General features: G+C 43.9%; 6 protein-coding genes and 1 non-coding gene across 7 annotated transcripts in view; 2 read left to right on the top strand and 5 right to left on the bottom strand.

The window, feature by feature from the left end:
- The window catches only part of CCDC60 (coiled-coil domain containing 60), a 62,690-nt gene extending 30,688 nt beyond the window's left edge, over nt 1-32,002 (top strand). The window contains exons 4-16 of the mRNA XM_054996704.1: nt 10,960-11,151; nt 12,187-12,309; nt 16,524-16,628; nt 18,224-18,314; nt 20,156-20,426; nt 21,402-21,489; nt 22,022-22,075; nt 22,848-22,928; nt 23,517-23,585; nt 25,846-25,956; nt 27,462-27,593; nt 28,748-28,937; nt 31,449-32,002. Coding sequence (XP_054852679.1) covers nt 10,960-11,151; nt 12,187-12,309; nt 16,524-16,628; nt 18,224-18,314; nt 20,156-20,426; nt 21,402-21,489; nt 22,022-22,075; nt 22,848-22,928; nt 23,517-23,585; nt 25,846-25,956; nt 27,462-27,593; nt 28,748-28,937; nt 31,449-31,553 — 1,612 coding nt within the window. The 3' untranslated portion in view covers nt 31,554-32,002. The remainder of the gene's footprint in view (nt 1-10,959; nt 11,152-12,186; nt 12,310-16,523; nt 16,629-18,223; nt 18,315-20,155; nt 20,427-21,401; nt 21,490-22,021; nt 22,076-22,847; nt 22,929-23,516; nt 23,586-25,845; nt 25,957-27,461; nt 27,594-28,747; nt 28,938-31,448) is intronic.
- A 1,694-nt stretch (nt 32,003-33,696) lies between these two features.
- Nucleotides 33,697-98,096, bottom strand: GCN1 (GCN1 activator of EIF2AK4). Its single transcript, XM_054996069.1, has 58 exons — nt 98,064-98,096; nt 95,778-95,880; nt 94,207-94,270; nt 93,399-93,530; nt 92,141-92,249; nt 89,899-89,997; nt 89,671-89,805; nt 89,383-89,451; nt 88,037-88,145; nt 87,015-87,089; nt 85,789-85,917; nt 83,696-83,746; nt 82,172-82,270; nt 81,358-81,531; nt 80,423-80,575; nt 78,759-78,851; nt 78,022-78,097; nt 77,002-77,161; nt 74,984-75,173; nt 74,752-74,876; nt 73,954-74,132; nt 73,701-73,794; nt 71,143-71,256; nt 69,601-69,799; nt 68,337-68,492; nt 67,639-67,820; nt 66,960-67,040; nt 66,026-66,169; nt 65,186-65,313; nt 63,786-63,975; nt 61,922-61,992; nt 61,634-61,799; nt 60,067-60,261; nt 58,674-58,920; nt 58,170-58,291; nt 56,553-56,667; nt 55,890-56,069; nt 54,638-54,858; nt 52,736-52,804; nt 52,224-52,362; nt 51,272-51,468; nt 50,948-51,090; nt 50,408-50,525; nt 49,506-49,721; nt 48,813-48,977; nt 48,188-48,349; nt 47,606-47,698; nt 46,781-46,924; nt 45,349-45,618; nt 44,064-44,177; nt 42,000-42,230; nt 41,351-41,544; nt 40,444-40,558; nt 38,630-38,726; nt 38,128-38,276; nt 37,095-37,202; nt 35,707-35,925; nt 33,697-34,359 (listed from the first exon to the last, which is right to left on the bottom strand). The coding sequence occupies exons 1-58, from the start codon at nt 98,079-98,081 to the stop codon at nt 34,234-34,236; spliced, it is 8,016 nt and encodes a 2,671-aa protein (XP_054852044.1). The 5' UTR covers nt 98,082-98,096; the 3' UTR covers nt 33,697-34,233.
- Nucleotides 98,097-101,727: 3,631 nt separating this feature from the next.
- RPLP0 (ribosomal protein lateral stalk subunit P0) lies at nt 101,728-106,967 on the bottom strand. The gene is made up of 8 exons (XM_054996697.1): nt 106,883-106,967; nt 106,642-106,749; nt 105,145-105,320; nt 104,723-104,810; nt 104,222-104,368; nt 103,620-103,805; nt 102,780-102,920; nt 101,728-101,955 (listed from the first exon to the last, which is right to left on the bottom strand). Exons 2-8 carry the CDS (start codon nt 106,693-106,695, stop codon nt 101,800-101,802), a joined length of 948 nt encoding a protein of 315 aa, XP_054852672.1. The 5' UTR covers nt 106,696-106,749; nt 106,883-106,967; the 3' UTR covers nt 101,728-101,799.
- A 2,155-nt stretch (nt 106,968-109,122) lies between these two features.
- On the bottom strand, nt 109,123-181,919 carry PXN (paxillin). Its single transcript, XM_054996107.1, has 11 exons — nt 181,860-181,919; nt 144,898-145,124; nt 142,416-142,513; nt 139,345-139,484; nt 138,740-138,941; nt 137,272-137,407; nt 121,616-121,786; nt 121,057-121,230; nt 116,865-116,946; nt 114,773-114,921; nt 109,123-113,167 (listed from the first exon to the last, which is right to left on the bottom strand). Exons 1-11 carry the CDS (start codon nt 181,870-181,872, stop codon nt 112,901-112,903), a joined length of 1,659 nt encoding a protein of 552 aa, XP_054852082.1. The 5' UTR covers nt 181,873-181,919; the 3' UTR covers nt 109,123-112,900.
- A 2,137-nt stretch (nt 181,920-184,056) lies between these two features.
- LOC129341781 (U4 spliceosomal RNA) lies at nt 184,057-184,197 on the bottom strand. The gene has a single exon (XR_008598156.1). It is a non-coding gene; the product is annotated as a U4 spliceosomal RNA (small nuclear RNA).
- Nucleotides 184,198-190,726: 6,529 nt separating this feature from the next.
- On the top strand, nt 190,727-209,182 carry RAB35 (RAB35, member RAS oncogene family). Its single transcript, XM_054997023.1, has 6 exons — nt 190,727-191,113; nt 198,098-198,148; nt 199,108-199,231; nt 204,698-204,822; nt 205,195-205,319; nt 207,063-209,182. The coding sequence occupies exons 1-6, from the start codon at nt 191,062-191,064 to the stop codon at nt 207,189-207,191; spliced, it is 606 nt and encodes a 201-aa protein (XP_054852998.1). The 5' UTR covers nt 190,727-191,061; the 3' UTR covers nt 207,192-209,182.
- A 7,826-nt stretch (nt 209,183-217,008) lies between these two features.
- BICDL1 (BICD family like cargo adaptor 1) lies at nt 217,009-287,843 on the bottom strand. Its single transcript, XM_054996912.1, has 11 exons — nt 287,430-287,843; nt 273,247-273,462; nt 252,474-252,590; nt 248,403-248,414; nt 245,333-245,479; nt 239,553-239,732; nt 237,084-237,302; nt 232,254-232,397; nt 230,667-230,797; nt 228,484-228,604; nt 217,009-217,209 (listed from the first exon to the last, which is right to left on the bottom strand). Exons 1-11 carry the CDS (start codon nt 287,841-287,843, stop codon nt 217,009-217,011), a joined length of 1,902 nt encoding a protein of 633 aa, XP_054852887.1.
- Between the last annotated feature and the right edge of the window lie 515 nt (nt 287,844-288,358).

Genomic DNA, 288,358 nt, shown 5'->3' with positions numbered 1-288,358 from the left:
AGAAGACGCATTAGTATATGATTTGGAACAACTATGAGGAACAAAGATGGAGGAAAGCCAGGCTTACTCTGTAACAGAAAAAACTCACATCAAACCCCGTTTGTGGGTATATCTGTTTAAACCTTACAAATATGTAGTAAATTGATAGAAGGGACTTTAGGATCAAATTACACATTGCTCAAGAAATTGGGGGTCAGGATCTCCATTTTTAACAAAATTCTAAAAGCAAGCATGGAAGAGGAAGAGAGCCAGAGATGGTGGCTGTGGCACAATGAGTTTAACCCATTCCCCTCTCCCATGCCATTTTCTCAGTATAATACCTTCCCCAGAGCTGCTTTTTCCTCTCTGGGTTGACAACTGATAACCTTAGGGCTATTTTTACCATTTAAAAAACTGCAGAAGACATTATCACAGTTCTCCTACAACTATATTTGGTGGTGATAGAGAGTGCCGAGTGCCTTCAAGTCATAGCTGACTTATGGCGACCCCTTGTGGGGTTTTCATGGCAAGAGACTAACAGAGGTGGTTTGTATCTGCAACCCAACCATTGGGTGCGTCTGCAACCCTGATCTTCGTTGGGGGTCTCCCATCCAATTACTAACCAAGGCCAACTCTGCTTAGCTTCTGAGATCTGACGAGAGCAGGCATAGCCCACAATTTGGCCTAAAGGACAAAGGAAGAAGGAAACAAAGAACACTTTGCACCTGCTAGTTATGTTGGAAAGGTACGAAGCACCTCTGCACTGAGTGTAAGTTAAGGTGCCTCTTCGGGAAGTTTGCACAAGAAAGATGATCTCAGTGCCTCTAAACTTGAAACTGTTTTGAACTCTAAGTCATTACTTTGACTTTCTAAAGAAAATCCACAGGCCCCCATGTGGGAACCCATTTTAAGCCCTGGAATGTGCCTGTTCCCTGTCTCTGAAAATATATCTGTGCTGAAAAGGCAGAGCACAGGAAGTTTACGGGGTGAAACCAGGATCTCCTTGTGCTCTGTATCAACTTTGTGTCAAGAAGTCTGACACCGGATCTCTGCTAGGCTAGTGCCCATGCTATCCGTTGCTATTTGAACACTTGCCTGGAGCCCCTGGTGCTTCTTTCCAGGTTGCTCTGATACTGAAACTGCAAACTTCTGCACATATCATTTCTGATCTAAAGCTCATACCATACTGAAGCAGCTGGGGTGAACAGTTCAGGAGTGGGCGGGGGGTGGGGGGGGGAGAAAACTAGGTCAGCTAACATTCCTGCCTCATCTCCTGCTTCCGAACAGAGGAAACATAGCACTCCATGAATGTGACATTCAGACCACAGCCAACGTGTCAGGACATTTTTGAACTATACTCCGGTGCTTTTTCTTTGCCTTATGGGGGCTTATCGTTCAAAGCTGGGTCAGCAGCCTTAGTAGCTCTTGCTGCCCCAGTGTAGGGGATGCTCAGGCCTGGCCATCAACCGTGTGAATGAATGTAGGCTTCCCCATCACCTCCTCCTACATTAGCCACCAACCAGGTCTGAGCTGAGTATTATTTATTTATTCATTTACACCCTTCATTTCTCCCCAGTAGGGACCCAAACTGGCTTACATCATTCTCCTCCCTTCCATTTTATCCTTACAACAGACCTGTGAGTTAAGAGTGTGCATCCGGCCCAACGTCACCCAGCAAGCCTCCATGGTAGAGTGGGGATTCAAATCTGAGTGTCTCAGAACCTAGTCTGAAACTCTAACCACTGCACAACACTAGCTTGTACACAGTCAGTGGTAAAAGAGGGAGCGGCAATGAACAAGCCTCTGCCCATCAATGACACCTCTGGCTGTGTCCAAGCCGATGTTACTGCAATGCTGCCAGCACTGCTGGGGCTCAGCTTGGCTTGCTCCAGGCTACTAGTGCCCCTCAAGGAAAATGACCCAGTGGGAATTCTCTTGGTAAATAAAGGGTCCAGCCTGCTCCTGTACAGGTGTCAGGGCCACCTTCCAATGCCAGAGCAGAGGAATGGTATCATCTTGCACCATCCTTGGAAGATATACGCCATTAGCGAAAATTAGCTGGTGTGGTCAGTCACAGAATACCCACATAAAGTCTAGCAGTGCTGCAGAAGCATCAGTGTATCATCATTATAAGTTTTAAAAGCTTAATTTTTTAAACGCTCTCCTCAGGATTTTGTCAAAGGAATTGTGGGGGTGGGGGGGGCAGTACTTAATTTTTTTTAGAAGGAGAGGTGCTGCATGAGAGTCCTCCCACCTGGTCTGGAGGAAAGTCCTGATCCTTCATTCCAAATGCATTGGGATAGGCAGTGGCTGTTCACTGGTAAAGAATAGGCACTCTAGTAATAACTTCTTGTATGTTCCTTTGAAGAAGGGGCATGGGCAAACGTTTGGTGCTAAATTAGCACAATTAAAGGAAGCGGTTTGGAGCTACAAGATGGTGAGTAGCAGTACCTGAAAAAGATGGAGAATGCTTAGCAGCACTGCTTCTTTGTAATCCTAACTTTTGCTATCGACTTCAGTGCAGAAGAACAGACGTTCACTCTTTAAACCAGCTGCAACCAGGCTATACCAGAGGGCTTTAGTTTAGTGGGATGGGTGTATGTGTCATTTTTCCTTTCAGTGCTATGGTGCAGTTTAAGCACCAAGAGTCAGTCACAAAACCAGAGTCGCCGCTTGATGTCCTTGAAGTTTTGTTACCACTCTCTACCGATCACTGCAGTAATGCATTTTTATTGCTTTGCTGTGCCAGGTCATTTCAACTGGAATTCTGCCAGCCCTAAATCACTTTCTTTGCTTTCTTCCCTTTCTTTGCAGCCACTGTCCCCCTAAAGCACAACAGCTGAGTCTATAGAAGATAGTCTATTTCCTTCATTTGAATGCTTTCATATCTTGGATGTTTTATGTCTCTATCTCTTCTCTATAAATCCATTGCACAACTACCCTTCCCCATCTTCTCCCTCCCATCCCAGACAAACCAGCATGATGGATCGAGCTGTTTGTGTAGCAGTGATCATGGTAGGGGGTATGATTGGAGTTCACAGAGAAGAAAGGAAGCAATCCAGCTGCCACTTGGGAAGGTGGCATTATTCACCAATTCTAGTTTCCACTGTAGCTAATGCTTAGTAATGCCAGTTGCTTGGAAACAGGTATTCTGTTGCCTTCTTTTACAGTTTGGCAGCCAACACTCTAATTGGCATGCTTCTTGCACTGTCACGGCTGGAGGTTTGCAAAATTCTTTTCCAGAAGAACTTTTCTTTGCCCACAAATGACAGCTCGTATTAATTAGACAGCAGACAGGAGCAGACAGCTATTGGAGTGTATGGATGGATGAAATATTATCTACACCATCACTCATGGAAGGAAACTGCTATTTTAGGTACCTGTCAACATCCCCGCCTTTCCTGGTTGTTCACTTGAGTCTCAATTTATGCATTTTCCTGTGGTAGAATTCTGTTGCAATTTCATACCAAGGAGCCATTTGTCACTTCTTGGGTTTTGCTACCTATGTAAACACGACACCGAGTGTCTTGTGGAGGGTAACACTGTGATTGACATGTGTGGGCTTTGTTTCTCCTTGGAGCCAGAGAGGATCACACAAGTAGTTTCCTACTATGGCTTCAAATTGGAATTGGTTTATTCAGTAGATGAATCAACATGGGCTTTTGTTGATTCATTAGTGGTGATCACAGTTTAATTGTTTGAGCTCCAGATTATGGTTGCTTCATGTTTTTGTTGCTGCTTTGCTTCTGGTGCAGGCCCATCCTGCAGAGGTAAGAAGGAACATATGTTTTTGGCATGAATGGAGGCATTAGGCAAATAAAACATTCAAAATGATCTGTAGACCTATAAACAGCCTTCAAGAATGAGTGGAAATGTCTGTTCATTACATTGTAGTTTATTTTATTGAAGGAATTATGCCTAGTAATGGCATCTGCATTGAAGTTTGGCTGTCAGCTGACAGTTCTGTTTTCTACCAATGTCGAACTTAAATGAATCTGTGCTTAAAGTCAGGCTGTTATATGACACTATATAATTAACCTATTGGTGTCATGAATAGTGTGATGTAAACCACAGCTGGCTTTAGGGCCATGAATCCCAGCTGCTCTCAACAGGAATCTGGGTATCTGAAAACTAGAAATGTGAAGTTTGGAAGCACTGGATCTGCATAAACTGTTGCAAGGTTGCCTCACATAAACAAGGTGGTGGTACATTTTATGGCATGTAGATCAAAATACAGTTTCTACACATTTATTGCATATGAGGTAAATAGTTGTGTAGCTTGAAAAGCTGGCATGTGGTTTTGTGATGCCACGGGCTGTGAGGATGGTATATTGGTACTGATACTTTAACAGTAACTCTCAGAGGCTCTCTAGAAAGGAGAGGCTCAGGTCTTGTGACCGTTCCTGGAGGAGGAATTAGAGTGACTGAGGCCTCACTGTGGCTTGTTCAGTTAGCTAGCTGCTGTTTTCCAATAAATACAGTTCCTGAGATCATTACTGCCTCCACTATAGATTTTTTCCCTGCCTAGAGATACAACAGTGAGTGTCTGTCAAAAATGGCCATTATATTTATTTCAGAGCTGGGCTGTAGCTACATTTGGCCTTCCTGCAGCCACCTCCCCCCCCCTGTCCCCCCGCCAGCAGCACTCCTTGCCTGCAGCAGCCTGATCCAGTGCCAGTGGGGGCAGGACAGGTCACTGCTGGGCACAGCCACCCACCAGAGCACCTGCTGCTGCCCCCCCCCCCCGTGGCCCTCCCAATCTGTAACAGCCTGGGCAGCAGCCCGTTCCAACCCCAACAGGGCCGGAATGGGCTGCTGGGGCCAGAACAGGCTGCTGCCAGAAGCAGAAGCTCGCCAGGTTGCCTGGCGCCTCCCCCCCCATGGCACTCCCTGCCTGCAGCGATCCAGCACCAACAGGGCCGGAATGGACTGCTGCTGGGTGTAGGAGCCTTCCAGGGCGCCTGGCGTCACCTCCCTGGTGGTGCTCCCTGCCTGCGACAGCCTGATCCATCCTCAATGGGGTTGGAATGGGCTGTTACTGGATGCAGGCACCCGCCATGATGCCTTCCCCCCATCACAGCACTGGGGAGGGGGCAGTGCCAGGTCTGACCGCCTTGCCCTCCCCTTAACCAAATCGAAGCATGGCAGAAGCAGCAATGCTTGGCCTGCCTACCCTGCCCTTTCTAGAGCCCATTGTATTTTCCCCCCACAACAGGCTTTGTTACTAGTTTCCATATAAGTTTACAAAGATATGAATAGAAAATTTGATTTCTAGGGTTGCCAGGCCAAGCTGGTAACCCCAGGAGAAATTGCGGGGGTGAGTCCTGGTGCACTGGCATGCTGACATCACTACTGGTAAAACAGGAAGTGGCATCATTAGATGCTCTAGGATTCACAAGATCTCTATGGTAAAACCAGTGGAAGTGGCAGTGTATCTGCGTGATGCTGGCATTCCCCTCTCCCAATTTCCTTCCACCAGTATCTGAGGCTCCAATCTCTGTAAAGGAGCAGGATGCTGGAGATGATGTGGAAAACTATAGTGGAAAACCTGGCATCCCTAGTGATTTCCTCATAATCAGCAGGAATTTCTAGAACCCTCTCACCAAGGACAAATGAACCCGTGCATTTCCTTTTTGAAAGCCTATCAGTATGCATTAAATAAGAACAGCCCTTTTAAGTTAAGCGGTTTCTATTTATAGTGAACAGAGATTGTAATAAAAGTGACTTACATAAGGTCCCCTTTGTCCTTTTAAAGCACCATACCACATTCACATAATGGCTAAATGGCCATTTTCTTTTTCAAGAATTCTTAAGCATCACGAAAAATCTGCTATGAGCCACTGGAATCTTGAGTGGGCAAAACTGGGCAGGCCATGTTTGGAAGGGTGCCAACAGCTTTGAAAGCCCCTTGCTGAGGTTGCCATAAGTTGGATGCAACATGATGGCACTTTACACATACACATACACACAAATTCACTTATATAATCTAGAATAGGCTATAATAGGGTATAATCTAGTACATAGGCTGATTTTCCTCTTCTTGCTTTTAGAAGTGGAAAACTTGAGAAGATAGGTAAACATGATAACTGTAGGCTTCTCATGAGTAACATGATCATCTTACTTCACTTAACTGTCAAGCTGTTATCACTCTTGCAACCATGTGCTCCCAACATCAGATTAATTATCAGAAGTCTTAAATTACTGGATCCTTGTACAGTGTAAGGTCTGTGTATGTTTGCTTGAAAGTAAGTCCTGAGGTTGGTGGGGCTTGTTCCCAAATAAATGCCCACAGGATCACTGTCACATGTCCTCCTAATATGGTACCAGGGCGTTTTAATCTTAGAGGCAAAAGCTTGACTCTAATTCCTTTGTCATCCTGTGTTACAATTAATGAATAGCTGAGGGGAAAATAAAAGGGTTTGAAGAATAATTAAATGCACATGATGTTACATTAAACACTAAAAATGTGCTTGTAGTCAACTTGCTGTATACTTTGTTTGCTGCTAGGTCATTTTTATTTTGGCACAACGTGAGTCTGACCTTTATCTATATTAATGTAATCTTATAAAGCAGCTGGAGCTTTCTGCTGAAAATGATTAGCACTCCAAAATCTCCTTTAATTTCCCTACTAACAAAGATACTAGTTTACAAGAAAGGCACAGCCTTTGTCTGGAAGGTGGCGGAAAATCCAGGTTGTAACTTACAGTCGGCTGGAGCTCAATTACTGTAATAAATGTATTCCAAAGTTCATCTCTAATGCATTTGCATTTTAATGAATGATTCTTACCTCTCCCCTCCCATCAAGTCAGCAGCAAAGACTAATTTTATTAAGTTGCTATATAAATGAGACTGTTTGAAGCTGAAATATTAAGATGCAAATATATTTGCTTTACCCTATGAAAATGAGCTGCTCAAAACAGGTTGGACGATCCTTTTATTTGGGCTGCTTCAAATGGGGAAGAACAGGCTTCTACTCCTTATGGCTTGGCTGACTATTCTCCACCAACTACATAGGGCAGCTGCCAGAGGCTCAGTTGCCACCTGCCCGGGATTGCACAAACGAGTTGTGCATGTGGCTCTGTTACAGCTTACAAACAAACCCAAGTTTGTTCATGATGAGCAGTAGCCTGGTGGGTTATCAGCCTGACATGCTTCCTCCCTTGTACAGTGCAACACACCCAGGTTCTGTCTTCAGTTAAATTCCAACTTGTCATAGAACCAAACAAAATGTAGTCTTTTTCATTCCCTAGCCCTGGGGATTCTTAACCACATTCCAGTCCCAGTGACTGAGGTAGACAGGACCTGGAGGTGACAAATCTTCCAAAGCAGCCCTATTCTTGCCACTGCCCAAAGAAAGAGAACATGAGTGGCCAGGAGTGGAGTTGCTAGGAAGAAGCAGCTTGTCAGGGGGCAGTGGTGGGCCTTTGCAGAGTGGTCCACCTTTGGCAGTTGACCAAGGATGCCAACCTTGGCACTGGCCACGTTCCGGGAGCTTGCTAATCAAGATTCCAGAAAGCGTGCAAGTCAAGGTTCCAACCCCAATTGGAGTCCCCAACCGGAGCATCTCAGCAGCCTCCTGTCTTCTCACAGAGGTGCTGTAAGGCCTTAAAGAGGGGCTAAGCCTTCAGGAAGAACAAGGCTGGGCGGAGGAACTGAGGTTTGCAATTTCCCAGCTTGAAAACAGTTCCTCAAGAAACTGTACGTGATAAACACGAGCTAAGCAGGGTGAGAAGAAGTTCACCTTGAGCTTGAGAAGTGCAGGAAGTCTGTGTAATTTGTTAAGTGTCTCACCCTCGGGGATTTAATGCATTGCTAGTAAGAAAGGGGATGGTTTGAACCTGGCGTAACCATTACTTTAGGAGGCATGTTACATGCCACAAGATGGATGCACTTGTCTGACACAGACAGGATAGCAACATGTTTTACACACAGGCTGCCAAGCAATCTGTTCTGATGGATCCATTTTGCTACCATAATGCACCCTCCATCTCTTCTGTCATCCCACAAAAGGCTTTGTTTTAAGCAAAGAAAACCTTCTTCTGGGGACCCACAGCCATAGCAACAGCAGGGCCAGTTCTTTCGAATCACTGTGTGAAATTCAGTCATTGATGCTTTCCTTTTTACACCGAAGCCCTTCATTTCTGAGGCTCTAGGGTTTTTTTCTCCCTCTTATCACTATTACAGTGAAAGTCAGAAATGTTGTGTCTGTTGATTTTCACATGGTAGAATGAACAATCTCAGTTACTGCCAACATTCACTGAGTTCCCCCCCCCCCACATCAATGGGGAAATTATAGATCTCATTTTGAACACAGTATACCTCCCAAGTCTCCACTCTTCCTAGGTTCCAGGCAGCCCCCTTGTATTAGGGAATTTTTTCCAGCCAACAGCAGGATTTGAATCCAGTGGCACCTTAGAGATCAACAAGATTTTCAGAGTGTAAGCTTTCAAGAGTCAAAGCTCCCTTCTTCAGACACCCAAGTAATCTTCCACTTCCCTCACAGCAGTAGGACTGATCTTTTATTTTACGAAATTCCTGTTGGCCCACATCACAAGGATGATAAAACTCACCTGCTCTTGCCTAAACCAGTAGGTCAAGTTGTAACATGTTTGGAAATAAAATTACAAAAAAGCAGATATGTGTATGGCAATATTTACCTGGGAATGTTTCTCAGACTTTCCACATGTGAAACCTAGCGGCAAGCTGCGAACTTGAGAAACTCTCCTGGTTTTGTCTTCCAAGCTTTTAAAATGTACCTACGGGTAAAAGCTGCATTGTCTTTGGTCTCCCAAGTGTTGTCATCTCCCTCATATTAATTATTTAATGAGGAGCAATAAAGATATAACATGTGACCATAAATGTTTAGGCCTCACAAAATGCTAAGCCTAGCCGTTTTCACACAGCTTACCGGCCGCACAAAACCTGCGCAAAACTCCTGGAACGACAGCGTCTTCCTGGCACGATTTCCCGTCGTGACTCCGTTTTGCGGTGTGATTCATGCCACAGAGTCATGACAGGAAATCGCGCCAGGAAGATGCCATCGTTCCGGGAGTTTGGTGCGATTCAGCGCGGCCAGTAAGATGTGTGAAAATGTCCCCTGTCTCTCATGCTAAGTGGGGGGACCATTCAGCAGCCATTGCTTTAGATGTCCACTTAGCTTTTAAAGAGCACTGAAAATTTACTGTAGTTTTTAAAATATCTGTTTGGGTTTGTTAACAAACATGGGAGGATCCGTTTCTGCCTTCCTCACTGCCTGCACTCTGACTCTGACCAAACTTTTTCTTCACAGATCTGTTATAAGCAGGCAGAGGTCATGCAGGAGGCTACTGCCATCAGCCATCATTTCTTACAATCTTTTATTTTAATCCCATCGTGCCTCCGAGGAGCTCAGAGCGGCATACATGTTTACCTTCCCCCCACCCCCATTTTTACTCTTCTTGTAAGGAAAGCGCAGCTGTGTGGGGACTTGAACCTGGCTCTTCCCTCATTTTACCTCCATCAGTCATTACTAAGGAAAGGCCTTTAGCTATACCAAAGCTGAAGGAGAAGGTAATTTCTGTGGTTTGTATGGCCATTAGAATGTTTTGAGGCCTAGGGAAGACACTCCATGTTTGCAGCTGCGTTCAGGTACATCTGATAAATCGGAAAGCTGCAAAGCCTTTTGCATTGGCTAAAAATGATTCTTCCATTATTAACTCCTATTTCCAAACACCATGCCTGTTAATGGTAGATAAACAACTGAGACATTACTCCGGCAATTTGAATGCCGTTAGCACCGCTGCACAAGCAAGCCTCAAACCCAATTTGGTGTCATTGTTTGGCTATCAAAAAACAGAGCCTGATGCCGACACATTTTACTGAGACGGGCTTGCAAAAAGAATGTCAACTAGCCCCTTATGCTAGGCAGGGTGGGGCGGGAAATCACCCTGTCCTTCCTGCCGTCTGTTGCAGAGTCTGCTAGCGCCAGCGGCTGGAGTGTTGCATTTACATGAGGGGAGAACGAGGTTCAAACCTTCCCTTTAGCTGTGGACTCGCTGGATGACACTTAGTAAGTTAAGAGGACCAAACAACACATTATACTGGGAATCTTTGCTCAGATTGGCTTTTCATTAAGGAGCTGATCCTTGAAAATGTTTTTATGGTCTTCTCTGGCCTGAGGAACATCTTCTGTGTTTAATGGCCTTTTTTTTTTTTTTTGGCTCTACCTTGCTTTTAATGGCCTACTTTTAGGCCCTGGCTTGTTTTGGCTATGGTGTTTTATTGTATTGTTTTGGCTGTATGGCACCTCAAACAGGTGTCTACAGAGACAACATATATATTTTCTGAATAAATAACTCCTCACTGCAAGGGTAAACTTTAAGAAGTAGCACCGGAGGATCCTGTTTTGGGTTGAAGTTGCCGCATTTGGGGGTGGGGAAGGGGTTGAGGACCTAATGCCTTCCTCACTATTGATTCCTGCTCTGTTATTAACTTTAGTAAAGGGAAAAGACAAGCAAAGCCTCCCTCCACGCACACATTGGAGCTAATAGCAGCTGAGGTTTGTGCTTTTATTGGGAGTAGAAAGCCATGCTTCCCAACGTTGTGTCCCCCATTCCAATCACTGGGCCCTGGAGCTGCTTTCTGAGATTGAACTTCACTTTTTAAAAATCCCGTTTTTCATAAATCCTGTAAAACAAAAAAATGTCTGAGGCTGCTCCAGACATGCTGGGGGAAGCTGAGAAGTTGTATCTAGAAGAAGGATAGCATCTAAGTTTCACTTTGTATGCATCATAGCATAAAGTCTTCAGTGCACACTGGCTATTTCTGGTTAGAGAATTATTCCCAAGGGAGAAAAGAATCTCTCTCCATTGTGCAACCTTATTTATGTAGAGAGATAAGTATTTATCTGCCATTTTTCTTTTCATACACTCAGGTATATCAAATGTACACATGTTATTATTTTTCTCCCGTCATTGTTTGGCCTCCCACAATTTTTAACAGGCATTTAATAAATGCTGTGAAGATGGGCCGAGGGTATTTCCACATGCTTCACCGAGAAACGGGGGAGAGGAAGAACATGCTCATGTTGGAACAGCAGAAAGAAGAGCAGAGGCGGAAAACTGAATTCCGGCCCCCAAAATGTCCATCATCATCATCATCTGAAGAAGACACATCTGATGACGAAATAACTGAGTAAGAGGTCTTCAAGGCTCCTCATATGATGCTTTTTTAAAAAAAATTGACATTTCCTTTTACAAACGCAACCCATAATTAGTAACTTCAGGTTTGACGGAGGTTGGTTGTGCCACGTGTGGATCTCTGCCTGATTCCGAGGGCTCCATGTTGGATGCCAGTTCTGAAACAAGACAAGCCGTTGTCCAACTTGGAGCTCTCAAAAACTGTTGGAAACCCAGATGTAGCCCTCTGTCCCATTCTGCTGCTCGAGATGACTCTAAATCAGTCTTTGCCTTCAAGTTGTTTAATAATTTGGGGGGGCGCACCAGCCAGTAGCTAATGCTAATCTGGTGGACCAGTGCTCCTGACAAATTGTTAAGTAACGTATGGACTAGATTAAAAGCTCTCATGGGGCTAGATTTGGTCCCTGGGCTGCAATTTATCCAACTCTGGACACAGCAGTTGGCAGCAGTCACTAGCAGAGTTGTCACCTGTGAGCCAGAGTCATACAAAGGCCATCCATCCTCCAGTTTGTCAGGTTGCTTAACCAGTTTTCTGTCAAATTCTGTTCTTCAGCACAGGAGAAATGGCAGTGCAGTGGCATGTCCAAACCAGACAGCAGCTTCCCACACTGACCGAACAACAGTACCCAGACTCCTGCCTCCCATGCACAGTACTATTACTACACTGTTACTCCAGCTGTTCCTCAGCAGCTGGTAGCCACCAGTTGTCAACAACCATCAATGTCTACGTAAGAAAGTATTGTCCAGTCATCAGATTGCATTAACGAAACACTCTTAGCTATTAACTGTTGAGACCTAAGAAAATGTCAAAGCGAGCCACGCTCCCCTTGCACAGGATGCTGTTTGTAGCTATATTAGTTCAAAGAGTTGAGGGAGTCCCATGCTCCTCTTTGTTTCTGTAGGTAAGGATGCCCTTGAGAAAAGACAGAGAGCATACAGAGCAGATGGGGAAAGTTCAATCAATAAAGCCAGTACAGTACATGCTAACTTTTGTCTTCTAATGGTTCTCTCTCTCCCAACCCCTTCTTAGTTTCTTTTTAACAGAATGTCCCCTTCTGAGGGAATCAGAGAAGAAGAAGAAGAAGAAAATTATCCGACCTTTCACTCCTGTCCATAATGGTCTGACAGCACCGAAGCACCCAGAAGCACATTTGTAAGTTCTGAGGCTCAGCAATGACTCATCTCATCTCCCAGGTACAAGAGGAAAATGAGACCTGAAGGGTTAATGCTTCCGTCTCCGCTTCGTGGTTCTAATCTGTGAAAGGGTCGACAATTTTAAAATGTTGAGAGTCCAAATTCTCTCTCCAGCCAAGCACTTCCATTTGCTGAAGCTGGTCCTTTTATTTTATTTTACTTTACATGCATCTGGATGATAAAATGCATCTCCCAGGACCTGGCTGTGAAATTCCTTTTTCACAGATGCCGACCTGAAGCACTTGCAGAGTTCTGTGCAAGCAGGAGCTGCTCTCTCCTTTCAGAATTTGGGGGAAGCTCCTTAACATACATGCCAACTATGCACATTTATTTCCCTGATCGAGGGTGTGGGACAGGGTAGATGGGAGCTGTCCAAACAGTTCTCTCTGTGTGTTTACACACATGTGCATGCACCACAGCTTCTGAGCTACAAGTCCATTTCTCAAACCGTTTATTCCAATTCTCATTAAAGAAATAATTTCAGTGTGACTTCTTGTACTCCCAGCATGCTGCTTTAGTGCAAAACCAGGGGGTCAGAGAGCAGGGTCTGGAAAAGGTGGTGGCTGTTGTTATGCCATTAGTGCGCATGGCACAGCAAGGTGTTACTCTGCCCTGAGGAGCTTACAATCTGAAATTGGTCACAGGAGGATGCCAATGAGGGTGATTGGGAAGAACTTGTGTTCAGGAGGATGCCAATGAGGGTGATTGGGAAGAACTTGTGTTCAGTTGTCTTATACAGATGTAGGCGCAGTTTCAGTAGTGGGTGAGCACAAAGGGATTGTGCTAAAGATTTCACTGGAAAGGCAATCTCTGGGGAGGAATTTGAGAGGAGGAAAGGGTGAAATCAAAGATATTTATACAATAGGGAGCCTCCCCCCCAACTCAATCCTCTGACCATCTGTTTAGCTCATCCTTTAACCTTCTCCGGGCAGTATTAACTATGCGCATGTCTGCCCTTGGAAATGCCCTGCTGGCCTCCCTTATCCTCAGCCTGCATCATGTCTTCTCTGTCTGCCTTTCAGTCCCAGGAAGCCCCTATACTAATTTTGTATTTTCCTAATCATTGCTGGAATACATAGACCAGTGCTAGATGTGTCCAAGGGCTTGCAGGTACAGAAAGGGGACTTTTGACTCCCTCACCCTTTGGAACAGTGACCCGTTCCCCATTCAGTATCACAGATTGCATTTGAAACTCCTTTAAGTGGCGTACGATATGGAGAGGCTGCTTTTGAGAATGGAGGTAAAAGTGAAAACCAGTGGTCAGGAGGACTGTCATAAAGCTGAGCAATAGTATTAAATACATTTCTATAAGTTTTTCAAGTTCTGGACTGTCTTCTTGTATCCTCAGGAGACGGGGACTGCATTTAATTTTGTGAAAGGGGGGTGCTGGGTTTTAGGCCAGGGTACTTCTGTTACTTCATAGCTGTCTCTTCAAAGAAGCAGAGGATGGCAGAGGGTGGTGCAAAATAGCTACAGTTTAAAAAGGGGGAACATAAGACCACACTGGATTCCCCCCCCCCCCCCGGAAGTTAGTTGGGTGTCTACCACAGGACCTTCTCTGTGGCTGCACTTCATTTAGGGAACTCCCTCCTAAGGCATCTTTGCCTGGTGTTATCTTTGTCGTTACCAGGTATAGTCTCTCCTCTATACCTGAGGCTGTGCTGCCTGTGCGTATGTTTATCTTGTGCGGTTTATTTTGTTTATTTAGGCATTGCTATGCAGTTTTTCTCCTGCAGGACCCAAAGTGACTTGCAGAAATTTTCAAATTGAATTAAACAATATACATCCAATAACCAGCACAAACAAAAATAAATATACCCAGTTGATGGTGTTTTATGGAAAAGGGGACAGCGTGAACATGGTCTGTTCCAAAAAGGCTAGAACTTGGGGAGTACCCAAAGAAGTTGATGGGCAGATAATGCAAGACACACAGAAGAATTTCTAAATCATATTCACTTTGTGAGACTCACTGCCACTGGATGTAAAGCTAGCCATTGGCTTCGAGTACTTTGAAGAGGCATTAGAGACATTTATGTGCCCCAGAGTCCATTGACAGCAATTAGCCATGATGACAAAATCGAACCTCTGTGTTCAAACACAGTACCCCTCTGAATTACAGTTGCTTGCGACCGTGATGGGTGCAAACTTTGGTCTCTGAACCATTGCTTGTGGGTCATCTTGGGCATCTGGTTAGATACTGATGGAGACAGGAGAGCCAGTTTGGTATAGTGGTTAAGAGCGCAGGACTCTAATCTGGAAAACCGGGTTTGATTCCTCACCCCTCCACATGAAGCCAGCTGGGTGACCTTGGGTTAGTCACAGCTTCTAGCTCTCTCAGCCCCACCCACCTCACAGGGTGTTTTGTTGTGGGGATAATAATGGCATACTTTGTAAGCTGTTCTGAGTGGGTGTTAAGTCATCCTGAAGGGCAGTATATAAATTGAATGTTATTATACTGGATGGACCACAGGGCTGATCCCAACAGGCTTTTCTTATATTCCTGGTATTAACCGTTTTGATGGCTGTAGTTTTTATTACAGCCATTTTTATTGCTGAATTCTCCTCCCCCACTATTTCTTCTTGCCCTTCCCTGCAAGCCTCCATGGCCACTCCCCCTTTCCTCATTCCTTCCTACCCACCAGTCAACCTATCTACCCACCTGTCTTCAACTTTCCTCCTCTCCCCCAGGCTGCCTCTACATAGGAAAAATATGACTGAGTTGCCCACTGTTGGCCACCAGGCAGGGCCCAGTTATGTGTTGCTAGCCACTGGGCTTAGCTGTGCTGTGTGGCTCCTGCAAGGCCGTGTGAGGGGCACCTCACGCTTTCCTGTATCTCCTCCCCATGCTATTTACTTTTTCCCTTCTCCTGGCAGCTCCTATTTCCTAACTTTTCCCTGTTTCCTGTTCTTCTTCCCACCCACCAATGAACCTACCTTTTATCTGCCTCCCATCCTTGGCTATATTTATTATTTATTTATTTCATTTATACCCCACCTTTCTCTACAGTGGGAACCCAAAGCAGCTTTTATCATTCTCCTTTCCTCAATTTTATCTTCACAACAACACTGTGAGGTAGATTAGGCTGAGAGAGAGTGAGTGGTCCAAGGTCAACCAATTAGTTTCCACAGCAGAGTGAGGGCTGGAACCTGGGTCTTCTAGATCCTTGTCTGAAGCTCTAACCACTTCACCACATGGCTTTTATGGGATGGCTGCTATTAAATAGTAGCTAGCAGCCACTCCTGCGCAAGTCAGGCATAGATCCAGAGGAGTTAGCCGTGTTAGTCTGTAGTAGCAAAATCGAAAAGAGTCCAGTAGCACCTTTAAGACTAACCAACTTTACTGTAGCATAAGCTTTCGAGAATCACAGTTCTCTTCATCAGTTGCATGGAGGGTAAGAAGAAACTGGTCAGATATATAGGTGGAGAAGGGAGGGGGGAGTAGATGCAATCAGTAGCTTCTGATAATGGGATCAGTTACTTCTGATAATGAGATAACCATTCATAGTCTCTATTCAAGCCTGACTGAATCAAATTTACATATGAATTCCAATTCAGTCAGGTATGTTACGTGGTATGAAGTCAGCCCGTTGTTGCTGCCTGGCTTGGGACCAATGAGTCCTCTCTCAAAGGCCAAAACAGCCATTGAATGGGCCCTGCCCACACCCCTTACCTTTTACTGACAGAAACCAAGATTTAACAATAGTCATTGAAGGCATTCATTTCTTAAAATTCCAGGCACTGCTTTTGTCATTTTGGAGGGTTTTAACCCCCAAAGTGGTTTTTTTTTTAATTTCACATTTTCCTGCAAACCTGAGGCTTTTCACAAGTTTGTAGAAAGGTCTGTCTTACGTGTCCATGAACCAATGTCTGGATTTAAGTAGCCACAGATTTGGCTGGATTGAGAATTAGATACATTGATGATACCGTGTTTGTTTTTATATTCCATAAGTCATCTTGAACTACCCTTAGGATGGAGAAGCAGCATAACTGGTTTTAAAAGTAAATACATAAAATAATACAGGACCCCCACCAATATGACCTGCACAAGTATTTGCACAACTGTTTGAGAAACTAAAGTTTCAACTCCAGTTTATATGATTTAGTGCATTTCAGTCCGTTTGCCCAAAGCCCTTCTGCTAAATGAACCCGTCTATCTTTCTCTGTTTTTGACAGTGAGTCCCTGTTTCGGCAGCTCTGCGCTCTTCATTGGTTTTTGGAAGCTATGACTCTTGACTCCAATTCCAGCATGAAGCCTCTGATCACCTGCTGGAATCCAAAGTGAGCTTGGGTGCAAGTGGGAACGGTAGAGGTGGGTAGGCTGAGCCTGGAAAATGGGAACACTTGGCGTGGTTGAATCTCAGAAGGGGGCAAAGGCATTGCCACACATGTTCAAGCATATCTTTGGAGGGTCTTAAACGAAAGCTTCTTCTACTGCCATTGAGACCTTGTGCTTTTTTTCCGCACTCTTGCAGAACTGAAGGACATTCCCAGCCTTACAGATAGCCAGTCTAACAAGGAAAGATTTTTCCAGGGTTTCTCAAAGACACTTTGTAACGAGCTTTTGCCCGTGTCTGAAACTAAGCTTCTACTAGCCAAAAGAAAGATGTATCTTTTCTCCTGGAAAGCTTTCAGCAATTAGTTCTCAGACCTGTCAAACAGATAAGTTCTTTGAACCACCTGTTTATTAGTACATTTATTTATATAGGGTTCAATATTGCTTTGCAACTCTTTATCAAACACACAGGCACTTGTCTAGAGTTTATTTCACTTTTTTGAAAATACACCCTAGTTTTTTAATGAAGCAAGTAATCAAAATATAAATGGCTATTAATATAAATCCTATAAAAACAGAACACAGAAAGGCAATAAGAAATAAGTTTGCTAACATTTCTTAATACATTCCAAGTTTAACATAATCAAAGTTTCTATGAAATGCATAGGTAAAAATAAGTTCTCACCTAAATTCTCTCAAGAGATTTCTTCCATCAAAGCTCTGCCATTCTGTCTGAGTTTGCAATTTTATAAGTCGTCATATGCAAATATTTAAGGTCTATTCACATGATAGCACAAACAAATGATAATTGGTCTGATGCTTCACTGAATATTCATAATTTCTATTGTACAACCTTACAATTAGTAAAAAATTACGTTATACTCAAACTTGCAAAACAAAACTATAAATCTCTGAGAAGTGTCAGAAAAAGTTAAGTTGAGAGATCACCATTGGTTGAATCTCTGAGAGAGGAACATTAATCTCGATAGAGTCCACTATTTTAATTGTCAAAAGATTAAAGCACACCTGTTAGAATTACCTAACACATAGAAAAAACACACAGATGGTTCATGCAAAGTCTGAAAATTCATCTAGAATACAACTGCTTGGCCTAGTATTGCTCATTATTGATTATTGTCATGTGCTTTTATCTATATTGGTGCAACAATTTGGCATTTGGGCATCGACAAACCACAACACCCAGCCTTCCTGAGGCTGTAAGCTCCTTTATATTAGTTCATTCAAACTCAGTGTTGTCTAGCAGTTCTCCAGAGTGTCTCACAGTAAAGTATTTTCCTAAGAACTAATATGCTTTCTAGGCTGGAGATGGCAGGGAATGAACCTGGTACTTAACTTGCATGCAAAACATTTGCTGTACCACTGAGCCACAGCTCCTTCCCTGGAAAAAGAAAGTTATTCAGAGCAAAACACTCCTGCACAGATGTGGTGCTACACACATTCCAAAAATGGTCCTTGCCACGAAACATATTGCCTGTGGCAAACCCCAGGAGGAAATCAAGCCTGAAGTAGGCTAAAAGCTACATGTAATGAAAGCCTGGCTAGGAAAATGAAAATCTTTAACTTTTCCCCTCCTGCTTAGGGATTATGGTGGAAGCAGAAATTCCTTCAAGGTGATCAATAAAGAAAAGAACGTGAAGGCTCGATGGGAACACTTCCTCATCCACACAAAGGTAACCTGGAAAAGCAGCTTTCAACAAGTTTGTTTCCTTTGTATTTTATCTGTTGTTGTGGAAAATTTGTAGGGCATTTGCTCTTACAGATTTGAACTGGTTTAATAGACAGTTTAAAAGACATCCCTTCTTCCCAAGGGCTCATTGGAACTGTAGCCCTCTGTGGAAAGCTATGGATTCTGTGTTTTCCTTCCTTTCTCCTCCTCGGAAGTTAATTTTCCCTACTCCTAGGGTAACCAACCTCAAGATGGGGGCTAGATTGCTGGAATTGCAACTTGACTGCAGACTACAGAGATCTGAAGGGAGGAAATGACAACTTCAGAGGGCAGACTAAATGGCATTACATCCCTGCTGATCTCCCTTCTAGATCCCCCCCCCCCTCAAATCTCCAGGATTTTCCTAGTTGGTGGCTATACTCCATTTTCAGGGCTACCCTCAATACAGTATTATGCCCACACTGATGTTTACAATAATCATGGCTGGTTTTAGATCCAAGTTTGCATTCAAAGTTTGAGGTGAACTTACAAACCCTGGTTCAACCTTGCCGTGGTTAGCAATTAGTAGTCCAATTAGCATGTTTCGGATTCCAGTTAACATGGGTTCAGTTTAGATACAGCATTGCCCCTTGGTTAGTTCTGAAAAGTGGGTGGGGAATCCGCACATAAGAGGGGAGGAGGGAGGGGAAAGCTGTGCAGAAGCTTCTGATCACCTGATCCTGATGTGCACTGAGCTGTTGATTGCAAGCAGGCCTGGGCAGACCGTGGTCCACTTGTCTATCTCCATTAAGTGGCTTCAGTTCATTGTGGGATATTTGGCAGAGTAGTAGCAGTTCAGTGGAGATCAGTCCTAACCTTACAAAAAACGGTTAAATGTAACTAAAGTTTATACTAAAGATCCAGCGTGGAGTAGTGGTTAGAGTGTGAGATTAGGATCTGAGAGAAATAGGTTCCAAGTCCTGCTCTGCCATGGAAGCTTGGGCCAGTCTCATATTCTCACCCTAACCCACTCCACATAGTTGTGGGGATAAAATGGAGGAGAGGAGAATTATATAAGCCACCTGGGGTCTCCATTGGGGAGGAAGGTGGGGTAAAATAAATATTGTTTGGCATCTGCATGCATAGCCATATTTTAAGGTTTTCCCATTTTAGAACTCTTACTCCAGCCAACCCTTTCCTGATACAGACAGAACTCCAAAATCCAGCAGGGGAGTTCAGGTGGTACGGTTCCTTACAGCAAATACGGCAGTTGGCCCCCGGTAATACCTGACTTTCAGATGGCCCCTGTTCATGGGAATCAGGCCTTTTGTACCCAATAGATATGTTTTTGGTTACTGTCTTTTAAAAAAAAAATTCCAGACGTCTGTTTCCCTCATCACTTTACTACGTTTTTACACATTTTAAAAAGAAAAATGTGTTAGAATAGGTGTTCTTCATATCAATAATTATAATACTACTTAGCATTTATGTAGTGCCTCTCAAGTGTTCAGAATACTCAATAACTGTTATTTGAAATGCTTGCAACACCCTTGTAGGTGGGGTAAATATAATTATATCCCCATATTGCAGAGGTGAGGGCTTGCGTCGAAGAGAGTTGTGGTTTGCCTAGATCCCCCTAACAAGTTTGTGACTGAGATGCAATTTGGATTGTGGGTTCCCAGGGACTCAGAGTGATAACCTTAATACTGAGGTCAGCAGGTATTTCGTCTTGGTGGGGGCAGCTCACTCCCTCAGCCACTGCCTGCCAGCAGTTTTTCCTAGTGAAAAAATGGCACTTAACCCAGATACATGACAGACGATCCTCTTGGGATGCGTTCCTAAGGCTTTCCGTTGTTTTTCTTCCAGAGTCGAAGATACACCCAGAAATTTAGCCGTGGGTTTGGCCTCAGGAAGTTGCCCAAAAAGAGTTCCATCGTGAGTGCGCTGTCTTCCAAGATGAGTGGGGTGTCCTCCCTGCACAGCAAAACGACTTTGGGCAGCACAAGCTCCCTGACACCTGGCTCCGAAGAGGTGGTTCTGCATTCTTCTGAGGGAGCCAAGGAAGGCGAAGAGATGGAGTCCTTATACAGCAGGCAAGCCAAGGAACCAAAGGAAGAGGAAGAACCTATGAGTTACTGTGAGTTCAGCACAGCAGCCCCGGGTGCTTTTGAACAGGGGCAGGAGAGGGGAGGCTAAGAAGCAGCCATGAGCTAAGGCTTGGCCTGGCTTTGGGAGGTCATGCAACTCCTCTGTTTCTTGTGCGGGTCAGCATAGACAATATAGCATCTATCGGAATGCTACACAACCTTATGCGCTGCTTTTTTGCACTTCTGGTTCAGCACTAAAGTGCTGGATGAATGAAGCTTTTGATGTGGCCGTACTTACAGCAGCTTGTTCATACTTTGCTTAAGTCTGATAGTCTGTTCCAGGTCTGGGAGCCATCTTTGTTGAGCCCAGCACACTCATTCATTTCAGTGGGGAAAGGAGAGCTATGCATGCCTGTGGGTCTATTTTTTCTCTTTTTTGCAATGAGCAAAAGTGGCACAGAGAATGCCCATTCAACAGAGGGCCTTGGCTGGGCTGTTGGTATGAAAGGTGAGTGGGAGGGAAAGTTCTCAGATGGGCAAATAGGCAATTGTGAAAGCAGCACTAAGCAAGTACCACCCACCAGAAGTTATCTTATATGGATTTAAAAGAGGTTGAATGGATTGATGGAGGATAGGTCTGTTATTGGCTGTTAGCCTTAATAGCTGAAGAGGCCCTTTAGGTTCAGAGGCAAAATGCCTCTGATTGTCAAGTGCTGGGGAGCAGTCAGCAAGGGTGGGTTGTAGTCAGTGGTGCCTGCTTGTGGATGCCGTTGAGGCCCCTGACTTCCCTCTGTTGGAAACAGGATGCTGGAATAGATGGACCATGGGTCTGGTTCAGCATGCCTAGTTTTACACTCTTATGAGTTACAAGCTTTTAAGGTTTGGGCTGAGTCTTCAGGATTTTGTCACAGGAAGGGTTGGCAGTGTTTAAGGAGGAAATTCAGACCTGCTGATAGACAAAGCAGAAGAAATGCTGGCTTTGGAAAATACTACTACTTATGTATTTCGTTTTTCCTCCTGCTCAGATCTGCAGACGTTACTTCAGATGATCCATGAAGATGTGGCAAGGAATTTTAGTAAAGAATATTTGCTTTCGCACCCCAAACCACCCTTGTACGTCATATAACTGGCTTTCATGGAAAGAGAAATATTCCACTGTTTAAAGAGCACTATTTTTACCTTGGGTAGTAGCAAATTAAATCCAGCAGCGCAAATATTTGAGGGCTGCTGTATTATTTTTCATTTTGTCCCCCCCTCCCCCGCTATTTTTCATCCTTGTGATTTACACATGCAGGTGTTCATTCTAAGATAAGTCTGGGATAATGGTGCTAGTGTGGGGGGTAACGTTGGCACTTATACAATTCTTATAATGTCAAGATGGCGCTTTGTGATCTTAGAAATGGGTGGAGGCAACGCTTGTGCTTCCAGAGTTGTCTTTTGCTCCGCCCCGTCCAAGTCCCTACTGCAAGAGCCCTGAATGGGCAATTAAACTCTGTTATGCCAGTGAATGGCCTTGAGTGGGTGTGTATGCTGCTGGTGAGAAGGAAGGCCAAATGTGGGGCTGCTCCTTTTGTCCTTGAATCTTTGCTTGGGGTTCTGACCTCTGGCCACATGCATGATTCAGGTCTCCTGTTTTGCCTTGCAGCATGTTGAGATCCGAGCCAGAGAGCGACTTATCGATTGGGCAACGGGCCAAAAGGTAGGAGCTCTCCAAAGAAGCCAGGATGAATGATGGTATACATGCAGTGATGTTCCAGAGCTGCACATGACCTCTTTCATTCATCCACTTTTTGGGGTTGCAATTCAGACAAATGCCTTTGTTTATCGCACACGGGAGTTCTCCTTTTTACTATTCTTGAGTCCTCCTGTTAGCTATGGCTGGTCTGCCATGGCAATTGTGCGGCTCTGTGCCCTGTTTATCTTTCTGTAGCTGCCTTTTTTACCTAGAGACCATTTGGGAATGATGGTCGAAGGCCATCTCAGGGAGAGTATCGGGAGTCACCCTGCTTCATCAAGCAGGCGCTCTGTGCCATCTCATCTTAAACGGGAGACGAGTTCCGCTAGTTTAAAGCAGAGGGGTCCAGACAGAACGTTGAATGGCTGGGCACCTGTAACATCATGAAACACCCTCCTAATCCTCTCCCCAGAGCAGTTTTTCACCTTTAAAACCATCAGGGTTTTTTTCAGTTGGGTGCTGTTGCTTACATATTTGATTTTGAAAACAAGTGTTTTAAACAAATAAGCTCACCAGAACTATGGGACTGGACCAAATCTGCATCCACTGCAGGTATAGGTTTAAAAGGCACAGGGAAGCTGGGCTCGCCCCACGGAACAGCATTTTTAAAAAGTAAAGTGCACAAGATCTGGTTTTAATGTATATTGTACTGTCCCCTCATAGTCACGGATTGGTTACTCCCTGGGCTGGAGATGTCCCATCCTGAAGTATTCTCTTGCCTTCTCTTGCTGTTCAGCTCGCATTCGTCTTCAAAGGACGACAGGAACAGCTCAGGAGCAATGAGAGAAGAAACCCCGGTGGAGCAAAGGCCAAAGAGGTAGAGAGCACCTGGAGCTGCAATTGGTGCACTTTTCTTAGAGAAAATCAGGTTGCATGCAGAGGTGGGCAAGTGGGGAGGGCTGTGAGGGAGGTAGTCGTTTCTCCGCACAGGAGATGTGTTGCGCAGAGGTCAGTGTGGGAGAGGAATGTGTGCTGGTGCAAATGGCCCAGGAGCAGTCTTTGACAACTTCTGTTCAGTCAAGGGAATTTCTTGGCAGGCAAGGGGAAGCTAGTTTGGCATTCATCATAGTGTCACAGTCTTTGAGATGCATTGCTGAGGTGAGAGTAGATGCTGCCAATGACCACTTGGTCCTCAGCTCAGTTTTTTGGAGTTTCATCATTCAGGACAGTGATTGGGAAAAGACTACAGAGGGTGTGGCATGGAGCAAATCTTTAGAATTTCCTTTCCCTGCACCTGCAATACCATCAGTCCCAAAACAGCCATCTCTAGTATTCTTGAAGTTCTACACTAAAGCTCTCCTATTTGTCAGCTCAGCTTTGCCCACTGGGCTTTGTCTGGTTTTCTTTTTGTGCAGCTTTCATTCAAAACACTGGTTTTCTTTTATTTGCTTTTATCATATCCTAGTTCACTGGCAGTGAGGCTGAGAGAAGATAAAACAACAACAACAACATATGAGGAAGACGGCTCGCAAAGGTAGCAGACCGCAAAAGTAGCATGGATGGACACAGGAGTCTTGCCCTAGTGCCAGTCTGATTGAGGGCAGGCTCCTCCCACAAAACGAGATATCACCTAGAAGGAGGGGCTCACACATACTCAGAGTGTCCCTATCTTAGTGCCAGGAAGCAGGGTGCTTCTGGAGTTCCTGGTAAAAGGCGCCTTGGGATCCAGAGGTGAGCAGGGATAAGGGAGACACTCTGATAATGGATTGTTTGTGAGCCCATCCTCCAAATGGTGTTGCCAATTGTGGAATGAGTCGGTGTTTTAATTCCCCTCTCCTCCTTCCTGCTGAGGGAATGAACAATTCTGCACACTACAGAAAGTACCAGAATACAAGTAAGTGGTGGTCTTCTCCCACCTCCATGGCTCGCAAGAGCAGCTTGAAGGAGCTCTCTGCAGCGAAACTACCCTCTCTGTCATACTAGAGTAGGATATAGATACGTGGGAAGTTTGACAAGATCACAGTGATGTTAAGGCTGGGTGACTGAGGAGTTTGGGACAGCGAGACCCATCCCAGCCACCTATCCTATTTTCATCCTGCCCTTCCCCCGAAGTGGAGGGTCCCTGGTTCTCCTCTCCTCCATTTGACCTGTGAGATAGATTCGGCTAAGAGAGTGGCTGTCCCAGGGTCAGACTGGCCCATGAGTCTCACGGTAGAGTGGAAATTTGAACCCAGATCTCCCCGCTCCTTTCCCAGTGCTCTGACCACTACACCACACTGGTTCTTACACCAGGCACGCTGGCCAGTGCTGTGGCCTGCTGAATCACAGTGGATGTTTTTCCAGAAATGTTTCCAGGGCTTTTTTTTCTGCAGAAAAAGTTACATTTGTAAAGATTTCATTGTTTTATAAAATTAAATAGCAATGAATGGGTGCCTTTGTCAATGCAATATTAGGCAAGACTCACTGTTTCAAAGTTGTAATTAATGTTTTTAGATTATTGTTCCTAGGAATTCTGTGAGGGTACGTGTACGTTTTATTGATTAGTAAACTGCATTGCAGCAGGGTGGGGGAATAAATTGCATATAATAATCTGAATTTTAAAAAATGAAGTTATGAATTCACTTGATTGGCTGTGCAGGTCAAATCAGAATGAACACAAAATTTCATATTTATGTTTCCTCTCATGTGGTAGAAGGAATATTGCAATCACTGATCTGACAATGAAAATTAGGTGCCCACCAGTACAATCCTTAACAGAGTTACAACCCTCTAAGCCCATGGGTTTAGAAGAGGGTGATTCTGCTTCAGGTGGCACTACCAGTGACCTCCATGGAGGAGAATTAAATTCTATAGAAACAGATGAGTGGACAGCCACCTCTGCAGCATCCCACGCACAGTACTTTGGGAGAACTAAAATTAGCGTCACCAGTTTTCAGTAACTTCAGCATTTTTTCTTCACTTTAAACAATGTAAGGGAAGTCTGTGCTATGTTGCCTTTCAATTTTACTGGTATTATTGCAATAAAAATAATTTCCACACTAAGTTCTAATTTAAACCACACTTGATTTATTTCCCCCTTGCCTCTAATCGAATATTTCACTTCAAATATTTTTTTTTGTTATTGACACACACAAAAAATCAACAGAGGCTACTTCTTCAGTGTTGTTTACTAAATATGTTAGAATCAACATGCCAAATCAGATCATGCTTGATTTAGGGTAGTGGAAAGTTTCCCAGATTTTTTTTTCCTGGGAAGCCCACATTGGTGACAGGAAGTCCAATTCCCATGAGCAAATGTGGGGGCATTGAAGCCAGCGTTAAAACGATTCCAGGTGCAGAAGCAGGGGTCAAACATGCAGATCGCAGAGCCCAGGGGCAGTCATGGCTCATGCTTGGCCCCAGAGTCCAGTCAAGTACCTTTACTCCTTCCACCTTCTGGTTTCTCAACAGGCACTTGTAACAGAAGGAGTGATTCCAACCCATGTTTGTGCAGGAGTGGAATGGGAGTGTGAGTGAGAGGGATTGCTTTGCTAGATTAACAAACACAGATTCTAGGGTTGTAACTCTGTGGACATATGTAGCACATGGTTCCCTCTAGCAGGATGCCTCACACCAGCTGTTCTTGTTTCTAGATCTAATTCTCTTGGTTACTTGATCAGTTTTCCCATGAACTGGGCCGTTTGTTTAGAAACTGGCATCCATGTGTCACTCTAAGCAGATCTCTCCCTCCCCTGCTCCCAGTAGCCATGTGTAACTGGTGCCTTTGTGTCCCTCTGCTGTGTCTCCTCCTACAGCTCTTTCATTAAGAGAAAAGAGAACTTGTGCAATGAGATGAGGGAGCTGTTTTATGACGTGACCCAGGAATCTGCTTTCAGGTTGCACGACCAGCTGGACATCCTGGAGAGGTACGTGCTTAATACTGTCTTCCATTTCAAGTTCTGTTTGCTCCTCATATTCATCACAGTCATCCAACTTCCTTCTCCTCCTTTCTAGAAATTACAAGCCATTTGTGCAGCTGTCTTGCTAGCACACTACACCCACCCACAAAGGGACTGAGGCTGCTTCCATGCAGCAAGGAGACCCCATGTAACTCTCGCAGCTGCAAATGCAATAGAGCTCCCACAGTGCACTTTTCCTCACATTTCCACCTCACATTTTTACAAAAGCATCATAGGGCTTTTGTAAAAATTAGCAATTGATGGATCACTAAAGAGCCATAATGTCATAATGATCTACTGGCACAATCTACTAACTCCTCTGCATTCCCAGCTTTCATTTTAGCCCTTTTCATTGTAGATATATAAAAGGAAAGGTAGCGGAACTGAGCTAGGAAAATGGTGCCAGTGTGGCGTATCTTCAGATATGTGTGCCTTCTCATCCACATAGCCTGCAAAGGCTCTTTGTGCTCTTTCAAAAAAAGACTATCAAACCCAAGTTCTGGAAAAACTGCAACAAAGCAGAGGAGAAAACCTAGAAAGTGGACAAATAGGGGAAGATGTGTTATGTGAAAGATTTTAAAAACACACTATAGTTTGAATGCTGAACTGGAGCAAAACCTTTTTGTGGAAGCAGTCTTATAGTGAGAATGCTGTCTTAGTTAAAAGTAGAAATGTGGCACTGCCCACAGAATTCAGCTCTCTGAGAATCTCAGCATTTGGATTTTTTAAAAAAAAATCTCAGTTCTTTCAGGGCAGCACAGATGTACTTGGGAGGTTGTAGTGATGTCTGGTAAAAGAAGTGACAAGAGTACGATGATTAAGATTAGGCAGCCCTTGAGTAAATGAGCCAATGGTCTGCTTAGGTAAAAGACAGCTTCATATGCTCATAAATAAGACCCCCCCCCCAATAACTAAAATCAAAGTTTCTAGTCCTTACATGTGCTTGAAAGTGGGTGGGCATAGCTAATAATATCTCAGAAGCTAGAAAGGTGGCTGAATAAGGAGTCCACATTTAGTGGATGGACAATGACAGGGGGGTTTGTTGCAGAATTTGGGTTACCTTGATGCAAAAAATTATTTTATTTTTATTTTATTTATATCATTTACAGTCCGCCTTTCTCACTGAGACTCAAGGCAGATCACACAGTGTGAGATCAGTACAATCAGTAGCAAGGACAAGGGTAGGCATTTAGATTTTTTTCCCCATTTGAGTCTGAGCATACATTAATTTAACTTCTGAATAGCACATGCCCATTGGGGGAAATGTCTCTTCTGAACAGTTAAATCCAAGGTAATTTTCATGGGGAATAATTAAGAGAGTACGTAGTTTAAAGCCATTTCTAACTGAGTTAGCCCCCTTCTTTCCCTTTAGAATCCTTTTGTACTCTTATCCAAAAGAGTGCTAGGGCTATTCCTTTTTAAAATGTTGCTCGAAGGTTCATTTTTTTAAAATATACAAGCTGAATTGGCAGGAGACGAGAAGAGAAGAGCATACAGAAATATCGGTGTTTGAAGCACCTTACAAAGCTCCGGAAAGACCTCGAGAGAATGAGACAAGCGGTCCTGGAGCATGAACCAAAACAGGCTGCAGAGGAGGAGAACTGGTAAGAAAGGGCAATAGCCAGCATCTTGGGTCTAGGCAAGGGCTGTGCAGGACAAGGCATAGAATTAGGAATTCCTTACAGAATTTCAGCTTTTGTCCTTTTAAAATTAAAAACAAGTTTCTAGTCCTTGCAAGCATAGGTTGAGAGTATGTGGATGTTGCCAAGTAAAATTTCAGAAGCTGAAGGACTTGCTGTTTGTAACTTCTAGAGGGAAAATAAGATATGTTGTAAAAATTGCAGAAATAGTAAGATAAAATAAGACAAACTATGCAAGTATGCTTGATTTGCATAGATTCACCACCATGACTTCCACACCGTAATGACCCTCAATGTGTCTCTCATTGATGCTGTGAATGCTTAATTTGCAGCAATAGAGCATTCACAGGGAAGTTTTCCCAGCACTTTCCTTGCCTCAGCCCCCTCTCCATCCTTGGCTGCTGTCCTACCTCCAGACACCCCTAGAGAACCTTTTCAGCCATTTGAAAACATGAATAATTGCTAGATACCTATAGAATTATAGTGAACAATGGTCACAGTCTACTAGTTCCTCTGCAACAAACAAACATTCTTGTAGAAGTCCAGGTTATCAAAGCTTCTGCATCAAGAAAAAATGATTTTTTTCTCTCCAAGTTGTTGGCCCCAATTACAGCTCCTAAGATTTCCTGTAAAGCGATTATGTCCATGCCAAGTCTTCTATTTCATGTACCCTCTCAGGAAAGGCACATGAACCTGCCCAAGTACAGAATCTGGGTCCAAGGGCATCTTAAAGACCAACTAGATTCCCAAGGCATGAGCTTTCGAGACTCAAAGCTCCCTTTGAGCTTTGATTCTTGAAAGCTCAGACCTTGGAAATCTAGTCGGTTTCTACAATGCTATGCCTGAAACCGTGTACAGAATTTGAATTGCCATGAATATCAGGCCTGGTTATACTTGCAGCAGAAAGAGGTGGTAGAATAGAAAATACTACTTTGGGTTGTAGGGAAGGGGCTGAATATTGAAATACTTTACCATGAGGGGAGGAAGAGGGAAAGAGAGAAAAAAACAGTTCATGAGGCAGAGGCCTTCGCAAGGCCCTTTCTTCTTACTGTTTAAGTTCTACATGAGGAAGCATTCAAAAATAATAACCCTTACCAGGAATCTGGTGTTGCTTTAAGGTTTGTTACCCTGCTGGACAAGATCCCCAGTGATGTCATGGGAGACCATCGGACCCAAAAAGTCCTGAAGAAGCTGGAAAAGTTTGCCAGGAATCCGGACTTACGGATCCGACCCCCCACCTTCCTGAAAGTCTTGGGGGAGCTTCGTGTTTGGGAACTCTGCTCTCCAGACATCAGTGCAGCTATACAGGTAAGTGCAGTGCCAGGAAATCCTCCTCCTCTCCTTCAGCAACCCAAAGCCAAGTACCGTTTCTTAAGACACCTGACTCGGCTGCCGGGGTCTTTGGCTCCACAGAAAGTATTATTTACAGTCCTTGGCTTCTGCCTATGACAATGTATTATATACTACTCTTAGCACTGACGTTGTGCTTCAGAGCGTTCAAAGCTCTTCACGAATGTCTAAACCCAAGTGCAGATCCCACCTCGGCCGTGAAGCTCACTGGGGACCAGACACTCTCTGACTCTAGTCTACTTAACAGGGTTGTTGTGGGCAGGGCTTTTTTTCTGGGAAAAGAGGTGGTGGAACTCAGGACCGCGCAATGACGTCACTTTGAGTTAGCTGGAACAAGGGGGGAGTTTTTTAAAGTTCAAATCGGCCTCGGCAAAAATGGTCACATGGCTGGTGGCCCCGCCCCCTGATCTCCAGACAGAGGGGAGTTGAGATTGCCCTCCACGCTGCTCAGCCACTCCGCACGGAGTGGAACTCCGTTCCCCCCACGTTCCCGCTGAAAAAAAGCCCTGGTTGTGGGTATAAAACAAGGGCAGAACCCATTAGGTTACTCTGGGCTCCGTGGAGGAAGGGTGGGATAAAAAAATGCAGCAAACAGACTGGACACACATGCCCAGGAAGGCACCTTTAGCCTTTTCCAAGCTGGCCATCAAGCGTATCTGTGCTGCCCCCTAGTGGTTCCTTGTTGCCATATTACTCCTACTGCCTTGCTTAGCACTATTATGAAACTTTCACACACGCAAAGGAGCAGGACTGAAAAACTCACGAGAATGCAATGCTTGAATGACTGATACAGAGGCGTCTTCTTGGATCCCCTTCTTCTGTTAAGTGTCAGGCAAACTCAAGTGAAGGGCAAGACCAGGTGGTCAGCCTTGTTTCCATTAAGGGCATCAAAACCCATAATGAAAGCAGTGAAATGGAGAAGCGTTCTGCTTGAATTTTGTCAGCAAATCATACCTTCCCTTTGAGAAGCAAACCTGTCATTCTCCCAGTGTTGTGACAGGCACATTTCATCAGACTGAGCCATGGAGACAGGAGACTTAATGTTTCCTGAACTGAGCAAGGAGGGAAAATGGCTCTTTATACTTACGCACCCTCACATCCCAGCTTGCTGATTGCCAGTGTTACTCATGGACACCCAGGTGCCTTTGAATCTTTGCTCCAGGGCCTTTAAAGGATGGAATTTGCACATACTCAGGTCCTCCTTTACCTTTTCAGTCTGCTCAACTGCATCCCCCCCCCCCCCGAACCCTTGAGCAGGTACCAGCGTCAAGCCTTGCTTCTATTTTGTTTTGGCAGCCTTCTGTGATCCACCCATTGTGGGGCTGTGCGGTTTCATGCATGTGGGTGCTCTCATATTTCCTAGCCTATGAAACCAGCACATAAAGGAGATAAGCTGAAGTCTAGTCTCAGGTGCATAGGGAAGTCTGCAGTAGTAGAACAAAAATTGAGTCCAGTAGCATCTTAACAACCAAGACATTTCCCCAAGGTATAAGTTTTCGCGAGTCAAAGCTCACTTCCTCAGATACCATCGGACTCTGTGTATCTGATAAAGTGAGCTTTGATTTACAAAAGCTTACACCCTCAAAAATTTGTTTTGGTGTTCAAGCTGCAGTCTAGTTTTTCCCTTTGCTAGGGATGCCCATTCAGGCACTGATCCTCTACATGCATTCTGATGAGATTTGATTCATTAAAACCCCACGTTTCTTCCCATTGGGGATGCAAAGTGGCAAACATTGTTCTCCTCTATTTTAATCTCACAACCCCATGAGATAAGTTAGGTTGTGTGTGTGTGTGACTGGCCCAAGGTTTGGAGAGCCAGTTTGGTGTAGTGGTTAAGAGCAGGAGGACTCTAATCTGGAAAACTGGGTTTGATTCCCCGCTCCTCCGCTTGAAGCCAGCTGGGTGACCTTGGGTCAGTCATAGCTCTCTCAGAGCTCTCAGCCCCACCCACCTCACGGTAATTGTTGTGAGGATAACAACACACTTTGTAAACTGCTCTGAGTGGGTGTTAAGTTGTCCTGAAGGGTGGTATATAAATCAAACATCATCATCACCCAGCAAGCTTCCATAGCAGAGGGAATCCAAACCTGGCTCTCCCAAATCCTAGCCCATCACTCTAACCACTTGCTCTGGTCTGAGAGCCTCAACATTAAGTAGATCCAGATGAGTTAGCTGTGTTATTCTGTAGTAGCAAAATAGTAGAGTCCAGTAGCACCTTTAGGTCTAACTAACTTAATTGTAGCATAAGCTTTCAAGAGCCACAGCTCTCTTTGTCAGATACATCTCATCTGACAAAGAGAGCTGTGGCTCTTGAAAGCTTATGCTACAATAAAGTTGGTTAGTCTTAAAGGTGCTACCGGACTCTTTAACATTAAGTAGCATTGTTCTGAAGCTTCTTCAGCTGCACTTCATGCCTGCCCTTCTGCTGGAACATCAAACTTTCCCCTCCTCTCCCCATCGCTTTTGCAGTTTTTGCGGGAAAATATTGTGGGGATGTCTGAGGAAGATTACAAACACTGGCTGCAGGGTAGAGTTCCAATTCAGAAACGAGCACGCAGTGCCCCACCGCTTTGATCGCAGAAGTCCAAGAGGTTGGCATCGGTCTCAAGAGATGACACACTTGCTGTTGAAGAGCTGCCGCAGAAGAGCATAGGGCAGCCACCGAGACGGCACAATCTGAAAAATCATTTGCCTGTTCCTGGGTTATAAGGGGCAGCTTCTGCCAACGGGCTTGGAGTATAGGAAGTGCTCATTCTCGAAAGTTTAGAATTGCATTGAGCCTATGCTAACTGCAAACTCAAAACCAGAGAGAATTGAACAGCCAAAGCCCGTTTCAACTTTGTGATGAATTTTTAGATACTAAGGTTTTGTTTAATGTTATCCTACATTTAATTTTTCAAGGTTTGGGGGAGGGAGTAAGAAGGGAGTAGTTCTGTGGAACCCTCTGACAGTTTGAGTCAGTGGCAGATTTTTGTATTTGTGTTGCATGTTTTTTGATTTATTAAAATTCTTTGAACATACAATCTTCCAAGCGTAATGTAATTAGTTCTCTGTAGCAAGCTTCCAGCGGAGGCTTCGTTGACATTCCAGTGTTCAGTATGTCCATCCTGTCACTGCCACCTTCTGAACCAATAGAGGGTTCCACTAAGTAACCAGCCACAGAACTGTTTCAAATAAGAACTGGTGTCTTAGGGGGGGAAAGCATCTGGAGACTCTTCCAGTTTCCTGGCTTATGGCAGCTAGAACCAGGACTAGAGCTCAGCAAGATGGTGACCAGGGACCTGAGCAGAACCATTTTATATGAGTGAATACATCTTTGCTCAAAAAACTCCTACACCCGAAAAAATAGTATATCTGGGAGTGTTCTAGGCTAGATTTTTATATGCAGGAAAATTTTGTTGCATGTAGGGAGGTGCGTTAAGTCAAGTGAGCCTTCACTTCACCTTAGTAAGGGCCAGATTCCACCTATCACCGTTCTGTGGTTGGATCACGACACGTTACTTAATGCTTAAAACAAGGCATGGGGGTGGGGTGGCAGCAAAGTGCAGCACTAGAGTGGCCCCAGGTATTCCTCCTATTCCTCTCTCTCACACACACAGCAGTAAAAGCAGCTTCATCTGGAGGGCAGTTTAGGTTTGAGACTTCTGTTTGACAATGCTGTGGTTCACAAGGGGCCTGTTTGTCATGTGCTGCTAAAGATGAAGGTGGGAAGGCATGGGGGGGCGGGGTTAAGCAGCTGCTGTGTGTGTAACAGAGAAGTCAGGCGGCGGGTGTGGTTGGTAAATAGCCTTTGAGGGCCTTTAGGATAAAGATCTCTTTTCTATCTTGAGACCCGTAGGTGTGGGGAATTTCACCACTAATGAATTCTACAGTTTAAGTAGAAGGTGTGCATTTTTAAAACTCTGTCATATCTCCCCTTAGTTGTCCTTTTTCTACACTGAAAAGCACAGACTCTTCAGCCTTTTCTCATAGGAAAGATGTACCAACCCCGTCATCATCCTGGTTGCTGCCTTCTGCATTTTTTTCCAGCTCTGAGATATCTGTTTTTAGATATGGTGACCAGCACTGTAGACAATATTCCAAATATTGTCTCCATAGAGCTCTACATGAGCTTTTTAACATTTCATTTTCAGTCCTTTTCCTAGTATTTTCCACCATGGAGTTTGCCTTTTTCACCACCGTGGTACACGGAGTCAACATTTTATTGAACTACAACCCCAAGATCTCTTTACCTCTTTCAGACACCATCAACACATACTTAAAGGTTGGGATTTTAAAAAATTGCTCCAGTATGCATCACCTCACACTTTATTTGAATCTTCCTTTCAGTGAAATCAATGGGCTTAGACTGGAGTAACTCTGCTTAGGATTTCACTGTTTGCTTCACTGTGTCAAAGCGTCACCAGATAGGAGGGGAAAAAATCAGAAAACTTCCTGAAAGAAGATTACAGCTGCATTAAATGGTTTCAGTCAAAGACAGTCAAGAGAATTATGTGGTTCTAAGAGCTCAGTAGCCAAAAGGCCACATACTGAACAGCCTTCTAGAGCAGACCAAGCCATAATCTAATTAAAATCTCACAGAGGTCAATGCTGAATACGGTTTCATTATCAAGAAAGGGGCACTGCCTTCTGACCTCAGAAACATGTCACTGAATTCTAGCAGTTAAGCAAGCCAACCTGTCATGTTGTAAAGGAGCAAAATACTTTACCACCAAGGTTCAATTCAAAGCTTTTTATTAATTAAACTGCCACTTAAACAGCCTGGTTTCCACCCCGCTCTCGCCTCTAATTTCTAAGGCTCTTCAAATGGTTTCACTTGCAGCTTTCATTACTGCAACAGCCAGTACATCAGCAGTACATAAAAACACCACCACTTGGCTTTCGGAGAGTTCTAGTTCCCACTTATACGCCTGGTGAGTGGAAATGGCTCCCTGAACACACGGGGGGAAATTCACCGCAGAAGCAACTACCAATCACTTGTCACCAATTAACAGGATTCCCTTTGCTGTGCATTCTGTATTCCAAAACAAAGGGGAGGAGGAGCAAATCTGAATTTTTTTTCTCAAACTAACAGAACTCTAAGTAAGGCTATTCTGGTATATTTCTTGTATTAAAATACTCCGGAAGCCCTTTTTGCAAGCTCCCATCAGAATTCGCATTTTCAAAAATGAAAATGTTTCCATTGGCTTCAGGTGGAAATGCTGATGCGGTGATGTGTCCCCAAAAGCCACCTTTCCCTTCTGCATCTCCCAAATCACGTCAGAATAGTGTCATCGATCTGTTCAACAGAGTCAGCTTGACTAGCGAGCTTCTTCAGAGATCGCCGGCAACTTTCATTGAGAAGTTCCAAGCTGGCAGCATCTAGGATCTTGCAGATGGACTGTAAGGAATAACGTCAAATGAAGGATATGAGAGGGGAAGAAGTCACTGCTGTTTATTATTCAGCGTTAGCAGTTATGTTAGACGAGACAAATGGTCCATCTAACTAAGTACTCTGCCTCCAAACAGTAGCCAGCCACACACACTGCATGCAATTCCTAGGCTGCCAGCGTTCAAACCTTTAACCTGGCTTTCTGTTCTGCGTCTCAATTCTTGCCCTTTCTTTACAGCTCACCTTTTACAATCTCTCTGCCCCTGTATCCTGTCCTCTTTCTACCTTCACTCTGCCAATTTTAAGCCACCTGGGAGTGTCCGGCTCTCTTAAATGAACCCCAAACACCCTTATGATGCTTCCTCTGTCCTGTTCCTTCTACTTTAAACCCCAGCTTATGCTGAAGCCTTTGAACTTCTCATAAGGAAAACACAGGCTTTAATTCATCCATTGTTACACGTGTATTCCCACCTCCCATACTGAAAGGGAGCAACCACTGGTGCCCACCCAAACTGAGGGACATGGAGCTCAGTGGCCACCACTGACCCCATTTTCCCAATACCTGTAAGAACACACAAAGCTACACTATACTGAGTCAATCTATCTCCAACCAGTGCAGCCCCCTTTGGTGGTTTTCTAACCCTGGGTCAGGAGCCAATATTGAGCCATAGCTACTGTAGGTGGGCTACAAAGCACTGGAGAGAGCGGGCTGGGATAGGAGAGTTTGGGAGACTCAATAGTAGCAAGCTTGGGTTTGACTCTGCAGAATGAACAGAATAACCATAAAACAGTTAGCTGATCAGAAATGCTAACATTGGAGATGGCAAGATGAGTCACTTTGAAGGGGGGGGGGGTCCCCCTTCTTAGAAATGAGTTCCATTTCAACAAGTTTGAGAACCAGTGGTCTACCGTGACAGGCAGTGATGAAATAGGACCTTGGTAAGGGTCTCCCTCAAATCTGCGCAACATTCTTTAAACCAGAAATGCTAATAATAAGGATTGCATGTGTGACCTTTACTCTTATGCTCTACATATAAGCTCAAGCCCCATGAACTGTCCTACACAAGTTGCAACCCCCACCCTTTGAAACACACACACACACACACACTCCTGCTGTGTGAAACACATTCATTCCACCCCATCCCAACAGAGAATCTGAGGATGGTCCATCTAGGTTCTTCCAATCTGCTATGCCCACCCTGTGTGCCCTTCTAGGATTGGTGATGGGTGTTGGAGAAAAGCACACACAGGCTTCAACCTCTAGGTGAGAGGGAGCAGCAGCAAGTTCCTAGTGCTTTATGACTGCAGAACAAAGGAAGAAATGAAAGCGAACTCGAATCCCCCACCCAGAAATACCTGAAGTACTTCCTCGCCTTCTCTCATCTTCAGGAGGTTAACGATGGCTTGGTCGCTGTAGGCCCTAACGCTGGTGTTCTTGTCTTTTGTGTTGTCCAGAAGAGCCTTGAGGATGGGCTTAGTCACCTGGGGATCCAGGGGAGGGAGGGGACTTTTATTTGCCCACCAAATCATCTTTTCTGCAACTAATTTGATGTCACTGGATGGGTTCTGGAGACACTATAGGAAGAAAAGACATACCTCAATTTGGATATAGGACTGGCAAGTAGTACAGAAACCTTGGTTGGGGAGGGGAGACGATGCTGTGGACTCTCTTCTGAAATAACCAACAGTCTCCTCCGGCTGGGCATTTGAGGGGATGAGCGGGGGGGGGGGGGGGGGAGATGCCTCTCAGGAAAGCTTGTCCACCACTGGCAGCCCTTTCAATGAAGAGCCCCCGATAAGCTTCCAAGGAAACCCATGGCTATTGCTGCATTCCTGCTGCACTCCAGTACTCTCTCTTTTGCATGCTAATTAGCCATTCTACGGTAGTTTTCATTTTTGCTTCTAGCTGACAGTATGTAAGCAGCAGGAGGCAACAGGAGTCATGCCAGCTGCCAGCTCACGTGGAGACAGCCACTCCCACGCATGCGTCCCGACGCTGCACATGTCTGACTCCTCCACGTCAAACGGTGCTGAGCAGAAGAGGGGAAAATGTAGGTAGAAAAAATAATGGAGATGGGTGCATCCCGGTCCCTCTCTACTGACAAAGGATAATAAGGGCATGAAGCAAAGAAACGTGTACTATTGATCGAGCTAGGAGCTCAAGGTGACCAGCAGACATTAGATTCCCAGCCTGTGGAGTGTCCAGGGGCTGAGAACAATATACTGTCCTTTGCCTGTACAAAGAACAGACACCAAACTGTATTTACCTCCAGAGAAAAGAACAGGAATAACCCAACTGTGAAGGTTGTCCATTGCAGCAGGAAGAATGACTATGCTGACTAAGAGACATTTGATTCTATCTTGCAATACAAGGGAAAGCTCAGGTTCTTTTGCTTTGGGCATCCTCACAAGTTCAAACATGGGTGTGATGTTCACCCCAGATAGGTCCCCTTAGCAGTCCGCGTGAAAGATAAATGCATTGCCTCTGAAGCTTCTGCAACGCTTCCACTGTACAGGAGGAGTAGCCCATCATAAGATGTTCTCCTCTTGCCTGAGAAAGAACCTGCACTTCCCCTGTCCGAGAACTCCAGGAGGAGAGCAGGATGCCTCCAAAAGGATCTGCTCCAAGTTACAGAAGCAGGGTACTCATACAAGGCAGCTTTGAGCCATTTACCAGAAAACAGTTCTCTAGCCAGTCAGTCAATCTGTTCTGGAAACTAGAATGCCACGTCTGATATACTCACCTTAATGAAGAGGTTGGAGAGTTTGGGTGGCATGTTTCCTGCACTGGCCTCTATGTGATGTTTCATGAGGAAGCCCATCCCTCTGATGCCGCTGATAGCTATTGGGATCTGCACCGTCAGGAGGAAAGCAAGAAAGTGAACCAGCTCTCCTGTGCCAAGCAGGCTGGAATACATCTCTAAACGGCAATGCACCACTGGAATTTGCTCATGCGGTTCTCATAGTGTGGCCTGATTCTCATATGCATGGCTGTCACTCAGCTATCACATTTACTGCTGTTCATGACAACAGGAGATACAAGGCTATGGTCTGTGGTGGCTCATTCACACGTGCAGGAAATAAACAAACATGCATGTGTGAACTCAGTCTGTCTCCCCTAAAATAGGCTTCAGTGCTTGTTCGTGAATCATCAGCCAATTCGCTTGAGAGTTACTTTTGGTAGCATGTTAAAAGTACTGGGGGGAAATAAAGCAAACTCTAGTCCTACTCTAGAGCCTCTCTGGGAGCATCTAACATGCCATTTCCTCTACTCTATTCCTTTTATCTCCCTCACCTACAGAGGCCACAGAAGAATTTTCCAAGTTAATCTGCCTTTTGACTCCTTGAGCCCAGGACAACCAAAGTGTGTATTTCCTTGTCCTTAGGAGACTTGACCAGTCAGAGTTTGAGCACTGATCCACTCATTTAGAAGATCATGAGCCATGCTCTCAGGAACACTTTGATTGCAAGATGGGTGTGTGTGTGTCAATGCATCACCACGTCAAACCCCAGTGCATGCAGAAAATCGGGGTTCTAGCTTAGCACTCTCTCCAATGTCCTAGGTTTATTTCTACATTCAGTGAGAGCTTTATTTTAATGTCTAGGAACAATGAAACATGTAACTTCCAGCTGCATCTGGAAGCAGCACACGCCTAAGAAAATGAGTTGTATGATTTTGCTTATTTGGGTTACTTGCCTCTAAGAAACCCGTTTAAGGCATTAACATGGAGCCCTTAAGAAATACCTCTCACAGCCACCATGGAAGGAGATGCTTACCCGGTCAGCAGTGGCATTACTGAAGATCATTTCATGGACACTGTTGAAGTATTTGGGAGCGCACACTTTGTCGGGAGCCACGTTGACAGCCACAGAAAGCGCCAGGCTGCGCCCGTGCCTCACCATCCAGTCAATGCCAGAGACATCAGCTGCAAAGCAAGAGCAAGACCCTGGGTGTGGCAACACTTTGGAAGGGGAGCCCATGCTCTGCAATCTCAACTCAGATGTCTCAAAGATCAACATAACTTGATGCAGGGATGGGTGGGAGCTTCAATGCAAGGATGTGGATATATTTGTAACATACTGACCCCACCTTCCCCACCATAATTCTAAAATGCAGTAAATCTATGCACTAACTAGACCATAAAAGCAAACCAACCCCTGGCATACTGACGAATTTGATATACACTGTCACAGTGGACACACGGAATACCTTGATCAGAACTAACCAGGCTTTTTCCCCTCTCTTGGGAACCACTGTTCACCATCTGCCAAAGCATACCTAGTAAATGATTGAGGAGAACATGGTTAAGTTCTTCTTCTGTTAGAAATGCACATAGCTCCCCCAGGCAGCCAGCCGAGGCCGTGCGGGTGGCATCCTGATAAGGAAAAGAAAGGAATCTTTAATTGTGAATGAAGGTTGTCACCAAGGTAACACAGCTGGTTCACACATGCACAATGCTGGTTTTCTCTAGTCTCCACTACTGTACACTCAATGGTTGGCAGCAGAGAGTGTAAACTTGTAACCTGTGAATGTTCACTGTGAAGGTAAAAGAAAAGCTCTGGAAAAGGCGCCTCCCACTCCAGCCCAGGCCAAATCTTTCATCAATGAAATAAAAAGCCACCTCCTACTGCACGATGAGATCACCCTATTATCTGGGCCCCTGGATTATAGCAAGGAAGAGAAATTCTTCCTGGCATCAGTTCAGCAAGGCCCTTTTCCACATGCCCATCATCAAGCCAGGAACATGCAGGTACGGACTGGCCCAAAGTTGAGAGATTAAGAAAAGTTTTGCTGACTTAGCTAGCAGGCCAGAAAGTCATACTCTGTCAGAGGTTATAAAAATGCCTTAAAGAGACAGAAACCTCCCTTGCAGGACTGCACCAAACATCAGTCGAGTTCAGCATTCTAAGACATCTCTGGAAAACTTTAAAAGCAGGGCACAAAGCAACTTGGAAAAACCCTCTGCACTAATTTCTGTACCATTGATACTACCTCCTGTGGAAGAAGAGTCTCGTGCACCCTTTCTGAACACCACAAGAAGAGGGCTTCACTGGACTATTGATATCTCATGGGGCCTCTGCTGGAAGGGCCTTAGTGAGGCTATTCTGAACACTGGAGAGACCACAAAGCAAAGTCCCTGCTCAATATTACCAGTACTTGTCATGGGGCCCATTGAATCTCTCTCTTACTTGGACATCCACACAATTCATCTGGGATTGGTCATCATGAGCCTCTAACAAGTCCCCAACCCTTTTCACCCTGTGGGGACTTCTGGAATTCTGACACCGTATGGTGGATGCAGCCACAAAATGGCTGCTTCAGGAGGTGGAGCCAGCTACAAAATGGCTGCCACACAAGGCAAAGCCATTCCCACAGAGGAAGCCCAAGCGCAGGGAGAAGAGAGGTAATTTTAAAATATATTGGAAAAGAGCAGTGAGAAAGAACAAAACAAACGCTGTAGGGACAGCTGCCACTGAAAAAAGGGCATTTGAATGTGCGCATCTAACCAGATATTCAGTGGCAATTCAGAAACCCTGCTGTGCAAACAGCCCCACTCACTTTCTAAAAACACTTGGTGGGTGCCAAGAAAGGTGTCTGCAGGTGCCATGATGCCCACTGTATCACGTTGGAGACCCCTGGAGTAGCAGCTAATGCAACTAGCTAAGACTAGGGACAGCCTGGGTTCAAATCCTGCTCAGTCATGGGGTTCCTGGTGGGCTAGTCTTTTAGCCTTACCTACCTCTTACGATGATTGTGAGAATGGAATGTGTTTGTGGGAAGGAGATAATATATGCTGCCCATGGAAGAGGGAGGACAGAAACATGCAATAAATAAATTTAGGTTTAGGTACAGTATCTGTACCTAAACACATGAAGCTGTCTTATACCACTGGCCTACCTGGCGCACTAGTGCCCACTGAAACTGGCAGCAGCTCTTTGAAGAACAGAACCCCTTTCCCAGTCCTGTTACCCGAGATCCCTTTTTAACCCAAGACAGGAGCGTGAAACTTCCAAGCCTGCAAAGCCCCTGCTCTGCTCCTGCACCCGTCACAGTCGCTGAGCTTCAGATTGGACTGTCCTACCAATCAGTACCTCGTCATGTCCCAGCATGCCTAGAAGCACCGTGGTGATGTTCTTCCGAACTGCTGCATCTACTTTGGCCCCAGCCCCCTGAGTCACGAAGCGCAGGGCTTGCAGCATGGTGTCCCTGAAAAGCAATTGCAAGTATCCGTCAGAGAGCTCCTTAGCACACCCCCCCAAAAGGGGAAGCAAGACATACTAGAGCCTGCTCTACCATGAGTAGATCTGGGGCGTCACTAAAGTGGCAGGTGAACAGATCTCTACCCTCCAAGTGGACACGCCCCATTCGGAAGTTGTCCTGCGTAATCCTAATTCCCTTCTTTGCACAAGACAGCCTTTCTGTGGACTGCAGAGGGGGAAATGAGAGGACGACCATGGCAGGCTGCCCGTTGAAGCGTCTGCCACAGACACAGAGAGGTCTAAGACCAGCCTTTACTCAAGGCAGGCAACACCAAGCTGAGGGAAGTCTCTAAAATCCAGGAGGCCTCCTGAAACTATGAAGAAGACTGCAGCTTTGTGCCAAAGAAAGCAAAGAGGTGCGTGTATCATTTTCCTAGCAACAAAAAACAGGTTGCAAGTATAATAAAAACCTTCTTGAGAGGTGGGGTAAAAAGTCTTTTAAACAAACAAAAACTTTGTTGGCTCAGCTTCCTTTGAACCCCAACACGCTAATATGGGGGAAAGAGGGTTGGAGGTGTCTGGAATCACACCGCTGGATGCTAGAACGACATAGCAGGAGCTGAAAAAGAAACCCCAACACAGCAGAACAAGCAGGACTTGAATAGGGGCGGCAGCGGATGACTCTGCGTGGCTCTGCCTCTGGGGCCAGTGGGAGCAGTAGCCCACCCAGCTGCCCCCCCCCTCTCCACTGACAAAGCAAAACGGCCTTTTCTACAGTCGCTTCGACTGCCTGACTCACCTGACACCAGACTCCTCGCTGGTGCGGATGCCATTCAATAGTTCAGTAAAGAGCGGGTCGACTTTGGCGTGGATGGTAATCAGCTTGCCAAGTGCATCTGCAGCCTTGAGACGGACCACGCGGTTGGGGTCTTGCAGGGCTTTAGTGAAGGTCGTTTGCAGCTGAGGCAAGAAGGGCTTCAAGGCAATGCCCACCTGTACAAGTTGGGGAGATGTGCTCCAGTTCAAGCAAAGACAATTCCCTAACAGAAATCCCGAAAAGACAATAAAAGGCAAGCCACAAGGAATTTCTGCCATAGGGATCCACTATCACCAGGTTTTTAAGAGTAAGATTCCCATCCTCGCAGTGTCAGGGGCCCGTTTGAAAATATGATGGTGACATCTATCCCCACAACCCCCGCCCCGGCCCCAACACACAATCAGCGTTGAGAAGGCAAGGATAAAACAAATTCAAATGCACTGTTTTTTCTCCAAACCGCATGCTTGTTGTGGCTGACAAGTAACTTGCTTCTTCCTTTCAGCAAGGCATTTTAAGTAGTTGAATTCCTGAAGGTATGTATCAAGACGATTTGATAGTGACACCTCGTGTTTCAAGATGCTTGGGATTTCTCTAACCGCCGCCCCTCCCTCCAATTATTTTTCCAGCTTACCTTGGCGAGCAGAAGGCTTAGGGTTTCGAGCAAAGCCACCTTGACGTTCCAACTGAACCTGTCTCCCAGAATGCGGATGAGAGGCCCTGTAATGCTCACGACAGAAGGCTTCAGGGCCTCTGCGGAGGTCAGTTTGATCACAAGCCCCAAAGCCTTGGCAGCTTCTTCCTTCTGTTCTGAGCTGCCTGTGAGGACGCCCTCCCGCAGCACAGGAAGAATGGAAGTCACACCCTGGAACGGAAACAGCGTAGGCAAACTGAAGTTAAAAAGGAAAGCGGGACTAATTGTACCATTGCTTTCTATTCAGCTGGAAGAAGAATAAGCAAAAAAAGAGGTCAAGGCCAATTCATCCATCTCAGGAGACAGGCCCAGCAATACCCAGATTGACTCCGCTTTCTGACCTTGGAGGTTTTAGGACATCAGCCTCTAGCCAGCACAGTGATCCGCTTGTCTTTTAGGCAAACAGAGCATGCCGTGTGGGTGAGCAGAGAGGGTATCTACATGCTGGAGAGCTCCAGTTTCTGCTTCCCACCCCCCCACCCCACTGGGGTCTCAGTTAGAGCAAGGAAGAGGGGAGGCAAAATTGGGAGATTTTCTGTAACCTAGTGATTGCACCATGGTAATTGTACCATGGAGACACTGGCCTGTTTTAGAGCAACTCCTGGGTCCCCAGAACAACAGACAGGCCCACTGAGCTAAGTCCAGAACGTGGGAGACCAGCAGAGAATCGTATGCCATGGAACTGAATGACTAGTAGTAGGGGTGTGCACCCCGAAAATATATTTAGGGTTTACCCTAAACAGGAAATATATTCAGAAATACTCAAAACCTGAAGCGGCAAGCCGCTTCAGATTCAGGTATTTTAATCACTTCAGCATGCTCTGTAAAGATTCGGAGCATTCCAAAGTGATTTAGGGAACTGGGATTTCGCCCAGCACCCCCAAACCCCCCCACTTAGCCCCCCCTCCCTTCCAACCCACTTACCTGGCCCTTTAAAGATCCCTTTAAATTATCAGCTGGCAGGTGGCAGGGGGGAACGAGGCGGGAGTTCCTCAGGCCCAGCAGCACAGGGTGAACAAGGCACCAGGGACGAGGCGCAGACTGAAGCCCGCCTCCCCGCCGCTCTCTTCACCCATTGCTGATGGGGGCAGGGAGTTCCCCGGCCCCGGCAGCACTGGGTGAACGAGGCGCCTAGGGACGAGGCGGGGGCTGAAGCCCGTTTCCCTGCTGCCCCCTTCATCCATTGCTGACAGGGCAGGGAGTTCCCTGGCCCCGGCAGCACTGGGTGAATGAGACGCCCGGGACAAAGCATGGGCTAAAGCCCGCCTACGCGCCACCCCCTTCACCCATTGCTGACGGGACCAGGGAGTTCCCCAGCACCGGGTGACCAAGGCACCAGGGATAAGGTGCGGGCTGAAGCCCGCCTCCCCACCACCCCCTTCACCTATTGCTGACAGGGCCAGGGAGTTCCCCGTCCCCAGCAGCACCGGGTGAATGAGGTGCCCAGGGACGAGGCCCGCCTCCCAGCCGCCCCCTTCACCCATGGCTGACTGGGCCAAGGAACTCCCTGGCCCCGGCAGCACCAGGTGAATGGAGCACCTGGCGGCGAGGTGCAGGCTTAAGCCTATGTCCCCGCCGTTCTCATCCCTTGATGCAAGAGGGGTGGGGAGAATTTCCCTGTCCCCCTCGCATCAGGAGAGCAGCGCCGCCAGGCTGCTGCACCCAGTCTGAGAGCAGCGGGGAGAACCTCCTTGTCCCTCTTGCATTGGGAGAGCGGTGCCATCGAGCTGGTGCACCTGGTGCGAGAGCAGCAGGGAGATCCTCCCTATCCCTTTCGCGTTGGGATAGCGGCGTCGCAATCCTGAATCTTTGCAAATTGGGTCTGATTTGTGTATTTTCCCCAAATTGGAAAGCCGCATTGCACATCCCTACTGGCAAGATGCTCAAACAGAACTCTACCAGCACTGTGTTAACATGCTGGTCCTCTTGACACATGTGAACTACGTTAGGAACTGCTGTGATGAGTCAAGTCCTCCTGCACTCATTTTTATCTTCAACTGTTACCTTTTTGGGAATGCAGAATCCAGGCACGTGCTCTCCAGTGGCCTCATTCCCCACCATGCGAATATCCCTGTGTAGATCATCAATGAGAGCCAGCTGGTTGCCAGCATCCAATTTCTGGGAAAGGAAGCAGAACAAAGTCTATATGGTTTGAATGCCCCACAACCACTAACAATCCTTTCAACTTTCATTAGGAAAGTAACCCAACATGCACACAGACCTTCACGTATACAACTTCTTTTCACATATGGTCACTCCACTATAAGGACTCCTTTATGAAACAATTTATAACAACAGAGGAAAAATCTGCACGGCCTGGAATGTGCATGAACTCATGAAATTGAGGGGTCTCGATCAAATGGTAAAGATGCACTTTGCCAGCTCAGCATTAAATTTGTAGTCCCTGGGGTTATAATAAAAAAAAATACCCTAAATACACACGAGGACTTCTTGTTACAGAGTCAAAGTGAGTGTCTGTGTTGAGTTAACTGGCCACAAAAGCACAACCACTTCGCTGTTTTATTTGGAGAGAAAAGCAGGCTATAAAGCCCAGCACACTCTACGTCCTGTCAGTGAATCCAAACACTGCCATGAACAACCAGGCTTATCCATGGCCAACATCTCATCTCCACCCCCAACATGAAATTCTAAATTTCATGTTTTGCGAATGAAGCGAACGATCAGCTACCAGAGCCAATTATGACTTAAAAGAAGATACGTTACACTCCTAATGAGCCCCGATGGCCGAGTCTGTTAACTTGTAGAGGCAGAATTTGAACTACGCAAGATGAACACCTTAAGTCTTCCATCGTGCAGCTTTGACTGAATACCAATGAGTGGGGGTGGATGAACCAAGACTTCCTTACTGGGGTGGGGGTGGATATGCTCACTAGCAGGGACTTAAAAAAAGAAAAAAACCAAGAGAACCCACCACCACCACCCCTGATTATAAAATGAACATCAAATACCATGGAGGCAAAACCAATCAAGGACATAATCACACAAATGGTACAGAGAACATCTTTCCATTCTAATTAGTGTGACTATGACCTTTCTTGATTGACTTTGCTACATCGTATCCAATACTGATTTCATAACAATCATTTACATTTGACTTTGTAATATATTTATTTATGAACTTGTTTTGTTTCATTTTTCTAAAGTTATTTTGAGGAGCTCCTCTTGTTTCTCTGATCCTGTCCTGATAGTGGCATTTTACAAAGCCCGACCATCCGTTGCTCCGTCTTAGAAACAGCCTGCCCCCCTGCCCCCCCCGCCCCCATTCTACCTTAGTGATGGCATTGAGCGCATCCCAGCTTTCATTCAGAACCACCGAGTTTGTGTCATTGAAGAGCCGGATCAAGCCCGAGACCAGATTCCGTAGATGGGCTGTGTAATCTGCTTTGGTCTTGGAGCAGTAGATGTTCAGAATGACAGCCGCCGCCTGCCGCAACCCCACCTCAGGACTGCGAGTCGCTTCTAATAGGTCTTCAATGATAATCCTCTGCCCGGCCTCATCTTCCACTGATAGGATGACAGCCTGGCAATTGGCCATCTCCTGAAACATCGAGGCAAATGATGTCTTAAGTTTTGGGCCACGGTTTTACCCTTCAGGGTAATCTGTTCGAGACTGGCAGCCCTTCCATGTGAAGATCTAGAACCCCTTCTTTTAACAGCCTAGACCAAGCCACTCCATTTCTATTGTTCAACAGATAAGCATCAAAACCAAAAAATAGGCAGAGCAATGTATTTGAAAGATACAAAAATATGGATAAAATCTTAACACCAGGTTTGACCTGTGGGGTGCACTCGCTTCACCCTGGGGTTTCCTGCATTGCCCTCTTCTCCAACACCCATGCCACTTTTCACATATACCATGTGGCTTCTGACTTGGCAGGCACCCACTGAGCAGAAAATTTGACCCTGTGAGCACACTGACTTGCCTCAGCCAAGGTTTCTCTGGCTGAGCCCAAAATGGGACTGCTTCTTTCAATGCTATTGGGCAGCCCTGCTGTCAGAAAATGTGAGGTTGTACCTCTGGACAGATTTTCCCATTTCCTCTTCCTTCTAATGTTCAAGAGAGAAGTAGTATTTTTTTGCTGCTTCTGAGCTAGCCCGCATGCTCTCTGAGCCCAGGAGACAGCCCCCATCTGACCCACAGGGGATGGACAGTGGAGGTAGCCAAGGAATGAAGAAGCATGCCACTGCTGCTCTACACATTTGAGACGACTACTCCGGGCCCGCAGGGCAGCCCACGGCAGCATCAGAATGTCTGTTGCAGCCCGGCCACCTTCAAGACTACAAAGCGCCACCCGCCCGGCATTTGGTTTCCATGGTCACTGTGTAGTGCAAGGGGATGGGGCTGCCACATGGAGAGATCGATGGCATCATATCCGTACAGGGACTCTTCCATCTGGTAAGCCACATGCAAGCTGCAGCTTCTCACATTGTTTTATTAATGCCATACCGCTTAACTCTACCTCGCTGCAGAAACATGTTTCACAAATAAATAATTAGATAGTCCACAATCCACTGCACACAAACTATTTTCCTGGTTGTGGAATGCTACTGCACTGGTGCAATTCCAAACAGCTTCTACACAGCAACTATTTCATGAGAAGGCAGCCTTAGTCGCAAAATACTAAAAATCTCCCTGGTCCTAGCCACCTCCCCCTTCCCCAGTTTTTTACCTTGGCTCACTTTCTTCTCTGAGGACCTACCTGCTGCTCTTCACTTGTTCCAAGCTTCTCCTTCAGTGCCGACATCATGGCAGGCAAAATTACACCAAGGTGCCGGGTGAGAGCATCCCCAGCCACCGTTGAGAGGAATGCCAGGACTCTCGTGTTCACAGGAGGGGAAATGAGCTAAGGGGGAAAAAGAAAACAACTTTATTGCAGGGAAAGCATCCTGAACTGGTGGCCCCAACACTGCACTAGCATTATGCTCTGCTCCCTCATTTGAACTGTGACCCCAGTTTCTTCACAGGAATCTGGACTTGCCACTGGCTGTTCACTCACCCAGTCTCAGTACTTTGATGAGTGAAACGTTGTACTTTGATAAGTGAAGCGCATGCTTTTTTGAAAATCTTTGAATTCATACTTTACATTTTCTGTGGGGCGGGCTACGGCTCAGGGATGAAACACATGCTTTACACCACAGGATATCCAGGGTTCAATTCCCAGCATCTCTTGTTAAAAGTCATCTCAGAAAGCAGGGCTGGAGAAGACCTTGTACAGCTGCTGTCAGCCAGAGTAAAAAATACTGGGTGAGAGAGACCAATCACCTGACCCAGTAGGAGGCAGGCTTCATGCGTTCAATGCAGTCCCTAAGCAGAGTTACCCCCTTCTCAGCTAAGGGAAGTCAGTGGGTTGGAAGTGTGCCACTCTACTTAGGGCTGCACTGCTAGGTAGCTGACTGTAGCATGTGAACAGGTCCCTAAAAGCAATGGCTTCAACGCTTGAGACTGCGCAGAGAGATGGACTTTCAAGTTTTAAGAAAGATGAGATGAGTTTTCATCAGTTTTAAGAAACGGTTCACCGTTATACCTTTGGCACCAGGTAAGGCAACACCACACGGCTCTTCACAGCCATAACTTGCTTAAGGCCATCCAGAGCAAACTCAGATGTCTCTCTGCAGTCCTACAGAGGAAGGAAGAAAAACAAAAATCAGGCTACTGAATGGAGCAGAACTGGGGCGCACCTGTGAGCCCCAGTACCCCAGAAGCCACACAGTGAAGCACTTCACAAACTGGGGATCTAATTGACTTTGCTACCAAGGAAGCACCCAATGCCCTACACCCACAGTCCTGCCATTGCAGGAACCCCTACCCAACCTGCCTCTGAACTACCTCACAAGAAAGCCATGAGTATACAAGAACCATCTTGCTGCATCGGACCAGTCCAGCTAGATGCAAGTGAGGCTTCTCCCCTTTTGATCCTCAGTATCTAATATTCAGAGGTAAACTGCATCTGAACATGGAAATTCCATTTCACTATAAAGACCACTGATAAACTCATCCCACTTCCCACCCCCCGAAGTTAGTTTCGGTTGCTGCCGTATTTCTTCTGCCAGGTGTTCTGCCAGAATTTTGCAAACTCTGAACCAGCAACATCATCTCAATTATTTACCAGCTGCTTCAGCAAAAAGGGCAGGATGTCTTCGAGAGCCTGATATCCAATGGTTGAGTGCAGTTGTTCAAACGTTTTGGCTGCTGCTTCTCTAACTTCTTCTAGGGGGTCACACAGAGCTTTCCTCACTGTCGGGACCAGGGACTCGGAGAAACACAGCACCTGAAGGGACAACGGTCACTGTGGAGAGCATTTGGGAGCTGCATCTAAACACCCAGGAAACCAACACTTGCAAGGGGAGGGGGAATCAAACACCTTTAAAATGTAATTTACATTAGATTAGAACAGATTATTCAGAATGACTTAGTCTTGTGGGGAAAGCTAACATCCCTGCAATATTTTTTATGTCCCACTTAAGAGGAATGTTCAGCTCTTTGGCACAGCAATCTGCAGACAAGACCACCACATCTCTAGTTCCTTCAGAGTTACAAGAGTATTTTTCATTTGTCAGGAAGAGGTAGCATGCAAGCCCAAGTCCTGCTCCTAAGAACAAGAATGCCAGAACTCGGCTGGGGCAGAAGAATAATGAGGGGAGAGAAAGAAGAGATTTGCAGGAATTACACAGCTATTAAGAGTCTCAGGCCACCAGACTCCCTGCTGCCGCTGTAACAGGAAGCAAACTTACAGCGTCCCTGCTGGTGGACTTCATGATCTCGCTCAGCCCGATGCAGACCCCTTGCCTCTTGTCGCTCTTCTCAGACCTCAGGCCTTCTTCCAAAATAGGGATGATTTCTGGAAGGATCTTTTCACCCAGCTTTCTGACAAGGTCTCCCAATGTCCGTGCTGCAATCTGCCACCATGGAATAAAAGAGTCAGAGTGAGGGAACTGGAACAGATACAACTGCGATAAGTTAATACAAATAGCTAAATGCTGACTTCCCTTCACACAAGGAAGAGACAAGAGCCCTTATCAGACAGGGCTCTACCTTTGCAGAGCTGACACGTGATGGAGAGTCAGGTGCATCGGCCCTCCTCCAGGGCCCACCACACTCAGTGCACTGGATGTCACAGGCACTGCAGGAGTCCAAAAGACACAGGCCTGATCCCTGTGACTTCTCACCTGCCCCCCACCCTATGCTGAGGGGTAAGGACTGGGTTTAGACATGTTGGATTGCATTCCTCTATTTCAACATGATGTACAGCCCTCCAACATTAGGCTGGCACAACCTCATTCTTAGTAGGTAGAGCCAAGTGGGACTAGGGCTCCTCAAAAGTAGGCTCACAAATAACATACAGTCGCTAATAGTGCCAAAATGTCATCTGACAGCACAATTGCTCTTAAGCGGTACTAACGGACCGATCGGTCTGAACACTTAACTGTTCTCTTGTCAGCACAAGTACTGGCCAAGAATCCCAAAAGGAGACCAAAAAGGGTCGGCAGAATCTCCCGGAGCGTGCGGGGTGTGTTTGAGACGACAATCTTCCAAACGTGCAAGGAGGCTTGGCGAACAACTAACTGAGTATCCGAGCGGCCCATGTACAACCCTGCCAAGACCCTGTTCCTCCTCTCCACACCAAGAGCGTGAATGATGGCCTGGGAAAACACGATTAACACAAAAAGGACGTTAACAAGGAAACACTTGCTATGATTTTCTGCTGCAGGAAGCCCAAGAAAAGACATGCTGCTGCCTTCTTTTTCATTGTTTTGTAAATTGTTCCGTTTCACATTAAATACAAATTACACCTCCATCACACTGCACAACACCCGCATTAAATCAGATGCAAGCGCTCCAAAAGAACTCCTGCATATAAATACACATGCCACTAAAACGGCAAAAGGAGCATAATGTGACATAGTTCGGAACTCTGCGTAAATAGTTCAAACCTCTCAGTAAGAAACAGACGCAGTCCAGCCATAAAGCGCTTCTGTTTCTCACTCAAAAAGAAATAGGCTCCTGTTTCTTACAGTTCATGCTCAAAGTTCCTGCTTCCACAATAGACGGTATTCAAATAGTTATATATCCCGCTTTTCTAACCGGGAACCTAAGTGGCTTACATCCCCCCCCCCACACACACACACTGTTTGATTCTCACAACCACCACCCTGGGAGGTAGGTTGGGTTGAAAGGAATTTACTGGCCCGAAGTCCCCCAGCAAGCATCAGTGGCTGAGTGGGGATCCGAACCTGGGTCTCCCAGACCCTCATCTGACGCTCTAAGCAGTACACCACTCTTACCCTCAGCCAAACAGTGGCACATACTGAAGAAAAAACTCACTCACTTTATTGGACTGGGCGGTGCCGAAGTTGTCATCCTCAGAAGCAGTTTCTGTGGTCATTTTTCCTGTCACGCCTGAGATGTGGAACAGGAGGTCTCCAAGCAACTGGACAGAGCTAAACCTGAGAAGAGGGACATTAACCCAACGGTTACACTAAACACACACGTGCTTCACTCACAAACACGTGGCCAGACAGATTCAGGATCTCTTTTCCCAGTTACACATTTCGACAATGAAGCAGGTGGGTGTCTCCCCACTTCGCTTGCACAATGCTTAAGACATGGATTGTTAAGGCACAGGACGGGAAAAGGAGACACCTGGTGCGATAAATGCCCTGGGATAAATGGATCCTCCAAGAATCGTTTAATCATTTTCAAAAGCCATCCTAGTGAACACAATCATATCTTGCAATGTAGAATTCTGTCCTGTGTAGCTCTGTCATTTACAAGGAAGCCATAAGAAATCCTAAACTCTGCTGTCTGCAGAATGAATTCTGAGGCCTACCCAAATGGCAACTCACATACTTGGAAATAAGCATCTTACCTAATCCGCCAAAGGTCATCAAAGAGTCCCTGCTCCAGCTGAGGCAGTAGTAGCGCAATGGCTGTCTCAGCATACATACTTATAATCCTCTGTCCGGCTCGCAAGGCTGTGTCTCGCACAAACTCATTCTCATCTGCCAGCGCCTAAGCAAGTGGATACAAATTAAGGTGGTAGCTTTTGATGTAAAAGATGAAAGGCCCAAGAAAAATCCAAGTCTAGCAATCAGATCGCAAACACAATGCCTGACAAACCCTTCACAACCTCCACCATGTTTTTGTTGCTCCATCCCCCGGGAAAGGGTTCAGACGTCCAGCTGTTTCCTACCTTAAGGATGCAGGGTATGATGGGTCCAACGTAAGGTATAAACTTGTCCCCAAAGGTAATGGGCAAGTAGTTGAACATCATAATATAACCATCCCGGACATGCGGGGCAATGTCCACTTTGCTTGCTGTAGCTACGATTTCTGGCATAAGTTTCTCCAGCTTTTCTACCCCCAAGCCAGCCATGACTTCAGCCAGACCTGTGTTGGAGGATGGAGCAGGGAGGGAAACAGCTGTGTTATAAAGATATTATCATCAGGGCTGCCTACATGCTATGTTTCCACAGAAAAGCTGCAGAATGTAGTACTACCCAGCCAGCTTTCTGGTGACCTTTAAAATAATGCACGTTTCTAGCCCTTAGTTTGAAATCCTTGGATAAGCATGGGTCATGCTTGATGAAATCTCACTGGCAGAGGGGAGAGCTTCCATATTCCAACCTACTCCTTGTCCTTTCCATTCCAAGCAACAGTAGGAAAAGGAATCAGAGAGAGAGAAAGAGAGAAATCCAACAAACGTGTTTCCTTTGCATAATTATTATTAGTTGTCATATATTCAGCTTATCTTACTGTAGGATCTGGGTTCCCTTAGCACAGGATTTTGATTTCACTTTAGCTTGGTTCTCTCTTATGGTTTTGATAGTTATCCGTCATTTATATGGCACATTTAAGACAGGAAGTATTTGGTAACCTTTAGATTAACCATCTCCAAAGAATCTCGAGAGGTAGGACCGTGCCATCCTGATCTTGCAGATGAAATGCCAAGGCAAACACTTCCTTGCCTCAGGCTGCCTGGCATGTTCACGGTTTGGAGCCGTATCACTTGCGCCTAAATTCAATACTTTTATCAACCAGACTGCAGCAGTTCCTACCACCTCATGCAGAGTCTTGTCCTCAGCTTTAAAAGACAGGAGGGAAAAGGAAACCACCCCAGCCCTAATAAAGCCAATGATTCTTGCCTTGTGCAGCACCAGATCGATCCACTGAACTCTGCTCGTAAGTCAGAGTCTCCATCAACCAAGGCAGCAAGTCCTCAAAGCAGGATTCGCCCATCCCCTTCACCATGGCGCCCAGTGCCTTTGCAGACACTGTGCGCACCTGGAAATGTAAAGGAAGAGATAATGAGGACTAGATAAACTCAGTGGCAAGCGCACGTTTTGTCCATGCGAGTTTCAGTAACTGGCGTCTCTAGTTAAAGGATCTTATGTCACAAGACTGAAACCGAGGAGAGCTGCCGTTTCAGAATAGATAGTACTGAGCAAGATGGACCAAGGGTCTGACTTGGTATTACTAGATCATTTGGTAAAGCGTGTGGTTTGCATGCAGATGGCCCTAAATTTAATCCACAACATCTCCAGTTAACAGGATCTAGGGGGCAGAACTTGTCAGAATACACAGTACTGTGGCGCATGAGCCACTATTCTGACTTGCTATAAAGGCAGCTTCATGAAGAAATGACAGGATGACACACCTCCGGCACAGGGTCCAACAAAGAGGTCTTTAATCCGGGAGTCACACTGGGCAGGTAAGGAGCCAAATCCTGAAACAGACAAGAGATGATAATGAGCGCTCACTGGGGGGAAAGCTGAACTCGGAATCAGAATGGTTGTACCATAAAAAGACATGCTCGGCGACAGCGCTGAGAACAAAGTTACACCTGTTGGAAGACTTACTCTCAGCTCACTCCCCCTCTTGGTATCATCACCTCCCCAACGCAACCCAGGACATGTTCTCAGTCTAAAACACACCCAAAAATCCAACTCAGCATCCTAAGAGAACAGCAGTAATAGCAGACAGAAAGACAGCTTGCCCACCAGTGCAAACCTTCTCAGTGAGGAATCAATCCCCCGATAAGCCTTCAAGTCATTTCAAAGTTTTCCCAGAACGTTGCCTGAAACCCAGTTATCACCCTCTTTCATGCTGACAAGACTTGTTTGGGCACAGCACTGATACCACCAAAAGATAGCCCCAAAAGAACCCCGCAAACAGACACCCAAATAAACTGCATATGGAGAAACGCCCTCCACCCAAGAATTCACCCCACTATTTCAAATCCCTGTGGCTGCGCTCTGCATGCACTCCAGAACCCAGCTGCAAACTTGTGGCTGACAGAAAGGAAGGAATTGAAGGAAGGAGCGCTCAAGTGCCAAGAACACAGCACTCAAGCTCTTGGGTTATGCTAGATTCTGGCTGAAGCAGGATAGTGGTTTACCACTCCAAGTTGTACTGGAAGATGAAACCCAAAGGGACAGAGAGGGAAACTCCCAAATGGCTAGAGTGTATTCTTTTCCTCTTGAGGCAGGAAGATCAAAAGGACCCCGAGGGGGACAAACTCCTCAAGAGAAGCAGCTCTCTTAGCTTTAATCTTCTGACTGGGGAGGCCCAAGCCACAGGAGACTAAGCTTTTTCCTAGGGACTCCATCTTGTGCACATAACAAGGGACAATGGAGACAAGTCCCAAGCCAGAAAACTTAAGATAAGGTTGAACTTTATACTACTACGACTTCAATTAATACCAGCCTGTCCTTTTTAAGCATCCTTTAGAACAAGCACCGAGTGTGGAGAAAGGAGATTGTTTTCACCTTTTCTTTATTGCCGTGCTTGGCCTGAATGCTTGAACTGACAATGTGCACTCTTTTTATTCCTTTACTGAACTTATATTTTGAATGTTTTAAGCCTGATTTCTGGAAACTCTCCTTGCTGTCTGAAGTGTGGTAATGAGGAGGAGCAGAAGGTAAGCTGGCCATTCCTGGAGCATGACAGATCACCCCTGCGCTAGCTTGAAGAAGAGAAGTGGGCAGCAACTAGACAGAGCCTCCAAATCGCAACCCAGGCGCAGAGGACTAGACATGCAACTCCGTTTAGCAGGAGATACTTTCAGGGTTTTTTTGGCACTCCCAGAGAGCGAAGGAAAGGAGTAGCATTGTTGAGCACAGATTTAGTACAGTCATGGGGTCCTCCAACCTCCCAGGGACCAACTCAAAAGAACAGGGAGGGCTTGTGAGTCTGTTCCTCATATCTGGAATAACGGATACATTTAAAACACAGCATTAGCATTGTGTACATTTCAGTGTCCGGCTAAGCTCTGGGGAGCTCCTAGTTCACATCCCTGCTGTTCCATAAGGTTCACGGGGTGAGCTTGGACCAATCACACCTTGTGAGCCTCAGTGTGAAGCTACAATGAGGAAGAACCATGTCCATCACCCTGAGCTCCCAGAAGGAAGGGCAGCATCAAAATGTAGGAGATGCACAGCAGGTACTACATTCACTTAGAGACCGGTGTGTTTCCCAGTACAGTACGTAATGACTTAATTGGATCTGCCTGCCCTCCTGCAAACGGTCTACAGCAGAAGAGCTGTCCTCAGCAGCATACCTTCTGATCAGTCAGTGAATACATATTCCCAATGATTTGGGCTGCCATCTTCCTGGTGTCTGTGGAACGATCTTGGAACGCTCTCTGGACAATAGGCATGATGAGGGCTAGAGAGGGCGCATCGATGAAATGGACAAACTTGGTATCCAGCAGAGTCTGCAGACATTTCTGAGTCTTCCTGGAGGGATCCGTCAAGGCATCCAGGAGCACTGGGGCAATTGCTGTGTGTTGGGAAAGGAGACAGGACAAGGTCACAGAAAAAGGCCATAGCTGTGCTAACAGAAGTGGGATCCCATATGCAAATTGCTCTCATTGGATCAGATTGAAGATTTCATTTCATTTATTCCATTTATAGTCCACCCTCCCCGCAAGCAGGCTCAGGGCAGGTCACAATATCAAATAGTACAAGCTAGATCCATCACATCTACCATTCTGTTGCAAACACACGCCAGCAAGATGTGTTTGAGAGCTCGCAAACCAGGTTTATCCCCTGATGAGGCTAACATGATACACGTAGGGATTACTAATTAAAAAAACTGCTGCGCTCTTATACTGTACCATTTGCTTTTTGCCTATTTTTTTTCCTCGCTCACCAACAGGCCATGAAGGTGGCCAAAGCAACTGGTAATCAGACGTACATTATCCTTGTATACAAATGTTCTACTTAGCCATTATGAATGGCAGTCATTGATAGAATTACACACATGGAGAAAGATCTTTTTCAAAAGTGGTTTAAGTAAGTGGCCATCTCCATGCCTTGCAGCAGTCAATTCCACATGAAATTCTTCCTTTTGTCAGCCCAAAGTGTACTTCTTGGTAACTCTACTCCAGGGAGCCCCTTTATTTTGGGTGTAGTCCAAAGTATACTGACAATAGCAATAAGACACCATCATCTCTTCAGCTACAGGAGGGGACAGGAGGCTGTAGACACAACGCTTCTTCCTAGCTGGCTACACCTGCAAGCCCCATCTGGTGCAGGCAGTCCTACAGCTTCTTCCCCACGTCCATTCTTATCTGCAGTGTGTGTTTATATTCCACTCACCTGTCTTTGATACAGGATCTGCAGATATTTACTCCAGTCTAATCAAATGGCTCCAGTGTGTGCCCAGAGATTTCAAAGCACATGTGGAGGTTCGTTCTCTTTCAGCTTCAATGTTATTATTAAAACTTCTTGGTGTAAACAATGATTTCCTTAACAAAAAAGCTTTAAGGTGCTCTTGGGTCTGAAACATTCCGCATGACAGACACTTACCTAAAATCTCAGGATTTCTGATAACCGAGCCAATCTGCCGGAGGGCTTGCTGCCCTGCCTTCTGGACCTTCACGTGGGAGTCTGTGAGGACTTCAGTGAGTTTTGGCACAATGTTTGGCAAACAGGATGAGAGTTGCTTGGGAGCGCAGTAAGCCATGGCCCCAAGCAGTTCCACGGAGCCTGAGGGATGCATGGAACAGGACATTAGCAAACAACTCACTCATAGCTGCCTTATACTGAATCAAACCATTAGTCCATCAAGGTCAGTATTATCTACTCAGACTAGCAGTGGCTCCAGGCAATGAGGACTTTCATATCACCTCCTAGCCAGTCCCTTTCACTGGAGATGCTGTGGATTGAACCTGAAACCTGTGAAGCAGGTCAATTAACTCAGAAGGCTTTGGAGGAATCATTGCAGAGGGAGGGGACACAATCGACTGTGTCTGAAAGGAAAAGAACGTTCATCCAGAACTAACAGGATTCTCAGGATCACTTAAACCTCCTAACCTTTATTTGCAGAAATGAGATAAAACAAGCATCATGCATTTCTGCAGTCCAAGCTGGAAGCATGGAACACTAAAGAGCAACAGTTCTCAGACAAAGCCTGACTGAAGGAGTCAGCATTGCTTCCCTGAGTCAAAGCTGTCCGACTGAAGATCTTACCAGCTTTGGTTCTCCAGGACTCCTCCTCTAGTGCAGCAAGCAAGGATGGCAGGACCAGCTTCACGCCATGAGCACTCAAGTTACTCATCACTGCTTTGGCACAGTCATCTGCAGCCTTGAAGGAAAAACAGCAGTGTTTAGGATCTGCCCTCAAATTCTATCAAGATCCAACAGTCAGATGTAATTCTGATTTGAAGTCAAGGTGAACGAGGATCACGGTTGCTCCTAGCAATGGCAGTATAAGTGTGGGGGTGGTGGAGGGGATGAAAGCCACAGACTAAGGGACAGCCCCAATGTTAATATTTATAATATTTATTCAACTCTCATCAGGAGTCAGTTTGGATCCTCCTGTTGCTCCAAGCCCATTAGGCAGGATCAATTCAATTTTTGAAAGCATTTCATTCCCCTACTTTCAGAGGAAGTCGGCCAATTCTTGCAACATAGCAGTAACAGACAGCCATAAAAACTCCCCACATCCTTTGAGCTGGGTGCATCTTTTGCCACTGCTGGCTTGGCCCTGCCCCACCCCTGCAGTTCTCTCTTTGTTCTTGATAAGGCCTCCAGCGCTTACCTTGCCTCACTGTGGCTGGGCTCTCAGTTCAATCTCTTTACTACTCCAGTGAATCCAGAGGGATGCCGTGCCCTCCCTTGCCAAGGCTTCAGATGAATTGTGGGAGGCTCTGCCCCTCATACATGAGATATAATACCTTAACCCTTTGACACAGGGAGTCACAGAATGTCAAACTTCCCCTTGCCTTGCCCATTTGTGCTTTTCATTTTGTCTTTTTAAAGTCATCCCATTTGCCAAGTGCAGGCCTGGAGACTGGAGTTGCACATAGCAGGCAGAACCTATCCTGGGTGGACCCTCCTCTGCCAGTAGGAATTAAAAGCCTCTTCATTTATTTATTTAGATGGTTATACCCTGCTATCCTCCCCAGTGGGACCCAAAGGGGTCATCATTCTCCCCTCCTATGTTTTATCCTCACTACAAAAATACCGTGAAGTAGCTTAGGCTGGGAGAGAATGACTGGCCCAAAATCACGTAGCCAGCTCCCATGGCAGAGCAAGGAATCGAACTTGAGTCTCCCAGATCTTAGTCCAACGCTCCAATCACTACACAGTGTTCTCTATCATCTGACAGCTCCTGCTTACTGGACATGGAGCAACCTAATCCAGGCTGTTCTTCCATCCCAAAGAAGGAAAGGTGTGGAGAGCCATGGAAAGAAAAGGTGGATTTTGCAGGAGGTTCCAGGATTCACCTTAGGACTTCATGCATGCAAAGCACACAGTCTACTACTGATCTTATTATTATTATTTTTATTTATATTGCACTTTTGTTGCTGACAGGGAATCAAGCCGCTTTTCACATCCTTATCCCATCCTCCACTTAATGATCACAACAATGACCTTGTGACAGTAGGTTAGGCTGAGAGATTGTGATGGACCTAATGTCACATGGTGAGTTTCCATGATTAAGCAAGAGATTTGAACCCAGTCGTTCCAGGTTCTAGTCCAACACTCTAACCACTATACCACCTCTTCCCTCAGAAGTAGGAAGCCCTAAATGAGCACATGGTTCCCCTTCACTTGGAGTCCATGCACTGGAAAAGTAGATACCTCTCGGACGTACTGATTTCCATCCCCGAAGCACAGCAGCAAGTGGGGTAACACATGAACCACATAGGGCTCGAACAGCTTCCCAAGCATGGTGCAGAGCATCTCAAAGGCAAACAAGGCCCCTAATGAGAAACAGAACAGACAGTCAGGACAAAGCATTCATCAGCCTGCAGGTCAATCACTTGTCTGTGCTGATTCTCAGATACTGGACCAGCAAACAGCTAATGAAGAAACACTCTAGCCAACCAAGAGCAATGGGCTCTTCCCATAAACCCAACTTTGGTCCTCTGGAGTGGATCTGCAAGCTGACTATGCTCAAACTGTGGCCTCTGAGTAGCCAGACCAAGAAAAAGTTAGGGAGCTGCTCTATATCCTCCTCTCTAGAGTAACGCAACTCCCAACAGCCACGTTCAAATTGGTAGTGCCAATCAGAATTTATCAGCAGCCCTCCAAAATACGTGAGCAGGACAGCCCAAGTCAAGGAGAAGAACACGCTCAATTCACCTTCTCGCCGCCGGAAGTTCTTCTTGTCTTGGATGGCGTCAGTCAGCGTGGCCATCATTTCCTGCTGCTTGAGTGAGAGGATACCCAGGCCTTTCACCAGGCCAGCTAGTCCATACGCTGCCCCTTTTCGTTCAGCGTACTTATCCGATTCCAGCAACAGCTGCATCAGTTTCTGGATCATTCCTCCTGCATCATCTTTGATTGCGGGCACAAGAGGCGGTAGGCAGCCAGCCACAGACTCCTGAACCTGCAGGAAGAAGCAATGACAGGTGAACAGATTGTGCCAACCAACCCAATGCTCTGTGTGCTTCAGACAGCTGAAGAGGATTCTTCCTGTCAACATCCATCCTAACCACATAAGCAGCACTTCACTATATAAATATTTGGATCAAAGAAATCCTCAACTGGGTCATACTTTTTAAAAAGTTATCTGACAATCATTCAAACTTAATAAAATATGAAAATGGATTGCTGTTTGGGTCTCGCAGACTCAGGCAATTTTTCCTTCAACTCAAAAAATCTTCTAGTGGGATGAGTAAAAAGTACAAAATGGTTATCACTTCCTTAACGAAGCGATGTTAAATGAGTTTTCATCTTTCTGGAGGCATTTAGATGACATGTGCTCCCCCAAGTGGCCAACTTTGGATATGCAATACTTCATTTTCCCCTGATCGCTTCTATTAGGACCTAACTGATCTCAATGCCGTTTTAATTAAACTCTGCAAATTTAAAAATAAAACCTTTTACTGTAGGAGAAAATACACAGCATGAAGTAGCACAGATCTGAAAGGAAGTTTTACTTATTTTGATCCCCCCCACCATATTCTGAACCCAACTAACTTCACAAATAGGTTATCCTCCTCCATATTCACCGAAATGATCTATGCAGCAAGAATACTTGAAATATAGATCCATCCTGGTTTATTAAGCAGTGAAAACTTAAGTGTTTCAAATACATCATTAATAGTTCAAATGATGTTATATATGGTTTCCACATTATTGGCCACCAATCTGATTATACTCATCTATAGAATACCAATTGTTACTGTTACTATATTTTTGTTCACTGCAGCTCTATTTGTGTTTTTCATATATTGTGATACTGTTACCAACTATTATGCAAGAAATTAGTTTTTAAAAGATGTAAGAAGTTTCAAATTGGAGGCACTTCACATATTTACAAGATGAAAAGATTCACTATTGGAGCTCGCAAGGTTAAGAATGACCTGCCTTCAAAGAACTCACCCTTAGTGACTTAGTATCCCCCCTACAATGACGTCATCTGTTTGTGCTTCTGGGTATCACACAAAGTGGGGGCCTGTGCATATCCTGCATGGGAAAGTCCACAAATTTGTTCTGCCATTGGTGGGGGGGGGGGCAGGGAATAGGCTACCTGTTGGGATGGAGTGGAGAGCGCTGCTATCAGTTTGGCAACGATTGGCTTCACTTTAGGATCACTCTTGTCCAAATGCTTGGCTAGAGACCCCATCAAAATGACCACGCTCTGCCTGACGGCATCGTAGCTGGCATCGTTCGGTGCGTTCTTCAGGAATTCTTCAAACACTGGTAACAGGGAGTTAACACTGTCCTGAAATTCAAGTAATTGTTAACCATGACCAGAAGAAAACCATTGAAGCTGGGCTGGGTAGTGGAGGTGGAGCCTTTAATCGAAAATTGTATCCAAAATCACAACACAGAAAGATTTTTTTTGCATTTATTTTTTAAAAAACGACTTGAGAGCTTGTAATTGTGGTAGTTGTTTTCTACACTGCTGGTTCTCACAACTGGGTGGGGGGAGAGATAAAAGTACCACCAGAAATAGAGGGTTATGGTGGCAGAATACCCGCTTTGCATAGAGAAGGTCCCAGTTTAAATCCTTGATATCTTCAGTTGAGAAGGTTAATAAATGTCTGGATTTTTCTCTGCCTGAGACAGTATGTGGGTTCTCTAGGAAACTTTGAATCGGAAAAATGTTCTGATTCAAATTTATATAATGTTAGCAATATTTAATGTTTGCAAAAGAAATACATCATGTACAAGCCTGGACCACATACAAGCACTGAGGTTTGTCTATGCTTCATATCCCACATTTAGCCCAACTAAATATGATTGATTTGCATCACAAAAGCCCTGACAATTATAGATAAACAGACTATATTTATATATGTGGGGTGGGAAAATTCCACAGGAAAAATACAGCATTGGAAAATTTTCCACTTTGGAAAAATCATCTATCCCACATCACTAGCCTGAGACCCTGGTAAATTGCTGCTAGCCTGAGTAGCCAATACTGAGATAGATGGACTAATGTTCAGATTTGGAGTAACGTGGCTTCATGTGTGTATGGGACCTTTATCAGGACATCCTGAATATCCACTCTCTCTTAACTACTTTTGCTGTGGGCTAAAAATGATCAGCAAAATCTCTTGCGATCTGGCAAGAAACATGTCAAGGTATCTCTCATTTTCAATTGCCTTAGGAAATGCAGTCACATCAGTTGCCTTCAGGCTACTCTCCAGCTGCAGTGTTTTGCTAAAATGTATATTCAGTTTTTTTGCCTCTTGAACCAAATCAAGTCATCACAATGGATCTCGTACCTCCTTTATAAGTTCCCTAGAGAAAAAGAGGCTTTATACAGGGCTTTAAAGTGTCCAAAGAGCTTTGCATACATTAATTGTCACAATCCTTAGGACCACCACCAACCCAGAAAGTAGATTCGTATTATCCCAACACCGCTGATGGGAATCTGAGGTTGAGACAAGAATGGCATACCTAAGGCAACCTAGCAAGGCTAAGATAAGACGAACCAGGGACTTCCCGATTCATAGCTCACTCTCCTCACCCACTACACTGTCCCATGCTTGGAAATGTATTTTCCAACCATACTTTTTAGACTTGGGTTTCAACATTATGCTTTGCTTCCTATTCTAATGCTAAACAACAGGTCAAATTCGACTTGCCTTGCCATGGGTATTGAGTGCCGAGAGGGCCGCATCCAGCATACACTTTCGGACCTCAGAACTGCGATCATTAAGGGCATCAGGTACGAAGAACTGGAAGAGGGGCTTCACCTGCGAGCTATCCAGATGCTGAGAAAGTTTGTTCAGAGCCAAGGCAATGCCACACCTGCCAGGATAACAGGCCAGTTATTACACTTTTTATCTTGCACTACAATGTTTTTTTAAACAAAAGAAAGCTTGGAACATTTCATTTAGACGAACGGTTGTTAGAATTTGAACAGCGAGTACCTAGCTTCCCACTGGTCTGGTGGAGATTCAGATATCACACGTCCAAGAGCATCCAAAACTGGAGGGGGCCTCTGATGATAGAGAAAGACACAGAATCTGTCAGGAAAACTTGTTCAGATGCCATGCAAGGTAGAAATGGGAGTTTTCGTCCTGCATGTGTTACATTATTTCTTGAGCCCCCCTCAAGACACCCCTCAAGACTCTGATATCCAACACTGAGCTATGATGACCAACAACATACAGAGATAAAACAATAAATTTACTGAAAAATGCAACATCAAATTACGCTAAGAAGCAAGATCGACACATTAAAGACCATTAAAAACTTTTGCTTTTTATAGCAGAAGTGATCTGCTACATGCTGCGGGCAACAGACACTATAAATAGAGCATATATACACTACAAAGAGTGCTGTGGGTAATATACACTATAAATAGCTTCCCATTCCTGAGAGCAAGTTGTGCTGCCATGCCAGGAGCAGGCAAGAGCAGGTCACAAAAAGCACATGTTGGACATCCAGAACTCAGCAGGTTGGCCACATACAGTTTGGTGGGCATAAACTACCTATTACTCACGGTCCTTCTAGATGAGGACAAAAATCCACATCTGTAATACTTAAGTTGAAACCAGTGGTTAGTACAGGCCAAGTAAAACATCAGACATTGCCACAGACATGTTCAGAAGGCAGCTTCCAATGTTCCAAACAAAGAGCGCAGGAAGTATCTCAAAAGAGTTGTGTTCCTTTTTCCCTAGCACAATCCACAGTGAAGATGAATAGATACAAATGTATGTGCACACACATCATCTTGACACAAGTAACTACCATATGAAACTCACTGTAATGGGGTGTGGGAAGGCAACTAAGTTTAGAGAGCTTTAAAGGGGGATTAGACAAAGTCCCAGAGGACACATCCATCGACAGTAATTAGGATGGCTAAATGGAACCTTGATGTTCAGAGGTAACACCTCTGAATGGAGGGGGCAGGAGGGGCTGTGGTTTTTGTTCTGCTTTACAAGCAGGAGGCCCCAGGTTCAATCCCCAGCATCTCCCGTTAAAAGGACCAGACGGTAGGTGATGTGAAAGAACTCTGCCTGAGACCGGACCGCCACTACCAGTCAGAGCAGAAAATACTGACCTTGATGGACCAATGGTCTGATTGAGTATAAAGCAGTTTCATGTGCATGCCAGTTACTGGGAGGCTTTGGCCTCTGTGCCCCTGCCGTGGGCATTCTGCAACACCCACTGTGAGAAACAGGATGCTGGCTGCAACTGGTCTGATTCAGCATGGCTCTTCTGATGTCTCTTTTCTGCCGTCAAATTTCAGTATCTCCCCGCCTACCCCCCTTCTCTCCTCCACCAAAAGATCTCTGGTCCTCTTGAACAGCTCCCTCTCGCTGCCCACCACGCATGAAGTTCTATTGTAGAACATCCTTGAGCTGCTACCTCTCACTTCGTTCCAATCTCACCCATCTCATGATCTAACCCACATTCCCCAAGGCAAACGAAGCTTAAATATTTGTAACTGCATCCGCTCGTATGCTTTTCTTGTCACTTCTGGTACTTCTCTGCCCTCCTTCGCTCTATTCATTCTTTCACAGTCCCAACATTTACAACAAAGCAGAGTCTTGACCTCTGTTTATTTTATTCCATAAAGTGACATATATCCTAAAGCTACAAATAATGTATATCACAGATTAGCAGAGGACCCGGTACATGCAGAAGAATTCCGTATCTGGGCTCCCAGGATCGGATACACCAAGTCGGAGGATGCAATCCCCACGGCCCCAGCCAATCAGTAACTAACATTCCAAGCAGTCTTGCACCCTCTTAGCTTCCCCAATTCCCCCATCCCAAAGGACTTACATAGAGTTTCTCCTGATAAATCTCCATCAGTCTGGTCATGACATCCCTTGTCTGGCTTCGATACTGCTCAACACCTTTGGAAAGCGCCTCAGCCCCCGCCTGCCGCACGGCTTCCTCATAGTGGATAACATCTTTAATCAGGACTGAGCAGATATCTGGCTGCAGCTCTAGTCCCATTGACTCCCAAAGCCTGGAGGTAAAAACGGAAATTGAAACAGACATTCCCCATCTTGCATTCACAGACAACAAAGAAAAATTTGGGATTCAGGGGAATATGTTTGAACTTAGTGTATGGGGAGGGGGAGCCACAACAGTGGCTCCGGCCACAGGTTTCTGCTTCCTGAAGATGAGCTTTTGTCAGATTACTCTATATAAGAACATAAGAAGAGCCCTGCCTGATGAGACCAGAGATCCATCTAGTCCAGCAACCTGTTTCACGCAGTGGCTCGCCAGTTATTATGGAAGGCCAACCACCTGGCACAGAGAAGCCAAGGCTTTGCCCCCGATGTTGCTGGCTAGCACAGGTATTTAGAAGATTTCTGCCTCTGAAACTGGAGGTTCGACACAGATTTCTAATCCTTACGACTGCCAAGATATGCTTGACAGAAATACCAGGTGAAGTCACACAAAGAAATGGCTGTCTAAGATTCCCAGTGGCTTGGGGCCTAACTTGCCCCTTCACCAGGACTCCCACAAGCAAAACAGATTATACAGGGTGGGGGGGTTGAGGTACATTTTCTTTATTTGGTTGATGCACAGAGGCCAAAGAATCCACGTTTGCTCACTGCAGGATGGCTATACACATGCACGCGACGCCAAGATACTCTAAAATGAAAAACAAGACAACAAATCGAAACTGCCTCAGACGGGTGCCATGCCGAAGCCATTGCAATCACGGTGAATGCTCACACATGGCGGTTTAAACTGTAAGTGCAAATAGGGCCATTGTAAAGTTTCATCATCAGAAGTGGGAGACGGAAAACCAAATTTTAAAAACTACTGGGTAAAATAAAGCATTTTAGAAAAATGCGTAGAGTTTCTCCATGCAGACAAGAAGGCCAAAGTACATAGGAGTGAGCCTCCCCACAGTTTAATGGTATAGCATGCCCTTTGCACACACACACCGTAATCCCTGGCAACTCATTATACAGTTATCTTAGGTAGCAGGTACTGGGAATGACCTTTCTCCGCCTGGGACCCTGGAGAACTGCTGCCACTCAGAGTGGGCGGAGGCTCTGATTCAGCCAAAGACAGGTTGGTGTGTTCAGAAGTCATGAATATGCTGCCTCAAGTCCCAGAGAAATGGCATCCCACCATATGGACTATCTGCCTCTGGAGGAGAACGGAGCATCCTTTTGGGAAAGGGAGAGGAAAAAAGGACTGCAAGTGATACTTCTCACCGTTCTGCCAACTTGCGAATTTCTTCTTCCTTGTCAAAGTTCACCACCCAGAGACGGCGCAAGAGGTTCAACCCATTCTTCTCATCACTATCTGGGGTTGGCAGTACCATCTGTAATTCCATCAATCCCTGAACAGAAATCAACCAGACAAATCAGTGCAAAGCCTACCTTCAGCTTCCCCACCCCTTGGTATCTCAAGACTTCAATCACAAGAATTGTCTGAAGAAAGCATAACTAGGATGTGGCTGAACTCTCCAGTGGTTGCAATTTGCAAGTTGTTCACCCATTGCTCTAAGACTAGGATCAGCTTCAGGTTCCTATGCATCATCCTTTTCTCTGCCTTTCTTACTGTAGTAGAAAGCCAGAATCATGGGATGCTGCACTGAATGCAAGGAAGCTTTGACAGGGATCAGATTCTGCAGCGTTTACAAGCAAGTAATGAAGGCAATAGCTCTCCCCTTTTTCATTCCACGGTATCTGGAATCCCCACTGATCCTAAACAAAGAACTTGAATTAAAAGAGAATTTAATATCCAAAGTCCTGACAGATGCTTCCATATTCATAATCCCCAGGGAGATTCATCTATCCCCTCTGATTGCTGTTTTCCATCAGCAGGTGAAGTCTTTTCTGTTTAATTTGGCACACACTCACTGACTGACTCTCTTTCTTGCTTGCTTTTAACTGCTGATTTTATACAGTTGTGTTGTTTTTTAAAGTTTACTTTAATATCTCTGTTTACTGCCTCAAGGGCCCTAATTCAATTTAAATAAATTCAGCATAAACTTCAACACACGAGGAAGAGCGGAGGATGGTCCAAGTGAGGAAGTGATTCCAACTGACCCGGAGAGCTGCATCGCGAACATTCATGCATGGAGACTGAAGGGCCTGGAGCAGTACGTCAATTTCCTCTTGCTCTGCATAGGCACAACCGACCTCGCCGCTACTGCTTGCGCACAACGCTGTCAGTGCATTTGAAGCCAAAACCTGACAAACATGAATGGATTTATAATGAATGGGAAAATTCACTTTCACATTGTGAAGATTTGTGTAGGTTACTTATATGCTGCCTTTTCCAGTCCAAGAACTGCCCAGAATAGAAATCAGACGAGTGTGCTAGCCCCAGCCACTTTCCTCAAAGCCATCACTCTGGCCAAGGAGAACTTGTCCGCTCCCCATCTGGCAAGAAGGCCAGTATATTCTCACTGTAAGAGCAGAGGTTCCACAAGGATCCTTGCATCGAGGAAATTCTAATCAATGGATCACGAACTACGTTAAGAGTGGGCAACTAGCCCCCTTGCCGAGTACGGACTATTTAAGATGGGCAGCTGATTCCCTCGTGGACTCATTGTAGAGATCCTTCCTTCCCCTGTTTAACAGAGATCTCTGAACTGGAATTATCGGACAAGTGCACAACCACTCAGAATAACCAGACCACTTATGCAGTAGAACTCGGACGCTCAGAATCTATGATCCTGAGGACTACTCTACCGTCCCAGACAGTGTCTGGAAAGGGTCAGTTCCATGATAAAGCTAGCATCATTTGGCAGGAAGGGCTTCACAGTTATAGAATGCTTGAGCTCAGGTATTACATAGAAATAGACAAGGAAAATCCAAAGGAGAGACTATGTAATACTAGGGTACAGAATTCCTACTGCTAACAATTTGAAAACATTAAGTAGGGACATGGGGGTGGGGGATAATTTCTCCAGTGGCCTGTGTTTGCCCCATGGCTACCAGTTGGCCATGCCTGCACTAGAATAACAGGCCAACTCACCTGTAATCGTGGAGAGCCAGTTCCAATCACTTTGGTCAGAAGTAGCAGCATGTCCATACGAGGCAGTAATTCAGGACCATTCTGACAGGTTACCGGAAACAGGGCAAGAAAAGGAAGCATAAAACAGTTGCCATTAAAGTGCATTCACTTTATTATTGAGAGGAGCAGTACAACCCAGAGGGAACAGTTAGCTCACAATCAAAGTTACGTCCTACTCTGCACAGGGGTTGGGACCATTAAGGATTGAAGCACTACTGCACTGCCCTTTATAAGCAAAAAAAGAAAAGGAAAAAAAGAAAGAGGGAAGAAAGAACTTCCTGGGGCTTAAGGAAGGGGGGGTCAAAAAGATGGGAAAGAATTTAAAAGTGCTGTAGTAGGCATGACTGTTAGTAACTTGGGAAGAAGGAGACCAGGGACCACCATGGTGCTGTGGCAGGCCTGGGATCAGCTCTCAGACTAAGAGACAAGATGGGGAAAAGTGCAAACACAGGTTTCACATTCTAGATTTTCTTGCCCAGTTTTTGCATACTATTGGTTTATGATGTACTATTTTTTAAAACTAGTTTCTGCTTAACATTAATTTATTATCATTGTATTTTAAAAGACTCAGAGCCTGTGGAAATGAGCAGGTAAAATACTTTTGAACAATTTGGAAAAGAGAAACATGGCAAACTCTAACCTCGTCCACCAGCAAACTCTGGTTATTCGTAGATGACCTGAGTTGCGCATGTACTGTAATGGTCTGCAGAACCTTGACCAGGAGTTCTTCCTTCTCTTCACTGTCATTGGGAGTTTCAAGCAGCACCATTTTTAGGAGAGGAAAAACTAAGGAAAATGCTGGAGCTGATAATGGAACAGGCCCTACGGCAAGCAGAAGAAAACCAAGAGATGTCAGTCAGTAAAGCTGCTCCACGCATGCCATGGACAGGCACAACGCTTTGGCCTGTTGCATTAGAATACTGGGCAAGAACACAGTTGTAACTGAGCCTCCTCCCTACTAAGCTAGTTGGTTTTAAGTAGGGGGATCACTTAAAACAAGGGGAGGGACCATGGTTCACTTGACTCTGCAGGCAGAAGGCCCTAGGCTCAATCTCTGCCTTCTTCAAATAAAAGATCCCTGGAGCAGGAGCTGGGAAAGACCTTTTTCTAGCTCACAAGGAATGTGGACCATTGCGCCACCTCAAGACAGTACTGCCTCAATCTGCTGCAGTTGTAGACAAGGCCAAAATTATGTCTGTAAATGATTTGGGGGCTTTACTAGCAAATGCAGGACCTTTCCTTTTGCTCCAGTGGCAAGCAAGCAAATTAGAAGTTTAAAAAGGCCAAGAAAATTGCAGCAAAAGTACTACAGATCAAAGAATCAGAGAGCTGCCTCACCTGCCTCCCCCTTGCTCATCCGGCCAGGGACAGTGTTTGCATGCAGCAAGTTAACAACTCTCTGAACAGCAGTGGGCAGGTCTTCCTGACACCAGGAGTCATCCAAATCGCATTCTGGCTTCATCATGCGCAGAGTCACATGACTTACTAAGGTTCCTGTAAAAAGGGGAGAACAAGCAGATTTCTGCACTGGGCTCACTGCAAAGGTAATTTCCAGAAAAAGACAAGACGCCTCTCAAAAAGAAGAGGATCAGGAAGCTGCATGAATATAGAACACGACGTGTGATGCAGTACATTCAGCTGAAGCTCCATATCCAGCTCTCATTTAAAACGGGGTGGCCTTTATTCTTGGGGGCCAGAACTTAGAAAAGGAGGAAGACAAGAGATCTCCCCATGGAAGGGACCAGCTGAAACTAAAATTACATGGCAGTTAGAACTGTGGGACTCCCTTGCCACCAGCAGAGGACTTATCCAAAACACTGGCTCAGCCCTGCCTACAGAGCAAGCCTCCCCCAGGAAAAAACACTGTTCATGGGTTGAATCTGTATCACAGGCAGCCACTTTTTTGTCCTACAAAGAAATAATGTCCACCACAAACGTGGCATGCATGTGTGTACTGGAGGCAAGGTGGGTCACTTGGTAAGGTTTCAGTCTCTGTCCCTTTACCCCAACAAACATACATGCAGAGCATCACCGCGAAAATTAGTCCCGCTTAGGGTTGCCAGACAAACCCTGGGAGACTGGGGAGGGCAGGACTTACCCAAATGGTGTCCACCGATGTAGTAATGTCACTTCCAGTTACACAGCCAGAAGTGACACTGCAGCATCGATGGATGCCGTTTTGCTCCCATTTTTCTCCCACTGCCCTATGGAGTGATGGTGGGGACAGAGGCGATTGGCAGGAGTTTGCCGCAACAAGCAGTTTGGCCTGCCCAGTCATGTTCTATATGCAGGAAGAGGAGGGGAAAGGACGTTCTCCTTTTCTAGCTCTGCTGCAGAACAAATGAGGCTGGTCTTTTAGACCTTCCTCAGATTACAGAAAGGCCCCTGTTAAAAACTTGCTGTCAAATAGAGCCCAACTCAAGTTTTTTATTCTAACAGAAAATCTGTAGACAATATTGATTTCTTAATTACTGTTAGCAATATGCCCTGCTGGCTTTTCATTGTGATGTTCTATTGGGTTTTATTTTATGCAAGCCATTTTAAGCCTCTCGGAAAAATCCATGCAAAGGTTTAATAAAATCTAAACATTATCAACACTAACCAAAAGTCTTCAAATGAGCAGGCATCACGCAAGACGCTAAAGAAAGGAAAGGAGTCTTAATCCGTGGAGCAGCCAATGGGGATTTTAAGAGAGGCAGGAAGGAGCCAACAAGAGCAGGGATGTATTGAGAGAGACCAGGTGGGTTCCTCTTTAGAACAGCATCTAAAAGACCCAACATGGATTCCAATTCATCATCAAGCTGCAAGAAGACATGGAAGAGGTTACTTTCAAAACAATCTAAAAAGAAAGCCACCGTGTTTTGAAGGAGAACATACAAACAAATGTATTCCTCTATGTTGGCAGAGCAAGCATAGAACAAACCATCAAAGAGTCCTGTGGCACCTTAAAGACTAATGAAGTCATCTGTTTTGTACATTTTTATCCTTCCCTGCCTTCCTCCAAGGAGCTCAAAGAAGCATACATGTTTCTTCCGTCTTTGTTTTATTCTCACAACCTATCTGGTGAGGAAGGCTATACTGAGAGCATAACAAGTCTCCAAATGATCCCATGAGCTTCACAGCAGAGTAAGAATTAGAAACTGACTTTCCCAGATCCAACTTATTGTTATGTGTGCTTTTGTGAACCACAATCCACTTCTTCAGATGCACGAACTGTTGTATTCAGGTAGCAGAAACATATACAAATGAAACACTGCACACATCTGATGAAAAGTGGACTGACTCACAAAAGCTTTTTCCACCCCCCATGTTCAATAGAACTCACAGCAAGACTCTCTTCTGCTTTAGCTGCATCAGGCCAACTCAGGTGCTACCTACCCCTCTTTCCTGCAGCTCCAAACGAAGCAGAAGGGCTGACTATATTGGCTGACTGCTCTGACCACAAGCCCTATTATACAGTCTTGTCTATTTTTTAAAAAATGTGGGGGGATGTCTCTCTTCAAAAACAAACAATTCTACCCTTTCTTCACAGCTCTGCTCACTACTGCTCAAGCATCCCAGGCCCCTACAAATCAAACCAGAAGAAACCAGTAAGATTTTCGCCAATAAGTAGCTGCTACTTACACAGAAAATAAAGGTATGAAGGAGGTAGTGGCAACAGCCAGCAGCACACATGGGAAATGGGAGGAGAAACCCACTTTAACAACCTGGGTACCAAGGCTAAACATTTAGTCATCAGTGAGAGCAACTGGGTGCTCATCTGTGTTTTGGCATCCCTGTCTCTATCCAAAACTGCCTGCCCACTCTAGCATGGTCAAGAAAGAGAACCCGGGAAAGGGCTACATGCAGATTCCTTCTATGGAATCCCTCAAGGACAGGAAGTCAGTTTCATCCCCACCTTAAGGAGATCACCAAGGGCTTCTCCTGACTCTTTATTTCGCCCAACAAAACCTGGGGACACTGTTGCAATGAGGGCAGAACCTGCTCTTCAAGCTGACTGGGGCAGAGTAGGGTGTACGACATGTCTGTTAACAAATCAGATACCACAATCCCCAGATACCTTTGCAATACATAGACCTTTTTGCACATATCCTACCAATATCCAACTGGGTGCCAGGTTCACCCCAACTCTGTCCCCACGTACCTCTTTCAATTGCTTCCTTATGCGAGATTCCTTTTCAAGCTGGGCATTCAGCATCTCCTTCTGTTTGCTTGTTAGCTGGACCTCTTCCTTAATTCCTTTTTTCTTCTTAATTTCCTACAGACCAGCCATGTATTTTGTTAAGGAGTGGCATTACTTCAAAGGAAGCACCTTCAGTAACTTAAACCTTGTGAATAAGCATGACACACACAAGAGGACCAACAAAGACAAGCTTAAGGTAGCGGGAGCAAAATGCTTGTTCTAGACGACCAATTAATTTTGAGTAGCCTGATGTAATCAGCCTTAGAGTCTCCCCTTGCAGTAGAAGCAGAGCCACTGATTGGAATTAACTCTGGAATGGAGGAAGGGGAGGCTGAACTCAAGAAGTACTAAAGGTAATGCAGGAAAAGCCAGGATGTACAACCACCTAATAATGAATAAACTAATGCATCAGATTAAAGCAGCTACGAATAGGGTGCAATTTGGATTTGGTTAAAAATATCACATTTTATCTGATTCGGTAAATTTTTTATAACCGAACTTAAAAGGAACTACTGAATCAGATTTGGTAATATTGAATTTAAGTTTACCAAATTTATTTGGTAAAATTCAGTAAACTTCAGAAATCACAGCTGGGCTGTTCCTTGTTGTTCCTTTGCTAAGGAACAGCAAATAAACACTGCTTACCGCCTTTTTTAACCAGATGGGAGGGGGAGAAGGGAGGGAGGGGGGAGGGAGGGGGGAGTGAGTGGCCAATCCTTGCAGGAGCTCTTCTTCTCTGGCCAGTGGAATTCTGTGGAAGGAGAGTGCTTTTTACACTGCCATGCTAGGAATTATATTAGGCAGGCTTGCCTCAGAGCAGCCTCCATTTTGCTCTGGCTTGGAGATTAAAAGACACTGTCTGCTTGCTGCTGCTGGCTATCTCTGTGGTCCAGGACTCTGGTGTTCTTTGAACTGCGATGGGATCTTGACCTGGAGTGAGTGGATTCCTGCTACTGCCTGCTGAGACCTGCTGCACCTGGAGGACTTCTGCTACTACTTGGTTTGAGAGTTGCTAGACTTCCTGGAATTTTGCTCTTTTGGCGGGGAGGGGGTTGGCCTGGTGTTTGGGAGGGACAGGGTTGGTAGGGGAGGGAAAAGGTTTTTTTACTTTGCATTTTAAAAAACTGCTTATTTGCTGTGTGGGGAGTTCTTTGATTGGGCTTTTGTGGGGGCGTGCACTTTGGTTTGAAGTTACTGATATTTACTGTTCATTTTTCTGCTTGTTATTCGGGGGTGGTATTTTTTGTTTTATCCTATTGTGGGTGCTTAACAGTTCCAGTTAAGTTTTATTAAACTGACCTCTCTTTTTGCTGGTTGTTCTTGTGGGGGGCGGGCTGTTTTCCCATTGTTGGTGCCTGGGGTGCTTTTTCTTTATAGCGTTCACTGTTTTTTGCTTGATGTTTTCTGTTGCCGTAAGTTTGGTTTGGTGTTCAATTGTTGTTGGTTTACGGCTGCTGTTCTTCTGCATGGGGTGTTTGCTGGGGTGCATGGTTCAGTTTAGCTTAAATTACCTAGTGCCATTTGGGTGTACTTTCCCCTGCAAATTTGGTGGATTTTGCTTGCAAAGTGCCAGCCCCAGCCCCTAGATAGCCCCCATAGTTTTCCCCATAGAGAATAATGGAGATTGGAGGTAGCTGGGGGTACCTTCTTGGGGGGGGGGCATAAAGTGCCTCCCCGGGCGTCCAATCTCCCTGAAACTTGGGAGGGGGTCTTTAGAGGACAGTGAGGAATAGGTCCCCTGCATATTTGGTGAAATTTGGTTAAAAAATGACCCCCCTCTACCAGACATCAGATATACCCAAACTGAGTTTTTTATAGAAAACAACGGCCAAATTTAACCGAATTACTGAACCAAACTGGAGAATGAATTCGGTATTCGGTGGATACTGAATTTTTTTTCCAGTTCAGTATTACAGAATCCAAATTTACCAAATGTTTTTCTTGTGCACACCCCTAGCTACAAAGTCTGGCAAATGTGGAGACCTTTTTTACCACCGGTACCCATTCCTGAAACACATTAATGAACACTACCTGATCACATTTCCACCTGCACCTTCCCAAGAGCTCCGAACCTGTTTATTGTTCATATAATCATGGCATCTTGGAAACCACTGCATTCTATTGTTCTTTGACTCCAGTTTTACCTTTTTTGTTTGTCTTTACGTTCCTCAAAATATTTATTCTTTTCACAGAGATAATACACAAAGCAACCAAAAGTCAGCGCTGAACTTTGGAAAAGGAAGACACAAGCTTTGAAGACCACCTATACCACTGGTTAGCCTTTCCAACATTTGTTTTTAAAAATCACATTCGCCTCCAAGGAAGTTAAGGTGGCCTATGAGGAATTCTTCCCAGGTTGATACTTGTGAAGTAGGTCATGGTTGAGAGAGGGTGACTGGCTCAAGGCCACCTACTGAGTTCAGAAGGTATATGAACCCAGTTCTCTCTACAGCAGTATGTTGTCTACAACCCCACAATGGCACTCCATCAACTTCTGCAGCATGTAAGGTCTCACTCACCTCCTTCAGCTCCAGCTCTATGATCTGTTCCTTGAAAGAATAAGCCTTGTTTTCCCGTTTCATGTTGGCCTTCTTCAGGCTGTCTTGCTGTGCACTGAAACAGAAAAGTACTGAGAAGCATCAGTCATGGGAACAATTCCAAGAAATCAATTCAGTTATATTCACTCATCTACCCACCCCCTTAATAACATGGGAAACACTTGACAATGTGGCTACTCTGAACACCCAAAAAAGCTAAGCATTCATTTCTCACCTTTGCAAGATGGATTTGTCATAAAGCTCCCCTTCAGGGGTTTTCATGATGGCAAACTCCTCTAGTGTCACCTGACCCAGAGCAGGGTTTTCAAGCGAGGTGGAAATGGTGCTGATCACTTGAGGGAGCACTCTGCCAGGAGAGAGGACGGAGAGCATGCCCACTGCGTTCAGAGATGACTGTCAAATAAAACAGACAGATAAAAAAAATCACAATGACATATTGCAGCACCATTTAATAGTCTCACAGTACCCAGGATTGTGTGTACCCTTATAGTAAAAAAATTACAGTTCCGCAAAGTAACGTACAAGGAGTTACATATTTTTCTCCCTTATGTAAATCTGCATCTAGACATTTCTTATTTTGCCAAATACGCTTACAGATTAAAGCAGTCTTCATAATTTATTCCAGTTTTGGTGGCCTTGGGGTACTGATGGAGCTATAGAGAGCATTTGCCCCCAGCCCCACTCACTGGCTTTCCAGTGCACCAGGCACTACTACACATTTATGACTCTGATTTTCCAAGTCAAAATCTATCTACTGGAATGCAGCAGCCTCACAATAGCTATCATTTGGGGCAGACCGACACCTTGGCATGGCACACACTTTGCATACATGAAGTTCACAGACTCAGGACTGAAGTGTTGGAGCATGTTTCGCTAGGTAATTGACCTAGAGGGAGCAACGGTCTCGCTCATCCCAAGACAGCTTCATAGTGTCTCAGCCAACCCATTCCCAAACGTGCTCATCCAAGGATGTTCTTGAAAACCATTCCTGAAGAATTAAACTGGTAGTTACCTTATGCATGGGCCTTTGAGAGATGATTCTGTCAAAAATGTGTTCTAGATGTTTGGCGATGAAATCGACAGGGTCAAGCTTCATCTTGATCAGGAGGGCTGGCCAGAGGCCAGATTGCCCTGCCACTGGAGGCAAGAAAGCAAAAATGACTTACTAAGGCCCAACTGCATACCCATCCTAGCCCCCGAGAAGAACTAAGCCCGCACCCAATGGCCACCTCCCCTCAACTCACCTAAGGAAGGGTGATTGCTTATAAGCAGCATTTCCAAGGCCAGATTTTCCTTTTCCTGAGGATCTGCATCCAGCCCTGCCACACAGGAGACCACGCACAACATTTCCTGAAGGACTCGAGGGGGGATGTATGTTCTCCCCTGTTCAGACAGTTCTCCAGACTCTGTCACTAATGCCTCGATGGGAAGCACCTGGGGGAGAACAAGTGCTGACTCAAGACCTTATAATAGAGAACAATGCTAGAACCACGGCTAATGGAGCGTATGGGCTGTGGGGTGGTGGTGGAAATATAATTTCTACACATGGGGCACCTAGATTGCTTGAGTTCAGAAAAAGATGTAACAGGATCCTGGCAGGAATGAAAAATACAATGCAGTAGAAGGCAGAAGTTGAGCCAGTACAGGTTAGACTACTGAACTAAGACTCTGCCATGAATCTCACTGCTGATCTTATGCTAGTCACACACATTCTATCTCCGTCTGACCTACTTCACAGGGTTGTTGAGAAGATAAAATGGGGAGCTCTTTGGAGGAAATAAATTAAGAAATGACTTGTAGCAGCCTTAAACAATTAAGGGACTTGACCAAAGAGTGATTTACGAGGTCGCGGAGAATACTGTACAATGAACAGATATTAAGAGAATCAGGATACTGAACAATACATTGCAACACTCAGCTTTTGGTCACACTTACCAGATGATTCAGTCTTTAGGATAAGCTGAAGAACAATTCTAAAACAGAACTGTACAACAGTAAAATGTAGGCGTTTCTTCTGGGGACAAATTTCTGCCTTCAAGAGGACAGCGGTCTTTAAAAACTCTTGGTTAGTGCTATTTACATTCTTTTGCCTTTCCCCCATCACACTCACATTTCTTTTTGTTTTCTGGCATCACCTCCCCATACACACACTGAAAACCTATCTGCTCCTCAGAAGATTTCTAAGAAGGCAAAATTAAACTGCATTTTGCATTTTTAACTTCAAATTTAGCAATTTTATTGCTAATTTCTTTCTCATTTTAGACTTTTACACATGGTTAGCTTTTACTAATTTGATGAAATATTCCTTAGCACTCTGAACTGTCCAATAATTAAAGAAACTGTAGCCAATTAACTGATTAAGCCTACTAAAATGTGCATGTACATAAAGTAAACTGGTTTTCTAAAAAAAGAAAGTAGTCAGCTTTTAGACATGTGTGATGAGAGGGCTCGTAAGTGGGGAAAGACCCATTTGGCAGTGATGGGGAGGGGACCCCCAGCCCCGCTCTGCTCAGGTCTCCCCAAAGCCTGGAACTGGCCCTGTAGATACATGTATCATAGCAGCTCATAAAAGATAATCCCTCCTGAGAGGGAGCGGAAACGAATGCAACTTCTAAAACAGAGCCTGCTTTTTACTGTTTAAGTAAAGATTTCTATTATAAATAATCTACTGTCTGATTATTCGATGGCAAATCCATTCATGTAACTCACTGATCAATTCTTGGGTTAGGACCTCAATAGGGTCATAGGGCCCCATTTTCTGGGTTGCAAGCCCCCCATACCTGTTGCTGCTGCTTTTCGAAAAGGCTTGCTGCTAGTGCACACATTTAGAGAGCAAGGCATGTATATGCATGTTGCGAAGGATAGCGAGGCGAGGTCGCTCACCAATGGAGACAATTCCCCCAGAGGTCAGATGCTTGGCTTGTTCTGACTGCAGTACACCTTTGATACTTGGCTTATACTTCCTTTTCCCAGCTCTCTCCCAGCTTTTCCCAGCTGAGAAGGTTGTGGGCCCTGAAATCAGCAAGGCCATAACTCTGGCTCCCTCTCTTCCTGTCATGTGACTATGATCCCAAGCTCTTGCAATGGGTCTCATGCTGCCTGTGATTTCACTGGCAACCCTGAAGATCACTGATCTGATTGACTAAACACTGAAGCCCTATTAACACTCTATTGCCACTTTCAATTAACTGGCTCGTCCTGCAGAGCAAGATCAAGAAGCTGGAGTAGCACTGAACCTCCAGAAAGACTGGAGAACATTCACCTTATGAGAACTGAGAACTGCCTTCAGCTCGTCTAAGAGCCCATAAGCCAATCTGAATCCTCTGGGCAAAGCCAATAGTTTTCTCACAGTCTGTTGGGCAAGCCTTCGGACGCACCATGGCCGGCTGAGAAGGACCGCAGTCAGAGCTTTGTGATACTGCCTGAAAGGAGAAAGAGGTAGAAAGGGGGCATGGCAAATAGCCAACAGAACAGCCAAGCGAATGCCGTCACTTCAAAAACTCAGTTCAAAGCTGTAGCGCCTGGGCTCACCATGCCCCCCTAAAATTCCTCCTCTCCTCTGCACCAAAGGTAAAAAAGATTCTGCCATCCACATTCAAGGGTGCTAGCAGCTGGGATGATGGTTCAGACAAGAAGAGAGCTCTTATCACTTCCTGAAAAGGTTGCGGTAATCAACCCAAAGTCTGCCCATTCTGACTGTATATAACAAGCCTGGACAGTTAGTGGAATGACCTGTGTGTGGTCTCCACTACACCTATAGACTATGAACCACATGAGGGGAAGAACTCCCCTTGTTTCCCACTGGAATAAAGCCAATGGGATGCCTAAGCGACAGGTTTCAAGTGATTTATAAAAAAAGCTCCCAGCCACTGTTCTTTGTCTTGTTCAGTTTGATTTACTCCTGTGCTATTCTGACCAGGGAGGAGACTTGACCCTCCATGGCCAACACTGGCACTAGTTATTATTTTGAATTGCTAGAAAATGTATCCAGTTAGATGACTGGTTATATTATTGCTTCCTTCTTGCCTTTGTGGATTTCTGTCTACATTCTTTACGGCTTCTCAATTAGATCTGTACTGATTTCACCACCACCCATCCCCCTCCTTTTTTTTTTTTATCCAAACAAAGTAAGCTGGGCCAGCAGATCCAGAACTAGCCCAAGAACTGATATACTGCATTGTTTGTAAATCTGTAAGCTACCCTGGGCCCCACTGGAGATAAGAGTAAAAATACTTAATCCCTTTCCGTGGACTGAAGGAAAAGCAAACCAAGCTATACATACTGGACTTTATCACCAGGCAGCCGTTGCTCGTGGTCCAAAAGGAGGCGCTCAGTCAACTGTAGGATGGTACACATAGCTGCAAGAAAAACACCACCACAGAATGGTGAGAGTCTGGCCTCATCTGGTTCATCACGGACAAGGTTACGTGCATACCATGATTCCACAGGACCACAGATTCTGCCTTCCTAAGGATTTAAATCTTTCATGTTGCCTTTTTAAAATTTAAATGAGCAAGTTTCAGCTTGCTTTTTTTAAAAAAGGGAAAGTTTCTAGCCAACAGTTGCTGAGCATCACACAAGGGAAGCAATGCCTCCTCTTGGAAAAGTTAATATTTTAAGAAGTTCAACAGTATGGCTCTTCAAGGAGGCAGAGGTCTTTTTTCTTTTTGGTTTAGGTGTGCAACGTGCAAATGAAAACTCATGTGTGGGCCAGGCTGAAGCTGACCTAGACGAGCGTGCAACTTTGCACACAGTGCAAAAGCTTATGATTAACAAGTGTTTTAAACTAAAGGAAAATGGGCATCTCAATCCACTGTATAGGTATCCTTGAAACAAAGGGCTAGAGAGATCCAGATCTTCCATGCCCAAACACTTTGCCAGACCACCACCTCATCTCAATTACAGTGAGCTCCAAGTGGAGGAAAATGCAGGTGTAGCATCCCCATGTCAGCTATGTGGAACAGCTTATCAAGCAGCAAAAGCAAATTTGAGGGTAACCTCTGAAATTGTACAACTCACCTTCCTCCGATGCAGATTGCAGGAACTTCTCAGAAGTGAAAACCTGCTTTTTCTCATCCAGAATCAGCTGCCAGAAGCTGTTCAGCTTGTTTTCTGAAAAGCAAAGCAAAGGAGACTGTTGTGTGAGCAAGACAAGCACAGACTCCTTGCAAGGATCTCTTACAGAACAGGATTCTCTTGTCAACTGGGGCATTTTCTACAATTCCACATTAAAGCTGAAATCTTTTAGCAACTAAGATTACTAAAGATCACTAAAACAAGCCCCTTCCCTTATTGGCCTAATTTAAATAGGTTGCAGAACTCTGCTTTTCTTGTTGTGAAATGTGCGTTACCTTGGTACAGAATTATTTCACAGAGCTCAGTATTCACACCCAACCGTAGCTTAACAGTTCAAACAAAAAGGTCTCAAAGTGTTTCCTTAGGCATTCCAATTTAGACTTTTATAAAGTCTCCAAGGGGAACTCATTGTACTGCTCTAGAGCAAGCAAGCCTATCTCCACTCATTTGCTATGAATGGCAGATTGCCGAGTCATTGTTAAGAGGATGCTTGTGAACAAAGTTCATGAAGGAATTCTGGACCAATGCAGATGTAATGCTCCAGATGTAATGTTCCCTCCCCTCTGGTTAACACTATTTTATATGGATCTGTGTTTAATATCAGCATTTCATTTTACAATATAAAATTGACCTACTGTTGCTGAAGAAATAAATAATAGTGGCTTTGTATTTTATTCTGCAAAATGAAGTATCTGAATAAAGTTCACCCAGCTTAACACATTCAGAATCTGTCTGTATGCCTACTGATGCATTTGTATTTTCCAAATCTGAGTGGGCAGCCCTGTACTCTAGTCTGAGAGTTTACCCCTTTGCCTTTTCAACAAAACTCTTTGTGTGCAGTTTAAATGAAAATTCTGAAGCCTTTATCAAAGCTTTGGTTAAGAGTGAATCCTAGTTAGCACTAACTATGCTTAATGGAAAGGCCAACACAATTTTAACTTTGTTTAACATTATGGGGGAGGGCGGAATGATTTTTTTCAGCAATGATTTTATTATGGCATCGCTCAGCAATACGCAGTAGAATTAGAAAGCTTATTTGTCATTTCATATTACATATGACATAAAAATGCATGAAGTTTGTACTATTGCTTGTTTAAAAATGTTTTTTAAGAACAGCAGCATAATATCAGAAAGGAAAAGTAAACCAGGATATTAAAAGACCATAGTAACCAAGAAGGTATAAGTACTCACAAAACCCATTTGGAATGCCTAAATAAAAGAAGCAAAACTTCATAGACGAAGGCATTCCAGACCTCCAGGGCGATATTTTTTAAGTGTCCTGCTATGTAGGGAGGCTAATCTGACTTCCCTGTGAGACAGAATGTGAATCAGTGCCTCTCCCACCACTTGCAAATTACAGGTAGTGTCAAATGGGAATGGGCACCCAGAATATTTAGGGCTTGATGATAAGCTAAAACCAGCATCTTGAATTTGGCTGGGAAATATGTAAGATAACAGCGCAATTGCTTTAGCGCAGATGCAGTCAACTGAAAACAAGTTAATCTCTGCCAATTATTCCCAAGCAATCCCCCCTTAATCAAAAGGAAACTGGCCCTATTAAAAATGAAAAACATTTCAGGCCTTCAGGGATATGCTGAAAATCTTACCGATTTGCACATCAGCCGCAGAGAGCCGGCAGATCAGCAAAGCTGCCGCAACACCTTCCGTTACTAGGGGAACCTGAGTGCTTTGCGTTGCTGCTTTTTCAACTGTCTGGATCAACACTGGCAGCAAGTCTATTCCCTGAAAAAGTACATTTCCTGCAGGGGGTGAGAAGGAGGAAAGCAGCACATCAGGGATCCTTTCTTGAGAACTGCATTGAAATAGGATGTTAAAAAGAACCAGAAAGGTCCATTACTGTAATGGGGCTGAATATCCCAGAGACAATCTCTACACAGTCTTTGGATTGCTCTCAAGTCAGTGATTTCCAAACTGTTTTCTAAGTCTGTGGAACGCGGAAACAGTCTAGGTAGGATGCAGAGTTTCATAACAATTACTAAGCATTTGCTCTTCCTCAGTCCCAGTAATATTACAGCAACTTTTTATTTATTATCTTTGTATTTTACGGTTTCCACAGGAGTAAAATTTATGCTTAACAGTATTATTACAATTTTCAACTACTACTGGAATTATTGCTTTTGTTTGTGCTTTAAAGCTAAAGCAATAAAATTGCTCTCAACAATACTACTGAATTTTTTAAATGTCTTTAAAACCTACCACAGCTGATATATATTTACAGGCATTCTGTTATGATATTTAAACTTCTTCCTCACAAAAAGTGTGGGGTTTGTTTTGGACCCAGTTTCTTTGGCAGAGCAACTGGTGGGACATAAAACATAAAACGTTGAGAACTACCGTTTTAGGGAATTCTGGAGTTTCTTTGCAGCTTATTAGAAGTTCACCAAGGAGAAAATCAGTAACAGCAGACTAGAAAGACAGCAACACTATTCCTTGAAACGTGTAGCCATGGAAGACTGGGTAAACTCTGGATTATACCCTCAGCTGATGCAGGGCAACAGCAAAGCAGGAACATAAATCTTACCTTTGAAAGATGACAACATGCACTGGAGATAGGCATGTCTCACAGCTGAAGTAGAGGTTTTAAGGCTGAAGGCTTTCTTGAACCACTCAATCAGCTTTTTGGGCACCTCAGTGGTGAATCGGGTACACCAGAGAGCAAGGACAGAGATGGCATGCACCAGGGTACCTTCATGGACTGAGAAAAGAGGGGGGGGGGACCAGAAGATGATTGGGGATCCATTCAGAAGCAAAGAACAAACCATATCAAACCACAGTCTGATGTTTGTTTCACAAACAAGTCTTGGAAGTCTTAGTCCTGTGCCTTCTCTCCCCCCTCTGATTATGTACAGCTCAGAGAATGACGACTCCTTCCCAGTTCCCAATCACAATTTGTTGAGATGTTTGAATCAGAGGAATTGAGAAGCTGTGACTTCTTCTTTTGGCTACAGGCTAGGATTCCAAACCATGGTTCAAATACTGGGTGTAAGCAAGAGAAAAAGCCTCCATTTGTTGTTTCTTCTTATCTGGGGCATCATCACAAGTTGTGGATTGTTGGGAACCAGGGAGACTTCAACTGTCAAGCCACACACAAGAGGAGGGGAAAAGTACATGAGCCCGAAGACTTCCAAGCCTCATTCTCACGACAAACATACCATGATCTGTTAGTTACATCATCTTCCTGTTATGAATCTGTTTTTAACAAAATGACTTTTCCTCATTCAAATCCATTGTTTATGGGGTTTTAGTATATTTGAGAGCTGCTCTGACTGCTGGTTTTCAGTCAAATTTTAGGATTATACATTTTAAGAACGAAAGAAAAACAAAGAGATGCTTACCTTCCTGCTGTAGATAGGGGATGAAAAGTTCTGCCACAGTTGCGCTTAAAGCTTGGTTGGATGGACCGGAAACTGCATGATGGCTACAACTGCCAATCCCTAAAAGCAAGAAAACTTCCTAGATTAGAGTTACCTTTCTCTTTTTATTTGTAGTGACACGTTATGCTGGCAGCAGAGTTCAGAAAGACCATGAGCACCCACTACTTACCAGAGTTGGCAGCACTGGGCTAAACAGACCAACGAGCAGATGTGCTGAATGGCAACTTTATAGGTATTGAAACGTTTCCTACTTTATAGTATCAAGTGCCTATCACTGGTTTCCAAGAAGATCTAAGAGACGCATGCAAGTGCTGCCTGCTGTGTTTGGTTCCACTGCCAGCGCATGAGCAGCAACACTTGCCATAAACCTTCTATTACTAGCTTTGAATGTCAAATTTTGAGAGATTTTGAAACCACGCAAAAACACATTTTTTTCTGGAAAAAACGGAAATTTGGCAGAAATTTGAAATATATGCAATACTTTCCTATCAAAACTAAACTACTTTTATTGATCTAACAACATAAAATGCATCACTTATAACTTAGTTAATATAAAATTGCACCATTTGGCCTATTTAAGGAATTTAAAAGCATAAATATCTTTATTTTCTATAATAAAAATTGCAATTATACCCAGTGCTTGAGAAAGAGTTGCCAACTCTGCACCCTGTGCTACCAGAGCACACGTATCTTTAATTTTTGCCATCTGAGAAGTACAAAAAAATAAAAGTTGAAGGTAAAAAATTTTGCAATAATCAAAAGTGTATTTCTTAGAAAAACTCTCTCACAGAGTCATAATCTTTAGGACTACTAGCATGCATGGCTATTAGTCTAAATTTTATAACACTGATAACCTTGAAAACTCTTTAATAAGGTATTACCATTAAAGACGTTATGGCATATCAATTGATGTCAAAATTATTCACATTTAAACAAAAAAAATCTCAAATGCTGTAAATGTATACAGCATAAGCAGGGCTTTTTTCTGGGAAAAGAGGTGGTGGAACTCAGAGGGTTGCCCTCGGAGAAAATGGTCACATGGCTGGTGGCCCCGCCTCCTGATCTCCAGACAGAGGGGAGTTTAGACCATTTTCAAGAGGTTCCGGAACTCCGTTCCACCACATTCCTGCTGAAAAAAAAGCCCTGCGTGTAAGAGCTCCCTAACATTTTCTGATTTTTCCTCTGGAAATGTTTTAAAAACTCTCAGACTTTTTCATGCTGTGCATTTGGAATGAGTGAAATGCTTCATAAGACAAGGGGTTTTTTCTCATTAGAAAAGAAAAAAAGGTTAACAGAAAGTTTTTTTCTAGTGTACCCCTCAAATTTCCCAGTTTTTCTACTGATGTGTTTGCAAGATCCCTCTCCACAATCACAGAAATTAAAAGCGCATTAATCAAATAAAAGCCTGGTTTCACAGCTTGTCTCAGAGAACATTTACAAGCTCTGATTACTGGGAGATCCAGAGCACTTGCACAGAATTTTTACCTGAGAGCACACTGATCTTCTGGGCCACAACCGTCAGCTTTCCTTCGGCACCTGTCAACAAATTTACAAACTTCTACTTCAATATGACACAGAAACAGAACAAGTGAAATCTTGTATGCTAAAATGGATGTAACATTTTGGAGAAGAAATAATATTTCAACAGTGGGAAAATTTCGGGACAAAGGGCATAAAATTTACGGCAAGCCAAACACTTGGATAAGAAATATGTAGGGTCAGTTGGAAGTGTAAGGAAGCAGATGGTTCTTTCATATGTGGTGGACATGTACAAAAAATTTTTAAAAAGTGGAAAGATACACACTGAGATTCAGAAGATTTTAAAAATTAATTCTGCCATGAAACCCCAGACTATGTTGTTGGGAATAATACCAGATAATGTTGACAGAACACTACATGAACTATTTCAGTATTTGCTGACAGTGGCAAGAGCGCTAAATGGAAAGGAGAATGCCCAACCAGGGAAATCTGGAAGGACAAAATGTCAGAATATGCAATGATGGCAAAATTTAAAAATTACATAAATAAAAAGCCAATTAAAGAATTTGAAGAGAAACGGGGAAAATATTTCGCTTATAATGGATAAAATTTATAAGACGCCTTAGTCCTGTAAATTTGAAAATTACTGCATATTGATATATTTTATAATTTGATTGTAAGATAATTAGTTATATTAAGACAATTGGTAGAATAGACTGTATAATATTGAAATATTGGCAAAAAGTCAACATTGTTATTGTTAAGTAAAGTAAAGATAAATATAGCGGGAATAAGGGTTTTTTTATTTTTTTAAGATTAGGAGTAGAAATAGGTCAGAATCTTCAATAGTACTTTTTCTTAATACTCTTAAAGGCTATGACAATTCAGTTACAATAAGTAATAAGCACTATTATTGTTAATAATGGTCTTTTTTCTTATTATTACTAAAATAACGAGTAGAAATAAGTTTGAATGTTGCATGTGTTATTTATTTGGAAAAATATATACTAAATAGGCTTAATTATTATTCCAATCACTATTCTAGTATCTAGAAAGGTTATGATTTTTGTATCCTATATTTTAAAAATCCTTGTAGCACACAGTTTTATATTTGCCTTGCTTGTTCCCTTTTTCTCCCCTTTTCTGTATTCCCTTTTTGATTTATTAAAAAAAATTTAAAAAACAAATACTATGTGAGAATCACAGATTCAGATTCCTGTTTGCAGGGAGTTTTTATATGTGGAGGAGCATTCCACAATGCAATCCTTCACCCACATTCTAAACCAGTGCAGTCCATTCTACCACCTCATTCCCCTGAACTTATGAATCAGGCCTAAAAAGGGAAGGGGTATGCAGGAAATGCCTGAACTAAATACAATCAGGAAAAGGGAGCCACTGCAAGGAATGATATAGGATAAAAACATTATTGTATTTACTTCATTTATAGCCCACTTTGTTTGCTGAAAATCAAGGCAGATTAGAAAATATAAAATAATCAGAGAGCAGAGAGTTTGAATTAGCAGTGCAGCTGGACTAGGATTACAGAATTGAACAACAACGAAAAAAAACTGTTTAAGGCATATTAGAAAAAGTGAGTAAGAAATGTGGAAGACAACGCAGTTAAGAGGGAGATACATATGAAAAACATTGCAACAGACTACAAACCTACCTTAGATGTCTTCCTATGCTGTTCCATTATACTAAAGTTCTAATCCCTTTTTAACAATGCACTCCCATAAACCTGCCTTTTGCTCATTCTGCAGAATGACAGAAGCATGGCTGTCTCCACAAAGCAGAAGCCACCACAGAGACTGCACTTGAACAGGCAGCTGCTGATCTCACCCACTGACAGGGTGGCATCTGCAAAAGGTTTTGTTCACATGGCCAAAAAGCGAATAATATTACACCTCCAGCCCTCCCCATCACTTGATCAACACACACACTCCAGACCCAAAGTGACCCACAACAAGAAATCAGGCGCCCTACAAGAGAGGTCTCCTACATAGCAAGGCGGCATGCAGGTGCCGCCAACCATAAGAAATATAGTAACAATCAACTCCACAAGGTTAAAACCTTGCTCCCAAGAAAGAACTACTCACCACCCAAGATGGCAAACAGGTGCCTCCCGAGTGACTCCACCGTTGATGGGTCGCTACATTGCCGTGCCAAATTCTTTAACGCAACTATAGCCTCATCCATCAGCTGAGAACTGTTGGATTTCAACTGGCCTAAAATCAAGCACAGAAACAACAAACCTTGCAAAAAGAATGTACTCAGATTTCTTCTGTGAAAGAGAAGTGGGGGAATGGGAGAGAAGACCTTAAATGGGACACCTGTAGCCTAGTTCATCTTCTAAAAAACATTAAGGGCTGCTATTCTGACACAATATACATAATAAATCTAAGACTGTTAATGCATTAAAGAGGTTTTTTTTTAAAGTCGATGGATCATTTGCCCTTTAAGCAAAGAATTGATTAAACCACTTAAATATTAAGTTCTGTATCACCAAAACCTTTCTGAGATATTGAAACAGTGCTGGAGCTCACTGACAATTTAATAAAAGTCTCAGGCAGGTAGCTGTGTTGGTCTGCAGTAGAACAGCAATATTCAGGTCCAGTAATACCTTAAAGACCCACGAGATTTTCAGGGTATAAGCTTTCGAGAGTCAAAGCTCCCTTTGTCAGATACCATGTCCGATGAAGGGAACTTTGACTCTCGAAAGTTCACATCCTGAAAATTCTGTGGGTCTTTAAGGTGCTACTGGACTTGAATCTTAATGAAAGTACCACCTTTAGATATAAGGAAATGCAAATTACAAGCAAAAACAAAAACGGCCTCAAAACAAAAAGAAAACAAACATGCTCTAGAGTCACAGCATCACCGTTTAAAATTAGTCGTCAATGAACATTTGCCTCCAAGTAAAGCACATGCCAATTAAAACATTCATAAAGCAATTCCATCAGTTAACGGCTGTAGTTCTATTTTAGGTGTGCTGATGCATGGAGGTGGAAGGAAGAGGCTGGACACGCACGCTTCCAACAGGATTCCCAGATCTACGTAAGAGTACCATCATTAATCTCAGAGCTCACAAGGTCACCCAGCAAGCTTCATGGCAGGCAATTATGTCTTCTGACATAATGTGAATGAAACAAGAACCAGAATTCTAGGACTTGGAGGAATAATTCCATTTCTGTGAAACGTTTTTTCTCCTCCTTCCTCTCGGGAGGAAAAGGCCCAGTGCTAAGCCCTGCAGGGATGGTGCTGACAGCACTGCAATGACTAGAGGGAATTTCCTTTGGGCTCAACAGCTGCAAACAGCACTTACTGGCCAAGCCTTTCACTATGTCCAGAGCATACTGGCTGAGGTCGAGGGTCACAGATGCCAACAGACAGGAGATTGCTGAAAGAGAACAGAAAAAGGGTGTTAAAGTCGTCGTTTTTCTGCCATGACGAAAACAAATCCATGACAACCCAGAAATGCTACTATTCCACTCTTGAGTTCATATGCAAGAACTGAAGGACAGCAAGATCCAGCTGTGGAGCTGCTGCTGCAAACGGAAAAAAGACAAAACCTAGAGGTGCTCTTTCAGAAAATTCTGCTCTTACGGAGAATGATAATTTATTTAAAGTTTGAATGAGATAAATTTGACATAATAGCAAAAAGAAGAGGAAAAATAAGATTTACAGACTCCCGAGTTCCAATTCAAACCCCTCCTCTACTCTTCCCACATCCATGTACCTGATACACCAGAAGCCCCTTAAATTCTATGCATGCCATCAAGAGAGTCTGCATTTCAAGGGTGCTATTATGTTTGTTAAATAAACAAGGAGCACAAGACATTTAATGTAAACCAGTGGGACAAATAATTTGATGGGTCATCGGCTAACAGGACATTCTTCTCCCAGGCAAATAGAGCCAGCATCTTCAGAAAAAAAACATAAGTTATTTTGTATAACTGAGTTGAACTAGGTTCCTTATCCCATGAACCTCGATAGGTGAAGTCCTGTGGGGTGAGGAGAAGCACCAAGTATGTCTCAGCGTATCTGACAAATTACAACTCCAAAAGATCCACAGAGGGACCCACAGTTTACTAACACAAACATTTTTATAATTTAGATATGCCCAGAGTAGTTGGTCAACACAGCCCCAGTTGACAACAGATCCAACTCTACCCAATCCAATGAATAACCAGGCTCACTCTTGCCCAAGCACTTCAATACCAAAGATCAAAATGCTACATCTACAAGCTAGCCAATATCACTGAAATCCCAAGGAGGAAAAAACACCTGGCCACAGATCTTAACTCAGCTGAACCCACTCAGAACAATCTTCTAGCAGCCACTCACTTTCAATGGCATTCTCAGGGCTCCGCAGCAAGGATTTTTGCAACGCTGGTAACAATAGGTCCTTAAATTCAGTATGAGACACATATCGGAGCAGGGGAGCACAGTTGTCCTGCAAGAAACCCAAAACCGATAATGCAAAATATGCCATATACAGCTCAAGGAGGAAGTGAACAGTGCCTCTTGGTCAACAAAATTTTCTTTTTTGGAGGATAAGGAAAAAAACAACCTCTGCCTTCCTAATGGACAGAGAGACCACCACCCAGTGTCTGGACTAGCAGATGGGAGTCAAATAAGTAGAACAATCATTTACCTGGCCATATGGGGAAGACAGGAACCCCTCCCACCCCCACCACCAAATAAGTGAGTGTTCACTTGACTGCAAAAGAACTACCTTGCTAGATCAAACCAAAAGTTCATCTAATTCATTCTTTTCTTGTCAACAGAGACCAGCCAGACAGCTGTGGAAGCTCACAAACTAGGGACAGAAGCGATGGCGGCCATTCTCTGTTTTTTCCCAGCAGAGACAGGAACATACCCTGAGCATTTGCTGTCTTAGGCTGGACGCAAACAGACCCCCAGTTTGGAGGTGCTGTTAGACGAACCCTGAAAGATCCATGGAGCAGGGAGGCTTCAGTTTGGCTCAGGGGAAACATGATTTTTTTTCCTGATTAGAAGACCCACCAGAAGCCTAGATACAGAAAAGAATCGTGCTCTTCAATGTGCATATTGCTATGCGTGACCAAGAAGCAGGTCATCAGCAATATAACATACACAAAATTTCTCTCTTTCCAAACTAATGTGACTGAACTTAACTGCAGCAAATTGGGGTGGAGGGGGGGGGAACCAAACATTCCCCTGATAAAACCCCACAATTCTGCAGCAGGCTTTGAGAGTGTCTAGTTTGGCATGATAATACCACCATTATCACAAACACCCCAAGAACATCAGGCTACACTCCTATTAGATGCAGAGATTGCAAATAGATATAATACACACAAAGAAAGGTCTAATGAAAAAAAATGAATGGTGGGACATTGCAAGTATTTCTGATACATGAACATCCTTACTAACATTTTGAAAAAACCTGGGTGATTTTTTAACTTCAAAAAATGACAATTTATAAAAGTATAAACTGGAGAACCAGGATCATGGCTTTGCAAAAGCATCTGCTGGGTCAAATCTGGAAAACAGGGACACTGGAGCAGATGGACTTTTGGTAAGATCAAGCAGCCTCGGCTGAGGCGCTTTAGGCAAGGCTTTTGTATAGACAAGATAGGCTAAGTAGTTTTTTATAGGGTAATTCTTTGACTTAGTTGCCGGATTAGGGATCGCTCACTCTCTCTCACCAGCAGGTGCTTCTGAGGCTTTGTCTTGCTCATCAGGATGGTCTTCATGTAGAAATCAAGGAGGGAACTCTGGAGAAGCAGAAACACTCCAGTTACATACCTGCTACCACACAGACTACACTCTACAATGAAGACAGATAATGGGGAAAGGTCTCAAATCTCTTACTCAAACTGCTCTGCTCTGGTTCACTCCTGCAGATTTTCTGGTTGAGTGAAAACTGAACTTCTACCGATTGTAACAACCTCGCCATGCCTTTCTCGCATCCTACGCCCACCATCAATACTCACCTTGTATCTGTTAATGATGCCGAGTTCTTTCTGGCTGGTACAAAACTGCACCAGCAGGCCAAGCATGGCTGCAAAGCCCTGGTTGGCTTCCAGGCCAAGGATGACAGAGAGGTACTGATCCACCAGCCCAGGATTCTAAGGAGAAACCCAAGTAGTAGGTCAGGAAGTTAGTTCAAGAGGGGCCAAAACTGAGTAACGTCAGTCACACTTTCAGAAGCTGGACTTCACCTCTTTCCAAAGCCTGTTCAGTTTCTTCACGGCCCCATTCACCACAGGCTTGCGAGAGCCACCCAGAACCTCCAACAGTAGCAAACACTGAACTTCCACCTATAAAGAGAGAATGGGCCTGTTTAACCAAGTGATACTAACTCAGTGGCTGAGGAGCCACATCTGACTCCTTAACATGCCACCTGCAGTTCTTCTGAACACTGTTCACCACTGTGGAACCCACACCATGATCCAGGAAATTGTGCCAAGCCATTGCTTGGAGGGCTTGTAAGAACATAAGAGCAGTCCTGCTGGATCAGACCAGTGGTCCAGCATCCTGTTCCACACAGCTGCCAACCAGTTACCGTGAAGGGCCAACCACACCACATAGAGGTCAAAGCCTTCCCCTTATGTTGCCTCTTAGCACTGGCATTTGGAGGCTTACTGCCTCTCAATGTGGAAGTTCTCTGTAGTCAGCATGGCTAGTAGCCTGATAGATCTCTCCTCCATGAATCTGTCTAATCCTCTTTTAAAAGAGTTTGTGGTTGGTACCTTGAAACAGTCACTGCTGCAGGGACTGAAGAATGGTTAAGTTCTGAGTCTCCCTGTGCTGCAGCCTTTGTGCCAAGTAAAGGGCCCACTCACTCTACCAACCCCCCAACCCTTCTCTGCAGCCCCATGTTCTCATCCCAGCCCCCAGGCAGCTGCCAAGAAGAAAACAAGCTGGCTGCCAAGGGCAGGGTGAGGGGGCAGCCACCCAGGTGAAAAACAAGATGGCCACAGGAGTGCTGTGGGGGTTTTTCTCCTCTTTCTCCACAGACAGTTTGCTCTCCAGTTGGCATCTTGGCAATCTCACTCTCTTGCCAATCATACTAACTAGAGAGCAGGAAGGTAGAGAGCGAAGCCCTTCCCCTCATTTAGGTTCACAAGGGCTGGCTAAGGTTCAGTGCAGTGAGGAGACAACACTATGTGCACAGAGATACTCTGGGAGGCACACAGAAGTAATAAGGCTCTTTTGGTTGATGGTAATTGTAAATGTACCTTTCCACAAGCCACAGAGTAAGCACTGCTGGCTTAAACCATCACCTACCCTTAAAAGGAATCCTTGAACTCACCCCTATCTTCCTTCTTGTTTACATTCCTGGTCAGCAACTAATTTTTTTTAAAATGGTGCCATCTTTTAAACACAGCAAAGAGTGAAGGGCTGGAAACAGTGATTTTGCCCATTGCTTCATTGCTGTTTGTGCCAAGAAGCAGCCAAAGGGCTCTTTAACCCATTTCTTCATGGCATGAGCAGCAACAAATGCTCTGGAAGAGTCCTCCACTTATTGTACGCTTCAGTCCCTTGCTCCAAGACCACAGGCAAAGGACTCTTCTACCACACCATCCCCTTCTGCCTTCCTCCTCTAGAGTGAACAACAGAGAAGGCTGCTAAAATTCCACCCACAGGAACTTCAGCTGCAGGCTGATAAACAAGCAAACAGGAGTGAACAGGTGAGGTGTATAAGAAAAGAACTCTGTCAAAACTGTTCAAGAGCCCTTTGCTGGACTTCAAAATAGTGGTTGAAGAGCATGGGGGAAAAGAGCGGCCAGCATCAGGGGCTATGCTAGAGGTCACAGGGGAAGTCACTGGAGTTAAGACTTATATCTACACTTCAAGCAGGTGAATCAAAGGTTGAAGTCATTTGAAAGAGAGATAATTCCTTATGGAACCGGTACCAAAAGGGCAAGGATTCAATCTAATAGCTAACAAGTGCTCCCAGAAACTCAGCTACGCACACACATTTCAGTTAAGCAAGAATAACCTCCAGATAAATGATTAACAGGTTTTAGCTGCATCACAGCAAACATAAAGCGAACAGTATTGTGTACTTGCATATAAGTATGCAACCGTACAGTTACATATTGTTTTTCAAGAGCAGTGTGTAAAGGTTCCAAAGGTTGGAAACAGCAAGATATATTGTAGGGCACAATGGCCTAATCATAAAGATTCCTTAAGTGTATAAAGTCTTCAAGGGGGAGGGGGGCGGAATCTTTCCCACCTCTTCCAAATCCTAGATGCATCTCACGTTTGAAATAATGGAGCATACACGTGGAGGCCAAATTATGCCCTCTTCCTTCACCATCCTCGCCTCCATATTTCACTCCCTTGAAGACTAGAAGTTCAGCGACCCAAAACTTATGCCAGCATGCAAAGATCAACCTCCCTGACCTGAAAAGCGCATGACAGCAAAACAAAGCGTATCAAAATCAAGGTCCTCACCAGCTTCTCCCAGGTTTCTCCTTGCCTCTTCTCATGCATGGGAAAGACTATGCGAACAAGCAGACAAGTCCAGGATAAGGCCAGCAAAGCCGCAGGTCCGCTGCTCTTGCTGTCACAGAAAGAGGACGAAGGGAATGAGCCTATGACCTCAGCAGTACTACTTAACAGCCACAAAACAAGGCCATTCATATTTCTCAAGATGCTGCTTTCTTTATTAGGTTCTAAAAATCTTCTGGGATTGAATAGAGAAAAACCATGAAGTCTTCAGCTGTGTTCAGCAAGTGAGGGGAAGTGGGCAGGGAATGCACAATCACATTAACATTTTAGTCCCCACTGTAAGCAAACAGCTCATAACATCTGAATAATTATGAACTTTTTGGCTGCTCGCAGTGACATGAATCTGGTTGACTATTGTGACCCATGTGCTCCCTGCTCCCTTCCCCCCCCCACACATGCAGAGCACAACTGAAGACTTCCTGATTTTCTGAATCATCTAATAATTCCAAATTACTTTGAAATAAGAACCCAATAAACTGGAGGTTGCTTCTTCCCCACAAACTGGGATTCTACACTTTATGGTTTTGTTGGATATCAAAACAAGATGGAGTTGAGACTGACTTCTAAACCAAGGAAGCCTTCGGTGTCATGCTTTGCATTAAAGGGGAGGAGAACGGGGGCATGCAAACCTGACAATCCACCATATCCATGCTCATCCCAAACAAACAGAAGTCTGTCTATGATGTCTAAATGCAGCTCTTGCTTTTAAACATTGACCTCTCATTTTTCTAATATTAAGGCCAGCGTAGATCTAATTGTGAGGCACAATTGAGGAAGCAGGCTACAGGACTACGAGTACCCACTCCAACTACTCTCCTTTCTTATCCTTTCTCATGTGAATTTCCCCCATCTTACATGGTTTGGCGTAACACTTGGTCTTTGCCGAACCTGGTTAAAAGCTAGACAGATATTGATTAAGGGTGCTCTTAAGAGCTTCTAAATTCAGAACCCTTTAGGAGTAGCCAGTTAGCACACATTTAACCTATGCTGTGAACAGACAGATACAATGCTAAACTATGGTAGAGAAAGTCAAGGGATGTGCGACTCTCACTGCAACACTACTTTCTCTCCTGTACTATCAAAAGAAGTCAATACTCCTCTCATAAGAATAAAGTTTGCATTCAAGTTATGACTCAGCAGCTGACAACTAACTTTCCAGCAAACAGCTCCCCAGTGCCGCAGCGCTGCATTCAGCCCTCACCTGGGTCCTCCAACCTTGCCGCTGATTCCCGAGGACTGCAGGGACTGCAGGAGGTTTTTGGCGGTTGCTTCTGGTTGGCATTCTGCAAGTTGCTGAAGGGCAGAGTGGAGGGCTCTGTGGGATGCTGCATCTCTAGTGTGAGAAATGAACTTTCAGGGGTTGCAGAACTCACCGGCTGCTCACACTTACAAAATCTTCATTCCGAGTCCCTTCTCACCCACCTGGTCAAAAGCTCTTTTCCTTTACTGTTTCAGTAAGTGGAATGCTTGTCAGTAATCTCAGGCCTCAACTGGTTTACAGAAGCTAAGCCACACATAGCAGGAGACCAATACTACCCCAAGACATATTGGCAGCTCATGGCACAGCAGCAGCTTTCCAAATGATTCTTGAACAAGTCCCTAAAACTCATATTGCTGGAAATACGTGGCTGGGCTCCCAAGGACAAACTGGCAACTACCAGGAAAGGCACACCCAACACAATTAACCATGCCATCGTTCAGAACTCTCTACTACAAGTCCTATGGAAAAGCACAGGGCATACGAATAGTTTTGATGGACCAGACCAAAGGCACATCTAGCTCACCAATTTGCTTTCCACAGCAACTAGCCAGATGCCTCCAGAAAAATCACAAGCAGGGCTTAAAGATGATGCCTTTCCTCCGTTCCCAGCTCCTGGTGTTCAGAGATATACTGAAATTCCGACAGGATCTCAGATCATCTCTCTCTTTATGGAGCATATTGAATTCCAAAAAACCTAGAGCAGTTTAGTTTGGAAAGGATGGCAGACACCCCAATCCCAACCTCTTACCGGTATCGATGAAGAGTGAGACAGAACAGCTTACAGAGGCCTTTCACTGCACCTTCTGGCAGATCTGAAATGGATTAAATCCCAAGAGTCTGCTGTCAATTAGTGTTCATGGGTACATGAACACATTTTATTTATTGATTTATTTATAATTTGCCTTTTTCATTGAGACTCAAGGCAAATTACACAGTGTAATTCAATATGGTCAACAGCTGAGACTTTCAATAAACAGTATAATAGGGTACAGATTGCAAAAATTTGAAAACAAGCTGAAATTTGATACAGAGCTGAAACAAAACATAAGCAATTTGACATGACATAATAAACAACAGTAACAAACAGTGCACAATAGTACAGTTTACAGTTCCTATCCCTGTATCAAAACATCTGTAACAATTTCCTTACAACACAGCATTATGACCTGTGTAAGAAAGCCCTCCAGAACACTTCAGTTTTGCACATTTGGCAGAAAGGCAGGAGATATGAAACTGCCTTATACAGAGTAAGAAAATGGGTTCGCCAACTCAGTATTGTCTACTTTGACTAGCAGTGGTTCGCCAGGGTCTCAAGCAGAGAAAAGTCTTTCCCAGCCCCCACTTCCTGTGGTCTTGTTTTAATGGGGGATGTCAGAAATTAAACCTGTGGCCTTCTGCATGGAAAGCATGTACTCTACCACTAAGCCATGGCTCCTCCTGGGTTAGTTAAGCAATTTTTAAAATGTGTCTTAGGTAACTACACTTCAGTCACTATCACAGGGATGGAGAAGTTGGCAAAGTTGAATATTCTCCTGCCTTTCTTTCATTATACAAATCAAGGTGATGTACATGGTATTTCCACAAGGTAGCCCATTTAGGAACTAACTGGACTTATTGATTGCACAGCTTCAGCAAGGATGCGGAAAGATATAACTTCCAATCATCAGCAACCCTCTCATCTACTAATACTTTTCCCAAGAAGCTACTGGAAAAGTTGGGGGATGGGGGGGTTATCTTGGCTAGGGCTAAGTCAACCACCTTGTTGACCAAGAAGGATTCCAATGTAACGGTACTACAAGGAAGTGTGAACACAAGAATCCCATTATTATGTCATCCCAGCTTCGAGGATATAAAATAACATACTTTTCACTGATACTGCTGAAAAGCTACAACAGAACACTAAATGTCACCACTTCAGAAAACCTAGAATACCATCTTAAAAAGAAATCTCTGAAACCTGCTGCACCCTTTGAGGGAACTTGGATTCCCCTGGTCAGCAACTAGGTTTCCTGGAAAAAAGCAAATGGATGGGGGAGAGGGGATGGCTCAATATTTCAATGTATGCCTGTCCGAAAGTGGCCTGACATCCAGGTCTGATGTCACTTCTTTCACAATTTTTTCCCTCCATATGGGCAAAGAACAGCCAACTGGCATGCACCACAGGGCTGGATTTGGCCCAGAGGCCTCCAACTGCTGAACTGTTTATACAGTAAGGGGGAGGGGGCATGATTTTAATTGTAAGCCACCTTGAGCTCTGAAAAGGTGGCATAGAAATATCCTAAATAAATATTTTGTGCTTTCATAGCAAAATACAAATACCTTTTCCAGTGATGCATCTTCCAAGTTCATTGAGGATTTCTCTTCGTTCCTTCACACTGGATGTTGTCACTTTTACTGCAAACCTCTTCAGGGTCTCAGAAACCTAAAGCAAGCAATACAAAACATAGGGTCAAATTTTTATCCCATTTCTCTGGAGGAATGAACAACCAAGGGTAAGAAGAAAAAAGTAGTCCAGCTAGATTAGAACAAAAATCTACAGAGTTCAGCATTCTGTTTCCTCACTGTGGCCAACTAGATAACTACAAGCAAGGCAAGAAGTATGTAACACTCCCCTACAACTGGTGTTCTGCCTTTGAACACAGACAGTCCCTTTAGCCATTATGGCTAATAACAGGAGACAGACCATGATGCAAATATACCATAGAGAAGTTGAAAGCTCCATGTTATCCATCACCTCAACATGTCCCTGTGTCGAACCAGTTAGTCATGGGACAAGGCTCGCTTTCTAATGGACAGGTGAGATAAGCAACAAATGGATGCCAAACAAAGATGCTTAGGTAGTCACCTCTCGAGTTATTAGAGAGGCAGATTTTATGTGGCAACAGGAAGGTGTTCTTGTTTTAATGTCTGTTGCCTTTGTAAGAGTGCTTTATGCTTTTTGCCTTATGCTAACACACTTAATTTTTATTTAAGCCGAGTGACTTGTGCATGGGTACATTCAGAACTAACCCAGGGACTGGAAAGCCTAGGCCTTGAGGAAAGGTAGAGCTTTCACTCTCACAAACAAAAAGGAATGAGTCCCACTTGCCTGGCTGTGATCAGCGTTCAGAATTAGGAGGAAGGAGGCAGCCTTTCCCTTCAACTACTGATTCACTGTCTTTGATATATTCATCCTCGTGAGCTAACCAGCCTAACCTACCTCACAAGGTTAATGTGAAGATAAAATGGAGGAGAGAAAAGTAATGTAGGCCATTTTAGATCCCCACTGGGAAGGCAGGCAGACAGGGTATGAAAGAAGAAAGGAATTATAACCCTTACTTTACAGTAGACTAAGAGCATCAGTTCTGTTGAAGGTCAAAAAATAGACATGTGACTGAGATGGCGTCATACTGGACTTAACCACTGGAACCAACAGACCATCATGCCTTCTAAGATATAACATTTTGACAGGAATGATTACCATAAAAAGTCAGGGAACCTGATGTTCATTTATAAAATTATGTCTTATGTGAGGAGGAGAAAAGAATGATCTCTCTATCTTAACACTCGAACTAAGGGTCACCCACTGAAACTGATGTGCAATGGATTCAGGACAGACAAACTCTTTCACTAAAGAATAATGCACATTAAATTCCCAGTCACGAGATAAGTTTCAGGTAGGTAACCATGTTGGTCTGCTGTAGAAGAGCAAGAGCTGGGTCCAGCAGCATCTTAAAGACCAGTTGGATTGCCAGAGTATAATCTCTCAAGAGTTAAAGGAAGGGGGCTTTGACGTTCAAAAGCTCAGCTCCTGGAATTCTAATGATAATAATATTTGATTTATATACCGCCCTTCAGGATGACTTAACACCCACTCAGAGCAGTTTACAAAGTATGCTGTTATTCCCACAACAAAACACCCTGTGAGGTGGGTGGGGCTGAGAGAGCTAGAAGCTGTGACTGACCCAAGGTCACCCAGCTGGCTTCAAGTGGAGAAGTGAGGAATTAAACCTGGTTCTCCAGATTAGAGTCTGGTGCTCTTAACCGCTATGCCAAACTGGCTCTAGTTGGTCATTATGTTGCTACTAGACTCTAATTTCACCCAGCTACAAAAGACAGTGACATGTACAAGCCTAGCTAGATTTCAAAGGAAATTGCCAGATTCTGGGGGAAAGGTTTATCCATCCTCCTTGCTGACAGGCAGCATATCCCTAATACCATCTGCTGAGACAACCGCTGTGGAAAGCGTTGGACTCCTGCTCGTGGGCTTCCCAAAGGCCCCTGGTTAGGCAGTACGGAAAAGAAGGATAATGAACTTTACCGACCAATCTACCAGAGCTCTTCTTGGGTCCTTAAAACGAGATAGGCGGTTAATACCGTTCATTCCAAAGGAGACCAACTCCCTCCCCGCCTTCTCCTCCACTAAGACAAGGACTCTTCAAACAAACTGAACGCCCCTTCCCCACACTATAAAAGGACCGTGAAGCTCGCTCGCGAGAGGCAAGCACGACGGAAGGGGAATGGAGGGGTGCCGTTTCCAGCCAACGAAAAGAAGGACGAGGGGCTTTCTCTGCCTCGGATCCGTCCGCCCCTCTTCCCTCGCCAGCCCCCAACCGCTGCACCCACCTGCGTGTCAGCCGCCATAGCGCCGGCTTCGACCCGGAATCAGTATTAACGTCACATCCCGTGTTTGGCGCAGTGTGCTGGCGTCAGTCTTGTCAGCGTGCGAAGAGGAGGGAAGTGCGCATGCGTGCAGAGCAGTCCGTTTCTATTCTAAGTGCTAGTTGTAGATCTTCACGGTACAGATGCCCAGGTGTAAGAAGCAGAGTGCCGCTGGACTTATCTAGTATTTTTATTACAAGATTAACGCCTGGCATCCTCGCTATACGGACATTTTATGTAGTATTATGAAAATAAATAGCAAGGATCATAGGATATAAGAAACACAATGAAATTCGGTCATGTACAATTCAAACCTACTCACTCTTTTCCGGGGTATAAGCTTCAAGAGCCAAGTTCCCCACCAGATAGGTCACCCAAATTCTACTCCAAAAATTTTTAACAACACTAGTTTATGCAGCTTTAGTACGGTTGTCAGCTCCCACCCAGGAAATTCCTGGATATTGGTGGGTGGTGCCTGAAGAGGCTGGAGTTTGAGGGAAGGAAACTCAGCAGGGATATAGATCCAGAGGAGTTAGCCGTGTTAGTCTGTAGTAGCAAAAGAGTCCAGTAGCACCTCCAAGACCAACCAATTCCACTGCAGCACAAGCCTTCGAGAATCACAGCTCTCCCCACCAGACTATGAATGGTTGTCTCATTATCACAGGTAACTGATTTCCTTTACAGAAGCAGGATCAAGGGGAGTCCAGTGGCACCTGGCATGGGCTTTCGAGGATCACAGTTCTCTTTGTCAGATGCATCTGGCGGGGAGAGCTGTAATTCTCGAAGGCTTGTGCTGCAGTGGAATTGTTTGGTCTTGGAGGTGCTGCTGGACTCTTTTTGATTTTGCTACTACAGACTAACACGGCTAACTCCTCTGAACCTTTACAGAAGCAAACTCTTCTCCATATCAGGAGCTGTTTGCATCTCCATTATCAGTTGTTTGCATCTACTCCGCCCTCCCCTCTCCTCCTCTATATCTGACCAGTTTCTTTTGGCCCTCCATGCATCTGACGAAGAGAATTGTGATTCTCAAAAGCTTATGCTACAATAAAATTGGTTAGTCTTCAAGGTGCTACTGGACTCTTTTTGATTCAGCAGGGATAGAATGCCAGACTCCACATTGACACCAGACAAGGTATCCCCAAGTCCAGGAGTCCCACCATTTTCTCCCTCAGAAGTGCTCCTTGTGGTTTGAAAATCAATTGCAATTCTTGGACGAACTCCGGGACTCACGTGGAGGTTGGCAACACCAAGCTTCAGGTCTATCAATGACTATCAGCCATCATGGTTAAAAAAAATCCATGTTCAGAGGTGGCGTCCCTCTCAATATCAAGAAGGGAGCAACGACGTTTATTCTCTGTGCTCTTGTAGGAAACAGAATGTTGAACTACATGGACTATGGATGGTCCTTGCTGTATCTTGGTAAACTGATCTTTTATAAGCAGGGCTAAATTTTGTTTTAAAAAACAGATGTTGCCAATGAAGAGCATTATGGAAGCTCCTCTAAAACACAAGTACTGAGATTAAGATAGCTAGCTTGTAAATAATATGTAATAGGAGAGAACAGATTGAATCAAATCAACTTTACTCAGAAATAAGTTCCAAAGCCTCCGAGTTTCTAACCATGTTCTTCATTCTACTACCATATGAAATAAAGGACCGAGTACCCATATCCTTTAGAAGTACTTCACAGGGTATTTCAGCAGCAATTTACCTCATACTTGAAGGATTATAATCTTGACACTAGACATAGCTAAGGTATCCCCAAGTCCAGGAGTCCCACCATTTTGTATCAGGCTGTTTCCAGCCCATTAGTTTGTGTTGACCATAGCATAGTAACTAAAAAACACATCCAAGTCTAGTGGGGATGGACATAGCAATGTCTGTCTATTCCTTGTAACCAAAATGGCGGTTTGTTTCACAGGCTTATAGTGAAGGAAGATTCTACAAGCCAAACTCAGATTCCAACCCTTGCTGTCATAACTCTAACCTCAGTATTTCTTTGCAAGATGTTTCATCTGAAAAATCCTGGGCTCACAGTCCTGCCTAGTTTCCAACCCTAGTGCTACCAACTCTACACCTAGTTTTAAATCACAAGCTTTGCGGTACTATAGGAGGCCAGATTAAAGCCACATAGAACATGCTATGGGAAAACATGTTATGCACAAACCTGTTTTATATAGGCATGTTGAAGTTTAGAATAAAGGGCAACCGTTAAGCTGGCAGTTATACTGCAAAGAAAAGGTACAGCAGTTGTTTAAGGGGGGTGGTCCTTGTCTTCCTAATACCAGGCATTATTAGCCAATTTGTCTTCTGTGGATTTTTTAATCTAGAAGAACACTATCAAAATTAATCTCATTTTGTTAATGCAAGGACTTCCATATTTCCCCTCTCCTTTCCCTTTTGCATGTTCCAGAGACTTTTAATTAACTGTTGGCTTTTATAAACTTAAATGGAAACCATAATCTCTTCTTAAAAGCTAATGTGAAAATTCCTCAACCTTACTGCATCAAGTCTGCAGCGCATCCCTGCACGAGGCAGACAAGAAACCTTAAACATAAGCTGAAACCTTTTTCTCCTCCCCCTGGGCTTTCTTGCTTTGTGTTATTTTGGGTGGTCCTACTAAGTGGTACTGTACGGCAGTTATTTTTAGCTTGTTTAGCTGGAGCACACGATTTTAACACCATACTTTCCCCCAAATAGTCACCAGCACAGCACCTGACCCTGATACCAAATCCGAAGCATATTACTATCAGAAAAGGCACAAACAGACTAATCCTACAGGAAGCTGTTAATCTTAATGTAATAGAACTATACAGAAGTCCAATAAAATTCCTTAAGCATTAGGATGCATCTGATAAAATGACTTTCTTATCCTGGAATTATTAGTCTTTAAGGTGGCATTGGAATCCTTGGGACTCCTGATTGTTGTCAGATTCAAGACAGGCTCTTCTATTAAACTTGCACATCGGTCAATGTCATTTGGTTGGTCCTAATAACAGGTATTATGTGAATTGTCCTCTAATTACTAGGCAAAAGAAATTGGAATTCAAAATTGATAGAAATTGGAATTCAAAATTGATAAGAAACCTATTCCAATACTTTTGTAGCAATGCTCGCAACGTTGAGGCTTCTCCATGCATTACATTCCAGTACAGGATTCTCCTTGGAGCCACCGTACCAAAAGACTGGGTTAAATATAGGAGCATGGCAGGTAATCACTGATATCGACAAATTTGTCATACGAGTTGAGGCAGACAATTCTGGAACTGCCAGCAGTGCTGCAGTCAACAACTAGAAAAGACCTTAGTAAAGAAACTGAAAAGGTGGTTGTGTGTGTTCTTTAAAATTTTAATGGTGAGAGATATTTACTCAAAAGCCCCCCCCCCCAACTGAAGGCCATGAATTCTTCCCTCCCCCTTTTCATCTTAGAGAACAGTGGTCCAAGGAAAATCTACTCTGCAATCCCTAACAATTTTTCAACACTCACCCTAGATCTACTGAAGTTAGAATTTAAATCACAGGTAACACCTATCATATTAAAACCCTACCCCATCAATGGGAAGCTGACACTTCCATTCTAATGTGCGTGGCTGGATGATCTGGTAACAGCAATAGGACACAGGGGTATAGAGAAGTAATCGTTTTTTATTCTGATTCTTTCAACTCTGCTCTGGCCAGCATGAGACAAAACCAGCTTTTAGTCAAAGAGACCAAATCCCATGTCTTCATCAGACTCTTCAGATTCTTCCTTTGCTTCCTCCTTGGCTGGAGCTGCGGCAGCAGGAGCAGCAGCCTCAGCTGCCACGGGGGCAGCAGCCACAAAAGCTGAAGGATCAGCCAAGAAAGCTTTCACCTGTTTAAGAGATGAAAAGCACCAATTAGTTACACACAAAGAGAAAGTGGATCCACTTAGTATTCTCGAAAGGTTCCATCAACTATGACATTTATGCACCCTTGTTAGAGAGCCACTGGCTTTCTCAGGATCCAGATGGAAATGATTAAAGGCAAATAAAACAACAGGTAAGAGGACTCTGGACAATGAAAAGGCAGAACAGACTAGAAACAACATCTGGTTCTTGGAAGGCTCACACGCTCAGGGCTATGCATATGCCGCAATTTCACAAAGATAGTAAAAAGCTACTGGACATGATAATGGACACAGAAGTCGAGCTACTTCAAAAATATGATTTCACATCTTTTTTTTTTTTGCCCCTACTCCTGGTTGCAGAGATGAACTTGAAAGATGTGGGCAGCGCCTGGAGCTGCCTAAGAAGCAAGAAGTCACTGAACATGTTTTCTAGTAGTTAAGGACAAAGGGTTCAATACCCTGTGTTTAAAGCACTGCCCCACGCATGACCCGACAAAAGCACAAGATTGCAAATCGTGATGCAAGCTTGCTTCTCTATACTCAATTATGCACTGCAAAGTTTAGCTTCTCCATTGCAGACATTTGGACTACTTTGACAATTTGATTTGTAAGTGCAGGATGATGGAAAGATTCAGTGACACGCTTACCCTCCCCATTACATAGGACTCCAAAGGCCATTCCCCACATAGCTCTAATCATACCGCAATTTAAAGTTCATCAGCTCCACCACCCCTAAGCTTAACTAATCAGCTAGGAGCTGTGGCTAGTGCCACTGGAGCCACTTTGTTACTTCTATTCAGGCTTTTTACCTTTTCAGCCAATGGGAAACTATAGTCAGTTTCCACAGCCACAGCCAGGACTCGTTTGTACCCATTGATGATGGAGTGAGGCACAGAAGCAACAGTCGGGTAGCCGATTTGCAGGCAAACACTGGCAACATTACGGACACCCTGAAAGAGGCAAAAAGTGTTGAGGGCTCAGGGCCAGTTTTCAGTTCTACAATGGTAATTGCAACAGGGTGGACCACAACTCACAACACAGACCTTCAAAATGTAAGCGAAAGCAGGTAAATTTACAAAAATGCTAGCAGTTATACAACCTCTCTACAGTCAGCTGCTGTCATTTGACCAGCTAACTTTAACTAGGGACCACAAAAAGGGAAAGGTAAATACCCTGACCTGGATAGCCCAATCTAGTCAGCTCTTGGAAGCCAAGCAAGGCTGGCGCTGGTTAGTAATCGGATAGAAGACCATCAAAGAAGTCCAGGATTACTATCCAGAGACAGACAATGGCAAAACACCTCTGAATGTATCTTGCCTTGAAAATCCCATCAGGGTCACCATAACTCAGCTGCCACTTTCCACCATCAAATATATGCAACCCCTCTATTAGGCAGGACTTCAAATTTTGCATAATTGCTTCTAAAACCCTTGGTTACAAATGAAGTTGACTCACACTGAATCAGATCATTGTGCCAACTAGCATGGAAACTCCTCAAGGCCTCAGAAAGAGGTCTTTCCTGGGTTCTCAGATCCTTCCAAACCCGAGACCTCATACAAGCAAAGCACATTTTCTACCACCGAGTCCACAAACCACACAAGTTTAAGCATGCACACTTACATATGCGTGCAAGAGAAGCTATCTCTTACCTCCAGGAAGCGCTTGTGCAGGGCTTCCTCAGTGATGTCCAGAACTTCAGGGTTGTAAATGCTGCCATTGTCGAACACCTGCTGGATGATGAGCCCAAAGGAGAAGGGCGAGATGTTCAACATGTTCAGCAGTGTGGCTTCGCTGGCACCCACTTTGTCTCCAGTCTTAATCAGCTGCACATCACTCTAAAAAATAACAGACAGAATACATGAGCAAGCTAAGTTATAAAGAGTCACAGCACCAGCATACATGTTAAAAGAATTTGGGCAAGTAGGTTATACAAAGAACGGCTCACATTTTTATGTCCGCATGCCGCCAAAATGGTTACCAACTGACACATCTGCCAAAAGGTGCTGCTGTCCTAAGATGCTAGCTCCCAAGGCAGCTCCTCTATGGGATAGGAAATGTTCTCTCCCACCGCCATGGTACAGCTCAAGCCACCTGAACTAATTAGAAACTAATAATCCATGGACCTCCCCCACAATAAAGCAAGAACCAACCAGCAGATGAACTGAATTCAGCACCAACTAAGACTGAATGAGGTCCAACATGTTCAGAAAGTTGATGCCAAGTAGAGAGGCGGTATCACCCTGGGCCTTACCAGGATTTCAATGGTGCCTCTGGAGATCTTGGTGGTGATGCCCAAAGCTTGGAAAAAAGAGGTTTTCTCAGGGCCCAATCCTGTGTTCTGAGCTGGCACGGTGACATCACAAGGAGCAATGGCACCAGCACGAGCAGCAGCGGGCACCTAAAGAACAAAACAACAACAGAACCATTGATATTTGTGGCCCTGCAAGTTCCATCCACCTTTCGATTTAAAATCAGTGAGCAAACCAGGGCACTGCCGCAATGGCTTAAGTTACAGGATCTGTCCATCACAGAGGTTTGACTCCAGAGACACTCCAGCCCTCACAGGATGAACTCTCACGCTGTTTCCTTACAACACATTATTAATACTTCTCAATGTACAAAGTACTTTGCAGGCCAATGCTATTTAATGATGTTTATGGCAGAGAAGCAACAAGGAGGACTGCCTGCACCCATGGCACTGTACCTGGGGCTCACAAAAACACTGTACACGCTTTGCAAATTTCTCCTTTACCTTATTGGCCAACAGCATGTCCCTGATTTCTGTCAGATCCTCTTTGGTGAACACAAAGCCCACGTTGCCACGGATATGAGGCAGAAGCCTGAAAGGAGCAGGGCACATTTAGTTTCATTTTTATATTTATTTTTCAGCTTCCTTTTAAAAAAAAAAACACAGGGAAGATAGCATTTGCATAGCAAACATACACATTGTCCCACTTACAACAGCCTTTTAAGGTAAACCATTATTACTCCCATACAACGGAACTGAGATTCAAACTGGGGACCCAGCTGCCTCATTACACCAGCTAATAGAATGGTTTGGTATAAAGTCTACTGGGGTAAGGCACCTGTTCATCTCTCCCTCTTCTGGCCAGCTAACATACTCTATTCAACATCAAAGATGCTCTCAGTGCCAAAGGGACCAACACTGCTCACTTTTCCAGGGCAGGATTGTTTTCCAGATGTCCTCGGATAGCCTTGCGCATCATGGTGTTCTTCCCCATCAGCACAACAGCCTTCCCACGCAAAGACATGCGGATTTGCTGCATTTGTTTGGAGCCAACATTGTCTGCTCCCACGATGAAACATTTTGGATAATCATCCAAGAGTTGCTACAGAAGGAAAACAAGCCACGAACAATTTCAGATTTGAGACCAGCATTCTGTAGTCTACTTTCTCTCCGGGAGTTTATTTTTTTAAAAAAAGTGTGCATGACTACACCTTCTTGCAGGAGCAATTAAAACTTACTCCGACACTAAACAACTGCAAGCTTTTTAAAAAAGATGTTACTCTTTCATTCACTTCTCTCTCCAACCCCGCCCTGTGTTCAACAGCAGGTGATTAAAAAGCAACACATCCAGAACCAGCTTCTGAAGCATTCAAATACGTTTCTGAAACTGAGAGCTCAAAGCCAGAAGTTGGCACTTATTCTGCAGCAATATGAAAATGCAACAAATAAGTCAAACAAGCTAATATTTAATTTCACATTCATTTATCCTGAACAGAAAATTACATACTTGTCTGTATATTGTAATAGCAACTCTGAGTTCAAAACCAGAAATACTGTTGAATACAAGACTACAATATTAATTTGTCAATATTATTTGGTTAATATTTTGTATTATCTAACGAAATTCAACACCATCTGAAGAATTGCTATATTCAATAATTAAGTAGCTCAGAGCTGCCTACTGCTGAAGGTAATGGCCTTCCATTACTAACACTGTCTGGCCTGGTGACAGAAATTCACTCTGCACAGACTCAAGAAACCACCATCCACAGTACAATACAAGCTGTCTAAAGTCATTTGCTAAGGGAATTCTGTATATACTGTTCTATACTATAAAATGGTTCAGAAAAATACTTGTGTGAAGGAATAGGGCCTGGGTCTATAGTCCGTATACAATTTCCACTGCCTGTCCCTGTAAAAAGCACCCCACTAAGTGATTTTTGCACCCTCTAACATGTCATTTTTATACTCCTGCTTTGCTTCAGTTCTCTTCAGCTTTCTGGTTTAAAGTCCTAACCCTACTGCACTGTTTATTCGACGTCCCATCATGCCTTGAATCTCATTAAGAGATTTGAATCTCATTAAGAAAAACAGATTATAAGTAACATGAATAAATAAATATTTGGGGAAACTCAAGGTTGTCAGCCCCAAGGTGGAGGCGAGAAATCTCCCGGAATTGCACACGATCTCCAGACGACAGAGATCAGTTCCCCTGGGGAAAATGGCTTCTTTGGAGGATGGACTGTAGGGCAAACCCCAAACCCTTCCCCCTGCATGCTCCACCTCCCAAATCTCCAGGAATCTCCCAACCTGGAGTTGGCAGCCTTAGAAAAACCCCATTGTGAACACCCTCCTGCCTGACTTTCTAGCTACAGAAAGGCGGTTTGCGCCTGCTCAGAAGAACCCCCTCCCATGCAACTCACGATGATCTTAAGGAAGTAGTTGGACTTCCACGTGGCTCGGTCTTCCCTGGGCATCGCGGTGACCCAAGGATCGCGCAGCGGCGGCGGTTTAAAGACTTGGGATGTTACCTGCGAAAGGGAGAGGGGAACGCGTCAGCAATATTGACCCGAGCGGAAGCGACGGCCTCACCGCCACCCGCCCGGCCTAACCCAGCCTCGCCTAGGCCGCAACTCGAGGGCCCGCCAGGCTCTCCGCGCTCACCTCAATCACGAGGCCTCCGTGGAATGAAAGGACGCGGCCCGCCGCCTCCCTCGCTTATATAGTCCGGCACCCCGCGACCAATCAGCACCAAGCACTGGCTTCTTCCCTTCTGGCCTTTGATTGGACGAGCTGCAGATGACGAAGAAGATGATAGGCAGAAAAGATCACGCTGTTCGTAGCTGGTTGGCGTCAGAAACTGTCCTTCTAAATTAATCTCCACCTTTTAAAGAACCAGCAAAAAAGGCAACCTAAAGTGCGATCCTAAAAGAATTTTCTCCAGTCGAAGCCCAGTTGCTCCGCTAGCCTTTTAGAGCGCTCTCTCCCTACCGACGGGCGCACGCACATGCACGTGCAGTAGGTTTATTAAATGGTTTAAGAGACTACGTACAGTCTTATGCAGCTTCTTGGGAGTAAGCTCAGTCGATTTAGTGAGATTTGCTTCTGAGTAAACAAGGATTGCCAACTCCAGGTTGGGAAGTCCAAAGTGGAGCCTGGGGGAAGGGGAGTGTTTTGAGGACGACCGCATTTTCTCCTAGATTCTATGGTACAACATAGAATCTGCTCTCCAAAGCAGCCGTTTTCTCCAGGGGAACTGATGTCTATTTATCTAGTCTAGGGATCAGTTTTAATTGAACTTCAGTTTTAACTGAACTTCATTAACACAAGTGACTCGTCAAATAAACGTTGAAGCACCCCGGTATCGTACACCCGCATGAACAGCAGACTGCCAAGCTTTATTTGACAAGATACTTTAACATGTGAGACACACACACACACACACCCATCTAGCACCATACAGGGATACCGAATGGGATGCATGATTTGGGTTGTCTCAAAGTTGACTTGGGGGTGCAAAACCCTAGTTCCTTATTCATGGGCATAAAGGCAGTAAACTGTCTATGGCGCAGTTGGGAATATCTTGGTTAATAATTAGGCTTTCCAACTCCAGGCTTGGGAACTTCCTAGAGATTTGGGGTTGGAGCCTGTGGAGGGTGGTAGTTATGAAGGGGAGGGACCTCCTTGGGATATAATGGCAGAGTCCACCCTCCAAAGAAGCCCTTTTCTCCCAAGGGAACTGATCTCTGGAGTCTGGAGATCTGTTGCAATTTTGGCAGATCTTCAGGCCCCCCATGGAGGTTGGCAATTAACAAGAACCCTGTTATAAGTATGTCAGATTTGGAATGGTCAAAACAAACCAGTAATGTCTTTATTCAGAGATATATTGAAAAGGAAAAGATTGAGTCTCAGTGAGAAAGATGGGCTATGTTAAGTGAAATAAAAGTGAGTGACATGCATAAAAATGAAGCCTTGGGCAAAAGATGAGAGGCTCTCTCTGCCAAAGAGCATCCCACTCTTTGTGGTAATAGCAGGAGTGTAGATACCTTAAGGAGAGCCATCACAGCACCGAGACAGCTTACTAGGCAGAAAGCACCCTCTGTTTTGCTGCCCATTCAAATGCATAGCTCTCGTGCTCCTCATACACAGTGTAAACAACAAAATATTTTTAGATATATTTGTATTATAAATAGGGCCAGCTGCAACTCCATTCTCTTCCTCCAGTTAGAACTACACCTTGGATCCTCACAAATACATTTCTCATCTCCCATAATTTGCAGCTGTGCAAGAAGGAACAAAAATACAATTTCCTCACATTCCTTTTAACCCTGGCCATGCTGGTGAACCTCTGAAGAATGTAAGAGTCTTTGCTGTGTTCCTTCCCAGTAATAGAAGGCAGGTCCTACAAGCCTCTGCTGCAGAGACTCTGAGCCAGCTGGGGAGAGAGATACTTGGAGAAAGCAGGCCAGGGTGATGAGCTTTGTGCTTTGCTTTCTCTACTACAGCTGCAAAGCATTTCTCCCCATAGGAAATGAGAGACCAAATCAGCATCGTGGGAATAGGGATCCCTGACTTTGCTAGTCTAGTTCCAATCCTGCATATGAACACTGACCTCTAGCATATAGTGAAACCTTTAAAGGCCAGCAAAGCTTCGATTTGAATTTTGAACATGAATCCAAAAGTAGCACAATTCTCTCGCCAAGACATACCAAGCAGATTTATTTGATGTTAAATATTGCAAGGTAAGAAGTGGTCCATAAGTTCCAAAAATATTTTGTTCTCACTGGTCAGGGTATGTACAGGGTGACACTGTGATTAGGTTTCCAGCAGATCAACTAAATCCAGCCCATTACCTAGAGAGGATAATCAAAACACACACAAACGGAAGCCATAATCAAGAACACTGAAATTTATGGCAAATTTTTATTAGCATCATCACAGGAATTTTAAAAGGAAAAAAAAGCAAAATTAGAAGTTTACAAAGTGGAAGGTGGAGGAGGGGGGGAAATCTGTCAACCCAGAGGAAAACATCCCCCACTTATCCTTCCCAGAATCATTGTAGCTTTGAGACCCATTTCAGTCTGATATATTACAAGAGTTAAATAGAGATCAAAGGCCTAAAGAGGCAAAAGTTTCTGAAAGGCAGAGAAAACAATGGCACATCCTCCTCTAGCAGGCTGCCACTCCATGAGGCTCCAATACTATAGATAAAATGTCCCAGACTTCCAAAAGTTGCAAATTCACACAAACCTATACAGCCTGAACTAACCAACGTCTGCAAACAATGCAGACTCACTCATCAGGATGAAGGCAGACCTAAGTATCTTGAGTGGTGAGCCCGTGGTGGATCTGCCTTCGCCCCTTTTTAGGATCACAGGCATAAAAACTTCCAAAGCGAACTTAGCATAAGAGAAATCCGTTTTTCCAGTTTACAAGGAAAACTTGCTGTACATGGTGTTGATTGGCTGTTCCTTGTGACATTCACAAAGCCACTCTCCCTATTCCCCAGAGCAATGCATCAAGTTTTTTTTTAAAGAAAGGCGCCAAATAAGCAGGATCAATAGGCCAAATATTTAGGAAAGGCCAAAAAATCTTGACAGAAGGATGTAGGAAGAAAGGGAATCTGCACTGGCACCTAATCAAAATTTTGTCAGAAGAGTAACAGGGAGAGCAGAGCTTACCCTACAGCAGAAAAACAGCTCCTGGCAGAAGACGGGATGGATCCTACCTCTACCCTATCACTCCACTGACCAAAGTTTATTAAAATCTCTTTACATCACCTCTCCATTTGGTCTAAGCTTGAAACCCCCCTCCAATCTATGAAGACTTCCTCCAAATTAAGTGACTCTTGCAGTGGAGGAAGTGCCAATTCAAGTGGAAGAAGGCTTTTTGTGCTAGAGGAGGGCTGCCTGGAGGACGGCTGGATCCACCCAGATATGTCTGTCTTCGTCCTTCATTCCAAACTGCATCTAACCAACCCAGCGAATTGCTCTCCAAACCACTCAGTGTCTATTTTTGTGTTGCTTCATTTCCCATCCCTGCAGAAATGCAGCTGGGTATAGAAAACTTACACAAGCTGGCTAAAAAGTAGCCATATACCACATTAAGTGATTCTGGCTAGTAGCACCTTACCGACCAACAAGATGTTCAGGGCCTCTAAGGTGCTGCTACTGGACTCAAACCCTGCTGTTCTACTGCAGATCAACACAGCGACCTACCTGAAACTCTCTGTGGTTGCTGTAGCTAGAAGCTCATTTTTCTCCATTTGGTTCTCAGTTCACAAGACTTAAGCCTGCCTAATTGTGCCTCATAATCTGAGGTGAATGGAGCTCACTTAATTTAGATACCTGTCCTTTGAGACAGAGAGCCCAGAGATAGTAACATGAGAAGCCAACTAGCAGTAGAAGGTGGTGGGAAGTTCCAGCAACACAAGAAGAGGGTACTTGTGCCACTCCTGGACTAGTATAGGACCTCCAGGACTCTATATAGCATAAATCCAAGGTCAGTCCTCCTGTCACCCCCTACCTTACTACTTGCTTCTTTGCATGCTCAGTAGAAACAAAAGTACGCCAAGGCACCACTGTGCATGCATGTCTACATAGTTCAATGAACACTCAAGTTGCAGTCTCTTATACTTTGGACATGAGATATGGCATGCTTGCCACACACAAAAAGGCTAGCCACCACCCAGGGTAGCATTATATGGCATGTTGATATCCAGGGCCTTATATTAGCAGCTGATAGAGACGATGAAACTCAACCCCAGATGAGTTAGCTCTTTCTCCCTACTGATGTAAATTAAGACTCGCCTAAAATTCCAGAACTCTAAGCTTTGAGAGAAAGGCAAGTAATTCCAAATACAGCAGTTTACAGGTTATTCAAAAAAAATCATTTCCAGTTGAGCTCTCATCAATGGACAGGCTACTTAATAAGCAAAAACAAAATATCATCCCAACCCATTTCGCACATCACACACACACAGTTTGCACATTCCCTTCAACCCACCCCACCCATCCCCCCCTTTTTAAAAAAGACGATAGTTATGTTAATAGTTGTGTTTAACAAAAGCACTGAAGCTCTAAGATGCAGGAACCAACACCCCTGGGGCCCTGCCCAGAATAATCAGATATGAAAGTCATCAGTTGAAAATCATTTTTTAAAAAAACTAAATTTCCGTATAAGATATTTAAAAGTCATTCTGTTATGAATTCAATACTCAGTGTAGAAATCAACATTCCCCCACCCAGACCCAGCCCCCCAGCCCCAAACACACAGTATTCGGTTTGATAGCAAAAGTCACGTCTCTCTCTCTCACACACACACACACACACAAACCACCATGGAGAGGGAGAACTGAAGGATTCATTAAACTAGTAAGTCAACAGATGAAAGAATTATTGCTCAGAAGACTGCCTCCATAAGGCATGTTAAACAAGAGCAAGAGAGAGGATTGTTTAATAAAAATACAGAAAGGATAAAAACTAATGCTGATATATAGCTTCTCTTGCCTTCTGGAGGAAACCAGCAAATGGGTTGCATCCTGGCATGAAAACTTTGCTTTCTAGGAGGGCTGGGATGACCTGCTTATCTGGATTTTCTCACACAAATAATCGTATTACTCTGTTATGTCCAACCAAAGCGCCTCGAATTGGAGAATGTCTGGGAGCGGATGATAGCCATAGTGGAAAATTCAGCATCCCAGAAAAGATGTCCCCCTTTCAGTGAGAGAGATACTTCATCCTGTGCATAAATATGATGGCAGAATACTTGGCATCCATCTTGACACTTCAGCCTTGGTTTCCCGCAGTATTAAAGGAACGGAGGCTGGAAAGAAGGTCTAAGGGATTCCATCACAAAGAACTTTGCACAGATCAGCACCTACAAATATGGCCGTCATCACACATCACTAGAAAGTGGGATATCTGCTCTCCTGATCCTCCCGTGTGTTTTTGGAAGAGGAGAATTCACATCTCTTGTCCCCAAGCGGAATACACTTTGAGTGGTTGTCTGAATCCTTTTTGTCAAACCACAAAGCAAGCAGCTCAAGATTGTCTTTCAGAACCTGAATGAACCCACTCAGTTTGGCTCAGCTAAGTTAATAATAACAACATTCGATTTATATACCACCCTTCAGGACAACTGAACACCCAGTCTGAGTGGTTTTCAAAGTATGTTATCATTATCCCCACAGCAATCATCCTATGAAGTAGGTGGGGCTGAGAGAGCTCTGAAGAGCTGTGTCTGACCCAAGGTCACCCAGCTGCCTTCAAGTGGAGGAGTGGGAAATCAAACCCAGTTCTCCAGATTAAAGTCCCAGCACTCTTAACCACTACACCAAACTGGCTCACTCACCAAACTGGCTCTCCTGTTAAGCAGCAGCCTCAGCGTTTTCCCTGCTAAAATACAACTTTGAACTGAATGGACCGTTGTGCACCTCTCTTTGGGTTCCTCATCCTTCCAGAACAGCAGGTAAGCATTCCATCCCATTCCATCCCACCCCATCCCACCATTCACACACACACACACACACACACACACACACACGCCACATACACACACAGTTTTTCTTTTCTCCTCTTCCAGCCCACCAAGACCACTGATTGCTGTATTGTGGCCAAGTCCAAAGAGGTGGAGGGGGTCTTCTTGGCAAGAAAGCAAAAACATGCCAGCTGACATCAGCCTTTAGCAGAAGAGTTTCAGGAAGCAATTCTGACAGTAGGGCTTGTCATTCTGCTCCTTGAAGGTTCCTTTGTTGAGCTGCTTGAGGCAAAAGGCACAGACAAAGTGTTCAGGATGAAATTTCTTGCCCATCGCTGTAATGCAGCGCCCAGTGATTGGCTTCTGGCAGCCAGAGCACAGCGAGCCACGGCGCTCGTGGTAATGCACCTCACAGTAAGGCTGCCCATCGTGTTCAAAGAAGCTGCCATTGACAAAGGGAGTAAAACATTCCTATTGGGGAGGAGAAGCAAACGATAATCAGTAATTTTTTTTTTTAAAAGCAACACTAATAGCAAAAAGAGGCTTCATTCTAGGGAACGTCACAAGCAGGGGTTTTTTTCAGCTGGAATGTGGTGGAACGGGGTTCCGGAACCTCTTGGAAATGGTCACATGGCTGGTGGCCCCGCCCCCTGATCTCCAGACAGAGGGGAGTTTAGATTGCCCTCCACACCGCTGGAGTGGCGCGGAGGGCAATCTCAACTCCCCTCTGTCTGGAGATCAGGGGGCGGGGCCACCAGCCATGTGACCATTTTCTCTGAGGGCAATCCACTAAGTTCCACCACCTCTTTTCCTAGAAAAAAAGCCCTGGTCACAAGAAATTCTTTCCCCACCCCATAAAAACAGACAGGAGATGACGGTTCATTTTGAACACCTGTTTGAGAGGCAGAAGGGAGGATACCTGGATGACATCCTTTGCTGCTTTCCCACTCCATTTTTTTTAAAAAGTCAATCGACACTGTCAGAGACAACAGCACAGACTATTTGATTTGATTTCATGTGCTCTGCTTGCATACATCAGAGGTGGTTCCCCGCTCCTTACCCAGCAACTGTTTCTGCTGGTAGCAAAACCAACACACACACACAGAAGCTAGTATTTGCACAAGGATTGGCATGCTATGTCAAGCTTACGCATTCAACACTTTCAAGGTGACAAAAATGTTTCCTAAAAACTTCCTACTGCAGGTGGAAGACTGCATGTTCCAATGCTTCCCATGGTGTGGTGGTGCGGGGGGAATTCAACACAGAAAAAGACCATTTCTCAGAGAAACGTGTGTCCTGGTTGGGAGCACTGCTGCTTAGGTTTTCTCAGTAGATCTGCAGTCCTGGTCGATGTTTAAGTGGTGAGGTTGTACTGTCAAAACTGATGTGCGCATGTCCTGATACTCCTGTGTGTTGCGGGTGTAGGGGTATGTCTTCCCATGAATCCTCCCAAATATTCCAGAACTCTCAGATAAAAAGAGAGCGTTCTCATTCCTCTGTATGGATTTATTTACTTTATTTCTGGCCCACTTTTATCACTAAGCCTCAAAGCGGGTTACGGAATAAAGGCAAGGCACTCCTACAGCCTAAGATATCCGACAAGCAATGCAATATTCCACATAGAATTAAAGTGGACAACAAACTGCCTAAGGCAAAGTATACTATAAGCAATGTAATACGTGGAATTACAAAGGCAGGAGCCAATAAGTAGAATAATCATTGCAGTAGACCACAGTCCTGTTCCATTATAGGGGCGTCCTCTACTGTTCCAATCCCTTCATAAAAATTCCCTTCTGAACATTAGTGTTTTGCACATTCTATAGAATGATAGAAGTAATTTTAAAGAAAACAAAGGCAATGGTTTGCGGATGAGTGTTTCCTCAGACAAGTTAAATTCCCCCCAAATCTGGGTTACTTAAGAAGTTAATCAAATTTCTCCTACACAGACAATTGTATATTTGGGGGTGCACCCCTCCTTCTGCCCCACCTTCTCCTCTGTAACGATACTAGTAGCAGCCTTGGGAATAGACAATTCCAGAGGAAGGAAAAGAAGTGGAAAATCTGAGGTGCTCTTACCCGGCAGACAAAACACTCAGGGTGCCAAAGGGTATTCAAGGCAGAGATGTAATTTTCCAGGATGGCCCGTGCACAACCTCCACACTTTGGGGCAAACATGTCGAAGTAATCCTTGCGACAATAGGCTTTACCATCCTTCTCATGAAAGCCTGCCATGACAGAAAGAAAAGAAACAAAAAGGGTCAGCCCCAGCTTGACCCTTGCACCTTAACCTATTATTTTGCAAATTTAGAAACTGCTTCTCTGACAGTCAAAGAAGCATACAGAAAACACACCAAATTAAAATTTAAAAACATGAACAAGTACATCCCTAAATTACTGTTGTAACCAATAGAGAAAATAAGAATGTAATCATTTAGTACCAAAATGCTAAGGTGACCTATCCTGGGGGAAAGAACTCTATGGGCACAGTTCTGGATTTGATCTAAGCTCATACAGCTCTAATGCCCTAGAAGGGTGGGAACTGGTGCAAACCCTCTCAAAAAATCTTCACAACTAGAGAGGATCACAAGGGAGAAAACGCTCCTTGGAGGTTCTCCCCCTGAAGGTACACACTGCATTATTCCAGAAAATAGCTGGGGTAGGCCGTAGCACTTCCACTGACATGAGGTAGAGTTAAGACCATTATCCTTTTGGGGGAGGCTCAAAGAATGCATTCCATATCGCACTCAGTCTTTAGCCAATAGTCATATTTAGAGAAGAAATGCTGGCTAGTGATTCCTGAAGAGGCTTTTTTTATTTTGTCCCATTTGGATTGTTTAAAGCAGGCCAGGTATGGACACCCCCTATTTCTGCTATTTTGTATGTGGAATACTTTTAATACAGACAAGGGTGAACTGAACCATTGGCTTTACATGCCACATTGTTGTGAGGAAGGCTAAAAATTGGATTTTCAATTTCTGGCATCATAACAACCCATTTAATGTATATTTCAAACATAGATAGTTCCATTCTTAGAAATATCAAGCACACAAAGGAAGCTGCTCTGTACCTAGTGATAGCATTGGCCCACCAAGCTCAGTACTATCTACTTTGACTGACAGCTGCTCTCTAAGGTCTAAGTTGGAGACAGGCCTTTGCTAGCATCTACTACCTAAGAACCTTCAGCTAGAGATGCCAGCGAGTAAACCTGGAACCTTTCACATAAAAAGTTGGTGTTTCAAGGCAGAGCCATGGCTCCTTCAAAGCATTTCTGAAGCAAGAGACAGTTTTGGCAAAAAGGCTTAGGTAAGCAGTCAGACCTTCTGCTCCAGTTGATTGATTGCCCTGCTTTGCAGCAGAGGGATTGCATCAGGTGACCTTTTTATTGTATGACCAACTATGTGTAAGAGATGGTGGGCAGCGTTAGCCATCACTCTGCAACAGCATAACCACTTTCACTACAGGAAGAGGACTACGAAGTTGCAGATTTCTGCAGTTTGCAAAATTGTGTGTGGGATGCAGAAGTTGAATTTCACGGATGCTACTGCAACCAAGCTGATCTCTCTGTGACCCAGTTTTAACACAGCACACTGTTTTCAGCACAACTGAAAACAGGACGAAACAATCATATGCAATCTGAATGCCGTAAAATGATTTGTTCTACGTACAAATTGAATTTGGGGACTGAACATTTGTGATGACACAAAGAATAGGTGCGGCACAGTGGCTAGGCAAGACTGCACTATGAATTAGAAAATCTCCTGCTCAGATCTCAAGCTCTGCCACTGAACTTACAAGGTGGACTGAGGCAAGTCACTCTCTAAATCAGCATCCCATCTGCACTAGGGGCATAATGATGCTTGTAATACATATAAGCATCATTATGATATAAAAATTACAAAATTTATTGGTATATGTATGTGAAGTTCTTTGAACCCGATAGCATTATGTAACCACTAAATGTGGTTTTATGGCCACTCAAATGGGTCACAACATAAAGTGATGGTTTGCATTGTGAAAAGGTGATCACAGTTCCACCAATCACTAAATCTTGGTATTCTCTTGTTCCACCTGAAATGCCATACTTGGAGGCGGGATTGCTCGTATTTAACGGTGAGCTAGTACTCAAGTGTAGAGCTTGCGATCTGGGAATCACCCTCAGCAACCATACCTTCAGGGCCGAAGAATGCTCCACACTGGGCACAGAAGAAGTGCTCTGGGTGCCATGTCCGATCCAGCGCAGTCACTACTTTCTAATGGGAAGAAGCCATAAGTGTGTGGTAAGGCATGCGGTTACAATCAAAATGGTGTAGCAGTCAGGGCAGTGATCTAGGACCTTAGAGACCCAGGTTCAAATCCTGTCCATGAAGCTGGATGACTTTGTGCCAGTCACTTAGTCTAAACAACCCCGTAAAGGAAGTATGAGGATAAAATGGAGGAAGGGAGAACGAGACGGGGAGAATGGAGGAATACATTTCAACTAAGGTAATGGAATCCTGTATAAGCCTGGCCTAATGACATTCTAGAATCTTCCAGCCCTCAGAATCTTTGGAAGAAGCTTTACAAAAGGGCACTTCCACTGCCTATGCAAATACTCGAGGCTGCTTTATACTGAATCAGACCAATGGTGCATTAAGGTCAGCATTGTCCACTCAGATTGACAGCAATTCTCCAGGGTCTCAGGCAGAGGCCTTTCCCCATCACCTACTTCCTGGTCCTTTTAACTGGAGATGCTGGGGATTGAACACTGAACATAAGAACATAAGCAAAGCCATGTTGGATCAGGCCAGTGGCCCATCCAGTCCAACATTCTGTCACACACAGTGGCTAGAAATCCAGTGCCATCTAAAGGACTGTCAGTGAGGCCAGGACACCAGAAGCCCTCCCACTGCCTTCCTTCCAGCATCAAGACAACAGAGCACCACCTCCCCACAAAGAGAATACCATCTATCTCCTGTGGCTAATAGCCACTGATGGACCTCTGCTCCATATATTTGTCCAGTCCCCTCTTGAAGCTGGCAATGCTTGTAGCTGCCACCACCTCCTGTGGCAACGAATTCCATGTGTTTATCACCCTTTGTGTAAGGTAGTATTTTCTTCTATCTGTTCTAACCCGACTGCTCAATAATTTCATAGAGTGCCCACGAGTTCTTGTATTGTGAGTTCTTGTATGGTCCTTCGTATGCCCACGAGTTCTTGTATGGTCCTTCCGCATGCACACAAAGCAGGTGCTGCCACTGAGCATGGCCCCTCTTCCTACTGGAAGTCTCAACGCAGATCAGTGAACTCTTCAGTGCAAAAACTGCATTCGCTTATTACATTTTGGTCCCGCCCATCCTCCAAGGAGCTCAGGGCATATGTTATTCTTCTCTCCTCCATTTTATCCTTAACTGGTAAACTAGGGGTGAGAGGTGGCAACTGGCTTAAGGTCGCCCGGCACTCTAACCACTACACCACAATGGCTTCAGTACTTTACAGCAAAAAAAGGGGCAGAAGGACAAACAACATTGAGATATGTTAAGAAATGAATTGCCCTGTGGTCCTATGACCTCACAAGCACCACAGCCTAAAAATATATAAAATGGGGAAAGTAGTAGGCAGAGACATCACAGGTTGTGAAGGATAAAAGAGCACCCAAACAGAGAACCGAAGATAAACAGAATACTAAAATGTGTCTTTCATGAAGCATTTCATGAGGCATTTTCAGTGCGTCTTTTATGAGGCATTTGAAGCCCACAAAGCTGCCCACAAGGTTGAACTCAAGAGCTGATAGGTTATTATAAAAAAAAAAATGAGTGTGTGATCTTGGCTGAACACGTTGAAGGCTTTAGCTTGACATTTTCAGCACGGAGCCAAAGGAACTATGAAGCTACCACGGGGTAATAATCCTAAGAAATAAATAAATCCAGAATTTCCCCACCTGCTTCCCTTTCAGGGATGAGGCCATGTCTCAGGGGCAGAGCATTTACTTTGCCTGCAGAAAGTCCCAGGTTCAATGTCCAGCATCCCCAGTTAAACATTTCATAGATGATATGAACAACCTCTACCTGAGCCCCGGGAGAACTGCGGCTAACCAGAAGACATAATACTAGGTAACCTAGTCTTCCCTGATTCTTAGGTTCACTCAGCATGTTAAAACTAATTTTAGGTTTTTTGTTGTTCCATGTAAAGTCATTAAAAGACTGCATCACCTCCTTGTGAGGAGTTTGCTTGACTATTAAGCAACAGATGTTATGCAATATTCAGGATGCTGTTGGTCCTAAATTAAGGGATGCCAGTTGAACTAGCAAAAATATACAAATAAAAACAGTAAGTTTTCGCTTTCTGAGCACAGTGACTGAGAATTTTTAATTAGGGGGCAAGATGTGGGGTCTGAAAGAAAGTTAAGCTCCTATTTCTGTCTGGTCTATTCGGTTTAACTGTATCAATCCATGCTGTAGCTTATTCTAGTAATGTGCTATTGAAAATATATGGATGTGACTATTGCCTCTCTAGTATACAATATGGAAGATTCCATTGACACTGGGGCACACGTTAGAGAAGAGTTGCTCAAATTATCATGAGGATCTGGCTAACTTCTTGATCAGCTGCTTCCAGGTCATCACCAGCTACACACTTGTGGTTTATCCAGCAGATATATGTAAGTTATTGCAGCGATGCTTACCAACAGAAAACTGATGTCATTTGATGCCTGAGAGCATGAGCTACAAGGTTCAAGACTTACTTCAGCTATGAGCTCACAGGGTGCCTCAGGAAAGGACCTGCTCTCGGCCTCTGTTTTCATTTGGAACAGGAGAATAGTGCTGCAGGTCTTCCGTGCAAGATGGTTGTAAAGATTATCTAAATCTCTCAAGATCAGAATATCCATCTCCCTCTTTTTTGGAAGTGAGGCAAGTGAGAAGAAGAAACAGGGCCTTTTTAGTGGTGGTCCCCCAACTCTGGAATGTCCTTCCTCCAGAAATAAACCTGGTGTTTTTCTGAAGTCAGGAGAAGACCTTTTTGTTCACTCATGATTTGTGTAATATGTGGTTCTTGCTGCTTAAAACTGCTGTGTTTATATATTACTCTTTTAGTATATTTTTGTACTGTCATTTATGTATTTATGTACAAAGCTCTACTGCTTTGTATATGATGATTTTGAACTGCGAGTCAACTTCATAATATTTTAACTTTTATTATGTTGTTAAAGGATGGGATATAATTGCTTAAATACTGAGATTTTGCATATAAAATGCCTTCGGCACTATGAAAAAATGCTATAATAAAGATCAGAGATTATTACTATTTGTAAGGCAATGCTGCCTTATCTATTTCATATACACACAGAGTCTGAAACCAGGGTATCTAAGAGACCACCTTCTCCTGCACAGTCCTTCCCATCAGTCAAGACCTTCCAGTCCTGTTCTGTGTCTCTGCACGTTAGGAGGCCCTCTGCGTGGTGGATTCTCCATTGTGGCATTGTCTCCTGCCCGGCACCATGTACCACCAGTTCCATCTACCTGAACCTTTAATGTTTATTCACTTGAACTGCTTCATATGGGGGCTGCTGTTTTACTTGCTTTAGATATATAATTTTATGGCTGTCTGATTTGTCAGCGCAAGCCTTTACAACCATGAGAACCAGTTTGTTTTAACTGCTGTTAAATCAATCCATTATTAAAAGTTATCTGCTGGTTTACTCTGCTAATCTGTGCACTGTTTTCATAGACACCTTGAAAGCCATGGGTTGGATACCATGTGTCTGTTCAGCTAATAGTGGCGTTTTCCCCTCATGCCAAGGAGCCTTCCCCTCTTATGTGAGGCTCACCTCTTGCAAAATAAACAGAAGTCCAGAAGCACATCAACTAACCCCTCTGCAACTGCTTCTAGAACTAGAGGAAGACTCCTTGCTCTGGGGGAAAGTGTCACCATTAGCAGATGGATCCATGTGAACCGACCCCAAGGGCACGGTTTTAAAACAAAACAGTTGCAGTATCACTAAACATGTTGGTCAGAACTAGATTTCCAGCAACCACTAAATAAGCAAAGAAGAAAGCATGACTGAGCAGGTGGTCCATTAGCCCAACTAATGAGAAACAAGAGCCAGCAGGGTATAGTGGTTGAAGTGTCAGGATCTGGAAGAACCAGGCTCAACCCCCCCCCCCCCATTCAGCTGTGGAAAACTGCTGGATGACCTTGGTTTACTCACTCTCTCACAGCTTAACTGACTTTACAGAGTGGTCATGGAGTGGCAAAAATGGAAGGGGGATGAATGACATGGCAAGCCAACGTTGGGTCCCCATTGAACAGAAACACTGGGTATAAATAAATATACATGTAAATCCAAATACATTCAGAGCACTACACACAAATCAGGGACTCACATCCAAGATGGGTCCATTGCAGTAGTAGCAGCGCGGAGAGAAGAGGTTATGATAGTCCTTCTCGCAGTAGGGCTGGCCGTCGCGCTCAAAGAAGTTCCGTGACCCTATCTCTTCCTGGCAATGGGTGCAGACAAAGTGTTCTGGGTGCCACGTCTTCCCCATCGCTGTAACAACCTGAGGGGATGAAGGGAGAGGAGAAAAGAGAAGAGAGACTTGGCTTTAGCAGATGCTCTACGTCTCAAGTGTGGGCATCTCACATGACAATGCAGCAGGCAGACATCGGCGCAGATCAGAGAGAGAGAGAGAAACTTCTACTAACTCGGGTGGATCCCTGGACTGGGGTAGCATGAAAACTGAATTACCTATCATCTCAGGAGAGGGCAGTCCCTCATGGGCAGGGCAGAGGTCACTGGAGGAGCTTACAGAGTACCTGGCCAGTGGATAAATAGAGTACTTCAGTTTCTTCGGCATCGCCAGTCCATTCATCCATATGATTTTAAATGCCCTCCCAGGTGTAGCTCAAGATTCTCCCAAGGGGGATTAGTTCCCCCAGACTCACCTGCCCAGCAATTGGCTTCTTGCATGCTCCGCAGACACCTTTGGCAACGGTCGCTACACCAAGTTTGTTCAAGTCAGATTGGAGGCTTCCAAGCATGCTGTCCAACTGGCTGCCAGGTTTTGGAGGAGTAGAGGATGGGTAGCTATTCCCGCCTTTCCCTTGGGACATGAACTGCAAGACAGAGTGAAACCAGAGACTGTAAGATGAGCATTCTACTCACAAGCCCTTCTCCCCAAATAAGATCACGATGCCTTTTTGCAGTCTTCTGCAAGTGGATAATGAAGAGGATGATGCAAGCACAAAATGCAGCAAAGAATCAAAAAACCAAGGCCAGAAGCAGAGATTTTAAGAACTCTGCCAGAACAAGCATCCCAAACCAAGGAAGTCAATGGTTTCAGCGTCTCCAAGGGCAACTATGAACAAGCAAAAAGACTGATGGAAGACTGATGGGAAAGGAAAGGTTATGTGAGCTAATTGCATGGCTTTAAAAGTTTCCCAGGAGGATAGGTAAAGATAGTTTCTGATGTAAAATTGCCTTGTAATTAAACAGTGCCAAACATCTGCAAGAAAGCCACACAATATATTTATATACTACCTCTTTTTTTCATTGTAGAATTCAGGGCAATGTACAACAAATTAAGACCTGTTCAGTATTAGCAAAGTTGCTGCATCATGTGCCCTCTGAGTATATCCTGGGACAGTGAGTATTACATCTCCAACGTCAATCACAATTTCAACTGTGATTCAGCTTTAAGTATATGAAGATTTAGTATACTTTTAAATACTGTTTTTTTGGGACAAGAAAATATGCCTCATCTTCTGCCAGGTGTGCCAATGAAGACTGGGAGCAGGCCACCCATCCCATAAGACCTAACTCACACACGTACAGACGTGTACGGACACATACTCACATAGCTATGAAATTCTATAGAAAAAGCATAAACACATCAGCAGATCTTGAGCAGTCATTTCGCCCTTCAGGGCTCATGGAAACGAAATGCCTAATTTGTCTTCTCCTCCTAGAAAAGGTTGTTCATGCTCAGAATATAACAGTACTGAAAGTCTGCTCTTAGAAAACTTCCGGCATGGAGCACTGTGGCCACAGGAGGAGTGCTATGGAGTAAATGATGCATAAGAGTAGTTCACAAGCCGAGAGGCTGGGAGGAATTGCCCAGGGTGGGGGGAGAAACAATTGGGAAGTTCCCCATCCTCAACCCAAATCTCCCCCTCCAAATACTATAAAAAAGAGTCCAGTAGCATCTTTAAGACTAACCCACTTTATTGTAGCATAAGTGTTCAAGAACCACAGCTCTCTTTGTCAGATGCGTGCATCTGACAAAGAGAGCTGTGGTTAGTCAGAGTATGCATCTGACAAAGAGAGCTGTGGTTCTCAAAAGCTTATGCTACAATAAAGTGGGTTAGTCTTAAAGGTGCCACTAGACTCTTTACTATTTTGTTACTACAGACTAACACAGTTAACTCCTCTGTATCTATAAGCTCTTAGGAACTTGAGCAAGCCCATTTCCCTATATCCCTCAAGTGTGTCCCTCCCATTTTCTCCTTTCACTAACTGTCTACTACTCTCAATGGTCTGTGCCTTCTACAGCATATTCAATCCTCAACAGATTATTTTCTTCTTTTTCCTTTGTTTAATGAAAACATTTTTTTCATATCTGGGAAGTCTCCTGAGTATATAGACACTCCTACATCATCTGTGGATGACCTGGCTTTGCTTCTTTTGTGACTGGCACAAGCCACATAATTTACTGTTAAATACTGTGAAAATAATCATAATGACTGGTAAAAATGTGCCTGCTGTGTGCTAAAAAAAAAAATACACACGTGAACACACCTAAAAATCAGTGCTATCTCCAAATGCTGGTTCTGAAAAGGAGCAACCCCCATAAATTCTGTTCTTGCTAGTTACGCGTGGTGGTGGCAGTGTTGCCAAGGACTAGACAGGGGACTTTTTTATTTACAGGATTTATACCCCATCAGATCAGAATGGCATGGAAGCTCTGCTCTTAGCTGCTAGACATCTTGTTCACAGACACACACACAAAATCGGCTTCTGAGATTTCCTCTGGTACCAACCACACACCTTCCACTATGTAGTGGAGCTGGTGTGATACAGTGATTAAGAGAATAAGCAAAAGATCAAGGAATTCCCTTGGGCAAATCTGCCACAAGCTCCTTAGTTTGGCCTTAGGCATGCTCCTGCTGCCTGTTTCTGCTAACAGCCTTCTCCAAGTGTCATCAAATAAATCCCACCCACCCATGGCCATACAAACTAAAAACTCAATGGTTAGAAATGGACCTGCACACTAGGAGTTCCAAAAGACTGAGGATAAGCTATCAGAGCAGGGCCAAACCAAGGTGTCTGGTCCAAAGATGCAAAATCGGAATGGCTCTATTGCCTCCTTCTGTTAACTAACATGGGACACACCAGCAAACTCTCCTGCACAACCTTTCTAGAAATTACACAATACAAACATATGCTGCTTAGTACCAATGCTTTAGGCATCAGAGGTGTTGCCATGAGATTTGTCCATACAATGTAGGCAAAAGTTGGAAAGATAGCCCACTGTTTCTCTTCCTGAAAAGCCAAATGACTAGAGAGAAGGTGCAGATTAACCAGGGGTGGGGGAGGGGACACCTCACATTCAAAAAGCAGCATTACACATAGAAGGAATGGATAGATCAATGACCAAACTGCAAGGAGGCCCGGCGTGGCAGCATGGCCCTCCCAAGGCCCTAAAGCGGGGTTCTGCCAAATCAGTTTTCTAGAGCCCGTTGTATTTTTCCACACAATGGGATCTGTTGTTAGTTGTACAATACTGCAAAAAAATTGCAAAACTGAAAGCTCATTGCATGTGCGGGAATAATTGGAGAGAGGTTTATGGACCACAGAGATAATGGGTTAATCAACTGATCTACTACACCTTTAGTATGGGAACAAAAGCCCTGATCTGAATGGCCCAGGTTAGCCTGATCGCATCAGATCTAGGGAGACCAGGAGGTTTGGCTTGAATTATTACTTGGATGAGAGACCACAAAGTAAGTCCAGGGTCATTACACAGAGGCAAGCAATGGCAAACCGCCTCTGAATATCTCTTGCCATGAAAACACTATGGACCCCATAAATCGGCTACGACTTGACAGCACTTCCACTACGATGGGAACCAAAGCTGGGCTAACTCACTGCATAGATGGGCTCTTTTTCTGCTGATATTGACCTTCTAATCAAACGCCATCCCCTTCATAGTCTCCTTGTAGGAAGGGGCTATGGCATTGTGGCTGAGTGTACATACTTCGCATGCAGAAAGCTCCATAGTTATTCCCAGCATCTGCAGTTTAAAGGTTCTCAAGTAGCTGGAAAGACATTTCTCTGTCTGAGATCCTGAGGATCCACTATCAGAGTAGACAATGGCCAAAATGGACTAATGGTCTTACCTGGTATCATGTAGTTCCATAGAAACATAGGGCTGGAAGGGTTCCAAGGGCCATCTAGTCCACCCCCTTGCACAATGCAGGAAATTCACAGCTACCTCCTCCCTCACCCTCTCCTGTGACTCCTGCTCTATGCCCAGAGGAAGGCAAAAAACCTCCAGGGTCCCTGGTCAATCTGGCCTGCAGGAAAATTCCTTCCTGACCCCAAAGTAGCAATCAGCATTACCCTGGGCATGTAAGAAGGCCACGAAAGCCTAGCACCAGCTCATCACCCTCCCTCTCCCCATATGCCTACACTCACATCTGATGGAGGCTTGTGCATGCAACAGCTCACACAATAAAACCTGCTGTTCTATAGGGAGTCACAGGTCTTTCAGCATAACATCTATTAGTTACGGACATGACGGACCTTTTGCAGACAGGATTTATATATTAATAGGCATAGCAACCCTGCAAATAAGTTGGTCAAAGTTACTAGTCCGCATTTTAAAATGGTCTGCCTGACCTCATGTGCTTATGCTAATTACCTGTGATGTGAAAGAAGCTTGGATTTTGTACAGTTGTCCCAAATGGCCACTTGGAACAATCTTTATTCACCAAATGACCAAGCAAGCAACACTTTACAAGGATGTGGTTGACAAGCATCCCCTCCCCGTTTTTTTTTCAGGCCGTCACTACTCTGCCAAAATGAGCCACAAAAGCAACGATCCCAGTGACAAACAAACATCCAAGCCGAGAGTATCAAAGTAAAGTAAACAAAAAGTCCCAACACATTCCCAGCCCATACGCTCTTCATTAGAGATATTATGTCAGCTTTCTATTTGAGTCCTTGTCTCTGTAAGCTTCCAATATGAGTCTACAACATGCCAGCACACTTGAACTCATTAAACTGATTGAATTTTTTTTTTTTGCCATTTCTTCCATTTTCCAGCCAAACTCACATCCTTGGAAAGGTCATGCCGCAACTTTTCCAAACTCGTGCCAGCTTGAAGAAGGCTGCTGTTGCTTCTAAGTTTAGTACATTTCAGAAATAAGCAGGCCATGCTTCAAGAAAAATCACAACTGCATTCCCCCAGTTCTGCTCATGCCACAATCAACGTCTATGCTAAGGAAACCCATTTTCCACACAGCATGCTAGAGTGGGAATGAGAGAAGATAGCCTGCCTTCTCAGGGGTGGGTGGACGAGCAGCAAGGACACAAGAGCTCCGATCCAGAGGTGGAGTATAAAGGTCCTGCAAAGCACAATTCATAATGAGTGCTGTGAGACTGTAGCTGTATTCATTTCAGAGCCACTGCAATCCCCCACAAGGTTTTAGATGTGGGTCCAAACAAATTGCAGGCTCCAAATCCTGGCTTAGTCACAGGATCATTGGCTGGAATGTTCAAGCCATTCAATATTCCTCAGCTTCCACATCTGTAAAATGGGGTTAATGGAAAGCTATCCACAGCATTACAAATTCTGGAGGCAAAGTCTACCCTCAACCACAGTCTTAGGTATAGGCTGAGCTATTATAAACTTATGCACCTAAAATAATCTCCATGAAGCCTTTTCTATGCTGATCTGCTAATATACACAGGATTCTCCTCTTCTAACTATTTCCACATGAGGAAGACAGATGAACACCCAGCCATGTGGTATACAAATGCTTCTCCATCATTTTTTCCATCCTAAAGTCAAAGGAATTAAAGCCATGGAGAATGGGGCCAAAGCTAAGATAATTCTCAGCTAATTCATGGGAACTGTTCTGAATGCACATAGTTCATGCACACAGGGGAGGGACTGTAGCTCAGTGGGAGAGCATCTGCTTGGCATGCACAAGGTCCCAGGTTCAATCCCCACTATCTCCTGCTAGAGAGCAAGTTGTGGGTGATGTGAAAGACCTCTGCCAGAGACCCTGGAGAGGCGCTGCCAGTCTGAGACTGATGGACCAAGGGTCTGATTCAGTATAAGGCAGCTCCATGCGGTCACACCTCTATAACTTTATAGGTCTCCTCATAAGCAAGGAGGTAAACTTTTCAACTGGGCCCCTGGTACATGGGCCAAGACTTTTGCAAGTGTATTTTCCAAATCACATAATGCCCCCTCCCCGGACATGCCCACAGGTGGAACTTTGGGGCTAGAGATATCCTGGTTGGGGGCAGGATCTACTCCACTGCTACACAGGTCTATGGCACACCATGTGCTATCTCCAGTGCAGTCAGTTGATATATATGGCAGTGGATTGTTTTGTCCATGTGTGAAAAGCACTACTATGAAAACTGAGAGGTGTTTTATCCCACTAACATTAACTCTTCCCCCTTTTGGATCAGGATCAGCCTTCATCTCGGTCTCGGGAGTCAATAAGGATGCAGGGCTTAAGCTTGGCAGAGTTTTAACAAACCAAAACCCTCTCTTTTTAGAAAAAAGGCATGCCTGCATGGGTGTGAAGAAAGAATCCTCATCTGTTTGGCAGCCAACTGACATCATTGTCTTGGGCGGAGAGGCCACGGGGATTGGCTCTGTCTGTATCCATGCCTGGGAAGAATGAGTGTTCTCCAAAAGCATTTCCCAGTGAAGCAGAGGTTGGGGAGGTGGGGTGGATGGGGCATAGCGCAACTGAGGGACATGAGGAGATGGTGGTGGAGGTGGCGGGGGCAAGGGAGGGGGTGGTGGAGGGGGTGGAGCATGAGGGATAGGAGAAGAGAAGGATGCGGTATTGACAGAGACAGCCTTTGAAACCTCTTTAGGACACTGCAGTGGGGGAGAGGGCGGAACAGCGATTGTTCTTCGCAGAGGGAGGGGAGATTCGGCAGGAATTATAACCTAGGAAGAAAGCAGGAAGAAACATGAACAAGTTTAGAGGCAGCTTACAGGAATCTAAAGTATCAAGAGGAGACAACATGGGGCAAAAGAGGGTCCCCCCTATTCTGCCCAGTGTGGAGACTCCATTCCACCTCAAATCAAGCACGTTTGTTTTTCTTTTCAAGACCTAGCCCAACAGCCACGCAGAATCAAGTGGAAAAATAGAGTAGAAAGGGGCATTTTCTCCACTTGTATCTAGAGAAAATTAGGCAAAGAAGGCACCTGGAGAATTGTGCTCAGTTTAGCAACAATTTGGAAGGTCAGGTTTTGCATCTGAATATTTAATACCCTGGAGTGCTAAAATAAAGGAATGCTGTTTAATGACTGGCCTTCATGCTTTTAAGTTTAAAAATGCCATATGAAGAAGGCACGGTTTCCATGCTGAGAGTCTGTCCCTCTCTGTAATAGAGGGATTCGGGTCTCCAAGCCGATACAAAAGAACTGCTCGTTTGGCAAGAGAAGACAGATCCCAAACAGAGGCTCCCACAGGTACAACTCTGAAACATTACAAAGCACAGTGTTGTCAATCATAGTGCATCTATCTGAGCCTGTACAAAAGCCAAACATTACGTAACTTCCTGAAATTTCTCGCTCCTAATTTGAGATGCTTTAAGGCATTACTGCTGATTCTCTGGAAAGCAAGCCAACTTGCATCCCATCTCTTTCCTCTCGTTTTCAACACAACACTGTTGGCCAGGATGCCCGGTTTTGAAATCTTTAACTTGTGTAAGTACTCAGTTCAAAGGTCATCTCTGCACCTTATTTTAGGAACTGGAAAAGCTATCAGACAACTCATCTGTTCCTCTCTGTCCCCCAGTATTGGAGATACAGTCACTGCTGCTTCTCAAACATGCAAAATGATTGACAGGAACAATTATGGGAGCAGGACAAACTGTACAGTTTACCCCACTGGCTTCTTCCTTTTGGTGCAGGAGTGATTGAAGAGGCAATTGCTGTGCTTCCAGGTGTATGCATGTATAATGCTTCTGAAATAAGAAGTTGGACAGGTACCATGCAGATGTGCCCTGAGCTGTTTTCATCATACCAAATGAGAGACTCCTTCAGTGGTGCAGAGGCAAAACACACACATATGTGCAAGGTGTTACTCTCTACCTTTTCTACCTGCTGGACACCATCTTGCTGTTTCTTTGGAGGCTTGGAGATTATGATGACCCCTTCTGTCAGCCAGCTGTCTTGTCTCCTCCACTCCTCCTGTTCTGGTTTGCTGATCCCCAGCCTGTCCTGCAGCTCTTCAATCAAGCGGTCTTGGGAGACTGACTTGTGAAATATGGCGGGCCCCAGCTTGCGTCGTGGTGAGAGGTCACGGCACATCGGGTGCACGTTGGAGGTCTCTTTCGTTTGCTTGATAACAGATTTTATCTTAATGGGGGGGAAGCGACAACCTCAAAACACAAGAACCACAACCCCAACTGAACAGTGTAGGAAGCACATGCTTCACACTAAAATCTGTTAGTGACCACGTCCAGGAGAAAAACAAACCGCTCTTTCCTCAGTGGGGAAAAAAATTAATTCTGGCAGTGCCACAGGCATTGGCTCAGTTTTTCAGAAAAGCCCTTTAAAGAAAGCAATGTCAGCTGAACACACACAGCACTGGCTACAGAAAGCCAATGAAGTCATTGCAAGCGGCCAAGTTCAAGAGAGGCCATCTCATCAGGTGTTAGAAAAACCTTATAACCACCATGACCTATGACGGCCTCCTTAAGCACCATAAGCTTAGAGGACTATTGGATTCTCCAACCCCAACAACCGAGAGAGAGTGTAAAGGTACACATCATGCAGAAGAACAGCTGCAGCCCTCTAATGCAGCAAAAGAAAAAATAATAAGAAGTCCATTTCCAACGGTTGTGGTATAACTTTTTTAGGCAACAGCGTACAGCAGTTGCAGAGAACGATTCTAAAACTAGGAGCCTCAGGGCTGCATTCTAAGCCAGCAAGTAACCAATGTACTGCCTGACTGATAACTTGAAAGAAGCTTCTTCAGTTGCCATCATACAGTGTGCTGCTGCTCTTCTGAAACCTCTCTCTAGGCCTCATGCCTGGTTCACTTCCCAGGGTTGACAGAGTGCAAGCATCTCTTCATTCTCACGTCCCAAAGGGAGCCAAGCACAGACCAAAGGGTGCCATCGAAACTTAAGAGCAGCTCACGGACCATGCTGCTGCTATTAAATGTACTTTGGTAAAGCATGCAGGGCAAACTTATTTCAGGATACCATCCCATTACGAGAGAAAGCCCAAAGGCACGTATATCATGCACAAGCAAACTAGGTGCACCACCAGGAGACATTTGCTCCACACTCCCCTGTGCATTCACTTTGATGCATGCCTGGCCTGACGTAGAAATCCTCTCCACAGGAATCCTGTAAGCAGCAGGGACAAGATCCAGTTCCTCCTTCCTGGCATTTCCCACAGACTCCGGAGCTGCTATCAGAGCAGAGAGTGACTCTTTCTGATGGCCTGCTGGTGTATTCTGAAGACTGTTTTTTCTGGACACCCTCTCTGAACCTTGCCTCTTCTCAGCAACATCAGGACAGCTGTTTGCCCTGGCTGGATACTGGATTTCAGTAACTTGCTGAACGGTATGGCTCTGCTGGCCTTGGGCTCCTGGGAAGTTATCCCATTGATCCGCGCTCAAAAGATCGGATTTGTACACTGCTTGTGAAGCATGGTCTCCGCCAGAAAGTGTTGTTGGTTTAAGCCGAGGCATTTCCAAATGGCTTAGCTCATTTGCAGCTATTTGGTTGACCTCGTTCTTCTTGTGAGCGGCAGCTATTTGACCAAACGCAACCCCCTGTTCCGGCTTCGTTGGCACCCCACTGGTTATGCAGGAGCTTGAAATAGAGACTGCTGGAACTTTGGGACCATATCTCTGATCCTCCCTCATATGCTCTTTAGGTTCTGCAAGTTCCCAGCTTTGGCCTTCAGCATCAGAGCACAAAGACTGCATCTTAGAAATGGAGAGACATGCCCCATGGGAGGTAGACTTTGTGCTCAATCCTTCTGATCCTGAGAGAGAAGCAGATGCCTCTGGAAGAGGTACTTCAGCCCAGGACCTAGAAGGATGTTGTAGGGTGGTGAGAGGATGTCCTGGAACAGCCACCGTGGCTCGACCGCTGCCTTCCTCTTCGATGTGCAGGACCTCCAGTGACATCGCTGCCAGGGGGCCTGCCACATCCCCATATCGGCCTGTGGTTTGTTGCTTTGAGCTGGCCAGGGGAGCCATGCTGTCAGCCAAATCTGGGCCGGGAAGCAGCTCCAGGGAGGGTTCAGAGATCAATGATATAGTGGAACTGGTCTGTAGAAAGAAACAGAAATGGGATCGAGGAGAGGGGAGGGGAGGAGGGGGGGATGAGAGAGAGATGCAAACAGAATTGAGGAAAGAGAGAGGAAAGTAGTGAAAGGGGGGAAAATACATAAAATGACACTAAAACAAAAATCTATCCAAGGTGGCCAGAAGGAAAATACATCATGAGGCAGGACAGAAGGTGGAAATGCAGCACACAGTTCCTGACACTAGGCCAGCCTCTCTCTCCCTCTCTCTCTCTCTGCAAAAGTAGGTCAGGAGAACAATTGCACTGAAACCTGCCCAGAATCCAACAGCCACAGCAAACCACCTGCTTACTCAGACAACCTCCCCCATCCCAGCTCTGTCACCTGATCGGCTAGTTCGGTTAGGAACAAAAGCAAGGGCTCAGCACACCCGTAATAAAAGATTCAGGGGACTTAGTGGCCATTTCCCCACCTTCTTCCCATGCAACTGAATCCAAGAAGAGTGTTCTAGGTCAGAGACGTCACCCTTTTAACTGAACAACTCAGCTTTGTTCAGAACCTTGGAAAGTTTCCGGTGCCCAGCAACACAGAGCAAGGCATTTTAAAACGAAGACACTTGTTTAGTAAGTGAGCCATGAATGCTCTTGAGTCAGAACATGACAAGTTAGTAGCTTGTCTGTAGTGCTGCAGGCCCTTTCAAAACTTGGGCTGTCTACATGCTGTAATCGTGCGCGAGGGCAGAAAAAGCATTTGGGGCACAGACTGCAGCTATCCAAGAACTTCAGCTTTCATGGAAATACAAAACAAAACAAAAAGTTGGTAACCTTTATGCTGCCAACAGATGCTTGAAGTGCCCAATGAACTCTCAGCTGCCCAATGGTCTGCTGAGTTTGATTTTCAATGGCCAGGGAGTCCCTAGATAGCTCCTTGTTCATTCTTATGACTAGCAAAATAAATTGTGCAAAAATAAGACAAATGACGCAGATTTGCTTAACTGAAAACAGATACCAGAATTCAGCTTTTCTTGGCTTACATTTGGGTTGTCATCAGAAACTTTTGAAAGGTAAGCCACACTGTTCAGTATACCCCAAAAAGGGAACAGGAAAGAATCGAGACACAACCCTGTCAGGAGTGTCCCTTAGAGAACCAAGGAATAGGAGTGGACTGTCACAGGAAATTGCTTTACTAAGTCGGATCTGCCAAGTCTACCCAAGTCAGTATTGTCCACTTTGACTGGCAGCAGCTTTCCAAGGACTCAGATGTCTTTCACATAACCTACTACGAGATGCTCTTTAACTGGAGATGCTGGGGACTGAACCTCAGACCTTCTGCATTCAAAGTAAATGCTCTACCACTGAGCCTTTGGGTATTTGAACACATCATCTGTTCAAATACAAACAGCGCCTTCCAGTTTCCATGGGGAGGATATGTCGGCAAAGGACTAAGCTAGCAGCAAACAATGTTAGGTCAACTTTGCCCTCTGCGCTTACGTTTTCCTTGTTACTGGCCTTTTTCTTTGCTTCTCACACACACACTGCAGCTAAATTAATGGCAAATCACTGAAGTTGTTGCATGCCCCTTAGCGACAAAATTAGCTCACAGAAAGAGCTAAAAGAAGACCAGGGACTATGGTACAGATAATAACACTCTAAAAAGCAACAGTTGTGTCTTTCCTCCTAGGATTACGCTTGCCATAACTCTGATCCAGCAGTGATGGTGTTATACATGTCCAAGTGTGATAAGAGGAGTATGTGTGGATAGAAAGAAAAAGGGGTAGAATCTTGCTTCAAGGTAAAAGCCTGTCCAGCCCCCTTTAAAATGTAAAAATGTCACATAAAGAAGCTTTGAGGGATATACACACTGTGTGTGTGTGTGTGTCCTGTTTGACCAATACAACAATGTTCTTTAAGCCACTTCCTTACATGATTTTTTCAGAGTGCAGCAAGAGAAATGAAGCAGACATAATTGGATAAAGGGTCTGTCTCAAACTACAGCAGCCTCCAGGCTTTGTTAGTTAGGTTTCTGTCCCTGTTCTGCTATGTCCTGCCCGTAGCCTCTGGGGTTTTTTTCTTCCTTGCCTTAAAAGGGCTGAACATATAACGTAAACCATCAACAAGCCCGCCCCCCCTCATTTCTCCACCTTTCATTGCATAATCACATGAAGATGGTGAAAGTATTTTCCTTAACATGAACAGCTTATTAGGACATAAATCAGGAACAGCTAAATTTTAAGGATGCATGTGGGTGCTACAGATATCACTGGAGTTCATTTCACTATGGAGCTGGAATTGGAAGGAACAAAACGTATTTGTTTTAGATTTCTAGTCTGAACCATCCCAATAGTAAGCACCATTATGGAGAAAAAATACAGTAAGATATAAAAATCTATATAAAAATTCCACTTTGCTTTACCATCTTAGCTTAACTGCAGTCATTAACAAGGCCTTAAAACCATTTCAGAGCATTGCCTAGGTTAAACTTAGGAAAAGAAGTCTCTAAGAAAAAGCTCAGAAAAAATAAATCTCCAAGCTTCTCTTGCATTCTTCCATCAAATGGATTTGGTGAAAGATGGAATAATAAAGCTGTGTTCCCTTGAAGAACTGCAGCTTAGGGCTAAACTATACATTAATTATACATATATTTCTGACAAGTTGGGTCTGGGTTTCCTCTCAGTCAGTTCCCCCCAGTCATGTAGCAGCTGTGAGGAAAAGCATTTTCAAAGTCTCCAGGAGCCCAACTGAACTGATGGCGCAGAGGAAGGAGGGGGCTTTCCCAAGCTGAAAAGGCCAAAGAGAACAGTACAGACTTCAAAAATGCATTTTCCCATACCAGTTACATGCTGGTAAACAAGCTGGATACAGGGAACCTGAAGCCAGCTCATCAAAAAACATAAATGTGTAGTTTGGCCTTCAGTTCTTACAAACAGCAGATAAAGAGATAAATCTGTCTCTAGACAGTACCATATCAGATCAAAGGATGGAGCTCACATGTACAAATCCTGCTCCATACAACAACTAAAACACTTGCGCACAGAAAACTAACTTGCAAAGGATTCCAGCCAATCCTTCTCTCTTGTTGCTAGATGCAGTGCTGGCTTATTTCTTTGTTTTTGCATGTAAGCCCTCGCCTTCAGTCTAATATAGTACAGCCCAGAAACAGATTTCCTCCCTTTATTTGCTACTATTTCTGAGAACTAGATTTCTGTGATGCAGGGAACAGGTCTCCAAAGTATGAAGAACTTAAGCCACCTGGGGCTTTATCAGTCAATACAGCCCTTCCAAACATGCTGCTGCCAAACGTGAAACTGCAACAAAAAGGTACCTGCATCCTTTAGATGCTTGATACAGTTGGTATTCCAGATGCAGCTTCCAAACATTCCTGTTTCCACTGAGAGGTCAGTCAAGCCCAGCGTCAAATAAATATGCGCTGGTAGCAACTCACCCAAGGTAAGTGCTCCCCATCCCACCAAAACAATTTTGATCTGGGAAGCCGGTGCTGCCATTTTATAACCCCTCCAAGAACTGCAAAATTTCCACAAGCTTCTGCCCCACCTCCACCTTGTAGCGACATATGCTGCATGCAAGATAGCAGCCAAGAGTCAGGAAGATCTTGTTTCTAGAAGCAAACTCCAGGTTCGGTTCTTAAACCACAGACTCATGGGATATCATCAGACTACAGGCACTCTGTCCATAACAGAAATGTGCCTAAGGTACATGAGCCTGCAGTATATGGGGAAATTGCTAGACAGTAATATATGCATTACTTATTTGCAGAAGGTGGGCTTTCCATCCCCTCCCCTTTCATAAGGTGTCCCCCCTCCCCACATCCCACCAAGTTCCACTCATGCAACAAGCTCTTTGACACACATGATGGGCAAATTTGCTTGTTTCATTTTGCTGAAATAAGGCAAATGATTCATAGCAGTTTTTTTAAAAATGTTAATATTTTGGAACCATTGCTACATAGTCCTATATGCTGCCTTAAGTATGTGCTCCTATGTGCTACCTGTGCTTCAAGGAGGATCTTACTAGGTAGTTATATGTTGTCTAATATCAGTCCTAGAATTGTGTATGCTCTGTTTCAACATTTCTTTGACTCTGTATTGGATTCTTGCTAATGCTATGTCTTTGTAAATTTGCACTTATTTACCCTATGGAATTGTTTATGAAAATGTCCTTGAAATTGATTGTACTAATCCCACACTATGTAATCTGCCTTGAGACTCAGTGAGATTCATAAATAAATAAAATTAAATAGTAGTTGAGCAAAGAAGATATGAACCCAAAATCTTCCAGTTAATTTTTAAAACACTGGATAGCCTTAGGCAGGCCACCCCTACCCCCTACATTCATTATGTGTGGGTGTTATGTGCTGCCCAGCTGCCTCTGACCTATGGCAACCCTATGAATGAAAGACCTCCAAAACATCCTATCATTAACTGTCTTGCTTAGATCTTGCAAAGTGGAGGACGTGGCTTCTTTTACTGAGTCAAGCCATCTCATTTTAGGTCTTCCTCTTTTCCTACTGCCTTCTACTTTTCCTCCCATTATTGATTTTTCTAGAGCATCTTGCCTTCACATGATGTGACCAAAGTACGATAGCCTTAGTTTTGTCATTTTAGCTTCTAGGGAGAATTCAGGCTTGATTTGATCTAGTGCTCACTTATTCTTCTTTTTGGCTGTCCATTGTATCCGCAAAACTCTCCTCCAGCACCACATTTTAAATGAATCAATTTCCTTCCTGTCAGTTTTCTTCACATCCATTATATGAGGATAATAAATAGTAATCTTTCTTTAAAGGAACATAATTCAAAGGTTGGGTGTGTGGCTACATGGGACACTCCTTGGTGATGGTGAGACTGTAGATCTTTCTTCCACCCAGGAGCCTCACCAGGCACCATCACTTCTGGGGGATGGTTAAGACAGTTTGGTTCAGGCAAGTGTTTGGGATGACAAACTCGTGCTGATTTTTCCCCCATGGCATACTGATGAATTGAACTCTTGTTTTATAACTCTTGTTTTATAACTCTTTATTGGATGGTTGTTTTTATTCTGCTGACTTTTAACATTTTATGGAATTCACTGGGTTGAATCCTGCCACTTTACTCAACTAAGTGTGGAGCCTGCCTGCAGAGGAGGAGGAGCTTTGCTGAGCAACGTGGCAGGATCCAGCCCACTGAGTTTTGTGCTGTTGATGATTTCCAATGTGTTTTAATTTGGCTATTACTGCAAGCCGCTCCACAGCACAGAAATATTTACACACAAATATCTGAAGTGCATTGGCCACTTAGGAAAAAAAAAGCATTACATCATTCATAGATTTGGATCATTCCATTGCAATAGGGCAGGTTAAAAATGTCATCAGTGACTCCGTTTTTTGGGAACTTGCATATGGCAGTCCCTTTATTTGAATACGATGAAGTCTGGAAACCAATTTTAGATGTTTTAAATGCCAAAGAAGTAATTCCCCCCACGCAACAAAGTTAAAATGCTCATTTATTGTAATTCTTGGGTTTTTAACAATTTGCCAAGAGTGGTTTTGATAATGTCTTTTATGGCTTAGTTTTAATCCCTTTCTTGTTTGTACAGTATGGTTTTATCATTTCTTGTATTAAATTTGGAAAAAAAATCAGTGACTTCTCAACAAATTGTCTTTCTGATCTAGCAAGTGTCTACTTTTTTAGCAGTTTCTTACAAAAATGTATTCTCAACACACACACACACACACACACCACACATACACCTTTTTTCACCCCTTGGCAAATATTTAGCAAAGTACAAAACAGAAACATACACTCCAGCACCCAAGTGTAATTTGAAGACTTTCATATTCCTTGAGAAGACCGTCTAGACATAAATCAGAAGAGGAAAACTCTATGTCCAGTTGCAAGGCTCACAAAGCATGCTAGGTGAATGGCAACAACAAACCAATGTACCAAGGAACAAAAACACCCAGGAGGGTGACAGAAGGACACTCAGGCAGACAGGTCACGAATAGAGGGCAAGAGAAAGAAGTCAGCGAGGAAAGACGCAGACAAGTGAGTGGAACATGCCAGGCGTTGAAGTGACAGGGCACCTTGAAGTCAGAAAGTGAAGCCATCAGCTCATCCAGTTCCCTCGTTGCTGAAGAGGCAGAAATGCGAGTCTGCTGCTGGCTGGAGGTGACCCGCTGGGGGCTGCTCATCTCGCCTTGATTCACAGTGATGGCTGGACTGACCAAAAACAAAACAAACGAACAAAAAAAGACAGGACATGTTCACATGCTGCTGAGAAGTTTTGCCTTTTTTCCCAAAAGACGAGTGTCAGACTAGGATTTGGGAGACCCAGATTTGAAACTTCAGTGTGTCATGGAAACTTGCTGGGCAACCCTGGGCCACTCATATAATCTCAGCCTAACCTACCTCACAGGGTTTTTGTGAGGATAAAATGGAGAAGGGGAGAATGTTGCTAGTCACTCTGGGCCTCCACTGGGGAGAAAAGTGGGGTATAAATGAAGTAAATAATTTGTAGACTAAAGAACTGTCTCTCTTCATATGCCCCCCATGCACCCACTAAGGTCTTCAGGTTGTTCCCTGGTTTAAGGTGGTCCACTTGGCATCCCTGCCTGGCACTGACCCAGTCCGGGCTGTTTTGGCCCTGATCCGGGCTCAAAAGGACCCCAAAGTGCCGAAAATGGCCATTTTGGGCCCGTTTTGGCCCGAATCAGAGCCAAAACGGCCGGGACCAGGTTGGTGCCAAGCAGGGGAGCCTTCCCCCGCCTGGCACCAGCCCCAATCCAAGCCCCTTTGTCTCTGAAATGGGCCCAAAATGGCCAGGACCAGGTCAGTGCCCGGTAGGGGACGCTTCCCCCATCCAGCACCAACCCGATCCGGGCCGTTTCAACCCCAATCTGGGCTGAAACAGGCCCCAAATGGCCGTTTCAGCCCGGATCGGGGCCAAAATGGCAGGGACCGGGTTGGTGCTGGGCGGGGGAGGCACCGTTCTGGTGCATTCCTCCTCGAAATGAGCCCTGCTCTCTATCCATCTTCCCAATCTGTTTTTTGTAGTTCCCTCTTCTTCTGGAAACTCGACCGTCTGATCCTAGGGTTTGCTTAGTAACCACATGACATAGCAACCTTGCTGAAACGAAGAGCTACTGTAGCATTGTGGTTAAGTGCCTCGGCTCCGAGCCAGCAGTCTGCTGGTTTGACTCCCACTACTGCCATGAACTCTGCAGGTGGCCTTGGGTAAGTTGCTCCTCTCGGCCCCAGCTCCCCTGCTGTATTGTGGGGATAATAATACTGCTCTGAGTGTGGCACTAATTTGTCCACAAGAGTGGTATATATACCTACAGAGAGAAGACTGAGATTACACACCTGGTGAAAACTCAAAAGGACAACAATTCTATCCAAGCTTTTAAGATTCACCAGTTTTCCATTTCTTTTTGGCAGGCCCGCACTTTTAAGGAAGCAAAAAAACCCCAACAAACATAGAGTGGAGTGCCACTACCTTCTCTACCCTGATACTCCTGCACTTAAAGGAGATGTGGCCAAATAACTACTTACACTGGGCTAGGCACTGAGCTCTCCAGTTCATCTAAAAGGCTCTCCACGCTAGGACACACATCCTCAATGTCATGCCCTCCATTCCGCTTGGGTTTCTCTTTCACAGGGGCTGCTGGTTTTGTGTTCAAAGAGGTAGCATTCTCCGGGATGCCATAGTGAGAGCCAGTCCCACTGGGCAACGAGGGGCTCCTTGTGGTTTCATCTGGCAAGGAAAAGAACACAGGACAGGCAGATAAGCACCACTTGCAACAAAACAGGTGCCAGCAAAAGTTATGGGAAGAATGCAGGGAGGACAGAGACAGAGGACTTGGAAAATTTTTACATGGTATATTCCCTCCCCACTTTGTACCCAAAGCTTTACTTCAGACTCCTACATTTCAGTTCATCAAAAGATAATTTAAGGATCACAAGGGGCCACCAAGGATCTCCCATCTTCTCTTCTATCCCACCGGCCTCGTGCTGCTCCCGGTGGAGTTGCAGGTATCCCAGTCTCCGCTATAACATTCCCATTAAGACAACCCATCCAGCATATGGAAGTTCCATCCCCCCCAATTAATTTATCTGCTTTTCACTGCCCAATGGCCACTGGAGCCACTGATCCATACCTGCTGAATAGCCGCTAGGAGGATTGTGTTGAACAGCATTCAGTTCCAGTAGCAGTCGGTCCAGTTCTGACAGGTTATTGCCTAGCGAGGAGCTCATGAGGGTGGGAGAGGGTTCGGCAGACTTCTGCTTGTTAGGGAAACTGGAGTTCAGAGAAGAAGGAAGAGGATGGTTTGGTCATGAACTTCAACCGCTGATGCTCTTTCTCTAAAAGATGACTTGCATTAGTGCAGAGGGAAGGGAGCAGGTATGAAAACTAGTTCTGTCAAGAAACTAAACTCCTAATGCAGAGATCCCCAGCATGGTAACCAGAAACACCACGGCATCCACTGATACATGATGTCCACTCGCTTCTTGAATCTTGCAGATAAAAACCAGTAGGTCATGAGTCTGCAGCCTGGCCACAGGCACAGCCTTCTCTGACTTGGCAACCTCTAGCTGTGGCCTTTGTAAATTGCAAATCCTCCCCTTCTTTGGAAACTTAAACCAAACAGCACCTCTTTCCCAAAGCAAAGAGGAAGTGATGACTTGACTTTACCTCCTTGTAGCAGGTGCTGTTTGAAAAGAGCCCAGGAGGTATAACTTTTGTGGCTGTAAGGGGTGCCCGTGAGGAGCAACTTTCTCCATCATAATAGGCCACTTGGCTTGGAACTTCCCAACATTTTGTGACTGGCTCTTCTCTTCCCATCACAGCTATTTTGAGATTGGATTCAACCTCACCCAGCCCCCACTGACACTATGGCACCCACTACCTTTTCTACAAATTCCAAAACTGCCTGCACAGCGGCTCTTTTTTCTATGCAGAAGACTGCAGAGGGTTCATACATATGTTACATGGTATATATATAAACTTCTTGTGCAAGGATTTTTTTTTTAGTTATAAACACCATAAAGCATGGAAAGGAGCATCTATAAACATGTGGTGGATATGCCAGAAACACATGTTCCAAAACACTTATGTGGCACTACCTCTCTCCCCTCCTTCCGTTTCTTCCTCAAAACCCATCCCTTCCAAAGATTATATAGTGTAGTTAAATATACTTAACTACACTTGCACACATTTGTCCATAGTTATCATTTCCTCTTCTTTCCGTTTCCTGATCTCGTTATTGCTTCCATTTCCAATATTTTGTTTGGTCCCCCTTGGGGACAATATTCAGATAGGTCCCCCTTGGGGACAGGACTTTTTTACTGACTCGATTCTGAGAGCTGTGATTAGTCACATGTCCCTGAACACATGCAGCTGCCTTATACTGAATCAGTTCATTGGTAGATCAAGGTAAGGATCGTCTACTTTGACAACCAGAGACTCTGCAAGGTCTCAGCTATAGATCTTTCACATCATCTGCTGGCTGATCCTTTTTTTTTCAAACTGGAGATGTCAGAGACTGAGACAGAGGCTTTTCCATGCATGCTCTAACACTGAGCCATGGTCCTTTCCTGGCATGCTTACAAACACCTGAGCTTCATTCTACGGCAGCTACTCTGAAAGGTCTTTGCTGGAATATAGGGTACTGCTATCAGAACGATCATCATAGTTCATCTTCCCTTCACCATGACCAAATAATTGGTGGGCACATGGACAATGTTTATCATGCAGTATCTTGCTATTCAATCACATTCATCTAACCGTCTGGCACCTACAATGATCTGCCAAGTCAGGAGAAGAATTTTAATCAGGCATCAGTGCCTGATCAGAAAGAGGGATGAGTGGTAAAATCCTCTTTGACACTTGATAGGGCCTGACTGAGCACCAAATACCAAACAGACTGAGCTATCTCCAAGTAAATTCTCTCAGCCTAAGCTATTTCCACTACCTGTATCATTCTGCCAAGTGGTAAATGTATACATCAGGTGTAGTAAAATGGTCTCATGCCATTACCCAGACAACCAGCTTACTAAATATTGCTGATATACTGTCCTGACACTTGATAAATCCATGGTTATGTAAGCATTGGCTGATTCCGCACATGTTGGATAATGCACTTTCAATGCACTTTAGCTGTCTTTTGGAAGTGGATTTTTTGTTTCACACTCAAAAAATTCAGTTCCAAATGATCTCTAAAGAGGATTGGAAGTGCATTATCCAACGTGTGCGGAATCAGCCATTATCAGAGCACTCATCCATCTAGTCCAGTAATCTACTCTGATGGGCACTGGTTCTTCAGGGTCTCTGGCAGAGGTCCTCCTCAGTGCTGCTGAGGTTATGTTGCTGGAGATGCCAAGGACCGGACCTATGCCCTTGAGCAAGCAAAGCACGTGCCTTAACACTAAATTATATTCCCCCACAAACAACAAACTTCTTTCAGTTCCCTGAGCTAACTCACCCACTTCCCCAAGTAACCACCGGCCTGATTCACATGGGAACAAAAAGGAAGGCAACGCATACTCTTTCCCCACCCCATTCCTTTATAGCACCAGAGGCTGCCAGAATTAGGAACCAGATGCCAGATGACACAAAACTTTCCCATTTCAAAATGAAACATTTTTTGGACTGGATGAGATGGCTTATTAGTTCTGTAGCTCATTCAGCAACTTTACAAAAGGTTCAAACAAATGATGGTAGAGAGGAAAATTAGGGGTTCTCACTCTGATCCCTTTTATGGATGAAAGTACAGGATACAAATGATTTGGAAAAAGAATGAGAGGTGACAAAAATCTTCAATTTGCACTTAAAGAATCACATGCGATGACATGCCTTAACCAACAGCAGACCCAAAATACTGTCAGGCCGCAAAATGAAAACCAGATCTCCTAACTGAAACTTTGGAGCCATGCTTGTTTGAAAGCATGTGACACTACCTCGAATTCCAGGGAAGAAAAGCAAAAGTTATAAATGAAACAAATAAATGTTCTTAATTAAGTGAATCCCCCCCCTTCGACATTTTATTTACTACACGGATATTTGATGCAATAAAAGAAGATCGCACCCCAAAAAACTAGCACCAAAGGATGACAGGCAAGGATTTAGACAAGAGTATCTGATATCTTTTTTCCTCTTACATCAACAGAACCATCTGCTGGCTCTACCATAATCAGGCCTGGCAGCGGATACTGAGAGAAGGAGGTCTACCTGTAGACGTGCTCCTCGTCACTAGCACGTGTAGGAGAGATGATACACTCTCTGGAAACAGAGGCACTGGAGCTGTATGCAGGAGGCTGGGACTGCGGCTGTGGATGCAGAAGTTATTTAAATTTATTATCATAGGATACATGGGTAAAAAAAAAACCTCTATTCCAGAACCAGGTCCTTCCCTATTCGGACTACTAATTCCTGAACTGTAATGTTATACTTGATCTTTATCCAACTACAAATCTTAGTGCCAGGTATATACACTCCTGAGGAGATGCCACATTAGTCAGCTGTAGCAAAAAATGAGAAGAAAGTAAGACCTTGAAGACTAACAAATTGTTCCAGAAGATTTGTGGGCCGAAGACCGTTTTGTCAGACACATTCTTACAGGGCCACATTCAGCACTGGGGGGCGGGGGGGGGGGGGAATCTCATATTCTCTCAGCAATCTTTATACCAAACCATCAAGGAAGAATAGCATTATCACCTTTATGTTGCAAATTTGGGGGTGGGGAGACAAAGCTGTTTCTCTAAGGTTACTTTGTGAGTTCATAACTGAAGAGAAATTTGAACGAAGGACCTCCTGGTTGAGAGCTCACATTCTGAGGGTCAAAGTTATTACATGCCACTTTGCCCCCATGGAGTCTCGGAAGAGACTACAATCCCAAAGGAAAGGTGCGTGCATGCCCATACAACAGTCATTACTTCTCTCAAAATATCTTTCCCGAAGCTGCTCTTTAGAGGCTCCCACGCTTTTTTCTCCAGTGGGTAGAAAACTAGGCTGCATATGAGTGGGAAAGACAGCACAAAAGGGCAAATGGAGGGGAAAGGATTAATTACCCCACCAAAACAGTCTTCCTTTTCTCCTAATTGCATCCTCCAATGCAAACATTTATTTTGTTTGTTTTGGGGGGGGGGGGTTAAGTTTGGGAAAGTTATGCAGAATTCCATGTAACACATAGTTTGGCCCTTAGTTAATATACTGTATCTTACTGTTAAAACAGTTGCAAAAAACAGAAGACAAAAATAAGAGAGAGAATGGGGATCAGTGGACTGTGCTCGCCTTTATATCCCAGAAATGGGGCCTAATTTGAGAGCTAGGAGTTAACCCAGGAACCTATTCTGAATTCATCCCCTGGAACCTGTGAGGGAAAGACAGCACGTCTGTTCATGTGCAGAGTACAGTTCCCGTTCCACTGAACATCTGCAGCCAGCCTCTGCAAATGCAGAATTAGGAGAAAAGGCTTCCACAACCAAGACTGTTGATTCCAACTGTTGATCTTGGTCCTCTGTTTTTTATTTTAGTAAGTTAACAACCTTGGGCCATACCCAGGGCTTTTTTTCTGGGAAAAGAGGTGGTGGAACTCAGTAGGTTGCCCTCGGAGAAAATGGTCACATGGCTGGTGGCCCCGCCCCCTGATCTCCAGACAGAGGGGAGTTTAGATTGGCGGAGGGCCGTCTAAACTTCCCTCTGCCTGGAGATCAGGGGGCGGGGCCACCCGCCATGTGACCATTTTCAAGAGGTTCCGGAACTCCGTTCCACCACATTCCCGCTGAAAAAAAGCCCTGGCTATACCTCTGTCACAGGCTCACTCATCATCCCCCCTTATGTTTATGCAGCCTCTTCTACAACTGTAACGTTTTTACTCAACTCTAGAAGTGTTCTACACAACCAGCAGACTGGGTGACCGAAGTGTTGTTTGAAAAACTGAAGGACACACTTGTGAGCCAGTGCCAACCTTGTAGGCTTTCCGCTAACTGCTTGGGTAAGGAAAGACCCAAACAATTTTGAAAGCCGACTGCTACATATCATGCGTGACTGAGACCTTGGAATGTGGAACAAACAGGATGCAGCCCGGTAACAAATTGTTCTCCCTAGAACGGGCATTCATCCCCCCTCCAGAAACATACTTCCTCCAATTTTATCTATGCCTCATACACCTCTGAGCTACAGAAACCACAGTCTCTTTTTCCAAGGCTGCAAGGTGAGTGATTAATATCTACCTCGCTGCGGTTTCTAGTATCATACTGAGGGGGTGGCAGTGACTAGCACTTCCAGGGTGCGAAGCAAGAAGGCCACCTTTTAGGGCCAAATACTCTATTTTTCCAGTTGAAGCACTGAAGCAGCAAAGCCCAGCTGGTAACACAATCTAAATGTCACTGGTCAACTCACAACACAACACGAAGATCAGTGTTCATTACCAGACAGTGACTACTTCCTTCTTCCAGTTCAACACAGAAGCATCCAACAGAACTCAGTAACATATGGCAAGCACCAGCAATCAAGTTTAGAGACAGAAAATATTAAGGACTTGGGTTTTACGATTTAATCAACTGGATAGCTATCTGGGATCTCTGGTGGAAAGATTGTCTCCCTCTCTGTATAATGCTAGCCTGGTGGGATACCACGCCTTCATTTACCCACTTCACACCAACTCAGAAAACATATCCAAGACAATTCCCACCTACCCAGCAACCCTCACCTGCTGATGAATATTTCTGGAGATGCTCGGCTGCCACTGGTCTAGAGGATCGGTCACGGTTCCATTCAAGGCTTCATTAGAAGGAGGTGGTGGCACAGGGGGAGGTATAGTGATTTCCTGGTATGTATGATTCCCAGTCGGGTAGGAATATGATGTTTCATCTGATAGGAAGACTGGCCGCTTGGAGATGTGGGAGGTAGTCGATTCCAGGTCTGCTAGCAATGCATCTGTACAAGAGACAAGCGAGAGAAGAATTATTCTTGTCTGCATGCTAAGAAATAGCTCCTTCCTTTTCTTCTTCCCATACAGACAGTTACCGTGATCCTGAAGACACGTATGGAATTTATTCTTCTAGATGTTTTCCTCCCTGGCATTGTCTGCAAAGATACCTATAGGAAGTCTCTGTTCTCTCCAGCACAGCAGCAACAGCGTTTTAACAAAGCCTCCCTTATCTTTGCAAAAATAAATAAATCCAGCCGAGATACTAAAACAGCCAAAAGGAACTCTGAACCTCCAGAAGAAAGGCCTGACAGCAATGAATGCTCAGAAGCCTTGTTACAGAGGAACCTAACCAGACTTAACTCAGAGACAAACCCTTCAAAGTCTGAACCAGACTAATTGCTAGTTCTATGTCATGAAGTCATTCGAAACGTGGCCAAAAGTGCTGCTTTTTGCAGATCTCTAGGAAGGCTTTTCTTCCTCAGATTGTAGCAAAAGCCAGGAAAGAATTTAATCAGTCCACCACACCATCATCACACCATTGCTTCCCAGATGCAAACAGTTAAACATGGGCTCCAGACCCTGCCAGGTAAATGCAATTTCACCTCCTGCAAACAGCTCTCAACGTGCCGGGTCAGATCGCAAATTCCTGAGGGGGAGAATAAACCTCTCCCTACAAAAAAGCACACATACCTTCAATGCCCTGGCCAAAAAAATACAAGTGGGAGAGGACAAAGAGAAATTGGGTTACTTAAGCTTGCTACACGGTGTGTTCTTCAGTAAAGAAGAGAGACTGCACAGCAGGTGAGAGGTTTTGTATGTGACCCAACAAACTGAGGGAAGACAATCAGTGCCAGACACAGTTGCCATAAAAGGAACAAAAAGGCGTATCAATGACCGATTGATTACATTTATATCCCGCTCTACCCACAAGCGGGCTCAGGGCGGGTTACAGCAGTAGATAAGAACAGAGATGAACTTTCATGAACACAGTCAGCATCAAAATGCACAGGAAAAAAAAGAAGCAGAGCAACTAAGACAACACATTTCTATTAGGTCAGCTACTGGAAGCAAGCTTCTGAAGCACACAGAACTCCTGTACCCTACCACACTGTTCAGCACAGACTACATTGTAAGGGCAAAGCTTACCTGTACATCCAATGGCTTTGTCAGAACCAAGAGAGAGGAAATCAGTGGGCAGGTGTTAATTAGATTATAAATATCCAGGGATTATGATGAAAGAGACCACAAATGGCTTTTTAGCACCACTGCTTAAAAACACTGGGCATAAAATCGTGTTTTTATTTAAAAAAAAATAACTCAGATTTGTGGGTAGATGACCTCAAGCTTCTAGTAATTTTTGTACATGAAGATTCCTACTTGGATATAACTTCTGTGTAGGAAATTGCATGTACCCCACAAGGAAACTATCTCACTGCTGCTGCTACACTTTTACCGTAGGAAACTTTTAGATACTTCAAACTTGGGGGCAGGGGGGGCCAAAATATAAAAGTTCCATGGTTAGGCTGGTGTTTACCTAGTTGTGAAGTTTATACATCACTCACACCCATCTGCTGAGATCAGGTGAAGGCCTTGGGCTTTGTTTATCCCCACTTCCTCTTCCCACCACATGCAGAAGTTATTTGAATATAACTCTTCCCATCGCTCTCCTTGAGCTCTGTTTTCAAGGAGAGACCAGTGACTCCTTGTAAGAGCTTCATTTCAGACATACATCTACTCATGGCAAGAAAACACATCAGGACAAGGCCTGCTCCCAGTCCACCACACACAGTGTGAGTAGGCGAAGTAACCTCAAACCTTTCAGCTATAGTAGATAAATATATAATAGACAAAGATATAGTAGGCATTGAGTCAGATTACCTAAACTTCTTATAAACATATGTAATGTATAAAATGTTCTTGCAGGGGCATAGAAGCAAGAGGAGTGCCTGTATAGACCCTGTTTCATGTATGTAGGAAACATGCAACACATATTATACCTGTCTGACATTTGCACATTTTGACCACTGAGAGTCAAAGAAAGGGTCATCTCCATACATGATGGAAAAGACAGGTGGACATGATTTTTTTCCCATCATCACACGAAAGACAAGTGCATGAACCTAACCTAAGCTTAAAGAGATTTTTTTTTCTTCCCAAAAAGATGATTTAGTGCCAAACATTTTCAAGCAGTGACCACAGAAGGCAATTTGTGGTCTCTTTCAGAATAATCCCTGGTTATTGATAAAAGAATACCTGATCATTGAACTTTCTGCTTCTTTGTTCCAAAAGCTTCCCAGGAATACTCAAAGGTAGTCTACCGCCGTTGCCATCCCTATCCCCAAAACATACAGCTGGAGCAGAACTGACAAACCAAACTTATTTCCCCCCAAAGAACACTAAAGGCACAGATACGTACCTCAGAGTCGATGTGCCAAGTGCTGCAGCTCTTTGACTATGTGGCAATACGTACCCAGCTTATGATTCAAGGTTTATCAGAGAAGGTGTGGTTTGGAATGACACAAATCCACCCCTCCACAATGAAATGACTATCAAATCACACTCCCTCATACAAGCACTTCACTGCCCTGTAAGCAAGAAACTAGGAACTCTCAAATTGCAGAGACCAACACTCCGCACAAGACAATTTGCTGTATAAAGTGCTTTGGATACAGCTTCCCATGTCTACTTTTCCTACCTGCACGCTCCTCTGTTTTGTTAAGGAAAAATTTTTTAGCTCATGCTGGCAGGAATCCTTTCTCCTCTGAACCTGAATGCCTGACTGCTTTGTTCATTTACAGCTATAGTTGCCGCTGGTGGACACGCCACTGCAGTAGTTTATCTCTGTTTCCTCCCAGGGTATTTTGAAGATGCAGTTCTGGAATAGATTATTACTTCTTCTATCCTCCTGGACAGAAACAGCTGGGGAGAGTGTTATTTTCAAAGGGAATATTCCGCAACTTCCTTTACTCTGTGGAAGGCTTCATGAGATAGCCGCTTCTTTTCTTCTCGGTATGGGGGCAAATCAAAGTGAAACTGCAGCATTGGCTGCCAGAACTACAGTCAACATCTCTAGAAATGAAGCTCTTCTTGAGAAATATTTCAATTCTTATGAACTTTGGTGAATTAACTTGCAGTACTTTGGCCCTTTTGACTATGAGTTACACCAGAACATGTTACATGCATGCCTGGCAGGGGCAGTTGAGAAGATTTATTGTTCTTCTAAATGTTTTAAGGGTTTTTTAATGTTGACTTTTCATCCCAAGACATTCATATTTGTTAGTCAATGCTTTGGGAAGGATATTTATTTATTTAGATACATATACCCCACTTCTCTCCCCAATGAGGGCCCAGAGCAGATTACAAAATTGTAGTAGTAGAAAGGTGGGATTCTTAATTTTTTAAAAAACTGGGTTACTAAGGACATATCCAGTAGTATTAGGATTTGAATGAAACATTGTGCCTCACATATTATTTTGGACAGAACTGTTCTCATGTGTCTTAAATTCACAGGATGGAAGATACACTATATATAACTATGCTGTGAATTTGATATGAAGAGCACAGGATACAAATGTTTTAAAATAAAAGCATACAAGGGGGATAGTAGTTTTCTATTTAGGGGCAAATAGTCAATTAGTGTTTGAAAAAAGTGGAGTGAACACCCAATTCAGCAAGAATTAGGAGACACAACGTGCTTTGGAAGAAATTCCTGTTCTAATAGGGTGTTTTGTATAGACAGGTAAATTAAACATTTCTTTTCATATCTGTCATACACTAGGTGATGCCCTAAGCACCGTCCATTTCATTAGTGTATAAAGCTCAACTCTTCCAGCAACCAAGAACCGAGAATTCCTGAAAGCCAGTGTGGTGTACTGGTCTGAATGTCAGATTAGAATCTGGGAGACTCAAATCCCCGCTCTGCTATGGAAATTTACTGAGTGACCTTGGGCCAGTCAGCCTAACCTACCTCACAGCATTGTTGTGAGGACAAAACAGAGGAAAGGAGAACAGACGCAAACCACTTTGGGTCCCCAGTGGGGAGAAAACTGGGACAGGAATACCTAAAGGAGAAGAAAGCCACACAACAGTTTTGAAAAAACAAAGAACCCACACAAATTCATGTCTTCAACCAGAAATGGCAAAACTTAAAGGGTGCAGACAAACAGCCAGGATCACCCCCCAAAAAACCTTGGTGAGTATACAACAAAAGTGTGTTCTTAAGCAACACATGGTTTTATCTGCAAGAGAGCACTGCAAGGTATACAGATACACTGATCCATGCCCCCCCCCACTTTAGTGGATACTAGTGAACATAGCTTCAATTTTCAATTCTTAACAAAGCTAAAATAACTTCCTGCTTTCAGTTTGGACCCTTTAGGAGACACAATACAGCATCTTTGCCAATGCCAAGCAGGCTTGGGGCTGGTTAACACCCAGATGGAACACATCCAGTAACCCTAGAACATAAATGCAATGAACAAATAAAACTGACAGCTGAAAGTGCTGCATTCATGTACACAGAACATGGCCTATGAAACAGTTAAGTAGCAGATGGCACAAGTTTATTCATTAACTTCCTCCACTCCACATCCTGTCTCTTCGTGACTTTAGAAAAACACTCTGCAGCCGAGGAACAGGAAGTTTAAAGAGTACGGCGGCAGAAGAAATAGTGGACGGTGATCATTCACAGCTGGTCCAATCAGAAGGGCCACAGACAAATTATGTTTGAGCATGAAAAATAATCATAGTTCAGTGTCATAAAGGAGAGAGTTCACAGAGAGACAGATAAGAGGATTTGTGCCACAGGTAGACCTCCACTTGTGTCGGTTCAAGAAAAGGTCATCAGTGCCAACAGAGTCAGATTAACAGAGAGTGAATCCCATTTGGGCTAAACGCATAGTACCAGGCTTCTTGATGCTGGGATCTCTATTACCCTTGAAAATGCCATTCTTCTTGGGACATTCCCATACTTACCACTGTGAGAAGCTGGCATCAGCTCTGCAAGGGTCTTCAACAAAGGCAGGCAAAACTGAGGGCTTAAATTGCCCTCCCTCCACACACATCTACACCTGAACTATGGGACTCAGAAGTGCTAATGCAGCATAATTGATGCCGAAAGCTATAGCAGTCTGGTTATTTTTCTGTGTTCCTATTTTTAAGAAAAAAAGAGGCTTAATGCACTGATCCATACATTCCAATTCAGACTGAAAAATAATTTTTTTCTAGAAACCACCCCCTCTATCATGGAGCTAAGTTGATCACTGGGAACTAGTAACTTGAAGCACTTTTAAAGTCCTCGATGGTGAAGGAAGTTTTCATAGAAGCAAATCAGGTAGGCAGGTTTTAAATGGCAAAAGTATTGTACACATTCTGCTAGGGGATGAACTTTAATAAATTTGTACTTGTATTGAAGTCTCTCTCTCTCACACACACACACACAGACAAAAAATTTATAGATGCCTAGGATTGCAGCCTAGGAGATTTTTAGCACAGTATTTATAATTTCTGTTACTTTCTTCCAGTTTACAAGCAACAACATACCTCTAAAACTTTTGAAAGAAATACAGAAATTTACTTAACACTAATAATACAAGTTGGTTCACAATGAAGATAGCCTTACCCATTCTTCTACATATTTACCTGAGTACAACAGTATAACATTCATTACTGTTCAAGAATATTCTTTGATAAACACAGGCAGATTTTGACATATAAAATGCAACCCATTTCTCGCTCTGAACACCTAGACTTCAGTTTGCTCCACTGCTATGAAGCTAATCATTTAACGCATTACTAAAAATTACACATTTTTAGTGTCTTTAAGTGTATTTCCAGTGTATCCTCATAATAAGCTCTGTACATGTTATTAATTTTTCCCCTTTTGTAGAGGGAAACTGAGGCTCAGAGAGCTGATCCAGAGCATTAGATCACTGCCTGGCTAGGTTTCCCTGTTCCAAGTCTTAACATTTTATGTGTACCTGCAGGCTTCTAATCTTTGAACGAGACATTGCTCAACTGGCACGTACTGATACTATCAGCACCCGTATGGAATTGAGCTATCTCCAGATGTCTTCCAGGTGATGCTTTTGCAACAGATTTAAACTGCCCTGCTTATGCCATTAAAGGAGTGCTTAGCACAGTACAAAGCAGAACTATTTACTGGTTTTTTTTAAATGACATCTGAAGAATCGTACGATGTGTGGGAGGAAGCAAGGGAGAAGAGGACTATCTTACGAAGCATTGGGAAATAACATTCAACTGAAGCAGGAGGAGGAGCCAGTTCCAGCACTGAGTCATCCTCACAAACAAGCCCCAGTTATACAGTACACATTCTTTCTCTATCTCTCCCGCTTGACACACCCAGTCGTATCAGACAGGGGAAGAGTTCATTCATTCCAAGGACTTTGCTGCAGGCCTTCCAATGGTTCCCCAGCATGTTGGCACTTGCTAACCTGAGAATGAGGATTCCTTAGGCATCAAGGAGCTAGGGAAAAGACACTTTTGTACATATCCCAGATTTCCCTTAAAAAAATTGACATCATACAAAGGTGAAGCGTGCCAGTGCTAGTTACTCACTGCACGGGTTATTCCCCCCTCCCACAACTTGTCACAGATTTGAAAAGTTATGCATTTCTTCTCCTAAGCCAAAGCAACATTTACAAACTGATTCACACACCCTTGAAGGACTCGGTGCTCATGCAACAGGGAAACATGCAGTGTGCAGCATTTATACAGTCTGGTAGGTTGGGGAAGAGATATTCAAGGAGCTCTTTCTCTCAAGCTGCCTTACCATATGTTTGAATGAGCATGTGTGACTGAGAGAGTGCGAAAAAGAAAGTAAAGCCTCTCGTCACAAAACTAGGTTCACAGCTGTTCAAAGTCTGTCATCCGAGCCAGTCGCCTTCTGGAAAAATAGACAGGCTTCCACAGGCTCTATTCTCCTCCCTTCTCTCAAGCATAGGTCATGCAGTGCTGAGATGGGGAATCATCTAGTTGTGTCTTCCTTTCAAGCAACTCCTCCTCTTCAAGTTAAACTTTGCTCTGTTTTAATCACCACCCAGGAGCTCCATTTTCATGACTTTACTGAGAGCTAAACCACATCAGACGAATTACATGAGGACACTCAAGTGAAGGAAGACGCAATATTAGCCAAGAAGGTTAGGCTAGATCCCTCCTCAGAGGGTTTTGTTAATTTCACCTTTCCACAGAGCCTGCAAAGATCCTCTTCAGAGGATTTGTTAATTTCCTCTTTGCCTCCCTGAAGGCTCTGTCAATTATTAACAAACCCTCTGAGGAGAGATCTAGCCAGCTCTGTAGATAAAATTCAAACTAGCTTCCAGGCTAACATTGCATCTCCCTTCACTTGAGTGTCCTCGGGTAATTCTTCTCGTGTGGTTGAGCTCTGATAGTCCTTCTCTTCATGCTTGATGCATGTTTTATGAACAGTCCTTTAGCTACATGAAACTGTCTTATACAAAGCCAGTCCACTGGTCTATCTTAGACTGGCAAGGGCTCTCCAGGGTACCAGGAAGAGGTCTTTTACTTTCAGGTGGATATGCCAGAGAGTGAACCTGGGACCTTCTGAATGGAAAGTATACTGCTGAGCTATAGCTATTGGCAACAAGAGGTTTTTATGCAGGGCTTTTTTTCAGCTGGAACATGGTGGTACGGAGTTCCGGAACCGCTTGAAAATGGTCACATGGCTGGTGGCCCCGCCCCCTGATCTCCAGACAGAGGGGAGTTTAGATTGCCCTCCACGCCATGGCGCAGAGGGCAATCTAAACTCCCCTCTGTCTGGAGATCAGGGGGCAGGGCCACCGGCTATGTGACCATTTTTCCAAGGGCAACCCACTGAGTTCCACCACCTCTTTTCCCAGAAAAAAGCCCTGTTTTTATGCAAAGCACAAATGTTCCTTCCTGTTGGCTATGCGTGCTCAGTCAGAGCTACTTTGATTTTCAGTAGACGCATTCAGGAGTACACTATTAAAAGGGTCCGATTATCTTTATCCAGACACCTACCTCAGGGTTTGCACTGCGATTCAACTCCTGCCCCTCAGCAGAAACCTTCTATGCATCCTTGGAATGTCCTTGCTAAAAGGACAATATAAACTCAACCGAGCAGCATAACAGAGCCCACGATTCACTGTGCAGGCTTAGCCAGCAGACACAAGGAACTGTTTGCCTCCTTCCCACCCAAATAGACTCAAAACATAAAACCATTGTCCACTCTCCCAAAAATGCATTAAATCCCCCCTCTGCTCCAGTTAAGTTAATGATATTCGTCCTGCTGTCCCTACCCACATCTCATGGAAAATGGTAAGAGGAGGAGTTTCTGGCTGAGTACAAGGTCATCTGTCAACTCAAGTCAGAGAACTTTAGTTAACAGTCTAGCAAGAGCTGCATACACATTAGCAAAGGATGGTATATGATGACAAGCAGGGAGGGGAATGGATGATAGACTCCAAACAGGGTTGGAGGCCACATGTATGGTTTGAATCACTGTCTGCTTGTAATCTGGCAGCAAAGGACTATGCAGAGTTGCTTCATTGCCATGGAACAGAGAAGGAAGAACGAACACTTTGGCACTTCCTATTTGGCAAACTTGCATCTAATCTAAAGGGAGAAAAATGCAAGCTTCTGGTACATTTTGAAAAAGCAACCGTGGAGCCACTCGCATGACAACATTATTGCAGGGTCCTTAGAATGGACCCAATTTTTCCCATGCTATCAATTCTGGAGCACTTCCCTAGCAGCACACACAGTGATTAAAGTGCTCCTGTGAATGCAACAGCTGAGAACCTTGGACACAAATATTTCATCATATTTTTTAAATAAAAGGCTGTCTCCCTCAACCCACTGCCATACCATCCTCTTCAACTCAGAGCCAAGCTACAAGTGACGCCTGACACAGGTTGGACACTTGTCAGCTTCCCTCAAGTTTTGATGGGAAATGTAGGCATCCTGGTCTTGCAGCTGTAATGGAGAGCCAAGCTGTAAAACCAGGATGTCTACGTTTCCCATCAAAACTTGAGGTAAGCTGACAAGTGTCCAACCTGTGTAAGGCGTCACTTGTAGCTTGGCTCTCAAAGTGAATGGGGCCTCTCCAGCTCAGACAACTCAGGCCCTCGTTTAAAAAGGAAACAATTCCAGGCAGTAACCCAATCCCTGGCAGGACAGTTTTACATAGTGAGCAACTGCTGAGGAATGGGAAACGTGGGTATATTTATCCCTTTAAGTACACGTTTGGAAAGGACACTGGCTGCTGTTCTGTGAGTACCGCCCCAAATGAAGAATTGCTGGATCCTCTCCTACCTGAAAGGAGTACATTTGCTCAGGGAGGATGGCTCAAATTGGATTGTGAACTGGGACCCCCAAGACAGACTGAAAATAGAGGAGAAGGTAAGCCATCCAAACATAGTTTGGAGCTAAATCCCAACATGGTAAAGTAGTTGCAGGCATCTCTATATATAATGGCCAGTTGCAAATGTTTTATTTCTTTGTTATGTTCTTCAAGTTCTGGCAAAGCAAGAGGAGCCAAGAAATGGGTTCTAGGAATAGGCAGAAGCAATACCCTGGAGGCACAGTTCTTCTCCCAACCCAGAAGCTGGCTTCAGGAAGAGCAATTCATACAGATGGAGAAAATGCATTTTAGAAGTAATACCTTATCACCAATTAACCGCAGCAGAGGATGGAAGGGTATTTCCAGCCAAGCTGCACAGCCAGGGATGAAAAGACATTGTTCACTAAGAACAGACAGTGTGGAGAAGTGTTTGGAATGTCAGACTAGGATCTAGGCCAGTCACATACTCTCAGCCCAACCTACCTTACAGGACTGCTGTGAGGATAAAAATGGAGGAAGGAGAATGGGGTAAGCTGCTTTGGGTTCCCACTGGGAATAAAGGTGGGGGATAAATGAAGTGCCCTGACTTAGATAGATGAGGCAAGCCTGATCTTGGCAGATCTCAAAAGCTCAGCAAAGTCAGCCTTCGTTAGTAATTGGACGGGAGACTTCCAAGGAAGACCAGGGTTGCTGTGCAGAGGCAGGGCAAAGGCAAAGGCAAATCACCTCTGTCTGTCTTTTGCCTTCAGTAGAGGTTGCCATAAGTCAGCTATGACAACAGCACTCTCTACCACCACCATAAACAAAGAAAATAATACTAAGGTCCATAGCAATGTAATGGGAGCATCACTCCTGCTCTGCCAGTTCTCTGCATTAAAAGACGGCTAGGGCCAACTTCACCATCGACCCTTGCTATCTAACCAAGAAGCAGTCCAGGCTGGTTCTCCAGGATGTGAGCAACAGAAAAGAAAAACAATAACCGAGTTAGGAATTTTAAACTGCAACCATGTATATCTCCCATAACTGCTGAAAGCTTTGCTCTGAGTGGCCTAAGGTTCCTGCATTTCCACATCCGCACAAGAGCAAAGCCTTGTGCAATCAACAAGAGGCTAGTTTGTGAAACTTTTTCTCAACCTGCTCATCTTTATGCCCAGCTGTACAGTCATCCACCCCTTCTGCATAAGCTCAGAGAAAATCCTGTTTGCAATTTACTTCTCTCACCATTTCCACCCCAAAATAACAAGATTCACTTCCCCCCCACAAAAAACAACCACCCAAGCTCTCCCATTTCCTCTGCTGTACTCACTTGCAAAAAAAAAATCCCCTCATAATTGAAAATCATACCAAGCTATAGATGGGCTATCTTTCTAAGCAGCAACTGATCCACATTCAGCACTTCCTACAGTTCTTGTCATCTGAGAAATGGGATCAAGTGGATGGTGGGAAGTGCTGAACTTTAAAGGGAAAATGGGTCAATATTGTATAGATCTATGGTGCGGCCTCATCTGGGACACTGTGCACAGTTCTGGTCTCTGTATCTCCAAACAGACATTGCAGAGCTGGAAAAAGGACAGAAGGCAATGAAGATGGATCAAAAGGTTGGAGCATCTTTCCTATGAGGAAAGGCTGAAGAGCCTAGGACTTTTAAAAAAAAGGCTAAGAGGCAACACAACCAAGGTTTATAAAATTAGACATAGGGGAGAGAAAGTGAATTGAGGGAGCTTTTAATCCCTCTCCCATAATACTAGAACTTGGGGGCACCCCATAAAATTGCTGGGAAATACATTCAGACAATGTGTAACTAAACTGTAGAACTCATGCAAGTGGAGGCAGTGATGGCTACAAGCACGTAAGGCTTTAAAAGGTCCACCCTAAAGAAAGTACAGGTCATAACAAGGTGGTTAGACAGATCCATGGAGAAGACCATCAATGTCTACTGGCCACGGTGACTGAAGGGAGTCTTCCTCTACAGAGGCTTCCAGCAGAGGAGGACCTCAGCCTCTGTACCCTATTCGTTTGACCCTCCTGGGCCAACTGGTTGGCTGTCATATGAAAGAGAATGCTGGACCAAATAGACCCCTGGTCTGATTCACCTGGTTGTTCTTATGACCTTAAGCCCAAAAGGCGCTGCAGCCAATCCACATCTAACTCTCTCCACTGACTGACCCACTTCCCTCCGGAAATATTACAAAACCATGCTCTGTTTTCAAATGAGGAAAGGCAACGCCGCTCAAAAACAAGAGAAATGTGCAGTGGCCTTACAAGAGGAAGGAGCATGCTGCGATCTCACTGAACAAGAGCGGCGTCAAGTGGCTGAGGAAAACCGGAACAGATAAAGTGAGGAGAAGCCAAATTGCGGGTGGCACAGAATAGCAGAAGCAGTGACACAAACACACTCACACCTTTTACCACAAAGGCTACTGAGCTCAATTGGAGGAAATGAAAACAAGACAGGGTCAGCTCACTAAGGAGACAGGCTGACTGTGAAGGAGATGACCTTATAAAGGTGAGAACTGAATTTTAAAAGCCCACAAACAGAGCACAGTGAGGAAGGCAGCCCACGCAAAACCAGCAGCCAAGCAAGACATTGCCTCTTCCAGGGCAACAAGCCAACAGGAAGGCCAGGAACCAGTGGAACCCCATGCCACACCAGGAACCTCCAGGTAACAAGTACCTTAACCCCTTAAGGTGAGCAGAGACTCACCTCACACTCCTTGTGGAAAAATTCATGGATGGATCGTGCTGAGATGTTCTACCCTTAAGAAGCAGGCTTGGAGTAAAACCCACCTGGCTTTTGCCAAGGACATCCTTGCAATTACAGAGGCTGTTTCATGTTATCAGCAGAAACCTGGAGCACACATTTCTCATAATCAAAACAATTGGGTCAATATATAACTTTGGCTCCAATGTCATAGCATGTATTTCAGCAGCCCTGTGCTAAGAAATCATTTGGAGGGGAAAAACATTCAGCTAAATGGGCTTGTATATATTATTTATTTATATTCTGTTGTACAGAAAATGTAACTCCCAAAGTAGCTTAAAACAAAAGATCTTTCTTTTAATTAAAGCCAAAAATGCAGCTCTGTTTTTTCCCCTATACAGTAGAAGAAGCATCACCAAACCCTGCAGCAGTGGTACCAGCCCGACCAGTGAGAAGTGACAACTAACACTAGCTAGAGAGGGCAGTGAGGGAAACGTGCCAGATGTTAGTCCTCCATGCTCACCCCATCATCCAGCTGCTGGTAACCTTTAATAGTTTGATTTTTTGTGTGCTAAATTCAAGCGAATACTTCCAGCACAGCATTCTGTCCTCACTAAGAAAAGGCATACCCCTGCTGTTTTGTTCACCTTTTTTATTTATTAAAAGATGTATACCTTACCATTCCTTAAAGTTCAGGATAGCTCACAGTGGAACCAAAATAAAATCAAGTTTGCACAGCAAAGTGTAACAACTTTGAAAAACACTAACAGACCAGACATGTTTGCCTACAGAAGACAGCCCTAAAATAAGCAATTAAAATTCTAAGCCTTCATGGGGGAAAATCCCTTTCAAACAGAACAGCTTTGCAGGCCTTCTGGATTACTTTTAGAAGCCAAATCCAAAGGATGGAAGTAATAATGGAAAAAACAAACCATAGTGTGATCATTATAGCTGCCATGTAGAAGAAGAAACTGTAGGGCTAAAAAAAAGATGGTGCACAGGTTCATATAGTAATAACAAAGAGCGTGCTTATATACCACTCTTCTAGACAGATTACTGCCCCACTCAGAGAGCTGAAAAAATTCACTGTTATTATTTTCCCCACAATACACATGGGGAGTTGGGGCTGAGAGGAGTAGCTTACCCAAGGCCATCTGCTGAGCTCATGGTAGTAGTAGGATTCGAACCAGCAAAGTGCTAATTCGCAGCCCAACCACTATGCTACAGCAAGCCATGAAAGACACTGAAGTTAAGCACCAAACCCCATGAACTGGATGCATATGGGTAGTTAACGCAGCTATTTTAACATTGGCATTATATAAACACAATGGCTGGTCCCAGCCAACATACATGCTGCTGCATCTATACATCTGATTCTGAACATAGCCCTAGAATGCGGATCAAAAAATCTGCACAATAGGGCTATGTACAGTTGTGGGGGGTTCTACAGACTTCTAGAAAACCACATGGGGTCGCTTAACAACCAAGGCACAGGATACAGGGCCTAGGCATAACTGGCATGAAACGGGCTGGTTAATGAGAAATAAAGCAAATCAAAATATTTCTGATACCATTTTAAATGTGATCGGTAATAAACAGAATATATTACTTGTGGTTACGTTCTGCATGGTTGGTTGGTTTTTAAGCCTAAAGGAGGCTCACTATGAAAAAGCATTTGAGTGGCTTGACTTGAATGTGGGACTGAGGAAAAGACAACACTGAGTAGCACAGTCGGTCAGGCTCGGTACTTCATTTCTCAAGACAAGGAACTGCATTGTGGGATGCAGTTAAGAGGACCTGCTGTACCAATGCAGCTGCAGCAAACATGGCTTCTTGCCCAAACTGATGAAATATAAATATAGACTGCTGTGGTCCAGCCAGATCTAAACCAAAAGGATGCACAACACTGGTTTCAGTCCAGCCTTGCAAAAAGAATCAAGAAATACAAAATAGGTAGATGCTGGGGGAATCCCATTCTGCAATGCTACATATCCAGAAGAGGATTCCTCCACATAGGACATTATGAAGTAGTTATACTACCTTGGCTATTCAACTCATGACTATGCACATGACTATTACTTTGAATGGGAGACCCATCAGCACCTCTCATAGAAGGATGCAGAAGTCCACTTCTTCCCCCAGTGCTGCAAGCAAACTTGAAAGAAATGGATCATTTGCACTCTTTTTGTGTGTGTATGTGTAATTAAAGCACGGTGGTGGTGAGAAAGCTATGGATAGAATGCAATGATTTCCTAATCCCAAGTAGCAAGACCAGGGTTCAAGTTCAAGCTCATCACTTGTCCCTGGTCAAAATCATTATCTAAGGGCCAAACTAGACATCGTGCTGTTCTCATGGCCACCACAAAGACACCGTTGCCGTTTTAAAGTCATTTTAAAATGCTTTGAGGACCCAATCCTGACTGGGTCAGTAGCATGGCACTCTTGCTCATCCCCCCATGCCTTTTCAAGTGCCAAAAGAGCAGAGGGGCATTTCAGCACCTGATAAGGTGTGGGGGGGGGGGGGACGGGGACAAGAGCACCTCCACTCTCCAAGATGCAGGCTCAATCCCTTGTGGCATTTTTAAATGACTTTAAAACATCGTCATACCTTATATGGCCCTAAGAGCCAGCATTCATGAGAAACTCACTATAGGAAAGCTACCAAAAAAGCCTTCCTTCTACGCCACGGTTATATCTTTTACATCATGATCATCACATGGAAAAGTCTACATGATCTCTCTGATATTCTTGGCAGATAATGGCTATTACATGCTGCAGGCATTACAATTGCCACAAGGAACACCAGCCACGGAGAGGTTGTTTCCTGTGGTTTCCTTGTGGGAAACATAACAAACATTCTGAATCTTAGCCTCTTCATCTCCATGTATTACTTAGACCATGGCTATCACTATATTAAGAATCTTGGCTAAAAGACACATCACAGATCTAACATAACATAACAACAGATGAGGGGAAAGTATCAGGGCAAAAGAAGGAGAATGTATCAGATGTCAGATAAGGGAAAATAAGAATGCTTGTGACAGAAAAAGCAACAATAAAAAGTTCAGTTTTGAATAAATTCATCAATACAGGAAGGAAAATGTTGGATCAATAGAAGAAGAGTGTTTGAAGCACACAGAGCAACAAGGTAAAAAAATATGAAGCAGTGAAATAGGGCTTGAGAGTTCAGGTTTAAAAATATTATCTGAACCATAGTAAAAGAAGTATAAAGAGAAACAAGGACTAAGACATTGGGATATTTAATATAACCCAGTAAGAACAAGGGAAGCAATGCAAAGACAAGAATTAAACTGAGAGGAGAAAAAAAATTAAGCAAGCAGAGGAATTCAGGAGAGATAGCCAAGAGATACTGAAGTATGTTACAATAATCAGTTCTAAAAATAAGCCTCAGTTTCTCATTTGTAAAATGGGAACTATAACCTCACAGGAAAATACAAAGGCTTTTAGCTCTTAACGGCATAAAAGACTGCTTACTGCAAAGAGTACAGTAATAACAGACAAATTTTCCAAAAGGAAATGATTAGATTGTATATAAGACTAAGATGGTGTGAAGAACATTACAAAAGTTTTTTTGGAACTAGTTCAAGTCAACAAGCATCTTGAGCAAGGGCATCCACTTCGGATCTTGTGCAAGCAGCAACTGCTGGAGTTCTTAAAAAAACATTTTCTGTCCCACCCTTCCTAACACAGTTCCGACCCCAGGGCAGGGGAGGGCAGGTTAAAATAAGTTTAAAACTATATAAATACACAAGTACAAAAACAACCACCAGCTTAAAAAAATTAAAATGATAGAGTTGAAAGATATTTAGGACCATCTCAAAGGTCAATGGAAACAGAATTAGCCAACAGCACGTTCCAATGCCTATTGGATAAAGGCCCTCTAAGTAGAGCATATATCCCACCTTTAAATTGGCTATGCATCCAATGCTTATAATTAATAAAATCCACTAAGAATAAAAAGTAAAAACATTATAAAATAAAATACAGGTAAAGAAGCTGAAATAAAATAGCAATAATCATCAAACAGAAGACATTCAAGAAGAGAAAAGGTTTTAATTTGGAATGTGAAAGATAACAGAGCTGGCACCAAGAAGCAAGAATCCGTCACAAAACTTGCCTAACCACGTAAAATGAGGTTCCCAGAGGTGAATGATCTTTAAAAATGGGCAGATGATCCTTCAGATAACCTAGTATCATTTAGGATGTTAAAGTTAAAACTAACACATTCAGCGGCACCCAGAAACAAACGGGAAGGAAATGAAAATCTTTCAAAACTGCCAAGAGACGGTCACATCAGCAAACTCTATTTAACAGCTGGAATAGCTGCTGGATGTTTCTCAATGGTCTTCGAAGGCATCAGCCCCAAACAATGTTATTCTAGTTTAACTTGGACATTAACAGAGCATTTGAAACTGTGATCAGGCTCTTGCTATCTCAGCATAAGGGGTGCAACAGTTGATAAAGTAACCGAAGTTGGTAAAAAGTTTTGGAGGACAACTTAAGAAAATATTATGCTCCTTACATTAACTGTTGAAATCCACTCCCCAAGAGGACAGACACAGGAAATTTGGTTTCATTATGGAATGAAACACTACCACTACCAATGACACTACCAATGTAATGACACTACCAATGGTTAAAAGTTACGTTAACCTGCAAGTCAGAGCACCCTGTACAACACTAGATATAAAAGTTTAATGAGCAAAAGCATCCTCGTCCTGAACCTTTTCTCCAATAAGATGAAGGTCTGTTTGAAGGGTCTTGTGGCAGAACAATTAAACCCTGGGTTCTTGAATTATTAACAAAGAAAAAGTCTGTAATGATTGCATATGAAGGGAAGAACCTACCCCACTAAACTTACACCATCATACAAACAAAAACACATGAATTTGCAACTAGTTTAGTCTTCTTGCAGCCTCCATTTTATCCTCACTACAACCCTGTGAGACTGGCCCAGCATCACCCAATGAGCTTCCATGGCACTGTGGGAAATCTTTGGTCTCCCAGATCCTAGCCTGGCACTCTAACCACTACACCACACCAACAGTGATAGTCAGAAAATGAGAACAGTATTTTCTGTGCCACAAGCAATTGAGAATTTCCCCAAAGAAAAAGAATCGGGAGGCATGTGGAATTCTGAATTAGGCATAAAGACCTAATCAAAGCGGGGGTGGGGGGGAGGGAGCAGTTTTCCAAAGAAAGGGAAAATAGTTACCATGCAAAAGAAAGTGCATCCCTCATGACTATCTTTCCATCAAAGTTTATTAACAAAAAGCAAGGGCTTGCCACAGAACTTCAATCCACACAATGAACACATGATAGGGAGCAACTGCCAAAATACACAGAGTCGTCATTTCAACAGAACTACAGCTTCATTATCAGTGGAATTGGGAAACGAGCTCAATAAGTCACAAATCACATCATATCCTGTAAAAACAACACCAGGGCAGGCAAAGTCATTCTCAGTATGATGTTTTATAGCCATTTTAATAGCAGATAATCCTGGAGTTACAAAAGTACCAAAGAGACCATATTTTCTGAATGAAAAACAGTGTTTAAGGTCAAAGATGGGACATGGTGAATTTTCTAAGTGGCAAAAGAATATATATAGAATACCACAAGCAAAGAATAACAATAATTTTGCTTCAAAAATAAAGTAATGAAATGACCTAACAAATAAACTTGAGAGACTTGGATTCAAAATACAATTCAGTCAGCTCAGATTTAACATAAATACACATAAAAAGCTGGATTTACACCAAACGAAGTAAACTGTGTTGGATTATGGAGGGACCTCTTTATCTATGATATTCAGTGGCTTGGGAACTCTCGTGGCTCTTCTGAACACTGTTCCCCAATAAGGCTCCTGAAACAAGGGGCAGGTAACTGGCAAGGCTCTTGCCTGGTGGAGCTTGTGGTTGAGTTGTAGTTCCCATCTTGAAACAGCTGTCACCAGAAGACTTAAGCTGCGAGCCTCCTTGAGGTGCAGGCCAGGGTAGAAAATACATGTGGCTCTTTTGTTGATGGCAAGAACATTGCTCTCCACAAGCTGCAGAGTAAATTCCACTGTCTTATTTTTTTTTTACAAAAACCAAGTGTAGTGTAGTGATTAGAGTGTCAGACTAGTGCTCAGACCCATGTTTGAATGTTTTTCACAAAGAGCGACAAAAAGGTGAGTGCTGGTCCTCCCCTCCCGCCAGAAGGGTAAGGGAATCTGGCCACCCTACTGCGAGGTAGCTTAGACCGTGTGTGAAATTTTACTATGGAATCTTGCTGGGTGACCCTGAGCCACTCATACACACACAGTTTAAGCTACCTCACGGTAGGGTTGCCAGGTTCCCTTACCCTTCCAGCAGGAGGGGAGGACCTAGCAGTCACTTTTTTGTTTCTCTTCACACACACGCGTGATGACGTCACTTTCAGGAAGCATGCACGCCTGGGAGGCCTGTCCCCCCCCCCCCGCCAGCCAGGTGACTGGTGGCGGAGGGTGGGAGTGAAGGATCCCCCACCCAACCCCCTGGGATCCCTAACTCACAGGGTTGTTATAAGGAGAAAATTAGATTTTATTTATTTATTTTGTTCAGCTTATCCCTCTCCCTTCCCACAAGTGGGCTCAGGGCAGCTTCCAACAGGATATAGTTAAAAAATACAATAAAAACATAATAACCACATTGGTCCAAATAATATGAAAAAGTCCAGGCACCACCAAGCAAATCAGACTACTGCAAAGTCACCATAAACGAAACGAACAACATGAACCACTTTGGAGAGAAAGGCAGGCTATAACTGAAGTAAATAAACAAAAATGACTAAATTACATTTTTTCTGATAATGCTATGGAGCTTCTTAAATTTCAAATAATTTAGAGTCTCAGGATGTCTTTCTTAATTTAGCTTTACACATGCATGCATGCACACACGCTCACACACAGTCCATTCAGCTTTCCTGACATATCCCTGAAGTCATACAAACCCTACACTAATCGTAACTTTTGAACTGTCAGACATTATCTTCACATTTTAATCCCAATATTCCATTCCTCTCAGGAGTTTGTGGCAGCATTTGTGCTTCTTTCTTCCATCATTTTGTCTGCCATCCCATGAAGTGGGAGAGCGAATGACTGGGCCAAGTAGGGTTGTCAACCACTTGAACGAAACAAAACCAACCTGTCCTCTTAACAGAGGCTTAATGGGATATTATTTACCAGGTCATATCCTTTACCTCCATGCCATGAAAGGCTTCACCTGTCCATTTCCATACATTAAACTTCTATTAACGGAACAAGACATTTTTTCCTCCAGGTTCCTGACAGACCTAGACTTGTGAGCTTTTATGGCTGAATGTGAATTTGATCTCTCTAAACCACTGTATCACATTGGCTGATACAGCTTACCCGTATCTGTTGAGAAGAGTGTTGTAGGAAAAGTCCCTCAGTTAATCATCTGAAGCACTAGAGTAATAATTTATGTAACTTAGAAGGTGGTGGGCAGTTTCCATGCTTCTGTCCAAGGCTTTTTTTCTGGAAAAAGAGGTGGTGGAACTCAGTTGGGTTGCCCTCGGAGAAAATGGTCACATGGCTGGTAGCCCCGCCCCCTGATCTCCAGACAGAGGGGAGTTTAGATTGCCCTCCACGCCGCAATCTAAACTCCCCTCTGTCTGGAGATCAGGGGGCGGGGCCACCAGCCATGTGACCATTTTCAAGAGGTTCCGGAACTCCGTTCCACCGCGTTCCTGCTGAAAAAAAGCCCTGCTTCTGTCACAGAAGGCTCCCTGCGGATGCCTTTGCCCAAAGAAGTTTAATCTACCTTGAGAGAGGAACTAACAGGGAAAAAAGATGAAAGAAAAATAAGAAAAGCACTTCAGCCTGCCTCTGGTCACAGTAGAAAACTATACATCCAGAAGTACTCTCATTCCATCATAAATGACACAAGGCCACTTGGATACAAGAGACTGATATCTTTTTAAAAAAGAAACTTTATAGAACACCCAAAACTCACTGAATAGCACTGACGAAAAATTAGGGAGAGATTGTATTACTGGGATATACAGATACAGCAAGAAACGCAGCATTTGAGACCATAAAAGTTAAAGACACAAGTCAGAGCCATGCAAACACCTCAAGACTGATAAAGACAAGTGGGGATTTTAAGGGAAAATCAAAGAGGACTATTATGTGCATTGCTTTAGTAGTTCTATAGTAAAGAGTCCAGTAGCACCTTTAAGACTAACCAACTTTATCGTAGCATAGCTTTCGAGAGCCACAGCTCTCTTTGTCAGATGCAGTTCTGACTGCCCAAGTGACAACAGTATTTCTTAAATAAACATATTGGGGGGGACCATAAAGAAAACTGTGTTGTCTATAATTTTAGGGCCAATTTTTCTGACCTCATGATAAACATTCATAATATGAAAACCACCAAGTAAGTGCATGTTTCAGTCACATGAAAATAGGGCACACCTGAAAGGCATCTGTGATACACTGCTTAGTTTTAAACAAAACTATAATTAGTATGACTGTATTCAGTTTTAATTCTTTAAAGCCAAAGAACTGTTGATCTGCTTATTCCATATTTACTCACAAGCAAGACAATCCTGAACATAAGACAACTCCCTCAAAATGTTATACACACAAAAATTATTATCAGACAAAACTGTAACCTCTATGCAAAAGTAAGATGCCCCCCCTCTTTTTTATGGCATACCTGGGAGAAAAAAAACTAGTCCTTCATTTGAGTTAATACTGTATTTTTATAAGGGGCTTTTCCCAACAAATGTGACTGAACTTTCAGAGATCAGAAAAAGAAAGCTTAATCTGAGAAGCCCAACTAACCATAAACTTAAGAGAGAGAACAATTTATTAACTACAGGACAGAGTCGTTTGGCCAATGGAACAAATTACAAAGCAAGAAGCTTTTTGTTTAAAAAACAGAGTAGACAAAAATGTGAAAGTAATCATCTGGTAATAAACGAGTACTTCTTATGATAGATGACCATGGTTATTAAAAAGTGCTAAAGCAATGTTAAAGATCTTGTGACCCATTAAAAGCAATCCTTTTGAACAGCTATGAAATGAAAGCCGTCAGCCTTTGACAGAGGGAAGCCTGGATTCACCAAGATAAAATCCAAGTCCCAACAACTAACAGGATATGGAGGAAATCAGACACATTCTTATGACCTCAGTTCCAGAAAGCGATTAAAAGAGAGTTCTGAGCACCATTATCTGCAACTTTACTATGAAAAATTCATAAGTATACAAGATAGGCACATCTTGATAACAAGATGCTATTGGTGATAAAAGAGTCTACCTTAAGCAATTTAACACCCATAGTGGCTAGGGAAAGGAGTTGTGTGTTTAAGTCTGAGTAATACAGTTAAACCCATTGATAAATTCAAATTCAGCAGTTTCATGCTGGAGTCTCTTTTTGAAACTCTTTTGGTGCATAGTGATAACTTTTGGGTCAGTAACTATGTGCCGATAGAGAATTCGATACATATGTTTAGGGCCTTTTAGCACTACGGTTCACTTTTGGGGGGGGTTCCTTTTTGTGTTCATCCCTCTGTCGGTACAGAGGTACTGAGAGATCCAGTTGAAGAAACAGGCTCTTCCTCCACATAAATCTTATGCTGCAATAATTCTTTAAAGTGCTACAAGACTCCTTTGGAGAGGTTACTGCAATGGACTTATACACCTACACTACTGGAACTTGTAACCAACTTGACAGCATCTTCCAATGAAGAGCAAAAAACCTAAACATCACACTTGCACTTCTCCTCATAGAGTAACTAGGTTCAGGGCCATATTAACCCATGGCCGGGCCCCTAGGCTTTCAGGTATTTCGGGCCCCCTCTGGCACTTCAGTCTTTCACCCCACTACAGCTGGCACAAAGCCCTATATCCATTTTGAGGGTCTCCTGAAGAATTCTACTCACAATTTTAAAAAATATTTTTATTGTGTGAGTAGAACTCTTCAAGAAAGCACACTTTAGAGGTATAATTGTTCAATACCGTAATATTTTGAAGTGAATAAAATTTTTATTATTTAAAAATATATATAATCATATCTAATAAAGCAAATATATATATATATATAAAATTTATGGATAATTGTTTTAATATAAGAGATAATCTGTTTCATTTCAATAAGGAAGCAGTTAATTATCTCATTAATAGAGGTTATATAAGAGAATCAATTAATTGTAATTTATGTGGGGGGGGGGGTGCCTCAGCAAAAAAAATTGATAGGCTCCTAATCCCTGCAGGGCCCTAGGCTTCGGCCTAGTCAGCCTTACGAATAATACGGCCCTGACTAGGTTAGAAGCTACTCCTACATTTAGTCTTACATGCTATTAGTTCTGGATCATTGATCCAAGACCATATCTTTTTGTTTGTTATATTATCAAGCAAGTCCAAATTCCACATTAATGCAACCCAGGCTTCAGTTAGGCAGTTTTTTTCTTCAGGGTCAAACTCAAGGGAAACCAGTTCCTCCTGGCCATGAAGAGTTCCAATTGGCTGATCCCTTCTGATGTGAAAATATCACTCTCTTCTTCCTCCTGGAGCAGGCTTTCTTTAAAAAACGGGTCACGGCTTTTTAAACAAAAAAACAAACCAGCACCACACATTGAAACAAATGAACTTCTATGCTGTGCCTCCTAAATTCTGTACTCAAAAATAGTCATGCAGTAAAATGTACAAAAATATACTTTTTGCATGACCTTTATTTTAATGCTTGATTTCTTTAAATGTGGGGTTCTTTAATGTTCTGGAAATGTGTGAGAAACATGGAGGGCATGATGGGAAGTGGGAGTGTGTAAACAGAAAAGTGGTAGATATTACAACTGAGGAAAAAGCAACAATGCAGCAGGATACAAAGGCTTTGATCTTGAACCTTTTCCAAACACCGCACATTATCAAGTTTCCCCACAACTATCAGTGCTATCTACTAGCTGTTTTTGTTGCTGCTGTTGTTTAAGTGGAAATGGAAATTCTCAACATTCTACATCAGACAGAAGTCCCAGTACAGAATCTCTGAAAACTAACAGTCCTCGTCACTATAGAAAGATTTCCTTGCCTGGCCCTTGTCACTCTGTACACTTTCCTCCAAACACATCCAAGTTTAACTACTTGGAGAGAAACTGAGAACCTATTCACATCCAATATCGAAAGAAGAAGAAGAAAAACATGACTGTCACTGCCAAGCAAGCACTGGACTATGCTGCATTCCTTTTGATTAAAACAATTACCAGAAAGGCAGCCAAGAATTACATAAAACTTCCTCTCTGCACCACCCCAGCCCCTTTCCTCCACCTCCACCCACACAAACTTCATATACTTTTTTCCAGCACTGCATACACCATGCACAAGGCTTGCCTGCACACCACTCATGAAGGAAACAACGAAATACTTTTAAGGGGTCATTTACAGAATAGAAGCAATGCACAAACCAAGAGGGTAAAATGCCAGTGTGTCTTGCTGACCCAAGCATATTGTGACACACTGAATTTGACCCTTGGAAAGATTCAACGAGTGCCGAATGTGCCCATCCCCCATGCACCTGAGGCTTCATCCTATGAATACTTCCATAGTCTTAAATCATGTCCGAAATTGTCCCCCTTGTAGACAAAGGGGCAGTAAACTAAGGCTGTCTAAACCACAGGAAGCAGTGCAGGGAGAGCACTTCTTTTACCAAGGTACCCATCCTGGCTCAATTTCTACTTTTGGATCAGCATACAAGCACTGAATCTGGAGAAACTGACATCCAGGCACACCAATACCATACGAGACATTATATGCAGGGCTTTTTTTCAGCAGGAACGTGGTGGAACGGAGTTCCGGCACCTCTTAAAAATGGTCACATGGCTGGTGGCCCCGCCCCCTGATCTCCAGACAGAGGGGAGTTTAGATTGCCCTCTGCGCAGTAGCGTGGAGGGCCATCTAAACTCCCCTCTGTCTGGAGATCAGGGGGCGGGGCCACCAGCCATGTGACCATTTTCACCAAGGGTGATTTAAACTTTAAAAAACTCCCCCCTTGTTCCAGCTGACCCAAAGTGATGTCATTGTGTGGTCCTGAGTTCCACCACCTCTTTTCCCAGAAAAAAAGCCCTGATTATATGTGTAGTGTTATCACAGACCCTGACGGTTAATTTTACGGATTCTTGAACACAGTGGGCCTGAGGATTTTTTTTTTACAGTGTCAGCAAAGCTCACTATTCCACCCCTGAGAGAGTAAGCTGTGAATGGATGGCTTCGAGCCCAAATTAAATCTCAGAACGAACAGAACGAAGATTTGAAACAAATACTTTTTAGGAAAATGTCAATCCAAATGCTCAAAAGGGTTTTACTTCACCCCTTCAGAAGAGACAAATTAAACAGTTTTTAATACAGTAATGTGAGATTCATGTAATTGGACATATATAAGGTAGCCACACACTAAAAACCCTTGAATCTCTCAGATTTGGGTTGCATGAGTCTGTCTTATCTATCTGAATGTGCATTGGTAAGAATCTTAGACAAAGTCTTTTATCTTTTAAATTTAAAATATATAAGATAAAAATGGTATGTATGCTTTTTATTTCTAATTTCTTTGACATACACTTGTGGGTTTTTGTATCATTGCAATTTTTTTATATTTAACTAGTTCACGAGCAATTAGATTGATTTTAAATAAAAACCTTAAAAGATGAGTTATCTTTGGCTGGGATACAAGGTTTTCACTCAACATCTGGAATAAACAAACTTCTGACCTCTCTTCAGTTACAGGGTTGATTACCTTTAAGAGGTTGACTAATTTCCCCCTCCCCCCACCATGTCCTCTTTCCCATCCTTTCTCCCCAGTAGCCTCTTCCTCTTTTCCTGCTTTCTTCTCTCCTTCCCACACACCTTTGTCTGTCTCTCTGTCTTCACGTTCCCTCCCCCAGCATGCTTTCCCCTGAGGCCCAGTTGCATGGTACTGGTTGATCTTGGCCCAATTGCATGCTTGGGAACCTGCAAGGACCTGCAGAGGTTATGTCACTTTTCCCTGTATCCGCCTCCCTACACTATTTCTTTTTTCCCTTCTCCTGGCAGCCTCCATATGCTCACCTTTCCCTACATCCTTTTCTCCTCCAAACCCACTAAACAACTTGCCTTTTATCACCTTCCGATCTCTATCTATATTTCTTAATTTACATCATTATATACTGCTTTTCTCTACAAGGACTCAAAGCAGCTTACATCATTCTCCTTGCCTCTAATTATCCTCACTACAACCTAGAGATAGGTTAGGTTGAGAATGTGAGACTGGATTAAAATCACCTCAGTGAGCCTCCAGAGCAGAGTGGTGATTCAAACCTGGGTCTCCTAGATTCTGCTATGAAATTCGTAACCACTACACTACACTGGCTTGGGGGGGGGGGCGTGTATTATTGAACAGTAGCAAGCAGCCAGACTTGAGTGAGTCATGCAAGACATGTGGTATCAAGTCATCCAGTGGTTTCTTCTGGGCCTTGTCCCAACAAGTCCTCCCTCAAAGGACAAAACAGCCCTAGAAAGGGCCTTGCTCCTTCCCCCTCCCTTTTACTGACAGAAACCAAGCCTGGGATACTGGATTAACTGTTATGGTTGTCTAGCAACAGCCACTGGCATCTGGTGAAAGCTACAGGCAGTCCTTTTTATAATTTTGAGAGTTTTTTTAAACATCCTACTTTTTTTTCAGATTTCAGTTTTTTTCTATAAACCTGGGGCAGTTTTAGGTGTGAAGGAAGATCTGTCTTGTCCGTTCATGGTTCCAGTCTCCAGAGTTGTACCCTCAGATCAGGGCCATTTGGCTATTTGTATATAAGATAGTCCTCTCAATACAGCCCTGTGGTTTAGTGGTTAATATGTTGCTTTGAAACAGCAAAGAGACTCTTGGTTTCCACATATCTGTTCTGAAAGTAATGCTTCTCCCACAGGAGAGATAACTCTGTGTCAGTTAGAAGGGACACCCAGATCTGACTATTTGACAATTAGTTGGGTTCTACTTTTTTGAGAAGACTAAGAATCCATTTGACATTCCTGGTAGTGCTATTGTCTACAACAAATTAAATACACAGATACACCTAGTGACAGATCAGTTGCTCCTTCCAGAGCCATTCCAGAATGAACAATTCAGATTCGGTACCAACATACAATTTGTCCACTAAAACCCTTCACTGAAAACATAACCAAAAAAAGGCATGTACGCACAGTAGGGGTAGTCTATTCACGTCCTTCATTAAGCAATCAGTATTTGACGAAGAGAGCTTTGACTCTCAAAAGCTCATACCCTGGAAGTCCAGCTGGTCTTTAAGGTTCCACAGGACCTGAATTATACTGTAGCAATTTCAGTTCAATTTCTTTATGTCTTTAAAGGTTGGATTTGAAATTAAAGTGAGCAGAGAGAGTCTACCAACTCTTACAAGATCCAGGATTCCCCAACTCCCCTTTCCTCCGTCCTACTTAAACAATAATAAGGATTAGCATCTCGGGTGGAATTGACATATCCCTGGGGAAAGGCATTGATCTGAAAAGGACCCAACTGAATCAGCAAATAACTGAAACACTTTAGAATTCATTGTTCATGGAAACATTCATTACCTCAGGACAATAAGAGATAATCACCCTTGAATCCTGATTTGTGTAAGCATACCTACATTCCACCCTCTGGTTATACCCAGATATTCAGGGCTGGGGAAGTTTACCTCTGAAACCACTATGATGTTATTGGCTTCAGTTCAGCAGCAGATCAAAGCAACATCACATGATTAGTTAGTTATGCAAAAGGTGTAGAGTCTTTCCATTTCATTGTGAGCCGTCTGGTATGTGGGCCTGCGTCCATCACTGCAACAGCCAGCGTGACCCAAACATAGCACTTGCCTTTAGGTCTTGCAAGCCACCAGAGCTCAGAACAGCTATAAAGGCAGCCTTGTAGATACCAAATGACTTTGCAACAAGCTTACGAACCACAAGTGAACAGGCAGTTAGATAAAGGGCACTGGGATTCTGGAAGGGTAAAAAAGGTTTCTAGAAAAACAGTCTACACTGAATTTATGAAAATTGTGTTTGTCCCTGGAGATTTTCATTGAATTAAACCCTACTTTAATGTGGCGAACAGCATAAAACAACTCCGTAAAAACAATCCAAGAAGTCCAGGTTGGGGGGGGGGGGCAGGGCGGGGAGACATCACTTGGTAGTCATACAAAACCCACACCACTGTGTAACAAAAATAATAACTTCAGTTTCCACAGCAGATCCTTTGAAAAAGAAATGTTTCACTAGACCTCTCAAAGAAAGCAAAGAATAATCTTTCCCAAACCCTCTGGAACAATCTGCCTGACGAGGAACACTAGACGAGGCCCAAGCAGACATGCCATTTTTCCACTTCAGGTGAATACGGTGCTGCCAGCTGGGCCTTTCCACCCATTTTTGCATCTGGGCCAGCAGGAGAATGGGGGGAGGGGGGCAGAAATGTCAGCACATAAGCCAATGCTCTGGAAACTCCACGGCAATATCATAGAGTGCCTGGAGATTTGGCTAATGTACTGACTTCATATTCAAGATTTCACCTGGATGTGACATTGACACATTGCACAAGGTCACAGCCACCCCTTGTCCCGCCCCTGAAGCACTTACCTAGGCCCAAGCTTTGCTGGAGGCCAGGTGAGCTATGCAGAGGCAGGAAAGTAAGAACAAAATTCAAGCCCAGTAGCACCTTAAAGACCAACAAAATCTTCCAGGGAATAAGCTTTCATGAGTCAAAGTTCACTTCGCCATACAGAGAAAAAAACACCAGCCTTATCTAATGCTCCAGGGTAGGCCACACAACTCCAGAATACGTCCCAAGAACAGCAGGGATAGAAAATTCAAAAAAGGCAGAATATAGAGGAAGTTCATGTTCAGATTTTGCTAGCTTGACAGTGAAAAGTAGGAGGGGCAAAAAGAACGTAAGAAGGGATTTAAATATATAGAATCATTTCTTCCTTTTCATGGTATGTGGGGTGGGGGGAGAAGAGTGACTCGATCCACTGCAGCAGGGAAAGCAGATGCGTGCATACCCTGACCTCTCCCAGGGGGGAGACAAAGGAGTTAAAGTATCAGCAAAGCCCAGAATTTCCACGGAAATGCAATAGCAAGGGGAAAAGGCCCTCGCATCACACACTGCTTGAGGCACAGGACTCTGTCCAAGGCCTGCAAGACAATAGCCCCCCTGTTTTACAAGGGAGCTGAAACACTTGAGAGGTTGAGGGAGGAGGGCGATCATTCCTCACTATGGTGGGGTTTTAGCCCTACTTACAATTTTCACGCATTCCCCAGCTTGGGTAATGCTCTCAGGAATTCGACCAAGCAAAAAAGACCAACTTTCACAACCAAAGCCATTTCCAGGGGTTTCCCTCACAAGGAGGCATTTTTACAATAGCCAGTCAGGCAAAGTCCAGTACGAGATTGACACTCGAATATCTATAGCAGCAAAGCCAGGACAAAGCCCTCTCTCAAAGGAAAGTCAGGACTCTTTTTTGCCAAGAACAGAGCAACGTAAGCACATTCATTCTAGTTCACACAGGAGGCCCAAACAGATCTCCATGAACTCAATGGGCAAAGATCTTGTTTGCTATCTTCTACAGAAATGCAATCAGTTGTCCGTCCCTCCAACGAGGAAGGGTGAGAGAGACGCATCATTCACTAGAGAAGCAAGAGTCAAAACAAAGCACAGACAGATGCTGTTGATGGTGGAGAGAAAACAGCCAAGCTCAATTACACACTTAAATTTATCAACCCAGCTTTACATATCTTCCTTGCTGCTCTAATGCAAAGTCCACTGGTAAAGATATCGTTGCAAGACCACAGGGTGAAACCCTTCCCTGCCCCACTTCAGGGCCTCTCACAAGTAGAGATCTAAATGCAAGGCTGCACATTGCCCATTAATTTTGACACATGAAAATAGGAAAATTGATACCAAATTCTGATGCAATTTCACTGGTCTGATAGAGGTCAGTGCAGCAAAAAGTGCCATACACACCAATCCAATGGCTCAGATCCCAATTGAACTACTTACTCTGCTCCCCCTTTTCACTGCAATGCAAGATACCTTTTGAAATGCTGCTCCTAAGGGGCAGGGGATCCCCAGGAGGGGGCAGTTGTGGGCTGAAGAGGGATGGAGAAATTGGCAAAACTTCCCACCACTCACAGAAATCCTCTGGTAGATCCAAGTCCATACCAGTGCAGATACAAAGGCTGGGCAATTTAATGTGTTATCTGGTGAACTTGGCTTATTGAGGATACTGTCTGGGGCTTTTTTGCTTCTTCGATGATACAAACCAGAGCTTCCTATTCTTGGCTTCTAAAAATCTGATACTGGATCCTCGTAAATGGGAAGTATTTTTCCAGCTTTGATATAAATACAAAAATAAGCTGGAAAGAACATTGGTGCACTCATACAAAATCCCAGTCCTTCAACAAAGACTTGTGCACGAGAAGCCCCCGTTAATTCTACCCACTAATCTTTATACTGCCTTCACATCGGACAAACCCCCCCCCACACACACACACACTAACCTTTGTCTAGTTACAGGTACAGCCAGTACTGAAACTCCAGAGAAAATGAAAACAAAAAATGTAAACCATTTTCCAAGTGAAATATTTCTTGACTTCTCCAGCAAACTAGCAAAGAATCAGATCCACGTTGTATCTGCTGATGTGGTGAGCATCCCAAGTTTCCAGTTCAGCAACCCACCGAAGAAGGCCAAGAAGTAGAGTGTGTCATGGGGGGTGGGGGGGCACATTCTACTTTCTGTTTTGCTCATTCAGGGAGGAAAATCCTTTATGAACTCCGGCATATCTACTCGACTGCCTCCTTCCCTATGTTCCTCCACAGCAGCTTTGCTCATCCGAACAGGGTCTCCTGCAGGTGCCACCCTGCACAGGGGCGAAATCAACAACAGCCCGTTCACGGGCTTTTTCTGTGGTGGCTCCTACCCTGTGGAACGGCCTGCACGAAGAGATCAGGAGACAGCCCACTCTCCGGATTTTCCATAAATGATGCAAAACCATATTATTCAAAAAGGCTTTTTACTCAGATAGGAGGGCTATATTGTAGGGAGAGAGGGTCTCAGATGCTTCGCTAAGGAGTTGGGAACCATAGACTTCACCGCTATGTTGCCTTACGTACTACCCATTTACTTTAAATATGTGCTCTTATGTGCTACCTGTGGTTTATGTTGTCTAATGTCAGTCCTAGAATTGCTTATGTTCTGTTTCAGCATTTCTTCAACTCTGTATTCAATTCTTGCTAATGTTGTGTCTTTATAAACTTGTATTTATTTGCCCAGTGCAGGGCCAGATCTAGGGTTGCCGGCTCCCGGCGCGGCATGATGACATCATTTTGGTGACATCATCACGCAGGGCGTGTGGGGCTGAGAAGCCGCCCGCACCATTCGCCTCCTCGCAGGCGAATGGTGCGGGCGGCCTCGCAGCCCCCCGCGCTGCATTTCGCCTGCCCCGCAGGACAGGGGGTGTGCGGCAAGCTGGCCGCCCCCTGTCCCGTGGGGCAGGCGAAAGGCAGCGCGGGGAGCTGCGAGGCTGCCCGCACGCTCCGGCAGCTGGCAGCTGCTCCCGGCGCCCCCTCCCTGGCAGCGCCAGGGGCAGACTACCCCTCGATCTGGCCCAGGCCCTGTGGCATTGTTTATGAAAATGTCCTTGATATTGACTGTACTAATCTCACACTGTGTAATCCGCCTTGAGTCTCAGTGAGAAAGGCAGACTATAAATGACATAAATAAATAAACATCAAACATCTTGACTGTAAAACAGAATTTCTATTACAGCTCCAATTTCACAGCCTAGAAACTGGAGAAGGGTCATCTAGCAAGAAAATGAGTGGGTGGGATGGCTTATGCTGAATATGAACTTTGTGGGCGGGGGGGTTACCATAGAAGTTCATAGTTATTAATGCACATTAATGAACATACATGAAGGTGTCTTATACTGAATCAGTTGATTGGTCCTTCGAGGTCACTATTGTCTATGCAGACTGGCAGTGGCTCTCGAGGGTTTCAGGCAGAGGTCTTTCACTTCACCTACTACCTGATCCTTAACTGGCGTTGCCAGGAACTGAACCTGGGACCTCATGCATGCAAAGCAGAGGCTCTTTCATAAAGCCACAGTCCCTCCCCAACCACCATGTAACGAGCAGCAGGATAAGGCAACATGTGGATAAACCTTCTAACAGCATCAGAAAGAACTGGAAATGGCTTCAAGCTCAGCAAAGTTAACAAAACACATGACAGAGACACACAAAAGCAGAGCAAGCCCGGATTAAGCATCATTCTATGGAGAAAATCCAATAGTGGAGCAGTACACCATCTGACCAAACGGGAGAGTCGCAAATACTTCAGTGAATTTATGGAATGCAACAGCTGTAGCTTGTGTATTTTACTACCCATAGTTTTAGAACATACTGGAAAGTTTCACTCGTCATTTCTGAAACGTCATCCAATTGTGCTTCCTAGCCGGAGAACTTCTAATTGAATTCTGCATGCTGTTCACAAAAGCAGAGAATGCTAACGGGAATACATCTGAAACCCAAGGACTCTTCCAGTAGACCTATATATTCTAAGATACATCTAAGAATTTCTTTGGAGGGGAGAAAGATAATGAAAGAAAATATAAACCTCCCCCACTCCACTACAAATTTATCTTTACCACAAAGATTCTTACGCATATTTACTCTGGCTAGTCCCTTCCTATAAATGTGAGGGGGCAGAACATGGGCTCAGGTAGCCAACTGGCTGATGGACACAAGCCTTGACGGTTTTATCACAGGCTCAGTTTAGACTTCCTCTTCTGTAGGTGTCACTGTCGTCTCTAAATTAGCACCGCAATTTGATCTTCTAGGTCTAGTAATAAAACAGACTTTTTCTGGAGCACATCTAACAGAACATTTGGTCTCCATAAGAGGAGCCGATGGAGATACCATAAATGGGACTTTTGATTACTTGTGAGACAATTTCTTTCTTTGATTCAGTTGTAGGGGCCAGATATCTCCCAGTACACTTTCTAGGCTACTATATTCAAGTGTAAATCTTACCCTGGTACATATTGTAGGAACTGCAGATTTTTCACAACGTTGCTCAGAATCATGGAAGGTTGAAATGGTTGCAAGAGTTTTAAACAACAGCATGGCTATATTTTAGTTACTGCAGTTGTAAAGTCAGATGGCCTTCTTCACCTCCAAGAAGATCCTTTTATAGATCCAAAAATCACAAGCCAAGACTAAAAATAGGGGCCATGTCTTGTTAATACCAATGCCAAGAGAGGCAGAGTGGGTGTATGCCTAGAAGCCTAATGACACAAACCAAGATGCAGGACTGAAACAAAAAAAATAAGTCAGGTACAAGTGGGGAAATGGGGTAGATAGGAGTACAAAATTTCTCAAAACTGGACATACTTTGTTTTACAAGAATTAGTGAAGAAGGATTAGGCATCCAAAGGAATTTACACAGCATATTTTAGAATATCCCTATCTAAAACACAAATCATTTCTAACCATTTTCCAACACATACTCCATAAAGGAGAGAAAAGGAGACTGATGTGCGGAACACAGATTACCCCAAATCTTGCTGGATTATGTGAATTATATACCACGTTACCACATTCAGTTACAGTCCAGGGCAGACGGCAATCAATTAATACACACAAAAATTATACTTTGCTTTTCTTCCCAGTGGGAGGGAAGGCAGCATGATAATAGTTCAGTCTCGTCAGATATCAGAAGATAAGCAGGGTCGGTACTTGGTTGGGGGACCACCAAAGAAGACTCTACAGAGGAAAGCAAGGGCAGATCACCTTGGCTACTCGCCTGCCTTGAAAGTTCCTTGCTGGGGTCACCATAAATTGGCTGCAACTTGACAGCACATAATTTCTTCCCAATGGGAATCCAAGGGGAGTTACAAAAGTACCCTCTTCCCCCATTACACCTTCAGAACAACCACTTAGTGAGGTACATTTAGTAAAAAGTGACTGGTCAAAGGTCACCCAGCAATCTTTCACAGAGTAGAAATTCAAACCTGAGTCTTCCAGACCCTGACACAATACTTTAAACCACTACATCATGCTGGCTATTCATAAGCTATACACACCATCACGGGGAAAGTGGCAGGTGTTTGCTGATTGTGTGGGACTCAAAACTGGGGTGGAAGGAGGTTTTGAGGCAGTGTGTGATAGTGGTTACAGTTGCACTCTAAGATTAGAAATACCCAGGTTAAAATCCCCACTCAGCCATAAATCTCACTGAGCAACCTTGAGATCCAACCAGCTTTTCTGCTGGCGTAAAAGGTTTCCCTTTTGACCACCAACTATGCCTATTCTGGCAATCATGGAACCTGCATGGAAAAAGGCCATGGTGGACAAAAACTATAAGAAGGGAGACTGGTCAAGACTGAGCTAAAAAGATGGCTGGATCCAACACAGCATTACCTTCTTCACAGAGTTGTGAGAATATGACAGGTGAGCAATGTATGCCTCCCTGAGCATCTTGGAGGAAATATAAAGTAAAAATCTGACGGTTAATTTGGTAGGAGGGCCTTCAACAGCCATGAGCTTGGATAAATAATACAGTAGTGGATCTGGAATCAGGAACATGGAGGTGACACGAAAGATATGGGGGAAGTTAAATGCTTTATGCTGGGGAGCACAGTAGTATCTGAAAGGAGGGAGTCTTAATTATTTTCAAATCGTGTGACAAAAAATGTATCCAAATGTAGGAGGATTTGAACAAAACAGGCGATACTTTTAAAAATAAACTAATAGGATATAGAGGTGTAGTAACATAATTAAATACATGAATATAAATCAAGAGGAAAACACAGGCTCATTCATGCTATTGATACCCACCTCCCAAGTATAATTGCTTCCCAGATCACCCAGCAGCGTTCATGGTAAGATGCAAAGAGAAAACCCCCGTTAACCACCTTGGACCCCAGACAGCAGTGGTATTATTGGCACAAGAGGCAACAGACACTAGCCTTATTTGTTGCCTCTATCCTCATCCCAAATGAGCCTGGTCTTGTCAGATCTCAGAAGCTAAGCAGGGTTCGTCTTGATTAGTAATTGGATGGGAGGCCTCCAACGAAGACCAGGGTTGCAGAGGCAAGCAATGGCAAACCACCTCTGTTAGTGTCTTGCCATGAAAACTCCACCAGGAGTTGCCACAAGTCAACTAAATATTGAGGGCACTCTCCACCAGCCTCATCACTGTATCCTGCCAGATAATAACATTCAATTTATATACCGCCCTTCAGGACAACTTAACATCCACTCAGAGTGGTTTACAAAGTATGTTATTATTATCCCCACAACAATCACCCTGTGAGGTGGGTGGGGCTGAGAGAGCTCTGGAAAGCTGCGACTGACCCAAGGTCACCCAGCTGACTTCAGGTGGAGGAGTGAGGAATCAAACCTGGTTCTCCAGATTAGAGTCCCACCGCTTTTAACCACTACATCAAAGATGGATACCTCAAGCACCTGCCTGGGTCACTTGGGCAGTAAAACAGTCCTGGGAAGACCCTAGGAGAAAAACAAGCTGTGATATGAGGCTGAATAAGACTTCAAGCAGTCAGGATTTCAATGTCCTCCTTGTCTTTCCTCATAACTAGGAAAAATGTGGAAAAATGTATAATACACCAAGGTCATACAAACTTTTAATCACTTGCATAAGAAGTTCAAAATATATGTTCAAATTCATCAGTTGGCAACTTTCCCACTACCAAAAGTGGAGTGGCCACAATATTGAGGTTATCATTTATACATGGTCAGGGAAATCCCCACCAAAGAGCTTGGAGTGGACTGAAGAAAAGTGAGGGGTGGGGAATTGGAGTCATCCTTACCCTAAGAATGGGCCCAGCTACTAAAAGTTGAGGGTGGAGAGCTTAGGGGAAACAAGTCATAGTGGAGTTAACTTTGTTTCATTTATTGTACATTTTTGTATAGATAAAATAAGCACACTAAAGATGCAGCTTGGGATGTTTCACAAAAGAAAACAACAAACGTACATATATGCCAAAAGAACAAAAACAGCAAGATATATTTTCCACATAAAGAGTACTAGTAAAGGACATATAATTACATCCAGGGCTTTTTTTCTGAGAAAAGAGGTGGTGGAACTCAGTGGGTTGCCCTCGGAGAAAATGGTCACATGGCTGGTGGCCCCGCCCCCTGATCTCCAGACAGAGGGGAGTTGAGATTGCCCTTCGCGCTGCTCAGCAGCGCGGAGGGCAATCTAAACTCCCCTCTGTCTGGAGATCAGGGGGCGGGGCCACCGGCCATGTGACCATTTTCAAGAGGTTCCGGAACTCCGTTCCCCCACGTTCCCGCTGAAAAAAAGCCCTGATTACATCCAAAAGTTTGCCAGATACAATCCGTATTCATGTTAACCAAAACAGGCATAAACTTGATAGAAGGGTTAACAAAAGCCTCTCTGTAAGGTATAAGAGACATTCGTGTCTCTCGAAATGCACCTAAATGTATTAAAGCACTCTTCTGTTGTCACTTCAGCCAAATTTTACCTTACCTCAAAGACTTTAGAGTTCTAGGTAAGCCATGAGTAGCTTGGAGGCAGGAAATTAAAGTTAGAATAGGGGGGTAGCTAATTAGGAGAAATTCAGGAACAAACAAGGAGGAAAGTAGTCGTACACCATGCCAGTTGTAATTTTAAGGATAGGCGAAATGCTGTGGATTTGGGAACAAATGGCTTGTAAAGGCTGAGCGAGTGGGGAAAACTCATAACACAATCCGAAGCAGAGTTATTTGACTCAAGTCAACTCACGGAAATCAATGTGTTTAGACTGGAGTAATTCTGCATAGGATTGCTCTGTCAGACTAACAGCAAATTCCATAGAAGTGATCTCTTTAAAAGCAAAATAAGAATCTTCTGGTACTTCTGAAACAAACAGATTTATTGTGGCTGAACTTTCTGTGGACTGTCCTTTGGTGCTTCTGACCCCAAGAAAGCGGATGCTACAGGGCTCCTTAAGGGTCGGCAGTGCAATCCTATGCATGTTTACTCAGAAGCAAGTCTTCCCGCATTTGGCAGCACAGTAAGATGCACCTTTATCTGGGAGTAAGTTCTCATGGAAATGAACAGAGTAAAGACACACAGTAAGTCCTCATGGAGTAAAGACCTATAGTGAGGCTGAAACAAATGCACGGTGCCCCACCAGCCTGCATGGGGCTACTCATTCAGGCTGGCTCCTTTCCACAAAAGCTGATGCCACCATAAACCTGTGAATCTCAGTGCCACTCAAACTCTCTTTAACGTGTCCGTTTGCATTGCATGCAAAGGAGCTGAAAGTCAAGCAAAAGAGAACATGGGGGGGAGGATAGGACTGAAGGAGGGGCTTTGGGGGGATGCAGTATGAGGCGGGGCAGGGGGAAGAGGGGGCTGTAATGAAATTTGGAAACTGCTGGGGAGCAGGAAAGGCAAAGCATGAGAAAAACTTTGGAGTGGAGAAGAATAAGTTGGGGGGGGGGTAACAACTGGAAGAACCAGTTTACCCCAACATACACACACAGTTACACAAAAGTGAAAGGGGTGCACAGAGATCAAAAGAAGGGGACTGGGGAAGAGGAGTGTTTGGGGGAGGGGGCTGAGCAACCCCACCCGCCCCGCGCTCTTTGCAACGCTCACCCAGGTCGTCCATGTTGCCGCCGCCACAGCTGCCGACCGGAGGCGCCGCAACTTTCCTGGAGCTCCAGCGAGGCAGGCGCGCGCGCACAGCCTTTGCAGCCCCCCCCCCAGGCCCGCCCCCGTTACGCGGGAGCGAGCTGCAGGCGCGCCCACTTCTCCACTCCCCCCAAAAGCGCACAGAAAGCGCCATCGCCCTCTAGCGACTGTTTGGGGTGTGAGCAAATGACGTCCAATATAGGGGGAGTGCGTGTGTGGGGGGTGTATTGTGGGTTTTTGGAGATTCTCTGGGGAAGGCCGTTTCCGAGCTCTGAGCGGCCCCTTCGGGGCTTGCATAATTTTGTTGAAATCAACCAATATTTTATTTCTTTGATCTATAAATTGTAAGCCCCCCCTCGCCTTTCTCCAAACGAGGGTGGTGGTTTCGATGCACGCGCACCCTCTTCCTGTTACTTTCTTAACAGTCCTGGAGTAAAATTACCCAGTGAACGGTGGATTTGAACCCCCGTTTCACACATGCTGAATAATGCACTTTCGATCCACTGAAGCGATTCTTTGCAAGTGGATTCTGCCATTTCACACAGTACCGTCCCGTTTCTTTCAATCCACTTTCATTGCATTTTGAAACTGGGTTTTACTGTTATGAAATGGCAAAATCCACTTGCAAAGAATCGCCAAAGTAGATCGAAAGTGCATTACTCAGCTTGTGTGAAAGCCGGCGCTCTAAGGATTAAGCGCACACCATTGTCCCCGCTGACTTTACCCCAGGAAAGTTTTTGCCAACCTTTAAGACGCTTCATCGTTCTTCTTCAAAATACCTACCTACGTTCCCCAATTGGTTGAAGCCGTACGAGCGTCAATCAATAGGGGGATTGCCATTAGCCCGTCTTCATATTTAAGAAATAAGGGAGAAAGAGAGGGGTGTCTCTAAAAAAAACTCTTGGCTCTGTGGTGTAAAGTGCCATTAAGTCCCAGCCAGTTTATGGCGGCCCCATAGGGTTTTCAAGGCAAGATGCAAACCGATGGTTTGCCATTGCCCGCCTTAGTGACTCCTGACTTCCTTGGTGGTCTCCTATCTAAGTACTGATAAGAGACAACCCTGATTAGTTCCCGAGATCTGATAAGATTGAGCGAGTCATATCTGACTAGACAGGATTAAAGCGCTGCTATCAGATACTGACGAAAGAATGCCAATTTAACTGAACAGTGTTTTGTTAAAGTTCCCGTGAAAATATGTCCCTGAGTGAAGAAAACGAATAAAAAATATTATTAATGTGATAATATAGTAATAAATGGGGCCAGTATGTTACCAGGTGTGGGACCATAAACTGTAGCCCAGAATCTCCCCCTTATCACCTGTTGTTAGAGACTTGAGGGACTGATGAGTTCGGTCGAAATTTTTTCTCCCCTAAGAGGGAGACGAGAGTAGAGTAGCATGTGCAGGAGCAAGGCAAAGGCGTGTGCATATTAGATCTATTCTGTGATTGCTCCATCGGCTGCCCATTGCCTTGGAGTCTGATACACGCGCGCGCGCGCGCGCGCACACACACGTGTACGCTTATGCGAGGAGTATCTTGCGGAGGTGCCAGTGATTTTAAATAGTTGCAGGTGGAAGGTGCGTAGTAAAATAGTAGGATTTCAGCTTAGTGGCACGTTACAGACTAGATCGAGATGGGTAGCCGTGTTAGTCTGTCTGTAGCAGCGGAAAACATCAAGAGTCCAGTAACAGCTATAAGACTAACAACATTTGTCGCTGGTATTCTCATAGGCGCTACAGCGCTCTTGCTATGTTCCACCTTACAGAGCCGGAAGTCTTAAAATTTTAATTATCAAAAAGAGTCCAGTAGCACCTTTAAGACTAACCAATTTTATTTTAGCATAAGCTTTCGAGAATCAAGTTCTCTTCGTCAGATGCCTGATACAGATACTGATATACAGATACTGATATCAGGCATCTGACGAAGAGAACTTGATTCTCGAAAGCTTATGCTAAAATAAAATTGGTTAGTCTTAAAGGTGCTACTGGACTCTTTTTGATTTTGCTACCACAGACTAACACGGCTAACTTCTCTGCAATTTTAATTATAAATTTTAAATAGTAGAAATAAACTAATTCAAGAAGTTAAAAAGAAAATTTGAAAAAAAACTTACCAAACTATAGAAAAATAAAGATAATCTATTTTTCAACAAATATAACCAGTCTCCGTAGAGACTGTCAAAAATTGCCAATGCCGACTATATTTCAAGTCGTCATGGCGGGGTATTGGGAAAAGTTTTCAATTAGCAATAATCGCGCCTCGGATTAACCTCATTGGCTACGATACTGCCACTGCGCAAAGCTAAAGAACAGTTTTCAGCCGTTCGTCCCCTAGACTGCTAATAAGTAAGCAGGTTACGGTGAACTCCACTCAGGCCGCCCGTAAGCAGTCGACCATCAACCTCATTCAAACTTTCCGTATCTACCGACTCTGATTTTAATCAATTAAACCACAGCCCCCCTTCTTTCTTTCACAAACCCTCCGTTCCACCGCAAAGGGCTCTGGGTGTTTTATGCTAATCGAGAAACGTCACAAAGGCAATCTGGGCGGTGCTTGTTGAGAAAAAAAGAGTGGCGGGTGTCGGTGTGGGGAGTTCTTTCATTGCGGTTACCGTGCAGGCTTTTCGTTCAGTTTATCTTGATTCAAGCCTGCTGGTGGCAAAAGTGATGCTAAAATACAAAAGTTCGCACGATTGTCCTCAGTTCGTTCATTCACACGTACTCCTGTAACCCAAGTGCCAGATTGTTGTCCTATGTGTTTTAATTCGGAAGGCAGGCTAGCTGAGCTCAGTAGGACTTAATATTATAGGATGGAGCTATTAAGAAGGTTGTGGGGTGCCTCTAGATACTCTCGGGCATCATACTCGAATGTTCTTTAGTGTACTTCACCAATAAATCCTGGGACTCAAATTGGGTTCCTGATGCACATATACGTCCCGTCAATGTTCAATCTGCTCAAGGAATTCTGTTATAAAATTATGCGTTCCTGGTTTGAGCACTGATATTGAGAACAAGTTTTGGAGCAAACTATTCAGCTCTGATTCCTCTCCACTTTTAACTGAATACAGTCCATCAACAGGCCTATTTATTTAGAAAATGTTTGTGCCACCTCTCCAGGAACCTGTCCAAGGCAGCATACAAAATAAAAATAATACGAACAAAAAAATGCAAAGATATTAATTAAAATCCAGCATGCAAACATAGACAATTAAAACAGACCACTACAACTTTACAGTAACAGTTTCCATACTGGTTTAAAAAATCAACCCCATAATTAACGGTTTGGGTGAACAGAACTCTTTTCGCCTGGCACCTGAAAGAAAGCAACAGAAGTGCTAGGCAAGCCTCAAAGGGAAAGACATTCCACAAGTAAAGGTGCTACTACTTAAAAAGCCCTGTCAGATCTTAGATCTGAACTGGTGGGATGGAACAGTATGGGCAAAGGTGGTCTTTCAAATGGCCTAGGTTTCTTAACCAAAACACAGAGGTAGTGGGAGATCTTGGTGGGGGTGTGATGAAGATTTCTTCCCCAGGATGCTCTATGCAGCATAAAGTAGTAAAGAGGTCAGACAGGGTCTGTCAGTCCAATCTCAGAGTTGCACTTGTTTAATATCAATGATATCAATGACTGTAATTCTGCTTAGGATTCCACTGAAAGTATCTCCCCCCCTCGAATAAATAATCACATGTGTCTGTCTGGCGCATGGGAGGTGGGGGGGGCGGTGTTGTTTCAGTTCAGGTGGTGTCATTTCCATGCTGGCTTGGGCTCCAGAATCTCATATAAAAAATTATACACTGCAGTCCTCAGATCCTGTGACAAACTGTTCCAAGACTCTCCAGGCACATTTAGAAGAACGTCAGAATAACAGCACTCATGAAATGGCACCATTTCTCCTCGTCATAAGAGCTTATTTTAAATTACGACTTAAGTCTGGGAACCAATTTTTTGTTCTCTTTCTATCTTTGTATCTCTATAGATTCAGCTTCCTGCTAGTTTTCAGATTTGCAGCAACCATACCCTGTTTTCACTGAATGTCCTTTTTTTTAATAAATAAATTTTTATTGGATGGTTAACATACATACACATATTATTATTACATCTTACTTATTTCCCATATATCTACTATATGCTTCCCACCCCTCCCCTTCCCCTTTCCTTTATTGACTTCCAACAGCACTACAACCCCCCGTTTCTTATCACTAATTCTATCTCCTAGTTGTCAATTTAATGTTATTGGTAAAGATTTAAATTATACGATGGTTGTTGTGGGTTTTCCGGGCTGTATTGCCGTGGTCTTGGCATTGTAGTTCCTGACGTTTCGCCAGCAGCTGTGGCTGGCATCTTCAGAGGTGTAGCACCAAAAGACAGAGATCTCTCAGTGTCCTTATACCTTATCTTATTTAATAACCTTCAAAAGACCATAATTGTCCTTTAACATCCCATCTTTTCTCTCAATTTTCTTGTTAATTTGTCCATTTCTGCCACATACAGCAATTTTTGTATCCACTCTTCAGTCTCTGGTGTTTCTTCTTTCTTCCAATATTGTGCATACAGAGTTCTTGCCGCTGTTATCATATAATACAATAATACTCTGTCTTTTCTATTAATGTCCTCTAAGTGCAAAGACAACAATAACATTTCTGGATTCTTAACAACATTATTTTGGAGTATTAAAGACATTTCAGCACACATTTTAGACCAGAAGTCTCTAGCCTTGCCGCAAGGCCACCACATATGAAAAAGAGAACCGTCATGCTCCTTACATTTCCAACACTTGTTGGATAGCTGTTTATTAGCATTGGCTAGCTTTTTCGGTGTTAAATACCATCTATATATCATTTTATAGCCATTCTCTTTAATACTGGTACATGTTGAAATGTTTAAGGTATTTTTCCACAATTGCTCCCATGCTTCCATCGTTATCTCATTATTACAATTTATCGCCCATTTTACCATTTGAACTTTAACTGTCTCGTCTTCTGTATACCATTTTAACAATAACTTATACATTTTGGAAATTATTTTATTATTGTCCCCCCAGTAAAAGTTCTTCTAATTCTGAATTTTTATTCCTAAAGCATGTCTTTCTTTGATCTGGTTCAAATAAGTCTTTAATTTGTTGGTATTGTAGCCAACATTTCCTTGTTCAGTCTAAGTTTAAATTCATTATTTTCAATTTTTATTAATTCTTTATAGGTCAGCCATTCATCTCCCTTATATTCCAAATTCGGATTAATCACCTCCACTGGAACAATCCACATTGGTTTCTCTTGATCTATAAACTTTTTATATTTTAGCCAGGTTAGAAATAAGTTTCTTCTCAGATAATGGTGCTGGAACATTGCATCCATTTTATGTTTGTCATACCATAAATATGCATGCCATCCAAAAAGTTTGTTATAACCTTCCAGCGTTAACAGTTTGTGATTAGATAAAGACACCCAATCTTTTAGCCATACTAAACATATTGCTTCATGATACAAATGGAGATCAGGTAATTGCATACCTCCTCTTTCTTTGGCATCACAGAGCACTTTCATTTCGACTCTGGGTTTCCTTCCTGCCCTCACAAATTCCGATATCTTCCTCTGCCATTTTCCAAATTGTTTTTTATCTTTAACAATTGGTATCGTTTGCATCAAAAACATAACTCTAGGCAATACATTCATTTTGATTGTGGCAATTCATCCTAACCATGATAAATTCAATTTGTTCCATTTTAACATGTCTCTTTCAATTTGTATCCAGAGCTTTTCATAGTTGTTCTTAAATAAATCAATATTTTTGGCTGTCAGTTCTATTCTCAAATATTTTGTTTTTTGTACCACTTCGCAGTTTGTTTCTTCCATCAATTCTTGTTTCTTCTTAGTCATATTTTAGTTATTATTTTCAACTTCTTTTTATTTATATAAAAGCCTGCCAAGTCTCCAAACTCTTTAATCTTATCTAGCAATCTTGGCAGAGTTTTCACTGAATGTCCTAACTGTTGATCATATTGTATTTTTGCTCTATGAATGCCTTTGCTATTGATTATATTGTATTCACATCCACTATGCAATCCACCTTGGATTTCAGTGAGAAAGGAGGACTACAAATAAATTATTATCATTATTACACACCCACTGTGATGATTTCTGTATTGCTAGCAAAAGCCTGTTTCACCCCTCTATTTGTCTGTTTCCTGTTGCTATGTGACCTTCAGTCTTCCCTCATAACACTGGTATGAAGCTGTTTTTCTAGGTATGGTGACAACCAAGCACACAAAGCCTAGCAAATGTTATCTATTAATTTATATTGTGTGACACTGGATATTTATCAGCCACTAGACACTTTTGAACAGTGACTGATCAGAATCGTTTTTAAAACAGAACTAAGGTGATGGAGTGGCATCTCTCAGGGTTACAAGTCAAACTCATGTCTCCTGGTTTGTATTGTTACTCACTCCAATCAGGGCTCATTATTATTTATAAGTTCTATAATGGTTTAAACATGCTGTATAGCTCTAACGCTGCTTCTCTGCACAACAGCCAGTCATAGAAAGCAGATCCCTAATTCTTCCACTTTTACCAAGGAGAAACAATTGGTACACAGAAATAGAGACTTTTTTCTGGATAATGCAAGGGCATAGTTTAAGCAGGCACAGCTTATAACACCATCACATCTATGCAGTATAAATGTGTGAAGCCTTTTTTGGCTGGAATAATTTAAAGGTCACAACTCCACATGTGCAGTTTGCTAAAAATCATTCCCTGTAGTGGCCATTCCATGCAACAGGGGTTATCAATGCGGTACTCAGGGGTCATTTCGTAGAAAAAGAGCTGGAGGAACTCATCAGCATAACTCATTAGCATATGCCACACCCCTTGACATCACCAGAAATGTCATTAGCATAACTGATTTGCATATGCCACACCCCCTGACATCACCTATCCTGGCTGTTTTAGACCCAATCCTGGCCATTCAGGACCGAAATTGGGCCCAAAATGTCAAAAAGGGGCTGAAAATGGCCGAAAAGGGGCCCAAAATGGTCCAGATCAGGCCACTGCTGAACAGGAGAGTGATCCACCACCCGTCAGAGGCCTGATCCGGGCCATTTCGGGCCCAATCCAGGATGAAATGTCACACCTGACATGTGACCTCTTTGGGGAACTGCCAGAACTGCGTTCCTGCGCGTTCCCCCTCAAAATGAGCCCTGGTGGTACTATTTGTAACCTGCTTAATTCATATTTAGTCCTGACAGCTTCTGCCTGAGTGCCACAGATTCTTGGACCTGGCTTCTTACATGATTTGGCTGGTTTTAAATGGCCACTCACATGGGCTGTTGTACATGTTTCAGGCCCCTCTTGCTCTCATATTAAGAATTATCATCTCCATGAAACAAAATAATGGGTATGTGTCAAGCTATGTGATTACTTCCTAAGATGAGTTTCCAAAGCTCAAATCTATCCAACTGTTATACAAACCCGAAAGCCCTTCCCTCAAGGATGTTCATGGTTTAGAGATTATAGTGAGGAGAAAGCCAATGGGTGCAGCACATCAGGAGCACCATTTCTTCTCATCCAAAATTATACCCCCCCCTCCATTAATTTGTGACACAGCATTTTCTGTTTAAAGAATGGGAGTTTATTTTTACAATAAGGAAACATCTAGTAAAAAATCCTGCTGGCAGCTATAACTATGAGTTTAGAGGTGCTTCACAGGATAACTTACAAGGGTGGTCAGTGTCTTCAGCCTGGGATTCAAGCCTTCCCCGAACGAATTGTTAGGAGAGGATCTGAACACACCAGGAAATCCTGCAGCCTGACCAAGTGTGGGAGGATGGCTACAGCCCTATGGTGGCTGTGGTTAACCAATGGTTAGGTTAAGACACTGCTCAAATTTATTCTGATCTTTTCTTCTTCCTGCATAAACTACAAGTGAAACACCCTGCCCCAGTTCACAAGCACACACATGCAAACAGGGGCCCTTTAAATATTTCTTATTTTTGTCACTACTGTTTCTGTCTTATTGAAATGTTGTAAAGCTGCCGCAATCTTATTGAGAGAACAGGGTACAAGTAGCCTTAATACTAACAACTTAATAACTCACCCTTTAAAACCTAGAAGACAGTTTGACATTCTAACAACTACACACAACACTGCACAAAACTTTAAATCGTGGCACTCTGCACGTTCTCAGAGGTGCTCTTGCACTCGCTTGTTCCAGACTTGACATATGTCTTCAGCTCTGTATTGAATTTTCGATGGTTTTAAATCTTTGCAAATTTGCTTGTACAAATCTTATTACGTTTACTAAAATGTCTTTGAAATTAACCGTGCTGATTCACACTGTGTAATCCGCCTTGAGTCTCAGTGAGAAAGGAAAACTATAAATAACATAAATAAAATATGAAGTTGAAAATATATCCAGCCTAGCGGAACCCTGTCTCAGACTAAGCTCTGACCGGATTGTCTTTTTCCCTTAAAGCTGCCATGAGTGGAAAGGTTGCCCCAGCTCTGGGTAGGTTTTGGACTTGGGGAGGATGGAGTTTGGGGAGGGGCTGGAGTTCAGCAGGTTATAATTCCATATAACCAGTCCACTTTTCAAAGCAGCCATTGTCACTTGTAATTCCGGGAGATCTACAGTCTCCACCTGGAAGTTGGCAAGCTCAGCAGTTCACAGACCCTCTGCTAGGAGACGATAGAAAACGCATGCGCAACTGTCTCTTCCGTTTCTCCTGACCTCTCGCCTACCCGCAGGAATACGCCTGCGCGTCGGACTTCTTTTGCGCATGCGTACTTGACAAAGAGAAACGTGAGGGGAAAGGAAGGGAAGCCGTATAAACTGCTGTGTGGAAACATGCAGGAGCCATGATGAGAAAGGGAAGGAAATAAGCCAGGCCTGTAGGAAGGAAGCCGCGGCGTCCGATAGGACCGGGAGGAGGGGCCGAGCATGCGCAACGACGCATCCTAAAGCAGCTGGCGGTTTCTCCAGCTGCCCAGGCGGAGTGGCGCGCATGCGCTTTCCGAGCGCGAAGGGGGGTGTCGTTGCCGTCGCCTGCTCTGCTGCTGTTGCCGCCACCGCTGTCAGTTCCGGCTGCTGAGTGAGGAAGACGATCCGGCCTCGGAGCTGCTTCCGCCGCCCTCTCCGGATCCTAGGAGCGCCCGCTCCTTCCCCCTCCGCCGGCCATGGCCCGGGACTATGACCACCTCTTCAAGCTCCTCATCATCGGCGACAGCGGTGAGCCGGCGGCTGAAGGAGGGGAGGAGCGGGCGGAGCGAGGTGGGGCCGGCCGGAGGAGCCTCAGCCTGGCCGGCTCTGAGGGGAGAGGGCTGAGGGGAACTGGCGGGGGCCCCAGAGGAAGACCCCCGTCGGTGGGCGTGTGAAGGGAGCGCCGGTTGGTGGGCTTGGAGCGGGGGGAGAGGAGGAGCGCGTTGGTGGGCACAGCAGACCTGAGAGGAGGTGTTAGGGGTGGGGTTACAGGTATTCTGGACTGCCTTGCGAAGAGGCTGGGGTTGGCCTATCGAAGGATGGGGGGCAGTTGGAAAGAGATCGCTTTTTAAAAAGCTGGTTGCTTTCTTGAGCTTAGGGCCTGGCTTGGGCTGGTCTGCCCCAGACAAGTAGTGGGGGAGAGGGGTGGCAGTTGCCCCTTTGCTCTCTCTAAAAAAGCAGGGTGGGTTTTAAAAAACCACTTAGGGTTCACATTCATCTATTTTTTTAAATAATGGTCAAACTGCTTCAGGCTAGTTCTCTTGTGGCAACAACCCTGCAAGGTGGGTTTTAATGTGACTGTTGCCAATTTGCAGGAGGAGCTTTTTGGGGATCTGAGATGTAGTGGTTGGAGTGTTGGACTAGAATCTGCGAGAACCAGGTTCGAATCCCCACTCTGCGAAGCAGGCTCACTGGGTGACCTTGGGACAGTCACACTCTAGGTTGAGCCTACCTCACAGGGTTGTTATGAGAGTACAGTGGAGGAGAATGAGGTGAACCATTTTGGGTCCCCATGGGGGAGAAAGGTGGGGTGTAAATGAAGTAAATAAATAAGACTATTGCTGAATTGCAGATGGAGCTTTTGAGTTTCTTGAGAAATGTGGTTTGCCTAGTGACATTGTGGCAGAAGTTAGATTTGAACTGTTGATGTCCTGATCCTTTGCTTAGTCTATTTACTGCTATGCAATAGCTACATACCTCATGGCAGTGGCCCCCAAGATAGTGACCATGGGCCCCATGGTACCCGGCAGTGTGTTTTCTGGTGCACACGTGCTTCTTGTGCAAAAAGACAAGTCTGGCTTTTCTCCACTCAAGTCAGAAGTGCTTCTGAACAGCCCAGGAGGCGTTGTGTCTGCAGAGAGCACCCATTTGGAAAGAAATGCCTTCATCAGAACTGGAGGCTCGGATTACAACCGCCTAAAGTTTTGTGGAGCTTCTTTTGTGATTGGACTCAGCCCCCCAGCAGTTTTCTGGCAGCGCATCTATCTGCTCTCAACATTCTAAATGCCCATAGATTCCACCAGCTTGGGGACCCCTGCTGTATGGTGGGAAAGAGCAGGAGTTCCTATAAGACTAAGAAAATTTGTGATAGGGTCTGAGTGAATCACAGCTCACTTATATGTGGTGTTTCACAGATGAGAACAGGGACAGTCAAGACACAATATTGGTTGTGTTTATTTACTATTTACTGTTTAGATTGGTTGCAGTGGGAAAAAAGCAATACTCTGGCAGTTTGTGCCTGTGCTTCTGCATATATGAGCATTAAGGTATTTAACATCTAAAGACTCAGTAGATGGAGGCTGAAACCTGGGTAACTCTTAATTCACATATATTCAAGGTAATGATGCTTGTTGCACGTAAACATGCACTATATAACCTGCTAGGAACTTCAGTCCAAAGATTCTTTTTCAACTTCTCAACACTCTTTAGAGCAGTGATTCTTAAAGTGTAGGTCAGGACACAAAAGTAGTTTGTGACTCTTTGATGGTGGTTGTGAGGCTAGAAGGGGAAGAGTATGAACAACAGGAGCGAAGAGAGGACAATCTGAGAGGCTTAAAGGCAAATATGGTCTTGTCTCCGCAAATTGTGAGAGATGGCCATTGGATATAGCACTTAATTCAATAATATTTTAAATTCAAAACATGGAAAATAGAATGTTGTTCAGTGTTAACTGATACGAGATTCCTGTGGTTCATCTTGTGAGGGGGAGGGAAGTAGCATGAAGTCACTTTGCAAGCAGGATCCAGAATCTGTATTAAGTGTAGAAGTGTGTCCAGTGAACAAAAATTTGAGAGCCATTGCCTTAGATGCTTGCAGTGAGGATAAAATGAGGACGAGCCATTATGGTTATAATGGTCAGTAAAGGAAAGATTCTAAAGCACTTTGCATAATGTTTTAAAAAGTACTATATAAACATTTAAAAGGAGATAGAGAATATCTGAAAATGACAGCATGTAAACTTTTTCCTTCCATTTAGCTCCATGGTCACCAAACACCTATCCAGGTGTTAGTGTCTGATGGGTGCCGTCATTTATGTAGCACCATCAGTATATATGATCACAGAGTGACATAAGAGAAAAGTCAGGTCCCTGTGTCATTTAGTCTACTGAAGTTGGACGGGGAAAAGCATAGTCACAAGGAAATGAATAAGAGCAGTTGCACGTACTTAAGCTTCATTTCAGTTAAATATTAGTTTTAATTTATATTTTGCCTATCTCCAAAGTGCTCAGAGCAACATTATGGCCTCACAAAAACCTTGCAGAGTTGGTCATGATGAGAGGCAATAGCTTAAGCAAGGCCATCCAGTAAGCTTCAGAGCTGAAGGAGAATTTGAAATTGGATTTCCATCTATGCTTTAAAAACAGGACAAAGTTCTGCTGCCTCTGAATAGTGTCCAAGCCTTCAGTGGAAGAGAGTTTGGGAAATAAAGAACAGCCACTGTGATGCCTTTTTATGGGCATTTAACAACCACATTTGATGTACATCATGTGTTAAGATGTGGAGTGGTTGATTTTCAGGAGTTATGATTGGAACATAAGGAAGGAGGTGATCTCACAATGTAGATGTTGAGGTTTGTAGGGCACATGAGCCTCTTTAAAGTACTTATTTGTCCCAGTAACGACTGCTTCACACAAGCAGTGCAGCAAATAACAGTTTTAGAAGAAATCCCATTTAATTTGCAAGGAAAGAGGAAGGGCACAACAAGCCTGTGAACAAGCTGTGCTTGTGCCTGTCACAGATGGAGGTTTGTTGTGACATCTCATTGTGGCCTATGAGTAGTGATTTGAATGACTGAAATGCTCCATGAGAATGCTACTTATTTCCTGCACAAAAATGTTTTCTGAGTAGGAAATGCACAATGTATGAAGGAGTCCTAATGTTTGTGACTCTTCATCTGTTTCATTGGCTTTTCCTTGAGATCTCCTTACGGTATAAACATCCTTGACCATTTTCTGTCCCCGTAGGTCTTTACGAGTAGGTGAATGCAGACCACTGTGTACTAAGTGGTCGCTACCACAGTAGGCACACAGCCAGCCACATTGTTTGTGTTGTCTTACTGAGTGCAGAGGAAAATCTCACCATGTTGATACCTGACCAGAAAATGAAGGAAGCAGTGGAATGGGAAGAATCTCCTCTTTACTTGGTAGGACAATTCAAACGACCCACTTACTAAATGGCTATTAGTGTATTGTGGCAGATTAAAACTGCATAATTACTTGTTGATAGTCACTCAGTGTCCCCATCCAGCCCCATGACAGAAATCCCATTTTATCCCAGTTGTCTGGAAGAGGCTTGTATGGAGACAGTGGCAATGTAAATTTCATGCTCATTGTACAGCATTGCAGAATTCCTTACTGTCTTTATTTTGTGTGTTTTATCTTCACATTCCTGCCCAAATCTACTCAGTAGTTTCATACATCCAGGAAAAAACAGTCCCTGTGGAAGGATAGAGGCTGATCTTGTGGCTTCTGCATCAACTTCAGTCACTCTTTTTCTTCTCCCCTCCCCATCACCAGGCTTGAAACTCACCTTGAACTATTGTTTCAAGCTGGGCTCCATGCCTTGATCTCCTTTTCAGAGAGAGCCATTTTTTCCTTTCCATGACAATCATGTAATGAAGTTAAAAGCCTCCTAATCCTTCCATGTTATCTGTGTAAAGCAAAACAGAAGCAGTGTTTTCACAAGCCAAATGCATATCAGGGAGCAGCAGAGCTGTCCTTGCTGGTTTGTGTGGGAAGTCCCTTCTTCACCTATAGGCCTTGGACAGTCTTCAGCGAATCATGCTGGAGGCGCTTCACAACATACACAAGCAAATCTAGACTCCTTTAAGTTGATACAATTTCAAGAGTTGCATGTGATGGCAGAGGAACTTAAACACACACATACCATAGCCAGTGTTACTACTCAGTTTATCGTAATCCTGGTCTTTACCAGCCAGGGCCAAATAAAGAGAACAGGTGACTCTTCTGCGCAGGTGCTCAGCTCGGGTTATAGAGAGTCTCCGAGTTCCACTATAAATGTTTCTGTCCAGGTGTGGTGCACAGACAGGGTGGTGAAAGTACATGGATATGGACAGGAGCGGAGGGCGTTGGAATGTTTAAGGAAATGGTGGGAATATTGTCGTAAGCTTTAAAAGTTTGCAACTTATTATATATTGCTACTGGAGCTGGTTGGCTGGCAACAGCATTTGAAAATTTCCCCACAACAGGAATCAGTCTTTCTAATAGTCTCTTTGCCTGACTTCCTGGGGACACTGTCATTCCCTCCTTGCCCTCACCTGACCCTCAGGCAAAGTTGGGGCTGGGAAAACCCAGGGTCAGATCCCTTCTCTGTCATGAGGTTCCTGGATGACATTAGGTTAGTCACACACTCCCTCACGTCTATCTCACAGGATTGCTGTAAGGATTAAATGAGAGAAAGGAGAACCATATAGGACATCCCATCAAAGACTTAAAGGTTGCTGTAGTTCAACAGAAACCTTTGAAAAACAAAATCCAACGGGAGGCTGCTGAATTGGAATTCATATGCAAATTTGACTCTGTCAAGCTGGGACTGAATAGGGACTATGAATGGTTATCACATTATCACAGGTAACAGATTTCCTTTACAGAGGCGGGGTCTGGGGGAGCCCAGTGGCGCCTGGCGTGGGCTTTCGGGGACCACAGGTCTCTTTGTCAGATGCATCTGATGGGGAGAGCTGTGGTTATCGAAGGCTTATACTACATAGGAATTGGATGGTCTAGCTGTTTTACTGCTGCAAACTAACACGGCAAACTCCTTTGAAGCCTCACCCAAGCCAACTGACCCCCACACCAAAAGGAGATGTTTACATTTACTAGCAAAGGAATGTTTTGGTTGCACCCTCTCTCTTCCCCCCTAACTGCATCTTCTCTCTCCTCCCCTCCTCTTCTATATTTGACCAGTTTCTGTACTATGCATCTGACGAAGAGAACTTGATTCTTGAAAGCTTATGCTACAATAAAATTGGTTAGTCTTAAAGGTGCTACTGGACTCTTTTTGATTTTGCTACTACAGACTAACACGGCTAACTCCTCTGCATATAGGCTCTGGTTACTTAACAAGCTGCCACAAGCAAGTTTCCTAGAGGGATGGCATAGGAAAGTTAAATAAATAGCAACTTTCTTGGAGAAAGAGCAGGAGTAAAATGTGATAGGGGCTGCATGATGCAGCAGGCATCCTTTTCTCTCTGGTTTGCACTAGGCCTGGGATCGTTTTCTGTCTGGTTTGCCATTGCCAACATTTAAATCACATCATTTCCTTAAAGAAGTTACAAAATGGGAGGGGCAATTGCTAACAATTGTGGCTATAGGAGGAAGGGTGGGGTAACAAAGCCAACATACCTACAAGAGTTTTTCTAGCCCAGCGTCAGTGACTTTGTGAAGAAGGTTGTGATGGAAAATAGAGGAGGGATCTCTACAGTCTGAGGTTGAAATGTTTTGTTGTTCAGAATAGGGAGCCAGTACAGGTGCTGGAGCTCTAAAGTTAATACTCAGGTAGCACTTGAACTTCATAGACGTTAGCAGCACTTCATTTTAATGTATCTTTATTTTTTGGTTGTGGCTCAGTGCCCTCAGATGGATCAACTTTGCTACACATTGCGTTCATTGAGACTTCTTCAGTAAGGGTCCAAGATTACTTCATCTTCCCAGATTAGAGTCAGACCTCTGGCACATCTAGACCAGCATGGTTTACTCTGATGGGAAGTAGCTCTCCAGGGTCTTGGATACAGGCTTTTCTCCACTCTGCTACCTGGAAGTGCCAGGGATTGGAACTGAGACTGTAAGCAAGTGCCTTGCTACTCAGCTATGCCCCCTTCTGTGAGATGGTAGGAAGGTATCTTGTAGTATGTGACTCTCATGTCCAGCATAAAATGGTTTTTTCCAATTGGATATGCTTTGGCTTAATTCTGCATAAACTGTTTTAAAATATGGTTCATATTAAAAATAACACCTATTGGATTTACCTTTCTATTGAATACAAAATCTGTAACACTCCTCATGACTGCATTACCTGGAGTCATTATACTAAAAGAATAAGAGAAGGACAGTCATTTTCCCTCTAAAGCAGTGGTGGGCATTTGAACTGTTTCTGTTTTCAGGGATGGGAAAATGAAGCAGGGTTACAGTCCTGAAAATATAACTGTGTACGCGCTTTGCATTGAGTCTCATTGTAAACCTCATCCTCTATTTGTGGATCCTTTTCACTCTGCTGTGTCCATGCAAGGCTGTTACTATTGCCTGTGCAAAGTATGAGATTGTGGTTTTTTTCTTCACATACTTTTGCTGTGCTTGCATAGAGCTGCTGGGTTGTTTTTCACTGATGGGCTATTCAGGGGGTTGTCCCCGCTCCCCTTCCCTCGGCTGAGTCCTCTGGCATGTGTCCACGGTGGTGTCTTCCTACATCTGTGTTGCTTTTGGAAAACATAAAAGAAATGGCAGGAAAGAATCCTTTACGTTATTACTTAGAAGAAACTTCTGTTGTTTCTTATTTTTCTGAGCCCAAAGGGGCCAGTGACACTTGACCCCGGCAAGTAAACTTATGAAAATATGCTTTTAGGGCCTGCACAGCGCAGGTATATATGAAGCCACCTTATACAGGTAGCATAGCTGCAGGAAAGAGAGCATTATATTCAGATCCTTGCGTTTTGAATTAAACATTAAGTGTCACTCCAGTTCTACTTTACATTTCAGTTGTTGCTGTTTTCCCTTTCAGGTGTTGGCAAGAGCAGTTTGCTGTTACGCTTTGCAGACAACACTTTCTCAGGTGAGATGGCTGGGGGCAATTCCAGCACAGCTTTCATTCTTTGAGCTCCAGAGGACTTCTAACAATGTGCAAATAATCCTCCATGAAATTCTGGAAGAAAAGGGCAGGTGCTTGCGAGCAAGGCATTGAGATGAGGACACCCTTGTCCATTTCCCTAGATCTTGAGGACACCAGGATCAAGAGTGGTACTCTTCCTTCCACAACCAGAATGTCCCTGTGACCCTCCCGTCATAGAACTCAGTGGGGGTCAGCAAGCTTAATCAAGTTCAGTGGCAGATTCAGTGCAGACCATTTTCTTCTTTCTTAAAACCCACATGTTCTCTGTGTGTGTGTGTGAGAGAGAGAGAGAGAGAGCAAACAAACACAAACAGGAGCATCCTTTGTGTTTATGGTGAAAGATGCATGTAAAAGTGAAGGCATTTCACCCTTGCACAGGGTTATGAACATTTGCAGGTCTGTGGTAGCTAGATCCCAATTTAGTTACTTGCTTTAAGTTTTGGAGATGTAATGGGTTATACCCCTACATCAGTGAAACAGCATGTTGTGAACTGTTCTGTTTTTCATAGGCTATGTGTCATGCATTAAAGTCATTTGGAGAGGGTTCATAATATGGACTTGTCTTCAGTGATTCCATTAGCTCAAGGGAGTTTCCTGATTCTCAAATGGTTTTTGTGTATATGCTCTCCATTTCTAGGGAAAAAATATTCTTCTTATTGTTAGAGGTTTTGTCTTCACTCCAGAGGAATGTGGCTTGCTATGGGGAAATAACCATGTGTTAAAATGTTAAATCATTCCAATGTATTTATGCAGTTAGCATGAAAGATTTCCCAATTAGCGCTGAAAACTTGTATTCAGGCACCAGAGTACTTACTGCGGATGGCTATCAGCATGTCAACAAGGGCTGCATAGCTTATAGGATTGCCTTTTTTTTTTTGCATATGCATTGTGTCCCTCTGCAGGTAGTTACATTACTACAATTGGAGTAGACTTCAAAATCCGGACTGTTGAGATTAATGGAGAAAAGGTGAAGCTACAAATCTGGGATACTGCTGGACAAGAACGCTTCCGGACCATCACGTCAACGTGAGTATATTGAGGAGGGCTGCTGACCAAAGAATTGGATCTTCTGCCTTGTAACTGATGGCCGAAATTTAAACTAATACAATCAGGGGACTTTTGGGGGCTCTCAGGGGAGGAGAGAATGCGTTGCAGGGCCATCTGAGTAGGTGATCCGTGAAAGCAATGTTGCTGGCCCCAAGTTACTGCTGAAGAACCAGGTTAACTAGGTGATGTCTGGTGCCATTTTGGATAAGTGCATCAGTGGGGGGTTTCCTGCAGTGTCTGTGCATGTGTGGGGGCAGGATTTACCCCCCATTTTTAAAAAAAATCTTTTGATATTTTTCTGAAAGCTTGTGCTTTTCCCCACCTTTGCAGAATCATATACCTTAGCCCTGGAAGCCACCCCATCCTTTGGGTTTTTTTAATTGGAGGGAGGGGGGTGAGTGGCATCCATCACTATTAGATGTTCACTAAAGCCGCAATAGGTCCCTTTCCAAATTGGTGGTGTGTAAGATAGCACTTGTTATTTAGTTGTAGGTCACTGTTTATGGATAAAAGGGAAGGCCATCTGTAATATTTCTCATTATGGTGATTCATCACAACCAAAATAGCCTTTAAAAATCAGCTTCACCAAATTGGACCCCACTGATTTCATTAACTACATTTTATAGTTGATTACCCATTTAAATGGCTAAATGCTTCCATCTCTTGTCTTTTAGGTTTCTCTGTTCTACAGAACAGAGTGCCAGTAAATAAAATAGTACAATTGCAATTGTAATAAATAAAATAGTACAATTGCAGTATAAATTATGCAGAATATAAATTCAGGTATGACTAATAACCATAACTTAAGCAGACTGCAGAATGTAGCTGTACTTGGTGCTGAACTGCAGATACCTTGGCGCAGATATCAAGGTCCTAAACTTTTATTTGGAAACATTATAGATAATGCATATACCCATTATGTTCCTGCACTATACCTTGCGTTGCACTGGCACTTGTGGGGTTGACATACCATGTTCATGCCTGCTTTTTAGTTCAGACTTCAGTGCATCATAAAAAATATGGATTAACTTACAATATGGTTAATATGTGTGATGAAAGTGAGACCAAATTTGCTTCTCCTGAAGCCCTGTGATTCTAAAGAACAGATACACTGCCTGCTCTGTAGCAATGGTGGAATTAATGTATGATCAAGTCAGGCACCTTTGAAAGTCCATATGTGGAAGGTAGGTCAGATTTATACACCGACAGCAAGGATACACCTCAAAGTAAGCAACACTTGAGAGATCCTCTTATGAAGCTGGTTTTGTTCTTGAGCCCATCATGAAGGAGACAGCAGGAGTTTAACCATTGCAGGAAAAAACTAGTAAGATGCTTATATACCATCTCTCACAGTAAACAAGCTGAATGGAAAAATAAAATCTTGGACAGGTGTAATTCCCCTTCCCCATCACTGTGAGCAAAGCTGGAAAATCAACTGAGTAAGAATTGCTCCATAGTTTATTATTGATGTATCTCGGAGGGTGGGGAGGACCTCAACCTAATCAACAATGAGTTTTAAAAGCAAGGTACTCATTAGGAGTGTTGAAGAGAGGGTTTGTGTATTGCAAGGAACCCAAGTAATACGACAGAGTCTTGAAGTACAATTCTTGATTCGTTCCTCCCCTCCCCAGGAGCAAATGACAAGCATTCTCTTTCAAGCAGGAAAAGAAGGGTTGTACTCAGAGGGTGTTGGGATATTGGCTACATGTGCCCTTGTCTATTACTGTAAAGTGAGATGGCTGGTCTTGTCCATGTGTGGCTCGTTTGCTTTATCTCATAGACCTCACAGGGGCCACTGAGGATATGCATATAGAAGCCCCTCTTGTTATAGCCCGTTCCTGGGTGCTGTTTTCCAGTCGTGTTACAGTTTGATGGTGGTAATAATAATAAGAACAACAACATTGAATTTATATACCGCCCTTCAGGACAACTTAACGCCCACTCAGAGCAGTTTACAAAGTATGCCATTGTTATCCCCACAACAAACACCATATGAGGTTGGTGGGGCGCTCCTAGAAGCTGTGACTGAGCCAAGGTCATCTAGTTGGCTACAAGTGGAGAAGTGGGGAATCAAACCCGGTTCTCCAGATTAGAGTCCCGCACTCTTAACCATTACACCGAACTGGCTCTCAGTAGAGTATAATAGTATATTGGGAAAAACTGGCTTTTGGATGTATTATGGTTATGCACACCTCTACGTGATTGGTTTCATAGAGATACGATAAGGATAGGAAGCCCTACACAAATGGAAGTAAGAAGTTGGTCGTTGACAATAATGTTCTGAGCTGTTGTTGTTAATGACTAAGGGTGGGGTCAGCTTCTGGTGGATGGATTCTGGTGTATTATATAGGCCAGTTGCAAACCCACTCCGGAGGGTCCTGCAGTTAAAATTATTAGACAGAATCTTGCAGGATAGGCCCATCAATGGCTGTTAGGCATGATGACTGAATGGAACCTCCATGTTCAGAAGTGGTGTATTTCATAGTGAGGGGTGGAGGGGTTACAGCCTGAGAGGGCTGCTGCATCATGCTCCTTCTTGTGGGTTTTCCAAGCATATCTCATTGACCATTGTGTGAAACTGGATGCTGGACTAGATGGGCCATTGGTTTGCTACATGGTGTGGATCCTTACAAAGGCCACTTTTCCTTGGATTCCACATGAAGTTTTCATACTGGGGGTAATAGCTCCGTCCTCTTCAGAATGATATCCTGTCCTGTACTCCATCAAGTTCAGGAAAAGAGACATCTGCTGCTATAGATTTATGTTTCTTCGTGTGACATTCTGAAAGGATGAAGGCAAATGCGAAAGTACCTTGGATTTTATGAATCTTTCCTTTTAAATGCAATGACTTGCCTGGCAATCTTTGTCAATTTTGTCTCAGGTTCACTGTCCCAATTGGGTTATTTACTAGGCAGACCATTACAAATCTCATTTTACGAGTCATTCCCTCTTCTCAGGGAATCACGGTATATATGTATTTCTCTGAGGAGGCAGGTAGTCATCCCATTTAAAGAATTCAGAGCACCCTTGCCCAACTACAATTCTCAGGATCCTTTGAGGGTAGTGTAATACATTGACAGAGTAATACCCTTTATACATAGTTGTGTTGGATGTCGGCAATGCTTTGATCTAGACCAACTGCTGATTAAAAAGTGGAACTTTTGGCATTCCCATTTCCCCAGAACTCATTAGGCATAAGGTGTTTAAAGCAGCAAGCACAAAAATCTCACTGTGTGGTTTGGCTGTTGCTGTGTCTGCTGCATCTCAGGACAAAGAAGAAAGACATCGGTACGGGCGCATATATTAAGAGAGTTGAAGCAAGTGAAGTTGCACAATGTCCCTCTAGGGACAAAGCAAAAGGAGTTATTTTTGGAAATGTCTTGGGGGAAAGACAGGATCAAGACATGCATTACTAGAGATTGTTCAGGGGTAGAGTCTGTCCCTAGTCCGATAGAGAACCACTGCCTTTGGCTAGGGTTGGAGAATTGGCAGTAGTAGAGGAGAGTTGGCTGCGTGCTTGTGGTCTGCCTTTGCCTTTCTTGACTGATACAGGAAGCAGTGTGAGGGACTAGCAGCGCACACTCAGCATGAACACTCCCCTGACTTCCTTACAGTCCCACGGGCATATCCTCTGAAATTTGTGGTGAATGGGCCAGCTTCAGACAGGAAACAATGATGAGTTTGAAACAGGCAGGCAGTGCTGACTTTTTTTTGCAGATTTGGGGTGGTGGCTGCATGTGGGTCAGTTGCGATGTGGCTCATCATTGCTGTATCAGCAATGCTTTTCCTGTGTCTAGCTGAAGGCTGTAGTGGAGTTAAAACCAGGTCCTGCAGAAATATTTGGAAAAGACATTTCAGATGTGAACAGGAAATGTTAATGGAGTATCTTTTGCCACAAATCTGCATTGTCAAATAAGGGCTACACCCAAGACTAAAGCACTTGCATTACAGTCCCCTGGAAGTACTAGGAAGTACCAGATGTGGTATTCCACTTCCTTAGAATCTCAGGTGATTTTTTAAAAACAACTTTATGGCCTCATGAAGGTGTGAAGCCATGATTTAGCAATGCCTGGTGAAATTTCAGGATTTCAGAATTAGATTTCCTGGGTCTTGATTGACCTGTATTTTCCTGGCCCCTCTCTATGGCTAGCAGAAGCAAAGGAAGAGAGTAAGCACCGCAAGTCACTAAGTGATTTGTGCAAAAAATGAAAAGTGAGATGGATCCTACATTGGGTAGGAAGGAAACTGTAGAAAAATAGCAGGGAGTGCTAATGAAAGGCCGGGAGAAGCCTGGCTGAAAAGATGCTCCTTAAATGGAGGAAGGCAGTCAGAAGTTGGTGGAAAACCATTCTAGGCCAAGGAACTGCAAGGGCAAAACGATGCAGTTGAGGAATAGTGATTTAGATTTAGAATGGATGTTGTAGAGTGAGGACCCTGAGATGCAGCATAGTGAGAGAGAGGAAGGAAGAATAGTATGAAAGAGCAGTGCACAGCTCTGGTTCTGATATTTACTTCTTGGTGCACAGTTTTGGGAGGGGAGTTAGATGTTCCATATGCATAGCTGACTTCCCCAGCATCTGCAGTATACCTGTAGTGGATTGCACCTAATGGTGTCCCACTGAGTTTCATAGGGCTGCATCTGGTAAGAGCTCATTAGTTGGGACTGAGGGGGTGCAAGGTGAATCCAGGGGACTAGTCCACATGGTGATTAATGGACAATAAGCTTATTAACATGTGAGATCCAGCCCTATTCTCATACCCCTAGCAATTTAATCCATGTTGTGATCAGACTCTTATTTGTTGTGCTGTCAGTGTCTATGGCACTGTACCAACTTACATAATCAAATTAACAGTCCGTGCCCAAGGGAGCTTACAGATGGACACTGAGGCAGACAAGTGTCACGTTGGAATGCCGTCCATGGAATCCATCCATCACTCCCATGTTCTTCTCAATGCTATAGGATGCCCTTTTAGGCTTGCTCCCTACCCAGCAGCATTTCCTATCCAACTGGTACTGCACCTTCCATAATTTTTTCTTTTCTCTGTAGTAACCTTTGAATCGTTCATGCTAATCTGCTTTAAACTAGTAGTGACAACAGTTGTCCAAAGCTCACAAAGTCCTCTCCATGGTAATCTGATGCTTCTTTACCATCTCCTGCCAACGTTGCATCCCACAGATTCATTTCCACTTCCTGCATAATGTGCTTCCCCCACAATGTTAAAACACAGAAGTGAGAGGAGGCAGCCTGTCCGTGCCTGTGTCTCACATTCAAAGGGTTGGGGCTTTGCGGTTTTGGGGGCCACGTATGGAAAGGCAGTTTATATATTTAAATTTAAAGAAAGATGTAGATATAAACATTGGTTTCAAATCAGTTCATTTAGAGGAAGAGGTGGATTACAGCTCTGAAACATGGAATGATGTGTCTTTTTCCCTTCTTTTCTTAGGTACTACAGAGGAACACACGGTGTTATTGTCGTTTACGACGTTACGAGCGCCGAATCCTTTGTGAATGTGAAGCGGTGGTTGCACGAAATAAACCAGAATTGTGACGATGTTTGCCGGATACTGGGTAAGCTGCCTCTTTTGAGTAGCCTTTGTCTGCCTGATGGCTGATTTGTGGGAATTGCCTTTAGCATGTAATAGCATATCTTGTGTGGTGTCAAAGTGATTGAGCTGTGAGCCCGGAAGTCTCTGGTTCAAATCTCTCATCGGCTATAAATACATGAGAAGATCTTAAACAAGCTGTTATCTTTTAGTCCATCCCAGGCTGCGAGATGGGCATGATGACAATATTGGCAACCTAACTGTTCTGTAGGGGTTACTAAAATAATGTACATATTCATCAGTTGTACAGCTGCTACTTTGACAACTCCATAAACACTATGACTATATGAGCTGGGCCATAAGAATTCTGGAGTGACCTTATCATTATTACTCACAGTTGGCAATAAGAATGATGATCCAGAGAGGAAAGTGGTGGAGACAGAAGATGCGTATAAATTTGCTGGACAGATGGGGATCCAACTGTTTGAAACAAGTGCCAAAGAGAACATTAATGTGGAAGAGGTAAGAAGCATCTGGGGTGATGCAAGAATTCTTCCTCCAAGGCCAAAGGGCTGCTGCGCCTCTGAAGTAGGTTCATGAGTGTCCTTTATCACTTTAAGTCTTGTGTGCTAGGAGGGGATTGCACAGCTATGGAGCCTGGTTGCATGTCTTTGCCCACAAAGTGCTGTGTGAGCCAGTGAAGTAGCAAGTAGAGGGAAACGAAGCTTCTTCTGGTGTGGGTGTGGTCTTTGGGATTGATGTCACACTTATCAGGGACAAACCCAAAACCTGATGGTTTCAAAATTGTAGCATGTTGCTTAGAGCGTGTCCTACCTGTCCCTCTGGTAAGCATTTCCTTGCAGAAAGCTTATTAGAAGTAGGCAATAAATTAGCCTGCACTAGACTCATAAAGCTGACTGCAGGCCAGTATGGTGGCCCACAAACGACCTGACAAACCACCTGGTTTTGATGCCTGGTACTGCAGGAATGGGAGGAGGGAGGTGTATCAGGCACATGGCAGGCCACAGTGCTAGGCTGTGCACAACATGGTGAGTCACAAGTTGTACAAGCCTGAGGTACAGGTTGTGTAGCTAACAGAATAACCAAGAATGAGAAAATCAAGACACATTGGACTTTCTCTGCCCCTGGCTCAGAAGTCATGTCTCAGGAGCTAAGGACAGTCTATGTACACTATTGAAAGGAAAAATCAAGCTGTTTCTTAACATAGATTTAGGGAGGAGCCTGGAGAAGAGGAAATAGTCTTCATGCTAGGTGGCCAAGCATCCATGGGAAGTCTGGGTTGTATTCTTAAGTTGCAGGTTAAATCTCTATTGCAGCCGTTCATTCTTCAGGTTGTGCTGTTTAGTTTGAACCTTTGTGGGTGAATGGGCAGAGAAGCCCTGACCATCATGGCCCATTCTGTCTTTTATATACCATATCTGGCATCCAGTAGAGACCCCTTGATGGCTTTTTTTAAGAACATACAAGTGGGCCACAACAGCAAATATTAGCAGCATCAACAGCCTTGAACAATTCTTGTAACATCACAGCTTCTCTGTTTTTAAATCCAGCTTATGTTCAAGCCCTGTTCAAACTACCTTCTTTAGGGCCCTGACCACCCAGTTACTACAGCCATATACTCCCATTTATGTTTTATTTTTTAAATGGTTGCTCGGGAGTAGAAAATCTTAATAACTAAATTATAGGCTTCCAGAGTACCGTAACACGAAACTCTATAAATTTTCCCTTGAGATTTTAACTGGTAGTTTTATGAAGTATGACCAGAATAGGATCCCATGGAGGATATCTGCAGATAGAAGGGGGTGCAGTTTTCATTCATTTCCCCCTTATGTTGTTCCAGGCGATTCTCTTTTCCCTGGAAAGCAGTATTTTGCTCTGTAATGGGGGTCGGGGGAGACAAGGAAGGCCCACTCTGTTGATGGAAACACCTTCCATCAGTGAAAACGCTCCTCACAATCCAAGCTTAGATCTATGTTTCTCAGGTTTAGCATGCCAGAGATAATGCTGAAGCAGGATAAAGGATGGCATAGGTAACTTGTGAGAGAGGAGAAGGTTGGAGGAACAGAAGGAACTTGTGGTCCTGCAACCAGGACTCTTTAACTCCAACCGATGGCCAGTTAATATTCTGTTTGTATTGCCTTGGTTCTAAGATCAGCTGGTTCAGTCTATTATTAGGGGAGACTTTTTTGCTTGCCTTTGCCCTTCCTCCTACCAACTCTCACCTCTTTTTTTTCCCTCTTGCAGATGTTCAACTGCATCACAGAGTTGGTTCTGCGAGCAAAGAAAGACAACTTAGCAAAACAGCAGCAGCAGCAACAGAATGACGTGGTGAAGCTAACGAAGAACAGTAAACGGAAGAAGCGGTGCTGCTAATGCCCTTTCTCCCACGGCAGAGACTGCCCACTCAGACAGCTCCGCCCTTCCAGCCAGACTCGGGCAATTTCACTGGGCTGGGCCTTGGGAGGACTTGTTTTTCTCAGTTTGTGCCGTTATTTAAAATAAATTCTTTCCACGTTTTCAGTCGGGAGGCACCTTCCCACAGCAGTGCCAAGAAGGTATTGGACGGAGGTGGTCCTCCCCCTCTCTCCTCCTTGCTTTTTCAAAAGCATCTTGTAGACAAAAAATGACTTTGCCTACCAAGTGGACTTTTGATTCTAAAAGTTTGTACATAATGTATATTTGCTTTAATCAGCTGTGTCTGCCCCTCATGTTGCTTTGGCTTCTGCTTTCTTAATATCAACCGATCATGCATTGTCCAGAGTTCCTCCTCCTCCTCTCTTTTTCCAAAGAAACAGAATAATGTCCTTTACACAGAGTTGGCATCCACTGCTCTCTGGGCATTTTGTTAGCTTCCAAGCTAGGAACTGACATCCTTGGGGCTTTTCAGTTTGACTCTCTACTGAGCTCCCAGGTTGCTTCTGAGATTCTTTTCCTACCATTCCAGAACTGCTGGGCTGACTGGGCAGTCCTTGGAATAGCTGCATTCTTGCTTCTCAGCACTGTGGTGTAGAGGGTGAGGAGAAGTGCCCCAGGCAAAGTTTTTAAAATGAAACTATCAGGGATGAGAGATTTGAGTTTAAAACACCTTTTCTTCTAATGACATTAATCTCCTGTAGCACCATCAAGAGCTACAGAATTATTGTTTGGTCAAAAATCTTTTACCACTCCTCTCCCCTCCACCCCAATACTCAGTCTCCAGTTAGAAGGGTTGAATTCAGAAGTTCTTTTCTGAGGGATGAAGTGTGTTTGTGTGTATGTATATGTGCTGAAAAGTAAAAAGGGGACCCTTGCTCGGCTTGCAACCAACGGCTTGTTGCCAGGCTATTTCCCGTGTTGTCCTCATTAGAATGAATGCCATTTTCTGGATATCAGGAAGTTGAGAGGCCACTTGCTTGGGTTGTGCAGTGGTAATTGGATCTCCTTAGACAGGGCCACTTGGCTCTTTTTAGGCTCAATATAAAGCAGGGTTCTTCTGACTCCCATGTATTTCAGTTGGGATGTAACCAGAGCTCAGCTACTCAGCATTTAAAAATGACCTCTCCTAGCATATTAGGAGGGTATGACCTGGGCTGTCAAAAACATCTACCCATCAAACCAAAACAGATGTATGTGTTTTTGTGGCCCTGAGGATGATCATGTTATCAAGAGGCCCTCTCATGTCAGTGACCCTTTGGACTTTGAATCATGCAAGAAGGGCTGAAAACCTTATTTATTTTTTTGCTTGCCTTTATTAACATGTCCAGATTGTACCATCACATCACAGGTAGTCCAACTTTGTAGACTTTTTCCATGCAAACAGTGAAATGTGATAGGTTTCAGCTAGTGAAAGTGTTTTTGGGGGAAATTACTTGTATGTTACTTTCACTAATTCAAAAATGGGGACGTGAACTTTAAAGACCCAGTTTGGAAGGATTTTCTAGTGTAAGAAGCCTGTAGAAATGGCAGAGGTTATCTCTGCTTGGATTTGATGGTCTAAAAAAATTGTATATCCTCATTGTGGGCGGGGTGGGGTGCGTGCTCCCAAGTTGCAGTGGTCCCTTGGGAATGGGGGACACAGGTGTGAGCTTTGCCAATTCAGCAGTCCAGTTTCTGGCTTTGAGGTGTGGGATGCTTTTCCAATGCTGCTTTTAGCCATTTCCCTTGCTCAGCCTCTGCTCATTATTAAAGGAGGTTGTACAGTGGTAGGCTACTTGGTGGATGACACCTGCAGGAGTATTAAAGGGAAAAGGGGGGAGGGACTGTATCCTTAGCAGTGCTGATATCAAGTGGTGGATTATTTCTGTATATTGAAACTTTCTAATTATGCTTTTTAAATAATTTTAAAAACTAAAAATAAAGGTGCCAAGCTGCCAAACCTTCCTTCATGGATTCTGTTGTCATTGCTTCCCAGCTCCAGGTATAAACTGTTGAGCCCTGGTTTCTGCGGAACATCAGACCTTTCAGTTCAATATGTTGTGCACAATTAAAGCTTCACTACTACAAATGAAAGATATTTGCCACTTTTAGTGTTCTTATTACTCTAAAGGACTGAGGACTGTCTTTGAAAGTGGGGTTTTGAACTCTAGATCATCTCCCCTTCCGCCCCATTTCATTCCCCATGCCCATTACTGCTTTCTGCTATGCTGTTCCCTCTGTTCAAAGACCTTCCTCTTTCTGGGTTTGCCAGGTCATCTGTTTCCTCACTATAGGCTTTCGTATTTTAGAACAGAATTGTCAGCAACTTTCTGAACTACAACTTCCAGGCTTCTTTGGGAGAAGCCATGACAGTGTTGTAAAACAGATAAATGCTATATTGTAGTGATGACAGTAAAGCATTGGCTGTAAGGTGGGGTGACATGGAATGTTCAGTGGTGGTAACCTTCCCATGCAGAAGCCACACTACAATTTGGTTGTGGTGATTAAAACCTCTCATGGGCATGCCAAGGAGCAAGGTTCCCAGGAAGTGTAAGGTTGTAGTAGTTGCTATAGAGGGTGTCTCTCATTTTGCTATCTTCCTTCAGTCCTTCTCAGTCTTGCTGCATATCTGAAAGATTTCTTAGGTCTTACTCATTTCTATATCTTTTGTAGTTTGTTCTTTAAAGTCTTTGCTGGATTAATTTACCCTGGCATAGCCATAACCAGACAAAAATGACTCATCGGGGAAGCTCAGGATGAAATAGAGAAGCTGACCAGTAGACTCACCCTCGCTTCCACTATCAGGCTACACTGGTGGGGAGGGGAATTAGTTGCACAGCTGCCAACATCTGCAGCAATGAAGTCTACTGAAACATTTCTCCCCACTACAATTACATCTGAGAGACTGAGGCAATACTGGTGACAAAGCATGGTACTGGGGAATGTGTTGACAAATTAATAAATAATGCATTGGGCTAGGGTGCCATTCACCCATGTTCTCTATTCACATGTGAAAATGCTGCTTCTGCATGCAAAGCATCTGCTCTGCCGATGAGCCAGTCACACTTGGCTGGAAGACTAGATGATCAACGTAAGACCAATCCTTTTTTTGTGCTGTTTTAAAGGATGCCAGTAATTTAAGTCGGCCAGTGTAATTTCTGCCCCAAGGAAACTGGTGCAAAGCATTATGGCTGGAACATGGCCAAAACTTTCTGGAACTGAATGAGCATTGCAACTGGATGTCTTGCCTAGCCCAGTTTCAAGAATTCTAAAGGTGTGGAACAAACGGTATGATCTGATAGCCCTTTGTACATTTTATTTTCAAACAGGTTTTGACAGTGTCCAAAGGCTCTTAGGAAAATTTAGTAGTAATGTGATTACAGGATGGGTTGCCTTGTGGACCAGTAACTGATATTTAAAAAAAAATCAGGAAGTAAAGTGGAAGGATAAACAATCTTTGTCCCAATGGAGGGAAATAAGGGACCTACAGTAAGACTGGAGTTAGGAAATTTATTCATAAACTGTCTGCAATGAGAAGTGGAAACAGAAGTGGCTGGGGCTGCAGATTGTTCAACAAATCCCAAGCAAACTCAGCATTCCCAAGTTTCCACTCCTCAATGTGAAAATGCACAAAGGATGTAGGCGGTGCCTGGTGCAATCTCAGAAGGCAGAAGAGCTGCTGAATGAGATTTCCAATGGGCAATGCTTTAATGCATCATCATTAGTGAAAGTAGAATAAATGATCCAAAATATGTCTTAATTGCATAACTTATGCAGGATGCAACTGGGTTTACATTAATACAGAATGTGGATAATTTCTTCTCAAATGAAAAGTATGCACAGCCACCTCAGTCAAAGAGGATGTTTGTTTTGCTAGAAGACTTTTACTCCTACTTTAATCTTTCACATAGATCATCTCACTCTTCACCAAACCACCTCTGGTGTGACCATATCTGTTAGCACCGGATGGAAAAAGAGGCCATAGCAAACTGTCCCAGTCGGGCACAAGATGTGGATTTACTATCCCAGTATTATCCACTAAGTAATTCACAAAGACAAAACCCATAGAAAGAATTCTTTTTATTTGGATGAGAACTATTTACAAAAGAAGCAGTAGAGCAGTGTTTTCTACTAAAATATGCCTTTATAGAATATTTTATAAAAAACCATATATTTATTTACATTACTGCTACATACAAAAATTACTGCACTGTGTGGTATGTACATACCTATATAGATACATTCTGTCTGTTCATCCCTGCTGTGTGCTTTTTTCCCACTCAGTCCCCAAGAGACCTGTTGGCACAGCTCCCTTTCCTTTCCATAAAAAGCATATGTGGGACTAATGGCAGATTGATGTTCTTTGGAGGTGCAAGCTGTCCCTAGAACTTGCCATCCTGCAGGAAACATTAACTCTTTTAGTCCCCTCTTTTGCCTTTGTTCTTACAGCAAATAAGACATGAATTTGTTCATCGGTTGTACTGCTGCAAGTGGAGAGATCACATGTCTGAATTCCTGCAACACAGAAAGCTAGAGGTGAAGGAGAAGCGTACTAGCTAGACTTCTCTGCAATGGCAGAGTCCCCCTCCCCACACACTATGGAGCAGAGTTCAGGCAATTCTCACACCTGCCTTCTGGAATGGAGCAATACTGGAACAGTGAACCTCACGTGCCCCAACCATTACTTTCCTCTTTTGCCCTGTAAGCAATGGAAAATTCTGGATACACATTCCATATGTCTAATAGCCCATCTTCACCTGATGAGAACTCTAAAGACTCCTGCCTAGAAAGGCAGAGACAGCTGGAGGGGATCACAGGCGAATATAGGGAGGCAGGAGATACTGGCTGCTGTTCTCCCTGCAGAATGGCTAATTTCCCCCGTTCTTCCCACCTGCCACCTTCTAGGGAAGACCAATTGCTAAACACAGATACAGGCATAGTTAAACAATGGAGGGAGAAAGGGGACTAGCAAGTCCTGCCTCCCTGTCTTTGGCTTCAGAGTTCTCAGTAGGCAGAGTTTGGTAATGTGGCTTTTTTCCAAGTGGGGAACCTAATACATAGCCAGCCTCTCATGAAGATGCTTGAATGGTAAAAGATGGCATAATTGACTATTTCTAAGTGCAATAATTAAAGAAGTTTGCTAAGACTCTTTATAAAATAATTTTTAAGACACCTTTTTAGACAATGTCTCAGGAACTCATACCAGAATGATTGAGAAAGAAGAAAACAGGCGGAGACCATTTGCTCAGCTTACACCCTCCGCTCCGCACCCAAATTTATAATCTGGACCAGGTAGCAGGCCCCACCTATATTTGTCAGCAAGACCCACCCCTGGCTACGGTTCAGTAATATCACAGTGCAGTGCATGAATGGGGCTTGCAAGAATCCTGCGTGGAGGGGTGTGCTGATACGGCAGGTAACCTGGAAATGAAAGTGAGCCTGAGAGGGCTCTGCCTCACACAAAAGAGGCCAATTTCTCCTTGTTATTGCTTCCCTTCCTTCCTCTCAAAAGCCTGTGGGTGATGGCTGGCCCTGTACCAGGTGGATGGCATTTTAGCAATAAGTCTTCACCCACCGCCACATTACAGTTGGACCCTACATATGTTCACTCAAAAGTAAGACTGGGCGTTCAAGAGGGCTTAGTCCCAAGCAAGCATGCATAGGGTTATAGATTTTGTTGCATAGGAGCACTCAATTCACAGTCTTGATCTACTTAATTCTGCAAATCCTGGTGAGATGTTGCTTGTTCCCTTCCTCAAGCTGTTCTCATCTTGGCATGCACCAAACAATGAACAACAGGACCCAGGCAGAGCCAAAAAAGGTAAAAAGTAATTAAAAACACAGGAAACAGTTCCTGAGACATTTTTTAAAAATCTTCATGAGAATCTTTAAGAACATGAAATTCAGTAAACCTTAGGAAAAAGCGTCAGAATAATAAACAATACACTAAAATGCATTTTAACAAAACATAAGGCAGTGAAGTTAATTTTCAGTGTAATTGAATTTAACATATTTAAAGTATCTGAAGAAGGGAGCTTTGACTCTTTGAATCTTGTTTATCTCTTAAGGCGCCACTGGACTCAAATCCCGCTGTTCTAGTGCAAGACAACATGGCTATGTATCCGAAATGTAGGTTTTCTGTATTAGTGACTGTGATTTCTGTAGTCACATTTTTAAAATGTGTTCAATTCAGATAACACTGGGAGTGAGCTTTGTAGTTTTTAAAAATATTTTAGTGTAATGTTTTATTTTGAAGCTTTTTCTAAGGCTTACTAAAAGTTGTGTATTTTTCTAGATTCCCCCGAAGGTTTCAAAATACATAAGGAACTTTCAAAACATATTCCTTGAAAAAAAATTGGCTTTGCCTGGCTCCTCACCTTAGTACAGGAGCTGAATATACTGTAGGTTTGATGTAAGGTATCATATTCAGACTAGGTTGCCAGCTCCAGGTGGGGAAATGCCTAGAGATTTGGAGGTGGAGTCTAAGGAGGGCAACGTTTAGAGAAGGGAGGGACCTCAGAGGAGTATAGTGTCATGCAGTTCCTCCTCCAAAGCAGCCATTTTCTGGAGGGAAACTTATCTGTGTAGTCTGGAGATCAGACGTAATACTGGGAAATCTCCAGGCCCCACCTGGAGCTTGACAATTGTAGTTCAGACTAGTGAACAGCTGAATTTAGCAACCAACCTTCCTTCCCACACTGACTAATGTAATACTTTTACAGGATTCTTTTAGAAAGGCTGGATGCTCCTGTCCAAAAGGGCAACAGGAACCGGCAGGAGTGAGGCAGGCGATCATCCCAGGATAGGAGGTCAGGTGTGGGGGGCCTGGCCCACCTCGTACATTTATTTACACGATTCTTCAGCCTGGGCTGGAAAAGAACAGCAGCAAGCTAGGAATTTCTGTTAGTTGCTCAGGCTCTTTCTTTCCCTCTCTCATTCCCATTTGTGTTTATCCCTTTGAAGTACAGTCTTATCGACTGTGCCTTTTCTACAGGGATGGCTTCCATAAAGTGCTTACGTGATGCTTACAGTATTAACATCATCAAAGTTACCGCCTGTGGCTTCCCATAATGATAGCCTTAATGGCCCTTCAGGCCCAGGAACCCCTTGGTTCAGTGTGGATTTCCAACTCTGCTTACGCTCCTAAGTAAACCATCAATTCTGGTAACCTCTCAAGGACTCTTGACCTCACAACAGGAATGTGTACTAACTTCTTATTGCTATCCCCTAGAAGACTTTTCCATGCTCACAGTTTGGATTCCCCTTCTAGGGACTAGAAGAGTCCCATGTATCTTTGGGCACTGCTGCAGAGTTACCGTCACCCACTTGGATACACGAAAGTATGCCATTTGTTTGGGGGTTTTCCCCCCTTGCTGGGTGAGGGATAAATCGAAAAACATTTCCCTTTTCTACCTGAGGAAGATGGGGTGGGGAGAAGATATGTCAGAAGTCAAAACAAAAACAATGAGAGGCAGGTGCACATGACAGAGTTCACACATGCATATGCCTGCATGTGCTAAGCCCAGAAAAACAAGACCAGTTTACAAGGTATCAGTTTTCATACACAGCAGAACCTTCCATGTTGCCTTCCACTTATTTCCATTCTTTAATGTAAAGCCTCTTCCTCAGGTTGCAACTGTGCTCCCTGATCCTACTGCTCCCCTTCTATCCTTCTGTGTTTCAGGAGAAGTGGGCCAGCAAGGAGAGGCCAAGGCTAGTGGCTGCTACTTCAGAAACACCTGCAGTGTCTCATAAGGAAGGAGAGGACGTGTGGAATTGCTCAACTTAAAGACAGCCCTTGTTACTAGACTCCAGGTGAGGCAGTACGAAGGACTAAGCCCTTGGCACTTGATAACAGAATCAGAATACAGGCCCCTCTCTCTTCTCCATCAAAAATTGCAAGCTCTCTACCAGCTTTCTCATCCAGCACTCTGTGCACTACCCGACAGCTACAAGACAAAGGCTGTTATCTACAGGGCTCAAATTCAGGAGCTCGACATACCGCTTCTATCTAAATGGGCCCTGCCAAACACAGCAGTAGGGTGCATCAGGCTGGCTGGTATGGCAGACTGAGCAAAGACTGCGCTGTCTGCAGTACTGGGTTCCAGATCTGCGTGCCTGAACAGGTAGCTGGGTCCAGCAGCTGGCAAGTCAGGGTATCTATCTGCAGAGGGCAAATGGCTGGTTCTTGCTGAGATGACAAACCCCTGTTTTGGCCAAACCACTTCAGACTGCAGGTAGGGATCTGGCTGACAATGCTCCCCCATACAAAAAAAAAAAGTACTCCTTGTAGAATCCAGCATGTCAGGGGAAAGGGTTCTAGCCCAGCCTTCTGAATATGCAAGGTTTTAAAAAAAAATGTACAGGGGATGTTGTTGTATGAGGGAGCATTCAATCATATAAGGCCTCACTTGTAGTCCGAAGTAGCTACACTCAGACAAATGGTTACCCCTAAAGAAGTCATTTCACCCAGTTAGAGGCCTGGAATTATCACAATCCCTAATCCCCCTTCTGATTCTAAAACCAGCATTATCTCCTAACTACCAAAGATGTTCTTTACGAAGGAGAAGCAGACTGCATCCGGGCAGCAGTTCTTCCTCCCCACCCCCCCACCAGGAAAATGCCATACTCCCATCACTTTGTTCTGCAATCCCCAGTCCACCCTTCTTCTACGCCCAGGATAACAGCAGGGGAAGGTGGATTAAGGATTAGATATGAACAAACCATGTGCTTTTAGTTTAAGAGCAATCTTGAGCAGGGGGGGGGGGGCGTAGAGCAGTGGGGCTCCTAAAGACTCACAGAATTTTTTGAACTGGCCCTTTGAAAGGCAGGCATCGATGTTTTCACGGAATGCTTCCTGCTCTCCTTCTTGTAGGTTACAACAATTGACTAAGACTATGAGAATTTGGCTTCTGCCTGCAGACTGCTTTCCAATTTTAGCTCTGTAGGAATGTGTGTATTCCCATAAAGCCATGCTATCCAAGAAAGAAAGAAAAAAGGGGGGGGGACCAGAGAAATGAAATTCAGAGTGATCAATAGGTTCTCTTTGAAGTGTATGTTCATGCCAAGTCAACTCTCCCCTCCCCGCCATGAGAATCAACTTCCTGTAAAATATGCATGTGATATGACTCCAAGATACAGCCATGAACTCTGGTTCTGCATCTTGGTACTTGTTGCACATATTTAATCTTTTTTCATGTGCCCAATTCAAGCACTTGTGACTTTCCACAAAACTTTGTCATGGCTCTCTGAGCTGCAGGGTAAGGACAGACAGACCATGCCACTGAAGGGAATGGACTCTCTCAATCAGTACAGAATTGGGCCTCTTTCTATCAGCACCCCATTTATAGCCGTTTGTCACCCTCTTTCCTAGCTGACACCTGGAGCTGGCTCCTTTAGAGTTCTCCCTCTGGCAGAAGAGAATGACTTTAAGACATCTGGAATACTCACAGCAGAAACAGGGTGGACCTAACAATAGACCCTGAAGGTTTTGCGATTTCTTTTTCATGTTGCTTAAGGTATAGGAAGGAAGTCCTTTCAATTGCTATCACGGCTGGAGATCTGCAATTTCACTAAAACATATGTAAACATTGAGTTCAGACCACGTGGGTTGCAAATAGTGCAGTGTTCAAGGGTTAAATCCTTTGCCCTTTGGCGGTTTCTTCTTTGATCAGAATTTGGGACCATCCATCACCAGCTGGGCTCGCTGACCCTCCCCAGCTTCCTTCACCTCCCCTCCCACCCCAAAAAGTAAAAAAAAAAACCCCAAAACTGGAAAGTGCTTGATCTGTTCCAATTAATTTTTCTTGAAAAAAGAAAATAGGCGGTTCCCTTCTGCCCCGATGGGCTCGGTCCCCTGCTGCTCTGGCCTCAGCAAGGGAGAGGGTCTGCTGCGCCGCTTTGCTCCAGGACCACTGGAGAAGGAGTAAGTGGGCTGGCTCCATTCCTTTGGATGTTTATCCATCAGCTGCTGGTCAATGACCCTCTGCATATCATCCTGGAGCAGGAAGAAGGGAAGCCATTAACAACAGGAGTGGATAGGGAATGTTTTCATTGTGAAGAGGAGAACTGAATTGCAGGGATGTGGTAAAAGGTACTTTATAGAGGGAAGAAAAGAAAGTAAAGTGACACAGGCCACTATAGACCAAAGCTATACGTGCCATTTAAACCACAGGGCACACCATGACACTGAAATGGTAAACTTTTATCCTTACGACAACCCTGTGAGCTAGATTATGCTGAAAGTGTGTGACTAGCCCAAGGTCCTCCAAAACAAACTTCCATGGCAGAGTGGGGATTCGAACCTGGGTCTTCCATATCCTAGTCTGACACTAGCCATTACACCATACTGATACAAAACTTCCATGTACAGAGGCAGTATACCTCTGAATACCAGATACTGAGAGACATATGGAGGACTGTTGCCTTCAGGTCCTGCTTTTGAGTTTTCTGGAGGCAGCTGGTCAGATACAGGTTACTGAATCAGATTGGTGTTCAGCCTGCTCCAACAGGCTTCTCCTTTCTTTATTAAATATTTTTACCCTACCTTTCCTCTTGGCTCAAGGCAGCTTACAGTAATATCTAAAACATTACAAGAAGTTAAAACCAAAATAAAATAGCAAAACCCAAATACTGCTCCCACCCCATACCTAAAAGATGCCAGTTGTTTATAAACCCATCAAAAGCCCTGGCAAGCAAATGGGACTTGCAGTGAGTCATAAAGATCTCCACGGAGCCCATTCCACAGAGTGGAAGCCACAGCAGAAAAGGCCCTGGCTCTGGTTCATGTCAAGCACACCACTCTAAGTGTGGGAACATTCAGCAGGGCCTGTAGATGATAGTTGAGTGGATGCACAGGATCATATGGAAGAAGACAGTCCTTCAGATACGTAGGCCCTGAGCTGTAGGGTTGCCAATCCCCCAATGGCTGGCGGGGGGGGGGATGTGCCTCCTGGGCTGCACTCCTGGGCTGCACAGCACGTTCCTACGCACCGCAGCAGTCCAAATCAGGCCTGATTCAGCCCAGATCAGGCTGCTGCAGAGCGCAGCAGTCTTCCCACACGCAGCAGTCCACACGCAGCAGTCCAATTCAAGCCGAATCAGCCCAAATCGGGCCAGGATTGGGCCGATGTGGAGTGCAGCAGCACTTTCACGGTCCACAATGGCCCAATTTGGCCCAGATCGGCCCCCATTCAGACCCATGTGGAGCGTGGAAGTGCTCCCAGGGTGGCCTGCAGCCCACAAGATGACATCAGTTCCTGGAAGTGCACGACTAGGGAATACCAGGTAGGTGACGGGGCTCCCACTTCCCACCTGGGGGGTGGGGGGACGTGGCAACCCTACTGGGCTGTGAAGAACTATAAAGATCACAGGGTAACGAAAAATGTTGAGACAGAAAAACAAAAGTGAGTACTGCTCGAAATGTAATTCATATTAATAAAGAACTGGTATAAAAGTTTAATCAAACAATAAATAAAACAAAATGTGGTTAAAAATAATAACATTGTGGTTCAACCTAAGTACCATACCATTGTATATTAAAATGAAGACTTTCTAAATATACAGTTTTTGGTGTACAATTTTCACCATATGTATATAAATAATAGATATACAATAATATATACAAGATCCCCCCCTTCTTTTCAGGTTCACTTTATGCATGGTCAGGTACTTTGTATTTAATAGTTATATTTTTGGGGTGCATCACATGAGATTATACCACTGAGGAATGCCTTAGGGTAAAAAACAATTAGTTCTGTAAATATGGTGAAAAATTGTACAATACCTGTATATTTGGAAATTGTTAGTCTTAATATACAATCGCATGGTACTTACACTGTTGCTTTTAAACTGCATTTTTGTATTATTTATTATTTGATTAAACGTTTATACCAGCTCCTTATTGATTTCTACTACATCTGGAGCAATACTCAATTTTGTTTCTTTGTCTCAACCTTTTTGGGTTACCCTTCTTTTGTTGGGATGTTGTTGTTTTTCCCCTTTTCCTTTTTTTTCTTTATAGATCATAATCAGCACCTTGAATTGAACTCGGAAACAAACTGGCAGCCAGTGTAACTATTCCAAAATAGGCAATAGTATAGTATGTTCCCAAGAGCAAGCCCTTGACAATAGTCTCTCTTATGTTGTGCTGCAAGGCTAGTGTTTCAAGGTTACATTACTAGTGAGAATTTGGAGTGAATCATTTTCACAGTGGCAGTTCCCTGTAGAAATGCAACATCTAAGCAGCACTTTAGCTACCTCTTAAAATTCCATCAAAGTCATGTTGGACTTTGGCAACAACATCATCTTCACTACTTCCTTAACCAAACCCATTACATTCCCTCCCCCATAGCCTCTCCAATAACTTTGTGGAGGCTGGTGCCATGGAAACAGCATCAGGGAGGTAAGAAAAAAAATAAAGGCAAAGGGGGGGGGGTTACATTCATTAGAAACAGGCAAGGAGATCAGTTACTGAAATCTGTAAGAGGAGGGGGACCAGAAAATTAAGTGCCCACTAATAGGATGTGGATGAAGGATGGGGCAGCTCTCACGCATAACAATTGGAAATCAAGATATGTTGAAAAAAAGACAATACCCTATAATATTTTGAACAGAAAACAAATCCGAATGTCAGTGTGGAGGCGTGAGGCCCATAAGATTAATTCATATTAATAGCTCCTGATTTATACTGTTAGACGTGAAGCTCAAAAGCAGTAGAAACAGCGGTTTTCCTTCACCAAAGAATATTTAAAGAGTAATGGCAAAAAATGAATAGTTCAACTAATCCAAAATAAATGTATGTGACAACATAACAATAAATGCTATACGGGGGGTGGGGGGCGGGGTATCCTTTTCTGCAATATTTTTTAACCCTGACTGAATGTATTTGCTTCATTTATACCATGCCTTTAATAATAACACCTGCACTTATATATCGCTCTTCTAGACAGATTAGTGCCCCACTCACAGCAGTGAAAAAAGTCAGTGTATTATTATCCCCACAATACAGTGGGGGAGCTGGGGCTGATAGCTTACCCAAGGCCACCTGCTGAATTCATAGTAGTAGTGGGATTTGAACCTGCAGAGTGCTGATTTGCAATACAACCACTGAACCACTATGCTACAGCAACTTTCTCCTGAATGGTTCTCCCCCCTCCATTTTACCCTCACAACTCTATGAGGCATGTTAAAGTTGACAGTGTGTCACTAAGTAAGCTTCTGTGGTAGTCCCAAAGGTGATAAAAGTATATTAATACTCTGTATCTGAATTTAAGAAAAAGCTGACAAAAAAGGTGACAAAAACCAAGCAAATATTAACAAAAAGTGATACATGCAAACAGTCAATTGTCAAAACAAATTCCTGCCATTACAAGGCCCTTATTTTTATATGTAAAAAGCACAACCTTGTCCCTAGACACCATGGTTAACACAAACCCAGCATCTGAAAACACTGGAGATATCATTGTTCTATGGAGTTCAACGGAACTATGTAAATTGGCTGTTATTTGAGGGCCAAACTAGACGTGACAGCTTACACAGGTCTATTTTAGATGTCAAGCTGTTTTTTATGCTGTTGTGATGTTTTTAATTGTACATTCTTGTTGTAACTTAGCCCTAAGCCCGCTTGCAGAAAGAGCAGGGTATAAGCTGAATAAAATAAAATATTAAAGTGATATAAAAATGTTGGGATGCGATCCCAATCAAGCCACAGCTCAGAGGGCTGAGGCACTCTTGTCCGCCCCCCCCCCCCACCTCAACACAACATGTTATGTCTAGTTTGGCACTAAGAAAGAAAAACATAATCCTACTCCAAGCTGGGGAGTGAGAAAGGAAATCTCCAGGGACAGGATTAGCCCATTCTCCAAAGGTATCTCCAAATGCTCCCTTTTAATTGAAATACAGGTACCAATTTTTAATTAATAATTCAAAGACTATCACACATCCAAACTCATCATGCTCAGACAGCACAGAGATGCGCAGCAGGACTCCAGGTGTTAACTGAAGGGGTTGGGTAGGTAATTGTGGAAGGAGATGACCCTCAAGACAGCTGTTTTGGGTTAAACACCAACAATAGCACTTAATTATGCTTAACAAAAAATGCAGCCAGTGTAGCTGGGATGCTCCATTTAATGACCTCAAGTTAGTAATTCAGCCACTATATTTTAAACTAGTTTCTTCAGAACACTTTTCAAAGGCAGTCCCACATAAAGCATGTTGCAATAATCCAGTCTGGAGGTTACAAGGCCTTGAATGAGCTAAGTCAAGTCTTTCCACAAAAGGGTCCATATGGCATGCCAACCTACACAGCTTAAAAACTACTTCTGCCCATCACCAGATGCACCAAAGGATCCATTCTAAATAGGCTCCAGCCATATCCCCAGATCAACTGAAGTATCAGTATTAGGTTGCATCCCATGCAAAATCTCTGCTGATGAAAGGGATTTACTGCAGCCTAAAATGCCCTCCTGAAAGTGCTCCTGGGGGACAATGGAATCCCAGGAACAACATCAATGAAGTTGACAGGTTGCCATGGGAGGATGGAATTGGCAAAAGACTGCCTCCCTTCCACCTGCGGAAATTTTCACTGGTTCCAACTTCCAACCCAGTATCTGTCTTATACGGGAGGAAAAGAAATACCGACAATCAAACAGTTGCCCATTCAGTGGCAGGCAATGCTGCAAGGGGGAGGCACAAATCCCTCTGTCTCCCTGCAACAGTGTGTAGCCCAGCACTCACGGACAGAAATCCCACAGGACATTGTGTGTCTCTGTATACAGAGAGTTTAGAAAGATACTCCAAATATTTCACATTGCCTATTAAATATTTATCCTACCCTTCCTTTAAGGAACTCAGCACCTACAGTTCTCTCCTCTTCCATTTTATCTTCACAACTATCCTGTAAGGTATGTTAGTTTGAGAGTATGTGAGATTCATGGTCACTCAGTGAGGCTTGTTTCAGGTGGGTACTGTAGCCTGGCTGGTCTGTAGTCGATGAGCAAGATCCGTGTCCAATAATAACAACAACAACATTTGATTTATATACCACCTTTCAGGACAACTGGTTTACAAAGTGTATTGTTATTATCCCCACAACAATCACCCAGTGAGTTGGGTGGGGCTCGGAGAGCTCTGGAAGAGCTGTGACTGACCCAAGATCACCCAGCTGGCTTCAAGTAGAGGAGAGGGGAATCAAACCCGGCTCTCCAGATTAGAGTCCTGCTGCTCTTGACCACACTACACCAAACTGGCTGGAAATCTAGTTCGTCTTTAAGGTGCTACTGGACCCAGATCTTACACAGTGAGGCTTGTGTGACTGGGGATCTGAATACAGGATTTATCAGGCTTAGTTCAAAAACTCTCACTGACTCTTCGTGTGGATACAGCTGGCTCTCAGAACACTCCCTCATTCTATGCACACTCTGCCTTTCATATCAATGGATGTTCTAGTAAGTAACAATACATACACACACACTTAGGTATACACAGATCCTTTAAATATCATCCTGAGGTTAGCCTGGTGAAATAATCCAAGGTGCTTGGCATGAACTCAGCTACCAAAGCTGCTTGCCTCCTTGGGACTTAAGCATGAGAATGAGTCACAATTCAAGAGGACTCTAGTGTAAAAAACTAGTGAGTATTAACTAGACAATGGGTGAAGCCAATGTAAAAAACAAGGGTTTTTAAGCTCATATGCGGATTATCACAGCAAGTGCTTGGTTGCTAGGAGTAACCATCAAATTCAAATGGATACCGATGAGGCTCACAAAATTTACTCAATACAGTGCTGGCACAATCTCTAAACTGCTACAACCAGTGAACTGACCTTGAGTTTTTACCTTATATATGTAATGGGTTATAAGCTTGCTATCACCTGTCTCTCAAGCCGCTGATAGTAGAGCATGTTGTGATACCACGGAGCACAAACAAATGCATTTTTATTTCAGTATAAACTTTTGTGGACTACTACTTCTTCAGATGAAATTAGTGAACCCTCCAGATTTTATGTAGTTTAAGAATGTTCTGAGAAGGTTGGTGTAGTTCTTCAGTGCTTAAAAATCAGTGCAACTATCATGAGGGATGCAGAAGATCAAATTTTCTGGGAGATAAAATTTCACATGGGCACTAGTGACAGAAGGAGTGATAGGAGGAGGTTCAGAGATAAGGAGAGCTGTTCATATTTTGATTCAAAACAACCAGCCAGATTTTTGTTTAGTGCTACTGATCTAATGGGTACTGTATGATTCAGCAGCGAGGACACAGGAACACACACAATCACCCACAGCTCTTGCTTGATTACATATACAGATGCATTTGTGTGCATTTAAGAATTGCTCATTGCCTAGCATGGAGGCTAGGATAATAGAAACACGGCTGAAGGCAACCCCCTGCTCCCCGAACCCTGGTCCAAGAGATAATTTCAATCTCTAATTGACCTTTGGACACACCCTGGAAACTTTTTCCATCATCCCAACTAAAATTTGCAATTGTGCTCTGACAATTCCCATGTTGTTTTGTGTCTGTAATAAATACGGTTACTCAGATTCCCCATTCCTCCAGTTTATAGAGAACTTCCACATTTACAAAACATGAACCAGTCTAGTGAATATCCTCAGATAACAACAAGCAGGTTTGCTCTTGTTACTATACTGTCGTCAAGTGGACAGCATTATTGGCTTCATAAATCTACACATAAGCATGACAAGATCCGCTTTCAAGTTCAATAAGACTCCAACCAACAGATGCCCTTAAACCAATCATTCAAAAAAAGATCATGAAGACCAGCTCCATGCTGCAGGGCAAGACCATTCACACCCCAGCAATGGGCAGCCCCCTCCCATAATCTGATCCCCATGGAGTTCACTGTAGATGTTTCCAGCAATCAAGCAAAGAAACTGGCTTGGCTGAGAGACTGTAACACCAAACCATAGTTTGGTGCTATGTGACTGAGCCTTGGGCTTATATGCTCCCTCCTCTGCCTTTGCACTGCAACTCAATAAGAAGTCGCTCCTGCTTCAGCACAAACCAACGTTTCCAAAGCTCATAGCTCAGCACAAACCAGCAGATTAGGCTTGCCCTCCAAATCAAGACTGCAAACCAGCTTCAAACTGTCATTTGGAAAGCAAGAACAAACTATAGTTTGCTGTAGGATGTAATGGCAAAAACTATGGATTGCACTAAAGCAGAAGTAATTAATGGTGCTGGAGCATGCAAAGGGAGGGCATAAGTTTTGTTTATGTCATGACAAACCATGGTTTGGTATTATGTCTGAACTGTTTTACCAGAGAAGGTTGTGGACCAAAACCCAGGCAGTGCAGAAGCATTGCTTAAGGAGAGTGGGGAACATTTCCATGCTTCTCCCTGGCATTTTAGACTACATTTGATTATTCTTCAAATATCTGAATAGTCTTCAAATTTTATTTTCATAAGAATCAGGGCGATTGGAGAACACAACAGGTCTTCATAATATTTAACAATGAAAGGAGCCTATCTATTAGCTCTGCACACTGACAGTACGAGTCCTTTTGCTTTTAAAAAACAAGTGACTGATGTGTGCCGAGTCCCTGCCTACCCTTCTCCTCAACGTGCTAGCTAGAATAGCCACAACAACTACGGAGCAACCCTCACAAGAACTGATCCTAACAATAGGCAAACAAGGGCAAACAATATAACAAAATTTAACAAAATTTAATGTATCAGTAATGAATTAAAGTCCAAGGACTGAACCAGACATAAAAGCAAGCCCCCACACAAGGGAGACACAGGCAGCAATAGTCAGTGCAACACAGCAGTGTAGTAAGGTGCAAAGTAGGTGCAGTGAGGATCTTTAAACATCTTGTTTGAAGACAAAGCCTTTAATTCTTAATGTTGCTTGACTTGTGCGTTTTCTCTGCAGGTGTCCACAACCAAACAAGGGGTACAAAGACCCCAATGACTCTACAAGGAGCCAGCAAAGAACTTGTTTCAATGTCTCTTCCTCAGGAGTCGAAAAAACAGAGGCCCACCTTGAACACAACGAAGCACCTAGAAACTCTATTGTGGCAACATGGTGCCTACAGAACCAAAAAGCCTGGCAGAGACTCCCTTATGTGGGGGCTTACTTTTATGTCTGGCTCAGTCCGTGGACTTTAATTCATTATTGATACATTAAATTGTGTTAAATTTTGTTATATTGTTTGTTATATTGTTTGCCCTTGTATTATATTGTTAGGTTCAGGTAGAATAGCCAGGCAAAAATTGGGAATCCTATTTTCTAAAGTCTGTTTTTATATGGTATTCACAAATGGATGGGAGGCCTACAACCAGGGCTTTTTTTCAGGGGGAATGTGGGGAACGGAGTTCCGGCACTTCTTGAAAATACTCGGCAATAGTGCTTGAAAATAATATGATTTCAAAGAATCCTGTGTGTTTCTTCCTCATTTCCTTCTTGAGAGTTCTGCCACCTCTTTTCCCAGGAAAAGAAACCCTGCCTACAACTATCCCATTCTCTTGCCCCCTTCTCTTCCTCTCAGAACAACATGGCTCCCACTTACCCTCCTCAGTAGTTTCTCTTATGCCCTTTTCCACATTCCCCCCAAAAAGTCTCAGCCTTTTCAACTGCACAATCCCATCCGCTCTTTCAGAGAGAAGCAATCTGCAAACCAATAGTAAACAAGAGACAAGGGCTGTTTTCATACTGCTTACCTTCCCTTGGAACGACCCGAAACATTGCGCAAAAAAAATTGGAAGGTTGCTTTTTCTCGCGCGAGATTTGCGCAACACGCAAATCTCGCATGAGAAAACGCGATCTTCCGTGTTTTTTGCACGATGTTTCGGGTCGTTCCAAGGGAAGGTAAGCAGTGTGGAAACGGCCAAGGCCAGCCTCGACTCTACCCAGTCTTGCTCTGGCTCCAGTGATACCCTTCTTGTCACCAGCAGCAGTGCCACGGTTTTTGGTGGTTGAGGCCAGCCAGCAGGCCAGGCGCCCGCACATGCACGCACACATGCACCGCCCTGCAGGATGATGTCACGTGTGATGTCATGACGGGCACACGCGCGTCGCCAGCCCAATTGTTGTGGCAGGTGGTTGGGACGGCATGTGGGTGGCCTCTGAGCTCTCCCGCTTGGTTGCCCTGCGCCGCCAGGGGCGTGTGCTGGCGGCGGCGGCGCGAGGCAGGAGGGCTAGGAGGCTGCTGCTCCATGGTGCGCGCTCCTGCCCCCGCGCTTCCTCCGGCGCCCCCTCCGGCACCCCACGCCCTGAGGCCACCGCCTACCTGGCCTCAATGGGCGTGCTGGCCCTGCTTGTCACACAGATAGAGCAGTCCTATGTAGATTTACTAAAACCTAATCTGATTGAAATCAGTGAGAATTAAGAGTTATTTATAAAATGAATTATTTATTTATAAATTATTTATAATATGTCTATGCCACCTCTCCAGAGAACCTGCTCCAGGTGGAACTCTGCATAGGATTATACTGTGAATATCAGTCACACTGCAATTTGCTATTGCTAGCTTTCCACGGGCAAGGAAATACTTGATGAAGTACGGCTGTCCTCCGACATGTGAATCCGTCTTTTTCACATGATATACAAACACATGAAGCTTCCTACTACTGGTCTCCCAAACACCACAGTCGATTCTGACAATCAATGACTGTCTGGAAAAGTTTTTCCCCAATGCTAGTATTCAAGATTCTTTTAATTGAAGTTGCTAGGGAATGTTGTGCAAATCACGTGCTCTACCACAGAGCTATGGGCTCAGAGATTCAGTTCTAAAATGCTATAATAGACTATTACAAGTAAGTACTTGAGAGAGGAAAGTGTGCTTTAAAAAAAAGACACAAGCAGACAGACCATCAAATTCAAAAAGATTCTTGTTAAAATGTGGCATGACTGTGAAAGATGGCAAGAGAGATTATAGAGGATCAACAGAAGTGAATGTATGGGAGTCCATAGATGTTTTAATTCCTTCCCCGACATGATGAACTGGGATGCGACTGAACAGGATGAGGCGGGTATGACAGAGGGGTGGGAGCTCACCTTAAAGGCAGGAGGGGTGTACGACTAAAGCTGTTGTTACGGGAACTGAGAAAGGCCACTAGATCAGAAACCAAAGGAGCCATATAGTAAAAAGCCCTGAGGAAGCAAACTGTAAGCACAGGAGAGAAAACGAGAACACAGAGAAGTTGAAAATAGGATAAAAAGGTCAGCTGGGTTTATGTGTGAAGGGTAGGGTGAGGATAAGCCCTGGTTCACACATACATGTGTGAGAAACTTGAGAAACTGAACATCAGGACTTGCATGTATGAATAGGCAGTCTCAAATCTGCCACCACAGATCAAATATCTGTATTGTCTTTCATAACCCCAAAAATAACGCTTTTCTGACAGTGGAGTCCTTTCACACATTCAGCTGCCGATAATCAAGTCCAGAGAAATCAAGCCACTTGTTTGCATGACAGAAGCAGGTTCAAGTGCATGTGTGTTCTGTACTAGGCAACATTAAAACCACCATAAGCGTTGTCTCCTCCAAACACAGTTTCCTCCCATCATAAATAGTACAGTCCCCTTTCCCTCAAAGGTTGATGGTTAGGAACTCTGGGTTGGGGGAGGGGGGATGTCTAATGGAGATCTCACAACCATCTTAGTTTTAACCCTGGCCCACCAGATTGTTCAAACTAAAATGGCCACATTCCCTAAAGCTCACCAAACAGGACCATTTTCTACTTTGCAATACCACATTATTCACATTTGCAAATTCACAATTAAAAAAACAGACTGGAGGCAAAAGTTTGTCGATCTGCTTGTGAAAATGAAAACAATCTCTTGACTGTAGTCAGAACAGTGCAGACAATTGTAACTTATGCTATTTTGACACTGGTTGAAGTAGGTTGTGATATAATTTTTATCTTTATTATGCTATAATGCTTAAGGTTATTGTCTTATGTTGATGTCTTTAATGTAACTTGCCTTGAGACCACAAGAAGCAGGCAGGACTTCTTTAATGTAAATTTTTTGGGTTTGTCCATCCTTAATTTTCCTAATTATATTAGGACTGTTCTCTTGACTCCCATTGATTTGGCTCGGTTTTCTCATACTTTTTGAAGTGCTTTTATATCATTGTTTCTTTTAACTTTTTTGGATTTTACTTATCTCTTCCCTAAGGAAAACTTCTGTCTTAAAGACACTTAAAAGTGTTTCATGGAGGCTGGCTGCATGCAGTGTATTTCTTTGGATGTTGCAGCAGGAGCTTTTCTGGCTCATGAACGGAGGGAGGGGCTTAGCCCTCTCTTACCTGCCACGCCTCAAGCTGCTGCGAAAGATTAAGTTTCTGCTGAATAGCATCCAGAAGCTGACTATTCAAAGACATCATATCAATCTTGCACTTGGCTAGTTCCATTTCGACAGCATTCTTCCTGAAAAGCAGAATAGAGAGAGTCTCAGATAGTACAAATACAGAAGTAGGCTAAGAATCAAAGTTAAATTTTAGAACTAGCTTCACCAGCATCAAAGACAGTAACACAAAGCAAGATTTCTGTATTACATGGGGCTGCCCTTGAACACTGTACTGAACCTGATTATTCCAATTTCTTTCCATTTGCACTGGTTCCCAGTTTGCTTCAACCTTTAGAGCCCTATATAGTTTGGGACCAGCATACCTTAAGGACCACCTGCTCCCATATCTACTCCAGTCATTTGGTGGTGGTGCTTTAGCCCAGCCATCTGAGGCTATACAGTTGACAAACCAAGAAAGAGCCTTCTCATTTGCAGTGGCAAAACTTTGGAATTCCATCCCCAAGGAGATTAGTCTCTCCCCCTCTATTGCTATGTTCTAGGGTTGCTAACCTCCAGGTGGTGGCTGGAGATCTCCCGGAATTAAAACTGATCTCCACAGAGGTCAGTTCCCCTGGAGAAAATGGCTATATTGGAAGGTGGACTCAATAGCATTATACCCTACTGAGGTCCCTTGCCTCCCCAAATTCCACCCTCCCCAGGACCCACCCCAAAATCTCCAGGAATTTCCCATCCCAGAGATGGCAACCCCACAGTCTTCTGCCAGTGTATGAAGTCTTTTTTGTTTCATTTAGTATACCCGCAATAAAAGTTACTGGCCCTCCTCCCTGTTCTTGGTGTTGTGTGTGCGCTTAATTGAATTAAATTTAAATTGTTTTAAATGTTTTAATTTTTTTAATAATTTAATGTTCGCCACACTGGGGACCCTACTTGGGTAAAAAAGCGGCATACAAATATTTCAAATAAATATTAAAATTTCTGTTGTGAAATTACTTTTCATATCTATTTACTTTCCATATCTTTCCATTCTATTTTTCTCCGACCACCATTCCTTTATGTAGGAAAAAGCAAAGGGTGGTGCCAAGGGACATCACTAGGATTAAAGCTAAATTGCTCCTCTAGTGTAGGAGGGGGACAGATTTTGCCCTCAGTCAAAACTGTTATTGCCATTTTTATTTTATTCTATCCCACAAAACTCAATGGGAGCCAATGAAAACTAAGCTTGCAAACCTTGAGTAGTGTTTCCTAGTAGACATCCAAAATGTGACAGAACTTTAGGGGCTGGCTGTGTGGGTAAGGGTTGCACCACTGGCCATTCTCACCATCCTACTAAAAATGCCTGAATAATGAGGATTCACTCACTGCACATGAAGAAGTAGGCAAAAGAAGTCCAGAAAACCTTATGCTGGAATAAAATGTTGTTCATCTTTAAGATGCCACAAGATTTCTGTGTATTTGTCTGCAAAGCAAAGCTGCCAGATCAAAGGCTGCCAAAATGTTCCTGCACTGTAAAAATCCTCACCACTGAATGAATATTAAAGATTGGGTTTCAAACATCCCCAGAAAGGTAGCTGGTTTCCATAGATACTGAGAACCAGTAACCCACACACATACTGAAATGTCAAAAGCTGCCTTTCCCATCAAGGAATGGGCTGCCAGTTTCCTTCTTCAGCCAACAGATGGCACTGCTGTGAAGGCTCTTTAAAGCCAATTGGTATTCTTCCTTGTGTGCCCAAAGTGCCCCTTGAGACATAATGACCAAGTCCTTGGAAATAACAAGATTTAGCTGTTTTGTAGTTTCCCCTAACAGAGATTTTGTAGCATCCTTGTGTATTGCAAGAAGAAACAATGACACAATAAGCGTAGTGAAAACCTGGCTAAGATTATGGGATGGATTAATCATTTTAAAAATTACAGAATAAATGGAATCATAATCAGGACTAGCATAATGACTGAGAGAATAAACTGTGAACCAGGAAGTCCAAGTTCAAATCTCATCACAACCATCAGTTCCACAGTAATAATCCAGAGGAGTAGCCATCGTAGTCGGTGGTAGCAAAATTACACAGGGGTCCAGTGGCAACTCAGATGCAAGCTTTATTTGTTTGCCATACCATTTCTGGGCACTGTCTGGAGCTTTACTGGGTTTCTACGCAAACATTCACCTATCACAATGCTGCTTACTTGGCAATTGCTTCATCCCGATCCCTGATTGCCTTCAAGAGTTGTTCACTTGTTTCTTTATCATCAACAGTCCCTCGGAGTCTGTCCCTTTCCTCTTTAAGGGAAGTCATTTCTACGCTCAGCAGTGTTACCTGGTAAGAACCCAAAAAGAAATTAGTGAAAAATCTGGGATTGAGGTTACTTCCAGGTTGCCTGCCCTGAAAGTGCCACAAAGAAAAGATTGCTGGCAGGGCTTTCTTTTTTCAGGGGGAACGCGGGGGAACGGAGTTCCGGAACCTCTTGAAAACGGTCACATGGCTGGTGGCCCCGCCCCCTGATCTCCAGACAGAGGGGAGTTTAGATTGCCCTCCATGCCGCTCCAGCTGTGAAGTGGTGCTCCAGCGGTGCGGAGGGCAATCTAAACTCCCCTCTGTCTGGAGATCGGGGGCGGGGCCACCAACCATGTGACCATTTTCTCCGAGGGCAACCCACTGAGTTCCACCACCTCCTTTCCCAGAAAAAAAGCCCTGATTGCAGGTAAAGACTAGGGAACACCACATTGCACCCACAGTAATGATATTCGGAGACAGGAGAGAAATAACTGAAATCATGTTCATTCTGTTTAAAAAAATGCTATTTCTTGCAGTTTAAAACCATGAATTTCTAAAGGTCACATAACAGAGTGCAGCAGCTGCAACAACAACAAGACCCTTAAAATATTGCTGCCAAATGTCACAGTTTTAAGACATGCCCATAAATTGAAGGAACCAACTTGTGATTTTCATACACTTCAAGTCTCTGTTTGAAGCTTGTGGTCCCTTCAGCTAGCCGGAAGCTGTGTTAGAATAATAGAATGCAGGGACTCTAGAAGCCTTTTTGAAAAACACATCACATTATTCATATTAAAAATCTTACAGACCCAAGGACCAAGCATGTTATTTTTTTCTGCTTGTCTTTCGTTCTTTTTTTTTTAAAAGGCTTTATATCCTACTGCTTCCCTGAAGGCTCAGGGCAGCTAACAGCAGCTGAACTATATACATAGATCTCTGTCTCTTAAAGGGCTTATCAAAATAGACCACATAAAAGAATCCAGGAAGAATGAGGACGGTGGGGGAAAAGGAAGAGAACAGGTTGAAAAACAGTTTTTAAAAACACTGAAGTCCATGAAGAAAAACCCTCCCACACATGGAGAACAATCAGTTTCTCTGAACATGGGGGAAGGGAAGAGCAGAGGAGAACAATTCTGAACAAATTCAGAAGCAGGACTGTAACATTTATGTTTCCCTGCATGCGCCCCCCACCCTCCCAGCTTTCTCCCATTGACAGCACTTGGTTATTATGATGGAAGAAGGGTGAACCCAGCCAGTCAAGGAACAGGTGCGCAGATTGTGTTTCAGCAGATTTTTCTGTGTTCCTTTTTTAATTTTGTGAGTTCTTCATTTCATGTTTTTTTAATTACATGTGCTTTTAAAAAAGAAATCTAGGTGCTTGCTAGCTACCTTGTATTTGAAGAGGTACAGGGGGAACATAAATGGCTAAATAACTTTAATTAAATCCATAAATGTCTACCCAAATCTGTCAAATCATCACGTGCATCACAGTGCTTACTTGGCTGTGGAGTTGCTGCAGCTCTTCCAGGCTTTGCCTCAGTTTCCCCCGTTCACCTTCCATTAACTCCCTCAGGGCTCTTGAGTCCTCGCTCGTTTGCTTGATCTGCTCTTCTAAGGCATCGTCGTCACTTCTCCGAGAGCTCTGGCAGTAGCAGAGAAATAAACTTATTCAGCTATCACTTAGGGTGGAGGGAATATACTGTTAACACTGTTTTAGCACTATTTTAAAAAAATAAATATAACAGAGGATGCTTTTTATGGAAGCATTATTTATATATTACCAATGCTGCACACCACACTCCATAGAGTAACATAAGCAAGAAGACACAGGACTGTGCCCCCAAAGAGCTTGCAAGGTAAAATTCAACAGTGGAGGGGAGGGAAAGTCAATGCAGGGGGTTTATCTGAATTATGTAGATAAATGCATTTAGACAAGTTCAGAGGAGAAAGAAGAAGACTAAACTGTGATTCTCAAATGTTTTGAAGTGGGACCTAATGATAGACTAACAATGCAATCCTAAATAGAGTCACTCCAGACTAAGCCCATTGACTTCAATGGGCTTAGGGTAGAGTAACTCTGCTTAAGATTGTACTGTTACTCTATCTGGGACCTGCTTGTAAACTATTGCAATGCTACTTTGCCCCTTTCCAACTTAAAATGAAAGAATCTCTTATCAGTTAACAGTGAATAAGTTGATATTGTATTTTTGTTTTAATACCCAAACATATAGCTTATTGCTAATTATTTATAAATACAACATGCACCAGCAATCTCATGAAGCCATAAGATGCAGCAGCTGTGTGGTTCAGTGCTTTAACTGCCTGCCTGTCAGCCCCGGTCCCTGCACCTCTCCCTCTGCAGCCCCCCTCCCTTTTCTCACTAACTAGGGGGGAAATTAGTCTGCTTGCTCTCTCAGCAGCAATCCACATGCTTCAGGAGCTGCTGCCGTTGGTGGCATTCTCTGCAAGACAGACCGTATTCTTCACAGTGGGACTGGGGATCTGCCCTGTCCTGCAAACCCAAAGCTATCTCCTTCCTTTTTCTTGACTGCACCTCTGCCTTTCAAGCCGCGGTCAGTACAGTCAGCATGCCAGTCACAGAGAGGTAAGGAAAAATCTTCCCATGAGATATCCAGGCTGGGACGCTGCAGTCGCCATAGCAACTGCAGTGCCTCAGCCCTGTCTGAAGAAGGCTGCCCTTCCTCTCAGGAGACATCCATGTCTTCAAGGTCCAGCTGAGGTGCTGCAATAACCATGGCAACTACAGGGCATCCTGGCAGGTTCCACTGGGAGGCCCAGAATGTCTCCCAGGAGGAGTTCCTACAAGACACCCTGGGCCTCCCAATGAAACCCACTGCAGCAAGGATGTAGAGATTAAAGGACGTGTGCTTTGGATTGGTTTAAATCATTCTTTATGGGCAGGACTCAAAGAGTCACTACTGGGGACTAGTTGTCTTTGGTGTGGGGTGTGCCTTGTGGGCTTCTACAAGGACCAGTCTTATCCCCATGCTATTCAATATCTAAGTAAAGTCCTTAGAAGAAATCACTTGCAGTTTTGGAATAAATTGTCATCAATATGCTGCTGACATTCAGATCTACATTACTTTATCCAAATCTCCTGATGATGCTGTAGAAATCTTGAGCCTGACAGCTGTGGCTAAAAGGTTAAGGGGTGGTTAAGGGTAAACAAGCTGAAACCAAATCCTGAACAGATGGAGGTAACACTGGTAGGGGAGGCCAAGGTCCTTAAGGACATGGGCTTGCCACTTTCGGTGTGGTCCAACTGACACTTGCTGAGCCTAGCACCAGCTTTAGTGTTGGAGAAGCAAGCTAATGGAAATTGCAAAAAAGGCATTCTACACTTCACTCAGAAGATGGCACCCTGCCTTGATTTGACTGATCTGGCCACGTGGATCCATGCTATGGTTACCTTGAGATAGATTACTGTAATGCACTGTAGATGCACCTGCCCTTAAAGACAACTTGGATCTTCAAGGAGGGGCCTTGGCTGAGCAGCACAGCATCTCCTTGGCCTGCAGAATGTCCCAGATTCAATCCCCAGCATCTCCAGTTAAAGAATCGGGCAGTAGGTGATGTAAAAGACCTCTGCCTGAGACCCAGGAAAGCTGCTGCTAGTCAGAGTAGACCAAACTGACTGTCATGGACCAATGCTCTGAAGAGAGCTTCATTTATGAAACTCCTGTTGGTACAGAACACTGTAAGCTCAGCTGTTACCAGGTGCTAAGTGGAATGTGCATATTACTGCCATTCTGTAGGCACTCCATTAGTTACAAAGCAGTTGTCGGGTTCAATTCAAAGTTCTAGGTACCACCTCCAAACTCTTAATGGCATTGGAGCCGTGTAGCTTCAGAATCCCCTCTCCTGCTGTGTTCTACTGTGACAGCTGCGCTCATCTGAGCAAAGCTTTCTGAAGATACCACTCTGCAAACAGATAAAATCAGCACCTGCCCATTCACATGCATTCTCTGTGGCGGCTCCCACATTATCAAATGGCCTGAAGCTATCAGGAAGACCCCCCCACACACACTTTGATCATTTCACAGAACGTACAAAACCAAAACGATCAGGAGGGCATTCTTATGAAGGGATCAGAACTACGGGATAATGGGGTTTGCTTGTATAAGGAACAGTATTATAGTATGTTGCAATATTTATGGTAGGTATCACCCCCCTCCTTTTTTACTGCAATTTAATGTCTTCTATCTTTGTAACGCTCTTTTCAGTATGGTATGTCAAACTTCATACAGTTTTGTTGCCTTAAACAGTTCTTTGCCTATGTTAACTGGTCTGTTGCCTTGGAAATTTTTCTTTTCGCTTGCATTGTTTTCCAGTACTTCCATCCTAGCCCCACTGCATTGCTTGTTCATTAGAGAGCTTCATGGTTTGTTTAAATTGTTTTCATCATGTTTTATAATCTGCCTTGAGTCTCAGTGAGAAAAGTAGGCTATAAATGAAAACAACAACAACAACAACAACAACAACAACAGCAACAGCAACAACAACAACATCCTGTAACAAACTGAAAGCTAGGCTCTGTATAAAGCACACACTGAAATGGTACAAGCTAACACAAGAATGACATTAGATGGCCGTCAAGGCTGCAATGTTGGAGGAGAAAGGGAACAGATGAAAGTGTAAAACAATACAAGCATACTGAGCACATGTTAGACGGCACAGAGGCAAGTGTGACAGAAGTAGATAAAGAGGCTCAAGAGTAGATAAACTTCTACCAAAAATGGTGGTGTGAGGAAAACAAGAGATGATGCAGACAAAGCAGAGAGGCTGAGAACTTTAAAAAGAGAGAACTAGAAACTCGAAGTTGATCCCAAGTATGACAAGAACTCTGTGTAAAAGGTTAAGGTTGGTTGGTCTAATCAATTGACACCATAGGGCTCAAGCAGACTCCCGGGGACATTCTACCTTACCCTGAGTCAAGGGTACATCACACTCTTTAAGCAAATAACAATGCAATCCTATGCACAGTTACTCCAGTCTAAGACTATAGGTGTTAATTCTGCATAGGATTGCATTTTAACCACTTGCCTTCAGGCAAGCAGAGAATTGAGCAAAGGACTCCATCTTTCCCAGGACACAGGTCTCCCCCTGCTACATGCCTGAATTCTTCACCATTATGCCCAAGTCACAACACAGGTAAAGGTGAGTGAGCAGCTCAAGTGCATAAGGGCAGAACTCTGCCAAGGCCTCTGTTACTATTTAAATTAGGAAAATGAGAGTTAGAGAGCCCTTTACATGAGTCTCAGCTTGCAAACTCACCATTGTTGGCCCCATAATTCCTTCAAAATATGGCAATATGGCACCTCTAAAAAGTTAGCTGCTGACCAGCAACTAAAGGAAAGGGGAGGAGGCATGGTCACCACAATGGGCAAGAATAGTCATTTTTAGTAAAGATTTGCTTAATGGAATGGAAATGAAAAATCTGGCGGGTGCCTGTTACAACCCCTTTCTTTCTCTTGGGTACATTTGGTCTTTAAGCCTTTTATTCTTGCCCCCTTTTGGTAGATTGCTACCACCAGGAATTAAATTCCAAAATAACTTAAATTTCTCCTTTTAGTAATGTGCCCAAGGGTCAGGCTTTTCGTGGTACTATGTGGTCCTGAGGAAAGGAATGGGATATAGGAATAACTCTGGGATTAAAAATAAACAAAATAAACTTTTATTTTTATAAGAAGCATATAGGTTTCATATTATTTCTAAAACTTGATGGTTTCAAAAGAGTAGTTCTCAATTCTTAAAGTTACTTTACTTAAACCCAGTCACACAGATCTTCTCTCGGGCTTCACACACAGATTGCCTGCTTTTGATATTAATTTCTTAGTTACAAGTAATATCTTTTCTCGGGTGCACACACAGCTTGCCTGCTTTTCCCTGACTGAATGTTCTTTCACAAACACAGTTCAGGCTTCCGCACAGGTTATATTTCTCTCAGACAACATAAACAAGCTCAGGCTGCACACAGCTTGCCTGCCTTATCCTGACTCGATATTTCTCTCAGAACTGCTTAAAAATACTCAGGCTGCACACAGCTTCCCCGCTAAAACCAGACAATGTTTTAGTCAGAAATGCTTAAACATGCTAAGGCTGCACACAACGTGCCTCTCTTGCCCTGACTGAATCCCCCCCCCCAGACCAAAACTTCATTCACTCCACCCACACTCTCAGTCATCAACCAATCATCTCACTCACTCATCCCTCTCTTTCACCCCCACACTTCATCTATACCACGCTAAGCATTTAAAGACCCACACACACTTAAAATCATTACAGTGCCCCATAAAACATAGCTTACCGGGGAGTCTGTGCCATCTATAACACTTTGTATCAGCCGCTTCAGCTCACTGAGTGCGGTGCGTAGACTGCCGGCTGGCACGTCTTTGGCTGATGAGGTTTCTGAAGATTCATCCATGGAAGAGTCGGTTGAGACTGCAGAATCCGCACTGTCATTCCCTCTGAGGTGAGTGCACAAGTATCGGACTTGACAGTATGCTTCCCAGAGCTGGAGTCTCAGCTGCAAAAAGAGAATCGAGGTAACTCTGTGGTCATCTCCATGCACCTTGTTTTTAGAAAACCATTAAAACATTCCAAAAAGAGAGAGGTGAACATTGTCAGTAGGGCTCACATTCATAAGAACATCAAGCTACTTCTGGCTCTGAAATGTGAGAATCTTGAGAAGCCTTGAATGGATCCTACGTAGGCAAGATGTGCTCCTCCACTAAGGACAAACTAGACAAGACAATTTTTTTTGAGTCGGGTCTAGGTTCCCCAACCCAACTCTCATATCATTATATTGTCGAAGGCTTTCACGGCCGGAGAACGATGGTTGTTGTGGGTTTTCCGGGCTGTATTGCCGTGGTCTTGGCATTGTAGTTCCTGACGTTTCGCCAGCAGCTGTGACTGGCATCTGCTGGCATCTGATCTGCAGTACTGCTGATGCCAGTCACAGCTGCTGGCGAAACGTCAGGAACTACAATGCCAAGACCACGGCAATACAGCCTGGAAAATCCACAACAACCATCTCATATCATTAACTACACAAACAGGCCTGAGGAATGCTGCTTGCCACAGAGAGAAGCAGCATAAAGGACACAGAACGTAATATAGTTAAAAAATCCAGTAGCACCTTTTAGACCAACCAGCTTTGTTGAGGCATAAGCTTTCAAGAACCACAGCTCTCTTCGTCAGATGCATACTGACGAAGAGAGCTGTGGTTCTCAAAAGCTTACGCCTCAATAAAGTTGGTTAGTCTTAAAGGTGCTACTGGACTTTTTACTATTTTGCAACTAAAGACTAAAACAGCTAACTCCTCCAGAATGTAATATGTAGTTCTTGCTCTTTTTTAAAAACTAGTTTTTGGCCCTTAGCAGTACAAAGGAATATCTGAAGGTATGTGACCAAGAACTGTTAAAATCTAAAGGATGGCTACCTGGTTTCCAGTTTCCAATGATCAGGAGCAAAGTTTTAGTGCTCCACAAAGTAGCTCTGTCAATAACGCTGGGAAAAAATCACATTAAATAGTGATTTAAAAGTAAAGACAATATTTTAAAACAACAAATACAACCAACTGAACTGATACAAGGCACAAAACTCAGGTTTCCTTCAGGCAAATTTGATCTGCCTTAGTGCAGAGTTCTTTAATTTACTAGTACTTTAGCGCAGAGTATGTTTGACCCCATGAATGAAATGCAAAAATGAGTGGTCACAGAACCTATTTGATTTTGAGACTATTCAGGAGAACAGCCATCAATTCCTTGCAATTAAGTAATTGTTGAAAAACTTGTACGGGCACACCCTGTTCTCCAGGAACACGCAGAGCTTCAAGTTGAAATAAGTAAATACAACACATTAAAAATGTACCAAATTGAATGTCAAAAATCATCAAACATATTTTCCTACCACAGAAATGACTGTGGTGACAAGGGGAGCTTAATCCTTACTGCCAGTTATGCACAGGGCTTTTTTTCTGGGAAAAGCGGTGGTGGAACTCAGTGGGTTGCCCTCAGAGAAAATGGTCACATGGCTGGTGGCCCCGCCCCCTGATCTCCGTGCTCTGCGGCACGGAGGGCAATCTCAACTCCCCTCTGTCTGGAGATCAGGGGGCGGGGCCACCAGCCATGTGACCATGTTCAAGAGGTTCCCCCTGAAAAAAAGCCCTGGTTATGCAGCTCATTAGAGAACAGAGTTTCTCTCCAGGAATAAAGAGGTAGCAGTACTGGAGAAAGGGGGAGGTAGTGGAGATAATACTTCCATCTCAGGCCTTTATAAAAGTTTCACAGTACAATCCTAAGCAGAGTGAAATAAATGGGTTTAGACAGGAGTAACTCGGTTTAGGATTGCACTGTCAGTCTCTGAAGTGGAAGGCTATAGCCATCAAGCTGAAATACTTAATATCTGGCAAAGTCTCCATTTCACTAATCAAATTTCAAATACAAAACTTTACTTCAAAATATGAAATCTGAGTGCTTTAGACTTGTAAGCACTTCTTGGTTATTTTCACTAGCCTTAAAAATGGAATCTTATGAACCATCACCTACCAGATACTGTTTAATCCTATTGTATGTCACCGTCAGATTTTAAATACCATTACACACCAGCCACCCAGTACTGTCAATAGCATATTAACTATTCTGTTATTTGGAGAATATTCAATCAATGTGAAAATGTGCAGAGTTGAGTTCTCGGGAGTAAATTCACTTTAGCTATACTACACCCTCTAATCTGTATAGTACCTACAGTCCACTGGAGCCAAGAGTTACGATACCTGTTCTCTTTCTTGCTCTAGCTCCTCAGCCTCCATGCTTTGTTCAATCTCTGACAGCAAGGAAGTGCTGGTCGAGTTGAAATTCTGAAGGCTTCTTTCCTCACTGAGCTCCTCCACTTTTAGCTGCAGCTGCCGATAAGACAATCTCACCTCCTGGAGTTCCATCTGGCTCTGATGCAACTGTCACAGGAAATTATTAGACACAAGCCAAAAAAAGAAAAGAGAGAGACAGATTAGCCAATGCAGCTGATGACTGTGTTGCTTCCTTTCACAAAATAAAGAAGTGCTGATGGCTCAATCCTACCCAAAAGTCACACCCTCTGCCCAATAAACAACAGGGTCTACATCACTCGCCTGATCTGTACAGTAGCAGTTTGGCATTGAACAAATGCTGGAGAAAAACAGTGATCTAAAAATCAGACTTAGACCCCACACTCACAGTTCTGAAAGTAACACATCTCAAGGTTGAATCAATGCTACAGACAATCTGGTCTGACAGTCATTCCATCTCCCCAGGAATCCAGTCACAGCTTAGGAGGAACATGACCTAAGGGATCTCTAACAGAAAGATCTTGGCATCCTTTTCAGATTACCATCCCCAAGATTCTTTGTGGGAAGCCTTGATAATGAACTGGTATAAAACCAATATAAACTTGCCGTATAGCTATACACAAATATCCTATGATTGAAATGTCTAAAGCAGGAGACATTTGGATTGCTGTATTATTTGCATCTAATGGAATGGAACACAACTGGTAAACTTGGGGAGGGGGGAAGATGAATATGCCATCCTGGTGAGAAAACAGCAGAAACTGGCAAAGAGAACGAAGCCAGCACATGTATCAGTTTCCAAGGAAGTAGTGGGCTGGGTTGATATGCACTGAAGGGGAGGCAAGACACACCGGCAGGAAGAGTTTCATTTGTACATGCTCAGAGCTATAATTAAACCCTTAAGAATGGATTAACACAGAGACTGGTGGGCGGCATCATCTCTACGTTACTGGCTGCGGTCGCTTGATGGATTTAAGCCGTACATCTAGATTCACCTAGAAACTCTGCATCTGCAGCCACCTACCTAGTTCACACATTTGTGTCCCTTATTTCACAACCACAACACTCCAAGTGATCATTAGTAGTTATGAATGGTCCATCGCAGATATGAACCCCACAGAATGGAACTTCCATGTGATCTCATACGCAGTGCTTTTTTTTTTTGTCAAGACAGTTCATATATTCTGAACCCAATCATCCAATCAGAGAAATAAAGTGACATACAAGCATATGTAAAACCAGCCCTTGGGCACTCTGGCTTCTTTCATAAGCCAGAGAACCAAGGTCCATTGCATGCTTGCACCACCTCCAATTCAGCAAGGGAAGATACAGTCAGGCCCCAACTCATTACTTCACTCCAGCCCTCACTTCCCTCCTCTACCTCTTCCCTCCACCTGCTTTGTATGTCTCCCCTCCTCTCATTTTAGTTGAGCCTTGTTTTCATCTAAGTACAGCACCTGATACCAGGAGCATGTTTTGAACTTTAATTACCCTAATCTTCTTCGGAAGCATTTTTAAACTGAAAAGTGCAATACAAATATCATAAATAAACAAATAAAGTTTCTTCCTCTCCCTCCTAAAAGCCACCTTGCACATCTGGCAAAGGCAAGGGTTTCCGAATCAGCTCAGGCTTCAGGGATCTAACATTTTAACCATTTAAAAGTGGACTGACCCCTCTTCTATATCCTATCATGATAAGAGATCGAGGATTGCTTGGCTGAACAAGATAAAGGCTAATTTAGTCGAGCAATCTGTTTCCAACATCAGCCAGTGATAGGGAAAAAATTTTATAGCAGTACTCTGCTGCCAATTATAAATTGCCCCACTACCACTTAGTCAAATATAATCTAAGACACCAACCACAGGAATATGAAGAAATATGAATTTTATTATTTCTAAATAAAGTTCAGATGCATATTCTCTCTCTAGCTCATATGCATAAAGAACAGTTACATCAGAGAATCTCACATACCTTAGCACTAATTGTTTACAGAATAAAAGATCAAAAAGGTTAATACAAACATTTTTTCAGAATTACATTTTCCAGAATGCATGGCACCAGACAAGCTTGAGTGACAGGTCAGTCAGATCTCACTTGTAATATAAACACCTCCATGCTGGAGCCATACTTTTGTTATGAGTTCGAAACCAGCCATTGGGCTTTGGAAATTATTGCAGCTATTGAGCTTTAGATATCGATGTGGGTTTCCCACAAAGGACGACCCCATCGAATAAACAGAGGAGAGTTCCGTTGAAGATATGATGGACTGTGCAGATGTATAACGACTTGTGCAATTTTGTAATGTTGTATTTATTGTTAATTATATTGTAAATATTTGTATTTCACTTGATTATATTGGTAAATGAGTGTTTACACCTTGTAGTGGTTTTTGGGGTTCCCAGGGTTGTTCCCTTCCTTGGTCTCTTGCTTCTGGGGAATCCCCCGTTTAGGCTTGGTTTGTTGAGATTACACTGACCTGCAGCTGAATCTCAGCAAAGAGAAAGAATTTGCCACTAAAGCAAGTTTTGCTTTCCTGTGTGAATGTCTTGCTTGAATAATGCTCACATGTGGATTCTAGAAGAGGGGTCCAAGAAAAATCCCTTAACAGCCAGCAGGCTTCCTCTGAACTCTCACAAGTTGCTCATTATAAAGCATGGTCTTTCCCTTGTTTGCCCCTGGTGAATGATACAGATTCTTGGAAATCCTCAGCAACAGAGAGGAAAGGATTTGGATTCACATGATCCTGAATGTAATCTGAACAAAAGTATTATCATTTAAGCCACTGAGCCACACCAAAAGATGATGATAAAGACGTCTCCCCCCCTCCCCGCCCCCGCTAGTCTGTAGCATGCAGGACTGAGATATTTCTAAGGGACATCTCCAAGATCATATGAAGGCCAGGGCTTTTTTTCAGCTGGAACGAGGTGGAACGGAGTCCTGGAACCTCTTGAAAATGGTCACATGGCTGGTGACCCCACCCCCTGATCTCCAGACAGAGGGGAGTTTAGATTGCCCTCCGTGCGGAGTGGCTGAGCAGCGTGGAGGGCAATCTAAACTCCCCTCTGTCTGGAGATCAGGGGGCAGGGCCACCAGCCATGTGATGATTTTTGCCAAGGGCGATTTAAACTTTTAAAAACTCCCCCCTCGTTCCAGCTGACCCAAAGTGACATCATTGTGTGGTCCTCAGCTCCACCACTGAGTTCAGCCTCCCCTTTTCCTAGAAAAAAAGCCCTGATGAAGGCTAATTCATGCATTATACAACTGCTTTCACTTCATTATCAGAACTGAATCCAGAAAAGAGGGAAGTAATGCTGGTTGGGGAGACTGAGGTCTTGAAGCACGTCCCACTTTTGATGGGGTTCAGAAGATGCTTATATGTTGTTCACATATAACATGTTATATGTGACCAATATTAACTAGAAGCGGTGTATGTGCGTTATAATTAATGGGTATTATTATTGGAATTATATTATTCTTTCAGGGCTGTAATTCCCCAAGAAGAGGACAGAAGCCTGGGTTCCAGTTGCTTCAAACTGGAAGGATTGTTGCAAAGGACTCTATTACTTGGTGGAATCCAACAAGTTGAACTTTTTTACCTTGAGTAGTTGCAAAGACATTGTTGGCTGACCGTTTCTGTTTCTGTTGTATTTATGAATTTGGTTAAAGAAAAGAAAAATAGTTGTATTGTTCTAATCGTTAAAAGGTAAAAAAAAATCCTTAACTTACATTTTTGTGAAAGTTAGCCCCATAGAACCCATACAATAGAGGTTACACCTGCAGCTCATCTAAACATGTAGTTTGGTCCTTGGTAAAAGTGACAATTCCTAATGCCTGTAAATTAAAAATATTTTGGAACAGGTGCAGCTAAAAGCCTATATGCATGCCATGATTCCAAAGAGAAAACACAAAAAACTGCAGAACATAACGGCTACAAAATTCAGCAACTCAGCTTTCTTGGTTTTTTTAAATATCAAGTTTCTAGCCCTTATAAGCTGGAAAGATACATCGGCAAAGCGTGAGAGCATTGGCTGGTAAAATCTGATAAACCAGTGGTGTGTAAAAATATGATATCCAGTAGACACCAAGGTGGAGGTATCAGGAGGTATCTCCATGCCCCTCAAGTCACAATCTAACTAGAATAAAAATGGTACATCACAGAAAATTATCTGACTATAAAATATGCATCATGAATAATACCTATAGATTGCAGACTCTTAAATTCTTCATGCCACAGAATTTGCACTGTCTGGGTGACTTAGGAGCCAAGTGGGATCACTGGCAGATGGATCCCCAGCGTGCATGAGTGTGTGTGGTATATAGAAACCATCTCTATAACGTGTCAGGTGTGCCACAGAACTGATGTCAACTTGTCTGAGAACCAAGATATGATAAAGCAGATTCATGTATCACAACTGCCAACTTTCCCTGGGTGGATCCCAAGGAAAGCAGAGTTGATGAGCCTGCCACCCATCTTCCCCTGCTCATGCTGCCGCACAGCTGTAGCCACATAGATCCTTGTCAAAGAGTGCATGCCCTACATCTAAGCCCACTCTCTGGCTGTACATTAAGTGGAAAGATCAGGAGTGGACAGCAGGTTATCTAACTTGTCTTCATCACTTGTCCCATTGTGAAACCCCAGGGCACCCTGGAAACAGCTGAAAACGGCTTAAAGAGGACCAACAGCAAAACCAGGCTGGCTACTGAATGAATGCTCAGCAGACGCTGCGGCCAATCCCAGATCACCTCACTCCACAACAAGTATGCTTGTATTATACAGATATTTTCCAAATATATGAGTAGTGAGCCAATCATACAAGGAATGACCAGACGAGAATGAAGCAAGATGTTGTGGAATTGTGGTTGCTAGGGAGATAGGAGAATGCTGGGATGTGGGGGTGGGGGGGCGGGGAATAACTGACAAGTGAGAGAAAATGACAGTTGGGGAGTTGTTGGAGAGGAAAGGATTCTGTGGGCTGCTGAAGGAACTCTGAAGAAGTCGAGAAGGGACTAAGAAAATATTGAGCAAACCAGAAAGTGGACTATGCCGTCAAGAAATGGGACCCAATGAGCTGAATAACCAACAAAGCAAGGGAGAAGCTGAGAAATAGCCAGATTAAAGCCAAGGCTGACTAGGCATTTGTGAAAATAAAAAACAGCAGACTGAAGAACTTAGACGTGCCAGAACAGCCCAACTGAAGTAACGGGGCGTTGAGACTGATCAACTCCATTCTGTGTGTGTGCCCAAAATGAAGATTCAGATTTTGAGAGGAAGCTGTTATTTGAGTGTATATAGATACATAAAGAAGCATACTGTCATACCAAATTGTCAGGTACAGTAAACAGTTGTATCGGCAATCTTTTAAATCATTTGTTTTAATATCCTTAAATAAATTAACTGGTCTTGGTAACTAAAATACATTAAATATAGACACTGGGAGAGTTTGAACACCCCCCCCCAGCAAGATAAGAGAACCCTCACAAAAATAATTCACACACGTCAGATTCACACTTTATTTTTCTAAGTTTGTACTGAAAATCATAATGTACCGCTTAGACTGAGGATACCCAACAGCTCCAGAGAACCCCACTGTGCAGATAGCTGAAGCTCCATATTGTCCTGTTTTTGAAATGGCGATTTAGTAACCTTGCTTTTGGAAACCTTTCTTTCACCCACTTCTGCTTCCCATCAAGCCTCCTTTTCCTCTTCCGAATAATCTGTTCTCCTTACCTGCATGTCCTTCTCATGGCTTTGTCGTTCCAGGATTAATACTCGGTCTTGAAGCTCCTCCACTGTTCCCTGAAGGAGATTATTTTCCTCCATCATGGCACTGAGGCGACGCTCTAACTCATGCTTCCTATCCGTAAGCATCTTGATCTGAGGAGCAAAGAGGAGGTACGAAGAGGAATCCGCAAATAAACCACAATTGTGATTTCTCAACCTGAAGATTAATTTTCCAGTTATGAGGAAAGGTGGGAGAAAAACTGGTGGGAGCCTGCACCTGAAAGGCAGAAGCTGGCACGACTTGGAGCAAAGGAAGAGAGTAAAAGAAACTTGCCTAGAGGGGAGTGGGAGGAAACTCTAGAGAGCTGGAATGTGTGTTGCCAGGCAAAGGAGAGGGAGGGAAGGAGAGGAGAAGTCAGACCACTGTGTTCTCTGGAATTCCCAAGAGATAAAGCCGAGAAAGGACGCCCTGCCCCTCTTTCAGCCTGCTAAAGGATCACCTTGCTAAACATCAGAATTCAAAGGTTGTGCAACACTCAGGTCAACTATTTCCACACTGGACCTTTAAAGCAAATTAAGGGAATTGGGAAACTCCGTGCGCACATATGCAAAACATAAGAACTGACTTGCTAGATTCATTAAGGTCCATCTAATCCTGTTTCCAACAACTTGCCTCCAGAAGCTCGCAAGCAGACCCATAAAGGTGATTTCCAAAACCCCTCGCCTTTTAATATTCAAAGGTATAATACCTCTACATATGGAGGTCCCATTTAACTACCAAGTCTCACTGCCATTGGGAGAGATTCATTTTAATTGTTTAAATTTTAAAATGTTGGGTTTTTTATGGTGGAATGTTGAAGGCTACTTAGGGAGAAATGTTAAAGAAGAACAAGATAAATTTCACCTACAGAAGATGTTGATTGGAGGAAGGAACAAGAGCAGTGGGGGCTTGCAGACAGACTTCTTCTGAGATTAGATACTTTTGACATAAGCCTTTCATTATTTAATTAGTTTGGGGGGGGGGAGTTTCTTTGTGGTTCACTAGCAGTTTTCTCATGAAATATGCCCAGCCGTGCAGAACTGCTGCACTAAGAAATGCCCTGTGCAGACTTTGATAAAATCATATGAAATACTTGACAGGTTTTTGCTGTGTTGACATATATTAAATGCCAGCATTCATATTAATGGTGGACTTAAAAGTTTCTGGCCAATTGTTGCTACAACCCTTTTACCACCTGCTCAGCTTCTATAAGATTTTTCTCCTACCAGTAAAGGTACTGTAAGCATCCCGTAGATTTTCTTCCAAGGAAGCAGGGGGGGAGGGGGGAGAAATGTACAAAATTCCCAGGTTACCCAATGCAAATGCAAGGATTTTTTCCTCCTCATTTTATAACCCACCTCTCCACAGTCTCTTATCCTTTCAGCAGATACATATTAAGTCATATTCAGGACTTTCTGATAATCCATCCTGTCTTGTGGATGCTCTTGTCATGATAACATGGAGCTCACACTGTCCAGCAACAACAACAACAAACAAACCACACTTCACTAAAGATATGGACTAGTGTGATAAAACATGCAGATAGGAATTTGCTGATTAGCCTAAAGTGTTTTGAGTTTTAAACATATTTTACTCAAGGGAAAAAACTTAATTTAAATAAATGTGTCACACAAAAGGGTGGAAGAACTCTTTTCGTGCCATTGCTAACCATGGTTTGTTTTTTTTAAGAACTAAATCCTACTGAGTAGGGCTTGCTCTCTCGTAAGTATGTTTAGTATCACAGCCTTAGGTTGATTTCACAAATACCACTTTAAGTGTTTTTGAGCCTCTATCCCACAAAACATAATAATGCTATTTTGAATGCAAACTAGGCTTTTTAATTGACTGATGGTCAAGCAGGAAAATGGATTTAAAATCACATTTCCCTGTTCTTGCTTTTTTGTCACCTGTGAACTCTAGTGCATTTATGGTCCTCTACTTTTCCATATCATTGTGTGAAGATGAAAGAATTATTTGGTCATCAGAGATTTCCCCAGAAAGGCTCTCCTTTCCTACAACCATGTTTCTGTGTCCAAGAAATTTATCCATCCATTCGTCCTTCCACCAAGGAGCTTGGGGCAGTCTCCTCTCCCCATTTTATCCTCACCACAATCTGAGAAAAGTTAGAATGAGGCTCTATATGAGAAAGTCTCCCAAAATGGTTAGATCCTGGGCACAAGTCCTACAGGATAGTTTGTTGTAACCCGCTCTGAGCCCACATGCAGGGAAGGTGGGCAAAAAATTTAATTTATTTTATTTTATTTCCTCACAAAGAGCACAACAGAATTTCCCTGAAACACCCAGCTGATCGTCAGAAGACAGGTTGCCAAGCTAGGTGGACTACTGGCATGTCCATACCCATACATTCTCTAATGTGGCTCCCACCTTGTGAAATAGCTTGCCTAAGGAGTTTGGGAAGGCTCAAACACTTCTATTGTTCTGCAGAATATGCAGAACTGAAATGTTCAGGGGCACATTTTTTATAAGGGGATTAGAGTTGCAGGATAATGGAAAAGTCCAGGAGGGTGCTTTTTTAAAAATAATAATGGAATAGGATTGTACTCTATTGCAATGTTTGATGTATCTTGCTTTTACTGTACTGTACTGTCTTCTGCCTGCGTAATCCATTTTTTGCATGGTTTATGGTAGGTCATACCTCGGATATTCTCTAATCCTAGTCCTTTTGCATTCCTTATTGGATGTCATATGCTGCCTGATGGAATTGATTTTATATTTTGTAAATCTGCCTTGAGTCTCAGTGAAAAAAGTAAATAAATAACCAATTACATCTGATGTAATCAAACACAGATGCCATCTTTCTAACATGGTACACACTAAAATAAAGTACACCCTGTTAATGTATGTATACAAAGTCCCCAAATCTCCTTGCAGGCCAAGCAAGACAAATGCATATAAGGAAGTCAGTGGCCCCAAAAAGATAGAGAGACATGAACAGCATGCATGATAGTGAGGCATGCAAAATGGGAGCCAACGGGCATGCACTTCAAATCCAATGAAAGCTTCTTCTGTACTTACTTCAAGGATTTGCTGCTCCACAACCAAGTAAAGAGGGAACAGGGAAGGAGGGAAAAATGGGACAAGTCACAGTTGGTGGGGGAAACAAGAAATTGATATACACAGTTATGGAAACTATACCTCTTCTAAAATGGAAACATCCCCCCCCCCACTCTTTCAGTCGCTTTGTGTCGAACCTTGGCTTGGAAAACTGATTTCAGGATAACAAAAAAAAAATTCCCATGTGTAAGGAAGCCATTGTTATTATGTTATTTGACAATGACTGTATGCAGCTGAAATATACAGAAACAGGGCTTTAGTCTGCTCTGGCTGACAATGGTTCTCCAAGGTGTTAAGTACAAGTATCCCGGCTCTGCAACTTGAAATCTCTTTTTAAATTGAACTTTTGATCTTCCGCATGCAAAACATGTGCTACACATTGAATTACTACTGGGGCTAGACTAGGGACATCACTCTCTTTTTGTTTTATCACATCATTCTCTAACCTGTAATCCAGCTTTATTAAAATGTGTGTTGTACGTAATATACTGTTTATTGCATTGTTCTCCCATCTTGTAATCTTGCTTTATTGTTTGTTTTAAGAAAGATTGTGACTTTAAAAAGCTCATACCCTACCACAAATTTTGTTAGTCTCATAGGTGCTGCTGGACTCTTGCTCTTTTCTACTGCTGCAGAACCGAAGCCACAGTCATTTCCAGACCATCTGGACACAACAAACAGCAGCCTATAGGCTCCTTTTTGATTCCTGTACTATATACCCAGCTGCATCAAAAAGAGTCACCTCTCAAGATACCTTTTTGCTGAACATGTCCAAATAACCCTTCCATGTGTTCATTTCTGCACATACGAAAACATGAGTAGAGCTCAATTCTTTAAAAGATGGAAACATTTTTCTTACAAGCAAAACTGGGGATAATTTTATTTTCAGTCACACCTGTACTTGGTATGGCTGCCAGCAGACAGTTAAACACAGCTCTCCCAAGGTTACTGAGATAACTTTGAGGTATGCTGACACCTTCTATTTTACTCATTATTTTACTATTCTTAGCTGTTGTTTGCATTTTATGAATTCAGTTGATACCATCAGTGAGGGCACCACCACCGGATGGAAAGAAAGACACACAGATGTATTTGGTAGCTGAATCCAGCCTGTTAGCTTTCCGCTGGCAGCCCCTGATGTAAACAAAGGCAGAATCAACTTAAAAAAATAGAGGGAGCTTGTTGCACTGTCTGATCCATCCTTCTTTTAGGGTACTGTCCTATGGGCTTGACATAAAATGGCATGCTCAGGGAGCCCTAGCCTATCACAAAAGAATGTTAATGTCTCTCTAGACGAGATGCCTCGGCACATGTTCATCAAGTGTAGGGAGATTCAATGTTAGCTGGGAAGCAAACAGAGACAGAGCTGGCAGAGACTGCACCTCAGAGGGTTTGTTAATTTCATTTTAGCCTCCCCAAAGGCTCTGGCAATTTCACCTCTCCAGTCTAAAATGGTGGGATCACAACCAGAGAGCAGTAAGGAATGGAAATGGGCTGAAGCTGCATTCCAGAGCAAAGCTTGGACCTGGAGAGATTATAATGGGCTGAAGTTTCCTTTCTGGCATTTCAGGCTCCAGTATATAGCAAAGCCTTTGCCCTACCACTGGCTTTGTCTTTTTAAACTACCCTTCCCAGATACCATTGCATCTCCTGACACATGTTCTTCCTGTGTCCAATTTCTCATGTAGAGAGACTCTGTAGCTACAGCCTCAATGGGCTTCAGAAAAAGGTTCTGGCCAAACACCCATTAGGGGTAGAAAGAGGTGACTCCCTACTCCCAACAGAACAAAGGAGACAGAATTGTCTCTTTGTATGAAGAAAAAGCAGTTTTAGATTCTAGAAGAGACAGGGAAAGTTGCAGACAGACATTGCTACAAGTTGGGTGAAGCACCCAGGGGATGCAGACTCATTCTCTCTGGAGATCTGAGATAGCGAATCTCCTGTCCTGTGGGGTGCCCCTTTGACTCCATCTGTTCTCTACTTGAACATTTGCAAATAAAGCAAATCTTACAAAATGCCAAACATCTCTTGAGCTCTCTCTTCCAAATGGGAACCAACCCAGAGAAGCCCTGCCCCTGCAACTTCTCAGTGCTCAAAGAAGTGAAAAGAGTATAACATGCTAGCAGATGACATACAAAGCATTTTACATTTAGATCTCAATGAGACAGAAGGGGAAGGGGGTTTGGTAGAAATAAAACCATAAAAGGCTACAATATAACTTTTTGTTTTGAAACAAATTTCCATTCAACAGTATGGACCAAACTACACATTCCTTTGACAATCTAAAATTGGACCTGTATTTTAATATGGCACTGGGACAAGAGCGTTAACCCGCCACAATCTTTCTCTAAACTGCCCCTTTTCAAAGGGGGTATTAGCTGTGAGGGGAGGGGAAGACAGATATGAGTACTTATCTTCAGGGCTTTTTTTCTGGGAAAAGAGGTGGTGGAACTCAGTGGTGGAACTCAAGACCGCACAATGACGTCACTTTGGGTCAGCTGGAACAAGGGGGGAGTTTTTTAAAGTTTAAATTGCCCTCAGCGAAAATGGTCACATGGCCGGTGGCCCCGCCCCTTGATCTCCAGACAGAGGGGAGTTTAGATTGCCCTAAACTCCCCTGTCTGGAGATCAGGGGGCGGGGCCACTGGCCATGTGACCATTTTTAAGAGGTGCTGGAACTCCTTTCCATCGCGCTCCTGCTGAAAAAAAGCCCTGCTTATCTTTCCCCCCTTTTGGGGCTAATAGTAGTTGGGGGTGGAGATTCTGTGGCATTAATGGCACAGTGGGAAGAAGAGTTGACTCTCCCTAGTGCTTTGTCCCTAATCTAAAGCCCACCCCTTGCAGCTGCTTTTTACTACTGAAATACATGTTGTGTGAGAGCTAATCAAAGACCCCCCCCAAAAGTAACACACAGAATGGTTCTCTCATTCCTCATTAAAGGAACAACAGTATGATCATTATTGCACTTTGGGAGCCAGCTGTCTTTGCTCTCCATGGGGTCTGGTGGCATTCTCTGTCAAATAATTTCTGAAATGCTAATTTTTGACAATCCAGAAACTGCATGTTGAGACACAAATCTGCACATTTTGGTTGTCAAACTCACACGAAGTATTTCACCCCTACCAATAAAATGTGCTAAATTTCAAAATATACCCACACCAGTTTTACCAGCTTGGCTCACCGTCTTTAAGTTCTCTGGAATCATTAGCAAATATGACCTGCCAAAGATGTCCATCCACTATAGGGAAAAGAGAGGTGGGGGCAGGATTCTATACAACTCAAAACATAATGAAAATATGGGCATATAATGAAAATGTGGGTACGCAGATTCTACCTATTACTTCTTTGCTTTGTATATGTTGGGTGCATTGAAGGTTTTGCAACAATATTTAGCAGGAAGGAAGAAGGGGATTTAGAAGAAGACCAAAGGATTTACAAGGGATTTGGATTAGAATGCAGGGCCTCCCCATGAGGTCACAAAGAAAAACAGAGATGAGTGACATAGTAGGAATAGGAGTAATAATAATGATGATGATGATGATGATGATGGTTCATTTGTATACTGCTTGTCTGTACAGATGAGTGCCCACTCAGAGCAGTGAACAAAGTGTTATTATCCCCACAATGCAGCTGGGAGCTACACAACTTTCCTTCCCCACTGCTAGTCATACCTGCTCAGTTTCTGGTTTTTTAAAACCCTTTTGTACATTTAAATTTCTTTCCCACAGCCATGAGATCTAGCAACATGAATATTGAGGTACATATCCTGACAATTTTGTCAGAGGGGACAGAAGTCCACTTCTAGTTCTAGACTCCAAACCCAAAAAAGCTTGGTTTCTGATGACCATGTGATACCATTCAACTAAATCTAGTAGTAAAGCTTTTCTTGGACTCTACCACTGTAAGTGAGGGAGTGCACACAGGGAAGCATTCAAACCTGCAGTCCTTTACCTGCAGCCTGATTAATCTGAATGCATAAAATTGGCCCTGCCTTGCAACAACGGCATTGTCCCTTTCAGAAAGCAGACTCACCTCAGCTTGTAGACTCTCAAGTCGTACTATGTGCTGGCTGGTTGATGATTTCTTCTCCCTGAAGTCCTCTTGGAGGACATGAACCTGCGTGGAGAGTTGTCTTTCCACCTCTGATGCCTACAAACCCGAAGATATCAGAAAGTTAACACATGAGATGGTTAACACTTAAAACAGAAAGAGGGGCAGCACAGTTAGGTTTCTCTCCTTACCACATAGAAGCATTATAAACATCATACAGGCACCATTTTCCTTTTCAGAAAATAAGGAGCCACCTATTTCACAAGGCAAGGCACAGACTAGAGTCGTATCTTTAAAATATTGACAGAACACCCTGGCATTAGAATGTCACCGAACTCTAGACAAAGTTTCCAGGCTGTCAAGGCACCTACGTTCATTTAAAAAATTTTATATCTGTCTATTCAACTGCCCCAAGGCAGAGCACAACAAAATTTCACATCCCATGTTACAAAATAATAAAACAAAATAGAAAGAACTATCAGCAAACAAAAAGGAAACCTCCCAGCAGAGTGAACCAAGCAAACAGCAGCGCTCAAAGATCGCTGGAACAGAACAGTTTTAGCTTTACGCTGAGAAGTCAGCAACAAGGAGCAAGACAGACCTTCCTTGACAGAGAATTCTACACTTTGGTTTCAGGTGGATAGCCATGTTGGTCTGCAGTACAACAGCAGGATTTGAGTCCTGTAGCACCTTAAAGACCAACAAGATTTTCAGGGTATAAGCTCCCGTTGTCAGACACCACACCATACCTTGGTGCCACTGCAGAAAAGGCCCTCCATCCTGTAACCACCTACTACACTCTGGTGTTTGAGCCACACAGAGAGCAGTCGGCAGGTGATCTCTGTGCATGGGTAGCCTGACAGAAAGCTGTCCTTAACTTGTTTTTCCCTGCAAAGCAGCCTGACAATAAGTCATCACAGCAAGATTCCCCTGATATATTAATACTATTACATTTATCCCACTCTTCCCTCCAAGAGGGAACATATATGGTTTGTCCTTCCCTTATTTAATCCTCACAACAGCCCTATGCAGTAGGTCAGGTTGAGAAGAGAGTGCGTGACTGGCTCAAGGTTACCCAGGGAGCTTCATGGCCAAGTGAGAAATTGAACAAAAGGTCTCCCAAGAAGTTGTAACCTAACTCTAACCAATTTGCAACACACGACTATCCTCAAACATACACAGGGCAAAAACACGTTTCCCAGCCATCTAGTATTTTACCGTAACATATTTTGTGAACCACTCTGAATGGGCATTAAGTTGTCCTGAAGGGCGGTATATAAATCAAATGATGTTGTTGTTGTCTTCCTGTATAATATTTTGGCCTCTGTTTCAGTATCAAGTATTCCATTGTATAACCACCCCACGCAGTTTCTAGCTAGTGAAGCAGGGCACTGCAATTCCCCCCTCATGAACTCAGCACTTTGATCCTCTAAAGATGATCTCCAGATTTACACAACATTCACATCAGGCTCCACCCTCAAACCCACCCTCACTCCAGCCATTAATCCTATTTCTCTGGGACTGGTGTTCCATTTCCAGTTTGGGTTTCCTTAAAAATCTGAAGTGAGCCTCTTTCTACTGTCACATCCATGGATAAAAGCAAGACTACTCATTCATCCCTGGATGGTGTTTTTTTTTTTTAGAGAGCAGATATGGTTATTCCTCAGGACCACTTATACCTCCACTCAGTTCAACAGTTCTCCACAGTGAGTTACAAAGGTCGCAATTAAGTGGGTCTATGTGCTAGGTGCCAATAGCATAAACTTTCTTTCTTTCTTTCTTTCTTTCTTTCTTTCTTTCTTTCTTTCTTTCTTTCTTTCTTTCTTTCTTCAAAAGTAAAAAAGGTAAGTGGATGACTTAATCTGAGTTAATAACGATCACTATGAGATATTTAAAAAGACAAATGCATCGAAAAGCAAGCCTCTGGAACCTTGCAGATAATCTCTGCCCTTGCCATAGCGTGAAGCAGTACCCCTCTCAGGGTGCTTCCTGCATGGAAGATAGCAGCCACTTTGCCTCTGATATATATTACCAAAGATTTTAATTCTGACCTTCTCTGTTGGTTGCTTCTCCACTCCTAAGGCAATATAGCATACATAAAAGCAATACAGTTTTCCTTAAGCAGAAACATAAATGGATCGGAACTGAAACATATGTGCATAAAGTTAGGATTGTCAGCTCCAAGTTGGGAAATCCCTGGAGATCTGTAAGTAAGTCTGTGGAGGGTGGGGTTTGAAAAGGAGAAGGACCTCAGTAGGATATAATGCCATATAAGAGTCCACCTTCCAAAGCAGCCATTTTCTCAAGGGGCACTGATCTCTGTTGCCTGGAGACCAGTTGTAATTCTGGGAGATGTTCAGCTCTCACATGGAAATTGGCAACCCTAAGAAGAATGCTGCAGCTGCACTAATCTACAATTCAATTTCAAATTCAGATTATTTTAAGAGCCTATGCAGGAAGATATACTTAACTTTCAAAATAGTTTTAGATTCCCCATTTCAGCGCCAAACTTTTACTCTGGCTCACCTAAATGCCTTTCCATCGTTAGTTCTCTTTGGCAGATTTAGGCAAATACCTTCTCAAAACAGGCTATGCCCAGGAGTTCTTGATTTGTTATCTCATATTATTTTAGAGTGCCCTCTCCTTGCCTTAACAACATGAACGATTTTTGGCTGAATATCTTCAGCACAGTGTTCTTACCAAAAGAAAAATTTTAATTTACCTTTTAGAAGATGTTAACCCTCAAATTACTAAATGTGTTGCAAAATTTTTAGCAGAAGCTTACAAAATGAAGTCCAGGCCTACCACTGTATCTTAATCGTTGGACACCTATTCATTCTTATCATTGACTATTATTTTAAGTGATTGTTTTATACTCTTGTTTTATCATTTCAGATCTCTGTATCTATTTCTGATTGTAAATTATCACTGCTTTTATGCCAATAAAGGTATGAAATTGAAACTGATATACTTAACTTAGGAATTATGCTGGCAGACAGCAAATCAGAAACATCATACCCAAATACCATAGCAATGAATGACAACTTTGGACATAACAACTGCATTTAAGTTTCCTGGCTTTCAGCGGGAGAATCCAAATTTCTCTCACTGCAATCTCCAATTTTGGCTATATTAAGAAAAATGTTTTGCTTTGAGTCACTAGAAAGCTGATCTCAATTTGATAAAATGGACATTCACGTGCAGCCAGCGGCCGTGATATTTTTTAAAAGGAAACAGAAAAATAGGCCAAAAATTGGTTCCAATTATTTGTAAAATGCTCTAGGATGCCCCTATAGGAAATCATTATAGTTCTCCTCTGTAAAAATGTAAAAATAGATCCTGGTTAGTGCCAGAGGCATAATCTGCCAGCAACTGTAAATGAGAAACATTAGATGCAAAAAATAAAAATAAAAAGACCCAATCACTTCTGAGAAAATCGGATCTGTATGTATTGCCTGCTGTATATTTTGAAGCAATTATGGGAACCCACAATATTAATAGATTTATATAAAATGCTATAAAGTACTTCATACATATAGGGTGCCTTGAAATGTTGGAGGTGCTATGGGGGAAATACATACTGGGTGCTCAAAAGTCCAAAGGGCACTATTTCTCTAGGTGCAGCTATTTCTAACAAGTCACTGCTTTTCATCAATGGCGACACTTTGCTGATAAATACACTTTTCTGTGAGGACAGTACATGTGTTACTTTGACCTTTTTCCCCTTAAAGATTTAATACCCACCAGCAAACACAGTGGAATTTACAGAAGAATAAAATACAGAAAATTCACATTGAAACAAAACAATTTAAAAGACTATCCTGTGAAAGTCAACACATCTTCCTGTAGAAATCCAAACAACAGAAGCCAGAAGTTCTGAAGAAGGAAAAAAATTACAAGGCGGGTGTAAACATGAAAAAAAAGCAGTAGTCCTTCTAGCCTCTTGCCTTACTTTGGACAGCGAGGGTACCCTGAGCAAACACAGAATCAATCCTTCGTTGATCACCAAATGCAGGAGGAATACATTCCAGAAGGGGCAGGCTTTAAAGGTCAAAGCAGGACTCTGAACTGAGCTCAGAAATTAATTGCTCACCCGTTAAATGCTTTAAGGATCAGTGTTCTGCTGTCCCTATTGAAGGGCACTAATTAAGAGCCTGCCTACTTCATTCCAGAACAGTTGCACGGTTTTGAACGTTCTGCAAAAGGCGTTCCCAAGTAGAACACATTACAGTAATCCAATATTGAGATTGGATTACTAGTCACTAGTCTTTTATTGGGCATGAGGTGTTGCTCCCAGAGCATATGATTGATTCCCTCCTCTTTGTCCAACCTATTTTGAAGCCCCCTTCCCTCTTTTTTCCTGGAGGCTACATGCTCATAATGCATCAAAATTCCAGCATGTGACTCTAAGAAACCAAAAAAAGGTCACTTTTCTCTAAACAGAAAGGTTTTCCTCCAGCGACCCACTGGGCAAGAGTAACTCTACCGTCTTATATTAACATGGGGACAAGGTTATCACTATGAAGGGCACTCACTAACGCAGCACTATGCCATATGCAGCGCTACTGCCATATCACAGGCAAGGGTTGCCAACTTCAGGCTGGAAAATTCCTGGACATTTAAGAGTGGAGTCAGGGGAGGGTGGGGTTTGGGGAGGAGAGGGACCTTGGTAGGGTATAGTCCTATAGACCACCCCCACCAAAACAGCCTTTCCTCTAGGGGAACTGATTTCTGCAGTTTGGGGAATACTTGCAATTCTGGGATATCTCAAACCAAGAAGTTTGCAATAGTATCATCGGTCTGCATGCCATGGTTGTGTGTGTGTTATGTGCTGTCAAGTAACTTCTGAACTATGGTGACCTAGGAATGAAAGACCTCCAAAATGTCCTATCATTAACAGATTTGCTCAGATCTTGCAAACTGGAGGACGTGGCGTCCTTTATTGAGTCAAGCCATCTCATTTTGGGTATTCCTCTTTTCTTACTGCCTCCAACTTTTCCTAGCATTATTGACTTTTCCAGAGAGTCTTGTCTTTTCACGATGTGACCGAAATACAATGGCCTCAGTTTCGTCATTTTAGTTTCTAGGGAGAATTCAAGCTTGATGTGATCTAAACCCCACTTACTTGTCTTTTTGGCCATCCATGGGAACCGTAAAACTCTCCTCCAGCACCACATTTCAAATGACAGGAAGAAATTATTTCTTCACTGTCCAACTTTCACATTAATATATAATAAATGTAATGGCTATAATCCATATAACCACTCCTTAAATTAGGCCGGTATTATGATCTCCCATATTGCAAATGGAAAGCAGAAGACGGGAAGAGATTGCTTGGCGTAAGGCCAACCAGGATGTTCACAGCTAAGGATTCCTGGCTCTCAACTCACAGTCTTAGAGCCAAGCTACAAGTGATGCCTTACACAGATTGGACACTTGTCAGCTTCCCTCAAGTTTTGATGGGAAATGTAGGCACCCTGGTCTTGCAGCTGTAATGGAGAGCCAAGCTGTAAAACCAGGATGCCTACATTTCCCATCAAAACTTGAGGGCAGCTGACAAGTGTCCACCCTGTGTAAGGCGTCACTTGTAGCTTGGCTCTTAGGCATTGCACAACCCCAAATTTCACACCCTTGTTTGAGGGCAGGGAGGTTGATGAACAGACAACAACATATAGTGTACTTTTGCCATCTCTCTCACCCTTAAGTCTCCACCAGAAAAGGGATATGGTCAATTTGCTTAAGGAAAAAGAAAAGAGCAGCTACCATAAATTGGACCATAATTTGACTTACAGTTCTAAATAAACAGACCATTGAGCAGTAAAGCCCAAGAACAGAATTTTTAAAAAACGTATCAACTAGCTAAGAACAGGTTTTGTCTAACATCTGTTAGCTATGAGAAGCAAATGGAACCTCCATAGACATAAAGGCAGCTTGAGACCAACTCTCATGCCCAAATGATTCACTTCCAGAGACATCCGAGGAGCCACTGTTAAAAAAGAGAATGCTCAATTATTATTTTTAAATTCACATTATTGACGGACCCACGGAGACTCAAGGCGGATTACACAGTATAAATCAATGCAATCAACAACTTGGCCTCCTCTGACAAGGCAATGCTTACAAGCTTGTCACAGCTGAGACACTGTGGAGAGAATTTTCCCTGGGGGCGACAAATATGATCTGATGAAGGGGAACCTGCATAGCATGCAGATGGTGCTTCCCCCCGCTGGCAACCAACCGCCTTGCAGACAGATGGGAGACCAGCATGGATAGGAAAGATGGATACTGAGGCTCATGGCAAGGAGCTCTGAAAGAGAGCTTCTGAGCCTTGGAAAGTAGCTTATGCAGATGTGATCTCAGGGGCTTTGTCCACAGTAATACAGGCAGATGGGCAGAGAGAGTGCCATGAGATCAGTGACCATCTGTCTGTAGGAGCAGCAGTGATCACGTTGCCCATGAGTGCCGATGAGTATGCCCAGGCATACTCAGAGTTAACAAGATTATGGACCTGACATTACACTGCTTCAAAGCAACTGACCATCTGTGCTGACACCTTAAAGGAGGATCTCTACCCTCACTTCAGTGAAGTTTTGTGAGATGTGTGTTTCCAGCTTTTCCCTCCCCCTTGGAGAAGGATGTCTGCAGTTTCACATAGATAGCAGAATGATTACTGGGCAAATGGGAAGAGGTCCAAACATGTTGGCTTTACTTAATAGTCTGGCCTCTCCTCTCTCTCAAATAGTGAACTCTGGTGTACAGAGGTGGTCTTAGAGATTCTATGGCCCTGGACAAAAGCTCAGGATAGGGCCCTAAAGTCATGGCCGCCACCCCAGCCAAACCACCCCAGGCTCAAAGAGGTCGCCCTTGCCCCATGTAAGTCAGGAAGATGCACCCAGCGGGTGAACTGGATACTGCCTGTGCCACAGAGGGGGCAGGCATGTCACTGCCAGGACAACCACCCACCACATACCTACTCATGCTTGGGGAGGAGGGCAAGTAATCCCTGAGACAGCCAGCTGCTGCCTACCTGCTCAAGCCCCAGAGGCTATTCTTCTTTCCCCCTTCATCAGGATGGCATGGAGCCCACCCAGGCCAGGGAAGCTGCCTGGATACCCCATGGCTAAGACTGCCCCAGGTGGTGCAGTATCTTGTGAGATGCGGTGGGTAGCTGTTCTTGAGTTGTCCTGCTCTGTTCCCAGCACACAGGAAACTCTGGTAGTTTCAACAAAATGTCTCTTTATTGCTTCCAGATGGGCACAACTAATCATTACAGTGTTGTAAACAGTGTAAACAAGCTGTTTACAATGTGTGCACAAATGTAGGATGATGACATTTCCCCCTCCCTAGGGGCTAGCTGCTGCTGGGGATGCTAGTCACAACTTGGCTGGGTAGTTTCGGAGCACAGGGCTGGATCCACTGGGCTGGGATGGGCTGGATGGGCGCCCCCCCTTTCTATCAGGGTACCCTTAAGGGATCGCGGGGAAGCACATGGGTATGCACCTGGGATGGCTGTTGCAGGCTTCACTTAAGGTGGCAGGGACCACCAGGGTCACACCTGGTGCTACACCTTCTACCATTCTGTGGTACCCAGCAGGCAGGCTGGGGAAGGCGTGCCATTGAGCTGTTAGGGACCGTTCAATGCGATGGATCCGTTGTCCTTATGCCATGCCAAAGCTCTAATGGCTGTAATCAATAAATACGTGGCCTATTTCCATCCAACAATAGCGTGCTGTGTATTCCTTGCCTGGGCACCAGCCGCATACACAGCCTATATAGATACTCTAGTGAGGCACATGAGCTCTTCTGCTCCAGTCCATGAATATCACATGTCTCCATTCCCCATTGCAGTACTTGTGGCATCTGTGATGCAGGCCATCCAACCATATTGCAATTACACGAACCTATTTAAAAAATACCATGGGGTGGAAAGCCTCAGTGTTCTCTAATAGGCCCCTACTGTGTATTAAAGCTATTTTTAAAACAGCATTATTTCTAGTGAAAGCTGTTAGTTTAACAGGCCTCTATTAAAAGGTATGCCTCGGTTCACAAGAAGGCTTTTTGAACAGATTAGTTGGTTGGAACCCACCAAAAGTTTCCTCCAACAACTGGGATGCATGATTCAGACCAAGAAACCATAGAGGATGTTTCTTTTCAAGTGATAAAAAGCTGGAATTAAAACAGAATTCCACACAGGCAAGATTCTGCGACATGTCTATTTGAATATAAATCCTCTTCAACGAATGTCCCATCAATTTTCAGCCAAATTAATTATCTCCTGTTCTCCTGTCCTGACCACTGATGAATTAATGGTTAATTATTAGTTATTTTTTCTTTGAGGAAGGAGAAGCTTAAGTATTGCTTTTTTACATTGAGGTCAACCACTGCCCATAATTTTATTTTAGTGTTTACTATTTACAGTGGCAAGATTACAAGGTAATAATAATGGCCATTAAAAATGAGCAGTGGCTTTGACTGGCTACAAAGTACAAAACAGCACTTTCTCAGTCACACACAAACACAGATAATTACAAATGATTGATGAATGCCCTTCTCTGCTGAGAAAGCAGCATCTGACAGGAGAAGGGAAAGACAAAATTTTAAACGAGCAGATGCCCTGGGAAGCCTCAAATGCTAAAAACAGCTGTGAGGTTAGGGTTGCCATCTCCAAGTTGGGAAATTCCTGGAGATCTGGAGGGTGAAACCTGGAGAAACCTGGAAAAAGTGGGGTTTGGGGAGGGAAAGGACCTTGGCATGGCAAAATTCCATAGAGTCTACCCCCCAAAGTAGCCATTTTCTCCAGGTGAACTGATCTCTGTGGCCTGGAGACCAGTTGTAATTCCGGGAGATCTCCAGCCACTACCTGGAGGCTGGCAACCCTGTGGTGGTTGAGATTGGAGCCAATTTTGGGGGCGGGGGAATACCTGTGAGTGTTCCATTTGTGAGCATACAACAGTTCTAAACAGGGAAATGAGGCTCAGAAAAATGATGAAGGAAGAAGGTTAACCCCCTTTCCCTACTGCATAGGGTCACTGTAAGGCTAAAATGAAGAAAAGACTAAAATGAAGGAAAGGAGAACCATATACTTCCCTCTGAATTCCTGGAAGATAGGGTGGGATAAAAAATGTGGTAGGTACACTGTTTTTTTATTGTTAGATTTGAAATAAAAAATACAGTAGAAGACAACTACTTTGTCTAGAGACTGAATAAACAAATAATTGCAATTCCATATTAAATGACTAATACACACCCATCCCTAACTTGGACCTCAAGTGGTACAGTCAAAATGCAAGTTTACTACTCATCAGCTATTCAAGTCTTATGGGGAAGTAAGCCCCAGAGATTTTGAACCGAGGGAATTTCCAAGTAGCTGTGCTTAAGATCCAGAGGAGTTAGCCGTGTTAGTCTGTAGTAGCAAAATCAAAAAGAGTCCAGTAGCACCTTTAAGACTAATTAACTTTATTGTAGCATAAGCTTTCGAGAATCACAGTTCTCTTCGTCAGATGCATGCATGCATCTGACGAACAGAACTGTGATTCTCGAAAGCTTATGCTACAATAAAGTTGGTTAGTCTTAAAGGTGCTACTGGACTCTTTTTGATTGTGCTTAAGATGACAGTCTTTTCCCGTATCAAAAAATCACTAAAAAGGCAGCACTTCCAGGTTCGGAGTAAACACGGAACTCATATAGAGAACATAATGTGTGCTATTTTTGCTCTTACACTCCGGGGAAACAGAGACAATTAAAGCTTCCCAGTGTGTATTTGCAAAGCAAGAGAGAGAGAGAGAATGCAGTTGTTATTGCAGGGGTTTAGTGCAAAAATAATTCATTTCCAACTGCCAGCTGCATATTGCAGGTGGAAGCTATATGTATATGGGAGTTTGCAAATCACCTTTGCACCCAGATGGAACACAAAGCACTCCTGGAACATGAGAGCTCTTCAGGATTCTAAACGTTGGTTTGCAAGACAAATTGTCTCTGAACCTCTAAAGAAGTATCCAACATATATTCAAATTGTGCTTGCCACATAGCATTCTCTCTTTCACAAATCCAGGGGCATCTCCAGGGGTTTCCAGGGGCATCTGACTGGCCACTGTGGAAACAGAATACTTGACTAGAAAGACTTCTGACCTGATCCAGCAGGGATTCTCTTATGTTCTTATCAGTGGATTTCCCCTTGAAATTCACTGTCTGCTTCCTAGAGCAGGATATTTGACATTTCTACTTGGCACTAAACACTCTTCTCATAGAAGAGAGAATGGGTTAGAGCAGGCGTGATATATATAGTATTTGTGCTGTGTAATGAAGTTTTTTTGTAATTTCTTCTGGCTTATGTGTATCTTTGCCTATACTGATATTTTGGTTTGACTACTGCAGTATGCCCTGTTGTATTTTATGTTCTTGATTCAAAATAATATTAAAACCATAAGTTGAGGGGGGGAGTTCCCTCTAGCTTCCCTTTTATCCTCAAGCTATTAATGTTAAAAAGAGCATCGGGTAACCCCCAAGCGACCATTTCAGACGTCACTGTTGTGTCTCCCACAATATCTGCAGCCTCACCTCACCATAATGGAATTGCAAAAAAAAAAAAAAAAGAGTCTGAAACCACCATCTTGTTACCACAGCAACACCAGCAGACCAGGACACTGTAATGTACTGTAACCTAGCAACTCGTGACGGAACTCCCAAGCTGCTCTGGAAGCTGCAAATAAGCAGCCTCGGCTGAGATTGATCATCCCGAGGCAAAGGAGGGTGAGTCGTGCTGGTGTGTGGAGTGCCTCCCTGACTGTTCTGGTACATGAATTAATGAGGGAAAGCTTGCACGTCATTCCTCACCTCTGGGGACTGAAGGGTTGCAGGAGCCAAATGAATGAAAGGGATACAATTGAAGCTGAGCATAAAGTGTATCCTTTCCCCCTCTCTGCCTCAACTGGGTGGCGTCTTCCGGGCAATGTTAGCAGAGATCCTCTTCCACAGAGGAGAAAGCACCATTAGGGTTCACTGTCTGTTTTTAGTGACTAACAGGTCGTGCCTCAGCAGCGGGACACATGCTTTCCAAGCTGATGCCCCCAGCCTCAAACCCTACTATACCCAATTCAAAAATTTCACAACATGCCTAAATGTAGAGATCTAACCACAAGATTCTGTATTGCTTATTGGTAAGACTGTTGCACTGGGAACCAGGAGATTTTCATCTACGTGTTTGGCTTTATGCTAGTTTTCAAATGTGCAGCTACTATATCTATTTTCACTGAATGCCCTAACGGTTGGTCATATTGTATTTTTGCTCTGCAGATGTCCTAACTATTGATTATATTGCATTCACTTGCGGTACGTAAACCGCCTGGGATCTCAGTGAGAAAGGCAGACTATAATTAAACAACAACAACAACAATTACATGGCTAACAAAAAGGATCAGATCAGCTCAAGAGGGAAAGATCGGAGGAAAAGTATACTTCCAGAACAGATGCCAGGGACAAGCAATGGGGGGGGGGCAGCCGTAACCACTTACCTTACTTGTGAGTACTCAGAGGTATCAATTGGGCTAAAAAGAGAATGCTGGACTAAAGGTCTTTGGTTAGATGTAAAGGCAATTCCTACCAAGATTTAGCTCAAAAACACAGGAAACAACCCCAAGGTGTTTTCCACAAAGGGACAGGCTTGGGTTGGTTTCCCTGTTACTTTTGTGCAGCAGCAACAGGGCTTCCATTTGGCAAGTTTCCCCACATTCTACCTGCCCCAATTCCTGACAGTGGCCATTTCCCCCACCACCACCACCAGGGAGGTTTTTTCACCTTAAAAAAAGTTAACTGATATAACATTCTAACCAGGGCTTTTTTTCAGCGGGAACGCGGTGGAACGGAGTTCTGGAACCTCTTGAAAATGGTCACATGGCTGGTGGCCCCGCCCCCTGATCTCCAGACAGAGGGAGTTTAGATTGCCTTCCGCACACGTGACCATTTTCTCAGAGGGCAACCCACTGAGTTCCACCACCTCTTTTCCCAGAAAAAAAAGTCCTGAGGGGGGGTGAGGGGGGAAATGGACAGTGCGTAGAACAGGAACATGGAAAGTAGTGCCAATGTGAATAGTACCAAGAAGATCTGGACTTTCCTGTCTACATGGGTGTCTTCCATGCTATGCTGTGATCTTTCCCAGGTGTGACGAAGTGGGGAAACCACCCATGTACTTCTGAACATGTACAGAACACTTTTTGTAAATACAAACAGCTGTAAGAGAAATCAGAGAACAAACAGGGAGGGGGTCCTCACATGGCCTCCCAGCAGGTTTCAACCTTGCCTGCTATCTTTTTTAAAGAGATGAAGCCAGTACTCTTCCTGAAGGGGAAAAGAGAAATAAGAGGCCTAGATAGAGTAGAAGAGAGGTAGCACTCGTCACAAGCTATGTAAACTCTAGGACAGAATCAGCACAGAAGGCAGAGTCCAGGAAACTTAGTTTGAGGATAGACTAAGGATGTTCTTGGCAGCCTGGCACAGAGGAGTGGAACAAGCCCTGCTTGTTGCATTCTACTCATCCCCTGGTACATTATTTATATTTATTTATATTTATATTTATTTATATTTCAATTTATATACCACCCATCCCCAGGGGCTCTGGGCGGTGAACAGTTTAAAATCAATAAAAACAAGAAAACAACAATACTAAAATCAATATACAAAACAATAATGAAATAAATTAACCAAGTGCAATGGTGGGGAGAACCCCGCCCCCGAAGGTGGGAGGCCGACATGGCACCGCCCCCTTCAACCACCAAATGCCTGGCGGAACAGCTCTGTCTTACAGGCCCAGCAGAACGATAATATGTCCCGTGGGCCTGGGTCTCCATTGACAGAGCGTTCCACCAGGCTGGGGCCAGGACTGAAAAGGCCCTGGCCCTGGTTGAAGCGAGGCGGGCTTCCTTAGGGCCAGGGACCACCAGTAAACATTTATCCGCTGATCGAAGCGGTCTCCGGGGAACGTACAGGGAGAGGCAGTCCCGAAGATATGCCGGTCCCAACCCGCTCAGGGCTTTAAAGGTAAGAACCAAAACCTTGAACCTGATTCAGAATTCAACCGGAAGCCAGTGCAGCTGGCGCAGGACAGGTGTGATATGTGACTGGTAAGATATACCAGTCAGGACCCGCGCTGCCGCATTCAGGACCAGTTGTAGTTTCCGGATCAGGCCCAGGGGTAGCCCAGCGTAGAGTGAGTTACAGTAATCTAGCCTGGAGGTGACCGTTGCATGGATCACTGTAGCCAGGTCCTAGGGCGTCAGGTAGGGGGCAAGTTGCCTGATCTGACAAAGATGGAAAAATGCAGACTTGGCAACCGCCGTGACCTGGGCCTCCATCGATAGGGAGGCATCCAGGAGCACACCCAGACTCTTCATCACTGGCAAAGTTGCCAGTGGTGTCCCATCCAGGGCAGGGAGCTGGATCCCAACATCTGGCAGCCTCCGTCCCAGCTGCAGGACCTCCATCTTCACCGGGTTCAATTTCAGCCTGCTCTGTTTCAACCATGCCGTCACAGCCTCCAGAGCTCTGGTCAGATTGTCTGGGGTCATGTCTGGCCAGCCGTCCATCAACAGAAAAAGCTGGGTGTCATCCGCGTATTGATGACAGCCCAGCCTAAACCTCCACACCAACTGGGTGAGGGGGCACATGTAGATGTTAAATAACATCGGGGAGAGCATCGCCCCTTGGGGAACCCCGCACACCAAAGGGTGACGGGGCGATAGATCTCCCCCGAGAGCCACCCTCTGTCCCCGACCCTGGAGAAAGGAGACCAGCCACTGTAAGGCTGTCCCCCTAATCCCCACATCAGCAAGGCAGCTGGCCAACAAATCATAGTCAACCGTGTCAAACGTTGCTGTGAGATCGAGTAACACAAGATCAAGTAACACAAACACATTAGGACTGACCCTCTAGGAAAGTAGCTACGCTTGGATATATTATCATTAATCTACACAAAAGCCAGTTCACCAAGATTCCATCACACTCCAGCGTAACTAAATCAAAAAGAGTCCAGTAGCACCTTTAAGACTAACCATTTTTATTGTAGCATAAGCTTTCGAGAATCAAGTTCTCTTTATCAGATGCATGGTACAGAAACTGGTACATGCATGGTACAGAAACTGGTACATGCATGGTACAGAAACTCCAGTTTCTGTACCATGCATCTGACGAAGAGAACTTGATTCTCGAAAGCTTATGCTATGATAAAATTGGTTAGTCTTAAAGGTGCTACTGGACTCTTTTTGATTTTGCTACCACAGACCAACACGGCTAACTCCTCTGCATCTACAGCGTAACTAAGAAACTAAACCAAAAGATGGAGAAAAGCACAAGCTGGTCTGTTAATGAATGGGTTCCTCTGTGGCAGGAGATTATTATTATTTATGATATTTATATCCCGCCCTCCCCACAAGCGGGCTCAGGGTGGTTACAACAGAAGATAAAATATACAAGATAAAATCACAATAAGTTAACACAGCTTTCTAATAAAACACCTGCTTACTGTATAAAAACCATATAACATCTGACGTTGGTGGAGGTGCAGATTAACCATGCATGGTCGCTCATATATGGGGGGTAGATGGTCAATACCCCCTACAGACATAGAGGAGACCATGAGAGAGGCTCATTTGGTGGAAACCCTGATGGCCTCAACCATACGCCTGGTGGAACATCTCCGTCTTACAGGCCCACCTGAAGGAGACAAGGTCTTGGCGGGCCCGGGTGTCCTCAGACAGAAAGTTCCACCAGGTCGGGGCCAGGCCCGAAAAGGCCCTGGCCCTGGTTGAGGCCAATTGAGCCAGGGCCAGGGACCACCAGTAGGTGCTTACCGGCTGATCTCAGCACCCTCCGGGGAGTATATGGGAAGAGACAGTCCCTTAGGTATGCTGGTCCCAGTCGGTTTAGGGCTTTATAGGTTAATACCAAAACCTTGAACCTGATCTGGAACTCCATGGGAAGCCAGTGTAGCTGCTGCAGAACTGGAGCTACATGTGTCCTGAAAGGCACACCCATCAAGACAGGGGCAGCAGCGTTCTGGACCCGCTGTAATTTCTGGGTCAGACTCAAGGGAAGCCCTGCATAGAGCGAGTTACAGTAATCCAATCTGGAGATGACTATTGCATGGATCACTGTTTCCAGGTCACGGGTCAAGAGAGAGGGAGCCAGCTGCCTGGCCTGCCGAAGATGGAAAAAAGCAGACCAGGCAACTGCCGCGACCTGGTCCTCCATTGATAAAGAGGAATCCAGCATCACGCCAAGACTTCTGACCTGCAAAATGGTCAGATAAGTTTAGTCATCACCCCAAGGGTATTCTGTCTTCCATGTAAGCAAATGGTTTCCATCTTTTCCTCTGGGGACAACTAAACAACTGCTCACCCTATTATAGTGTCCCTTGCTTTCTCTCAGCCTGAAGTCTATTAAAGTATCACATTGAAGGAAATTCCTACATGCATATAGTTAAGAGTTTAATACAGTGGTTCCTAACCTCGTTGCATCTACTTATGGAAGCTTGAGAAAAGACTGTAGGCAGCATCACCAAAGCGGCTATTATGCACGAACGTGGAACATCTTTGTTTCTCTGGGGGCTGGAGAACCCATCATTGAAATATATTTTGAGTTTGCATTTGGGTGGTGGTAAATGTGAGAAGAAACTGGAAAACACTCAACGTTATTTCAAAAATATTTAAGTTTCAATTAAATAAAACATAAGGGAGGAAAAAAACTTCAATTTCTGAAGGGGGCCAAGAAAACTTTCAAGTAATAGTTCAATTGTACAAGCTTACCAGTATTTATCTAATTGAAATAAATTGTAGTGGGCAGCCTTGGTTATCTTTTACAAATCTTTGCAGACTCCCCACGTTCCTTTCCACTAGTGGCAGAGCTATTGTGGAGAAGCAGGAGTTTTCCTCACCTGGAGGCTTCTTAAAAAATCAGCAATTGACATTATAACAGTCTGTCACCTTCTCTAAATTCCCACCTTTCAAATTTTTTAAAATTAAGTCTCTACAGCCCCTTCTATTATGGAGAGACAACATTGTATTATGGTTATAGTCAGACTAGTATCTGGATGACCCATCTCTCAACCTAACCAACCTCACAGGACTGTTGTAAGGATAAAGTAGAGGAGGGGAAGAATGGTGGTGTAAACTGCTTTTGGCCCCCACTGGGGAGAAGAACAGGGTATATTAGAAAGGAAGGAAGGAAGGAAGGAAGGAAGGAAGGAAGGAAGGAAGGAAGGAAGGAAGGAAGGAAGGAAGGAAGGAAGGAAGGAAGGAAGGAAGAAGCTAGAGACTTACTTTTGCTTTAATTGAAAGCTAGGAATTCCAAGAACATGACAGAAAGACTGATACAACATTAAAATTATGTAAAAAAACAAAAGCAAATCCTCCCAGTGGCGGCTGGCTGCTGCAGAGCACTGGGGCAGGGATAATACCATGAATGCGGGCGAGACTAGGAAGACTGGGACTTTCCCAGCCACATATGCACCTGCCTAGTTTTGCTATAATCTTTCCCAAAATATCACAGTAAAGCAAGCTTGAAAAAGATCAGAGAAAAGACAGAGAAAACCCTGGAGATATGTGGAAGCAACACGATGCTGTGGAGAAACAGGAAAAAAACTGCTTCCCAATAGCACTCAATCTGGGGCAAATAACCCCGTGGCGCAGAGTGGCAAGCTGCAGTACTGCAGTCCAAGCTCTGCTCACTGAGTTTGATCCTGGCGGAAGCCAAGTTCAAATAGCCGGCTCAACAGACTGGAAACACCCAATCTACATTCCCACTCTGAAATAAGGAGACAAAAAAGTTTGGAGCAACTACCAGACCATCACATTAATTTCCCACGCAAGCAAAATGATGCTCAAGATTTTACAACAAAGACTCTTACCATATATGGAATGAGAATGCTAGGACATTTTGGAGGTCATTCATTCATAAGGTCACCATAAGTCGGAAGTGACTGGATGGTATATAACACACACAAATAAAAATAAAATCACGGATTAAAAAAATCAGTGGGGGGACACATCATATCTATGTCTGTGCATCAAGCCTGGTACTGTCTACTACAGCTAGCAGCAACTCTTCTTCCCTTGCTCTGCATTTTGGGACCTCTGAACTGGAGATGCCAGAAACTGTATATGGAACTTTCAGGATCCAAGGTATGTGCTCTGCAACTATCAAGCATACCAACATACGAAGCCATCTTCAGTTGAGTAAAACCATTAGTCCATCTATTCATATTATAAAGTACACAGTTGGATCTGGGGTCCCCACATTGTGTCAGATGTAACACAATCACACATGAGTTGCAGGTGCTCCTCTTCTCTGCATGTGCAAGTGTTGCAAGAGTCATAGCAGGACCATGGCGCGCAACGGTTTCTCCAAGAGGTCAAATAGCACCCAAATACGGCTGTTCCAAGCTGGGGAAATTGTGCAGGAATCACACAACTTATGTGTGATTATGTTGCATCACACACAGTATGGGGACCCCAGAGCCGACCTGTGTACTATGGAATGTGTGAATCTACTATAGGCAGTGTCTGTGTCTTTCCAAGCCCTGTTACACGAGATCCTTTCATCTGGAGACACCAAGACTGAATCTGAGATTTTTCTGTACCAAGCCACCAAGCCATATAGCCATTTCCCTCTATTACTGAGCTCTGGTAGATCAATAATATAAATTATTATTGAGCTTTGGTAGATCAATAATGGAAATGAGGAGAAACGTTTGGAGCTGAATTAGAATCAGGGTTTTTTTACTGTCCTTCCCACCTGTTATGTCCTCATTACAGCCAAATCCAATCCCATTTTTATGTATTGAATTGTGACTTGAAATTCCATCCTTCTAAGAAGAAGAATGTGCCATCAAGTCATAAGCAATTAATGGCAATGCCAACCATGGGATGTTCAAGGCAAGAGATGAGCAGAGGCAGTTTTTGCCATTGCCTTCTTCCAAATAGTGACCCTTGTCTTCCTTGGTGATCTCCCATCCAAGTACTAACCAAGGCTAACCCAACTTCCAAGCTCAGACAAGCTCAGGCTAAGTGGACCTATTCAGGCTACTTCCTTCTTTCTAGCTCACATCGATAAACTTACATCACTAACACAGCAGTTCTTGATGCTCAGTTATATGATGGGGCACCGGCTCATTTACACAGCCGCACTTTTTACTCGAGGCTAGATCTATTCCAAGATATTGCAAGTAGTCGGCACAAATATCAATACAGCGTGATGATACTGAGCACCAAACTTAGCTTCCTGAGAATCTCAGGTTTATTTCAGGGGAAAATGAGAACAAGTTGCTAGCCCCTACGGCTGTGGATATATTGCATGTGGCCAGAACCTCAGAAGCTTGTAATGTAAGGTTGGGTGCACTTGGCACAGCAATAAGGAAATTAGGCTTGGCTGCCCTTTATCATTTTAACCCCTTTTCCTGACAAGCAAAAGGGAAGTGATTTGAGCAAAAAAGTGTCACACAAATTAGCTAAATACATGTACAACGTTTCCAAAATCCAGCTGCTCTTGATCCAGAACTTTAAGTGCAGTTTCTATACAGCCCTATGTCTCCAACTTACTTGCTGCGTGTGTTCAAGAAGGGATACTGCATTCACTTTGATGGGCCATAAAAATGAACAGTGTCCAATACGCTTATTTTCCAGGAAATTCATCTAGGGACATCCAATGACTGCCAGTCTATTCTACAATCCATAGATATGGCTGCATTCCATTAAAAAACTAACCCAAAACTGCACCAAAGAAATCAAATTCTACCCAGAAAAACTTAATTCTGCAATTTTTCTTAATTAAGCAAAGTTAATACCCTGACCTAGATAACCCAGGCAGATCTTGGAAGCTAAGCAAGGTTGGACTTGGTTAGTAATTGGATGAGAGACCTCCAAGAAAACCAGAGTTGCAGAGACAGGCAATGACAAACCACCTCTGTTAGTTTTTTGCCCATGAAAACCAGGGGTCACCATAAGTCAGCTATGACTTGATGGTGCTTTCTACCACCAAGCAGAGTTAATATATTAGCCCAACTGTTCTTTATTTTACAATCATTTTATTTCACTCCTGCTAGTCATGTGGAGGAAGTCTATATGTATGATTATAAATCTGATTTTGTTAGTCAAAAGTAGAGGGGCAAATTCTAAAGCCCTCCTCCTAACTACTACAAAATTCTAAAGCCCTCCTCCTAACTACTGAAAATACCATCTCGCACCTGAGGGCTAGAAACATGGTGTGTGTGTGTGTTTTAAAGAAACCAGACTGAACTCTGTAAGCAACACCACATAGTGCACTCCTGCAGAATTACAGGGCATACATACGCATTCTCATTGAAAGCAAGGTCCCTACTGCAGTGAGGTACACGCACAATACAGACTCTGTTGTTCTCTTGAACTCAAGCTCAGTGTCTCGACAAGTGATAGAGTTTTGGTTTGGGTTTTTTAAATGTAGGGATAGCACACTGTTTGTCCCTTTGAAAGAGCAACTCGCAGCATATTTTACGGCCATAAGTATTGCATCCAACAAACCTGTTTTTTCCTTATTGGTAAAAAAAAAATCAAATAAGACATAATTGCAATGGACACAGTCCTGCTGATTGTTTGAGAAGGTCACAGAGTAAGCAAGAAAGACATTTTGAATAGCATGGTAGTATTTATCTTGATGCAGAATGCTTTGAGGTACTTATTGCATATGGCTTTTCTACATTTTCAAATCTCCTCAAAGCAGGGAGCCAAATTATGTTCAGCCACCTGCAATACCCTTTAGCAAACAACACAAACTAGAGCGAAAGCTGAACTCCTGAAGTTAAAACCAGCATGGGCTGCTTATTCAGATCAGCAAGTTTACAAAGTTGGAAAGTCTGAAGGCCATATAGATGAGAGAACTTCCCATTGGCTCACAGGCAACCTCCCAAATGCAAGAATCTCTCCGTTATGCTGAAGGGAAAAAATGTCAAACAGACATGAGACAGAAAAAAGTCAAAGTATAGCAGAGAAATGAGTTCACTTTGCTGTCAACACTGTCACAGAGTAATCATAATGTGTTCGATCACATTCGCTTGCCCATTTGCTCCTGGGCACAATTCAAAGTGCTGGTTCTTACTGTTAAATGGCTTAGGGCTGGTGTACTTAGAAAAACCACCTCCTCCCACAATGTCCAGCCCACCAGTTAAGATCTGTCTTACAAGCCTCTCTGTGCCCTCACCTTCAAGCCTCTCCATGCCTTCACCATCAGAATTGAGGTGGGTGGCAGCTGGAGACAGGGTTTTTTCAACAGCGGCACCTTGCCGGTGGAATGCCCATCCAGGTTTGACCTGTCACCTACATCAGTTTCTAGTAGGTGCCAGTCCAGAGCATTTTTGTTTACCTAGGCTTTTAATTAAGGAGTTGACCTTTTAAAATCCTTTTATAGTGTGCTTTTACTCTGAAAATTGTTAAATTCATTTTAAGCTGCTTGATCATTTTTCCCCCCACTCTCTGGCTGGGTGTTTTTAATGTTGGGTTATAATTTGCAATGTGTGAGTTTTGTTATATTATTTTGTAAGCCCAGGAGATGCAGCATAAAAATTCCATAAATAAATAAAATAAGTAGGGAGCATTTGGGGTAACAACTTTCTATTGCATTATTAATCCTTGCTGTAGGTTGAACGGAAGCATAAAAAGCAGCATCATATTAACGGATTACAAAGAAAACAGAAAAATATTTAAACTTTGTTTTCATCTCCAGCCACTATCAGACTCACCCTGCTGAGCTGATCCAAGAGTCTTTGGTTCTGTTCAGATAGTTCCTGGACCGCGCGAGTCTTCTCTCGATCTGCTTCCCGAAGGTGAACCTGCTGTTTCTCCAGTTCATCCTGGAGTTGTTTCACATCGCTCTCCAGTTCTGATACCCTTCCTTCCCATTCCCCTTCTTTGTTCTCAAACCGTCGCCTAAGTTCATGTTTCTCTTGTTCCAGATGCTATATAACACAAAGAAAATAAAGTGAAAACAAAACAGCTGAAATATCACTGTCCCCTTTCCCTTTGAATAACTTAGCAAGCATATTTTGAAATACACGCACAAGATACAGATGAGAAGACCCACAAGAACTTGAGGAGGCATCTTATTTTCTCCTTCCCCACTATTTCCTCTTTCTCTTATTTGAAATCGTCAATAGACGCTCCCATTTCCTTCTCTTCTTCTCATGCACCACTCAGTTTATCTTTATCTGTTCCCCCTTTCTTCAGCTTTCCTTCACTCTGGCAGTCTCTGTCAAGGCCAACTGTGCAATGATGGCTGCTTGGCTGGGCCCAGGTGTGTGGTGGGGAACACACAAGGACTTGTAGGGTGGATCTCACTTTCCCTTATCTCTCCCTTCCCACTCTATTTCCTTCCTCCTGGCAACACCCATAGCCTCATCTTTCCCTGCTTCATTCTCTCCTTCCCATTCACCAGCCAACCATCCTTTGATCTGCCTCCTGTCTTCACCTATATTTATTATTTATTTACTTCATTTATATTTTGCCTGAACACCTTATCCACAATGAGGACTCGATGCAGTTTACATAATCCTCCTGTCATCCATGTTATCCTCAAAGCAACAACCCTGAGGTACATTAAGCTGAGAGGATGTGACTGGCCCAAGGTCACTCAGCAAGCTCGCATAGCACAGTGGGGATTCAATTCTGAGTCTCCCAGATCTCACTCTGAAACTGTAACCACTACACCATACTGGCTTTTGTGGGGTGTCTTGAACAGTAGCAAGCAGCCAGTCCTGGTCATGCAAGCTGCACACTATCAAATTGTCCAGTGGTTGCTGCTGGGCCTGGCACCAATGAGTCTTCCTTTAAAGGCCGAAACTGCCCTGGAAATGGCCCTGCACCCTCTACCTGCCTTTTACTGACAGAAACCAAGGCTTGAAGGCTGGTAATACTGTTGTGGTTGCCTAGCAGCATCCACAACACAACTAAGACAGCTTTAGTTTCTTAATGTTATAAGCACTGCTTTTATCGTGTTTTGGGGCGGGTTAACCCCCTTCCCCAATGTTGCTGTTGTTTAAACTTTTTCTGCAAACCTGGGGCTTTTCTCATGTTTGTAGAAATATCAGTCTTGTCTATTCATGGCTCCAGTCTCCAGATTTAAGTATCTACAGATTTTGCCACGTTGACAGTTAAATATATTGATGATTGATAAACTGCTCTGGTAAGAAACAAGTTCTGTCCTGTAGATAAACAGTGAAGCAATCAGAAGCATTGCTAGTTTGCTTTAAGAATAAACAATTAACAGAAAAGTGACCTCAATAAATCATGTTTTTGTATCAGTCCAATTCAGGGTTGCCAGCTCCAGGTAGGGAAATACCTGGAGATTTGAGAGGGTGGAGCTTGGGGAGGCTGGGGCTTGGGAAGGGGCTAGAGTTCGGCAGGTTATAGTAACCCTATAGAGTCCACGGTCTAGAGCAGTCATTTTCTCCAGGGGAACTGATTTCTATAAAGGTACAGAACTCTGTGATCTGCTCACCTAAAGTTGAATTATTCCCCAAAGAACTGTTCTGAATCTGGATATGCTGATAAACCATTAGTTGGCTCTTAATCTTTTCTGAAGGAAAAAGAACCATTCTGAGAATGATATGGGAGCAAAGCTTTAAAAAGGCAATAGATAGGCCTGAAATATTCCAAACCACAAGATACTTCTTGCTGTTCTGTATCATGCTCAGCTACCTGAAAGCCCCTGGCTCTTCATCAATTGCTCCACTAACTGTCCCTCATTACCCTCAATACTTGCAGCTCCTTCACTGAATGCCCTTCTGGTGCTTCTTTCTTTTCCTTCAGACCTCTCCTCAACAACCAGTTTTTCCCCTAAGAAGCCTCTGGCTAGAGTCACCAGGCCTCCTAGTTTATGTTAACCACAGAGTTTTGACAAATCTTAGAGTGTTGCCCCTGAGGTCACTTCCTTTTTCTTGTCAGAAGTGACATTACGTGCCAGCACAATATCAGAATGCCTGTCCCCGCTCCCAAATTTTCCCAGAGGTACCAGGCAGTGGTACTTCTCAGGTCTTGTTATTTTTATTTCTCCCTCCCTTTTTTTTTAACATTTTTATTCTTTTTATTAACTACATTAACTAACAATACAAAGGAAAGAAGGGAAACAAGGGAAGGAAAGAGAAAAAAAATCCAAACAACAACATATAACATCTACACTACACAGAATGCTTTCCCTTCATACTGCCATTATTAAAAACTAAAGCTTTGTATAATATTGATGGAGTGGTCGACCTTACAAAATGCAAATTACAATTCAAATTCAAATTAAGTTTTCCTCCCCCTCCTGGGTCCCGGACGCAGTTCTCTCTGAGCAATTGCAGCCGCAGTGCTCATTTCCTCCCCCCGCCCCTTAGACTTCTCGTTTTCTTCTTGCTTGGTGTCTCGCTGAAATTCCGGATTTTTATCCTCAAAATCCCTTAGTTGATCTTCTGATAATATCTTGTAAGCTTGATCTTTGTAACTAAACCAGATGCCTTCAGGAAATAACCATTTGTACTTTATTCCACGTTCCCTCAGAAGAGCTGCAAGCTTTTTATACTTAAAACGTCTTTTCCGGACTAAAAATGGGACGTCTTTCAATATCTTGACCTTGTTACCCAAAAAGTCCAGATCCGCATTGTATGAGTTGTATAGGATGATGTCTCGGATCCTTTTAGATGAAAAATCGATGATGATCTCGCGAGGCAGCTGACGCTTCGTTGCATATTTTGAAGAAGCCCTACGGACCTCCAAAATGGCGCTTTTAACCTCTTCTTTAGTTGCCTTCACGAGTGTCGCCAATAGTTCCGAGACCAAACCCCATAAATCCTCATTTTCCTCCTCTTTCACATTCTGGAGGCGCAAAATTGTTTGTGTTCGTTCCACTTGTAGCCCGATCAGCTGGTTCTCCACCAGCTTTAACTCTTTATTCGTAGCCTTCACAAGTGACGCACTTTCCTGAGCAGACTTCTCTGCCCCCCCCGCTGCTTCCTTAATGGTTTTCACTTCGCTCTCAATTAAGCCCACCCTTTGATCTGTTTCGTTCAGCTTGTCAACAAAGGGTTTTATGGCTTCAGTCACCGCCCTCCGCACCAGTTCTTCGAGCGACTCTCCCTTCCCCTGCAGGGCAGCCGTAATTGACTTGCCCAGGGCGGGACTCTGTTTTTTCGCTGCCATTTTAGGGGGGGGACCGCCAGCCAAATTCTGAGACTCAGCAAGGGGGAAGAACTAGCCTTCTTAGCTTCAGATCCCACCACTCCTTCGCGTGCGCTTGTAATAACAGAAGGGATTCGCTTACTTGCAGGCTTCCGCCTAGTTCTGCTCTTTGCCGTTTTCCATGGCCCGGCAGCACACGAGGCGCCGCGCACGTCTGCCAGCCTCCATAGGGACAAACGGGCAATTTACCCCCCGCATAGGTTTCGGGGGGCTCTTCCCGCAGCGTCCCGGACCCTGCCTCCCTCCCTGGGAGTCCTGGGGGCTAATCTTCGCAGATCAGCCGCCCGGTCAGGGTGCTCGGGCGCTTCCTCTCGGACCTGCCGAGAGGAGCGTCCGACATGGCCGGGAAAACGAAACCGAATCTCTATTTCTCCCTCCCTTTTAATTCCTTCTTTACCTGTTGCACTGTCAAGATATGGTGTGTAAGCTCCTCGGGGCAGAACCTGCCCTTTTTGCTTATATTGGTCTGTGAACACAGTCATTCTGTACACACAGTATCCTGATTTGTCAGCTTTTCCTCTGCCTATCTGATGTGTTAGAATTTGCTATAGTTGTGCTGAGGGAAACAGACTTAGTGCCTGATTAGGGATATTTGCATCTGTTTTCATTCTGAACATCTCAGGTTTTCCAGGCCTGGAAAACAGATGGCTGTACCTTGGCATGAGTCAAGCTCTAGTAACCCCTTTGGAGATGACAATTCAGAGAAAACAAATTTCTGCCTGGCTTCAGCTTACAGACATACCTGAGAGTTGATTAGGAAGGAGGTCTGCTAAATCCCAGCTTCTATGTTCTGAGACAGGAAAGAAATTGGAGGGAGGGCCATCATCACTCTAAATTTTGTCTCTGCTTTCCTGTTATGAAAAAGGCCTTCTCCCTCTTAAATTGTGTCCAAAGGAAGATGTGGGAAGGGCTGGTAAACAAGAATCTTGGGACGCTGTTCATTAGCCTATTTACCTCAGAGTTGTTAAAATCCAGCCCCCTGAGATTTGCTAACTGCCTGGAGAAAAACATGCCCTGTCCCTTTAATAGAGGCTTAATAGGATATTATATCGCAGGAAATGTTCTTTATCTGCATGCCATGATATACATTTCCACACATTAAGTCTCTATTAAAAGGACAAGGTATATTCACCCAGGCCTGTTGGCAACCCAAATTACTCCCAGTTCCTTCCCTATGAGGGGAAGAAGAGGGTTTACCTCAGGAATTAGCTTGTCATGGGCTGCTTCCACACACGTTGGATAATCCACTTTCAATGCTCTTTAGTGAACATTTGAAACTGATTTTCCATGTGTGGAACAAAAAATCCACTTCTAAAGGATTACGAAAGTGCATTATTCAACGTGTGTGGAAATGGCCAGTAACTCCTTTAGGAAAGGGGTGTCAAAATGACTTCACATTCCCATGCTTAAAATTAACACAACATGCTAGGACTGATATGTAGGATAGTTTCATTCTCTGCTCCCTCCCCTAACAGGCCCCAAGCCTGGGGGCAGGGGTACATTTTAGCAGAGTTTAGGGTTTTTATGGGATGTAATATTATACATTTGTTCCAGGTCCAGAATAATTATGCTTGACCTCTGCTTCTGTTAAGAGGTGGGAAGCAACTTCCACTTTATTTCACAGGCACTCAAGCATTTTTTGTATACTTGTATGTTAAATATCAAAGGAAATCAAGAATTTTCTCTCCCTCCTGCAAGTAATTGGCTTTTAACTAAAGTGGCTTTTAAATTTAGATCACCATCCAGGGGTCTTCCCATTTTCCTGCTTCTTTCAAATTGACAGTGAGATACACGTTCTTATTTCATTTCACTAACTTTACAGAGGATAAAACAAAAGTAAATGGAGATATTTCAGTCCTGGATTTCTTTTCTAAAATGGAATCTTTAGAAAGCACAAGGAGATGGCTAAGAGTATGCTTAAAAGAGTAGAAAGCCTTTACTTGTTGTTTGTATGTTACAAGTTAATAATAAAATAATTTTAAAAAAGAAAGAAAGAAAGCCTTCACTTTACATTATAGCCAAGGCAGATTTTATGGCAAAAGTAATGAAAAAGTGAACTTAGTAAAATCTTTAAAGTGACATTTCTCCCTCCAGGATAGGAAATGAAAAGCCTTTTTTTCCTGCAATAGATCTACAAGCTTTAAATTTATTAAGATATAATTCCTTGTGGGACGATGGACTCTTAAATAACCGAGGGCAGTAAATTAATATCCACAAACTGGAATGCCATATTTCATTAGGAGGAGGGACCAAGGCAGCAAGATTTCAAGGCCTGCTTTGGATATAAACTGCTCAAATATTTTACACACAATTTTGTTATATATACTTTTGTTCTTTTAGCATGCATAACTCATTGAGAGGCCCATTTCAGTTTGTTTACTTCATACAAATAAGACTGTCACACTATCAACTAAAAGCTCGCAATGCTGTTTTCCCTTTTTTAAAAAGGCCACCTGAACATTAATTCACATTATTACCCTATTAAGAGCCTCAGATGGAACAGCTGGCTGTTAAACAGCATTCATGGCTTCTTTAAAACATAATAGGACTCAAAAAGCCTCCTGCAGTTACTTCAGCAACTTCAAGTGGAACAACAATAGTTAATTCTGTAGCTTGAACCAGTGACTTTGTCCAGGAATATAAGTGCTCCTAAGGAATAATCATGTGTAATCTAAAATACAGGAGGGATGGAGAAACAATAGACCACCTGCCTTCTTTAAATGACATTCCAGATAGAAAGCATAGGCACCTCCACTAAAAATAGCTGTACTGTATGAGTGTCTGGCATACATTTTCAAAGTAAAACTTTCACCGGTATCAGACACTCTACATTTAAGCTTCCAATACCAGGGGAGAACAGCAACAAGAAATGTCTTACTATCTGCAAAATAGAATTGTTCTACATCACTGCCTGTCCTGGCCCCTTTATTTACAATTACTTTTAAAAAAAATCAGTAAGTATCCCAGCTTTGCAAGGCTCCTTAGAATGTTTTGCCAGGAGAAATTTTATTGAGATCTCTCACCAATGCTCTTATAATTAGTATGAGCTCATCTCTAAAGCACAGACAGAAATTAGTCCATACGTTTCAACATCACCCTTAATTTACATTTCTCCCATATTCCTTTTTAGCTATACAGGGCATGTTGTCATAATGAAGAGATGGAACATATGTACTAGGCTGGGGGTAGCTGGGTTTCAGGATTTGGCCTGAAGTTTCAAATGTTAGCTTTCTCCTGAAATAGTTCCCTAGGCAAAAAAATACCATCTCCAGGTAGGGCCCAGGATCAACGGGACTAGCCATTTTCTTTTTAGTTTGAAAGCTTTTGGCTCTGCTGTAGGCCACCCCTAAAACACCAGGAACAGCCATGCCCTTCCCCCTGACCCACCACTATTTCCACCTGAACAGGCAGGCACTGCTCTCTGAGACTTAAGGTAGAGCTACTCATTAAATGTAGTCAGGGCTTTTTTTCTGGGAAAAGAGGTGGTGGAACTCAGTGGGTTGCCCTAGGAGAAAATGGTCATATGGCTGGTGGCCCCGCCCCCTAATCTCCAGACAGAGGGGAGTTTAGATTGCCCTCCCCAATCTCAACTCCCTTCTGTCTGGAAATCAGGGGGCGGGGCTATCAGCCATATGACCATTTTCAAGAGGTTCCGGAACCCCATTCCCCTACGTTCCAGCTGAAAAAAAGCCCTGAATGTAGTCCTGCAATAATTTTGCCAATCTTTTAAAAAAGAAACAGAATACAACAACTGGAGTTGTGAATTGTGATTTGAGAAGGAAGAGTGGTGGAAAAGACAAACTCCTGAATCTTTGGGTCAGACCCTGAGAGCCAACAACCCCAATCTTTCCTTGGGCTGTTTGCTCACTGAAACTTTTTAGCATACCCTCCTCCATCCCCACTTTATTTTACCCTCTACTGGAAAAAGTTTAATATACCTGTAAGGTGTCCCAAGAGTTAAATATCAGGGAAAAGCAGGCCTCGCAGAGGGCATAAAATCAAAAGGTAATTTTAGCATAATTGCAAAGGTATAACCTGATGAAGACTTTGAACTGAAGCATGAACCAAACTAAACTGCCAAGTTAAACTGCTCTTGCAAAGAAGCTGGATTCCAGCACTTCCTAGTGTGGTAAGCCAGGAGGGCCAATCAATCACACCCAACAGGGTCAGCAGAGTGTAGCTTGGGGAGTGGCAGTTTTCAATGGGGAAATGACCTGTGGGGAAAAGGTTACAAAATTCCCTTCCCAATTCTGGGGACCTGAATCATCTTTAAATTCTTTAAAAGTCTTCCCCTTTAAATTAGAACCTCGTTGGCTGCATTCTGTAAAGGAAAAACAATCAGTAAAATCATCTTAGAAGACCTGAAATTCTCAAGCAGGGCAGTAATACTACAAAACATTCAACAGAGTGCACTTGAGCTAGGGTTGCCAGCTCCAAGTTGGGAAATTCCTGGAGATCTAGGGGGTGAAACCTGGAGAAAGTGGGGTTTGGGGAGGGAAAGGACCTTGGCATGGCATAATTCCATAGAGTCCACCCCCTAAAGTAGCCATTTTCTCCAGGTGAGCTGATCTCTGTGACCTGGAGACCAGTTGTAATTCCGGGAGATCTCCTGCCACTACCTAGAGGCTGGCAACCCTATCTTGAGCCTATGTTTTAGCTTCAGGAAGCCAGTTGCCAGGTAAGAGAAAAAACATGGTGTGACTAACCAGAGACTCCCAGAAGCCTTTCCAGTAGGGTTGCCAAGTCCAGGTTGGGAAATTCCTGGATATTTGGGAGGTGCAGCCTGGAGAGAGCAAGGTTTGGGAAGGAGAGGGGCCTCAGAATGGTATAATGTCATAGAGTCCACCCTCCAAAGCAGCCATTTTCTCCAGGGGAACTTATCTCTGTCACCTGGAGATCATTTGTAATTCCAGGAGATCTCCAGCCACCACCTGGAGGCTGGCAACCCTACTTTCCAGCGAGTTCCTAGGAACGTCTGTAGATGCCATCCAGCAGTTGCTGAAGTGCCTCCCACCCACTGAAAACCTACCAAATGGTTCAAGAAGGAATAAAATATGGTGACATGAAAAAGGCACAGGCATGAAAGAGAAAGGCAATGCCTCACCATCCTCTGTAAACAAAAAGGCCCTTTATAAAAGGGAAATCCTAGGTATGCATAACTGAAACAAAGTTTAAATACATGTAATTTCACTTGTTTATAAACATCCCTTGCTACCCATTCTCACCTTACATCAGCCACATACATCTTTCTACAACACCGGGTCAGAGCTAGACTGTAAGCACTGCAGGATGAGGACCTGTCTTTTGTATTCTGCCATTTTTGTACACTTGTTGAGATGATGGTTATGAGGTCCCCAGTCCCCTGGAACTCATGGGTCATGGTCATTGATGCCATGGGTTGTCACAAGGAACAGTGATACCAATGGCAGTAGAACAGTGGGATTTGAGTTCAGTGGCACCTTAGAGACCAACAAGATTTTCAGAGTATAATTTGGAAAAGACCAGAAATATTAATGGAGTAACAGCAGCAAGAACTCTATTAGCATCCTACTGGAAAAGAGCAATGATACCCCGCGAAGAAGAATTGATAGCGAAGATAATGGAAAATGCAGAAATAGACAAATTAACCTCACTAATGAAAGGACAATTAGAAGAAGATTTTGCGGCTCCATGGACACCATTTTATGACTGGATAAAAAACAAATATAGCGACTTGAATGCAGTAACTATATGAAGACAGTATTGTAATGTATTACTAATAATCACAGTAAATGTTTGTTATGATGAAAAGATATAGATAAGTAGAATTCTAACGCAAGCAGACTCTATGATATATATTGGATATTCCCATCCTATTTCACCCCCTGTCCCCCCTACTCCTATATGAGAAAACCAATAAATATAAGCTTTCAAGAGTCAGAGCTCCCATCAACAGACCCTGAGCCATTAGTAATGAATTATTGCCCCCTGTCCAGTTCATATGTGCAGTAGTTGCCACCAGCTGATATGCACAGAAGTTTAAACCAAGTCATGAAGTATATGGATAGCTGGCTGTCCTCAATGAATGAGCCTCAAAACTCAAGGAAAAAGCAGGAGACTTGGCATCTCTAATTAAGATATGTATAAAAATGAATGAATTGGCATTACTACAAAAGGATTTGCATCCAATGGCACCTTAAGGACCAACAAAATTCTCAGGGCATAAGCTTTCAAGAGTCAGAGCACCCTTCTTCAGAAAGGAGCTCTTACTCTCCAAAACTCATACCCTGAAAATCTTGTTTGGTCTCTAAGGTGCTGCTGGACTAAAATCCTGCTGTTCTACTGCAGACCAACATGGCTATGCACCTAAAACTATTTGCATTGCTAGTAACGTTAACCTTGCATTTCACCTGCAAGAACCAACAGAAAGGAAGGTACAAGGATAGAGATTTGTTTTTAATAAAACACACACACATTATTTAAATACAGCTTTGAGTGTTCCGCATATTTTTTCCTCAATAATCCATACCCTGCAAAATATGACAGTTTTGTTATCCCCATATTGCAGATGAGTCAAGGTTGAGAGATACTGGCTTGACTAAGATTCATAGCAGAGGTGAGATTTGAACCAGGGATTTCCTCAGCTTGGTCCCTTAGCTAGAGTGTTACAATATCATTTTTAAAGGGCAGTGACAGGAAACAGGGAAGTCAATGACCACATATTATCACCTAAAAACGTTAATGAGGAGCTGCAGATCATTACAGTCTACAATTTTCTGAACTCTCATGCAGATTACAAAAACTTTAATGACCGTAAAATTAACAGAGAAGACAACCTCAATTGCCACTATGCAAAGGTCTATGCTAAATTTATAGCAAGCAGGTCAGAGTGGAAGCAATTTATAGAATGCACTGTCACTCTTGAACACACAGAGGTTTTATCCTGATCCCTACAGCACTCAGACTGGAGGTCAGGGAAAGCCTGTCTAGGGGATTTACTGCAGTCATTTCCAGTCAGGGAAGAATTAAGGTCATTTTCTATAGAAAGAGGGGAAATCATACATCACGCTAGGACTAATAGATGGAATTTGCAAGAATAAAAGGATATTCTGAACTTCCATTACAGGAAATATAGGCTGGAAACAGTCAGTTGTTTATTTTCCTCCAACAGCTTAAGGGAGTTTGAAAGAGGGTTATTGCCTACAGTATGTATCCCGCCTTCTTTAATTTCTAGAACAGATTTTGCAAGTTCTTGCAGAGGTTCAGCCATATAGGTTCAATAGAACATAAAAACAAGAATACCTCATTTAAAAATATTATATTATGTTTTTACAATAAATAGTATGGTTTATCTGAAAAATACCCCTGAATGTTACTGCCAAATGTAATGTTTCAAAAACCTGTTTGACTAACTGGCAAGACTGGAGCAAAGTAAACATGCATGCACGTCGTAGGAAAGGATGCTTCTCTCAAACCATTTTCTACTCTTTGATAAACTATAGACCATCAGTAGATATCATAAGAGAGCCAAACACCACCTGGTGCTGGAGTTCTACAGTCTGAATTCCAGACATGTTATTTGGTCCTAAGCAGGGCTTTTTTTCTGGGAAAAGAGGTGGTGGAACTCAGTGGGTCGCCCTCAGAGAAAACGGTCACATAGCTAGTGGCCCCGCCCCCTGATCTCCAGACAGAGGGGAGTTTAAATCACCCTCCGTGCAGCTGGAGTGGCGTGGAGGACAATCTAAACTCCCCTCTGTCTGGAGATCAGGGGGCGGGGCCACCAGCCATGTGACCATTTTCAAGAGGTTCCGGAACTCCGTTCCACTGCGCTCCTGCTGAAAAAAAGCCCTGGTTCTAAGTAGCAGCTAAGGGAGACCATAATATGGATCAAGGTTGCAGAGCTGAGGTGGGGAAAGAGTGATTCTTCCCTTCTCTCATGCCATTTCCCTGACTGAAACTGTCTCTCACCCCAGATGCTTGAACATACGACAGGAGAAAAAAAGACAGGCACAATGGGAGGAAAAAGACAGGACCATATTATCTGTCTTTCCCCGCTAATATACATTTGGGAGAAATAGCACAGGGGGTGATGAAGAGTTAATTCCCCTATCCTCAGTGTCACGGTCTTAATCCATATTGGAAATATCACTGTGGGCTTTTTAAGGCTAAATCGTTCATGGATTTTAGCCATGGAACTCAAAGCCTACCTTTTCCATGAAGCTGTTTCCTTAATTCCATAGTTTTCATCCCAACCAAAACATTAACTGCAGTCTGCAACTGCTTGTATTCAGCTTCCATTTCCCTTCCCGCTGCCCAAATTCAGATTGTAAACTTCTTGGGGCAGGGACCTCTGTGTATATTACTTTCTAAGGCACTGTGTACGTTGATAGTATTATGTTATCACATTTTATTCCGAACTTTCTCCAAAAAGCTCAGGGCAGCCCATGCAGTTTCTCTCTCCTCCATTTTGCCCCCCACAATGGCCCTATAAGAGAGAAAGTGACTGATGCAAGGTCACCCTGACAGTACCATATAAACAGTTGCTTCAGCACAGGAAGCTCACAACAGAGATTTAATAAGCAACTTTAGGCCACTTGTTCCAGCATCCCTAAATATAATGTCATAAACTTTTTTGTGCATACAGTGTTGCTTACTAATCCCAGGAGCAACTAGGTCAATAAGAGGAATCCAATTCATAGAGAATCTTAGCAAGTTTAAGATTCTAAATGAAGATGCTGTGGGGATTTTTTTTTAGGATTCCAAGAAGGGAATGCTGAATTGACGAGTTTACTCTGTTACTCTTCAATGCAGTCAACGTAAATGAGATGTCCATGCAATACTACCATTCACAATGCACTAACTGGAAGATGTGCAGGTTCTTAGTTCTGACTCTTAGTTCAATCCAGATGTCTACAGAGCTGGGAAGGGAAGGACCAGGAATATTGCATTATACATACCCTACTGAGATCCTGGGACTCTCACTTAGGAATGGAGGCTTCAATATACTATGGAACAAGGTAAGGCCTTTGGCGAGAGTGTCGTCTTCGGACCAGAGTTCAAATCCCAGCACCAAGAGATAGACTTGTGAGGGACTGTGAGCCTATCACTTTTCAAGGTGCTGATATTAGTCTTTAAAGCCCTGTACAGCTTGGGGCTAGCATACCTCAAGTTCTGCTGTCTCCCATATGGACCTACATGTCTATTCCTGCAATCTTTGGAGGCCCTGATTCAGGGCACTCTGCCATCTGAGGCTAGATGGGTGGCAACCCAAATAAGGGCCTGCTTGGTCATGGTGTCCAAACTGTGGAACTCCCTCCTCAACAGAATTCGTCTGTCTCCCTCTGTCGTCATCTTCTGCCAGCGGATGAGAACTTTTCTCTTTCGTTTGACATACCCCAGTAAACAGTTATTGGTTCTCCTCCCTGGCTGTGTTTGGTTTTTATATCAATGTATATACATTATATGTATATACATATATACATTTTTATGTTAGTTTAGATGTTTTTAATGCCTTGATGTTCACTGCCTTGAGGACCTCTTTGGGTGGAAAGGCAGCACATAAATGTTTTAAATAAATAAACAAATAATCTCTTACAGTCATCCTCCCATTTATAACATGTGTGAATGGGGAAGGGGGAGATAAGTTCACTGCCTACTTTTAACTGGGTAAGTGTCACATATCAATGGGATTCCAGCACCGTAGACAAGTGACAATTTGAATGTAGTCATTTCCAGAGTTACTAAACACTGGAAAAAAACAGGTCCACATACTACAGAGATAGGCCAATTGGTTCCCTCTATCCCTATTGCATTCCTGATCCACAAATGGAAGCTTTCATCTGAGAGCCAGAAGCTCTGGACTGCGCATTACTTAACTCTATCTCTGTGGTTAATACCTTGATACAGCATCAGATGGTGAACCAAAAAGACCCGGCTTTATCTATTTCTCTTTACTCTTCCATACCCAACCTGCACTATTCATGTACCAGATTCTGATCTCTCCCCGCCTCCAATCTTGCCCCCTTTTTCTGTGGAACCCACTGGGAGTGGTGCGTACAACTCCTGTGTTTTATACAGTACCTAGAACAAGCATAATGATGAGAACAGCAAGTAGGTAGGGGACGTCTGGCAAGCAAAGGCCAGGCGTCCCCTTCACTTCTCCCTCAGGATCTAGAAGCACACCCAGCCCCACGCTTTTAGGCACCCAGGCCACGTTTTCTTGTGGCAAATCTAAATTACTCGGAAGTTGAGCCCTTCCCCTGCCCTTTTGCCCTGGTTCTGTGAGGTTCACCAGGCCGTGAGTCCCACAATCTGTTTCCTGACCCAAAGGTCAGCCCAACAAACAAGGTCCAGAATGCAGCAATTCTGAGCACATGCACTGGGCTGTGCCCTCTGCAGAATTTTTGAAATGGGAAAACCCAGGGCTCAACTCCACCTGGAAGTCATCATAAACCTCTGACGTTGTAGCCCTAAGCTGACCCATAAAACGTCTGGCAATCTCAGGCACAGGGACAGAGCAAAAGGAAGGATGCAGAGGTGACCACAAGCCTTCTGCACATGCCCAGAGTCACTGGCATGATGTAGGCCCCGCACAAACCCTTGCTGGCGCATTTGCCGGCATCAGAAGGGAGGGCTTGTGGGCCCAAGCAGCCCTGAGTCACACACAGGCCACTCTTCTTCCGGCTCCGGCCCAGCGGATGCCGCTTTGGCGTCCCCCTCCCCGGGCGCTCACCTCCAGCTTGTCGGTCAGCTCCTTGTGCATCCTCTCGTACTGGCGACTCATGTCCTGGTTGCGCTCCAGCAGCGCTTTCCCGAGCCGAGCGGCGAGCACCAGGTCCTTCTCCTTCTGCCTCATCAAGGAGAGCAACTCCGGCTCGGGCGCCGCCGGGCCCTGCGGCTCGGGCTCCGCCGCCGCCTCCCCAGCAGCGGCCAGCAGCGCCAGCTCCTCCTCCAGCGCCAGCTCCAGGTCTCCCGAGCCGCCCACCGGGGCCGGGGAGGAAGCGGCGGGGGCTGCCGGCGGAGCCGGGCGCCGGTTGTCCTTGGCTGCTGCCGTCGGGGCCGCGCCGGGCAGCTCCATGCGGCAGGCGCTGTCCAGCTCCGGCGGTGCTGAACCGGGGCCTGCCAGGCCCAGGCAGAAGGCGGACATGGCCGGGCCCCGGGCCACTCCAGGCTACAAGCCGGCGGAGCAGGGAGCCCGGAGCCCGCAGCGGGCAGCCGCGCGTCTCCTCTTCCTCCGGAGCCGAAGCGCGCCGAGCCGAGGCGCCCCGGGAGTGCGTGCGGGGGCCGCCGCCTACTCTGTCTAGCCGCCCCGCTGCTGCCGCCGCCGGAGCCGGAGCCGGGCGCCCTCAAGGCGAGCGGGACGCTCCTCGGCTGGGGAGGGTGAAGCTGCGGCGGTCGGTGTCGCGGCTGCCGCCGGCCCCGCTTTGCAGCGCTGCGCCCCGAGCCCCATCTCCGCCGAGGCGCTTGCAAAACATCGCGCGGCCGCGGGAAGCTCGCCCAAGCCGCTGCCGGCTGCAAACAGCAGCCCCGCCGGCCCGGCCCCGCCCAGAGCCTCTGACGGCAGCGAACACCTGTTTGGCCGCCTGCGCTGATTCGCTCAGCCCGGTAGCTCCACGGCCCGGCCTACAGGTGCTGCCCCCGTTAACCCCCTCCGCGCCCGGG

The sequence above is a fragment of the Eublepharis macularius genome, chromosome 13, assembly GCF_028583425.1.
Source record: "Eublepharis macularius isolate TG4126 chromosome 13, MPM_Emac_v1.0, whole genome shotgun sequence".
In the NCBI taxonomy this organism is placed as follows: domain Eukaryota; kingdom Metazoa; phylum Chordata; class Lepidosauria; order Squamata; family Eublepharidae; genus Eublepharis; species Eublepharis macularius.
Note: the sequence above shows the minus strand (reverse complement) of the source record. Positions and strands in the feature narration are given on the sequence as shown.

Excerpts from the sequence above, each read along its gene's own strand:
- GCN1 (XM_054996069.1), bottom strand. Across the intron at positions 65,314-66,025 it reads TTCGCGATGCAGCTCTCCGG|GGATTGATGGAATTACAGAT; the intron begins GTCAGTTGGAAT and ends ATTTCTGTTCAG. Across the intron at positions 37,203-38,127 it reads GTAATGCCACTGCTGACCGG|ATCCCAATAGCTATCAGCGG; the intron begins GTAAGCATCTCC and ends CTGACGGTGCAG.
- RPLP0 (XM_054996697.1), bottom strand. The coding sequence starts at position 106,695 with ATGCCCAGGGAAGACCGAGCCACGTGGAAGTCCAACTACTTCCTTAAG. Across the intron at positions 104,369-104,722 it reads ACATGCTGTTGGCCAATAAG|GTGCCCGCTGCTGCTCGTGC; the intron begins GTAAAGGAGAAA and ends TTTGTTCTTTAG. Across the intron at positions 103,806-104,221 it reads GAGGCACCATTGAAATCCTG|AGTGATGTGCAGCTGATTAA; the intron begins GTAAGGCCCAGG and ends GTTATTTTTTAG.
- PXN (XM_054996107.1), bottom strand. Across the intron at positions 114,922-116,864 it reads AGCATTCTTCGGCCCTGAAG|GCTTTCATGAGAAGGATGGT; the intron begins GTATGGTTGCTG and ends CTGTCATGGCAG. Across the intron at positions 113,168-114,772 it reads CTGAGTGTTTTGTCTGCCGG|GAATGTTTTACTCCCTTTGT; the intron begins GTAAGAGCACCT and ends CCTCCCCAATAG.
- BICDL1 (XM_054996912.1), bottom strand. The coding sequence starts at position 287,843 with ATGTCCGCCTTCTGCCTGGGCCTGGCAGGCCCCGGTTCAGCACCGCCG. Across the intron at positions 232,398-237,083 it reads TAGATGGCACAGACTCCCCG|AGCTCTCGGAGAAGTGACGA; the intron begins GTAAGCTATGTT and ends TGCTACTGCCAG. Across the intron at positions 228,605-230,666 it reads CGGGATGAAGCAATTGCCAA|GAAGAATGCTGTCGAAATGG; the intron begins GTAAGCAGCATT and ends TCTGCTTTTCAG.
- RAB35 (XM_054997023.1), top strand. The coding sequence starts at position 191,062 with ATGGCCCGGGACTATGACCACCTCTTCAAGCTCCTCATCATCGGCGAC. Across the intron at positions 204,823-205,194 it reads CGATGTTTGCCGGATACTGG|TTGGCAATAAGAATGATGAT; the intron begins GTAAGCTGCCTC and ends TATTACTCACAG. Across the intron at positions 205,320-207,062 it reads AGAACATTAATGTGGAAGAG|ATGTTCAACTGCATCACAGA; the intron begins GTAAGAAGCATC and ends TCCCTCTTGCAG.